The sequence below is a fragment of the Ovis aries genome, chromosome 1 (genome assembly GCF_016772045.2).
Source record: "Ovis aries strain OAR_USU_Benz2616 breed Rambouillet chromosome 1, ARS-UI_Ramb_v3.0, whole genome shotgun sequence".
In the NCBI taxonomy this organism is placed as follows: Eukaryota; Metazoa; Chordata; class Mammalia; order Artiodactyla; family Bovidae; genus Ovis; species Ovis aries.
Genome location: NC_056054.1, coordinates 68463946 through 68752303, shown reverse-complemented (window position 1 = coordinate 68752303; position 288358 = coordinate 68463946). Strand labels below are relative to the sequence as shown.

Below are 288358 nucleotides of genomic sequence, written 5' to 3'. Positions count from 1 at the left end.
CTTTTTCCATGGTGATACTGATGTTCAGAGAGTGCCAGGGTAGGAGTTTGGGTTTGGATATTAGTTCATCTGGCCAAGCTGACATTCTCTGGGAGCACTATAACCTCATTGGGTCCTCCGTCCATGCTCCTTGCAGTCTGTCATTGAGCTGGCTCTCAGACTCATTCCTAAGGACCCTCAGGTTTTGGCCCCTTCTCTTGGGCCACAGCACTCACTCTGCTGCTCCATCAGGTACTACCATGATGAGCTGGGCAGTGAAGACTTTGTAAGACGTCGGGGCATCACCATCTTGGGCGCACAGAAGGCATTCCATGGTGTCTGCACCACCTTGGGAGATGAGTGAGGCTAAGGTGCCAGCTCTTCTCCAGGGTCTCACCATCTACAAGACTTCCGTCTGTTCTTGGCTCTCCTAAACCTATCCTGAGTTTCTGTAGGCTCTTGCAGGTCTCAATTCAACCTGACAGGTGGAGTGAGGAACTGCAGATGCTCTTTTCTCAAGGACCAAGCTTCTAAGATTTTATTTCTTCCCTTTGACTCTCCTCCTTCTACCCTCCAGGCCTGAAGCCAGGGTCTTATTTTTTTCTCTTTTTGTTTCTTTTCTTCTTTTTCTGTTTTTCTAAAAACTGCCTGAGTCTGTTCAGGTCCCCTCAGAGCCCAGGTTCTGAAACTTAAAAGCAAGAAAGAGGCTCTTTTAAAATCTGCTTTCTTCTATAACACCCCTTCCCTGAGGCAACAAAGGAGGGGGAGTGTTAAAAGACGGAAAAGTGTTAAAGAAAAATAATCCATTAATACTTCATAGATATTATTCCACTACATTTTAAACAGAGTCATCAGGTGATAACCTACAGTTTCTTTTGTCTTTAGTCTTTCAAAGTCTTTTATCTTTTATCTAGTTGATGGATATGTTGTACATAATTTTGATAATCATTTGATTTATTGATGCTGGATAATAAAGGTCATGAGGAAGGAGGCTTGGCATACGCAAGGCGTGATCAAGCCTCAACCCCAAAACCAGAGTCTGTTTTATGCTCTGACCTACACCTCTGACTTTACGGGGGCTCTCCCCATAACCGTTTCTCTCGGAGAAGGAGTAAACGTGCAGCTCCAAGGCTATCTAGCCCACCTGTATAGGTTTGTCCGGCCACATGTGATTGTTTACAGCCTCCCAACCTGAGAGGCATGAGATGTTTTAGACTTACTAAAGGCAAAATCTTTTGGGGAGTTGGAAATTATTAGCATAGTTGGTTAGGAATTATATTGGTGAAGGGTTTTTTCATTTGCTGTGTCAATAATTGTTGCTAATTCCCTGCTCTGGGTGGGACAAGGATGTCTCAGGTCAAACCTCTCTGCTGACAGACTAGCTTGTGAGACAGGATTATCCTGCCACTAGGCACATGATTGTTTACTACCTCTCAACCATAAACAGCACAGAGGACTTTTCGTTGTTGAGTCAATATCCTTAGGCACCTGAGAATATATTAATCAATGTATTTGGAATATAGCAAAGGAAATATAGTAGCTTTTGATGTTAGCAATACTAGACTTTTTGAGTTAATGGATTTTCTCTTTTGTAATAGATCACTGTACTTATAAATCGCTGTGTCCTTGCTATGTAAAATGTAACTTTATCATATCTTAAGACTAAACAGATCTTAAGGGGAGCATTGGTGAAAGGATTTTCATTTGTTAGGCTGATGTTTGCTGCTAAATCTCCATATTCCCTACCCTTATAATGAATATAACTAACATATAGGAGAAATAAGTATTAACCTTTATGCATATAGGAGAAATAGTAATCATGTTAACCTTGAGTTAAATAAATTCCTTTCTTGATTGTAACTCACTACACCTCACCCTATAGGAATGTAACTTTATTTGGAGGTGGTGCCTGGTTTAAGAAAAAACAACCTTGGAAGAAATAGGTTTTTGGTTATCAGAAGAAAGGATCATAAAATGTCATCAGGTCTCATTCATGGCCAGAAGACGATGTAATATCCTAAGACCTTTTATACATTTATGAAGCACCTGATTTTGATAAAGGTCAGGAATGCTGACCCCGCATGACTCTGTATTCATCCCTAAGTGTAACAAAAGGTATATAAGCAAATCCCAAAATAAAGAAATCGGATCAGTTTCCGGAAAGACTGATTGAATTCCCATCTGGAGCATGGATGCTATTCCACGTAATCCAAGTTATTCAGCCTCCTACTACACTATCCATTTCTAATCTCTATATCTGTGATTAAATATGTATTTTCCAAAGACGCTGACATATAGGCAAATGCTGAATGTTGCTGATGAAGAAATCTCTCAAAGGGAAAACGAAGCCTCTTTGAATTAATGGAGAAATTAGGTTAGGGTTGAAAGATGGACTTCTCCCTCCACACTATCATGGTGCCATGGGGGTGGGACAAGGCTGAAACTGGGAAATGTTTATAGAAAATTGAAACAGGAGAAGGGATTTATCTCCAGCTAGACTAGAAGGAACATGCACACCCATTTGCCAGTCCTAATTTATGCCTGCTTTCTTCATGAGCAATCTGGTTAGTGCTCCCTTTCTTTCCCCAAACTGTCACGACTTGAACAGTAAATTATGCGGTCATCCTAGTTCTAGTTTATACACAGGTGTTTATGCTTAGTTGCTTAGTCGTGTCTGACGCTTTGTGACCCTTTGGATTGCAGCCCACCAGACTCCTCAGTCCAAGGAATTCTCCAGGCAAGAATACTGGAGTGCGTTGCCATTTCCTTCTCCAGGGGATCTTCCTGACCCAGGAACTGAAACTGCATCTCCTGTGTCTCCTGCATTGCAGGCAGTTTCTTTTTCCTGCTGAGCCATTGGGGAAGCGCTCTAGTTAATATAAGCCTATTAAAATGTTCCCATTTGGAGGTAAGCTAGATATACCCAAAGTCTTAATTACCAAGATTTTTCCTGATGTAATAAAGTCAATGCAATCATTCAAGAGTCTGAGATCAAGAAGGGTTTTTCAAATCTAGATGACATAAGTCAACAGCTGCTGCTGCTGCTGCTGCTGCTAAGTCACTTCAGTCGTGTCCGACTCTGTGCGACCCCATAGATGGCAGCCCACCAGGCTCCCCTGTCCCTGGGATTCTCCAGGCAAGAACACTGGAGTGGGTTGCCATTTCCTTCTCCAATGCATGAAAGTGAAGAGTGAAAGTGAAGTTGTGTCCGACTCAGCGACCCCATAGATTGCAGCCCACCAGGCTCCTCTGTCCATGGGATTTTCCAGGCAAGAGTACTGGAGTGGAGTGCCATTGCCTTCTCTGAAGTCAACAGCTACTTTGATATAAAAATCATACTTTCAATATGTATATAAATAAATGTATACTATTTAGTCATTTCTCCTTTGTTTCATCATCCACATCTATTGCTGTGGTTTTATAAACCTTCTTTGACTTTTCAACCTGCAGTGGCAAAAAGAATTTCAAATCATCTGCAGTTCTACATTGCATACCAATGTATTCAGAGTTCTTAAATATCTATGAGTAAATAAAAATATATGCTGCCTAGATAAAACACTCCTTTTGAACCACTGTGTGATATTTCACTAAGATAATTTCTAGTAAAATTACCAAATGTGTATATGTTATCCATAGAGAGCATATATATGTGTATATTTAATATCCTATGAAGCTGACTGGATTCTGAAGATGAAAATAAGTGACCTGAAGCCATGATGGTTTCAGTAAACACAGACTCTCTGCTCTAGTCCACTACCTTGATCTGAAGTCTGAAGTCTCTTGCCTATTTAGGTGTTAGGAGATCAGGTTGTCAGGAATGGTTAGAAAGTCAGAAAATCTACTAATGGTCCTTTAGAACCTAATGAACTAATTCTAGAGTTTAGAACAACTCCCTGCCTTCTTTAATTTCTTCTTGTTGCTAGAGAATTTTGTTGGTTGTCCTCATTGGAAACATTCAGTTTTGTGTAGGAAAGGCTCTTTTTCAGCTTTATTGTTAGAAAATGCAGTTCTTTTATTTTTTATTAATAAATAAGCTTTTTGTGTGTGTGTGTACATGGCACTACAGTTACTCTTTTAAATGTTTCACTCTACCTTTCTAGTATATTTAAAGGTCAGTTTGATTAAAAAAAGTATTGACTCTGTGTCTGCAAATTTATGTATGTCTATTGTTCAAACAATTTTAAGGGATCATATAAACATTATGAAGTAATTTCTTTTTTATAATTTGCAATATTTCAAAAATAATCTTTAATTATTCTTTGCTTTGAGGAACCTTTAGAACATGACAAAGTTGAAAAATATTTTTAATTGTGAACAATACTTACATTAAAACTGGACAATGTAATTTGTAATCAAATTATGATCAAGACAAGCATATAAAATTATATGAGTGGCATATTTTTTTAAAAGATGAAGCACAGTCCTGCAACTTGTCATCTCTCAGTTATTGAGTAAGTTACTGGTCGAGACTATTAGCAACATGAAGGGAGCTCATTTATTCCATCAGGTCATACATGGAAAAGATAAACCACCATTCCTAGTGAAGAGACAGGAAAACTAAATATCCTACTGGGCCCTCCTTAAATGTCTATTGCTAGCCTTTCAAAAATATGAGGGAAATGCTCAGGAGATAGCAGGTTCTGCCTGAAGGGGAAAGGGTGAGAAGTTAGAATAGATGGTATATTTTCCATTGCAGATAAGACAGAAGGTATATTGTATCAGCTAAATGAAGTGAAATCTTTCAAATTGGATTTCTCTGATGCTTTGCAACATTGGGACCCAAGGTGGAGGATGGAATAAAGTAGGAAACGTGGGAAGGTGTGCAGGAAAAGACTGGTCTTGTGGTTGAATTTAGAAAGAGATAAACATAGGTAAAGAAAAGGTAAAACATAGTACCTATAAAAAGCAAGTGGAAGGCAGTTAATGTGACGAGGTCTTTGTGATGACTGGCTCTTCTCATCATGATAATAGCAATACACATCATATTTTGTGAGTACCTATAAAGTGCCTGCAAAGTGCCAGGTTCTCTACTATGCATTATCTTGAATCTTAACAGCTGTCCATGGTAGTATAACCCAAATTTTGCTGTCTTTTGCTCTTACCTACTAATGCTTCTCAAAACTCCCTCCTTTCACTAAAATATTTCTGAGAGTCCTCAGATCAAGCCTCATGTGTTCACAGACAAGTTCAGCCAGTAACCATCTTTCTTGGGTACCACTGTGTCCGCCATGCACATGTTGCTGCAGATTTCCAGGCATTAGTGCTGCTTTCTCTGGGCTTTGTTGGGCATCTGTATGGTCCTCCATTGCTGTTCTCTATTGGTACTATTATTTCTCCTGGGCATCACTATCAACCCCATTGGTTACCACTGTCAATGGCCTAAAGTCCTGAGGCCTTGGTCTTCTATGAAAAAGTGCAAGAGAATGGATCTGCCACACACTGATAGAAGGGTACCAGTGTATGATAGCACTTTTATTTAATACATGTAATAAAGTTTTATTTACACGAAATTTCTTTTTTCTCCTTTTTTCTTTTTTAATTTTTACAATGTTGTGTTGGTTTCTTCCATCTGTTCAGTTCAGTTCAGTCGCTCACTCATGTCTGACTCTTTGCGACCCCATGAACTGCAGCACGCCAGGCCACCCTGTCCATCACCAGCTCCTGGAGTTTACCCAAACTCATGTCCATTGAGCATCATCATTTGGGATTTGAAATAGCTCAACTGGAATTCCATCACCTCCGCTAGCTTTGTTCATAGTGATGCTTCCTAAGGCCCACTTGACTTCACATTCCTGGCATGGTTTCTTCCATACAGCAATGCAAATCAGCCATAATTATACATATATTCCCTCCCTCTTGAGCTTCTCTCCTCTCTCCCTGCCATCCCTCTATGTCATCACAGAGTGCCAGAGTGGGCTCCCTGTGTTATACAGCAGCTTCTCACCAGCTGTCCATTTTACACACGATAGTGTATATATGTTGATGCTATGATACTACTTTCTCCATTCACCCCTCTCTCTCCCTCCCTCAGTGCGTCCGCAAGTTCATTCTCTACATTTGTGTCTCTCTTCCCTGCAAATAGGTTCATCAATACCATTTTTCTAGATTTCCATATTAATGCATTGGTACATGATATTTGTTTTTCTCTTTCTGACTTACTTCACTCTGTATAACAGGCTCTAGCTTCATCCACCTCATTAGAATTGACTCAATACATTCTTTTTTATGGCTGAGTAATATTTCATTGTAAATATGTACCACATTTTCTTTATCCATTCTTCTGTCAATGGACATCTAGGTTGCTTTCATGTTCTGGCTATTGTAAATAGTGCTGCAATGAACATTTGGGGTACATGTGTCTTTAATTGCAAATGAAGTAACTGACAAAGGATTAATCTCTAGAATATGTAAGCAGCTCATACAGCTCAATACCAGGAAAACAGAAAGCCCAATCAAAACAATGGACAGAAGATTTAAACAGACAATTCTCCAAAGGAGACATATGATGGCATTTTTCATGAAAATAGTTCTCTTAGTTTTCGGCTTTTAATTTCTACTCATTCCCTTGACACAGTAGCTTTTACTTGACAAATTAAGAAACTGATTAAGAAACAAATTAAGAAACTTAGCTCTTCAAAAGAGCTAAGTAATGAATCAAGTAACTTGCTAGACTCATATGGCTAATAAATGATGAACTAAGGTTTAGACTTCAGTTTGTCTGAAGCCTGGGCTTTCTCAATACTCTGCCGTCCTTGGTATTTCTAGGACATTTGATGACTCTGAGTCTCCTTTCTTTGGAACTTGAAACTCTCTTCCTTTTGCCTCTGTGACAGTATAGACAAATTCCCCTTTAAAGCGGTTCTTTCTTTCCTTTCACTTTTCTCACCCATTAGCTGTTGTTCAGTCCTCTCCCTCTTCCCATATTCTTTTTATGTCCTTTTTTGTACTGTGTGGTTTTGCCTATTACTTCTAAGTAAATTTTTTCAGCAGCAGTCACTTAATATTTACTCAGCTCTTACAAGATGCCAGGCACTATGATAAATAAATAAAATGCAAATCTCTCAAGAAGGTTATAGTCTAATGTAGAAAATATACTAATTATTAACTATAGCAGGTATGATAGTTACTATGAAAGAGCAGATATAGGTGTGATGGGGGCAATAAAAATGAGGTTGTAAGAATTGGACATTGCAAAGACGAGGCAAAGAAAGGAACCTGGGAATCAGAGGAAAGTTAGAGTTGTTTTGAAGGAAAATTGAGGTTAGATAGATAAAGGGTAAAGGCAGAATGCTCTAAACAGAGGAAGCAACATTTACAAAGTCACACAGTCTGGAAGCTACCTGACATTGCAATATTGCCCCTTCCCATCAATAGGTAATTCAGTAAAATAAGGGTGTGTGGGAAGAGGTAATAGAAGATGATGTAAGGGTATCCATAGGCCATAAACAAACGTGCTTCCAGAAGCTACGCAGATATGCTGAACGAGTGAAATAGACGGTGAAATACAATATGGAGAGTGGAGCTGGTAACAAACCAGAGAACACATGCTTTGTCCAAATGGGTAACTATTCCTCACTCCAGCCTGATGTTGTCACTATGAATGAAGGCCCAAATATAGACAGATATCTTTTTGGTTATCTGTCAAGAGATCTAACATACAGATTTTTATGTGAATTTTCCCAAACTTATTAAAATATTGTGTGGCCAAACAAAATACATCTGTTTGCAACATTTGGGCCAAGTCAAGATAACCCTTGTATATTAGAATAAAGACATTGAACTTCCTTCTAAGTATGTTTGGCAGGAAATCACTAATATTTTAGAGTGAAATTGACATCATCAGATTTGTGTTTTATAAGATTATCAGTTCATTGAAAGAAGTATGGAGGCTAGATTGGAAAGGGGCAAGACTGGAAGATGGGTGATGTATTAGGTTTCTATAGTAGGAATCCAAATGCAGCAATGAGAACAGAGGGAGCAAAGATGGATGAAAGGGGGTAGATAACAAGGAAAGATTAGGATCTGTGTGGCTTGATGACAGATTAAATGCCAGGGGCAAAGAGAGAGGGAGAGCCAAAGTGATTTTCTTTCCCTGTGGGCCAACAACTTTCTACAAGCCTAGAAAACTTTCCCCTTTTGCAAAAAGTTCTGCAGCTCAGATAAGGAAAAGCAAAATGTTCCAGAATTTTGAGTCAAGGTTTGTGTGATGAATAAAACACCTCATAAGCAAGGTGAGTGCTTATGAGCATTTTATGGACCCCATTGAATGATTCATGGTGCTAGCATCCACCTCCCCCCACCCATCCCCTGCCCAACACTATCTCTTCTGCATGATGCCTGGTTATAACTGTGAATTGGATTACTTTCTACTGCACCATTTTCCTTTCAGAAATGACTGTCTTTCTTATAGCAACAAGTTTAGTTCACATTCTTAGACCCTGATTATTACAATTGTCTTCTGATTAGTCTTCCTGATTCTTGGTCTCCACGTTGTCCTCAAGATGCTATCTTTTCCCAGTCAGTGAAGGTTAAACTCCTTTTCCTGACTTTCAAGTTCCTCCACAGTCTGGCACCAACCTTCCATTTGAACGGTTTTCCTAACTACAGGCTGATTTGTACCCTCTGCTCTCTGCAAACTGACTTTCTTAAAGCTCATCTTTGACTTCCCAAAACTTCTCTGTCTGAAATGCCCTGCCTTCTCCCTGCTGCACTCAGGGGTTGCTGTTTCCTCCTTGAAGTTCGCTGTCCTCTTTAGCCTCATTGCTGCTCATTGTTCCAAGTTCCTCAAGTTGTTTGTGGTTTCTGCTGGATGGGCCACAGAAGTTCTTGAAGCCCTACAATGCCTGCCACACATAGAGAATGGCCAGGTGTTTCCCATGGCTACAGTGATGCCAGCAGAATGCTTTCAGGGAATGCAATTCAGTATCTCAGTTATGGTGGACTGGGCTGAACAGGCACTGTGTGTGCCAGAGTCAACTATTTGGGCTGAGCCATCTCTGAGGATGAGGTGGTTGGAGGGCATTACTGACTCAGTGGACGTGAGTTTAGCGAGCTCCAGCAGTTGGTGACGGGCAGGGAAGCCTGGTGTGATGCAGTCCATGGGGTCGCAAAGCGTTGAACATGACTGAGCAACTGAACAACAACAGCAAATCTCTGAGGACCGTAGCCCACCAGGCTTTTCTGTTCATGGGATTCTCCAGGCAAGAATACTGGAGTAGGTTGCCATTCCCTTCTCCAGGGGATCTTCCTGACCCAGAGATTGAACCTGCGTCTCTTACGTCTCATGCAATGGCAGGCGGGTTCTTTACCACTAATGCCACCTGGGAGGCCCTAATTGTCACAAAATGGACCTCAATGGCATATTTCATATGGTGGTCAGTCCTCTTTAGGAGAGAGATAAAATGTTAGATGAACAAAGGCATTTATATTCAGGTTGCTATTATGAGAAATACCACATTGTTAATTCGTTGTGTAGCCACTCTATTTACCAGTGTAGGAGGAATACCAGATCCAGGCACTCTGAATGGCTGGTGAAGCAACTCCCTCTGCAGATTGCAGATTCCAGCATATTTTTGCAAATAATTCCCATCAATAAAGGAAGTCTGTGCATGTCTTCAACTAAATCAGACATTTCTGTATATTTTTTTTCAACAAATGTTTCAAGGACTTTAGGCATCTTCCCAAGAAGACCTCAGGGACATTTCAAATGGAAAGCACATGGGTATCTCTAGGCAAGATCAATTGGCCTCCTTTCAAGAGGCCCTACAGGATAGATTATCTTGGTGAATTCACCACAGCCTGTGATCTGGCTCTCAGCCCTGTAGATTGAGAAACTGGATTTTATCAACACTTACAACATCGATATTTGAGTGGCTCATATTAATCAGCCCACAAAGACTGATGGAAAAAGCCAGAATATCTATATTTTAGTAACCGTCCCAAAGACTGGAATACTTGCTTAGAAAATGAAATCTGGGTACAGATCACAGTAAGCAGAGTTCCATGCGTCATACATTTGTGAGAGAGAAATGGATGGAGTTGGTATTAGTTCCAGGAACTGCGTATAACCTGCAGTTGATGTTACTGCCAGGGCCTCTGGCAGTGAACTACCATCACTGGGGGAGAGTTTGTCACAGATGTGACAGTCTTCCTTTAGTTCCATGTTTGGTAGTAGATAAACCATTAACGGGTATTAATTAATTAATACCCATTCCCAGGGACTAGGATGCTTGCATCTGTGGCCAAAGCCACTCTGTGTTGAACAATGGTAAATTATATATAAGAATTTAACTGGCTGACTGGATGGGAGGGACGAAGGGGAAGTGGGAGTCAAGCATGAGCCTTGGGTTTATGACTTTATAGCTGGATGAATAATGGAGCCACAAACTAAGGTAAAGAAAGGCTCATCAATGCATTCAGTCTTGGAATTACTGAATGACTTAAAGATGTCTTTGAGACATCCACACCATAATGACTTGCATGTTCCATATTCAGTCAGTTACTCAGAAGTGTGACCTGTGCCAGAGATTTGGGATTTGTTAGTGTATAGACAACTGAAGTTCATGGGAATTGATATTTTCTCAGGGCAAAATATAGACAGCAAAGAGTGGAGGGCCTAGGACAGGATTTTCAGGAGCACTAACATTTAATTATTGGGTGCCAGATGAGAAGCTGACATCAGAGACCAAGAAAGAATACCAAAAAATAGAAAGAAAATGAGGGGTATGCTAACATGGAAACCAAAACCAGAGACCATTTAAAGAAAAGTGCGTAGGTGCTTCCTGGATGGTGATGCAAGTTCCATGTATGAAATGGTTTGGCACTGCACAGAGTTAAATGTCTTGGACTTAGCAAGATTCCACCTGGTGCAGATATAGTCGCTGGCAGAAATATGTCCTGTGGGGAATTTGAGGCGTCTTGGAAAAATCCACTGCATCTATCCTGCCATGGTGGAGGGTGGGAGGCACTTCATTTGGACAAAATTTACGTATGTTTTGCTATATTAAATGGGGGATAAGGAACTTAACTGGATTAGCAACAACAAAATAACTAAAAGGAGATCTTGGAATGTAGCTATATAAAGTTTTCTGGTGACCTTAACAAAGCAGTTTTAGCATAGTGATGAGACTGGAATGAGAACGGGATGTGAAACCGAAGGCCTGCTCCTAGAAGAGAGAGTGTGTGTGTAAGGCACATATATGTTACTTAACATGAGGGAAAGAGCTGGATCAGAGTTTTTGCAAAATACCATTTAAGCAATTATTGTATACTCAGCCTTAGAAATTTCACTTTAGTATGCTAGCTGGGTCTTTCTTTTCAAGAGCCATCACTGTCAATTTTAAGAAATTAAGTCTGGAAATGCTAAACTTTTTCTGGGAGTATTTGATGCTCAAGGAGTATGACTTTAAGTACTGACACAAGAGAAATGCTGGTGTCCCTGTTTAAAAGCAAGTAGCTGCATATGCCTGCCCAGATTAGGTCAAAGTTCAAAACCGAGAAAAACACACACTTAAGATGACATCTAACGACTTCAGTTGGCAGGATGGAACTCTAATAAAATGAAGGGGGCACATGCTGCACTCAGCCACATACTCAACTCCCACTGCTGTCTAGAAGCATCATTCTTGGCTTAAATCAGCAAACAGGGATCTAAAAGCATGCCATTCCTTTGCACTCCCTCTGGGAACAAATTAACTTTGAAAAATTCCCAGAGATGTCTGATTCCTGCAGTCCCAGGTAAAGAGGAAAATCTAGACGCAGCCATGAGCAGGAGCTATGGGTATTTTCTCCTTTTGAGGTAGAGAGGGTCAGAGACAGGGTCTCTTTTTTCCTCCTTCTACAGTCAACCCCACATCCTCATGGTCACACAATTTAAAATAGCTCTCCAGACTTCCCATGCTCTTTCATCTAAACCTCATAATTAAGTGTAATTGTTTTTAACCGACTTTCCAAATGACAAGAGTTTGGGAATCCATGATGTAGCAGCTATTGCAGTGCACTAACTCTGGAAATGCAGTGGGTTCTGACTCTTTCTCCTGCTGTACAATTTCCGCTTACCTCTGGCAAGCAGGCAAATACTAATCTGTACTGAAGGCCTAGAAGATATGCCGAAGCAATCAGCCTCCTTCAAGGCTTTGCCCTTCTGAAATGACCTTCCTCAGGACTATGTTACTAGGGGACCTTGCCAAAATGTTGCAGAGTTGAAAACTGTAGGCTTTGACATCAGAAAGAATTGGTTTTTCAAATCCTGGTCCTGCCATTTGCCAGCTGTATGAGCTTGAGCACACTGCTTTGCTTTTCAATTCCTGATTTCTTATTTGTATAATGGGCACAAATAGGGTTATTGTGAGTCTGTGTGTGTGTGTGTTAGTTGCTCAATAGTGTCCGACTCTTTGCAACCCCATGGACTGTAGCCTGCCAGGCTCCTCTGTCCATGGAATTCTCCAGGCAAGAATACTGGAGTGGGTTGCTATTTCCTTCTCCATATTGTGAGTCTAAAGTAAGATAATTCATGTAAAAGCTCCAACATGGTATCTGACATGGAGTAAGGACTCTGAACAGATGTTAACTATTGTTAGTACTATTAGATATATTTTAAAACCTTGAAAATCCTGTTACACATTTAATGTAATTGGCAATAAGTGAAAAGTTATTGGAATCATAGTTTCATGAGTGAGCCTCATGTATAATAAAAATCTTTTTCTAAAATTTAAAGAAAAATTTGAAAGATCTTGATCATGAATTTTTTTTAAAGGTAAGGATTGAAAGACCCTTTAATAAGACAGCCCTTTACCACTGCAAAAGTAGCCCTTGAAAGCTTCATCTAAATATTGTCACAGCATCAATTTTAGGAATTCAGACTGAGATGTCATGCCTCCCCTCAACCCCATCTTGCATACATGACATTTAAAATGTTGAATAAAGTAATCTAAAGGTCACTATGCCAAGATAAAATACATTTTAAAATTTAGTACAGAAGCAGTAATAAGTATACATTAATGTAAATGCTGAAAAATCTTAATACCAAATTTTTTAAAATACAATTTTCTTTTTAGAGAAGAAAGGGGGAGAAAGTTATGGAATGAATGAAATAGAATACATTTAATTAACTCTACTAGATATTTTACTTTCTTTAATTACTTTTAAAATTAATTGACCTATACATAACTCCATTTAATGTAGCTGTCATTAACTAGAAATGCGTAATTCTGTCTTTCCATATCATTCATTCATTTATTTAACAAGTATTTATTGATACCTACACTAAAGCTTGGTTTATGTGGTGAGCTAAAACAGACATAGTCTGTTTAATAGTAAAACATCGCTTTGACAAGAGTATCTTCATACGTCTGCAAAAAATGTTTATGGTTAAATCATTTCTTAGTATTTTGACTCATTGTGACCTTCCAAAAAGGCAGATTTTAGAGACTGAGGGTCAAAGTATTTTGTATCTGTGGCACAAATAATGTGAGAATGGACTCAAAAGAATTTGACTTGAAGTGATTGCTCTTATACAAAACAGGCTTTGTCTCATTTTACTTGGCTAAGCGTGATAAAAAGGATAAGCAACAGTATTGTCCAGAGGCCAAAAGATCCTAGAGGCAAAAAATTACAGATGGCTTCACAATACAGTCCAAGTTACTGGCATCTAGTAAAGGATGAATTTAGGAATACAGTAAACTTTTGTTTATCTTGGAATTCAAACAACCAGCATACACAAATAGCTAAGATGTTTTCCTGTCATATTCTGCACTCTATTTTTATGAAAAAAGACAAGTAGGAAATACGCTGCTGTCAGAATTTTGATTTCAAAACCATAACCTGCACATGCCATGGGGTCAGCATAGGTTTAGTGTACTTTTCCACATTTTCCATATAGCTATATTGGGAAAACTATTTAGAGTCAAATAAATCCAATTATACCAGACCAACATTTACTGTGCATTTATTCATATAGGAAACAAGTATATATTGCTCCCCAGGTGCCAGATATACAATAGACCTGCAATACAATTCTGTGCAAAGCATTCAGGGAATGTGTGTGGGTTAGAAACTTCATGAAGAAAATAGAGAAAATGTTGGGAAAATAGCTTGCAGCCTGACTCTGAAAGATCTTTAAATATCAAGCTAAAGAATCAGAAGAATTTTTGAGACAAAGAATGACATGATCAAAGATATGTTTTAGGAATATTGTGCTCATCTTTAAGCTTTCCTCTCTCTCATGGGACCACTGCTGAAATGGACAGAGAAGCTGGGAGTGGGGTTCTAAGAGGTTAGGACTATAACAAGACCCTTCATCTGAGATGGCCAGAGGATCTGATAGACTAAGAGAAGTAAGCTGAGTCACAAATTATAAGGGAAAGTTGAAGTTTAAAGTGCCAAGTGAGTGGTCAAGGGGTGCAAAATCACAGAGACCAAGAGAAGAAATAAAAGCTGGGGTATGAGCCACGAGTTTAAAACTAAAGAGGTGAAAATGATTCTCAGCATCACTAATCATCAGAGAAATGCAAGTGAAAGCCACAATGAGATACCACCTTACACCTGTCAGAACGGATATTCTCAAAAGACAAGAAATAGCAATGCTCATGAGGATGAGGAAAAAACAGAGCCCTTGTGTACTGTGAAATTATAATTGGTGCAGCCACTGTGGAAAGTGTATGGAGACTTCTCAAAAAACTAAAAATAGAGCTACCATACCATCCCCAGCAATTCCACTTCTGGGAATTTATCTAAAGAAAATGGAAGAAAAAACCCCACTAATCAGAAAGACATATGCACTCCAAGTTCATTGCAGCGTTATTTACAATAGCCAAGACATGGAAACAACCTAAGTGTCCGTTGATGGATAAGTGGATAAAGAAAATGTGGTATATATACATAGATACATATACACACAATGGAATACTACTTAGCCATAAATAAGAATGGAATCTTGCCATTTGTGACTAAATGATGGACTCTGAGGACATTATGCTAAGAGAAATAAATCACAAAGAGAAAGACAAATACTGTTTGTTTTCACTTATATGTGGAATCTAAAAAACAAGCGAAAGAAAACAACCAGTCCCATAGATAAAAAGAACAGATTGGTAGTTGCCAGAGGGGAGGTGGGTAAAATGAGTGCAAGGGGTCAAAAGGTGCAAATTTCCAGTTATAGATAAGTTATGGGGTTGTAAGGTATAGCATGGTGACTATAGTAAATAATAAGGTATTGCATATTTGAAAGTTCTTAAGAGAGTAAATTGTGAAAATTCTCATCGCAAGAAGAAAAAGATTTTGTGACTGTGTATAGTGACAAATTGGAGAAGGAAATGGCAACCCACTCCAGCATTCTTGCCTGGAGAATCCCAGGGACGGGAGAGCCTGGTGGGCTGCCGTCAGTGGGGTCGCACAGAGTCGGACACGACTGAAGCGACTTAGCAGCAGCAGCAGCAGCATAGTGCCAAATGGTAACTAGACTTATTGTGGAGACCATTTTGCAGTTTATACAAATATCAAATCATCATATGGGGACCTGAAGCTAATATAATGTTATATGTCAATTATATATCAATTTTTTAAAAAGTTAAAAAACAACGATGACAAAAATAGGTGAAAGTAAATGAAAAAAGTCAGAGGTGGAAGAGAAAGGAGGGAAGCTTTGGGGTATGTGAATAGGAAGGCCTCCCTTCCCATTGAAGGGCCAGGAATGGTGGCAGGGGGAATGGGAAAGAGGGAAGGAATGAGAGACACCATGTAGGTGATACCATTCAGGTCTGAATATCTCTTCTCTGAAAACATGAAAATGGATCCTTGGTTGCCATATTGATATCATCTGAATCTGCTCTTTGTCCATAGCTTATTGGACCAAAGTGGATTACATCTGACCTAAACAGAGCCAATCGTACCCTATCTTGAGAATTTGAAATTCGGATTGAGTCATCAAGTAAGTTTGAAATCTTCCCATAAGCAAAGATGGTATAAATTTGGAAGCTGTGTTGGCCACATGAAAATACAAACTGAGGACAGATTTGAAACAAAAATGACATAAATGGGGGTGGGGGTGGGAAGGAGGGTGGTGAGGCTGTTTCTTGATGACTTTCTGGCCCCTGGTTCTATTTTTTCCTTGAGGCTCTGTTTCAGTTCTTGCCCTTTGAACCTGTAAAATAATCACAATTTCTAATTGTGATATTGTGATTTATAGCAAGATGTATGTATTTGGTCTTTATCCTCATTTGTGGCACAGAGCTCCTAAAATTCTTGGAATTTGCCAAGTGATGTGAGCTATAAAGTTTTGTTATGTTAATGAGGTAATTTTGGACTCCACCTGAGGATAAGGGCTGGTTGCCAGAGAACTAACCTTGTGACTAGAGGGTTGGAACTTTTATTCCTCATCCCCATCCCCCACTTTTGAGGGATTGAATTAATCTCCCATGGCCAATGATTTGATCAGTCATGCCTCCTATGTAATGATTACTCCATAAACGTCCCTAAGGATGGAGTTTGGAGAGCTTCCAGGTTGGTGAACATGTGGAGTTTTGGGAAATGTGGCATGCTTGGAGAGGGCACAGAAGCTCCATGCCATTGTACCTTGCCCTGTATATCTCTTCCGCCTGGCTGTTCTTGAGTTATATCCCTTTATAGTCAGCAGTAATGTAGTAAGTAAAATGTTTTTCTGAGTTCTTTGAGCTACTCTAGCAAATTAATTGAACCCAAGAAAGGGGTTATGGGAACCTCTGATGTATAGCAGTTCAGTCAGAAGCATGAGTGATTACCTGGGCTTTTAACTAGTATCTGAAGGCAGGGGTGGGCAGTGCTGTGGGATTGAGCTCCTAACCTGTGGGATCTGATACTATGCCCAGGTAGATGGTCTCAGAATTGAGTTGAATTGTAGGCTGAATTGTACAGTCAGCTGGTGTAGGAGAATTGCCTGATGGTCGGGGAACTACACCCACAAACACATATGCATTGGAATTGGAGTCAGAATCATTACCTATAAATTCCTTTTGCTGAAGCTAATTTAAAACATGTTTGTTGCTTGTATCAGAATCACTAGAGTCTGGTGCCCAAACTTTCTCTACCGTAAGACAAGGTTCTAGCGAGAGTGAAGGTGATGTGTTGGGAACTTCTTACCTTTGATGAAGTGAAGTCGCTCAGTCGTATCCGACTCTTTGCGACCCCGTGGACTGTAGCCCACCAGGCTCCTCCGTCCATGGGATTCACCAGGCAAGAATACTGGAGTGGGTTGCCATTTCCTTCTCTGGGGGATCTTCCCAACCCAGGGATCGAACCCAGGTCTCCCGCATTGCAGGCAGATGCTTTAACCTCTAAGCCACCAGGGAAGTGAGATTCCAGAAACTGACTTGAAGGAAGGCCAAGATTATATCCAGGGCAAATGACTAAAATCAGAGTTACTAGTCCATAGGGGTGGCAGAAGAGGAGGAAATCAAGATATGAAAGGAAAATTTAGAGCACAATAACCTTGAGATACCTCTATGTTCTGAGGTACCTACTGAATAATCTAAAATTATATAAATTTGTTAAAAGTACTGTAAATAATTCCCCTGGAGAAGAAAACGGCAGCCCACTAAAATATTCTTGCCTGGGAAATCTCATGGACAGAGGAGCCTGTTGGGCTACAGTCTATGGGGTCGCAAGAGTCAGACACGGCTTAGCGACTAAACCACCACCACCACCACTATAAATAATTAAGATGACTGTCATTGCTGAATATATTTTATTATAGTTCAATTTCATGACAGTGATAATCATTTGCTGAGCATCTATTAATGTGCAAGGCATTGTGTTACATACATTATCCATGTTTGTAGCCTTCTAATAATATTATCTAAGAATATTAATATCTTCTAATAACTCTGCAAGGCAATTGGTATTATATTCACCTCATATATTTGTGGTTGGTAGATTAATTGGGAATATTTCAGTAAGTCTGAAATTTTGTGAATGCTGCCAGAGTAGCCTTAACTTTCCAGGCACTTTTTGTGAAATAATGCAAGTATAAGAATACACAATAAAACAGAGTCTTTACAGCAACATGTGCTACCTGTGTGCCATTTTTCTGGGCTCACAAAATGGAACAATCATGGAAAGCACCAAAGGTCATGCTCAAAAATACAAATGGAGGGAAATTCCAATAACCTGGACAAGAGATCTTATATTTCTGCTTTTTAAAAACAGGATTTGCCCCAGTGTTGCTATGCCTGTGGGGCCTGGTACATAGAGTTGTGCCAGACATAGCTCATCTTTAATTCTTTTCCATCTTCTTCCTTTCTAAATAAAGAACATGAGGTATTTCAGCATCAGTCATTTATATTCCAGGAGTGCATTTAGAAAAGAACAGAGCTTTTGTTTTCCGTGTCCATCCTGTGCTCAAGGTACTAATGAGCAGGGAAATAACCCAAAGGCAAGCTGCACTTAAGAGAGGACTAGGGATTTGAGGTCTCTAAATTAGCTTACAGAATTAATGCTCAAGCCTCAAATAATTGCAAGTTCTATGAATGTAAAGGGAGAAAAAATTATATCTAAGGTATTTATTAAAGAATTTTAATACTTTATGAATACCAAACGATTTTATGAAAGGCGTGTGATCTTTTTTTAAGTGAAGCCTTCTCATTTTTTTCTTTAATGAAATGCTTTACAGATAATGAGTTTCTTTCCAATGATGAAACTATAAGTATGTGGTTCGAAAAAATGTGTGATAATGGGAATTAGACAGTTTATTCATTTCCAGAGCAGTATATTCTAAGAATTTTAAAAGGCAAATATCATATACCATGTGGGAAATGAGAAAATATAATAGTAGAAGTGGGAATAATCTTACAAAAAAAATCAGGAAGAGTTAATAAAAGCTCATTCATTACATCGAAAATATTTCAATCCAATACTCTTACTTGAACCTAGTTCTCATTATTACAGACAATTATACCAGTGTCCAATATTAGACTGCTCTTATTCTTTTCTGAGAGGATCAGGCCATCTAGTGGTGTGTGCTGTGTGCTAATTCTTCATTTGTGTCTGACTCTTTGCAACCCCATAGACTGTAGCCCACCAGGCTCCTCTGTCCATGGGATTCACCAGGCAAGAATACTGGAGTACATTGCCATTCTCCTTCTCCAGAGGCTCTTTCTGACCCAGGGATTGAACCTGCGTCTTTTACATCTCAACTGGCAGACAGGTGCATTACCACTAGCTCCTCCTGAACCCATTTAGTGGTAAGGAGACTTATCTATCACATGTATGCTAAGTCACTTCAGTTGTGTCTGACTCTTTGCAATTCTATGGTCTGTAGCCTGCCAGGCTCCTGTGTCCATGGGATTCTCCAGGTAAGAATGCTGGAGTGGGTTGCCAATTCCTCCTCCAGGGGATCTTCTGTACCCAGAGATTGAATCTGCTTCTCTTAAGTCTTCTGCATTGGCAGATTGGTTCTTTACCACTATCACCACCTGGGAAGCCCATCACATCAGTTCAGTTCAGTTGTTCAGTCCTATCCGACTCTTTGCGACCCCATGAATCGCAGCACACCAGGCCTCCCTGTCCATCACCAACTCCCGGAGTTCACTCAAACTCACGTCCATCGAGTCAGTGATGCCATCCAGCTATCTCATCCTCTGTCGTCCCCTTCTCCTCCTGCCCTCAGTCCCTCCCAGCATCAGAGTCTTTTCCAATGAGTCAACTCTTCGCATGAGGTGGCCAAAGTATTGGAGTTTCAGCTTTAGCATCAGGCCTTCAACACCCAGGACTGGTCTCTTTTAGAATGGACTTGTTGGATTTCTTTGCAGTCCACGGGACTCTCAGGAGTCTTCTCCAATATCACAGTTCAAAAGCATCAGTTTTTCAGCGCTCAGCTTTCTTTATAGTCCAACTCTCACATCCATACATGACCACTGGAAAAACCATAGCCTTGACTACACGGACCTTTGTTGGCAAAGTAATGCCTCTGCTTTTCAATATGCTATCTAGGTTGGTCATAACTTTCCTTCCAAGGAATAATCGTCTTTTAATTTCATGGCTGCAGTCACCATCTGCAGTGATTTTGGATCCCCCCAAAATAAAGTCTGACACTGTTTCCACTGTTTCCCCATTTATTTGCCATGAAGTGATGGGACCAGATGCCATGATCTTTGTTTTCTGAATGCTGAGCTTTAAGCCAACTTTTTCACTGTCCTTTCTCACTTTCATCAAGAGGCTTTTTAGTTCCTCTTCACTTTCTGCCATAAGGGTTGTATCATCTGCATATCTGAGGTTATTGATATTTCTCCCGGCAATCTTGATTCCAGCTTGTGCTTCCTCCAGCCCAGTGTTTCTCATGATGTACTCTGCATATAAGTTAAATAAGCAGGGTGACAATATACAGCCTTGATGTACTCCTTTTCCTATTTGGAACCAGTCTGTTGTTCCATGTCCAGTTCGAACTGTTGCTTCCTGACCTGTATATAGGTTTCTCAAGAGGCAGGTCAGGTGGTCTGGTATTCCCATCTCTTTCAGAATTTTCCACAGTTTATTGTGATCCACACAGTCAAAGGCTTTGGCATAGTCAGTAAAGCAGAAACAGATGTTTTTCTGGAATTCTCTTGCTTTTCCATGATCCAGTGGATGTTGGCAATTTGATCTCTGGTTCCTCTGCCTTTTCTAAAACCAGCTTGAACATCTGCAAGTTCATGGTTCACATTTTGCTGAAGCCTGGACTGGAGAATTTTGAGCTTGACTTTACTAGCATGTGAGATGAGTGCAATTGTGCGGTAGTTTGAGCATTCTTTGGCATTTCCTTTCTTTGGGATTGGAATGAAAACTGACCTTTTCCAGTCCTGTGGCCACTGCTGAGTTTTCCAAATTTGCTTGCATATTGAGTGCAGCACTTTCACAGCATCATCTTCCAGGATTTGAAATAGCTCCACTGGAATTCCATCACCTCCACTAACTTTGTTCGTAGTGATGCTTTCTAAGGCCCACTTGACTTCGCATTCCAGGATGTCTGGCTCTAGATTAGTGATCACACCATCATGATCAATATGGTTTACTTTTTGCTAAATTGGGGTGGGGTAAATTTTAATGGGTCACTTATCTTTTTATGACAAAGAACTGTCACATATATATCACCTTAGCCCAAGATAGTATTTCATAAAAGCATATTGTTTCCCCTGCTGTAGGAAAAGGGATAAATTCATCAAAAATAATGAAAAATTACACAAAAATACCTGACTTTATAATAGAAATAAAAATTTTAAATAATTGCTTTTACATTTGAGCAAGTGATAGACTTTATGTAAGTGTTAGTTGATCAGTCATATCTGACTCTTTGCAACCCCATGGACTTGGAGCTTGCCAGGCTCCTCTGTCCATAGAACTCTCCACAATAATAGTGTGGGTAGCCATTCCTTCTCCAGGGAATCTTCCTGACCCAGGGATCAACCAAGTCTCCTGTATTGCAGGTGAATTCATTTGAAAATCAATTTCACATAATTGAGTTTCTTTGATCAAACTAAATGTTGGAAAATCCAGGCAGCTGCCTAATGGCTAACATTTAGTCCTTACCGATTTTAATTTGCTTTATGTGCTTATATCATCTAAGAATTACAATTACAAATAATCAGGGGCTATTCATTGATTAATTTAGCAAATAGTTCTTATGCACTGGGGGCTCTGTGTTGAGGGTAGAAATGTAATGAATTTATCTAGCAGTTTGAACTTACTGGGGAATAAATGTTAAGTGACTTTATTTTTCTCCAACCATGGCTCTCCGAATAGAATCTTAGGCAAATACATAATTTTTCAGTCACCTTCAGTTATTAAACAATCAATCTGGTCAATTTAAAATCCTGTCATCTTCTTTCCTCCCCAGCCCTGACTTGATTGTGGCTCAAGGGACAGGGACAGGGACACAAGAGCTGCTTTTTCATGCCCTCCTCTCCCTCTTCAAGCTCTCTTGGGCTTGAGGGCAGGGGAGAAAGTTGAAAGGAAAAGTGCATGAGTCTTTTAGTTGAGCCCATTACTGAAACTGATGTGCGTCACTGCTTCTCTGGCTAATGCGACAGATGTCTGATTGTTATTTCTGGTGGGGACATTTGTGGGATTCTTCAGAGGACCCACTTCCTTGACATCCTCAAGGATGGTGAACCCCATGGATTGCCTCTTGCTGCTGGAGTTATGTCAACTAGCAGAATTCCCATCTAGTTGGAACACCAGCAAGATGGCTAAAACACTGCTACTATCCCAGTATTTGACCCAGGGGGAATTCATGAATTCTTACTCTGCCTACTCTCTAAAACCTTTTCTCTATGCCACTCCACTTGCTTTTCCCTGCTTCTGTAGATATAGGACAGTCAAAAAGAACACTACCTAGGAATCTGCCCACTTAGAGAATGAGATTCTGGTCTCCTTGTATCATGAGCACCCCAGTCTCTATAGGTTTCAGAGCTAGTAAGTTAATAACTCTATATATGTTTTGTGTTCCAATCATGACTTGAGGAGTAGGGTATGCTCAGTGAGAGCTTCCAGGTTCCAGCATAGGAAGAGGGAATCCAGATGGAGTCTGAAAGAATCCCTGAGTTAAGGAGATAGGACTGAAAGTGTAGGGAGATCAGTACAGCTAGAGTTTACAGAAAAGAGAATTACAGAGAAGAGAGATATCAGAGAAAGAACTCCAGAGATCGGTAGAGGATCCTCTCAAGTATTCAGCTGAGTACTGATAAGCACAACCACGAAAGGAGAAAATCTTACCTTTGGCCAGGGAACATGTGCCTTTGGCTGGGAAAGAACCACCTAATGGATCAGAAGTAACTGTGCTGGAAATAATGCTCATTCCATACCAGTCAGAGAGAAAAACCTCGAAGTTTATGGGGCAGTAAGCAGAGAATATAAATGCTACTTGCATCAACAGAGGAGAACAATTATCTCTAGACTGGACACTACTCTGCTTCTAACAAAAAGCAAAACACAAAAGGACCAAGTTGTTTCCATGTGACTTAACAAAATCCAACAATGTTTATAGACATACAAAAAAAGGTAGGATACAACAAGTTAAAATTTACAATGGATCCAATTAAAAATTATCAGATATACAGAAAAATAGGAAAATACATCCTGTAATGGAAAGAAAATTAATTAATTAAAAATGACAGAGTTAGAATTAGTAGACAAGGACATTAAAATGATAGGTATAATTGTGTTTCCATCATCATAAAGTGAAATAGAGATATTGACAATGTAAAGAGAACTAAATCTAACCTCTAGAGATGAAACAATATGTGAGGTAAAGATATACTAGATAGAATTAACAACAGATTAGATATGCAGAAGAAAAAATTAGTGACCTGACAGATATTAATACAAATAATCTAAAACAAAACAAAGATAAAAAAGAATTTTAAAATTAAACAGTCAAGCCATTTAATATACCTGTATGGAGTTGCTGAAGGAGAGGAGAGGAGAGAGGGAGAGGAATAAGAAAGAAAAAAAGAATACTTGAAGAAATCACAGCCAAAACTTTCAAATTTGTTTAAAAAAAAAAAAAAAACAACAACAAACCATCAACCTACAGAGCAAGAAGCTCAGTGAAGCCAAAGCAAAAAAAAAAAAAACAAAAAGAAATTACACACAAAAAAATCATATTCAAACTGCTTAACCGTAATGATGAAGAGAAGAATCACAAAAGTAGCCAAAAGGTGGGGGTTTGGGAGTAGAAGGGACATGTTAGGATGTATAAGAACAAAGATAAAGGTGACAGCAGATTTCTCACTGGGAATAATGCAAGTGAGAAGATGGTGGAGCAACATCGTTAAAGTCTGAAGGGATAAAACTGTCAAACAGAATTCTATAAGCAGTGAAAATATCTTTCAAAGGCAAAATAAATACTTTCTCAGACATACAAAAGATGAGAGAATTCATCAGCAGCAGATTTTCACTGCAAGAAATGCCAAAGGAAGTCCTTCAGGCAGAATGAAAATGACACCAGATGGGAAATATGGTCTGCACAAAATAATGAAGAACAGCAGAAAGGGTATCCACACAGGAAAATACAGGCATGCCTCAGAGATATTGTAGGTTCAGTTCTAGATCATCACAATAAAGCAAAAACATAATAAAGCTAGTCACATGAATTTTTCTGGTTTCCCAGTAAGTATAAAAGTTATGTTTATACTATATTAGAGTATATTATGGAGAAGGCAATGGCAACCCACTCCAGTACTCTTGCCTGGAAAATCCCATGGACGGAGGAGCCTGGTAGGCTACAGTCCATGGGGTCGCACAGAGTCGGACACAACTAAAGCAATTTAGCAGCAGCAGCAGCAGCAGAGCATATTAAATGTACAATAGCATTGTGTCTAAAATAACAGTGTATATATTTAAATTTAAAACACTTCACTGCTAAAAGTGCTAACCATCATCTGAGCCTTCAGTGACTCATAATGTTTTTGCTCGTGAAGAATCTTGCCTCAATGTTGATCAAGGTGTGTGTGTTAGTCACTCAGTCATGTTTGACTCTTTGTGACTGCATGGACTGTAGCCTGCCAGGCTCCTCTGTCCATGAAATTCTCCAGGCAAGAATACTGGAGTAGGTTGCCATTTCCTTCTTCAGGGGGTCTTACCAAACCAGAAATTGGACCCTGGTCTCCTGCACTACAGGTGGATTCTCTACCATCTCAGCCACCAGGGTGGCTTTACCACCTGAGACTGATCAGGATGGTGGTTGCTACAGGTTAAGGCGGTTGTGGCAATCCCTTAAAATAATACAACCATGAAGTTTGCGTATCAATAGATCCTCCCTTTCATGAATGATTTCTCTGTAGTGTGTGATACTGTTTGGTAGCATTTTACTTACGGTAGAACTTCTTTCAAAATTGGAGTCAGTCCTCTCAAACCCCACTGCTGTAATATTTTAAATCTTGTATTGTCATTTCAACAATCTTCACAGTATCTTTACCAGGAGTAGTTTCTATGTCAAGAAACTGCTTTCTTTTCTCCTCCATACAAAGCAAGTCTTTATTCATTCTAATTTTATTATGAGATTGCACCAATTCAGTGACCTCTTTAGGCTCCAATTCTAATTCTAATTCTTTTGCTATTTTTGCCACATCTGCAATTACTTCCTTCACTGAAGTCTTGAAGTCACTCATGAAGTCACTCATGAAGGCTAGAATCAAGCCCTTTTAAACTCCTGCTAATGTTGATATTTTGACCTTTTCCCATGAATCATGAGTGTTCTTAATGGCATCTGAAATGAGAAATCTTTTCCAGAAGGATTTAAATTTCTTTTGCCCAGATCTATCATAGGAATCACTCTCTGTTGCAGCTATAGCATTATTAAATGTATTTCTTCAATAATAAGACTTGAGAGTCAAAATTACTCTTTGATTCATGGACTACAGAATGGATGTTGCGTGAGCAGACATGAAAAAATATTAATCTCATTATACATCTCCTTATGGGGCTTCCTAGGTGGCCCTAGTGGTAAAGAACCCACCTGCCAATGAGGCAAGATGTGAGAACCATGGGTTCAATCCCTGGGATGGAAAGATCCCCAGGAGTAGTAAATGGCAACCCACTCTAGTATTCTTGCCTGAAGAATTCTAGGGTCACAAAGAGTCAGACATGACTGAAGCAACTCAGCAGGTATGTACATTTCCTTTAGACCTCTTGGGTGACCATGTGCACTGTTATTGAGTAGTAGTATTTTCACTTATTTATTTGGCTGTGTCAGGTCTTAGTCATGGCATGCAGGATCTTCCTTACATCACACAAGATCTTTCATTGCGGCGAATGCGCTCTCTAGCTGTGGTGTGGGCTTAGTTGCTCTGCAGTATGTGGGGTTTTAGTTTCCCCACCAGGGATCTAACCTGTATCCCCTGCATTGCAAGGCAGATTTTCTACCACTGAACCACCAGGGAAGTCCTGAGCAGTAATATTTTGAGAGGAATTTTTTTTTTCTGAATAATAGATCTCAACAGTGGGCTAAAATAGTCAGTAAACCATGTTATAAATAGATGTGCTTTCATTCAGGCTTTATTTTTATAGAGTACAAGCAGAATAGATTTAGTCTGATTTTTAGGGCCCTAGAATTTTCAGAATGGAAAATGAGCATCATGTGTTCACTGGAGTAGCACTTTTAATTTTCTTCTTTTCCTTTGCATTCACAACTTGGCCAAGTGTTTGGCACAAAAGGTCCAGCTTTTCCACATGCTTTCTTCACTAAGCGCAACCATTTCTAGCCTTTGCTTTAAAGTGAGAGATATGCAACACTTCCTTTCACTTGAATACTTAGAGGTCACTGTAGGTTATCAATTGATAATTCAATATTGATAATTTCGATATTGTTGTACCTTGGGGAATAGTGAGGCCTGAGGAGAAGGACAGAGATTGGAGAACAGCTGGTTGGTGGAGCAGGCAGAACACATACAATATTTATCAATTAAGTTCACTGTCTTATATGGGCATGGTTTGTGATGTCCCAAGGCAATTACAATAGTAACACAAAGATCACTGGTTACAGATCACCATAACAAATATAATAATGAAAACTTTGAAACATTGTGAGAATTACTAGAATGTGACACAGAGACATGAAGTGAGCAGAAGCTGTTGGAAAGATAGACTTGCTTAATGCAGGATTGCCACAAACCTTCCATTTGTCTTAAAAAATGCAGTGTCTGTGAAGCACAATAAAGTGAAGCGCAATAGAATGAAGTGTGCTTGTACATGCTATATATTTTGTGAGGAAAAAAGAAGGAAGGATTGAATTAAGCCAGCCTATCTAGGTGAGGAAAAAACTAGAGGAGATTTTAGGGCAATGATGTGCCGGGTTGATGTTAAACAAGATGCTCCAGAGAAAACATGGCAAAAGTTAGCAGTAAAGCAGTAGCAAAAAGTATCAGAAGAAAGGGAAGAAGAAAGGGTTAAGTTCTGCTAAAAAAGATTATTTGGGATGGGATAAGTTTAACTACAAGGAATAAAGACAGAGTCAAGAGCCAGTATATTAAAATCTCTAGATGATATTATAAGATTAAATGGGGATAATGTTTATCATTGATATGCATGTCTTAGGAAGACTTTTTTTTTTAACTTGTTTTTTGCTTTACTCTGGTTTTTATAATTTTGTAGACTAATTAATTTCATTTATTAAGTTTATAGAATCTCATTAAAACAAAGAGTAATAAGAAATGTAACATGGCCTTCAATTAGCTCTTTCCAAGGGATAACATATTTCTGGTAAACAATAAAAATGCATTATAGCATAAATTTAAAAGCCAGATGAAAAATTAAACTATTGTTATTCAACTCAGAACCTTAGAAGGATTGAGTGGATATTACATGAAGACTCAGGATTTTTTGTTTTTGCATTTTCCCCTCAGTGTTTATCCTGGTTGCATATACATGTAAATATATAAAAAATAATTTTTGATAATTTAGTTGTAGGGTCTAATTCATCAGTATATTTTCTAGAAAATAAGTTTCCTCATGTTCTTCATAGCACATGTAGAAAGTGCTAATTTAGTATAAATATATATATAGGAGACATACCTTTATAAATATTAAAATGGGCTATTTTTATTCTCTGATACTTCAGGTTTTGATAATAATGACAATAATAATAACAATGCTCGCAATGTAAGTTACTTGGCTAGGCTCTATATGCGTAATTTTATGTCTTTACCAACACCTCTTTTTTGGGGAGGCTTCTGTTTTTTAATTTTTATTGAAATTTAGTTGATTTATAATATTGTTGGTTTACAGTATAAAGTTATTCATATATATATATATTCTTTTTGCTTTCTCTACCATTATAGTAGATATACTCAATATTGAGTATACTTCTCTGTGCTATACAGTAAATCCTTGTACCATCACCTTTTGGGGTGGGTGTTTTTTCTTCCATTGTATAGGTGAGGAAATGGATGTATAGAGAAGTTCAGTGACTTATCTAGGGGCACTAACCTCCAAAACAGGTCTCAGCAACGCCAAAGCCCATGCTACCAGCCACACCCTGTGCTGTTCCCCGCTACCTCTTTCCAATAATAAACACCATGGTGGCTTTGAAATTTCAATTTCAGAATATAGTAGTAGTCAGATGCTCACTGGGGCTTTGCAGGTGGTGCAGTGGTAAAGAATATGCCTGCCAATGCAGGAGACAGAGGTTCGATCCCTGGGTCAGGAGGATCCCCTGGAGGAGGAAATGGCAACCCATTCCAGTATTTTTGCCTGGAAAATCCCATGGGCAGAAGAATCTGGCGGGCTATAGTCCATGGGATCACAAAGAGTCAAATGTGACTGGAGCATGCACACATGCAGATGCTTATTAAGTATAATTATTCCAAGTCTGTGAGAGTGTTAAGGATAACTTTAGCGTAATAATAATTCTGTGGATAGAAGAAGGAAAAACCTTCTGATGGTCTCAAAAGAAAGTAATTAATGTGAATTTGTTAAGCATCTACTACACACCAACATTGGAAAACACTCTCTCAAGTTAGTTTTTCTATAATACAAACTTTTATTTGTAAGAAACTGAAAGCCATAAACTTTCAGTCACAAAGATTATGGATTTTGAAAGATCTTCTTTTGTACTTCTTAGGTGAAAAGTAAGCTATAATGAGGATTCTGCTTGCTTTTTATTCCCTTCCAATAAGAAAAAAAAAAAAAGGTTGAGGATTTATAGGAAAATTATTTTAAACCCCAAGGTAGAACAAAGAAGCACATTCAGAGAAATTCTTGCTTGGCCCATAAATCCAACAGCTTGTCAGAAGTGTATAGAAATCTGAGCAACCAAACGTGAAATGTTTTGCCATACCCTGCAGACCATCTACTGAAACTCAGAGACATAAAGCTACTCATCAAAGTAGGAATCATCCAGAGAGGAAAATAACCAGTATATCACTTAAGGCATTGGGTTTAAAATATTAAAGATGAGGCAATTCTTTAGGAAGGGCTCTGTGGCTATTGTTAAAATAGAATGTGCTCAGGGACTGTGGTTTAGTGTTCCAAAGTAGCTAGTTCCTTGAAGCAGTTTTTGTCTATCCCCACTCTCCTCCTGTTCCAGGAACACTATGATAAAAGTGCTACAGACTCAGAAAAATTTGGACCCTGTTTATTTCTCCTCACTCTTGAAGTTTTATTTCCAGGGGGCATTATAGTATACCAAGGCCAGACAAATTGGGGAAAAAAGGAACTTTTGCAGCATTAATGATGCCAATTTTGGTGGTTTAAAATTTTGCACGGAATAAACTGGAAAGTGGTATCATAAAATTCTTAATTTTACCAAATGATGATAATAATTTATCAACACAAATTGTTGTAAAACATTTAGCTGAGTCATGATCTAGCATGTTTTTCTTTTCTATTTTTTGGCATGGAAATTATGTTTACACTTTCTTCCTAATGATGGTAAGTGCCTGCGTGTTTGCTAAGTTCCTTTAGTTGTGTCCAACTCTTTGCAACCCTATGGACTGTAGCCTGCCAGGCTACAGTCTGGAGTGGGTTGTCATGCCCTTCTCCCGGGGGTCTTCCTGACCCAGGGATCAAACCCCCTTCTCTTATGTCTCCTGCTTTGGCAGGAGGGTTCTTTACCACTAGCACTACCTGGGTAAGATTTCATATTAATTGTGGGTTATAAAAATTATAAAGAAGGTGTACATACTTTTCATATTAAAGAAGTTATTGTCTTCTACCAGGAAATATAAACACATTTGGAGAAAGATATTCTATTCTTTTTTCCATTACTAACAAGTCTTACATGGTAATATACACTGTGGCTCTGGGTCTGGCCAGAAGATTGTTCAGAACTCAGTGTTCAGATTCATCTTCAAAATGGTCCTCAGACAACAAAAACCAAGGCAACAGTAATACTCTGAATAAGTGGTTGAATATAGAGAATGACTCAGAACTTAGCGCCCTGTAGATAGCTAATCATGTTTTAAAAGTGGATGAGAAAGAGAGAGACATCTTTGGAAAATATGCTAAAAGTTAGAAACATGTAAAGCATTTTTTTGGTCCTCTTTTTATAACCAAAAATAAAAAGCTTAAACAACTTCTTATTCAGAACCTAACCAAATATTCAATGTCACTATTAAATAATACATTTCAAATGGAGAGATTGAAGGGAGGAAACTCTATATCTACTTTCAGGAAAAGAAATTAATGCTTGCTGTTAGTACATCTATCATGGAAAAACAGTACTTCATTTAAACTGATCTTTACCAAAATGAAGGGTACTAAATATTGGCTAAAAAGGATTACCATTTCCTTTTACTAAGAAATAAATATTTGCTATCAAGGCAAATAGATATGAATGCTATCACTGATGAGTACAGCAAACTGTTAACAGCACAAATATGGCATTTAAATGAGTCCTCATGGAACCTCTAAGACACTAAGGAACTCCTTCCTGTGAATAACCCTCCGGAGCTTGAGAAGGGAGGTTCAGAAAGCCAAAGAATTTGGGCAGCTGAAATCCTGAGTCAGGGCAACTACTTCAGCCTTAGGAAGAATATTTTGCTTCCTGCTTGCTTCTTACTTTGGACTTTTACACAAGACTATTTTTGAAAACAGATTAACATAATTAAAATAAAAATCTTGTAAGCTGTCTTTTTAAAAAAAATATTTATTGTAAATTGGAATCTAATTTACAATATTGTGGTGGTTTATGCCATACATTGACATGAATCAGCCACAGGTGTACATGTGTCCCCTCATCCTGAACCCACTTCCCACCTCCCTCCCCATCCCATCCCTCTGGGTTGTCCCAGTGTACCAGCTTTGAGTGCCCTGCTTCATGCATCAAACTTGGACTGGCCGTCTATTTCACATATGGTAATATACATGTTTCAATGCTATTCTCTCAAATCATCCCACCCTCACCTTCTCCCACAGAGTCCAGAAGCCTGTTCTTTACATCTGTGTCTCTTTTGCTGTCTTGCATATAGGGTTGTCTTTACCATCTTTCTAAATTCTGTATATATGCATTAATATATTGTATTAGGGTTTTTCTTTCTGACTTACTTCACTGTGTATAATAGGCTCCAGTTTCATCCACCTCATTAGAACTGACTCAAATGCATTCTTTTTTATAGCTGAGTAATATTCCATTCTGTATATGTACCACAACTTTCTTATCCATTCGTCTGCTGATGGACATCTAGGTTGCTTCCATACGCTAGCTATTGTAAACAGTGCTGCAGTGAACACTGGGGTCAGTCAGTCAGTCGGTTCAGTCGCTCAGTCGTATCCGACTCTTTGCGACCCCATGAATCGCAGCATGCCAGGCCTCCCTGTCCATCACGAACTCCTGGAGTTCACTCAGACTCACGTCCATCGAGTCAGTGATGCCATCCAGCCATCTCATCCTCTGTCGGAGGAGCCCTTACAAATAGCTGTGAAAAGAAGAGAAGCGAAAAGCAAAGGAGAAAAGGAAAAATATACCCATCTGAATGCAGAGTTCCAAAGAATAGCAAGAAGAGATAAGAAAGCCTTTCTCAGCGATCAATGCAAAGAAATAGAAGAAAACAACAGAATGGGAAAGACTAGAGATCTCTTCAAGAAAATTCGAGATACCAAGGGAAAATTTCATCCAAAGATGGGCTTGATAAAGGACAGAAATGGTATGGACCTAACAGAAGCAGAGGATACTAAGAAGAGGTGGCAAGAATACACGGAAGAACTGTACAAAAAAGAGCTTCATGACCAAGATAATCACGATTCTGTGATCACTCACCTAGAGCCAGACATCCTGGAATGTGAAGTCAAGTGGGTCTTAGAAAGCATCACTACGAACAAAGCTAGTGGAGGTGATGGAATTCCAGTTGAGCTATTTCAAATCCTGAAAGAGAATGCTGTGAAAGTGCTGCACTCAATATGCCAGCAAATTTGGAAAACTCAGCAGTGGCCACAGGATTGGAAAAGGTCAGTTTTCATTCCAATCTCAAAGAAAGGCAATGCAAAAGAATGCTCAAACTACCGCACAATTGCACTCATCTCACATGCTAGTAAAGTCATGCTCAAAATTCTCCAAGCCAGGCTTCAGCAATACGTGAACCATGAACTTGCAGATGTTCAAGCTGAATTTAGAAAAGGCAGAGGAACCAGAGATCAAATTGCCAGCATCTGCTGGATCAGGGAAAAAGCAAGAGAGTTCCAGAAAAACATCTATTTCTGCTTTCTTGACTATGCCAAAGCCTTTGACTGTGTGGATCACAATAAACTGTGGAAAATTCTTCAAGAGATGGGAATACCAGACCACCTGACCTGCCTCTTGAGAACACTGGGGTACATGTGTCTATTTCAATTCTGGGAAACTCTCTATCTTAAAAACCTTCCAGGGACTTCCCTGGTAGTCCGGCAGTTGAGAATCCAGCTTGCAATGTGGGGGATGTGAGTTGCATCCCTGAGGGGAACCAAGATCCCACATGCCACAGAGCAATTAAGCCCATGCAGTGCAGTCACTGAGACCAGCACCTCAACTAGAGAGTCCATGAGCTGCAACAAAAGGTCCCGCGTGCTGCCACTGAGGCCTGATGCAGCCAAATAAATAAATGAATTAAATATTTTTTTAAAATAAGAACCTTTCACTATGTGCTGAACAAGAATAAAATGTGAGAAACCTGGTCACCTTTGCCCTCACTCCCAATCAGGGAGTTTGAATTTGAATTCATAGCTCATACCATTACTCACGTTCAGTAACCCCTATTCTTATCTCTATCTGCATCCACTTTCATCCTCTTTCTGTCATACCAATAATACGTATTTTTTTAAATGTCAGTATACATTAATTTCTTTTCAGACTTTTCAATGACATTTCTGTCTTTCCAATGTTTTGAGTCTTTAGGATTCTCTCCCAATTTCTCAAATAGAACATTTGAACTTTATTTATTTGTAAAAATAAACAAATTTATTATGTGGTGTGGTTGATTCTGTCATTTTTCACTTTACCCATTTTATAGCATTTTAAGATTGTTTAGTCAATTTATTTTTTGATCCTTCCTTATACTTTCTTACTGATGAAACAAAGTATAAATATTATTTAAGATGTTAAATGCACGGTTGAAATTAGTCATTTCTTCCAGAAATCCTCATTTCCTTTTCACTAGTTGGAATAGAAGGATTTCAAATCTTTTCTGCAAACTGTTATCAACTCAAAATATCCATGTCTTTTGTTTAGGGCAAAAATTTAACATCTCATCTGTGATAAGATTTTTTAATTTCGTCTGATATTTTTGCTAAACTTTTGAACATTACTTGCTATTTTTTTAAACCAATTTTACCAATTTCAGTTTTCTGTTATCAATCCTCAAATGGCACATCAGCCTTTTAAAAACATTTAAATATAAGGGGCTTCCCTGGTGTGCCAAGAGTCCATTTGCCAATGCAGGAGACATGGACCCAGTCCCTGGTCCAGGAAGATATTACGTGCTGCAGAGCAACTAAGCCCGTGCACCACAACTACGGAAGCTTGCGTGCCTGGAGCCTACGCACCACAACCAAAGAAGCCCCTGTGATGAGCAGCCATCACACGGCAATGAAGACTCAGTACAGCCAAAAATAAGTAAATAAATTTTAAAATTTATATTTAAATTTCAACTTTTTACCTGTGATGCTATTATTTTGACTACATCTGAGTTTCTTTGCATCCTTTTGAACATGATTTTCAGCGTTAGTCTATTTTTATTATTCTTCTGTCTAATTCATTGGCATAGTGGTCTGTTTCAGAATATAGGAACACTACCTAGATTGAGATCCAAATTAATGACTTAGATGTGGTAGACACTTATTTCTTTATTTCATCTTGTATAACAGTCTGGTGGTTGGCAGTCCAGGGCTAAAAGGTAGCTTTTTGCTTCAGGAGACCTGGTGAGTATCCAGGAATCTAGGCTGCTTCTTTCTTGTTGCCACAAGGTAGTTCCCATGTACACATTGCTTAAAACTATTCAGCATCACTTCTATATTTCAGTTAGTACAAAAAGGGGGAAAAAAAACATGGAGGGTAGATCCTTTCCCTTTTAAGGGTAGATCAAGAGGTGCATACATCACTTCTGCTCAGATTCCACAGACCAGAGTCAATAATGTGACTGTACTTAGCTGCAAGGCAGATTGGTAAGTGTAGCTTTTATTCTGAGCAGCTAAAACTCAGTGGTTTCATTACAAAAATAGAGAGGATGGATACTGGATGACAACTAGCAGCCTTGATCCTACAGACTTAATTTGGTGTTTCTAGAAATTGGTAACCAGAATATTTCTACTTCCTATTAATGAGATTGCCCTGGATACTTCCTAAGCAATTTCACATTTATGGTGAATATACATTCACCATATGGGAGCTCTCATTTATGTTTAGAGAAAAGAGGAAAAGAATTTGGTTATTGTCTGTGTTTCAGTCAGAGCCGAATTTCTAAAGGGGTGTGAAATCTAGGCATGGTGGTGGTACAAAAGAAACTCAAGGGCCATTGGAACATACCCAGACATTCTGTGGTTTCCATCTGCTCAAATCTTGATGAGATTGGAAAAATGTTTTAATAAGAGGGGCCATTGTTTTCAAAGCTCCCTAAGGATTTCCCTCCCCCTGCCCTTCTCTTTCTTCTCTCTCTTTTTTTTTTCTTCCTTCTCTCTGTCCTTCTTATTCCCGTTCTCGCAGTTACCACTAAAGATGTTGTAAGTTACTCTGCCCTGAAGATCTTTAACAGCACTTTGATTGAGTTGACTTAGACATAGTCGATTTAGTCTAAATATTAACAGAGCCATTTTGGAATGCAAACAAAAGGCTTCCCATCTAAACTCTGGAGATGGTGGTGGCAGGGGAAACTCACCCAAAGAGGAGTCCAGATGACAGCTATTTGTTTAGCTAATGGGAGCAAGATATTCTTTTTTAGAAAGATAGGCTTCCCTCATAGATAAGCGTCAGTTTTTCTCTTTAAAAACAAGCAGGGTCAGAGGTCAGAATTCTTTAATAGTGAAAGATTATTTACAAGAGAACTTTCGATTGAATATGGCCCATCTGACTATCTTATCCGACAATGTTGTTGGTGGGGGGACGTGTTTTCCCAGAAGGAACTTTTGAAGGTTGCTGTGTTATTATTTAAATATTTAAATGATGTTTTAAATGTTTAAAAACATTTCTATACATGCATATTGGTATCCAAAATACAAAATAGAGTATGTTCAACATAATGAGATACTGCTTTCCAGCAATTCAAATATCTAAATTGGTATTATTGACTGAAGCTAACACGTAAACAGAAACCAGCAAATTCTACACATAATAGAAACAAATAGCAAGTTATTTATATTCATTTAATGAATAACTCTGAATCTTTGTTGTCTGAAAATAAGCCATAATTTTCTGACTCCCAGTCTGGAGCTGAGATATTTAGAGTACTTCTTCACAAGAATTAGCTAACATTTTTAAGACTATAATGTCTTAAAAGATTTGAAAATTAGCTACATTTGTGTAACCTCAATTCCAGGCTTTTTAAGTGTTGTATACTACAAAATGTTGTAGAACCCAGCAGAATATTGTTTCTTTTTTTCTGAGAAAACCTTGAAAGGAATTTATAAAACTTTGAATAAGGCATATTTGTTGGAAGTTGCCGTTGATTTTAGGAAATGTAGTATCTACTGTTTATAAAAATATGACCAACTTGTGAGCCATGTTTTTAATATGAAAATAAATAAAAAGCAAATATCTTTTGAAGGGATTCTGGGCTAAAGTTATCTGATAATTAAGATGACAATATTCTGTGATAGCCTCTATGGGAAAAGAATCTGAAAAAGAATGGATACATACATATGTATAAATGAATCACTTTGCTATACACCTGAAACTAACACAATATTGTAAATCAACTATATTCAAATATAAAATATTAATTTAAAAAAGAAGAAAAACACCCTTATAATCAACATGGACTAATTAAATTTATAAATCAAGCTGATTAAGTAAGTTACATAATCATAACCTAATTTCATGAGATCAAACAGAAGGCTAAGTATTCTGAAAGAAAAGGAATTGAAACTTACACACATTTAAGAACATCTCCATAAACTTTTGATTAATCAAAGTTTGGTTTTTAGTTCTTTGATTTACCTGAGTGATTCTTAACTTTTAGACATGGAGACTCTGTTCTTACTTGAAACCAAAAGAGTGGTGGAATTAAAAAATGAAGACTGAAACTTTACAAATAATATGACTCCTGTACAGATGTCTCTTTAAATAGAGAGTTCTATATATTTTAGAATAAAAAACACTTGTTTAAATTACAAGTTTTAACAAGAAATGTAGTTGCAAAAGATTAGAAGTCATAAGTGCACTGTGGATGACATTAGTTATATTTTAGATTTGCTAGTGATGGTTTTGATTAAGATTTCTAATATGAAATTTATCAGGAACATTCTCTTTCCATTTCTGTGAAATTACAGTAAGTGAAGCGAAGTGAAATTTGCTCAGTCGTGTTTGACTATTTGCAACCCCATGGACTATACAGTCCATGGAATTCTCCAGGCCAGAATACTGGGGTGGGTAGCCTTTTCCTTCTCCACGGGATCTTCCCAACCCAGGGATCAAACCCAGGTCTCCTGCCTTGTAGGTGGATTCTTTACCAGCTGAGCCACAAGGGAAGCCCAAAATTGTAGTAAAGATTTGATCAATTAAATATTCATTTACTCCTCTCTGTGCCAGGGACTGTACTAGGAATATGACACAATGCCTTCAAAAGGCAGATATGTAAGTAAATAACAGTACAATGCAGGGTGCCACAAACTATTATAGACTGCTACAAGCACAGAATGGGGAAAGATCCCTCACTCAGAGAGGTGGGGTGGAGGGAGGAATACAGAGGTAAAGTAGAGGAAGGCTTTGCAGAAGTGGTGAAAAATATTAAAGAGAACAGAATACTGAAGAGAAATTATTTACCAGTAAAACAACCAGGGACGTAAAGGGCATTTACCCAGAGAGGATTCAATAATTATGAGAGCTTGGAACCTTCCCTATCAGGGGAAGTATGAGGAGGAACAAGTGATTAGCATGGCTGGGGGATAGAACATCCTTATCCACAGCTACACTTATCAACACCCTTTGTTTCTACCTCAAAAATAACTCTGGAATGTGGCTGAAATCTCTAATTCCATCTCTATCGCAAAATTCAAGTCAAGCCACGTCATCTTTAACCTGAACGATGACAGTAGCTTTCTTAATGAGTGCTTCTTCAGCAACTTTTACTCTCACTAAGAATAATCTTTAAAAAATAATCAAGGGACTTGCCTGGGGGTCCAGTGGTTAAGACTCCATGTTCTCAATGCAGAGAGCATGGGTTTGATTTACTGGTCAGGGAAATAAGATCCTGCATTCCGTGCAACCAAAAAATAATAATAATAATAATCAGATGGAGTTATTCCCTAATATGACTCTGTTAAATGTGGCTTCTGTCTCCTGTTCACATTCTTCTTTGCATTTATCTTGACTCTATTAATTAATTTGTTCACTTTTCATTTTCAGTTAGCCTCACTGGACTTTCTAAGGAGAAGCCATGCTTGTTTATATGCCTACTGTTTGGCACAGAACAGAAAAAAACAAACAAGGAAAGATGGAAAGGAAAGGCAAAGAGAAGCAAAGAGAGAAAAAGAAAGATATAGGATGACTAAATGTAATGTGAATGAGGTTCTTGGATGGAAAACAGGTCTCTGTTCATCTCCAAGGCAAACCATTCAATATCACAGTTATCCAAGTCTATGCCCCAACCAGTAACGCTGAAGAAGCTGAAGTTGAATGGTTTTATGAAGACCTACAAGATCTTTTAGAAGTAACACCCAAAAAAGATGTCCTTTCCATTATAGGGGACTGGAATGCAAAAGTAGGAAGTCAAGAAACACCTGGAGTAACAGGCAAATTTGGCCTTGGAATGCGGAATGAAGCAGGGCAAAGGCTAATAGAGTTTTGCCAAGAAAATGCACTGGTCATAGCAAACACCCTCTTCCAACAACACAAGAGAAGACTCTACACATGGACATCACCAGATGGTCAACATCGAAATCAGATTGATTATGTTCTATGCAGCCAAAGATGGAGAAGCTCTATACAGTCAACAAAAACAAGACCAGGAGCTGACTGTGGCTCAGATCATGAACTCCTTATTGACAAATTCAGACTTAAATTGAAGAAAGTAGGGAAAACCACTAGACCATTCAGGTATGATCTAAATCAAATCCCTTATGATTATACAGTGGAAGTGAGAAATAGATTTAAGGGTCTAGATCTGATAGATAGAGTGCCTGATGAACTATGGAATGAGGTTCATGACATTGTACAGGAGACAGGATCAAGACCATCCCCATGGAAAAGAAATGCAAAAAAGCAAAATGGCTGTCTGGGGAGGCCTTACAAATAGCTGTGAAAAGAAGAGAGGCAAACAACAAAGGAGAAAAGGAAAAATATACCCATCTGAATGCAGAGTTCCAAAGAATAGCAAGAAGAGATAAGAAACCCTTCCTCAGCGATCAATGCAAAGAAATAGAGGAAAACAACAGAATGGGAAAGACTAGAAATCTCTTCAAGAAAATTTGAGATACCAAGGGGACATTTCATGCAAAGATGGGCTTGATAAAGGACAGAAATGGTATGGACCTAACAGAAGCAGAAGATATTAAGAAGAGGTGGCAAGAATACATGGAAGAACTGTACAAAAAAGATCTTCACGACCCAGATAATCATGATGATGTGATCACTAATCTAGAGCCAGACATCTTGGAATGTAAAGTCAAGTGGACCTTAGAAAGCATCATTATGAACAAAGCTAGTGGGGGTGATGGAATTCCAGTGGAGCTTTTTCAAATCCTGAAAGATGATGCTGTGAAAGTGCTGCACTCAATATGCAAGCACATTTGGAAAACTCAGCAGTGGCCACAGGACTGGAAAAGATCAGTTTTCATTCCAATCCCAAAGAAAGGCAATGCAAAAGAATGCTCAAACTACCGCACAATTGCACTCATCTCATATGCTAGTAAAGTCATGCTCAAAATTCTCCAAGCCAGGCTTCAGCAATACGTGAACCGTGAACTCCCTGATGTTCAAGCTGGTTTTAGAAAAGGCAGAGGAGCCAGAGATCAAATTGCCAACATCCGCTGGATCAGGGAAAAAGCAAGAGAGTTCCAGAAAAACATCTGTTTCTGCTTTCTTGACTATGCCAAAGCCTTTGACTGTGTGGATCACAAGAAACTGTGGAAAATTCTGAAAGAGATGGGAATACAGACCACCTGACCTGCCTCTTGAGAAATCTGGATGCAGGTCAGGAAGCAACAGTTAGAACTGGACAGGGAACAACAGACTGGTTCCAAATAGGAAAAGAGTACGTCAAGGCTGTATATTGTCACCCTGCTTATTTAACTTCTATGCAGAGTACATCATGAGAAACACTGGACTGGAAGAAACACAAGCTGGAATCAAGATTGCCAGGAGAAATATCCATAACCTCAGATATGCAGATGACACCACCTTTATGGCAGAAAGTGAAGAGGAGCTAAAAACCCTCTTGGTGAAAGTGAAAGAGGAGAGCGAAAAAGTTGGCTTAAAGCTCAACATTCAGAAAACGAAGATCATGGCATCCGGTCCCATCACTTCATGGGAAATAGGTGGGGAAACAGTAGAAACAGTGTCAGACTTTATTTTTTGGGGCTCCAAAATCACTGCAGATGGTGACTGCAACCATGAAATTAAAAGACGCTTACTCTTTGGAAGAAAAGTTATGACCAATCTAGATAGTATATTCAAAAGCAGAGACATTACTTTGCCGACTAAGGTCCGTGTAGTCAAGGCTATGGTTTTTCCTGTGGTCATGTATGGATGTGAGAGTTGGACTGTGAAGAAGGCTGAGCGCCAAAGAATTGATGCTTTTGAGTTGTGGTGTTGGAGAAGACTCTTGAGAGTCCCTTGGACTGCAAGGAGATCCAACCAGTCCATTCTGAAGGAGGTCAGCCCTGGGATTTCCTTGGAAGGAATTATGCTAAAGCTGAAACTCCAGTACTTTGGCCACCTCATGTGAAGAGTTGACTCATTGGAAAAGACTCTGATGCTGGGAGGGATTGGGGGCAAGAGGAGAAGGGGACAACTGAGGATGAGATGGCTGGATGGCATCATGGACTCAATGGATGTGAGTCTGAGTGAATTCCGGGAGTTGGTGATGGACAGGGAGGCCTGGCGTGCTGCGATTCATGGGGTCCCAAAGAGTCGGACACGACTGAGCGACTGAAGTGAACTGAACTGAACTGAACTGAAGGAGATCTGAATAAAGAATGGACTTTAGTTAATAATGTACTAATATTTCTTTATTAACTGTGACAAATGTACCATATTCATGTCAACTAAAAAAATGATGTACAACCTGAGAATTGTGAGAAAGTTTTATTTGGGGCCAAATGAGGACTGCAGCCTGGGAGGCAGCATCTCAGATAACTCTGAGAGACTGCTCCAAAGCGGCAGTGGGGGAAAGTCAATATATAAGGTTTTGGTGAAGGGGGAGTTCAATACCATGAAGCACTCAATTTACAAATGTTTTTTTTTGTTAGTCATGAGGGTCTCACCATGAAGGAATTTAGTGTGTCTCTAGATATGAGGAGATGCAAGGATTGAGATCTTAAAATCTGTTCTAAAAGCATCCAACTATCTAAACGCCTGTCCCACCAGATTCCCTGGTACACAGAGTGCCTTACTCCACCCTGAACTCCCTCAGGGGTTGTTGAAGGTCAACAGCTATAGCAGCGTGGGGTTCAGTCTCTGTAGAGGCAGGTGGCAAATGCCTTTGTTGTTCAGTCATCGGCGATGTTCTTGTTAAGTGCCAATTTGTAGTTGACACTCATGTAAAATGTTGATAAGGGAAAACTGGGTTCAGAGTATATGAGAATCCTCTATACTATTTTGGCAATTATTCTATAAATCTACATGTATTCTGTATGTTTTGATTTGGACCATTTTTAAAGTCTTTATCGAATTTGTTACAATATTTCTTTTGTTTCATGTTTTGTTTTTTTGGCCGTGAGGCATTTGCTATCTCAGCTCCCCGACCAGGGAGTGAGCCCACACCCCCTGCATTGAAAGGCGTAGTCTCAACCTCTGGATCACCAGGGAAGTCCCTAAATCTACATATATTCTAAATTAAAGGTTTATTTAAAAAAAGAAAAGAGGATAAAATAAAGAGGAAAAGTGGGCAATATGAAGCTGGGAAAGTAGGTAGGGTTTAGTTAAGAAGCTTCTCATAAATAGTGCTAATAAGTTTGATTTGTATTTTAGAAAAGATAACTCTAAATGCAATAATCGACAAACCTTATCTTAAAGTACTGGATAGTCAATGTTAGAATTGTGAGGTGGGTTAATTTCCTAGGGCCATTGTAAAAGAAAAATTACCACAACCTGGTGGCTTAAAATATCAAGAAATCTTTTTTTTTTTTTTTCCACAGTTCTGGAGACCTGAAGTCCAAAATAAAGGTGTCAGCAGGACTGCACTCTTTCCAGTAACTCTTGGGGGCAGGGAGATTCTGTTCCTTGTGTCTACTGGCTCCTGGTGACTCTAGATATTCCTTGCCTTCCTTGGCCACATCATTTAATCTCATCCTCACATCATCTACTACTTTATGTGTGCTTTCGAGGTGTGTCTCTAAAAAGGATGCTTATCAGTGACTTTACTGCCCACTTGGATAACCTATGAAGTTGTGATCCTTTCTTTAGTTACATCTACAAAGATGCTTTCCCCAAGAAAGGTAATATTCACAGGTTCTGGAGATGTGGAAGTGAATACATCAGGTTCAATCCCTGGATTGGGAAGATCTCCTATAAATGAGAGCTCACTCCAGTATTCTTGCCAGGATAAGCCCATGGGCAGAGGAGCCTGGAGGGCTACAGTCCGTGGGGTCACAAAGAGTCAGATATGACCGAAGCAACTGAACATGCTCACATGCACATCTTTTGGAAGGCCATCAATCAACCCACTGCATGGCTACCTGGTCTCTTTAGAAACTATTCAGTTCTGCAGCTGTGACACCAAAGCAGCCATCGACAATATATACACAAATGAATGTGGCTGTGTCCCAATAAAATATTATGGACTGTCATTGTTTGGTCCATAAGCCATAGTCTGCTGACCCCTGATGGCAGTGCAAAAGAACTGAAAGGCAACAAACAAAGGCAATTAATTAAGTCAGGAGGGAATTCTAATGGTTGGCATTAAGGATGAGAAAGGTTTAAATAAGACAATGTCAGTGGAGGTTAAGGGGAGAGGAAACTAACTAGTAATTAGAATCAATAGGATTGGGTGATAAGACTATAGGGCAGGGATCATTAAAGTTCATTACTAGTTAATACTTTGGTTTTCTTTTTTTGTTTGTTTTTGGCCACTGCCATGAATAATGAGTTCCCTGACCAGCGATTGATCCGATGCCTTCTCCAGTGGAAGCACAGAGCCTTAACCCCTGGACCACCAGGGAAGTTCCCTTCTGGCTTTTCAAAAGAACAACTTGAGACTTTTCTACTTTTATTATTTGAAAGATATTGCTTTTACCCTAGATTGACTGAATCCAAAGACTCTTAAAGGCAATTTTGTGTAACCCATACAGATAAGTTGTGAAAAATAGAAAGGATCAAAAGTATTAACAGATTTTACTCTGTAGCCAGAACTACAGTATATGGGAGGTTTTGAAGTCAGAGAAGACAACAGTTAGCCAGTTGGTTTATTTCTTACAAGGAACAAAGCAATGCTAAGAAGGATATCCTTTCCCATTAAACATACAGTGTGTAAACAGTCCATCTCATCATGCAAAGAGTTGGATGGTTGAGATTATTAATTATAATTAATATTTATATATGTGTTCATAGTTTACAAAATTCTGACATGATGCATCATATCACTTGATCCTCATATTTCTAAGGTAAGGAAAGCAGGTATTATTATTATACCTGGAGTGAAGAACAGTTAACTGACATTTTCAAGATCACACAGGCAGCAAATTCTGGTTTCCTGGCTCAAAATTCCCTAACTCTTAGGCAAGTTCCTTTTCAGTGTCTCTGAAGCTGGATCAGAGATCTGTGACAGTGTGTGACCCCTCTAGCCGGGTGGTCAGCATGACCAGAAGGATAAAGATGAGATTGATGAGGTTCTTAACTACGCAGTCAGGGTGGTCTTCCAGCTGTCCTTGGAGGGCAGATGGCTGAAGAAAAAAATGCAGCCTTGAGAGCAAAAGCAGAATATGACATGAGCAGGGATGATGAGAGAAACTGGACCCGGAGCTGTGTTACAAAAATTATGGCATGCAAAAGATAAAGCAGCAGTGTCATTCCAAGGAAGTGAGTGCCAAACTCACCACTGCAACAGTCACTGCAGAGTTTGTTAGCAACATACCATTCCATGTTCCAGTTCAGGAGTCTCCTGATTCAACCACTCTGGGTAGGGGTCCTGAAGGGTCCCCTTCCCACCCCAGGAAATCTGTTAGAGAATGTCCACCAAATAATCCAGGAGATAAAAGCAGCAGAAACATCTAGAGAGATTTGTGATGTTAGGCTGGAAAAATGTTGGTAATAACTTCTGTTTTTAAGAAACAGTAGAAGGAGTCTAGGCCTCTTTTAGAGAATAATTTAATAATTTTTTTTTTTTTTTAATATCTGCCCTGTGCATGGTACCAGGCCAAATGCCAGGAGTATAGCAGTGAGTAAGAAATGAATACAGACTTGGTCCTTATACTCACAGAGCTTACTTTCTGCATGGGAGACTAATGTTGACTATTATTATGTAATTGTATGTAGGTAAGTGCTAAAAAAAAAAGTACAGGATGTTATAACAAGTGATAGGTAACAGAGGAGCCTGTCTCACTATGGAGATCAGGCAAAGTGCCCCTGAGGAACTGGCAGATGATTTCAGATCTGAAGGATGAGGTGGGTTGACCAAGAAAAGGCAGAGAGGAGAATAAAAAAGTTACCTTAGTTAGACTATTAATTAATTACTTTAAAACTATTGAAAACATACAATGTGCCAGGTATTATTCTAGGCTCTGGAAGGGGCAATAAAAAAAGAATAAAGTTTCTGCTCTCATGGAACTTATATCCCAATTTGTGAGACAAAGAAAATGAAAAATAAACAGGAAACCATCTGATAATAATAGTGCAAGATTTTCAGTTCTCTCAGATAAACCTATTGACAATGCAACGCTAACCAAAATGCCAGCACGATTTTTATGTTTTTATAACTTGACAAACTGATTATAAAATTTATATGGAAACTCATATAAAGTTTTAAAATATAAAGTTGTAAAAACTTTTATTACCAAATACCAAGACCTAAAGCAACAATTAATACAGTGTGGTGTTGTCACAAGGGTAGACAAATAGACCAATGGAACAGGATAGAGCTCAGAGATAAATTCACACTTAATATATATAGCCAAGATGCCACTGCATCTTTGCTGATGTCGTGGGGAAAAGGATATTCTTTTCAATATGTAGTGCTAGGTCAATTGAATATCCATGTAGAAAATCAACACTCAAAACTCAGTTCTTGTGTAAAGCAGAGGAATAATACTCCTACACAACATAGGAAAGATAACATAGGAAAATATCTTTATGAACTTGGAGTTGTCCAAGAGTTCTTAAACCAGTCACTAACCAAAAAAGGAAATATTGATAAATTGAACATCATTAAAATTAAGAACTTTTGTTATCAAGAGACGCTGTTAAGAGGGTGAAAAGACAAGTTATGGAGTGGGAGAATATTTGCAAGTTAAAAGAAAGGAAAGAAAGATACCCTGAAAGTGAAGTTGCTCAGTCATGTCTGACTCTTTGCAACCCCAGGGACATCAGGCTCCTCCGTCCATGGGATTTTCTAGGCAAGAGTACTGGAGTGGGTTGCCATTTCCTTCTCCAGGGAATTTTCCTGACCCAGGGATTGAACCCAGGTCTCCCACATTGTAGACGGACGCTTTACCGTCTGAGCCACCAGGGAAGTCCATTTGCAACATATGTAGCTGACAAAAGACATGCCTGGATTACGTAAAGGATGCCTACAAATCAGTTTTTTTTAAAAAAAAAAAGGTGGGGGGGGGACTGGCACAGGTATTTCACACACACCAAAAAATAAAAAATAAAAGATTATATAAAAGGACAATAAGCATAAGAAAAAATGCTCGGACTTTTTAGTAAGAAGAGAAATACAAATTAAAACCATAATAGGATTGTATTGCATACCTACCAGAATGATTGACATGTAAAAATTTTAACAATATCAAGAACTAGCTAGAATGTGGAACAATTAGAGGGGAATGTATACTGATACAATTATATTGGTATATAAACTTAATGTGTGCATATTGTATGTCCCAGAGAGTCTACTTCTTGTTATATCAATATACCAAACAGAAATACATTCTTAAGTGCACAGAGAGACATGTGTATAAATGTTGTCGCAACACTACTTGTAACAGACCCCAGATGGAAACAGCCCAAATGTCTCTTAGTCTATCTGGGCTGCTATAACAAAACACTATTGACAGGTTGGCTTATAAACAACAAACTTTCACTTCTCGCAGTTCTGGAGGCAAGGAAGTCCAAAGTCAAGGTCCTAGCACATTCAGTGTCCGGGGGTAAGGGTTGCTTCCTGGTTCAAGGTCCATCAACAGAAGAAAGCATAAATGAATTTGTCATAGTCTTAGAACGAAACAGTAGACGGCAGTAAAAGTCAACAAATCTACTGCGTGGCTGAATCTCATAAATATAATATTGAGCGAAAGAAGTCAGTCACACTAAACTACATATTATATGATTCAATTTATATGATGTTTGCATGCATGCACGCTCAGTCACTTCAGTCATGTATGAGTCTTTGCAACCTATGGATCAGAGACTGCCAGGCTCCTCTGTCCATGGGATCCTCCAGGCAGGCATAATGCAGTGGGTTGACGTGCTCTTCTCCAGAGGATCTTCCCCACCCAGAGATCAAACCCGAGTCCCCTGCATTGCAGGCTGATTCTTTACCACTGAGCCAGCGGGGAAGTCCATATGAAGTTTAAGTACAGGCAATACCAATCTATGGAATTTATATCTGGAGGAAGACTATTTTTCTTTTCATCAGGGTGTTGATAAAAGAGAGTATTCACTTTGTAAACCAACCAAACAAACAAACATGAAGCTGTATATTTAGAATTTTTCTACTTTTCATATGTATGTATGTATGTTGTTCAGTTGCTCCATCGTGTCCAACCCTTTGTGACCCCATGGACTGCCAGTCTCCCTGTACTTCACCATCTCCTGGAGCTTGCTCAAACTCCTGTCCATTGAGTAAGTGATGCCGTCCAACCATCTCATCCTGTCATCCCCTTCTCCTCCTGCCTTCAATCTTTCCCAGCGTCAGAGTCTATAATGAGTCAGCTCTCCCAATCAGGTGGCCTCTTCATCAGGTGAAGTATTGGAGCTTCAGCTTCAGCATCAGTCCTTCCAATGAATATTCAGGACTGATTTCCTTTAGGATTGACTGGTTTGATCTCCTTGCAGTTCAACAGACTCTCAAGAGTTTTCTCCAACATCATACTTCAAAAGTATTAGTGCTTCAGCACTCAGCCTTCTTAACGGTCCAACTCTCACATCCATACATGACTACTGGAAAAACCATAACTTTGACTATATGAAACTTTGTTGGTGAAGTAATGTCTCTGCTTTTTTAATACACTGTCTAGGTTTGTCATAGATTTTCTTCCAAGGAGCAAGTGTCTTTTATGTTATAGTTCAATTAAAACATTTACTATAAAAAAAAGAACTGAAACCATCGTACGTGGTTTCTCCTTAGTTAGAAGACCGGTGATTATACTCTGAATAGCAACCTACTAAGAAAAATTAGTAGTAGAAATTGGTAAAGTTAAATGTTCCATTAAAAGTGCTTAAAAGTTGTCTTTTATGTGATTGTTTTCACATAATTACTTTGATTTTAAAGTCTCAATTAGAGTATGTTTAGGTATAACTAAGGAAAAATTTCTTGCATGTTAAGGTAGGCTAGGCTATGATGTAATAATATTTTTCTCTCTTCCTCCACTCCTCAAATCTCAATGGCTTAAAATAACAAAAGTTTATTATTTCTTATTCTCATCAGTCTAATTAGATGTTTGGCAAATGACCTTCCACACAAGGCTTCAGACCCAGGCTCTGCCTATCTTCTGACTCTACTTTCCTGTGGATATTGAGTTCTTCCTGAACCCTCTGCATCTGGCCAGCCAAGGAGCAAAAGTAGAGTATGGACAAGGCATACTTTAAGCTGCCTTGATCCCAAGAGGACACATCTCTTCTAATTGTGTAATGAGATTTAGTCACTTGGTTCTAAAAGATACACTGGGGCTGGGAAAAGTAGTCAACTCTGTGCTGAGGAAGGGGAAACAAGTTTAGTCAGCCTGTAGTTGGCTCTGACATACCTGGAGTCCAAGACAGACTGTGTGGTCATTATGGGTGTGCACAAAAAGGAGCTGCTGGGGAATAGAAATTCTAACAGGAAGAGTTACAAAATGGTATTTTAATCAAGAAATCTGTCACATTCAAGGATATAAAAAAGAAATTGGAGAAAGAATAGTCCTTTCATGATTTGAAAGAAAGAGGTTATTCTGAGGGAGAGAATGAGTAGAAGAAAAATTAAAATGGAGACACTACAGCATTGGAGGAAGGAATGTACCAAGGTTAAATATTTGAAACAGACCATGGAAACTTAGTCAGTTCATGATAGATTGCACAGGTCAGTGAGACTTTAAGGAGAGACAAAACAGGGACACAAAGTAGGTAGGCCTATGGACTATTTTGCATTTTTTCTTTGTTTTCAAGAGCAAGTTAAGCTAAGAGCTTGGTACCATTGTAATCAAGAAGAGGCAAATTCTCATAGGAAAAGCTGAAACTTACAGCTACCTCCTAATGTCCTTAACATTGGAACCTGTACTTATATGGTAATAACATGTATTGAATGGTTTTTTTTTTTTTTTTGAATTTTGCCTGCATTAGGTCTTTGTCGAAGTGAGCAGGTTTATTTGCCCTGGCATGTGGGATTTTAGTTCCCCAACCAGGGATTGAATTTGGCAATAATGAGTTCATGGTCTCTGCCACAGTCAGCTCCCAGTCTTGTTTTTGCTGACTGTATAGAACTTCTCCATCTTTGGCTGCAAAGAATATAATCAATCTGATTTTGGTGTTGACCATCTGGTGATGTTCATGTGTAGGGTCTTCTCTTGTGTTGTTGGAAGAGGGTGTTTTCTATGACCAGCAGGTTCTCTTGGCAAAACTCTATTAGCCTTTGTCCTACTTTGTTCTGTACTCCAAGGCCAAATTTGCCTGTTACTCCAGGTATTTCTTGACCTTCTACTTTTACATTGCCAAATTCAGCCTTAAATTGAAGAAAGTAGGGAAAACCACTAGACCATCCAGGGATGACCTAAATTAAATCCCTTACAATTATACAGTGGAAGTGACAAATAGATTCAAGGGATTAGATCTGTTAGACAGAGTGCCTGAAGAACTATGGACGGAGGTTTGTGATATTGTACAGGAGACAGGAATCAAGACCATCCCCAAGGAAAAGAAATGCAAAGAGGCAAAATGGTTGTCTGAGGAGGCCTTACAAGTAGCTGTTGAACAGATAAGAAGCAAAGGCAAAGGAGAAAAAGAAAGATATACCTATTTAAATGCAGAGTTCCAAAGAATAGCAAGGAAAGATAAAAAAAGCCTTCCTCAGTGATCAATGCAAAGAAATAGAGGAAAACAATAGAATGGAAAAGACTAGATATCTCTTCAAGAAAATCAGAGATTCCAAGGGAACATTTCTTGCAAAGAAGAAAGGACAGAAATGGTATGGGCCTAACAGAAGCAGAAGATATTAAGAAGAGGTGGCAAGAATATATAGAAGAACTATACAAAAATGATCTTCATGACCAAGACAATCACAATGGTGTGATCACTCACCTAGAGATCCTGGAATGTGAAGTCAAATGGGCTTTCGGAAGCATCACTACGAACAAAGCTATTGGAGGTGATGAAATGCCAGTTGAGCTCTTTCAAATCCTAAAAGATGATGCTGTGACAGTGTTGCACTCAATATGCCAGCACATTTGGAAAACTCAGCAGTGGCTACAGGACAGGAAAAGGTCAGTTTTCATTCCAATCCCAAAGAAATGCTATGCCAAAGAATGTTCAAACTACTGCACAACTGCTCATCTGACTTGCTAGCAAAGTAATGCTCAAAATTCTCCAAGCCAGGCTTCAACAGTACCTGAACCATGGACTTCCAGATGTTCAAGCTGGATTTAGAAAAGGCAGAGGAACCAGAGATCAAATTGCCAACATTCATTGGATCATTGAAAAAGCAAGAGAGTTCTAGAAAAACATCTACTTTTGCTTTATTGACTATGCCAAAGCCTTTGACTATGTGAACCACAACAAACTCTGGAAAATTCTTAAAGAGATGGGAATATCAAACCACCTGACCTGCCTCCTGAGAAATCTGTGTGCAGGTCAGGAAGAAACAGTTAGAACTGGACATGGAACAACACACTGGTTCCAAATGGGGAAAGGAGTACATCAAGGCTGTATATTGTCACCCTGCTTATTTAACTTCTATGCAGAGTACATCATGCAAAATGCTGGGCTGGATGAAGCACAAGCTGGAATCAAGATTGCTAGGAGAAATATCAATAACCTCAGATATGCATATAACACCAATCTTATGGCAGAAAGCAAAGAAAAACTAAAGAGCCTCTTGATGAGAGTCAAAGAGGAGAGTGAAAAGCTGGCTTTAAACTCAAGATTTAGAAAACGAAGATCATGGCATCTAGTCCCATCACTTCATGGGAAATAGATGGGGAAACAGTGGAAACAATGTCAGACTTTGTTTTCTTGGGCCCCAAAATCACTGCAGATGGTGATTACAGCCATGAAATTAAAAGATGCTTACTCCTTGGAAGAAAAGGTATGACCAACCTAGCCAGCATATTAAAAAGCAGAGACATTTCTTTGCCAACAAAGGTCTATCTAGTCAAAGCTATGGTTTTTCCAAGGATCCTGACCCAGGGATTGAACCCTTGCCTTATACGTCTCCTACACTGCAGGTGGATTTTTAACCGCTGAGCCACCAGGGAAGTCTGCATGGGGCAGAACAATTGTAGAATCTGCTGCTTACTCTATTCTCCCTACTTGTACCATCACCTTGAAGAACTCGGACCAAAAGCAGGGTGTGTTAATCAGGGTAAGGCTATTCTGCGGAAAGAAACCCAATATTAATTCAGTTTCTTAAGGAAGGTAAAGTTTATTCATCTCTCATGTAATAGTCTGCTGTGAGTGTTCCAGGTTGGTAGACAGCCTTTCTGGTTCTGATCGTTTAGGAACTCATGTTCCATCTATCATGTTGTGCTGCTTTCTGGGGCACTATTGCCATTTCCATGATCAAAAGCTCATCACTATTGATTCCAGCTGGGCTTCCCAGGTGGTGCTAGCGGTAAAGAACCTACTTGTGAATGCAAGAGACACGGATTCCATCCCTGGGTCAGGAAGATCCCCTGGAGAAGGAAATGGCACCCCACTCCAGTATTTTTGCCTGGAGAATCCCATGGATAGAGGAGCCTAACAGGCTATAACAGTCCATGGGGTTGCAATGGTCAGATATGACTAAAGCGACTTACCATCATGCACATGAGTTCTAGCTAGTGGAAAAGAGTGTATCTTATGGTCTTTGTCAGAAGTGACACACTTCACTTGCATCACATTTTATTGGCAGAAACAGAGTCATGTGGCTACACTTAACTGCGAGTGGGAATCACAAATCTTGTCTCTTGCTGGAGAAGCCCAGTTATAACTTTGTTTGGAATGAATTTTGGTAATCATCTAGCAGTATCCATTCAGAAAGAATGAAGAGAGTAAAACAGAACAATTGAAATTCTTTTACATATACTATCAAAACCGCATACAGGTGAACTATGTTCCTATCAGAGTTATATATGTATACCATTGGTCATGAAATTTTCTCAGATTCAGAAAATTATAATTTTTTAAACTACCAAATGTGTGCTAAAATTTCAGTGAAGTTTCAGTCCCAATTCTGACTTTTTAAATTACTAAGATTTCTAAATCTATGTCTTTAAGATTTTCTGTTTCCTCCTTTTTTCAAAGTCAAATCATTGAAGATAAAGAAGCAAACACTTTAAATGTTAGGAGATATTCCTCGGTGCATAGCAAATTCAAGTTTTGCTCTTTGGAAATTTCTGGAATTAAAACAAATATTTTTGATCTACTATTGTTTGAGTTGGTTAAATCTGAGGACATTGAACTGTGGATAGGGAGGGCCAAATATAGTTACTATTTAAAACATGAAGGTAGAAATTTCTTTTTAAAGTAACTAATGCAGTCATCCTAAAAATTTTGCTTTGAAAGTTTATATTAACATATTGAAAGTATAGGAGTGTTAGTGCAGAATTACTGAAAAATAATCTTGCTTTCTGGTTTGAGGTTGTCACTAACTATATCCTAAGAAAGTTTTATACAAATCTTGGCGTGTGCAAGGAAATCACATATTTCAGCCCAATATTTAGTAATATACAAGGTTTAAAATGATAAGCCTTGTTTTGGGTATGGAGAAGTTGAATATCTTATAAACCAATCCTCCCACAAATAGCAGTGTTATAACTCTGGACAGAATGCAGAAAAATACAACTACTTGAGCGTCTGGAGACTGAACAGAGAGAGAGAGTTTTTTTAAGACGAATTTGGAAGGTAAAATGTGGACTATGTGATTAGAAAAAAAAATTTATTCCCAGCCTTAATTGACATACAGCATCGTATAATTTAAGGTTACAATATGTTGGTTTGATACATTTATATATTGCAAATGTTTACCACCACAGCATTAGCTAACATCTCCATCCTGTCATATAATCGCCTTTCTTTTTTTGTGGTGAGGACATTTAAGATCTATTCTCTTTGCAACAAGTATATAATACACTATTGTTATCTATAATCACTATGCCGTACGTTAGATCTCCAGAACTTGTTAATTTTATAACTGGAATAAACATCCCCACTTTTTTAATGTTTTGTTCAGAGGCCCATGTTAAACTCACCCTGTGGTCTCCACCAACAGTGCGAAGGGTACATGGTCTCATTATTGTTGGGCAGTGGTGAAAGTCCTGATTCTCCATTAAGCATCATCTGATATCTTTACAGAAGGGAGGAGGGGTCTTGGGGATGCTGGAAATGGTCATTATTTTTTATTAAGATGATGATTTCACAGATATATACAACTGTCATAACTCATTCAATTGTATGTTTTAAATGGATGCAGTTTTGTACATAAATTATTTATCAATACATTTGATAAGAAAAAAGTGAGAAAGCCTTTTTCATATCGTTCTCCATAGCTGAAATCTATTTCTCAGTCAGTAACAGCCCTTAACTAATTCTGTCCTGGTTCTGCCCTTTGAAACCATACCTGTAAAAGCATGATCAAATTATTTATTCCACCATAAGTATCTCTCAAATATTTCAAAAGAGGCACCATACTTCTCTTAGTCTTTTCTTCTCCGTATTAGATACCACCTCTCCCCAACTCCCCACTCGCTGACTCTAAAAAAAATTAAGCCCTAAGCTACTTAACCTTCCTGTTTCCCACCTTTGAATATACTTTAGTTTGTCAACATTACTGATAAAAAGAATCATCCAAAACTAAATGCAATGTGCTATACATTATCTATTTAGATTTGTTCAAGGGAGATAGCATACTTTTAGAAAGAGCAGGGGACAGGTATAGCAAAATTTGAGTTCTCTGGTTCTGCCAGCGTGTGACTGGCTTTTTGATCTTAAGCAAATCAATCCCTCAGTATAAAAAAGGAACTGGAATTATTTATTTGACCCAAGATTTTATTCATTTTTAGCATCTGAAAATGAAAGCACAGGTAAGAAACCTCTGAACAACTTTTTCAATTAGGAAATATAAATCAACTGATACATTCTGCTTAAAAATGATGTAAGCAAAAAGAAACACCAACATTTTGTGACTTGAAAATAACTTTTTAGTTTTGTATCAGATGTGTGTTTGAAGGGATGTTCATTTTTCCATTTGTGTGGAGATTAATGATCCCTAACTTTGGTTGTTAGGAGATTTTCCAGTCATGTGGTTTGTGACTTGCTATGTAATCTCTATGGATTGGAAAAATTCAAAACATATGGCAGCTCAGATGTTAAGTTGGGTGAAATTAAAAATTAAAAAATTTCAGAGTTGTTTAAAAGATGCTTTGCTGTATATATTTTTTATGTCATTTGTATATATGAATATGTTGAGAAAATGCCACTTAGGAATGAAGTCTAAGGAAAAATATATCTCCTTTATACTTTAAGTCCACTCTAGGTAACAGCATATGTTTCAAATGAAATAGGACTTTGTTCAAAGTCAGAGATTTTAAAAATAAACTTTTCCTAATTGAATATTTAAACAACAACTGCACTCAAATCAGTGACAACTGCTGTTCAAAGGAAATAATATGGTATGTAGAAAGAGCCAGGGATAGAGAAATTCAGCCAAAATTACTATATTAAAAATCAAATTCTAATTTCTGGAATATTTCTTTATTTGAATACATTTTCAAATAAGTTGTGTGAATGGTACTTTTTTCAATCCAGGAAAAAACATTCTAATTATCCAGTATTATAGATAATAGCCTACCAAATCATTTATTTCTTTAAAGCTTCCCCCAAATACCTGAAGAGGGAAATGGCAATCTACTCCATCATTCTCGCTTGGAGAATTCCGTGGGCAGAAGAGCCTGGCAGGCTACAGTCCATGGGGTCACCAAGAATCTGACAGGACTGACACTTTCACATACTTAAAAAAGATGGATTCTTTCTCTTTTTCTCTTGAATTAAGGAGATACCTTGTTATACAAGACAAACATAGACTCCCAGTTTCATCTGAACTTTTAGGTCTAATAATCTTAGTTCCTTTTTTTTTTTTTCTAAATATGATTTAGTATATTGTTTAAGCTCTTTATAAGGACAAGTTAAAATCTTAGGGTTTTTTGTTTGTTTAAAACAGAAACATATTTTCAGCAAAATGAATGACTTCAAAACTCAAATTGTTATATTTCAACATTGTTTAGTAGAACATTTTCGTTATTTTTCAAAGATAAGTTTTTCAAGGGAAACTGTTTTGAACAGTTGTGGAAATATTTGTTCATTATGTGACATCACAGGTCCACTTACTGTTTTAACATAAAATTACAGAAATATAGAATACAATGAAATCATCTAGGAAAAAAAAAACAAAACAAAGCTTCCTCAAATGATTTCTGATACAAAACATCCTATAAAGAAGTTTCCTACTGGTTGGTTACTTGCCCATGTAACAAGTAACGGTGGGATCTCTCCATTCACACTACAAGTGTGAATGGAGAGAAAGTGTGAACACAGGCTGTGGGATATGGCAGGAGTTCTTTTTTGGAGTTAATGGTGTAATTGTTTTCCTAAGATAGAATTGTTTAAGTGTTCTGTTAATTAAGGGACACATAAAACAGGCAAGTACAATTCCTAATGTTCAATAACACCTGAAAGTTTGACAGCTCTTTTTATTCCACAGATATCTGAAAAAATTCTAACAATACACATTAATTTGCTTCACTTTCACATTAATCATTGTCTTATCTTATTGTTTCCTAGGCATATAGGGTTTTTATTTCCCTCCCAATTTCCATGTATTTTCTTAAGTCAACAGTTTTCACCATTTGGAATGTGTTCTGGGCCAGAATGGCCTCACCTGGACTTGCTTTAACCCACTCCACTCTATTTTCTAGTGGAAGGACAACATTCCTTCTACTTAAATACATATATTCTCCATCCACGCTGAATCCACTCTATCCATGCACACAGACAATGCATCTACTGTCCCAGCCCCTCAATCACTATTTGTGTGAATTCTTAGACATTTTCCCCATATACTGAATGAACAAATGCTTTAAGCTGTAGAGTGCTATATATTTTTTTTTGACACTGGTGTTTCATAGGTCACTAATCTGAGTTAGATAAAGCAAGGGAACATTGCAAGTGACTTTTTCTCCACCAAAGACAACAAAGCAAGTTATTACTTTGAAACCATACCTCCTAATTGTCAGAATCCCAGCTCCTCTGACACTCCCCGCCCAAAAGTCCCTCCTGTTTCCCAGCTGGCAACTGGAGGAAGGACTTCATAAACTTCCCTGGCTTTAGCAATCAGCCCTATCAACTATCACAAATAGCATATACTTTTCATAAGACAGGCACACTTTCCTGGCTGATTCACACCTCCTACTTACAGCTGCCATTGCAGCCATGGTAACAGTTCTGTTGCTTCATATTGTTGCCTGTGCTCAGGCTTTGCACTGTTCCAAGGCCAGCAGAGCTCTATCAAGGTGGGACCTTCCACTCCGGAAGGCTTAGCAGGGCTAGGCCCTGGGAGTGGTCTGTGAGCACAGCTTAGTAGCCTCTCCTCCACAGCCTGGTCCCTACACCTTCTTTTGCTGCTTCTTGATGACTGCTGCTCCCTGAATGCAAATGTCTTCCTCCTGGTGCCTAGTACCAGAGGGTAAGGTGGGGCCTTAACCTCAGCATCGGTTGAACTACTTTTATTCCTCATGCACTTCATTATACCCACTCTTCCTCCAGAAAGTTATCTCATGTTCCCAGGCCTGAGGGCAGGGCAACAGGGTTGGGGGGGATCAGGACAGAGGTGACGAACAGCTAGAATTGCCAGAGAACGTTTTCAGATTTAGCCCCTTCTTGTCTCTGGTGATTATTCATAGTGATAACTGTTGTGAGAAACAACAGTGGCTCAGATGGTAAAGTGTCTGCCTACAATGAGGGAGACCTGGGTTTGATCCCTGGGTTGGGAAAATCCTCTGGAGAAGGAAATGGTAACCCACTCCAGTACTCTTGCCTGGAAAATCCCATGGATGGAGGAGCCTGGTAGGGAACAGCCCATGGGGTCAAAAAGAGTCGGACACGACTGAACAACTTCACTTTCACTTCTCTGGTGATTATTCATAGTGACAACTGTTGTGAGAAAACAGACATGTCTATTTTTCTTTGTGGTGGCTTCAGACTCCAGGCAGACACGGATACAGCACTCCCAGCTTTGTTCCCTGGAACAAAGTGCATGCTATTACATGCACTGTGCTTTCTCAGTGCTTTGGCATATTTAAACATGAGATAACCCATGCTTAAATACATCTTAACTCAATATATATCACAAATGAATAATTACCTGCTAGTTTTAGTAGTATCTCTCACCATTCCCTCTTGCTTCCTGGAAAGGATTCTAGGCAGATGCATTATTCTTGTTTCTTCATGGTGTTTCTTATTTCTGTTATTCTGTTCAAACTCCAATCTGTCCAGTATCTTAACTGGTTACTTGTGTACATGCTAAGTTGCTTGAGTCACATCCAACTCTGTGCGACTCTAGGGACTGCAGCCTGCCAGGCTCCTCTGTCCATGGGGATTTCCAGACAAGAGTACTGGAGTGGTTTGCCATGACCTCCTCCAGGAGATCATCCCCACCCAGGGATCGAATCTGAATCTCTGATGTCTCCTGCACTGGCAGGCGGGTTCTCTACCACTACCACCACCTGGGAAGCCCAACAGGTTACTTGCAACACTGCAAATCTCTTTATTTGCAATAATGATATAATGTGCATGCATGCTTAGTTGTGTCTGACTCTTTTGTGACCCCATGGACTGTAGCCCTCCAGGTTCCTCCATTCATGGGATTTCCCAGGGAAGAATACTGTAGTGGATAGCCATTTCCTCCTCCAGGGGATCTTCCCAGACCGAGGGATTGAACTGGCCTCTCTTGGATCTCCTGCATTGACAGGTCGATTCTTTACCACTGCACCACCTGGGAAGCCCAATGATACAATGGTGATACAATCACCTCTAGAAATGATCTTAATTCTAAACAGTATCAGTTCAGTTCAGTCCCTCAGTCATGTCCGACTCTTTGCGACCCCATGAATCGCAGCACGCCAGGCCTCCCTGTCCATCACTATCTCTCGGAGTTCACTGAGACTCACGTCCATCGAGTCGGTGATGCCATCCAGCCATCTCATCCTCAGTTGTCCCCTTCTCCTCCTGCCCCCAATCCCTCCCAGCATCAGAGTCTTTTCCAATGAGTGAACTCTTCACATGAGGTGGCCAAAGTACTGGAGCTTCAGCTTTAGCATCATTCCTTCCAAAGAAATCCTGGGGTTGATCTCCTTCAGAATGGACTGGTTGGATCTCCTTGCAGTCCAAGGGACTCTCAAGAGTCTTCTCCAACACCACAGTTCAAACCCATCAATTCTTTGGTGCTCAGCCTTCTTCACAGTCCAACTCTCACATCCATACATGACCACAGGAAAAACCACAGCCTTGACTAGACGGACCTTAGTTGGCAAAGTAATGTCTCTGCTTTTGAATATACTACCTAGGTTGGTCATAACTTTTCTTCCAAGGAGTAAGCGTCTTTTAATTTCATGGCTGCAGTCACCATCTGCAGTGATTTTGGAGCCCCCGAAAATAGTCTGACACTGTTTCTAGTTTCCCCATCTATTTCCCATGAAGTGATGGGACCAGATGCCATGATCTTTGTTTTCTGAATGTTGAGCTTTAAGCCAACTTTTTCGCTCTCCTCTTTCACTTTCACCAAGAGGGTTTTTAGCTCCTCTTCACTTTCTGCCATAAAGGTGGTGTCATCTGCATATCTGAGGTTATTGATATTTCTCCCGGCAATCTTGATTCCAGCTTGTGCTTCTTCCAGCCCAGTGTTTCTCATGATGTACTCTGCATATAAGTTAAATAAGCAGGGTGACAATATACAGCTTTGACGTACTCCTTTTTCTATTTGGAACCAGTCTGTTGTTCCATGTCCAGTTCGAACTGTTGCTTCCTGACCTGCATACAGATTTCTCAAGAGGCAGGTCAGGTAGTCTGGTATTCCCATCTCTTTCAGAATTTTTCACAGTTTATTGTGATCCACACAGTCAAAGGCTTTGGCATAGTCAAGAAAGCAGAAATAGATGTTTTTCTGGAACTCTCTTGTTTTTTCCATGATCCAGCAGATGTTGGCAATTTGATCTCTGGTTCCTCTGCCTTTTCTAAAACCAGCTTGAACATCAGGGAGTTCATGGTTCACGTATTGCTGAAGTCTGGCTTAGAGAATTTTGAGCATGACTTTACTAGCATGTGAGATGAGTGCAATTGTGCAGTAGTTTGAGCATTCTTTTGCATTGCCTTTCTTTGGGACTGGAATGAAAACTGACCTTTTCCAGTCCTGCGGCCACTGCTGAGTTTTCCAAATGTGCTGGCATATTGAGTGCAGCACTGTCACAGCATCATCTTTCAGGATTTGAAACAGCTCAACTGGAATTCCATCACCTCCACTAGCTTTGTTCGTAGTGATGCTTTCTAAGGTCCACTTGACTTCAAATTCCAAGATGTCTGGCTCTAGATTAGTGATCACATCATCATGATTATCTGAGTCGTGAAGATCTTTTTTGTACAGTTCTTCCGTGTATTTTTGCCACCTCTTCTTATAAACAATTTAAATTAATCATATTAATTTACCATATTAATCATAACAATTTGATCATATTACTGCAAGACCTTGCCAATTACTCTGTTATCTTTAGATAAAAACAAAACAAAGAATGCCTGTTCTTAAAATCTGTTTTATACTCTGATCTCTGATATTTAGAAATCTTTTAAATATGTCTGTCAGTGGCTTTTAAAAGTCCCCTCAAAGAATCTTTGTAGATATATCCCATGTTTTATTAAGATAGTCTTGTATAAGATTCTGGATGCCATTTAGGTAAAGCCTACCTTCTTCAGATACTAATCACCTGAAGGAATGCGTTTATTCCTATTTACCCAGGGACTTTATAATAATGGCAGAAGAATTTACTAAGAATGACTAAACACAGTATACTCTGTAAGGAGAAGTGTGTACAACTTGTTACACAAATCTAAATACAACTACCCACAGAGAAAGTGCACTGGTTATCCCTCTCCATTTACTCATTCTGAAGAAATGGGTACAAATTTTTAACCAGGAAATAATTCTACTCCAGTGTGGAATACTGTCCCAAAGCCTCTGTTCTGGCACGTTTGCTTCTTACTTCAAGATTTGTGTTACATTTTAGACTCTACTTATGTAATTACAAGAAAAAAAAAAAAACAGCCGTTGAATACTGAGTCTTTATCAACTGATTTCTATGGAAGGCTTATATTCTTTGTATTGCTACATTCCGTCTAGCTGTGGCTGGGAGATGCTTTGGCTCTGGGTCTAACTGGAGCAACCTATCCAGAGGTCTCATTAACATCAACATTCTTGGCTTTGGAGAACTGAAAACCAGAAAACAGACATTTTAAATTCATTTTGGCTGAAGACTCAATTTCTGCCTAAAAACAAGCAAACGGAGCAAATGGATCTCCTAAAATATGAGTACTAGTTTCTTTTGCATCATTAAACATACTCCTTAGAAGCTGGAACTCAAGGAATTACTTCTAATTAACACTTTTCGTTTATTTTCTTGGTTACATAGAGACTTACTAAATCTTTCCTTAAAGAACAATTAACTTTTGACTATCAATCCTTCATACTTCTTCTATTTAAGCATCTATTAAATGTACAGATAGCATCGGACTCTTCTACACGATTGTGCATAACCTCTGAATTTCTCTTTCCTCCCATGTATCCCATCATACCAGACTTGATTTTTCTTCTTATTTATTTCTTATTTCCTCAGATATTAACTGTACACTTTTCAGAGTCTCCCAAATGGGCTTACCTTTTCTTTTCCGAGTCTGACAATAGTACAACATATTTCTGGCTGTCATAGAGAGAAAAATAGTCTTGAAGTTACGACATTTCTTGGTGCTTCCTTCTCTACTGCCATCAGCACTAATTTTTCAATTATCAGCTCCTCTTGATCAGAGTTTAAAAAGAATGAAAGCTACAAAGTAGAGAAACTTATTATGTTGACTTTATGAGCCAGAACCTAAGGCATCAATTGTATTAGCAGAAATCTATTTGTTCCTGTATCATAAACATCTCTTTTGTTTTTCAAGTTCTTCCAGTCTTTCAAGACACCCCCTCCTTTATTTGAAATAAATACAACTTGTTGGTCTATGGTATGCCCAAAATGGATCAAAGACCTAAACTTAAGAGCTAAAATTGAAACTCTCAGAAGAACACATTGGAGTAAATCTTCATGTAATGGAATTTGGGAGTGAATTCACAGTTATGACACCAAAGCACAGGTTAAAAAGAAGAAAAAAAAGATAAATTGGACTTCACCCAAATTAAAAACTTTTGTGTATCAAAGGATACTATCATAAAAGCAAAAAGAAAACCTACTGAATAGGAGAAAATATTTACAAATCATGTTAATATCCAGAATATTTTAAAAATATATAATAAAAGATAATAAAAATATAATAAACAAATAGCACAAAATTTAGTAATGGATATGAATAGACACTTCCCCAAAGAAAATATTTAAAAAGCCATAAGGCACATGAAAAGATGCCCAACATCATTAGACCTTCAGTTCATTACAGTTCAGCCGCTCAGTTGTGTCTGACTCTTTGTGACTCCATGGACTGCAGCACACCAGGCTTCCCTGTCCATCACCAACTCCTGGAGCTTACTGAAACGCATGTCCATCAAGTCGATGATGCCATCCAACCATCTCATCCTCTGTTGTCCCCTTCTCCCACCTTCAATCTTTCCTAACATCAAGGTCTTTTCCAGTGAGTCAGTTCTTTGCATCAGGTGGCCACAGTATTGGAGTTTCAGCTTCAGCATCGGTCCTTGCAATGAATATTCAGGACCGATTTCCTTTAGGATGGACTGGTTGGATCTCTTTGCAGTCCAAGGGACTCTCCAGAGTATTCTTCAACACCACAGTTCAAAAGCATCAATTCTTCAGTGCTCAGCCTTCTTCAGAGTCCAACTCTCACATCCATACATGACCACTGGAAAAACCATAGCCTTGACTAGACGGACCTTTGTTGGCAAAGTAATGTCTCTGCTTTTTAATATGCTGTCTAGGTTGGTAATAGCTTTTCTTCCAAGGAGCAAGCGTCTTTTAATTTCATGGCTGCAGTCACCATCTGCAGTGATTTTGGAGTCCAAGAAAATAAAGTCTGGTACTGTTTCCACTGTTTCCCATCTATTTCCCATGAAGTGATGGGACAGGATGCCATGATCTTTGTTTTCTGAATGTTGAGCTTTAAGCCAGCTTTTTCACTCTCCTCTTTCATCAAGAGGCTCTTTAGTTCTTCTTCACTTTCTGCCATAAAAGTGATGTTATCTGCATGTCTGAGGTTATTGATATTTCTCCCGGCAATCTTGATTCCAGCTTGTGTTTCTTCCAGCCCAGTGTTTCTCATGATGTACTCTGCATATAAGTTAAATAATCAGGGTGACAATATACAGCCTTGACATATTCCTTTTCCTATTTGGAACCAGTCTGTTGTTCCATGTCCAGTTCTAACCGTTGCTTCTTGACTTGCATACAGATTCCTCAGGAGGCAGTTCAGGTGGTCTGGTATTCCCATCTCTTTAAGAGTTTTCCACAGTTTATTGTGATCCACACAGTCAAAGGCTTTGGCGTAGTCAATAAAACAAAAGTAGATGTTTCCACTCCTAGGTATATTTATGAATAATTGAAAACAGGGACTGAGAACAAGATTATTTTTTTCTGCCTCATGTGCTTTTTATTTAAATTTTTATTTTATATTGGAGTATAGTATAATTGATTAACAATGTTGCACTGGTTTTAGGGGTACAACAAAGTGATTCAGTTATACATATCTTTCAAATTCTTTTCCCATTTAGTTTGTTATATAATATTGAGCAGAGTTCCCTGCTGCACAGTAGGTGCTTGTTGGTTATCCATTTTAAACATAGCAGCATGTGCATGTCAATTGAATGCCCTAACTATCTCCCGCCCAACCATAAGTTCCAGAATGGACCATTTTTTCCTAGCTGCATTATTCACAATACCCAAAAGGTTGGACAAAATGTGGTATATACCTACAAATGGAATTCAGTTTCATGGACTCAGTCTTGTCTGACTCTTTGTGATCCCATGGACACTGCCTGCAGCACGCCAGGCTTCTCTGTCCATCACCAACTCCCGGAGCTTGCTCAAACTCATATCCATCGAGTAGGTGATGCCATTCAACCATCTTATAATCTGTCCTCCGCTTCTCCTCCTGCCTACAATCTCTCCCAGCATCAGGGTCTTTTCCAACGAGTCAGTTCTTCACATCAGGTGGCCAAAGTATTGGAGCTTCAGCTTCAGCTCTTCCAATGAATATTTAGGGCTGATTTTCTTAAGGATTGGCTGGTTGATCTCCTTGCAGTTCAAGGGACTCTCAAGAGTCTTCTTCAAGACCACAAATGGAATGAAAGTGAAAGTCGCTCAGTCGTGTCTGACTCTGCAATAGTCCATGGAATTCTCTAGGCCAGAATACTGGAGTGGGTAGCTTTTCCCTTCTCAAGGGCATCTTCCCAACCCAGGGATCGAACCCAGGTCTCCCACATCACAGGCGGATTCTTTACCAGTTGAGCCACAAGGGAAGCCCAAGAATACTGAAGTGGGTAGCCTATCCCTCCTCCAGCGGATCTTCCCCATCCAGGAATTGAACTAGGGTCTCCTGCATGAAGGCAGATTCTTTACCAACCGAGCTATCAGGGAAGCTCACCTTAAAAGGAATAAAACTCTGATACTTGCTACAACATGGATAAACTCTGAAAACATCATGGTAAATGATATAGGCCAGATATAAGACAAACACCATCTAAATCCATAAATCCACTTAACTAAAATTACCAAGAACCGAGGGAAGGATTAAGCATTCTATTCAACGAAAATAGGCAACCATATCCGGAGAGCCATAATTTAAAAGGGATTATAAACTTCTGGAGAAAACAAGGAGAGGCGGAAAGGGAGAGGTTGGGGGCTCCGGCGATCCATTGCTTGGAGCTCGGCTTAGCCAGGCTGGGGGTCCTCCGGGCCGGTGAATAGGCGCTCGGCTCCCCGGGCCGGCGAGGAGGTGAGTTCGGGGAAGCCTGGACGCCCGCTGAGGAAGGTGGGGACTGGGACTCGGGGCTCTCACCGGAAGGAAAAGATGGGAGAACAGGGACCCAGCGGGGAGGGAGGCCAGGGTGGCTGCCGGGAAGTGGTCGACTTTCCAAGGCGAGTGTCGGGCGGCGGGAAACGCGCGCGGGGAGGTGTCTGTAGTACGGCCGGCGGGACCACGTCCCAGCCCAAGCCCGCGCGGTTCCTCAGCCGCCTTCCAGTCAGAAGGTGCGAGGCGAGGCCTGAGGCGGCTCCGGCTTGTGAGGGACGGGTTGGCCGGCCGCCCGCCTACAACGCTAGCTGAATCGTGCGTTGCTTTGGCGGTTCTTGGAGTCTCGCGTGTTTCACGCCCGGGGCGACGCGCATGTAGCCGTGAGTCCGCAGGAACGCGACCCTAGTTTCCCGGGCCCAGTGGCGGCGCTCGCGCCCGCGTCGTGGTCACTCGCCTGGCCTGAAGACTTCCGCCGCGCGCCTGGGAGTCTGGGGTGGGCTTGCTCGGATTTAGGGTACATCAGGGGGATGTTTTTGCCTCAGACCCCAATTCGGTTCCTTCTGTAGCTTTTCGGCCCCCTGCGTCTCACCGGGCAGGTGGTGGAGATCAGGCCTCCGACTGTAAAGACCTCTCCCTGGCTGAGACTCAGGGTGGTAATTTGTTCCCAAGTTCATTCTGTCAACTTCCCTGCAGTCATTTGTGACGGTTTTCCAGTGAATGTTGGTCTGAGTCTTCACTGACTACCGATTTCTGGCAAATCAGTATTTCTTATCTAGGTTTCTGCACTTGTGAAATGTGTATTTCTGAGAGTAAAAGTTTTAAGAGATAACTAACGGATCTGAACACTTTATACAATAAGGATGTAGAAGGTAAAATGCTAAGTCGTCACTAAAATAATTAGGTAAGGTGTAGATCATTTCAACACATCAAATTATGTAGTTACAGAAACAGTTTAAGTGTTTTACGAGTGGTTAGTGCAAAAGCAAACACTTTAACAGTTTCATACACGCTGAAACTAGAACTTGGTAAAAAGTAATCTAAGACAGAAACGTACTCAGAAAATCTAACTCTAAACCTAAACATCCAAAATCTATCATTTCTTCAATAACAAACTCATACTGAAGTATGGCAAGGTCCTTGTCAGGCCTATGTTTTAAAAAATTTTTATTTACATAATTCAAGTGTCAAACTTATGGTCTTTTAAAACTTTCATGATTTGATTACATGTATCTTGAACTAGAAAAAAATTACATTTTAAAACAGCATTAAAGATCTGAGGGGTAAAATTTTAAGACTCAGAATTGATGGAAAGTTATTTTTATTTAAAATTATTTTTGTAAACTGAACATTGCTAATGCATTTATTCCACAGAGAATTCTTATGGGTCATCAACTATGAGCTAAAGGAATACATTAGTAAATAAAAAGAACTGGCTCTCTACAGGGAGAAAGATAAACAACTGAGCAGTTATAAATTAGTGCTGTGAAGAATAATAATGCACAATATGGGGATGCAGTATTTTAGGTAGAAAGGATCTTTTCTTTCATAGGGCTGCATCAGTATGAAAATATATACACAATGTTTTTATTATGGACCCAAACAAATTCTCTTTTATGTCAGAACTAGACATCAAACTAAAAGTTCTCTTGGAAATATTTGCTGTTTATATAGGAGGTTTTTAGATTAGTTTATGAAATATTTTTTAAGAACCAGATATTTTTAATTTGCAGTTTTATTGTTTTGCTTGCAGCTTCTTTTAGAATATAGAGTTCAAACACATGTGTGTTAACCTTAAGAGTTTCTACTTATATTCTGAGGAAGCATAGCCATATAAAAGGGATCTGGTGAGTTTTAATTTGGAAAACTCTTTCTGTTGTTTAAGATTACATAGTTCTCCTAAGACTAGAAAAGGAACATTTTATTGGTTACTTTTGAATGCTATAGAAACATGACTGGCATTTTTGTTTATCAAGTAATTGTTTTCAACTTTTGAAATTCTTTACTTTAAACATGTTAAAGACTCCAGTTGGAATTTCTGAGTAACTCCCTTTTGCCTCTCTGCCCTGTTATCCTAGGCTTCTATTTTTCACATAATTAAATTGTTTAAAACATTTATAGAACCATGCTAATTTGTTTGAAGTTTGCTTTTTTTGTGTGTGTGACTAAATGATTAATAAATTGAGAAAAATGAAGACTGCAACTATGCTAAACAGATGGAAAGGAGAAAAGCCCAATAACTAAACAAATGAAAAACCCCACAATATTCTGATAAAGTAAAAACAGTCCTAATGTAATCAAATTTAGCCCTTTGTTAGCATTTTGTAAAGGGGTACATGTGGAAATATTTCTCTTTTCCCCACGCACTTCCTGATGTAATAATGTGTCTCTTCATCACATCAGGGAGGGCTCAAAATTGAAGGGACTTGCTCTGACTTAGTCCGAGAAGGCAATGACACCCCACTGCCAGTACTCTTGCCTGGAAAAAAATCCCATGGAGGGAGGAGCCTGGTGCGCTGCAGTCCATGGGGTCGCTAAGAGTTGGACACGACTGAGCGACTTCACTTTCACTTTTTACTTTCATGCATTGGAGAAGGAAATGACAACCCAGTCCAGTGTAATCGCAGGGACGGGGGAGCCTTGTGGCCTGCCGTCTGTGGGGTCGCACAGAGTCAGTCGGACACGACTGAAGCGACTTAGCAGCAGTAGCTCTGACTTGGTAATGTGGATTTCTCCACGAGATGGCGCTCAAATAGTGTCTTTGATTTTAGTTTCCATCCTAAGGAAAGATTTGCAGTATATTAACTATCACAGAATAGAAATGTGGCTTATATTTTATGATATGTGCATCTGATTTCGTGTTTTGTCGTATAGAGTTTTATGTTTCATAAATTAGAAAAAAAAATTGAGATGTAGTGTTGATGTGCAGGGGGAAGAATTGTGCGTATCCATAGACGTGGTTCTATTGTGTGTGTGCGCTAGTGTGTTTAGTCGTGTCCAACTTTTTGCAGCTCCATGAACTGGAACTCGCCAGGCTCCTCTGTCCATGAGATTTTCCAGGCAAGAATACTGGAGCGGATTTCCATTTCCTCCTCCAGGGGATCTTCTGTACCCTCCGATTGAACCTTAGTCTCTTGTGTCTCCTGCATTGGCAGGTGGATTCTTTATCATTGCGCCACCTAGGAAGCCCAGATTTTTGTTATTTTTTCGGGTAGCCAATACTGAATGTTTTTATCCTTTACATTTAGATAACACTGCTGAATGTAAAAATTATCTTTTTAAGCATATATATGTGTGTGTTATACAATATGAATATAAACATATGTGTTAAACTTGTTAATATTTTTATTTTAAAAAATTCAAACATATATAAAAATAGACATTATAAGGAACTCCACATACCTGTTATGTAGCATTAGCAATTATTAACTCGTTGCCAATCTTTTTCATCAGTATTCCTTAACATTCTCCTATTTATTTTGAAGTAAGTCCACTCTGTCCCTTGATTTTGAAGGAAATCCCTGCATATGTACACAGTATATTTTTAAAAACAAACACATTCACAATAAAACGTACTATGCTATACAATATCATAGTAAAATGCACTATACTAAAAAATAATGGTATGAACAAAGTATTTTAAGGGCCCAAAAGGAGTCACTAATTCTGTTTTCCATAAGAGGACAAATTCAGAGAAGCCTTTGAAGAAGAAATGACATTGACCTGTACCACGAAGTATGGGTAGGAATATGTCAGGAGGAGAATGGAAGAAAACACATTTTAAGCATTTGTGCAGCATGAAGAGAGGCATACATGTGTGACTATGTGTGAATGAGTGGATAACAGAGTAATGTATTTGAATATTTAAGCACTTAGGAGGAAGTTGCAGAAGAAAGATTGTCTGTGATTATTTTAGGAAATTAATAATTATAGTTTATGGATCTAGAAAAATTTTTTCTACATCTTTATAAATAGGCTATAAACTGGATTTTGGTATTTTTTAGATTTATGACAAAGTCCAGCTTTTAACAATGTTGGAATCAAATGACTCCTTGTTTTCCTTGGATAATTTGTTTTTTGAAAAAACAGATGAAGCTGAAAAGTAAGTCTGCTTTAAAAAATAACAGTCTATTGTTTTCGGTTTTTTATTTTTACGGCATTTTAGTTTTATCTTTGGTAAATTTATAAATAAAAAATAAGGAATCAACAGGGAATGACATTTCAGGTATATACTTGGTAAACATGGAATTCAGGTATAAGGGAATAACTGAAGTTTAACATGTTATAATTTTAAAAATAGAATAGATTCTTGCCTATTTGGCTTTCATTTATTTGCATTTCTGGTTTGTTCAAGTTACTTTTGGCTAAAGTAAAGACTGAAAGTAATGGTTAAAGAGTAGCTCAGGACAAGGAGTGATGATGGCAGCTTTTGGAAACAGAAAGGGCAGTGTGCCAAAGGCCAAGTGTGATAGGCAGGTTCAATGCAAGCAGTAATCAGGGGTGGAAATAAAAATGTGACACCAAAGGAAATATGAATTGGGGAATAGGGAGTCTGTTAAATACTGGCTTTTAAGGATTTTCACATGTTAATCATTTTAATTCTAAGTTTTCTATCTATTCTATTCTTTTTTAGTGAAACATTGCATAAATTATTTATTGCTCACTTATTCTTTCATTTATTCAAATATTGACTGAATAAGACTTTTAAAGACTTTAAAGACTTTTACTTTAAAAAACTTATAGTCAGCTTGAGGTTCAACACATATATGGAAGAATCATTCATAAATAATGTGACCATGTAATTCAGACTGGGACACTTTTGAGAGTGAAAGAGTGCATCCAAATGGAATGACAGTTGTTAATCAGGACTGGCATCAGCAAATTTGGAACATATGGTTGCTCTTCTAACAATACAATGTATTGTTAGTTCTTTCAGACTTCACCTAACAGTCATGAGTAGGACTATATTGCTGAGTCCTATTAGTCATTCTAGGGAATTATTGACCCTGGTGATGATCTTAGAACTCTGTGACATAGTCCTAAATTTCAGTTGTTTTGGTGTATTGTCAGACAGTGTGTTAGATATTGTCAGGTAATATGTTGCAGATTTTTGATTTGGAAAATAGAGCTGCAGTAGCTATGTTTGAGGTGCTATGAGATGTATAAAAGTGAAAGACTGGGCCTTTTCTGGGAGATAAAACCCTAAACAAAGCAATAAGGAAAAAGATCATCAAATCCTCAGGACTTGGCTTAGACAGTTTATGTGTTCTTCAGCTTTATTTTCTGTTTCCCAATGTTTATCTTTGTTCTAATGAAGGACAAGCCAACTTAGGTTGGAAACGAGATATTAAAACATTACATGTTAATAGGATCACAGCTGAACAATAGGGCAATAGGCAGATGCCAATAGGGTGACAAAAATCTCATCAGTTACTACAGGTTTTCAAACTGATTGTCAATTTCAACTGGTTTCTTGGATTTTCTGTTGTCATAGATGGTTTTGGACCAGGAATATTTGAGTTAAGACATTAATTTGTAATAATGTTTGGGTGTCATTTACACCCTTATGACCCATGATTAGTTGTCCAGTGTATCATCAGTAATTTGCTAACTTGTATTGGTTAAGATGCTAAAGTTTTGGAATGATATATTACTTTCTTTTTTTATATTGGGGCAGATTTAAGATCCCTGTCACAACATTTGAATTGGAGAAAATAAAATGGAGTTATAGCCATTATTTAGGTAGCATACCTCAGAGCAGTATCATTAATCCCATGACACACAAGGAAAAAAGATTGAGAACGTATAAGGATATGCTATATGCTGCTCTATAAGGATAAATTGAGGTTATCACAGAAAGGTAGTACATTAAGTTTAAGAGTTTGTAACTGAATGTTGTTCAGTTGCTCAGTCATGTCCAACTCTTTGTGACCCTATGGACTGCAGCACACCAGGCTTCTCTGTCCTGGAGTTTGTTCAAACTCAAGTTCATTGATGAAGCCATCCAGCCATCTCATCCTCTGTCATCCCCTTCTCTTCTTGCCTTCAGTCTTTCCCAGAATCAGGATCTTTTCCAATGAGTTGGCTCTTCACATCAGCTGGCCAAAGTATTGAAGCTTCAGCATCTGTCCTTCCAATGAATATTCAGGACTGATTTCCTTTAGGATTGACTGGCTTGATCTCCTTGCTGTCCCAGGGACTCTCAAAGAGTCTTCTCTAGCTCCACAGTTTGAAAGGATCAATTCTTTGGTGCTCAGCCTTCTTTATGGTCTAACTCTCACATCCCATACACAACTGCTGCAAAAACCATAGCTTTGACCATATAGACCTTTGTTAGCAAAGTAATGTGTCTGCTTTTTAACACACTGTCTAGGTTTGTCATAGCTTTTCTTCCAAGGAGCAAGTGTCTTAATTTCATGGCTGCAGTTACTGCAGGAATTTTGGAGCCAAAGAAAGTAAAGTCTGTCACCATTTCCATTTTTTCTCCATCTATTTGCCATGAAGTGATGGGACCTACCACTTGAGAAATCTGTATGCAGGTCAGGAAGCAACAGTTAAAACTGGACATGGAACAACAGACTGGTTCCAAATAGGAAAAGGATTACGTCAAGGCTGTATATTGTCACCCTGCTTATTTAACTTATATGCAGAGTACATCTGGAGAAGGCAATGGCACCCCATTCCAGTACTCTTGCCTGGAAAATCCCATGGACGGCAGAAGTTGGTAGGCTGCAGTCCATGGGGTCTCGAAGAGTCGGACATGACTAAGTGACTGCACTTTCACTTTTCACTTTCATACATTGGAGAAGGAAATGGCAACCCAGTCCAGTATTCGTGCCTGGAGAATCCCAGGGACAGGGGAGCCTGGTGGGCTGCCATCTATGGGGTTGCACAGAGTCGGACACGACTGAAGCGACTTAGTGGCAGCAGCAGCAGCAGAGTACATCATGAGAAACGCTGGGTTGGATGAAGCACAAGCTGGAATCAAGATTGCTGGGAGAAATATCAATAACCTCAGATATACAGATAACATCACTTTTATGGCAGAAAGTGAAGAGGATTAAAAAGCCTCTTGATGAAAGTGAAAGAGGAGAGTGAAAAAGCTGGCTTAAAACTCAACATTCAGAAAACTAAGATCATAGCATCTGGTCCCATCACTTCATGGCAAATAGATGGGGAAACAGTGGAAACAGTGTCAGACTTTATTTTCTTGGACTCCAAAATCACTGTAGATGGTGACTGCAGCCATGAAATTAAAAGATGCTTACTCCTTGGAAGGAAAGTTATGACCAACCTAGACAGCATATTAAAAAGCAGGAACATTACTTTGCCAACAAAGGTCCATCTAGTCAAGGCTATGGTTTTTCCAGTGGTCATGTATGGATGTGAGAGTTGGACTCTAAAGAAAGCTGAGAGCTGAAGAATTGATGCTTTTGAACTGTGGTGTTGGAGAAGACTCTTGAGAGTCCCTTGGATTGCAAAGAGATCCAAACAGTCCATCCTAAAGGAGATCAATCCTGAGTGTTCATTGGAAGGACTGATGTTGAAGCTGAAACTCCAATACTTTGGCCACTTGATGTGAAGAGCTGACTCATTTGAAAAGACCCTGGTGCTGGGAAAGATTGAGGGCAGAAGCAGAAGGGGACAGAGGATGAGATGGTTGGATGGCATTACCGACTCAATGGAGATGAGTCTGAGTAAACTCCAGGAGTTGGTGATGGACAGGGAGGCTTGGTGTGCTGTGGTCCATGGGATCACAAAGAGTCGGACACGACTGAGTGACTGAACTGAACTGAACTGAATTGATGGGACCAGATGCCATGATCTTAGATGTTTTAATCCTGGTTTTTTTGTTGTTGTTGTTAATTTACTTATTTTAATTGGAGGCTAATTACTTTATAATATTGTCATGGTTTTTGCCATACCTTGACATGAATCAGCCATGGGTATACATGTTTCCCCCATCCCAAACTCCCTTCCCTCTTCCCTCCCCATCCCATCCCTCTGGGTTGTCCCAGTGTACCAGCTTTGAGTGCCCTGTTTCATGCATCATACTTGGACTGGTGATCTGTTTCACATATGGTAGTATACATGTTTCAGTGCTATTCTCTCAAATCATCCCGTCCTCACCAAGTCCCACGGAGTCCAAAAGTTTGTTCTTTACATCTGTGTCTCTTTTGCTATCTCACATATAGGGTTGTTGTTACCATCTTTCTAAATTCCATATATATGCTTTAATATACTGTATTGGTGTTTTTTTTCTGACTTACTTCGTTCTGTATAATAGGCTCCAGTTTCATCCACCTCATTAGAACTGATTCAAATGTGTTCTTTTTAATCGCTGAGTAATATTCCATTGTGTATATGTACCACAACTTTCTTATCCATTCATCTGCCGATGGACATCTAGGTTGCTTCCATGTCCTAGCTATTGTAAACAGTGCTGTGATGAACATTGGGTACATGTATCTGTTTCAGTTCTGGTTTCCTCAGTGTATATGCCCAGCAGTGGGATTGCTGAGTCATATAGCAGTTCTATTTCCAGTTTTTTAAGGAATCTCCACACTATTCTCCATAGTGGCTGTACTAGTTCACATTCCCACCAACAGTATAAGAGGGTTCCCTTTTCTCCACATCCTCTCCAGCATTTGTTGTTTGTAGAATTTTTGATAGCAGCCATTCTGATAGGCGTGAGATGGTACCTCATTGTGGCTTTGATTTGCTTTTCTCTGATAATGAGTGATGTTGAGCATCTTTTCATGTGTTTGTTAGCTATCTGTATGTCTTCTTTGGAGAAATGTCTGTTTAGTTCTTTGACTCATTCTTTTATTAGGTTGTTTATTTTTCTGGTATTGAGCTACATGAGCTGTTTTTATGTTTTTGAGATTAATTCTTTGTCAATTGCTTCATTTGCTGTTATTTCTCCCACTTTGAAGGCTGTCTTTTCCCCCTTTCTTGTAATTTTCTTCATTGTGCAAAAGCTTTTAAGTTTAATTAGGTTCCCTTCATTTATTTTTGCTTTTATTTCCATTATTCTGGGAGGTGGGTCATAGAGGATCTTGGTGTGATTTATGTCAGAGAGTGTTTTGCCTATGTTTTCCTCTAGGAGTTTTATAGTTTCTGGTCTTAACATTTAGATCTTTAATCCATTTTATTTTTGTGTATTTTGTTAGAAAGTGTTTTAGTTTCATTCTTTTACAGGTGGTTGACCAGTTTTCCCAGCACCACTTGTTAAAGAGATTGTCTTTTCTCCATTGTATATTCTTGCCTCCTTTGTCAAACATAAGGTGTCCTTAGGTGCATAGATGTATCTCTTGGCTTTCTACTTTGTTCCATTGATCTGTATTTCTGTCTTTGTGCCAGTACCATACTGTCTTGATGACTATAGCTTTGTAGTATAGTCTGAAGTCAGGCAGGTTGATTCCTCCAGTTCCATTCTTCTTTCTCAAGATTACTTTGGCTTGAATGTTGAGTTTTAAGCTAGCATTTTCAGTCTCCTCTTTCACCTTCACCAAGAGGGTCTTTAATTCCTCTTCACTTTCTGCCGTAAGGGAGGTGTCATCTGCGTATTGAGGTTATTGATATTTCTTCTGGCAATCTTGATTATACCCTGTAATTCATCCAGCCTGGCATTTCTCATGATGTACTCTGTATGTAAGGTAAATAAGCAGAGTGACAGTATACAGCCTTGATGTGCTCCTTTCCCGATTTTGAACCAGTCTGTTGTTCCATGTCCATTTCTAATGATTGCTTCTTGACCTGCATCCAGGTTTCTCAGGAGGCAGGTAAGGTGGTCTGGTATTCCCATCTTTTTAAGAATTTTCCAAAGTTTATTGGGATCCACACAGTCAAAGGCTTTAGCATAATCAATGAAGCAGAAGTCAAAGTTTTTCTAGAATTTCCTTGCTTTTTCTATGATCAAACAGATACTGGCAATTTGATCTCTGGTTCCTCTGCCTTTTCTAAATCCATCTTATACATCTGGAAGTTCTCAGCTCATGTACTTTTGAAGCCTAGCTTGAAGGATTTTAAGTATTACCTTGCTGGCATGTGAAATGACTGTAATTGTACAGCATTTTTGGCATTGCCTTTTTTGGGATTGAAATGAAAGCTGACCTTTTCCAGTCTGTAACTGAGTTATGTTTAGTTAATAAATACGTAGTTTCTGATGTTATATCTTTGTTAACATAAATTCATATTTTTGTATTTTATATAGCCACCTAGACAGTGAAAAATCTTTGGATTGGTTTCTTCCACCTGCTCCACTGATTTCAGAAATTCCAGATACTCAGGCATTAGAGGAAGAAATAGAAAGTTGTAAATTGTTAGGTAAAGTATCACATGTAAGTTGTGAAGTCAAATCCATTTAGCTCATGTCAATGTAAAAAATCTAATATTGAAATATTCATTTCTTTTATTTTAATGGAATAAAATGAAAGTTAGAAACTTATTCAAAATAGTGGTCACCAAACTGTAAAATCTGAAACATTTTCCTTCTCCATGCATACATATACACACATATGTATATTATAGGCACAAAATATACCATCACACACACCTGTTATATTGTTCTGTGAATTTGTTTCCTCATCCCATCAAAACTGTCACTGCTATTTAGTTTTTGTCTTAGACTTTACTAAAGGTAGGATCCTCTGGTTTAGGAAACCAGATTCATGAAATACATTGAGTGAAAAAAAAAGATGCAAAAACTATATAGTTTGTTATCATCTTTACAAAGTTAGAAAACAAACACACTCAAATAGTATATGTGATCTAATGTGATATTGTTGGTAAAACTGATTTTTAAATTTTAAGTAGTAGGTTCATGCATGTAAATTTTATTAGTTTCAAAATTTTTATATATTTTATACTCTTGTATATAGCAAATTATATATAGAATGTAGTAATTCTATTGTGTGTTATAATAGAACACACACCCATATATATAATATGTATGTATACTAGTATAGTGTAAATGATAAGGCAAATTTAAGGCCTAAAAAGGCCTCCAAATGCCTTCCAGACTTTCAAAGATGCTTTTAAAGTCTCTGTAAAGACACCTTTAAAGTTCCGTTGCCTTGATGAAAACATTCTATTATCTTAATTTTGGGGCTTCCCAGATGGTGCAGTGGTAAAGAATCTGCCTGTTAGTGCAGGAGACACAAGAGACATGGGTTTAATCTCTGAGTCTGGAAGATCCCCTGGAAGAGAAAATGGCAGCCCATCCCAATATTCTTGCAACCCACTTTCAGTTATGGTTATTTCTGTGGGTCAGAAATTAAACCTATTTTATAATGTAGGCTTAATTTAAATTTCAAACTTAATTTCAATATTTCTTAACTAATTTAGAGTTATCCTTCAGTTATGATGTACCATAAGAGTAACAACTATTGTATTTCAAAATCACATATGGTATTACAGATCATTGTGTTATTTTTTTATTCACCTAGTAAGCTCTTTTGAAAAATCTTATTAAATTTTTCTATCATCGTTTTTAAAATTTGTTTTCAAGGAGAATGTGTAGTAATTAAACTGTTTCTTTTTTGTAGGTCAGAATAAAAGATCAAAAATGTTACCATCAAATTTAAGGATAACTAATGAAGACACAAATTATGTTTCACAAACTCAAAAATTCCAGTTTGACTTCCCTTCTAATGAATATGAAGAAGATGATCTAAATTTAGGAGGGGCAGGTAACAATGACTTACATGTTGCTGGCAAGCTAACATATGGTTCTTCTCAGAAATGCAAAAATCACATTGGCACTGAGATAGAACTTGAGAAAAATGTTCCAGATGATACAAAGTTAGTTAATTCTGCACAAGATAAAGGAGGGAGCATGTCAGCCTTCCGTAAAAGGTAATTAATTAAATGAAATAAATGATATTCAGTGATACAGTTGAATATTTATGTGTATCTCCAGAAGTTTAAAATATGATAGAATCTGAATGAGAAAAAAAATCAACAACAAATAGAGGTCTACTGTGTACTCAACACTCTTTTAACTGAGTTCTAGCCATAGGTTCTTGCCTTCAGAGAGCTTACAGTTTATTGAGGGAAAGGCAAGTAGTAACTAAAAATAATTAAACACTTTTTGTATGACAATTATTTTGATGAGATATATGGTTAGAGCAGAGGTTCTCAGACTTTTTGTTTTCAGGACCCCTTTCCACTTAAAAATTATTGAGGATTCCCATAAGAGCTTTTGCTTTTTTGGATTATATCTATTGATATTTAACCATATTATAAATTAAAATGATGGGGGAAAAGTGTTATGGAAATTGTTTTGATCCTGTGAACTCTGAATCTTGACCATCGTTTGAAAATGGCTGTTAATATGGGATCCTAATCTGCTGCACAATCAGGGAAGGTGTCCCTGAGGAAATGATTTTGTAAGTTTAAGGAAGAATAAAGTCAAGCTGAGTGCAAATAAAGGAGAGTGTTCCAGGCAGAAGGAATAGTCTGTGCAAATGGACTAAAGTAGCACAGAGCTTGGCTTATTCTTAGAAATTTTTCTAGTTTAAAGTAAGAGAGAATGAGAGCATGCTAAGAGACAAAGTATGGAGGGGCTGAGTCATTCAGAATCTTGTAGGGAGTGAAACATTTTGTACTTTTAAGGTGCTGCTGCTGCTAAGTCACTTCAGTCATGTCTGACTCTGTGCAACCCCATATATGGCAGCCTACCAGGCTCTCCCATCCCTGGGATTCTCCAGGCCAGAGTACTGGAGTGGGTTGCCATTTCAGTGCTTATTAAATTGTGCCCTGTGAACTCACTGCATCAGAATCACATGGAGTGCTTGTTAAAAAATTTGGATTCCTGGTTGCTTCCTTAGATCTGTTGAGTCACACTCTGGATCAAGGTGGGGATGGGACCAAGGAATCTTCATTTTTAACACATTTTTTGAACGATTGTTAGGCACACAAAAGTGAGAACTGTTGCCCTAAGGTCCTGGGTTTTAAGCAGAGAAGTAAAATTCGATATTCTTTTTTATTTAAAGTCCATTTTTGCCCCAGTAGGATAAATTAGAAGAGAACTGGAATACATTGTGAAGGGTCATTTAGACTATTTTATTAGTCTAGATGAGAGAAAATGGTAACCTGACCTAGGACCTGATTCCTAAATGTCTGGCTTGAGCCAGATTGATGAAAGATTGATAGTGTTCTTTCATGATGTAGAAACTGCAAAGGAAGAATAGAGGAAGGTGATGAGTACAAATTTGTACATGTTGTTTTAAGTACGTACAAAATGTCCAAATAGATAATTGGATATATGGGTTTAGGATTCAGAGGAGATATCACTGATGGTTTTTCTTTTTTCTGTGACATAAGAGATGGAGTCATCTGTGGAATTTGAGGGGGAAAGTAGAGGTATTGAGCAAGTATGAGAAGGGTGGAAGAAATTATGGAGAATGGGAAAGCACTCTAATTAGAATAATGGTAGAGTTGAACACTGTGAAGGTCCCAGTTGGGGTTGATGTCTATGAATTTTTAAATAAATTTTATTATGATGTAATTCACATATCATAAAATTCATTATTTTGAAAAGTATACAATTTATAGATTTTAGAATAGTCACAGAGTTGTGCAACCATCACTACTATACAATTTTTGCTGCCCCAGACTAACTCTATACTCATTAAGTTACTCCCTATTTCTCCATCTCTCACCCAGCCCCTGGCATTTACTAATTGTTTTCTGTTTCTGTGGGTTTTCCTATTCTAGATATTTAATATTATAAGTGCAGCTTTTTCTGTCTGGCTTCTTTCTCTTAGGACAACATTTTCAAGGTTCAACCATGTTCTGCCATACATCAGTACTTTATTCTTTTTATGGCCAGTAACATTTCATTGAATGGGTATATTACATTTTGTTTATTGATCTGTCAGTTGATGAACGTTTGAGTTCTTTCCCCACTTTTTGGCTATTATGAATAATGTTGCCATGAGAATTCAGATGTAAGTTTTTGTGTGAATATATACATTTGACCCTTGAACACACAGGGCTTAATAAGGGTGTTGACCTCCTGGGAAGTCAGAAATTGAAGTACAACTTTATAGTTGGCTTTCCTTATCTGTAGATCTGCATCAGTGGACTCAACCAACTCAGATCATATACTACTGTAGTATTTATTGAAGAAGAAAAGAATCCGAGTATAAGTAGACCAATACAGTTTAAACCTATGTTGTTCAAGGGTCAAATGTATTTTAATTCTTTTGGATTTATACTTAGAAGTGGAATTGCTGGGTCATATATTAACTCTATATTTATCTTTTTTTGAGAAACTGCCAAATTGTTTTACAAAGTAACTATGCTGCTGCTGCTAAGTCGCTTCAGTCATGTCTGACTCTGTGCGACCCCATAGACGGCAGCCCACCAGGCTCTCCCGTCCCTGGGATTCTCCAGGCAAGAACACTGGAGTGTGTGGCCATTTCCTTCTCCAATGCATGAAAGTGAAAAGTGAAAGTGAAGTCGCTCAGTCGTGTCCAACTCTTAGTGACCCCATGGACTTGCAGCCTACTGCTGAACAATTTCTCTAGTAGTATATGAAGTTTCTGAATTCGCCACCTCCTTGCTAGTACTTGTTGTTTGTCTTTTCTATTATAGCCATACAAAATGGGTGTGATGTATGTCTCATTGTGGTTTTGACTCATGTGTTTCTGCTGACTAAAGGTGTTGGGCAGCTTTTCGTGTGATTATAGGCTATTTGCATATCTTACTTGGAGTAGAGTCTGTTCAAATCCTTGATCTGTTTTTTAAATTGTGTTGTCTTTTTATTGTTGAGTTGTAAGGGTCCTTTACTTATGCTGGTTGAAAATCCCTTATCAGTTATATGAGTAGCAAATATTTTCTTACATTTTGTGTGCTGTGTTTCACTTTTCTGTTCATATCCTTAGCTGGCCAGAAGTTTTTAATTTTGATGAAGTCCAATTTTTCTAATTTTTGATTGGATTTTTGGTGTCCTATCTAAGAAACCATTGCCTAATCCAAGGTTGTAAACACTTACTCTTACATTTTCTTCTAAGATTTTGCTCTTAAATTTGGGTCTATCATCCATTTTGAGTTAATTTTTGAATATAGTACAAAGTAGAAGCCCACTTCATTCTTTTGCACATAGATATCCAATTGTTCCAGCACCATTTGTTAAAAGCAAAGCAAAACTGTTCTTTCCCCATTGGATGACATGGCACTTGCACTGATAATCCACTGACCATAAATGGAAAGTCTGGAGTGTTTTTGTACCATCCATTTATCTGATTCTTCAATACCAATTGATGTCCAAGAATACAATTCAATCTTCTTACTAACTCCTAGAGTTAGCATCACACTACAAGAGTTAAGTAAGGATTCAGTCCCACAAGACTACCCTTCTTCAAATGCCAGCCGCAAATAGGGTGACAGGCTATCCAAATTTCTGCCTTGCAGTCTACAAATTTGGGAGCTCTCACTACGGTGCATTCGGTATAATACTTTGCTAGAATTACTCACAGATTTGAAAAAGCATTTTACTTAGGGTTACCGATCTGTGAACATGGGATACCTTTCCTCTTATTTAGATTTTCTTTAATTTCTTTCGAAGATATTTTGTAGCTTTCAGTGGACAAGTCTTATACTTATTTTGTTACATTTACTCATAAGTACATATTCTTTTTGATGTTATTTTAAATGGAATTTCAGATTGTCCATTGAAAGTGTGTAGATATACAATTGATTTTTGTGTATTGATTTTGTTTCTTCAGTCTTGGCTGCTGTGAATTTGAATTTGAATATTATTCATCCACCTGATAGTTGTGCTTTTTTCAATAGCGTTCTACCACTTGACTGCAATTATGAAAAATAGTAGATAGATTTACATAGAATTTCAGATTTGCAAGATAAGTATGATAAAAGTATAAAAGGGGAGAGGGGTTTAGAATATTGATAAGAGAGTGACTGAAAAGATATGTCATGGTATTAAATGCATTCAAGGTACCTGAGAAAAGTGAAAGGGAAGATGGTTTGGGAGAAAATAAAGAAGTTAATTATAGTAATTTTGTTCTTTGACCTCATTAGTACCTTGAGCAAACAAGCTAAAAGGATAGGAGGTTGTGGTCAAAAAATGATTTTTTAGAATTGTTGTTTTGAGAAGAGGATAATGATAACATCTAAGGCGGGAGAGTAGGTGACTGAAATCAGATGAGGGAGAAAGCTACTAGAGATAAAAGGCTAAGAAATGTAGAGGGTAGAATTTTGAATGAGTTGTCTACGTAGATGGTGAAGTAACTCAGTTACTCTGGGAGATGGTGAAGGACAGGGAAGCCTGGCGTGCTGCAGTCCATGAGGTCACAAAGAGTCGGACACGACTGAGCAACTGAACAACAACAACCCAGTTTATGGAAGAGCTTGTAATTAAGAGGAAAAGATTCTAAGGTGACCAGAGGTTGATATAGGATATATGCAATGAGGAGGAATACAATGTTGCATAGCTAGATAGCACAGATACTTTTGTGAGAGAGTGGAAAAGTAATGGTATAAATTTGGTGTGGAGAAGAAATGTGAGAGAATTAGCAGTTTTGTCCACTTAAAGGAGAAAAGGAAAGATATAAGCATTTGAATGCAGAGTTCCAAAGAATAGCAAGAAGAGATAAGAAAGCCTTCTTCAGCAATCAATGCAAAGAAATAGAGGAAAACAACAGAATGGGAAAGACTAGAGATCTCTTCAAGAAAATTAGAGATACCAAGGGAACATTTCATGCAAAGATGGGCTCGATAAAGGACAGAAATGGTATGGACCTAACAGAAGCAGAAGATATTAAGAAGAGGTGGCAAGAATACACAGAAGAACTGTACAAAAAAGATCTTCACGACCGAGATAATCATGATGATGTGATCACTAATCTAGAGCCAGACATCTTGGAATGTGAAGTCAAGTGGGCCTTAGAAAGCATCACTATGAACAAAGCTAGTGGAGGTGATGGAATTCCAGGGGAGCTATTTCAAAATCCTGAAAGATGATGCTGTGAAAGTGCTGCACTCAATATGCCAGCACATTTGGAAAACTCAGCAGTAGCCACAGGACTGGAAAAGGTCAGTTTTCATTCCAATCCCAAAGAAAGGCAATGCAAAAGAATGCTCAAACTACTGCACAGTTGCACTCATCTCACATGCTGGTAAAGTAATGCTCAAAATTCTCCAAGCCGGGCTTCAGCAATACGTGAACTGTGAACTCCCTGATGTTCAAGCTGGTTTTAGAAAAGGCAGAGGAACCAGAGATCAAATTGCCAACATCCACTGGATCATGGAAAAGCAAGAGAGTTCCAGAAAACATCTATTTCTGCTTTCTTGACTATGCCAAAGCCTTTGACTGTGTGGATCACAATAAACTGTGGAAAATTTTTCAAGAGATGGGAATACAGACCACCTGACCTGCCTCTTGAGAAATCTGTATGCAGGTCAGGAAGCAACAGTTAGAACTGGACATGGAACAACAGACTGGTTCCAAATAGGAAAAGGAGTACATCAAGGCTGTATATTGTCACCTTGCTTATTTAACTTATATGCAGAGTACATCATGAGAAACGCTGGACTGGAAGAAACACAAGCTGGAATCAAGATTGCCGGGAGAAATATCCATAACCTCAGATATGCAGATGACACCACCCTTATGGCAGAAAGTGAAGAGGAACTAAAAAGCCTCTTGATGAAAAGTGAAAGAGGAGAGCGAAAAAGTTGGCTGAAAGCTCAACATTCAGAAAACAAAGATCATGGCATCGGGTCCCATCACTTCATGGGAAATAGATGGGGAAATAGTGGAAACAGTGCCAGACTTTATTTTTAGGGGCTCCAAAATCACTGCAGATGGTGACTGCAGCCATGAAATTAAAAGACGCTTACTCTTTGGAAGAAAAGTTATGACCAACCTAGATAGTATATTCAAAAGCAGAGACATTACTTTGCTGACTAAGGTCCGTCTAGTCAAGGCTATGGTTTTTCCTGTGGTCATGTATGGATGTGAGAGTTGGACTGTGAAGAAGGCTGAGCGCCAAAGAATTGATGCTTTTGAACTGTGGTGTTGGAGAAGAGTCTTGTGAGTCCCTTGGACTGCAAGGAGATCCAAGCAGTCCATTCTGAAGGAGATCAGCCCTGGGATTTCTTTGGAAGGAATGATGCTAAAGCTGAAGTTCCAGTACTTTGGCCACCTCATGCGAAGAGTTGACTCATTGGAAAAGACTCTGATGCTGGGAGGGATTGGGGGCAGGAGGAGAAGGGGATGACCGAGGATGAGATGGCTGGATGGCATCACTGACTCGATGGACGTGAGTCTGAGTGAACTCCAGGAGATGGTGATGGACAGGGAGGCCTGGCATGCTGCGATTCATGGGGTCACAAAGAGTCGGACACGACTGAGCGACTGAACTGAACTGAACTGAAGAGTTTTTTTAAGAGTGAGAGTTTTCCAGGGCAAGTAAATATTTTTGTTAAGACCAGGAATTAAATATAAAATTCAGTAAAGAAGCAAAGGACATAAGAGAGTGTGGAGTCAAAGAGCCAAAGGACCTAGGAAGAATCTGAGGTTCAGGAAATTTAAATAAGTAGTTGTGTGGATAATATTTTTACAGTTGGAAGAATCTATTTCAAACTCTAACTTTAAAGTCATACAGATAGAAAGTGGAGAAGCTTTTGATTTATACCCAGGTTTGTCTGATTCCAAAATCTGTGCTTTTAAGTGATATCAGAGCATATAACACTGTTAGCATCAGTGTTTTCCTTATTTTCAATACCATTTTAAAATGGGATTCTGTTGTATTATGAAAGATTAACCATCTGCTTTTGAATTTTCTGTCTTCGAAAACAGTACTGCTACCATTGGAAGATACAGCTCTATAGTTTGTTTTAGAATACATGTCTCTAGTATTTTGAAAGATTCAATTCAGTTCAGTTCAGTCACTCAGTCATGTCTGACTCTTTGCGACCACATGGACTATAGCATGCCAGGCTTCCCTGTCCATCACCAACTCCTGGAGTTTAGTCAAACTCATGTTCATTGAGTCAGTGATGCCATCCAACCATCTCATCCTCTGTCATCCCCTTCTCCTCTTGCCTTCAATCTTTCCCAGCATCAGGGTCTTTTCAGATGAGTCAATTCTTCACATCAGGTGGTCAAAGTATTGGAGTTTCAGCTTCAACATCAGTCCTTCAGTGAATATTCAGGACTGATTTCCTTTAGGATGGACTGGTTGAATCTCTTTGCAGTCCAAGGGACTCTGAAGAGTCCTCTCCAACACCACAGTTCAAAAGCATCAGTTCTTTGGTGCTCAGCTTTCTTTATAGTCCAGCTCTCACACCCCTACATGACTGGCTCTCATACAAAAACTTGGGCTTCCCTGGTGGCTCAGATGGTAGAGAATCTGCCTGCAATGCAGGAGACGTAGGTTCGATTTCTAGGTCAGGAAGATCCCCTGGAGAAGGAAATGGCAACCCACTCCAGTATCCTTGCCTGGGAAATCCCATGAACAGAGGAGCCTTGGGGGCTATAGTCCATGGGGTCGAAAAGAGTTGGATGCAACTGAAGTGAAGTGTTGGATGCAACACAAAAAAACCTATCATTAAGATTAATAGTGAAAATAACAGAAAATATTTTGTATTTGTGTTTGTAATTATTTGGGTGTCATTCCTTACAGAATTCCGTAAGACTGATAACCTGCTGTCAGCTCTATTACTTATTCGGTAACGTGCTAGTGTTGTATTATTAGGAATCTTATTGATCACTTCTTCCCTTAGGGCTATTGTGAACAAATTACTTTGATGGATTGTCTTTGAACCAGTCAACTATAGTAAATTACAGTCATAAAGATGGCCCTTCTTTGTTTTACAGAACTTTGCAGAGAGCCATTTCTTATGCTCAAATGATTATTGAAGAGTGCTTGGGAAGTTGGTGCTAGTTACTGACAAGAACCTGTCCACATGGGCTGCTTTGTAGGATTGCTTCAGTGTTCTCATGTTATAATGGCTAGGTCCCCTCAGAATGAATGATCTAAGTAAGAGACTGTGTGGAAGTGACAATCTTTTATGACCTGGCTTTAGATGTCACATGCTTGTCCTTCCACAGCACTCTGCTAGTCTTATAGGCAAGTCCTGATTCAAAGAAGATGATTCCAAAAAAGTGTGAGCACCAGGATACAAGGAGCATCAGAGCTGTCTCAGAGGGTGGCCACCACAGATGGATTTATCTGAGTTTTAAGAAAGTGAAAAGACATAATTCGGTGGTAAACTTAGCAAATCATACTTTAGAAGAATGATTAGCTTTTGTGTTCTAATAAGCCATAATCGGTAAATTTAGCAAATCATACTTTAGTAGAAGGAGAAGGCAATGGCAACCCACTCCAGTACGCTTGCCTGGAAAATCCCATAGACGGCAGAGCCTGGTAGGTTGCAGTCCATGGGGTCTCTAAGAGTCAGACACGGCTAAAGCGACTTAGCAGCAGCAGCAGCAACACTTCAGGAGAATGATTAGCTTTTGTGTTCTAATAAGCCATGACCTATAGGTATTTTTAAAGGAACCAATTTTATGCTAGTTTTTTACATTCTAAGTGATGATTACATATGCAAATTTTTTGCAGGTTATTTAAAATATCTGATAATATACATGAGGATGTTTATTCCAATGACAGTGAAAACTTGGACTCTAATATTGACTCAGTGAAAATTGTCCAAACAGAAGCGAACAAAGGGAAATCATGGAAAGGTAGCAATAGTAAGCAGAAACCTCAATATTCAGACTGTTACATTTTGACAGCCAGTGATACACTTTTTGCTTCTGAAATCAGAGAAGGCATAATCAAAGCACCATCTTTTCCAGTTGCATCCCAGCCTCATACAGTTCAAGGTAATTTCTTGCTTTTTTCAGTTGATTTTATGAGTACAGTCTCATTTGTATTTCTTAGTATAGGTAAGAATACAAAAATATTCTTTGTATTTGTATGTTGTCACTCTATGTGCAATTTATTATATTGCATTTTTAAACCTGTGATCTAATATTGTTTTATCTATTCTCTTAGTAAAAAGTTTATACAAATTCTAATGAAGTAGCTTTTATGGAAAAGTTTAAAAATATCTGTAAGAATGTAGGATTTTTTTTTTCCTAGGGGTAACAGAAAAAGGTTTAGATTCCTTGAAGGCTGTCACAGAAATTCGTATCCTTTAAAGTATTTTACTACATCAACATTGTATTTGAAGTCATAATTTTAAAGCATTTTATTTCATTGCATTTCTGTTTGTTTTGGCTGACAGAGCAAAAGAGGGAAATGTGGATCTTTTGGGTCATGTAAGAGTCCCAATATGTGTGATTGTGCTACTAAAAGTGTCGTCTACAGACTGGTGCCAGTTGTGAACTGTTGGTTACCAGTCAGTGGCAAGTACAGATATGAGATTTATATTATTGAATGAACTTTTAGCATATTTACTTACAAATTGATACAGATAATTTCTTATTCTTTAGGTATTGGTATAAACATGGGTAAGGGAAATGACAGAATGGGATATTCTATGGATTGGGGACGTTTTTACAAATTGAGTAATTTTTGAAAGAACCTAATTTATAGTTTATACTATTTTATATTTCTGGGCATTTCCAACGTAAATATCTTGAGTATGTATGTTTTGAGTACGTATCTGAACATTTTTTCTTTGATAGCATGTGTATGTCTGTTACAGTATATTTATTCTATTTTATAATTCATCAGCTGTTTCTGTGACTATTTCCCTTTGACCTATGTACTCCTTGAAGGCAAGAACCAAACCTTGTGTATCTTCTTATTTTTAAATACACTGAAAGCCATATAAAGTAGGGAAGTTGTTCTGGCAAAAAAGTAGCCCATGAGGAAGGGGGAGGATAAGAAAGTATGGAATATGTTTGAAAAGAACAAGAATTCCAGCTTAGATGAAAAAAGTTATGATTAAAAGGGTAGTATTCATGTTGATGTATGGCAAATATAGTACAATATTGTAAAATAATTAGCCTCCAATTAAAATAAATATATTTATATTAAAAAAGGGTAGTATTAATAGAAAATAATGATCGGCAGGTATATTAGGATTAGATCATTTAATGCCATGAATACCAAGTCAGAAGTTTTTGCTTTTACTTTTTATATATTTATTAAGCCATGAAGAGAAACCATGAAGTATGTTTGAGCAAGTCAAGTTACATTACCAAAACCATGCTTTAGGATTATGGAATTAGTGACTCAAAGCTGGGCAATGTTCTAAAATCCACAAAATAATGATCTAGTTGGCAAAACAACTGAATTTCAGATATTAGGTAGTTGAGCTGGAGAAATCTAGGGATGAGTGATTCTTATCCTGGGTATCCTGAGGACTGAGATAATTCTGAAGTATAGTTAGAAAATGTTTGCTTGGCCACTTGTGAAAAGTTCCCTCCAGTGCAGATAAATGAGTGGGTGGAATGGGAGGAGCAGATTATAGAAGGGTTATGAATGATGATATAATAATGTCACACATGGCTAGCCATTAGTGCTCCTGTTCACCATGGCATCTCAGTCTTGCTGCATTTCCTTCTGTCTGGTGACCTAAATAAATTCTGGTGTGGGAATGTAGGAAACACGTTAGCAGTAAACAGTTAGTTTCATTATCTGTATGATGGGAAAATCTTATCCCATACATGAACTTGCCATATTATGACACTTATTTCTGAAGAGTTTTAAAGATTTTCTTGCTATCTTAGCACAGTTGAAGTTGTCCTACTACTTAGGTCTCTTTGTTAGTTAAGACTGCTGCCTACTCTTGTGTCCCTTGTATTCATTTTCTGTCAAACTCCCTGAACTTACTATACTTTATTGTTTCCAAGTGTGTATTTAAAGTGGACGACTGTATCCTACTCATGATAATTTGAGACTTTGGTGATTTCTTGGACTTACTTTCTGATTATTTTACAGAATTTTTTTATATTTGAATTCTGAGGATTATAGAAGTTTGATCACATTGATCCTGCCACAGTACTTTGTCATTTTCAGGACTGCAGACATCCCCTCCCCCCCATACACTATTATAACATGTAATTACTGGGAGACTGCTGAGAATTTGTTGGACAAAAGGAAAAATTCAATATCAAGTGTTGATAGTGATGATGAATGATGTACTTAGTAGTTGAGTTTTCTCATAAGCTAGAAAACTGATTTTACATCTACTCTGAATCATAGATTCATTTTTGCAAGTGTAAATTGATGTAGAACTACCTAATGAGAGAAAAACCAGCATGATGACCAACTTGTGGGCTTGTTAAAAATAAATATTTTAAAGGAAGGGATATATTTTGAAGGAAAAAATGAGATTCATTCAAAAGCTGATGGATTGACAAACTTAGTATTATGTTTTTGTTTTGGAATGAGTATTCTGACACAGTATACAACTGAAAGTAAACTAAAGATTTGTGAGTTATCTGCTTGATTTAATATATACAAACTTGCATAAATTGAGTTTTTACTATGTGCCAGGTTTGGGATATGCCAGTTAAGAAAACAGACAGTGAATTCTTACCCTTGAGAAGTTAACATTTTTGAGATGGAGGTGGGGAACAATTGTAACAGTATATAAATAAGTCCTATAGTATTTTAGAAGGTGATAAATAGTATGAGAAAAGAAAAATATGGGGCAGAGTAAAGGAGATTAAATTGGGAATGCTGGAATAGATGTTTAGGATTAGAATTAAATAGAAGAATTAAGGTAAAGAAAGAAAAGTGAAAGTGAAGTTGTGTCCGACTCTTTGCGACCCAATGGACTATACAGTCCATGGAATTCTCCAGGCCAGATTACTGGAGTGGGTAGCCTTTCCCTTCTCCAGGGGAATCTTCCCAGCCCAGGTCTCCCGCATCTTAGGCGGATTCTTTACCAGCTGAGCCACAAGGGAAGCCCAAGAATACTAGAGTGGGTAGCCTATCCCTTCTCCAGTGGTTCTTCCCAGCCTAGGGATTGAACCAGGGTCTCCTGCATTGCAGGCAGATTCTTTACCAACTGAGCTATCAGGGAAGCCCAGGAATCAGGGTAGGTCTTTAGAAAAAGAAGCTGGAGGAAATGAATGAGAAGTAAGAGTAGTAGACATGAGGTCAGAAACACAAAGGTGAAGTGGGGAGGCAAGATTATGTAGGGCCTTGTGGCCGTATACTTTGAGAGAAATGGAGGAATTTGAGCAGAGCTGTAATGTGCTTTGGTTTAACTTTTAACAGGATCACTTACCACAATCTGTCAAATTTTTGAAATCTTTGTAAAAATGTAATTGCTTAAATAACTACATACTTGTGTTCTGAAATGTATTATCTGTTTTATATCTCCTAATAGATTGTAACTGCGTCAGTTTCTGGAACTCACTTTCTTCTTTATTTACAACTTCCTCAGCTTTCTAAATCTAGAAATGTATTCTGCATAGTGTTTACTAAGTGTAGTTGACAAATGTGACTCAAGACTAATAAGAATACCATGTAAATACTAATATCTCCCCAACTGGCAATAGACTCTTAACTTGGAAAAGAGACAGTTTATTCTTTACATCTACTAATATTTTGGGGCTTCCTTAGAGGAAGGCTGATTTAAGTTCCTGTTGAGCCAATATGCTGATAATTGCAATTAAAGCCACCACTTAGCACAACTAAATTACCAAAAACAAAGGGATTAAGGGGTTAAGTGACCAGCAACAACATATATCAGCTAATGAAACATAATCAACAGTTTAAAAAAATGAAATTTGGGATTTTAAAAAAGAGATAAAAAGCAAGTGGCCTAATCAAGATGAATAAGAAAAAAATATCACTCTGGAAAAGATAAACTTCGTGCTTAGTTCTGATATATTTTCACATATATATTTGCATCTCTTCTGTCAGATCTTATTGTCAAAGTATAACCTTTGGATAGTCTTGTTTCTCTACAAGGACTTTATAAGTTCTTTTCAGAATATGGAATGTGACTGGGGACTGGAATAATTTAATTCCTCCTCCACCCCAGCTTTATTAAGGTATAATTGACAAAGTTATACTATATTTAAAGTGTTCAGTATGGTAGTTTGATAAGCATATACATTACAAAAGTTTCCCACCATCAAGTTAGTTAACACATCTGTCACTTCACATATTTACCTTTTTAAATTTTTGTGGGGTAAGAATACAAGTTCAGCTCTCTCAGCAAATAATACAGTTATTTTCAACTCTACTCACCATTTTATACATTAGGTCCTCATATCTTAATCTTCTTATAGCTAAAAGTTTGTATTCTTTAACCAACCTCTGTTGCTGCTATATCCCCAGCCCTTGGCAACTCATTTTTATGAGTTTGACCTTTTTATTTAGGATTTCACTTGTAAGTGATACCATGCAGGATTTGTCTTTCTCTGTCTGACTTAATTCACTTTGTATGATGTTTCATCCATGTTGTCACAAAAGGCAGAATTTTCTTCTTTTTAAAAGCTGAATAATAACCTGTTATATATATATATTTTTTTTTAATCCATTCATTTCTTAATGGTTGGGTTGTTTCCATGGTTTGGCTACTGTAAATAATAACTACAATGAAATCAGGTGTACAGACACATCTTTGAGATACTGATTTTGTTTCCTTTGGATATAACCCAGGGATTGCTGGATCATATGGTACTTCTGTTTTGAATTTTTTGAGGAAACTCCATACTTTTTTCCATAATGACTTTCGATTTATATACCTACCAGTAGTGTACAAGGAGGAGAAGGAAATGGCAACCCACTCCAGTATTCTTGCCTGAAGAATCCCAGGGACAGGGGAGCCTGGTGGGCTGCCGTCTGTGGGGTCACATAGAGTTGGAGACGACTGAAGCGACTTAGCAGCAGCAGTGTACAAGGGTTCCCTTTCATCCATCTCCTTGCCAGCATTTATCTCTTATCTTTTTGATGTGTAGGTGTTAGGTGCTATCTCATGATTTTGACTGGCATTTCCCTAGTGACCAGGGATGATGAGTGCCTTTTCACATGCTGTTAGCCATTTGTATGCCTTCTTTGGGAAAATGTCTGTTCAGATCCTTTGCCTATTTTTAAACTGGATTATTTGTTTTTTGAGTTTTGTAAGTTCCTTGTATATTTTGGATATTAACCCTTGGTGGATGTGTGGTGTGCAAATATTTTCTCCCATTCCATTGGTTGCCTTTTCATTTTGTTGATGGTTTCTTCTACAGTGCAAAAGCTTTTTAGTTTGATATAATTAAACTTGTTTATTTTTGCATCTGTTGCTTTCACTTTTGGTATGAAATCCAAAATCATTGCCAAACCAATGTTAAGAAGCATTTCCCCTTTGTTTTTGTTTAGGAGTTTTATGATTTCAAGTCTTCTGTTAAAGTCTGTAACCCATTTTGACCTTATATTTGCATATGATGTAAGATAGGGATCCAGTTTCATTCTTTTGCATGTGGATATCCAATTTTCCCGTCACCATTTATTGAAGAGATTATCCATTCCTAGTTTGTGGCTCCTTTGATGAAAGTTAATTGACCATATAGGCATAGGTTTATTTCTGGGCTGGATATTTTGTTCCATTGATCTATATGTCTATTTTTAATGTCAATATCATACTGTTTTGATTACCATAGTTTTGTAGTATAGTTTGAAATCAGGGCATATTATGGAAACAAGGCTGGAGAGCTTTGTTCTTCTTTCTTAGTGTTTATTGCTTTAGGTGGGGTTTGTTTTTTTTTAGGTGGTTTTCTATGAGTTTTTATTTGTTTTTTCTATTTCTGTGAAGAATGCTGTTGGAATTTGGATAGAGATTGCATTGAATCTGTAGATCACTTAGAGTAGTGTGGACTTTCAGCAATATTGATTCTTTGAATCCATGAACATGAAGTATCTTTCCATTTATTTTTGTCTTCAATTTCTTTCATCAATGTCTTATAATTTTCAACATACAGATCTTTTACTTACTTAAATTTATTCTTCAGAATAAATTTATTCTTTATTGACCTTTCCTGTTGTTTTTTGGGTGTTTCTTTTAATTTATTTCTCCTCTAATCTTTATTATTTCCTCCTTCTGCTAACTGTGGACTTATTTCAGTCCTCATTTTTTAGTTTCTTGAGGTGTGAAGTTAGATTGTTTATTTGTGGGTTTATTTATTTATTTATTTTTTGGTACTTATCACTATAAACTTCCCTCTTAGAACAGCTTTTATTGGATCCTATAAATTTTGGTATGTTGTGTTTTCATTTTATTTGTCTCAAGGTATGTTCCCTTTTGATTTCTTCTTTAACCGTAATGGTTGTTTGGGAGCTCGTTGTTTAATCTCCATATATTTGTGCATTTTCCAATTTTCTTCTTTTAGTTGGTTTTTAGTTTTGTGTTATTGTGATTGGACAAGGTGCATGATATGATTTCAGTCTTCTTTTAAAACCTTATTAAAACTTGTTTTGTGCCCTAACTTATGATCTATCTTGGAGAATGTTCTATGGGCACATAAGAAGAATGTATATTCTGTTTCTGCTGGAAGGAATGCTCTGTATGTAGTTGTTTGATCCATCTGGTGTAAGGCATAGTTTAAGCCCAGTGTTTCCTTACTGATTTTCTTTTTCGATGATCCATTGTTGAAAGTGGCATCTTGAAGGTCCCTACTATTATTGTATTGCTGTCTATTTCTCTCTTCAAATCTGTTAATATTTGTTTTATATATTTAGGTGTTCCAATATTTGGTGCATAAGTATTTATAATTGCTATATCTTGCTGATGAATTAACTGCTTTATCATTGTATAATGACCTCTTTGTCTCTTATGACAGTTTTTGTCTTTATTTTGCTGATATAAGTAGAGCTACTCGACTATGTGCTGATTTCCATTTGTATAGAATATCTTTTTCCATCCCTTTGCTTTCAATCTATGTGTATCCTTAAAGCTGAAATGAATCTCTTGTAGGCAGCAAATAAGTTAGTCCTGTTTTTTTTAAGTCCACTCAGCCACTTTTATGTCTTTTAATTAGAAATTTTATTCCATTTACCTTTAAAGTATTTATTGATAGAGATGGACTTACTATTGCTACTTTAATGTATTTTGACATTTTGTAGTTCTGTTGCTTCTTTCTTCTCTTGTTCGTTTCCTTTGTGATTTGATGATTTTCTATAATGGAATGTTTTTGCTCTTTTCTATTTATCTTTTGTATCAACTGTAGAGTTTTGTTTTGTAGTTACCTTGAGACTTGCATTAAAAAGTCTTACAGTTTTAACAGTCTCTTAAATTGATAAAAAATTTGAACACATACAAAAGCTCTACAATTTTATACTGACTTCCTCACATTTTGTTTCTGATGCCACAATTTATATCTTTTAATATTGTGTATCCAATAATAAATTATTATTATTAAATTATTTATCTTCTAACCATTATACTGGAGTTATAAGTGATTAACTACCTTTATTATCATCCGTTCATTTCAGCTTGAAAAACTTCCTTTGGCATTTCTTGTAAAACTGGTCTAGTAACCAACACCTTCAGGTTTTTTTTTTTTTTTAAGCTTTTATTATTTAAACACACCATACTAGAGCAAATGTCTCTGAAAATATCACAAATAAAAGATTTTTTCTTCATTCAGCAAATTAGAAGTAGGGGGGAATTTCTACATAGTAGCTGTTATAAGCCTGATTTTTGTGTGTGTGTGTGTGTGTCTTTGCCATGGGAGTAGCAACATTAGGATAAAAACACTTACATGCATTCATACAGTGTATTTTACAGAGATACAATAAAAGTATCTGTGATAGAATATCACAAAAGCCACATCTCTTTCCTTTATCTCATGTTCAGTTTTGATTGAAACACATTTCCTTACAACACTTAAATATACAAAGAGCAAACAGAATGTTGTTAAGGTAAAACACAGGGTACAAACTCTGGCCAGTGCCCTGCTAATTGTTAATAAGGGTGGAAAGCAGATTTGAATGCTTCTTTTAATTAGCTTCATTAGTCATTTCCCTCCTCCCAAGGCGCCCCCCCCCCCAAAGATGTCCTCCAGTGGATCTTTTTTCATTTTCTCTACAGTCTCCCATTAGCTCAGGTTCACGGAGTCCTTAATGTTCATATTCAGTCATTTTAATACACCCATAAATGCGGGAAGAGCAGTCAAGACCAAAGAAGGTGCAATGGCATGGAGCTGGCACTGGTGCTAGCTACAAAGGTGACTTGTCTACTGAAGACACACAGGATCCACCTGTGATGAACGAGATCTGAGATGAAGGCACGCATTCTGCATTACTCTGACCTTTTAGCAGACCTTCTGATTTGGCAGTAGTGGATTGCTCTGAAGTGAATTCAAATGGCCATTGATGAGAGCTGTAGGTCTGTCATGTTCACAAAATAAACTGCCATTGATGTAGTGAAACCGGTCTCCCGGGACCAGGCGATTCCAGCAGGTAGAGCATGTAAAACACTTCAGTTGATACACATTGCATTGGGCCCTCATGACGAGTTTACTCACAGGGAATAGACAGTCCACAAGTACTGCAAGCACCACTATTCCCAAATAACCTAATGTAGCCATTTCTGCAAAGGATCATGCTGCTCTTGGTGTAACAGGACGTGCTGATGCCGCCCAGCTGCGCCTGGCAGCAGGAGCACTTGAGGCACCGGCTATGCCAGTAGCTGTCCATGGCACAGAGCAGAAAGCGGTCCGCAATCTTGCCCCCGCAGTTTGCGCACCGCTTCCAGGAAAGGGAGCCGGCAGTCACCAGGCGCGGCTGGGAGGTGCTGCCCGAATTCACCATGGTCTGCTTTTCCCCTATCTTGCAATATTGCAAGAGGTGACGGCGGCTGTTTTTGTTTGTTTGTTTTTAACGCGCAGCTCTGAGGCTGAGTTGGGGGTCCCTGCGTAAGTGGCGGGCGGCGGGGAGAAGTAGCGTCAGTCTCTTCCTCGCCGTTCTTCTCCGCCTCCGGCTCCCGCGAGCAGCTGCAGGAGCCCTCGGCCGGTGCAGCACGGCGCAGCGGCAGCAAGTGCTGCCACACCTTCAGTTTTTTTCTAGCAAAAACTCTTCAGAATTAAAGGAAAACTTTGCTAAGTAAAACATTCTTGGTTGGCAGTTTTTTCTTCCCACACCCCAAAATTATCATTCTACAATCTGCTCCACTAGGGTTTTGCTGAAATATTCACTCATAGTCTTATGGGAATTCCTTTGTAATGAGTTGCTTTTCCCTTGCTGCTTTTAAGATTCTCTCTTCGTCTTTTGTTCAGCAAGTGAAAGTGAAAGTTGCTCAGTTGTGTCCAACTCTGTGACCTCATGGACTGTATATTCCATGGAATTATCCAGGCCAGAATACTGGAGTGGGTAGCCTTTCCCTTCTCCAGGGGATCTTAACCAACTCGGATCAAACCTAGGGCTCCCGCCTCTCAGGCAGATTGTTTACAAGCTGAGCCACAACGGAAACCCAAGAGTACTGGAGTGGGTAGCCTATCCCTTCTCCAGTGGATCTTTCCAACCTAGGAATTGAACTGGGATCTCCTGCATTGTAGACGGATTCTTTACCAACTGAGCTGTCAGGGAAGCCCTTTGTCTTTAACTTTTGGCAGTTTAATTATTGTGTGTTTCAATATGGGTCTCTTGAGATTTAACTTCTCTGGTAATTTCTGGGATTTTTTGGATCTGGATGTCTGTTTCCCCATGCTAGGATAGTTTTAAGACATTATTTCTTTAAATAAGCTTTCTTCCCCTTTATGTCTTTTTCTTCTGGGACCCTTATAATGTGTATATTGGTCCACGTGGTGTTGTTCCATAAGTCCCTTAAGCTAATTTCACTCTTTCTCAGTCTTTTTGGTTTTGCTCCCCTGATTGCATTAACCCCACTGTCCTGTCTTTTAAGTTCACTGATCCTTTCTTTTAGTTGAGCCTATCATGATGCTGTCTCCATCCTTCCCTCTCGTGATGCCATCTCCATCCTTCCCTCTGTAGCTGTCTGTTCCTTTCTTATGATGCCAAAATACAAGTATTAAAGCCTCAAAATTAAATATTGTCAGTCAGTATTGATTTAATTTTTCAGTTGAGTAACCAATTTTTTAAATTTTGAAATATTTGACTCCTTAATGTCATTCTCAGCTGCTAAATTTAGAAGTATTTTCAAAGAATTCCCATATTTCAATTATATACAGTCAAAAGCCTTTGATGATGTAAGTATTTTGTTTATTTACCTGTCTACCTTTTCTTACTGGGTTGTGTGCTCTCTAAGGACAAGGACCAGATCACATTCATTTTTATGTCCGTAGTGCTATCAGTGATTGGTACATTATAGAAGCTCAAAAAATGTTTATTAAATGAACGCATGTAATTTTCATAGGTGGGTTGTTTAGATTTATAAAAATATCTTGAAAGCTAAATTATTTACTTCTAGGTCTAGCATATTACTTTGACAAAACTTGATGATAAATTATTAATAGTATTAATTTTTGAGAGTAGCAGATCTAAAGCAAGCTTATTTCGGTAAGTTTAGAAGTTAAGATGTTTGAACTATTATTCCATAGACTCTTCCTAAGGCATATTTTCTAACAAATTGAGAATTCAAAAATTCTATCCTATGACTGATTAAATTTTATTGTTTTAGCTTCTTTATACAGATAGGAATTTTGTGATTTGTGCTCCAACTGGTTCTGGGAAAACTGTATTGTTTGAACTAGCTATAACAAGACTGTTAATGGAAGTACCATTGCCATGGTCAAACATTAAAATTGTTTACAGTAAGTATCTGTATATTGAAAAACTAATAATCATAATAATAAAAAACCATTAAGGTAAAAGTAAGAAATAAGTTCAAATTCAAGACATAAAATTATTATTGAGTTTCTCATACTTTTTAAATAAAGACATATCACATTTGGTCCTATTAACATTGAATTCAAAACACATTTTCCCAGATTTCAAAACATATTTTCCCAGGTTTCACTCTACTCTCCTTTTTAAGATATATATTAAATTTTTTTTCATCAAAAAATTTATATGCTTAGTCACTCTGTCATGTCATGACTCTTTGCAACCCTGTCGTCTGTAACATGCCAGGCTCCTCTGTCCATGGGGATTCTTCAGGCAAGAATACTGGAGTGGGTTGCCATGCCCTCCTCCAAGGGATCGTCCCAACCCAGGGATTGAGCCCAGGTCTCCCACATTGCAGGTGGATTCTTTACCATCTGAGCCATGAGGGAAGCCCCCTCAAATTTATATGCATGGTTAAAAAAAGGCAGTGATCATAAAGGGTGATGATTTCCTGCCTTACCTTTCTTCACTATTAGTTACAATTTTCTCTTATTAGTTCTGCTCAGTGATTAACTTTATATATCTGAATATGTTTATGTTATTAACTTTTAACTTATAAATATTAGGTAGCATCTAGATGTGTGCTAACTTTATTAACATTTGTGAAGATAATTTTTAAATTGCACTGACATTCAAAATGGATATCTTATATTGCAGTGGCACCAATAAAAGCCCTGTGTAGTCAGCGTTTTGATGACTGGAAAAAAAAATTTGGACCAATAGGATTGAATTGTAAAGAACTCACTGGAGATACAGTAATGGATGACTTATTTGAGATTCAGCATGCCCATATTATTATGACAACTCCAGTAGGTGTTATTTATATATATATTTTTTGTTTTTTATTTTTTTTATTATTTTTATATATATATATTTTTTAATTTTAAAATCTTTAATTCTTACATGCGTTCCCAAACATGAACCCCCCTCCCACCTCCCTCCCCATAACATCTCTCTGGGTCAAATATATATATATATATATATATATTTTGTTTTTTAGAAAATATCTCTTTATCATGAATAAAAACTAAAAGAAAATACAAAGTAGAAGAATGTATTTGCAATGTGAAGCAAACAAACAAAAAGTACTACTGTTCAGTGTATATAAGGAACACTAACAAGTCAGTTAAGTAAAAGATAAACAACTAAAGGGAGTAAATTGGCAAAAGATATGGATAGGCAGTTTGTTATTGTGGACAATTTATAATCATACTTGTTGCTGTATTCTTTTATCCAAATATAATGTATTATAGAGGGAGGACCTTGGCAGAGCTTAAAAAGGGTAATTAGACTATAATTTTGAATTAAAATTAAAAATAAATGGGGGTTCAGTTTTTTGAACACAATATTATCAAAATTCCTCAAGTCTCTTAGGATACTTTTAAGACATCAATATTAACTAAAATATTAATAACTAAAATATTGCCCAGCGTTTGTAATGTCATCTTAAAATTTTATCAATATCTTAATACTTATCATAATTCCTTATCATATTAAACTACTTGCATTTTTTTCCTAGGAAAAATGGGATAGCATGACTAGAAAATGGAGAGACAACTCTTTGGTCCAGCTGGTTCGATTGTTTCTCATTGATGAGGTAGTGAACACATTATTCACTTTCAGATATAAACATGAAGAGATGTTGCTACTGCTAAGTAGCTTCAGTCGTGTCCAACTCTGTGCGAACCCATAGACGGCAGCCCACCAGGCTCCCCCATTTCTGGGATTCTCCAGGCAAGAACACTGGAGTGGGTTGCCATTTCCTTCTCCAAGGAATGAAAGTGAAAAGTGAAAGTGAAATCACTCAGTCATGTCCGACTCTTAGCGACCCCATGGACTACAGTCTACCAGGTTCCTCTGCCCATGGTGTTTTCCAGGCAAGAGTACTGGAGTGGGTTGCCATTGCCTTCTCCCCATGAAGAGATGATTTGAATGGAAAAACTCTATATGTGCTTTATCCCTTCAAAGGGAAAATGCTTATTTTCTTAGGAAAGTATGTTTAATATTGTTTTACATTTTAGTTGACTAGATAGATTTTTATTTTTGGCTAATGAGCCTTAATTTTTTTCTCAGGTACATGTTGTAAAAGATGAAAATCGTGGACCAACTCTTGAAGTTGTAGTCAGCAGAATGAAAACTGTGCAGTTTTTATCTCATGCTGTAGAAAATACCAACAGTATTGTTCCAATGAGATTTGTGGCTGTATCTGCAACAATTCCAAATGCTGAGGATGTAAGCTAGAATTTTAATCTATTCATTTTGTTTTTATGGCTTAGTGAAATATTTAATCTAAGAGAAAAGTGAGGAGTTTTTTCTCTGTAAATCACCTAACCAATTTAATTGGAAGGTATGTTGTGGAAAGTTATGGTTAGATCTCATAGATATGACGGTATTAAGGCCATGAAATTTGGTTGAGTGGATTTAATAAAGTATGTTTGGTGCAAGTCCATTGTTTATTAGTATCTAAAAGTCATAATTTCATGGGTTTTGGACATTTCATAATAAGTTGATTAATATGATTGTTGTAACCAGCTGACTCTATTGTCTAGCAAATATGATAGAGAATAAAAATAATTAGTTGAATGATTGCCACCCACCTCCCCCATTTCTGTTTGCCTGGAATTGTCGTAAGCACTCACGATAGATGCAAAAGTGAAAACATATAAACCCTGCTCTTCAGGAGGATCTCACAGTTAACAGGGTACACGAACAGGTAAAGAAATAATTGTGCAATATTATACTTTCTATAACAAATACATGTCCTACTTTTTTCTTCAGTTTTTTGGCAAGCTTGAAAAACAGGACAGTCTCACTCTGCTTTCTCACTCCTATTTACTTAACAGCCTACTTGTAAGATGACTTGTTCCCTCAGCTAATTCTTAGGAATTGTTTTCATAAAAGCTGCTATACAGTATTCTCTAATCCAGTATAAAATTTTGCCTTTAACACAATTAACCATTTTTATTTTTAAAATGACAACTTGTTTTGCTTATATTCAAAACTAATAGAGAAATTTTTAAAGTATGTATAAACAACAAAAACCCAACATTTGTCCTTCTAGATGTATTGATGAATTCATAATATGCATACTCATTTATGATTTACATGCTACCTTTAAGTGTTTCCATGCCAATAAATGTTATATTCATTTATACTTCTACCATCAGCTATTTATCTGTAGTCTAACTCTGGATAATGTAATGAAATTGTTACTATTACTTATAAATAGTTCTCATTTGTTATTTAAAATGGTACCTTATTTTAAAATTTTGTACTGCTTTGATTACTACTGAAGTAAATATTTTTAATATTTTAGTCAATCACTTTAAATTATTTTTTTTCTCAATTTGCCAGGTCATAGACTTTGTCCTTTTTCACATTGGGCTGCTAAACTTTTATATTGATTTGTAAGCAGTTACTAAATATCAGTATTCTAATTCTTGAAACTGTTTTCACCTTTGTGATAATCATAACTTCTGTGAACACCATTTGTCTCTTTCTATAAGTCCTGTTCCTCAGTTTTTGCCTTTATCCTTGGCCTTCTCAAATTGTAAATTCTTGTTCTCATCCCTAACTATGAGAGCCTTGAAGATGTTTTAATAATTCCTTCCTATGCAATTAGAAACTCATTAATCTTCCTGTCAAAGAAACAGTTTCAGAGCAGAGCATGAAGCCTAACCAGTCTATGTAAAGTTAAGGATTGCTCTCCACAGTTCCAAAAATTAACTAAGGATTCTAGAGTTGAGTCTGAAATATGCTTTTGGGATTTCCATCTCACAAGTGTTTATTTGTTCTTTGTTTAGAAAAGTTGTCAACCTTCGCCAGCCTATGCTAGTCATTTGCTACTATTCAGCTAGTATTCAATATAACACAAAAGAAGTATCAGCTATATCTGAGCATAGTTCTGAAAAATAGCAAAGAAGTTACAGTGCTACTGAGAAATTAAATTTCTTTGTTGAAATTAATTTTTGTTTGGACTCTATAGGAGGAAAATAAAACAAAGTAATAATAATTGAAAGTTTATCATGTTAAAAAGTGGGTGTAATCTTGAAACACTGCTAATTGAAAATATTTACCAATATATCAATTGAATAGTATCTTTAAATGGAGAAGGCAATGGCACCCCACTCCAGTACTCTTGCCTGGAAAATCCCATGGATGGAGGAGCCTGGAAGGCTGCAGTCCATGGGGTCCCTGAGGGTCGGACACGACTGAGCGACTTCACTTTCACTTTTCACTTTCATGCATTGGAGAAGGAAATGGCAACCCACTCCAGTGTTCTTGCCTGGAGAATCCCAGGGACAGGGGAGCCTGGTGGGCTGCCGTCCATGGGGTCACACAGAGTTGGACATGACTGAAGTGACTTAGCAGCAGCAGTAGCAGTGTCTTTAAAATATGTAATGTTGAAAAGACTACTTGACTAAATATTTGTATACCTTGACTTTAAGGTGATCTGTAATTGGGCATGATAGCCATAAAACTTTACTAGAAAAAAATTCATTGTGTGTTTTTCTCTCATTTAAAGATTGCAGAATGGCTTTCAGATGGTGAAAGATCTGCTGTATGTCTGAAAATGGATGAGAGACATAGACCAGTGAAACTTCGGAAAGTGGTTCTTGGGTTTCCCTGCAGTGATAACCAAACTGAATTCAAGTTTGATTTAACCCTCAACTACAAAATTGCCAGTATTATACAAACGTACTCTGATCAGAAACCTACACTTGTGGTATGGATTGTTGGTTGATTATTTTTTAATGTAATGTTTAATTTTTAATATGATTAATATAAAAATATTCATTCATTTTTAGTTTTGTGCAACAAGGAAAGGTGTGCAACAGGCTGCTTCTGTTCTTGTGAAAGATGCAAAATTTATTATGACTGTGGAACAGAAACAGAGGTATATTTAAAAATATTTTCTTGTACGTAGAAAGACTTTCAGGGATAACCTAAATGAGATGAGAAAACTGGGTTGACCTTTTCAAGTTACTTGACTCTTCCAAACCTGCTTCCTTATCTGTAAAATAAGGATAATAGTAATTTAGAGGATTAATAAGACAATGAATCTTAGTACAACTGTGATCCTGTCTTCTTTATTTCATAGCCATATTTGAAAGATTATTCATATTTCTTCATTTTTTACTCATTTTCAATCCATCTGTTGTAATATTTTACTAAAGCCAGTTTTGTCAAGTCATCTCTCAGGAGCCTCTAACACTTTTGACCACTCCCACCTTATTTAAAAACACCAGTCTGTGTGTTTTCATGATCACTGTCTACCATGTTTCTTCCTATTTTGCTTTCTACTCAGTCTCAGTCCCTTTTCACCTCTTGAACCTAATTGTTAAATGTTAACATTCTAGGGATTCTTTCTATCCAAGATTCTGTTACTAAGGTTTCTAAACTTGTCTAACATACCCAACACTTTGCTTACTTCGGTCTCCATAGATTTTTTAAAAAATAGTTTTTCTGCATATCATGCATTTAAATTTAAGAATTTTTTATGTTTAAAAAAAATTTAGTTGACTTCATGTAGTTAATTGGTAGTGTTCTCATAGTGAAAGTGTTTTCTGAGCATTCATGGGTTTTCCCTCTTTTTTTGGATGGTTTTATTTATACTTACTCATTTCCTTATTTTTCCCAGTTTTATTGAGATGTAATTGACATCTAGCACTATATAAGTTTAAGGTGTAAAAAATAATGATTTGACTTACATATAGCATGAAATGGTTACCACATTAAGTTTAGTGAATATTTGTCATCCATACATATAGATACAAAATTAAAGAAATAGAAATGTTTTTCATTTATGATGAGACTCTTATGGTTTACTCTCTTAACAACTTTTATATATAACATGCAGCAGTATTAATTATATTTATCATATTGAACATTACATCCCTAGTAACTATTTATCTTCCCCTTCATAGATCATAGCCTTGTTACGGTGAAGGGGGTTGTGTAACTTAATGAAACTATGAGCCATGTCATGCAGGGCCATGCAAGATGGATGGATTAGAGGGAAGAGTTGTGACAAAACTTGGTCCACTGGAGGAGGAAATGGCAGCCCACTCCAGTATTTTTGCCTGGAGAACCCCATGGACAGTATGAAAAGTCAAAAAGATATGACACAGAAAGATGAGCCCCCTCCAGATCATAAAGTATCTAGTAAGCTACTGGGGAAGAGAGGAGGGCAATTACTAATAAATAGCTTTAGAAAGAATAAAGTGACTGGCCCAAAGTAGAAACAGCACTCCATTGTGGGTGTGTGTAGTGGTGAAAGTAAAGTCCAATGCTGTAAAGAACAAGGTTGCCTAGGAACCTGGGATACAGGTCCTTGAATTAAAGTAAATTGGATGTGGTCAAGCAGGAGATGGCAAGATTAAACATCTTAGGAGTAAGTGAACTGAAATGGATGGGAATTAGCAAATTTAATTTAGACGAGCATTATATGTACTACTGTGGGCAAGAATCACTTAGAAGAAATGGACTAGCTCTCAGAGTCAGCAGAAGAGTCCAAAATACAGTCTTGAGTGCAGTCTCAAAACAGACAGAATGATCTCAGTTCATTTCCAAGGCAAACCATTCAACATCACAGTACTCCAAGCCTATGCCCCAACCACTGATACTGAAGAAGCTGAAGTTTAACGGTTCTATGAAGACCTACAACACCTTCTAGACTAATCCCAAGAAAAGACGTAGTTTTCATCTTAAAAGATTGGAATTCAAAAGCAGGAAGTCAAGGGATACCCAGAAGAACAGGCAAGCTTGGCCTTAGAGTACAAAATGAAGCAGGAGAAAGGCTAACAGAGTTTAGTCAAGAGAACACACTGGTCATAGCAAACACCCTTTCCCAACAACACACGAGACAAGTCTATACATGGATATCACCAAATGATCAATACCAAAATCATACTGATTATGTTCTTTGTAGCCAAAGATGGAGAAACTCTATAGAGTCAGTAAAAACAAGACCCAGAGCTGACTGTGGCTCAGATCATGAGCTCCTTATTGTAAAATTTAGGCTTAAATTGAAGAAAGTAGGGAAAACCACTAGGCCATTCAGGTATGAACTAAATCAAATCCCTTATGATTATACAGTAGAGATGACAAATAGATTCAAGGGATTAGATCTAGTAGACAGAGTGCCTGAAGAACTATGGATGGAGATTCACAACATTGTACAGGAGGCAGTGACCAAAACCATCCCATAGAGAAAGAAATGCAAGAAGGCAAAATGGTTGTCTGAGGAGGCTTTATGAATAGCTGAGGAAAGAAGAGAAGCAAAAGGCAAGGGAGAAAGGAAAAGATATACCCATCTGAATGCGGAGGTGCAGATAATAATAAGGAGAGATCAGAAAGCCTTCTTAAATAAACAATGCAAAGAAATAGAGGGAAACAGTAGAATGAGAAAGACAGATCTCTTCAAGAAAATTGGAGATATCAAGGGAACATTTCACGTAAGGGTTGGCATGATAAAGGACAGAATGGTAAGGACCTGCCAGAAGCAGAAGAGATTAAGAAGAGATATCAACTACCTCACATATACAGATGATACCACTCTAATGGCAGAAAGTGAAGAAGAACTAAAGAGCCTCTTGATAAGGGTGAAAGAGGAGAGTGAAAAAGCTGGCTTGAAACTCAACATTAAAAAAAACTAAAATTAAGGCATCTGGTTCCATCACTTCCTGGCAAATAGGAAAAAGTGAAAGCAGTGACAGATTTTATTTTCTTGAGCTCCCAAATCACTGCAGGTGGTGACTGCAGTCTTGAAATTAAAAGATACTTGCTCCTTGGAAGGAAAACTATGACACACCTAGACAGCATATTAAAAAGCAGAGACATTATTTTGCTGACAAAGGTCTGTATAGTCAAAGCTATGGCTTTTCCAGTACTTATGCATGGAAATGAGAGTTGGTCCACAAAAGAGGCTGAGCACTGAAGAACTGATGCTTTTGAATTGCGGGGCTGGAGAAGATGCTTGAGAGTCCTCTGTACTGCAAGGGGATCAAACCAGTCAGTCCTGAAGGAAATCAATCCTAAATATTCATTGGAAGGACTGTTGCTGAAGCACAGCTCTGATACTTTGGCTACCAGATTCAAAGAGCCAGCTCACTGGAAAAGACCCTGATGCTGGGAAAGATTGAAGGCAAAAGAAGAAGGGGATGGAAGAGGATGAGATGGTTAGATAGTGTCACCAACTCAATGGACATGAATTTGAGCAATCCAGGAGACAGTGAAGGACCGAGGAAGCCGATGTGCTATAGTCCATGGAGTCTCAAAGAGTTGGACACGACTTAGTGACTGAACAACAACAACCACCTATTTATCTTATAACTGGAAGTTTGTGCCTTTTGACCACCTTCATCTAGTTCCCCTTCCCCACCATCTTTTCCCATGAATTTGTTTGTTCCTTTTTGAAGTATAATTGACCTTCAACACTGTGGGGTCAGTGTTCCTGTTATACAACAGAGTGATTTGGTGTTTTCTATACATTTCAAGATTATCATCATAATAAGTCTAGTGACGATTGTCATGATCATCATAATGATCTGTCACTATATAAGGTAATATTGATACATAATTTTTGACTGTATTCCCACACTTTACATTTTGTATCCATGACTCATGTTTTGTAACTGTATGTTTGTTCTTTTTAATCTCCCTTACACATTTCTTTGCTCCTCCCTCCCCTCTGGCAACCACCTGTTTGTTTTCTGTTTCCATTACTCTATTTTTATTCTATGTTCATTTGTTTTGTTTTTTAGATTCCACGTATGAGGAAAATCATATAATTTTTGCTTTTCTCTATCTGACTTACTTCACTTAGCATAATACCCTCAAAGTTTATCTGTGTGGTTACAAATAAATGGCAAGATTTCATTTCTTTTTTACTACTGAGTAATATTGCATGTGTGTGTGTGTGTATACCACATCTTATATATCCATTCATCTATTGTTGGACACATATTGACTCCATATCTTTGCTATTGTAAATAATGCTGCAATGAACATAGGGATGTGTATATCTTTCTGAATTAAGTGTTTTTATTTTTGTTGAATACATACCTAGAAATGAAATTGCTGGATCATATGGTAGTTTTATTTTAAAACTTTTGTGAAATCTCCGTATTGTTTTCCATAGTGGCTACATTTGTTTATATTCTCACCAACAGTGCACAACGATTCCCTTCCCTCCACATCCTCACCAGCACTTGTTATTTGTTGTCTTTTTGATAATAGTCATTCTGACAGGTGTGAGGTGGTGTCTCATTGTCGTTTTGATTTGCACTTCCCTGATGATTAGTGATGTTGAGCATCTTTTCTTGTTCTGTTGTCCATTTGGATATCATCTTTGAAAAAAAAAGTCTATTCAGATCCTCTGCCCTTTTAAAAATTGGATTATCTAGGGGTTTCTGTTTTTGTTTTGCTTAGTTGTAAGATTAGGGACTTCTCAGTGTGAAATTTAGATAGTCTCTACTTATTGAAGATGGTTTTTGAAAAATGATGTTATAAACATATTTTGATATCTGCAATCTTCAAAATAATTAAGTAATACACTATCCAAGTTTTTGATGCTAATATGAAAAACTCAATAATTTTGTGTTTTTTAAATAGGTTACAAAAATGTGCATATTCCATAAAAGATTCAAAACTGAGAGGTAGGTTTAGAGATAATTTCTAAATCATATTTTTACCTATAGATAAAAGGAGCCAATAACTAATTAACTTTAAAAGTATATGACAGATGACATTCTTCTTTTGTAGATATCTTAATACATGGTGTTGCTTATCATCATGCTGGTATGGAACTGTCAGATAGAAAAGTAGTTGAAGGAGCTTTTACTGTTGGAGATATACCAGTTCTTTGTAAGTAAAACATATTCTTGTGGATATTGTAAGATCTTTTAGAAACTACTTTAAGAGAAAAAAGAAAAAAACTCAGGTATTCTTATTTATTTCTGTTTTTCTTCCAAGAATCTAAATTATAACTACCCATACAAATATGTGCTACAGTAAACTCTCTTGCAATTTTAGCAAACACTGTATAGTTTGAAAAGTAAGAATTAGTAGTTTTTCAGCTTTAAGATATATTATTTTACATAGTGATGTTCTTTCTTTTTATTCTGAATTTCCTATATATGTTTTTATTGTTATATATTTATAAAAATGTATCTTTTATAAGAAAACTTTTAGCTGAAACAATAAAGTTATATGACTTAAAAGTAATATTCTTTAATTTGATACAGTTACTACCAGTACCTTAGCCATGGGAGTCAATTTGCCTGCTCACCTAGTGGTTATAAAATCTACAATGCATTATGCTGGAGGAATGTTTGAAGAATACAGTGAAACAGATATTCTACAGATGATTGGTAGAGCTGGTCGACCTCAAGTAAGTGACAGTATTTCACTTTTTTGTAATTCATTTTAAAGACAATGTAAAAAGCAAAAAGAAATGTGTATTCTTTGTTAAAAAATTAATATTTCACATTTAAAGTAGGTTTAAAAATAAATGTAACTAAGAAAATCTACTACTTTCATGGAGGAGTAGAAGTAAAACAAGTCTCATCAAAGTCCCACATATCTCCCTTCACAAGTCTCAAGTACTCGCTTCACTCCCTCTAAACTCCTACTTGTTGATGAATGATTAAGTTTGTGAATGTATGCTGTTACAGGGTTTTGGGGTTGGGTTTTTTTTGGCTTTGGGGATTTTTTTGTTTTGTTTTGTTTGCTTTTTATACTAAATGGAAATGCTGTTGGCATTTTGGATGGGACTGTTTTTCATTCCATAGGACTCATACATTGCAGAACATGTAGCATCCCTGTATACTATCACAAATGCCAGTAGTGGTCCCCCAATATTGTGACAATTAAAAATCAGCCCATATACATTACAAAACATGGCATAATCTGACAAATTGTTGAATAAAAAAGTCATTTTTTATATGGACTAAGGTAAAATTTAGGAGGGATATCTTTTCAGAGAATACCAAAATATTATGTTACACAAATTTATAATTTTTATAGGATAATTTAGATTATATGTGAAATACACCAAATCTTGCAGCTTTAAACCAGTTACCTAAGTTTGTTTTGGTTTTACTATTGCCAAAATTGTTATATTGAAACCAAAGTGGTATTTTTATGTCTATACTGTTGGGAGGATTTTAAGGTAAATTTTCAGTTAACATTCAATTCAGAAGCATTTTTAAGGTCTTTTTGACCTGTTGTTTAAGACAGGGAATTGTTTAATATAAAATGAAAATCTTGAGTTATTGAAGAAAACTGGTATCAACATGTACTATTCTTTATTAAATTTCTCTCTCTTTTTCTTTTCTTCCAGTTTGACACTACCGCTACTGCAGTTATTATGACTCGGTTAAGCACAAAAGAGAAGTATATTCAGATGCTTGCTTGCAGTGACACTATAGAAAGCAGGTAATATGTAAAATATCCCAAAAAATAATGTTAATATGTCCTGTAATTTTCCTTTTATTAGGGATTTTCTAAGGCCATTTTCTTGGAATTTTTCAATAACCTAATTAGAGAGTTTATTCTTTTAAGAAATTAATAGTTAGAAAAAGACAGTGAAATAGTTGTTTAGCATTGTTTATCAGCATGCAGTTGCATGTATTCTTGTTATAAAAGGCCAAATTAGTAATGAGAGGAATATAATTTTCACATCTTTAAAATTTGCATAATAATAAGAGACAGGTACCCTGAGACCTTTTAGTAAAGTGTTTGATTATAAACTCTTGGGGAAAATAGGATGTAATCTATTCCCCACCCTTTTTATTTAAAGCAATATTGTCTTCTAGAGTCATGGAGTAGAAAGAAATCTGTAACTTTTGAAAAATTAAACTGATATTAAGGTTTACTCATATTTTTGAAAATTAAGTTAACTTTCATGAATCATTAAAGTAGCAATATTATTCAGTTATATTTAACTATATCATTAAATTATTCAAATATTATTCTAACAATGAGTTTTATAACATTGAAATGCATGTTACTAATGAAGAGTTTTTTTCCCCCCATTAGTTTGCACAGACATCTTATTGAGCATTTAAATGCAGAGATAGTATTGCATACCATCACAAATGTGAATATTGCTTTGGAATGGATACGATCAACCTTGCTTTATATCAGAGCCTTGAAAAATCCATCTCATTATGGTTTGTTACTTTGATTTTGAAGAGTAGTAATTTTATCAAGCCAATTGGGCCTACTTTTTACTAATAGGTCACAGAATAGATTATAGAAGTTAATAGGTAACAGAAGTAAAAATAACAACTATAACAAATACATTTAGAGGCAAGAGTAGACAAACATGAGAAATCTTTATCTGTTTTACTTCTAGTCTTTTAATAAGGCTTGAAATCAACACTTAAAAATAGACCTTTTAGAAAAAAATTTTCTCCAGTAAAAATTTTTTAAATGCTTAGAATTATTTAAAATAAGTTAAAGGGCTTCCCTGGTGGTTAAAATCAAAAACAATTTTTGAATTTTGTCTGAACTGGTGTTCAAACCAAAATATATGATAATACTGTTGATGTTGGAATTTTCATCTTCCTTCTAAAGCTAACATCTGTGGTTATGTTACTTCTAGAGGGTTCTTTCATGTGGTAAAGATTATAAAGTAAAAATACTTGGAATTGCAGAATATTAAATTAAAACCTGACTTGCTATCCACAGGTTCAAAAGTTTCAGATCTGTAAGAGGAAAAAATACATATAATATTCCTGGTCACTGTTATCTAATGAAATTAACAAAGGAAAGCCAATTGATATTGAAAGGATTTTACAACAATGGTTATTTTCTATAAATGTTTAAGCCTTTTTTTAACTTTAAGTACTTTTTTCTTCTATTTAAGATTTAGTTAGACTACTCTTTTCTAGTTAACTGGGGTATCAAAGTAAGCCTCTAAGGATGAATAAATCTCATTCTATTTTATTTTTAATAAATTTTCATAACTTAAATAGGTTTTGCATCTGGATTGAACAAAGATGGAATTGAATCAAAATTACAAGGTTAGATGCATTTCCTTCTAAAAAATTATATTCTATAAATTTTAATGAAATGGTCTAGTTATTGTGAAACTAGGAATAGTCCAGTAAAATATTTTTTAAAATAACTTTATTTAAAGAAAAAATATATGATTTCCCTTTTCTCAAGTAAATAAAGCTTTGCACATATACTTTTTTTTTCTGAATTAATCTATTAATTTTATCAGAATATCTTCCTTTGTATGACATTAATTAATTTGTTTTTAAAAATGATCTTGGTCTTTGGAAATATTGCCTATAGATATACAATTTTATTATTTATTTTCCTTTTCTAGTTTAATTTTAATTGAAAATATAAGCCTAACTTGATTATGGGCTTCTTATCCCAGTCTGTGCTAATAAAGTATTCCTGTCAAACCTCAGTTTTAGTTTTCAGTTAATTTCATTATCTCATTTTTGAAATGAGTATTTTCATTCCTTCATTTTTGAACTCAGTATTTCATTACATATCTTTGAAAATATCAGAAGATTGTTGAGCATTTATTAGGAGTAGAAACTGCTGCCTCTACAATGTACTGAGACTGTCTTCCAGTAAAAGAAAAAAAATGTTAGATCCCTAAAAATATTTAGCCAATTTTAATTTATTCTCTACTTGGATATACACATATGGCAAATAAAAATTCAGAGATAAGGATGAAGAAGTAAAATTATCTTTCTTAAAGAATAAATATATTGTTAAAAAATGCTGATAAGTGATAGCTTACATTAATAATGCTGCTGTTGAGAAACAGATCTGTAAAATAGTTGTACTATCCTTTCTGTATTGACCAAATTTGAAATGGAGTTTTAAGAGCATATTTTTTTTTATCAAAATGATCAAATACACATGAAAAAAGAAATACTTCATGAAATATTACCAAGAAATATCTTGCTATATTCTGGTAACTGTAATGTTTTAACTTTTCTAAACGGTCCTTAACAGTTCATATTTGTCTTATTTTCAGTTGTTATAGAATGGCTAATTTTTCCCTATAATGAATAGCTGAATTTATTATGTAACTGGATAGAATGTTTTGGTTTCCTTAGAGGTCGGCTTAAATTTCTTAGGAAGGATCCTTAGCATAGATTATGCTGTTTCCTAAATTTGGTTAAATTTTCTTGCTCTGTATTCTCCAGTAGCTTTACCAATGTGTGTGTTTGCTAAATACTTTAGTCACGTCTGACTCTTTGTGACCCTATGGACTGTAGCCAGCTGGGCTCCTCTGTCCGTGGGATTCTCCAGGCAAGAATACTGGAGTGAGTTGCCATGGCCTCCTCCAGGGGATCTTCCTGACCCAGGATCGAACCCACATCTCTTAGGTCCCCTGCATTGGCAGGAGGATTCATTACCACTAGTGCCACCTGGGAAGCAGCTTTACCATCACACTTAAAGAGTAAAATGCAAACCTTCACCACAAAGTCCTGTTTGATATTCCCAGGCCTGTTTCTCTAACTTCATCTCTTGTCACTTTCCCCTCCTTTTTTCCACTCTGTCCAAATTGGCTATCTTGCTGTTCCTTAACCACATCAAGCTGTTCCCACTTCAGGTCCTTGCACTCTATTCTTGGAACACATCTCACATGTTTTACATAGCCTAAACCTTCAATTTAATTCAGGTCTTTTTGAGGATTAAATGAGATAATATAAATATATTATTTTAAGTTGTAAATGTTATCACTTGAGTATTATTTTTATTATTTTTACTGTTAGAAAAAAATTTTCAGCATACTAGGTAGCTTTTTTGTTTAAATGAGATTTTTTTCATTTGTTTTGTTTTTACCACTTAAGTAGGGACTACAGTTCTTCCCAGAAAAATTACACAGAAACACAACTTCAGAATATTTAATAATAAATTCTGTTTTTTGTTGCTTCTTTATTTTATTAAAGTTAAAATGTGTTTTTTATAATTGAACAGAATTGTGTTTGAAGAATCTGAATGATTTGTCATCTCTGGACCTGATAAAAATGGATGAAGATATTAATTTCAAACCAACTGGTAATTTTTTTCATTGTTGTTAGTAAATTTAACAATTAAGACTAAATTTAAACATTTGTTCCACTAAAATTTAGATGATGGTAAAATTAAATTGTGGTTTCAGTTCTCAACAGGGTATCATCATTATTAGCATGATAAATTTATATGAGTCCTATTTATAAGATTATGGAGCTGTCTTTTTGATAGGCATTAAATTTCTGTTCACTAACTTTGGTGACTTTTAGCAGAGGATTGAAAAGTTCAAATCTTTGGGTTGCTTCAGTCACATTGTAACTCTTGTAGCTAACCTTTTGCCGATTCTTATTTCTTCAAACAAGGCTTATGAAGATGGTTACTTAGGTGCCTTCTCTTTCTCTCTCTGTCTCTGCCTCTCTTTTTGATTCTATATAGGGTATAATAGAAGCAAGAAAGAATGTTTTGTAGTTTTTAGCACACATGATTAGAAGTTTCTTGGGGAAAAATATTGACTTCATTGTATTTTGCCTAATAAAAATTGGGAAGCATAGAAAAGTTTGAAAAAAATCAATATATGACTATCTAACATTGCATGTATCCATCTATTTTTAAATGCATTTTTATGTACTTGCAACCATACCATAGCAATGTATGATTTTGTGTCATGTCTTTATTTGTATAAGGTTTTAAAAACAATTTACCTCCCTAACTCTCAGCCGTAGATTTATAACATTTTTTTCCTTCTCCCATCATCTTCATTCTGGTAATTCTAACTTGTTTCTGAGAATTACCTTCTTTGTATTCTAGGATGTCTCATTGAGGAGTCATGAGAATCACTAATATAACTTCTTCCTTTTTTATTTTTAACCCTGTCATTTTATTTAAAAAAAAATTTATTGGCATATAGTTGCTTTACAATGTTGTATTTCAGTTTCTACTGTACAGCAAAGTGAATCAGCTATACATATACATATTAATATATTCCCTCTTTTTTGGAATTCTTTCCCATTTAGGTCACCACAAAGTATTGAGTAGAGTTCCCTGTGCTACACAATAGGAGGGAAAACTAATATAACTTCATCATCTATTCTTTATATACTTTAATTCTCAAGAATATTATTCCCACAGTCATTCTTTCCTTGTGGAACTTCTCGAATCCACTGATACCATTTCTTCTGCCTTTAAACATACCTAACAAATGATATATATACTATTTGCTGTCTTCATCATCAGTGAATATTACTTGATTAATCTTATTCTTTTTAACTTGCTTTTGATTCTCTTTTTTCTGCTTCTTTAATGAATTTTTGTTTGCTGACTTTTTTTGCCTTACTATGGACTCTGATGCTGGGAGGGATTGGGGGCAGGAGGAGAAGGGGACAACAGAGGATGAGATGGCTGGATGGCATCACTGACTCAGTGGACGTGAGTCTGAGTCAACTCCGGGAGTTGGTGATGTACAGGGAGGCCTGGCGTGCTGCGATTCATGGGGTCGCAAAGAGTCGGACACGACTGAGCGACTGAACTGAACTGAACTGATGGGCTTCTTAAACATGCAGACGTTGGACCTTTATTCTCAGTTTATGATAATTTCTTTGAAAACATAATTTACCTTCACAGGTTAAGCTATAGTCATTATGTAATTGTGGTTTTGATCTAGGTCTTGCACCTTTAGTATAACATTTGACCATTAATTGCCAGAGTCCAGCTCCAGCAGCCAGGGATTCAGCCTGAAGAGATGAATGGTGTCGGCGAATGAGACAGCCTCTCACTTTTCTTGGACTGCCTATTTATTTCAAGTTTAAGATTGTCTTTTATACTTTTACAAAAACATTAGGTCAGAGGTTTGACATTTTCAGTTCCCCCTCTCCCAGATATATTATATCCATAAATCACTGTTACTCTTCAAACAGAGTTCCTGCTTCAGTGATTCTCTCAAAATCAGCCTTATCATCTATTATCTACCTCCTCTAATGCTTCCCTGGTGGCTCAGAGGTTAAAGCATCTGCCTGGAATGCTGGAGACCCGGGTTTGATCCCTGGGTAGGGAAAATCCCTGAAGAAGGAAATGGCAACCCACTCCAGTACTCTTGCCTGGAGAATCCCATGGCGGGAGGAGCCTGGTAGGCTACAGTCCATGGGGTCACAAAGAGTCGGACACGACTGAGGGACTTCACTTTTTTTCACTCACTAATGTGTCCTATAGTTAACTTGTGATTACACTGTAACTCATGCTACATTCCTCAGTTTACTACTTATCTTTCTAAATCCTGTTTGCCCCTAACATCCTGAGCTCACTATCTCTTAAAAAGGCTTCTAGCTATAGTGTTTCTAAAAATTCCTAACTTCTATAAGCTATAGTAAAATATGCTAACTTTACAACATTCCTTAAATCTTTAACTTCTAACTATTTTAATTATTTCTAAGCCCTAAAATTCAGTAAACTCCTTTACCATAAACATTCTCCTCACAAATAGGCTTCAGATAGCAAGCCCTCCCATGGCCTCAAGCTATGGCCTATGTGCTCATCCTGGAACACTCTTTTGTAAAAGTCCTTGAACAAATGTCAATGATTAACTTCATGAATTATTTTCTGTGCACAGCTGCAGAAGGCTTTTGCCTTCTCATGCTCCTCTCAAGAACAATAAGTGCCTTAAAATTCCTTTTCAGTCAATTCAGATGAGGAGAGGAAAAAACAAGTCATAATACAAGCCCTAACTCCTTCATTATTTGGATGCAGTCTCAAAAATGACAGAATGATCTCTGTTCGTTTCCAAGGCAAACCGTTCAATATCACAGTAACCCAAGTCTATGCCCCACCCAGTAACGCTGAAGAAGCTGAAGTTGAATGGCTCTATGAAGACCTACAAGACATTTTAGAACTAACACCCAAAAAAGATGTCCTTTTCATTATAGGGGACTGGAATGCAAAAGTAGGAAGTCAAGAAACACCTGGAGTAACAGGCAAATTTGGCCTTGGAATGTGGAATGAAGCAGGGCAAAGACTAATAGAGTTTTGCCAAGAAAACGCACTGCTCATAGCAAACACCCTCTTCCAACAACACAAGAGAAGACTCTACACATGGACATCACCAGATGGTTGACACCGAAATCAGATTGATTATATTCTGTGCAGCCAAAGATGGAGAAGCTCTATACAGTCAACAAAAACAAGACCAGGAGCTGACTGTGGCTCAGATCATGAACTTCTTATTGCCAAATTCAGACTTAAATTGAAGAAAGTAGGGAAAACCGCTAGACCATTCAGGTATGACCTAAATCAAGTCCCTTATGATTATACAGTGGAAGTGAGAAATAGATTTAAGGGTCTAGATCTGATAGATAGAGTGCCTTATGAACTATGGAATGAGGTTCGTGACATTGTACAGGAGACAGGGATCAAGACCATCCCCATGGAAAAGAAATGCAAAAAAGCAAAATGGCTGTCTGGAGAGGCCTTAAAAATAGCTGTGTAAAGAAGAGAGGCAAAAACAAAGGAGAAAAGGAAAGATACAAGCATCTGAATGCAGAGTTCCAAAGAATAGCAAGAAGAGATAAGAAAGCCTTCTTCAGCAGTCAATGCAAAGAAATAGAGGAAAACAACAGAATGGGAAAGACTAGAGATCTCTTCAAGAAAATTAGAGATACCAAGGGAACATTTCATGCAAAGATGGGCTCGATAAAGGACAGAAATGGTATGGACCTAACAGAAGCAGAAGATATTAAGAAGAGGTGGCAAGAATACACAGAAGAACTGTACAAAAAAGATCTTCACAACCCAGATAACCACGATGGTGTGATCACTCATCTAGAGCCAGACATCCTGGAATGTGAAGTCAAGTGGGCCTTAGAAAGCATCACTATGAACAAGGCTAGTGGAGGTGATGGAATTCCAGTGGAGCTGTTTCAAATCCTAAAAGATGATGCTGTGAAAGTGCTGCACTCAATATGCCAGCACATTTGGAAAACTCAGCAGTGGCCACAGGACTGGAAAAGGTCAGTTTTCATTCCAATCCCAAAGAACGGCAATGCCAAAGAATGCTCAAACTACCACACAATTGCACTCATCTCACATACTAGTAAAGTAATGCTCAAAATTCTCCAAGCTGGGCTTCAGCAATACGTGCACCGTGAACTTTCTGATGTTCAAGCTGGTTTTAGAAAAGGCAGAGGAACCAGAGATCAAATTGCCAACATCTTCTGGTTCATGGAAAAAGCAAGAGAGTTCCAGAAAAACATCTGTTTCTGCTTTCTTGACTATGCCAAAGCCTTTGACTGTGTGGATCACAATAAACTGTGGAAAATTCTGAAAGAGATGGGAATACAGACCACCTGACCTGCCTCTTGAGAAATCTGGATGCAGGTCAGGAAGCAACAGTTAGAACTGGACATGGAACAACAGACTGGTTTCAAATAGGAAAAGGAATACGTCAAGGCTGTATATTGTCACCCTGCTTATTTAACTTCTATGCAGAGTACATCATGAGGAACGCTGGACTGGAAGAAGCACAAGCTGGAATCAAGATTTCCGGGAGAAATCTCAATAACCTCAGATATGCAGATGACACCACCCTTATGGCAGAAAGTGAAGAGGAACTAAAAAGCCTCTTGATGAAAGTGAAAGTGGAGAGTGAAAAAGTTGGCTTAAAGCTCAGCATTCAGAAAATGAAGATCATGGCATTGGGTCCCATCACTTCATGGGAAATAGATGGGGAAACAGTGGAAACAGTGTCAGAATTTATTTTGGGGGGCTCCTAAATCACTGCAGATGGTGACTGCAGCCATGAAATTAAAAGACACTCTTTGGAAGAAAAGTTATGACCACCCTAGATAGCATATTCGAAAGCAGAGACATTACTTTGCTGACTAAGGTCCATGTAGTCGAGGCTATGGTTTTTCCTGTGGTCACGTATGGATATGAAATTTGGACTGTGAAGAAAGCTGAGCGCTAAAGAATTGATGCTTTTGAACTGTGGTGTTGAAGACTCTTGAGAGTCCCTTGGACTGCAAGGAGATCCAAGCAGTCCATTCTGAAGGAGATCAGCCCTGGGATTTCTTTGGAAGGAATGATGCTAAAGCTGAAACTCCAATACTTTGGCCACCTCATGCGAAGGGTTGACTCATTGGAAAAGACTCTGATGCTGGGAGGATTGGGGGCAGGAGGAGAAGGGGACGACAGAGGATGAGATGGCTGGATGGCATCACTGACTCAATGGACGTGAGTCTGAGTGAACTCCAGGAGTTGGCGATGGACAGGGAGGCCAGGCGTGCTGCGATTCATGGGGTTGCAAAGAGTCGAACAAGACTGAGCCACTGAACTGCAACTGAACTGAACTCCTTTATCCCGGGTCCGTGCCTGCAGAATGAGGAGAGGAGACCTGGGGCTGTGCCTCTATTTTGTCAGTAATGCCTCACGCGGCTCCTGACAATTAATTTTCTATTGGAAATCTTTTTTTACATATATGACATGAAATTTGACACTCGGAAGCATATAACAGTTAATTTGACCTGGAATATTGTATAGTGATATGAACATAAAATCTTTGTTTTAAATACCTGGATTTCAGTTCCATTTCTGCCACTATGCTAGCTGGGACCTTAAACTCACTGAGCCTTAGTACTAATATATATCTGTAAAATAAGAATTTATATTGCAAGAATATATAATATGTATATTTACCTTATTAGGTTGTTATGATGATCAAATGGGATAATGAACATTTATAGGAAAAAAATTCTGCAAACATGAGTTGTTACTCTCTTTTGTCCAAAGTTAGGAAAATATCTCTACTTGCCCCTCCTTCTTAATAGCCTAACCAGTTTGTTAAGCCTAAAATTATAAAATGTTTGATGTCTTTGGTTTCTCTTTCATTCCTCACTCATTGCATGACTAGGCAGGATGTGTCCAAAGGACATCCAGTCTTGGAGCTGAAAATATTCTTTATCACATAGCAGGGTAATGTTTCCTAAGTGTGACTGGGTTAACTACTTACTCTCAAAATCATCTAAGAGTGCTGTTATGTTAAAAATGAAACTAATGAGCCCTACTCCAGACTTAAAATCCTCAACTTCTAGGAGTAAAATCTGGTAATTTAGATTTTAAGCTTGAACCCTGGCTGCATTTTTTGCATGTAAATTTGGGAACTACTGCCCTGGGAGTGATATTTCAATAAATAGTATAGTGAAAATCTATTCAGATCTTTGTGTCATACTCACAGTTTATCTCAATCTGTTTTCTGAGGGTGTGGGGAAGAGATTCCAAACTGAAATAGAGAATGCAGTTTTACTCTAAACTATCTTCTTTAGGAGAATCATGAGTTTCAATGACATATTAAATATGCTAAGAAGAAAAACAGTAAGAAAGAGCCAAAATTAGTTAGCCTAGGATTTTTACATTTTTATTTGCCCAGAGAAATCTTTTAAATGGAATATCCATTAATATTGCAAAGAACACTAATGTTTTATCAGTGTTCAGTGTATCAATTCAATGTTAATGTTATCCAGAAACATCCTTACAAACACACCCAGCATAATATTTGACCAAGTATCCGGGCAGCCTATGGCCGAGTTAAGTTGACACATAAAATTTAGCATAACAGCAGCTTAACATAAAATATACTTTCTAGCTGAATGCAGCTGAATTCTCAGAAGAATTATTGTGCATGATGCCCTCTTATGTACTCCTTTGTGCTGAGGTTGGTCATATATTCTGCTTTGAAAACGCATATTATGCAATTCCCAATCATCGGATATTTTGTCCTTTGTGTTTATTATCTCAGCATCCTCAACTCTTGTTACACCCTAAACCATTAAGTTACTTTAAACACACACAAAGTGTTATATATACATGAATGTACATATTTCTTTATGAGGAATTTAACGTATTTTTAACTGTGCTAGCATTTTTATTGGGATTATTTAGGTTAGTTCTTTTGTTACAATGTTGTATGAATTTGTTGTTTGCCTCAATATTTTTTTTCCATAAGCATTGTTATTTTTAGTATCCAGTTTTATACATGAATTTATAGGAATGCATATACTATATACTTATAGGAAATAAAGGTTTACATAAAAATATAGGAATACTATGTACTCTTACCTGGAAAATCCCATGGACAGAGGAGCCTGGTAGGCTGCAGTCCATGGGGTCGCTAAGAGTCAGACATGACTGAGTGACTTCCCTTTCACGCTTCACTTTCATGCATTGGAGAAGGAAATGGCAACCCACTCCAGTGTTCTTGCCTGGAGAATCCCAGGGACAGGGGAGCCATGTGGGCTGCCATCTATGGGGTTGCACAGAGTCGGACACAACTGAAGCGACTTAGCAGCAGCAGCATGTATTTAATTAAGGATAAGAATTTTTATTAACTGGTTTGTAATAGTTTTGTTATCAATCAGTTCGTTGTATTTTCTAATTTCCACTATTTCTTCTTTGACCTTTGGATTATTTGGAAATCTAGTTTGTACCTTCTGTACATCTGATGGTTTCTAATTATTTTTCTTTTCTAGTTTCATTGTTACTGTTCTTGATATGTGATTCAGTTGCTTTGTATCAGATAATGTTCTCTGTATGATTTCAGTCTTTTGAGATTTGTTGAGAATTGTTTTATGGACCCGTATGTGGTCAGTTTTTATAAGTATTTTGTGTGTGCTTATTCTTTTGGCTTTAAGTGCCCTTCCAGATAAATATCATGTTAATTCTTTGATGATTAGTAAAAAATATTTCATGTAATTCATTTTTCTGATTTGGTTGCCTTCAGCAGAGGGATTGGCTCATAATTACTTTGTTGTTGTTGTTCAGTTCCTCAGTTGTGTCCAACTCTTCATGCCTCCATGGACTGCAGCATGCCAAGCTTCCTGGCACCTACCAAACTGGGGAGTTCATCTTTCAATGTCATATCTTTATGTCTTTTCATACTGTTCATGGAGTTCTCAAGGCAAGAATGCTGAAGTGGTTTTGCTATCACAGTTACTAAGCCTGCTGTTAATGTGGGTGGATGCTCTTTACATGTTATTTCTAATTAATTATTTTTTTATGACTTCATGATCCGTTGTTTTACTATTATTTTATCTCTTTGAGTATTGTTTTTGTATTAAATTTTAGACTGTATGTTCCAGTAATTCTGCTTCTTGCTTTTGCCTTTTTAATTTGTAATCATAAAACTCAAGTATCTAGGTATTTTTATCTGTATGCTTGTGTTCTTGTCTGGGTTTTTAGCTCTTCTGCCTGCTAATGTATATGGAAGAAGGGCTCAAAAGACCAAGTCTTATTTTGTGCAAATTTAAGGATTAACAACCTAGTGAAAATGGACAGTAACTGCAGGAGGCACAGAAAGTCATTCAACTGGGATGCAAATCTTACCTCTATGAAGGAGAGAGAAGGAAGGAAGGAGGAAAAGGAAAGATAAAAGGAAGGAGAATTTTATCCTGCAGTGCAGTCCTAAGACCGTTTGGCAAAGTTGATGGGGAATCTTCAATTCAAAGTTGCCCATCCAAGGAGTCCCATTAAGGTCTACCTTAATGTTCCTGCCATGCTCAGTCATTTGTTTGGAGCATCTCATGAAAAGTGTGATCTTGCTGTGTACATAGTGATAGATTCAGAACACAGCAGCTGGGACCATCCATCAAAGCACTTCTTGCAGTCTGTATGACTTTTACTTTGAAATACCCTATATTTGCTACTATGAAAATACTTATCATTCAAAAACTATATTGATAGCCAGTTGTCTCTTTATTTTCTCTCTTCACTTGCAAATCTTTTAAAATTCTTTCCATTGTGTCTCCCTTGACTCATTTTCTTCATAGTTTCATTTCTAGGTTATTTATATACCTTAGCTAGGTAACTTTCATTCTTACTAATCAGCCAGCAAATATAAGCCTTTTCTCAAAAACTTTCATTTTCTTCAGGAGGGAGATACCCTATAGTAATTTATAAACATCTAGGATAAGAAGGGGCTTCCCAGGTGACTCTAGTGGTGAAGAACCCGCCTACCAATGCAGGAGACATAAGAGACATGGGTTCGATCCCTAGGTCAGGAAGATCCCCTGGAGGAGGGCATGGCAGCCCACTCCAATACTCTTTGTCTGGAGAATTCCATGGACAGAGGAGCCTGGTGGGTTGCAGTTCGCAGGGTCACCCAGAGTCAGACACGACACAGCACAGGATAAGAGGAGCATGGCTCAGGTGGTAAAGAACCCGCCTGCAATGCAGGAGACCTGGGTTGGGAAGATCCCCTGGAGAAGGAAATGGCTACCCACTCCAGTATTCTGGCCTGGAGAATTCCATGGACTGTATAGTCCATGGAGTCACAAAGAGTTGGATAAGACTGAGCGACTTTCACTTTCAAATATAATATATACTAGTTCCCTTGGTAGTCATATTGTGTCTCACATACAGCTCCTAGAATCTCACTTTTATGAACCAATGCATTACTCATGTTTTGGCTGAACATGTTCACTAGACTCCTAACTGAGAAAGTAGCTATTTCTGAGTTTAAGTTCTGTCTGCTGTACCTTGTTCTTGATGACTCTAAGTGATGGAATGTCACGTTCTTTATTCTTCAGCAAAACCTGCAGCATGTAGGTAAATAATAGACCTTTCGTTGAGAAGCAGTATACCATTTTCCTCTACTCAGCTGTTTTCTGTGTGTTCACAAGACTTGAAATTCTTTGTGCTGTTTTTGACAACTTATAATTGAAACCAGTTACCTTTTAAATGAATTCCATTTCATCAATTACTTATCCTCACTCTGCCCATCCTCCTACCCTCAGCCAACCTAATGTTTTATTTCCAAAACAATTTAGTTTCAAATTCCAATTTCATTAAAATAATGCTCAAGAATTGTAAGTGGTCCTCTGCTATTTTACAAATCAGAACCAAAATCTAAGCTCCTTTAATAGCATTTCAGGGATCTTTTAGAGTCTCCATATTCTATCACTCACCATGTTTAGATAATAAAAGTAGGCAACATTTATTTAATATTAGGCACCGTGTTAAGTACTATGTATATATTATTGCATTTATTTTTCTTCATGACAAACATATGAGATGCATGCTTCTATCATTCCCCTATTACAATAAGAAACTAGTAACCTGCACATGATTACCTAATAACTACTAAGTGGTAGCTCAAGTACTCCAGTACTCTTGAAAAACCTGGAAAACCCCATGGATGGAAGAGCCTGGTAGGCTGCAGTCCATGGGGTCACGAAGAGTCGGACACGACTGAGCGACTTCACTTTCACGCATTGGAGAAGGAAATGGCAACCCACTCCAGTGTTCTTGCCTGGAGAATCCCAGGGACGGGGGAGCCTGGTAGGCTGCTGTCTGTGGGGTCACACAGAGTCAGACACGACTGAAGCAACTTAGCAGCAACAGCAGCTCAAGTATTTCAAACAGGTCATTTTGACCTGATTTTGTAGTTGTATGTTTATCAAGCTATATATCATCTTTAGAGTATTCTAAAGATAGTCTTTTTAACTTTACTCTTTTGATAAACAAGTCTTGTTCTTTCCTGAGGTCATAATGGCTATATTTCTTTCTGCTAAGGCCTATAGTTTACTTTAAAATGCTACTCAAAGCCCATTTTCTCTAGAAGGTAATCCCACAGTGACCATTCTCTTAGGCTGAATCTCCTCAGTATGAAGTTGTTATATGTAAACATTATTATTAACTGGATTTTGTCCTCTAGTCTAGCTATTTCGCATGTGGCTATCTCCCTAGCTAAACTGTAACTTCCAGAAACTGTTTTCGAGATTTTTGGTGTCTTCTGTACCTGATGCTATTAAAGGCACAGTAGAGATGCTAAAGAAATGTGTGTTAAACTGATGAAAATGCAAGTTGTATCAGCTGATTTGGAATGTTTATTTTCCATCTCTCTCCAGAGGCAGGAAGATTGATGGCTTGGTATTATATTACATTTGAGACAGTGAAGAAATTTTGTACAATCAGTGGAAAAGAAACTTTATCAGATCTGGTAAATTAATTTTCACAAGAAAATAAGTATACAATGATATAGTATAAAATAATATTGGGGAAACAACTGATCTGTATATCTCCTGCAATTTAAGAATAAATGAGCAGAAAAGAAAGCATTTCTAGTAGTGTATATATTTTTCCTCCTTATTTGCCTTTAATTGTAAAATATGGAATATTACTCCTTAGAATATATTTCCAATAGCATCTTTGTATTAGGGCTAAGAAAATTTATATACATACCCAAAGAAAGGATAGCAACTACCTTTCAACTTACGTGATAATTCTGATTACCTTGGTAGTGGCTACCAAGTATAGTATGTTGAGAAAGATTCCAAGATGGTGTGGCATGATATTTTACGAAAGTCTGCCATGAATGAAAGACACATACCTCTTACTTGCAACTCTTCCCTAAATCCTTTGCATCAGAATAACAATAACAGTAGAAAGAGAATAGTATTGGTGATAGGCCAGAAAAAAGAACTAATTTTGGAGAAAATGGGAAGTAAAAACAGGCTATCCTAAAATATTGCCAGTGGGGTACCTTTGTAGCTACGGCAGTGAATAGAAGCATAGTCATATTTTTGGCACCTGTGACTATATTGCTCCTTCCTTCCTTAACTGGGAATATGCACATGAAACATGACTTTTATATTTATTCTCAAATTTAAACTATTTTTATTTAAAATATCTAAGTTGATTATTGCAATAAGATTTTTATATTGAGACTAAAAATTGTACAAAATTGATGAGTAGAAGGCTTGTATTTTCGTGTAAATACTCTTCTAATTTACTTTTTATTGAAGTATAGTTGATTTCAGTGTTGTGTTAAATATTATTTTTAACTGAGAAGAAATTAAGAGTTAACATTAACCCATCTGATTTTGAGTTCTGTAAGCGTAAAAGAGAATTAGAATTAGAAAAGGTGCTAGTTTCATTTTACAGGTGTGAGAACTCAAAGCAGAGTGCTTTGCTCAAAATCATCTGGGAGAATTAGGTAGGTTCTAGAATATAAATTTTTTTATACCAACAGCATTCTTTTCATTAAAAATTATCCTCCATAAGTGTAACCATTTGCAAACTATAGAAGTCTGAACAATAATATAATAGTAGTAATAGTGGTAGTAATGAAATCTTCATTTATTGAGTGCTTTATCATATGGCACATGCTAGGCTGAATATTTTAAATTTCATCTTGTTAACCTTTACAATCTTATTGGTATAGTCCTAGTGTGTAGCAGAGTGTCTGGCATATATAACAGGTATTTGTAAATATTTGTCAGTGAATGAATGAATCCTTAAAGAAGCAAAATGTATGAGGCAAAATGTGCTAAATGTGATGTCCCAAAGGAGCATTAAAGATAAATAGGTAAAGAAAAATAAATGAGAGAAAAGAAGTAAAGAATGGACATAACCAAATGAATAAATGCTGAAATTTTATAGGTCACAATGATAGCCAGCTGCAAGGAATTTCTAGATGTACAATTAAGAATAAATGAAAAGAAAGCATTGAATACTTTGAACAAAGATCCAAATCGGATAACTATCAGGTACAGAAATTAAATGTTTTAAATAATTTTTAAAAAGGTTTCATTCAGCTAAAATAAGTAATAATAATAAAAGTTTTCCTTGTTTATTTCCAGATTTCCAATAGAAGGAAGGATTAAAACAAGAGAAATGAAAGTAAATTGGTAAAGAAAATTAATTGTTAGATGTCTTAAAATACTAATTACTTGTCCATGATTCATGTTTATGAAGGTTTTTTATAAATTTAAAACATTTTAAATTTGTTTTCCTTAATACAAAGAAAGAACATTTACATAAGAATGAGGAGTCAGAATGCAGATGTAAAATTAATTTCTCCAAACTCTTTAATTTAAAAAGATAACTTGTGAATTTTTATTTTTTTTTTATTTTTTATTTTTTAATTTTAGTTTTTTATTTTTTAAATTTTAAAATCTTTAATTCTTACATGCATTCCCAAACATGAACCCCCCTCCCACCTCCCTCCCCATAACATCTTTCTGGGTCATCCCCATGCACCAGCCCCAAGCATGCTGCATCCTGCATCAGACATAGACTGGTGATTCAATTCACATGATAGTATACATGTTAGAATGTCATTCTCCCAAATCATCCCACCCTCTCCCTCTCCCTCTGAGTCCAAAAGTCCGTTATACACATCTGTGTCTCTTTCCCTGTCTTGCATACAGGGTCGTCATTGCCATCTTCCTAAATTCCATATATATGTGTTAGTATACTGTATTGGTGTTTTTCTTTCTGGCTGACTTCACTCTCTATAATCGGCTCCAGTTTCATCCATCTCATCAGAACTGATTCAAATGAATTCTTTTTAACTGCTGAGTAATACTCCATTGTGTATATGTACCACAGCTTTCTTATCCATTCATCTGCTGATGGACATCTAGGTTGTTTCCATGTCCTGGCTATTATAAACAGTGCTGCGATGAACTTTGGGGTACATGTGTCTCTTTCAATTCTGGTTTCCTCGGTGTGTATGCCCAGCAGTGGGATTGCTGGGTCATAAGGTAGTTCTATTTGCATTTTTTTAAGGAATCTCCACACTGTTCTCCATAGTGGCTGTACTAGTTTGCATTCCCACCAACAGTGTAGGAGGGTTCCCTTTTCTCCACACCCTCTCCAGCATTTATTGCTTGCAGATTTTTGGATCGCAGCCATTCTGACTGGTGTGAAGTGGTACCTCATTGTGGTTTTGATTTGCATTTCTCTAATAATGAGTGATGTTGAGCATCTTTTCATGTGTTTGTTAGCCATCCGTATGTCTTCTTTGGAGAAATGTCTATTTAGTTCTTTGGCCCATTTTTTGATTGGGTCGTTTATTTTTCTGGAATTGAGCTGCAGAAGTTGCTTGTATATTTTTGAGATTAGTTGTTTGTCAGTTGCTTCACTTGCTATTATTTTCTCCCATTCAGAAGGCTGTCTTTTCACCTTGCTTATATTTTCCTTTGTTGTGCAGAAGCTTTTAATTTTAATTAGATCCCATTTGTTTATTTTTGCTTTTATTTCCAGAATTCTGGGAGGTGGATCATAGAGGATCCTGTGATTTATGTCGGAGAGTGTTTTGCCTATGTTCTCCTCTAGGAGTTTTATAGTTTCTGATCTTACATTTAGATCTTTAATCCATTTTGAGTTTATTTTTGTGTACGGTGTTAGAAAGTGATCTAGTTTCATTCTTTTACAAGTGGTTGACCAGTTTTCCCAGCACCACTTGTTAAAGAGGTTGTCTTACTCCATTGTATATTCTTGCCTCCTTTGTCAAAGATAAGGTGTCCATATGTGTGTGGATTTATCTCTGGGCTTTCTATTTTGTTCCATTGATCTATATGTCTGTCTTTGTGCCAGTACCATACTGTCTTGATGACTGTGGCTTTGTAGTAGAGCCTGAAGTCAGGCAAGTTGATTCCTCCAGTTCCATTCTTCTTTCTCAAGATTGCTTTGGCAATTCGAGGTTTTTTGTATTTCCATACAAATCTTGAAATTATTTGTTCTAGTTCTGTGAAAAATGTGGCTGGTAGCTTGATAGGGATTGCATTGAATTTGTAAATTGCTTTGGGTAGTATACTCATTTTCACTATATTGATTCTTCCGATCCATGAACATGGTATATTTCTCCATCTATTAGTGTCCTCTTTGATTTCTTTCATCAGTGTTTTATAGTTTTCTATATATAGGTCTTTAGTTTCTTTAGGTAGATATATTCCTAAGTATTTTATTCTTTTCGTTGCAATGGTGAATGGAATTGTTTCCTTGATTTCTTTTTCTACTTTCTCATTATTCGTGTATAGGAATGCAAGGGATTTCTGTGTGTTGATTTTATATCCTGCAACTTTACTATATTCATTGATTACCTCTAGTAATTTTCTGGTGGAGTCTTTAGGGTTTTCCATGTAGAGGATCATGTCATCTGCAAACAGTGAGAGTTTTACTTCTTCTTTTCCAATTTGGATTCCTTTTATTTCTTTTTCTGCTCTGATTGCTGTGGCCAAAACTTCCAGAACTATGTTGAATAGTAGCGGTGAAAGTGGACACCCTTGTCTTGTTCCTGACTTTAGGGGAAATGCTTTCCATTTTTCACCATTGAGGATAATGTTTGCTGTGGGTTTGTCATAGATAGCTTTTATTATGTTGAGGTATGTTCCTTCTATTCCTGCTTTCTGGAGAGTTTTTATCATAAATGGATGTTGAATTTTGTCAAAGGCCTTCTCTGCATCTATTGAGATAATCATATGGTTTTTATTTTTCAATTTGTTAATGTGGTGAATTACATTGATTGATTTGCGGATATTGAAGAATCCTTGCATCCCTGGGATAAAGCCCACTTGGTCATGGTGTATGATCTTTTAATGTGTTGTTGGATTCTGATTGCTAGAATTTTGTTGAGGATTTTTGCATCTATGTTCATCAGAGATATTGGCCTGTAGTTTTCTTTTTTGTGACATCTTTGTCAGGTTTTGGTATTAGGGTGATGGTGGCCTCATAGAATGAGTTTGGAAGTTTACCTTCCTCTGCAATTTCTGGAAGAGTTTGAGGAGGATAGGTGTTAGCTCTTCTCGAAATTTTTGGTAGAATTCAGCTGTGAAGCCATTTGGACCTGGGCTTTTGTTTGCTGGAAGATTTCTGATTACAGTATCAATTTCCGTGCTTGTGATGGGTCTGTTAAGATTTTCTATTTCTTCCTGGTTCAGTTTTGGAAAATTGTACTTTTCTAAGAATGTGTCCATTTCTTCCACGTTGTCCATTTTATTGGCATACAACTGCTGATAGTAGTCTCTTATGATCCTTTGTATTTCTGTGTTGTCTGTTGTGATCTCTCCATTTTCATTTCTAATTTTATTGATTTGATTTTTCTCTCTTTGCTTCTTGATGAGTCTGGCTAATGGTTTGTCAATTTTATTTATCCTTTCAAAGAACCAGCTTTTGGCTTTGTTGATTTTTGCTATGGTCTCTTTTGTTTCTTTTGCATTTATTTCTGCCCTAATTTTTAAGATTTCTTTCCTTCTACTAACTCTGGGGTTCTCCAACTCTTCCTTTTCTAGTTGCTTTAGTTGTAGAGTTAGGTTATTTATTTGACTTTTTTCTTGTTTCTTGAGGTATGCCTGTATTGCTATGAACTTTCCTCTTAGCACTGCTTTTATAGTGTCCCACAGGTTTTGGGTTGTTGTGTTTTCATTTTCATTCGTTTCTATGCATATTTTGATTTCTTTTTGATTTCTTCTGTGATTTGTTGGTTATTCAGAAGTGTGTTGTTCAACCTCCATATGTTGGCATTTTTAATAGTTTTTCTCCTGTAATTGAGATCTAATCTTAATGCATTATGGTCAGAAAAGATGCTTGGAATGATTTCGATTTTCTTGAATTTATCAAGTTTAGATTTATGGCCCAGGATGTGATCTATCCTGGAGAAGGTTCCATGGGCACTTGAAAAAAGGTGAAATTCGTTGTTTTGGGGTGAAATGTCCTATAGATATCAATTAGGTCTAACTGATCTAATGTATCATTTAAAGTTTGCGTTTCTTTGTTAATTTTCTGTTTAGTTGATCTGTCCATAGGTGTGAGTGGGGTATTAAAGTCTCCCACTATTATTGTGTTATTGTTGATTTCCCCTTTCATACTTGTTAGCATTTGTCTTACATATTGTGGTGCTCCTATATTGGGTGCATATATATTTATAATTGTTATATCTTCTTCTTGGATTGTTCCTTTGATCATTATGTAGTGGCCTTCTTTGTCTCTTTTCACAGCCTTTGTTTTAAAGTCTATTTTATCAGATATGAGTATTGCCACTCCTGCTTTCTTTTGGTCTCTATTTGCGTGGTATATCTTTTCCAGCCCTTCACTTTCAGTCTGTATGTGTCCCTTGTTTTGAGGTGGGTCTCTTGTAAGCAGCATATAGAGGGGTCTTGTTTTTGTATCCATTCGGCCAGTCTTTGTCTTTTTGGTTGGGGCGTTCAACCCATTTACGTTTAAGGTAATTATTGATAAGTATGATCCCGTTGCCATTTACTTTATTGTTTTGGGTTCGGGTTTATACACCCTTTCGTGTTTCCTGTCTAGAGGATATCCTTTAGAATTTGTTGGAGAGCTGGTTTGGTGGTGCTAAATTCTCTCAGCTTTTGCTTGTCTGTAAAGCTTTTGATTTCTCCTTCGTATTTGAATGAGATCCTTGCTGGGTACAGTAATCTGGGCTGTAGGTTATTGTCTTTCATCACTTTAAGTATGTCTTGCCATTCCCTCCTGGCCTGAAGAGTTTCTATTGACAGATCAGCTGTTATCCTTATGGGAATCCCCTTGTGTGTTATTTGTTGTTTTTCCCTTGCTGCTTTTAATATTTGTTCTTTGTGTTTGATCTTTGTTAATTTGATTAATATGTGTCTTGGGGTGTTTCGCCTTGGGTTTATCCTATTTGGGACTCTCTGTGTTTCTTGGACTTGGGTGATTATTTCCTTCCCATTTTAGGGAAGTTTTCAACTATTATCTCCTCAAGGATTTTCTCATGATCTTTCTTTCTGTCTTCTTCTTCTGGGACTCCTATAATTCGAATGTTGGAGCGTTTCATATTGTCCTGGAGGTCTCTGAGATTGTCCTCGTTTCTTTTAATTCGTTTTTCTTGTTTCCTCTCTGATTCATTTATTTCTACCATTCTATCTTCTATTTCACTAATCCTATCTTCTGCCTCCGTTATTCTACTATTTGTTGCCTCCAGAGAGTTTCTGATCTCATTTATTGTGTTATTCATTATATTTTGACTCTTTTTATTTCTTCTAGGTCCTTGTTAAACCTTTCTTGCATCTTCTCAGTCCTTGTCTCTAGGCTATTTATCTGTGTTTCCATTTTGATTTCAAGATTTTGGATCATTTTCACTATCAATATTCAGAATTCCTTCTCAGGTAGATTCCCTACTTCTTCCTCTTTTGTTTGGTTTGGTGGGCAACTCTCCTGTTCCTTTACCTGCTGAGTATTCCTCTGTCTCTTCATCTTGGTTATATTGCTGCGTTTGGGGTGGCCTTTTTATATTCTGATAATTTGTGGAGTTCTCTTTATTATGGAGCTTCCTCACTTTGGGTGGGGTTCTATCAGTGGCTTGTCAAGGTTTCCTGGTTAGGGAGGCTTGTGTTGGAGTTTTGGTGGGTGGAGCTGGGTTTCTTCTCTCTGGAGTGCAGTGGAGTGACCTGTAATGGGTTATGAGACATCAAAGGTTTTGGGATAATTTTGAGCTGCCTGTATATTGAGGCTCAGGGGAGTGTTCCTGTGTTGCTGGAGAATTTGGGTGGTATGTCTTGTTTTGGAACTTGTTGGCCCTTGGGTGGAGCTTGGTTTTGGTGTAGGTATGAAGGCATTTGATGAGCTCCTATTGCTTAATGTTCCCTGAATTCAAGAGTTCTCTAATGTTTTCAGGCTTTGGGTTTAAGCTTCCTGCTTCTGGTTTTCAGTTTTATTTTTACAGTAGCCTCTAGACTTCTCCATCTATACAGCACCGATGATAAAACATCTAGGTTAAAGATGAAAAGTTTCTCCACCTTGAGGGACACTCAGAGAGGTTCACTGAGTTACAAGGAGAAGAGAAGATGGAGGGGGTAGTTAGAGGTAACTGGAATGAGATGCGGTGAGATCAAGAGAGGAGAGAGCAAGCTAGCCAGTAGTCACTTCCTTATGTGCGCTCTATAGTCTGGACCGCTCAGAGGTATTTACGGAGTTATACGGGGAAGAGGAGAGGGAGGAAGTAGACAGAGGTGACCAGGAGGATAAGAGAGAGGAATGAGTAGGAGAGAGACAAATCCTTCCAGTAACCAGTTCCTTAGGTGTTGTCTACCGTCTGGAACACACAGAGATTCACAGAGTTGGATAGAGAAGAGATGGGGGAGAAAAGAGACAGAGGCCACCTGGTGGAGAAAAGGAGAGTCCAGAGGAGGAGAGAGTGGTCAAGCCAGTAATCTCGCTCTCAGGTAGACTTGGGTAGTGAAGTTTGGGTTTTTAAATGTACAAAATTGACAACAAAAACCTAAGAGCAAAGATTAAAAATCTGGAGTAGAGGTTGGATTTTCAAAGATACAATATTAAAGAAAAGCAGAAGGAAAAGGAAGAAAGAAAAAAAGAATTATTAAAAACAAACAAACAAAAACAAAACAAAACACCAACAACCATCCAAAGAGTATATATGGTGTTTGCCTTAAAAAAAAAAGTCTTTTTTAAAAAATAGTAATACTAGGTTATAGAAATAAAAATTAGAGGAGAAATAGAAGACTTAACAATTAAAAAAAAAGCTCGGAAAAAAAGGAAAAAAAAAAAAGCAAAAAAAAAAAAAAAAGAATGATTTTAAAAATATTAAAAAATTAAAAATATATCTGGCTCTTCTCTGATGTTATGGGCTGTGTGGGCTCACTTCCAAGGTGGTTCCCTCTGTTTAACTTCTTCTGTTTGCTGGTTTTTAGGCTCACTAGTTCAGTCGTGCTGTGGGGAGGGGGATGCTGCAAACAAATAGCACTGTCGTGTGTACACAGTATCTCTGCCCCGCTTGACCTGTCCTTTCTCGCGGCGCACAAACCGCTCCGGCTCTACGATGCTCAGCCGGGAACCGTCTGGGGCCGGCCCTAGGCTGCGTGCACTTCCCGGTCCAAGCCGCTCAGGTTCGGCGCTCAGGCAGCCCTCAGAGGCACAAATGCGGCTGGGACTGCGCTTTGTGCCCTTCCCAGGTCCAAGTAGCTCAGGAGTTTGGCGAGCACGATCGCCGCGGCTTGTCACCTTTTCCGCCGCTGCCGCTCAGCTCTCTGGGTGGACGGCTGGCGCACCCCGTGAGGCAGACTGTGACTGTCCAGCACCCCCAGAAGTCTTAGCAAAGGAGCCTGCTTGCAGTTAGGTAAGTAAAGTCTCTCCGGGTCTGCAATTGCCCCTTTCCAGTCCTTACGGCTCTGGCTGCCTGTCCCCGGCGGGGAATGGTCTGCAGCCGGCTTTTTCCACTCCGTCCTTTGTTCTGTGCTCGGTCCTGGCGGTGTCTTATGTTCGAGCTTTTCGCGTGGTAGCTATCCCACAGTCTGGTTTGCTAGCCCAAGTTAGATCGTTCTGGTTGCGCATGGGGCGTTCCTGCCCGATTCTTGCAAAGCTCTGCAGCCCGCGCCTCCCGCGCGTCCCTGCCCTGCCCCCACTTCCCAATGGCGGATGCAGGCGTCTGTGCTGCTTTTCCGCTGGGGGAGTTACTGGTGGGCTTGTAATCTGTTGGTTTTAATTATTTATCTATTTTTCCTTCCTGTTATGTTGCCCTCTATGTTTCCAAGGCTCGCCACAGACTCGGCTGGAGAGTGTTTCCTGGTGTTTGGAAACCTCTCTTCTTAAAATTCCCTTCCCGGGACGGGCTTCCCTTCTCGGGACGGAGCTCCCTCCCCACCTCCTTTGTCTCCTTTTTTGCTTTTATATTTTTTCCTACCTGTTTTTGAAGACAATGGTCTGCTTTTCTGGTTGCCTGATGTCCTCTGCCAGCCTACAGAAGTTGTTTTGTGGAGTTTGCTTGGCGTTGAAATGTTCTTTTGAGGAATTTGTGAGGGAGAACGTGATCTTCCCGTCCTATTCCTCCGCCATCTTTCTCTACCTCCAACTTGTGAATTTTTAAATCAACAAACATTGAGAGTGTGATCAGTTGAGGCATGGTAGACAATAGAAAGAAGATGTGCTTCTCATCTACAAGAACTTTCACGTTGGCTTGAATGAGAACCATGTGTATAAAAATAATGGACAGTATGAAAACACATGTAGTAAATGTCTTTAGAACATTAGTGATGTTCTAGGAAAGACATATTAAAAGAAATAACCTGAGTGAAGGAATGCATATGTGATAATGGGGTGACTGTTCTGCCAGCATTGGGAAGTCTGTATAGAGGAGAGTAACTGGATAAACTAAAATTACGTTGTAGTTTGTAATGACTTTACTCAGTTTGCAGTCACACAGGCAATGATACTTTTTCTGCTATGCCAAGTGCTTGGTTTTCTGAGTAGTTATATCTTAGTGTTAAGCAACTTGATTTAAATCATGTGCCTTCAAATAAAAATGATTTTTTCATGGGGTTCAATAAAACCAGTTGGCCAAAGAATTTCCTTTTGTCTCCTTAGCTAAAGGAGGCCACTCCTTCTCTAGGATACTTCCTAAAGTCTTATTAAACTTTTATCTCCCAAATACCTTGACATCTCAGAAACAAACTTCTCACTGTTTGTATACTTACTCATCAGGCAGATGTACAGCTTGGAGGGCAGAAGTTAGTGTTCTGTTTCTTAGCCATGTTTCTCTAGAAATTTAAATATCCCAAGAGATCATACAGGAGAAGGCAATGGCAACCCGCTCCAGTCCTCTTGCCTGGAAAATCCCATGGACAGAGGAGCCTGGTGGGCTGCAGTCCATGGGGTCGCTAAGAGTCAGACACGACTGAGCGACTTCACTTTCACTTTTCACTTTTATGCATTGGAGAAGGAAATGGCAACCCACTCCAGTGTTCTTGCCTGGAGAATCCCAGGGACGGGGGAGCCTGGTGGGCTGCCGTCTATGGGGTCGCACAGAGTCGGACACAACTGAAGCGACTCAGCAGCAGCAGCAGCAGAGATCATACAGAACTTAGAGATCATGTACCCCAATCCTCTCATTTTACAAATGAAGTAAGTGATGCCTAGGTAAGTTGTGACTTGCTTGAGGTTATGGTGCTATACTGAGGCAGCTATAGAATTAGAATCTATGTCTCTTGAGTCTCACAATGGATTTCTCAATATACCCTGTTGCATTAACTACTGAGTCAAATTAAATCAAGATATTTTTGCACAAGCATCTTGTTGGGAACACTATATTTGCAATTTTAATGCTTTCACTTACCTTGCCCTAGATTGGATCATGCATTCTTTTGATTAGGACTGTCAGATTCGTAAAATTCATGACTTTATAATTATTTCTATATGTATCATAGGGCTTCCCAGGTGGCGCACGTGGTAAGAACCCACCTGCCAATGCAGGAGATGTAAGAGATCAGGTTCGATTCCTGAGGGTCAAGAAGATCTCCTGAAGGAGGGCATGGCAGCCTACTCCAGTACTCTTGGCTGGAGAGTCCCATGGACAAAGGAGCCTGGAAGGCTATAGACCATAGTGTTGCAAAGAGTCAACACAACTGAAGCAACTTGGCACACATGCATACACATGTATCATAAATTAGCTTTCTTTTGTAATTTTCCACTTTATGTCACTACTTGACGTGACTAGGCAGAGTGACTGTCAGGGGCATTTTCTTAATATAAAATGTACAGTCTTTTGGTGGGTAATGAAGGCCAATGTTTACCACTTTCATGTCTCTCTTATATTCTTATTACTTTGCTGAATTTCAGATCGTTTCTTTTACAGGCAGGTGTTAATCCTCTTAATTTAAAAATTTTATCCTTCAATTTTCTACCCTTTATCACTGTTTTTAATTTTTCATAATTCTAAGGTCTATCTTCTTCAGCATTAGCTCTGTTTTCTTTAGTTGGTATTTTTCAATGAACTTATAGGATGTGTTTCCAAATCAGTGATTTCTTTTCATATTTGTTTCTTCTTATATAATTCTTATAGAAATTACCTATATAATAAATAATGCATAGATTCATTTTTGAAGATTCAAAATTAAAATTTATAAAGCAAAAAATCAGGTCTCCTTTGACCCCCAGAAGTAACTATTATCAGTAGTTTTCTGTGGGCCATTCCAATTTCCTATTTATTTAGTACATATATATTTAATATAAAGCTAATAGACATTTTATATCTGTATATAAAATGTCTTACTGTAATTATTGCTCTTGTGATATGAAGATTCTATATCAGTACCTACACATGTAAACCTCATTTATTTTAATACCGATGTGTATTTTAACAGCAATGTATTCTATAGTATGAACATACATAATTTTTAACCGTTCCTTTATTGATGAAGAGTTAGATGGCTTATAAATTTTTGCTATTACAAATAAGGCTGAAATGAACTTCCTTATATTTATGCCATATTTTCAAGAATTTCCAGGTGAAAGGGTATATATGAGAAGATTTAATATTTAATGCAAATTGCATTCAAAAGCTTCTTATTTACAGTTGTCATCCACAGTGTAAAAAGAATGATTTCCATACATCCCCCCAATAATTGTTTTGTATCTTTGAAGTTTTGTTAATCTAATGAGTGAAAAATTATATTAAAAAATTTTCAAATCTATATTCCTGTCTTTCTGCCTTGCTGTCCCACACGACTTCTATTTCAAGGTCACCTCATTGTTCGTAATGACTGCTAGAGATTCAGCCATTATTACACTTGAATATCCTTTCTCTTTTCAATAGGTTTCTTGGAAGTCTCAGATAACACTTTCCCAAGTACATGGCTACAGCCAAGTGCAAAGGAGACAGAGAAATGTCATGTTGTTACTGTGCCTTTATTAATATTAGGATTCTGCTATTAAGATGGAAATAGAAAATGAGTGTTACATAGATAAAGCAGTCTGCCACATATCCTAAGATCATAGGACTTTTACTATCATCTCTTCTAATACTTTAAAATCATTTGATTTTTATCTAAAGGCTTCTCATAGGTTTGGAGTTAATTTTTATATGTGATATAAATTAAGAATTTAATTATATTTCATCCCTGAAAGACAGTCAGGAGTGTTTAATAAATATGTTGTCTTTTCTCTCTTTGCCGATTGATTTGGAATGCCATCTTCACATAAACTATATTCCTAAGGGTGTGATTCTGGACACTTACTGTTAGTCTGTATATTTTGTTGCTATGACAATACCACATTGCTTTACTTACTACCATTTTATTGCATGTTTTGCTTTCTGGTAAGGCAAGTCCCTGGAGAAGGCAATGGCACCCCACTCCAGTACTCTTGCCTAGGAAATCCCATGGATGGTGGGCTGCAGTCCATGGGGTCGCTAGGAGTCAGATATGACTGAGCGACTTCACTTTCACTTTTCACTTTCATGCATTGGAGAAGGAAATGGCAACCCACTCCAGTGTTTTTGCCTGGAGAATCCCAGGGACGGGGGAGCCTGGTGGACTGCCGTCAATGGGGTTGCACAGGGTCGAACACGACTGAGGTGACTTAGCAGTAGCAGTAGCAGCAGCAAGGCAAATCCCTTCTTAATGTTCTTTAAAAACATTTTGAATATTCCTGCATTTTTCCTCCTTATGAACTTTATTTTTTTATTTTTATTTTTTTCCAAACTTAATTTTTTTAAATTATTTATTTATTTATTTATTTTTTAATTTTAAAATCTTTAATTCTTACATGCATTCCCAAACATGAACCCCCTCCCACCTCCCTCCCGATAACATCTCTCTGGGTCATCCCCATGCACCAGCCCCAAGCTTGCTGTATCCTGCGTCAGACGTAGACTGGCGATTTGATTCTACATGATAGTATACATGTTAGAATGCCATTCTCCCAAATCATCCCACCCTCTCCCTCTCCCTCTGAGTCCAAAAGTCCGTTATACACATCTGTGTCCTTTTTGCTGTCTTGCATACAGGGTTGTCATTGCCATCTTTCTAAATTCCATATATATGTGTTAGTATACTGTACTGGTGTTTTTCTTTCTGGCTTACTTCACTCTGTATAATCGGCTCCAGTTTCATCCATCTTATCAGAACTGATTCAAATGAATTCTTTTTAATGGCTGAGTAATACTCCATTGTGTATATGTACCACAGCTTTCTTATCCATTCATCTGCTGATGGACATCTAGGTTGTTTCCATGTCCTGGCTATTATAAACAGTGCTGTGATGAACATTGGGGTACATGTGTCTCTTTCAATTCTGGTTTCCTCGGTGTGTATGCCCAGCAGTGGGATTGCTGGGTCATAAGGTAGTTCTATTTGCAATTTTTTAAGGAGTCTCCACACTGTTCTCCATAGTGGCTGTACTAGTTTGCATTCCCACCAACAGTGTAGGAGGGTTCCCTTTTCTCCACACCCTCTCCAGCACTTATTGCTTGCAGATTTTTGGATCGCAGCCATTCTGACAGGTGTGAAGTGGTACCTCATTGTGGTTTTGATTTGCATTTCTCTAATAATGAGTGATGTTGAGCATCTTTTCATGTGTTTGTTAGCCATCCGTATGTCTTCTTTGGAGAAATGTCTATTTAGTTCTTTGGCCCATTTTTTGATTGGGTCGTTTATTTTTCTGGAGTTGAGCTGCATAAGTTGCTTGTATATTTTTGAGATTAGTTGTTTGTCAGTTGCTTCATTTGCTATTATTTTCTCCCCATTCAGAAGGCTGTCTTTTCACCTTGCTTATATTTTCCTTTGTTGTGCAGAAGCTTTTAATTTTAATTAGATCCCATTTGTTTATTTTTGCTTTTATTTCCAGTATTCTGGGAGGTGGATCATACAGGATCCTGCTGTGATGTATGTCAGAGAGTGTTTTGCCTATGTTCTCCTCTAGGAGTTTTATAGTTTCTGGTCTTACATTTAGATCTTTAATCCATTTTGAGTTTATTTTTGTGTGCAGTGTTAGAAAGTGATCTAGTTTCATTCTTTTACAAGTGGTTGACCAATTTTCGAAGCACCACTTGTTAAAGAGATTGTCTTTACTCCATTGTATATTCTTGCCTCCTTTGTCAAAGATAAGGTGTCCATATGTGTGTGGATTTATCTCTGGGCTTTCTATTTTGTTCCATTGATCTATATGTCTGTCTTTGTGCCAGTACCATACTGTTTTGATGACTGTGGCTTTGTAGTAGAGCCTGAAGTCAGGCAAGTTGATTCCTCCAGTTCCATTCTTCTTTCTCAAGATTGCTTTGGCAATTCGAGGTTTTTGTATTTCCATACAAATCTTGAAATTATTTGTTCTAGTTCTGTGAAAATATGGCTGGTAGCTTAATAGGGATTGCATTGAATTTGTAAATTGCTTTGGGTAGTATACTCATTTTCACTATATTGATTCTTCCAATCCATGAACATGGTATATTTCTCCATTTATTAGTGTCCTCTTTGATTTCTTTCATCAGTGTTTTATAGTTTTTATCTATAGGTCTTTAGTTTCTTTAGGTATATTCCCAAGTATTTTATTCTTTTCATTGCAATGCTGAATGGAATTGTTTCCTTAATTTCTTTTTCTACTTTCTCATTATTAGTGTATAGGAATGCAAGGGATTTCTGTGTGTTGATTTTATATCCTACAACTTTACTATATTCATTGATGAGCTCTAGCAATTTTCTGGTGGAGTCTTCAGGGTTTTCCATGTAGAGGATCATGTCATCTGCAAACAGTGAGAGTTTTACTGCTTCTTTTCCAATTTGGATTCCGTTTATTTCATTTTCTGCTCTGATTGCTGTGGCCAAAACTTCCAGAACTATGTTGAATAGTAGTGGTGAAAGTGGGCACCGTTGTCTTGTTCCTGACTTTAGGGAAATGCTTTCAATTTTTCCCCATTGAGGATAATGTTTGCTGTGGGTTTGTCATATATAGCTTTTATTATGTTGAGGTATGTTCCTTGTATTCCTGCTTTCTGGAGAGTTTTTATCATAAATGGATGTTGAATTTTGTCAAAGGCCTTCTCTGCATCTATTGAGATAATCATATGGTTTTATTTTTCAATTTGTTAATGTGGTGAATTACATTGATTGATTTGCGGATATTGAAGAATCCTTGCATCCCTGGGATAAAGCCCACTTGGTCATGGTGTATGATCTTTTTAATGTGTTGTAGGATTCTGATTGCTAGAATTTTGTTGAGGATTTTTGCATCTATGTTCATCAGTGATATTGGCCTGTAGTTTTCTTTTTTTGTGACACCTTTGTCAGGTTTTGGTATTAGGGTGATGGTGGCCTCATAGAATGAGTTTGGAAGTTTACCTTCCTCTGCAATTTTCTGGAAGAGTTTGAGGAGGATAGGTGTTAGCTCTTCTCGATTTTTTGGTAGAATTCAGCTGTGAAGCCGTCTGGACCTGGGCTTTTGTTTGCTGGAAGATTTCTGATTACAGTTTCAATTTCCGTGCTTGTGATGGGTCTGTTAAGATTTTCTATTTCTTCCTGGTTCAGTTTTGGAAAATTGTACTTTTCTAAGAATGTGTCCATTTCTTCCACGTTGTCCATTTTATTGGCATACAACTGCTGATAGTAGTCTCTTATGATCCTTTGTATTTCTGTGTTGTCTGTTGTGATCTCTCCATTTTCATTTCTAATTTTATTGATTTGATTTTTCTCTCTTTGCTTCTTGATGAGTCTGGCTAATGGTTTGTCAATTTTATTTATCCTTTCAAAGAACCAGCTTTTGGCTTTGTTGATTTTTGCTATGGTCTCTTTTGTTTCTTTTGCATTTATTTCTGCCCTAATTTTTAAGATTTCTTTCCTTCTACTAACTCTGGGGTTCTCCAATTCTTCCTTTTCTAGTTGCTTTAGTTGTAGAGTTAGGTTATTTATTTGACTTTTTTCTTGTTTCTTGAGGTATGCCTGTATTGCTATGAACTTTCCTCTTAGCACTGCTTTTATAGTGTCCCACAGGTTTTGGGTTGTTGTGTTTTCATTTTCATTCGTTTCTATGCATATTTTGATTTCTTTTTGATTTCTTCTGCGATTTGTTGGTTATTCAGAAGTGTGTTGTTCAACCTCCATATGTTGGCATTTTTAATAGTTTTTCTCCTGTAATTGAGATCTAATCTTAATGCATTATGGTCAGAAAAGATGCTTGGAATGATTTCGATTTTTTGAATTTATCAAGTTTAGATTTATGGCCCAGGATGTGATCTATCCTGGAGAAGGTTCCATGAGCACTTGAAAAAAGGTGAAATTCATTGTTTTGGGGTGAAATGTCCCATAGATATCAATTAGGTCTAACTGATCTAATGTATCATTTAAAGTTTGCGTTTCTTTGTTGATTTTCTGTTTAGTTGATCTGTCCATAGGTGTGAGTGGGGTATTAAAGTCTCCCACTATTATTGTGTTATTGTTGATTTCCCTTTCATACTTGTTAGCATTCGTCTTACATATTGCGGTGCTCCTATATTGGGTACATATATATTTATAATTGTTATATCTTCTTCTTGGATTGTTCCTTTGATCATTATGTAGTGGCCTTCTTTGTCTCTTTTCACAGCCTTTGTTTTAAAGTCTATTTTATCGGATATGAGTATTGCCACTCCTGCTTTCTTTTGGTCTCTATTTGCGTGGTATATCTTTTTCCAGCCCTTCACTTTCAGTCTGTATGTGTCCCTTGTTTTGAGGTGGGTCTCTTGTAAGCAGCATATAGAGGGGTCTTGTTTTTGTATCCATTCGGCCAGTCTTTGTCTTTTGGTTGGGGCGTTCAACCCATTTACGTTTAAGGTAATTATTGATAAGTATGATCCCGTTACCATTTACTTTATTGTTTTGGGTTCGGGTTTATACACCCTTTCGTGTTTCCTGTCTAGAGAATATCCTTTAGAATTTGTTGGAGAGCTGGTTTGGTGGTGCTGAATTCTCTCAGCTTTTGCTTGTCTGTAAAGCTTTTGATTTCTCCTTCGTATTTGAATGAGATCCTTGCTGGGTACAGTAATCTGGGCTGTAGGTTATTGTCTTTCATCACTTTAAGTATGTCTTGCCATTCCTCCTGGCCTGAAGAGTTTCTATTGACAGATCAGCTGTTATCCTTATGGGAATCCCCTTGTGTGTTATTTGTTGTTTTTCCCTTGCTGCTTTTAATATTTGTTCTTTGTGTTTGATCTTTGTTAATTTGATTAATATGTGTCTTGGGGTGTTTCGCCTTGGGTTTATCCTATTTGGGACTCTCTGTGTTTCTTGGACTTGGGTGATTATTTCCTTCCCCATTTTAGGAAGTTTTCAACTATTATCTCCTCAAGGATTTTCTCATGATCTTTCTTTCTGTCTTCTTCTTCTGGGACTCCTATAATTCGAATGTTGGAGCGTTTCATATTGTCCTGGAGGTCTCTGAGATTGTCCTCGTTTCTTTTAATTCGTTTTTCTTGTTTCCTCTCTGATTCATTTATTTCTACCATTCTATCTTCTATTTCACTAATCCTATCTTCTGCCTCCGTTATTCTACTATTTGTTGCCTCCAGAGAGTTTCTGATCTCATTTATTGTGTTATTCATTATATTTTGACTCTTTTTTATTTCTTCTAGGTCCTTGTTAAACCTTTCTTGCATCTTCTCAGTCCTTGTCTCTAGGCTATTTATCTGTGTTTCCATTTTGATTTCAAGATTTTGGATCATTTTCACTATCAATATTCAGAATTCCTTCTCAGGTAGATTCCCTACTTCTTCCTCTTTTGTTTGGTTTGGTGGGCAACTCTCCTGTTCCTTTACCTGCTGAGTATTCCTCTGTCTCTTCATCTTGGTTATATTGCTGCGTTTTGGGGTGGCCTTTTATATTCTGATAATTTGTGGAGTTCTCTTTATTATGGAGCTTCCTCACTTTGGGTGGGGTTCTATCAGTGGCTTGTCAAGGTTTCCTGGTTAGGGAGGCTTGTGTTGGAGTTTTGGTGGGTGGAGCTGGGTTTCTTCTCTCTGGAGTGCAGTGGAGTGACCTGTAATGGGTTATGAGACATCAAAGGTTTTGGGATAATTTTGAGCTGCCTGTATATTGAGGCTCAGGGGAGTGTTCCTGTGTTGCTGGAGAATTTGGGTGGTATGTCTTGTTTTGGAACTTGTTGGCCCTTGGGTGGAGCTTGGTTTTGGTGTAGGTATGAAGGCATTTGATGAGCTCCTATTGCTTAATGTTCCCTGAATTCAAGAGTTCTCTAATGTTTTCAGGCTTTGGGTTTAAGCTTCCTGCTTCTGGTTTTCAGTTTTATTTTTACAGTAGCCTCTAGACTTCTCCATCTATACAGCACCGATGATAAAACATCTAGGTTAAAGATGAAAAGTTTCTCCACCTTGAGGGACACTCAGAGAGGTTCACTGAGTTACAAGGAGAAGAGAAGATGGAGGGGGTAGTTAGAGGTAACTGGAATGAGATGCGGTGAGATCAAGAGAGGAGAGAGCAAGCTAGCCAGTAGTCACTTCCTTATGTGCGCTCTATAGTCTGGACCGCTCAGAGGTATTTACGGAGTTATACGGGGAAGAGGAGAGGGAGGAAGTAGACAGAGGTGACCAGGAGGATAAGAGAGAGGAATGAGTAGGAGAGAGACAAATCCTTCCAGTAACCAGTTCCTTAGGTGTTGTCTACCGTCTGGAACACACAGAGATTCACAGAGTTGGATAGAGAAGAGATGGGGAGAAAAGAGACAGAGGCCACCTGGTGGAGAAAAAGGAGAGTCCAGAGGAGGAGAGAGTGGTCAAGCCAGTAATCTCGCTCTCAGGTAGACTTGGGTAGTGAAGTTTGGGTTTTAAATGTACAAAATTGACAACAAAACCTAAGAGCAAAGATTAAAAATCTGGAGTAGAGGTTGGATTTTCAAAGATACAATATTAAAGAAAAGCAGAAGGAAAAAGGAAGAAAGAAAAAAAGAATTATTAAAAAACAAACAAACAAAAACAAACAAAACAAAACACCAACAACCATCCAAAGAGTATATATGGTGTTTGCCTTAAAAAAAAAAGTCTTTTTTAAAAAAATAGTAATACTAGGTTATAGAAATAAAAATTAGAGGAGAAATAGAAGACTTAACAATTAAAAAAAAAGCTCGGAAAAAAAAGGAAAAAAAAAGCAAAAAGCAAAAAAAAAAAAAGAATGATTTTAAAAATATTAAAAATTAAAAATATATCTGGCTCTTCTCTGATGTTATGGGCTGTGTGGGCTCACTTCCAAGGTGGTTCCCTCTGTTTAACTTCTTCTGTTTGCTGGTTTTTAGGCTCACTAGTTCAGTCGTGCTGTGGGGAGGGGATGCTGCAAACAAATAGCACTGTCGTGTGTACACAGTATCTCTGCCCCGCTTGACCTGTCCTTTCTCGCGGCGCACAAACCGCTCCGGCTCTACGATGCTCAGCCGGGAACCGTCTGGGGCCGGCCCTAGGCTGCGTGCACTTCCCCGGTCCAAGCCGCTCAGGTTCGGCGCTCAGGCAGCCCTCAGAGGCACAAATGCGGCTGGGACTGCGCTTTGTGCCCTTCCCAGGTCCAAGTAGCTCAGGAGTTTGGCGAGCACGATCGCCGCGGCTTGTCACCTTTTCCGCCGCTGCCGCTCAGCTCTCTGGGTGGACGGCTGGCGCACCCCGTGAGGCAGACTGTGACTGTCCAGCACCCCCAGAAGTCTTAGCAAAGGAGCCTGCTTGCAGTTAGGTAAGTAAAGTCTCTCCGGGTCTGCAATTGCCCCTTTCCAGTCCTTACGGCTCTGGCTGCCTGTCCCCGGCGGGAATGGTCTGCAGCCGGCTTTTTCCACTCCGTCCTTTGTTCTGTGCTCGGTCCTGGCGGTGTCTTATGTTCGAGCTTTTCGCGTGGTAGCTATCCCACAGTCTGGTTTGCTAGCCCAAGTTAGATCGTTCTGGTTGCGCATGGGGCGTTCCTGCCCGATTCTTGCAAAGCTCTGCAGCCCGCGCCTCCCGCGCGTCCCTGCCCTGCCCCCACTTCCCAATGGCGGATGCAGGCGTCTGTGCTGCTTTTCCGCTGGGGGAGTTACTGGTGGGCTTGTAATCTGTTGGTTTTAATTATTTATCTATTTTTCCTTCCTGTTATGTTGCCCTCTGTGTTTCCAAGGCTCGCCACAGACTCGGCTGGAGAGTGTTTCCTGGTGTTTGGAAACCTCTCTTCTTAAAATTCCCTTCCCGGGACGGGCTTCCCTTCTCGGGACGGAGCTCCCTCCCCACCTCCTTTGTCTCCTTTTTTGCTTTTATATTTTTTCCTACCTGTTTTTGAAGACAATGGTCTGCTTTTCTGGTTGCCTGATGTCCTCTGCCAGCCTACAGAAGTTGTTTTGTGGAGTTTGCTTGGCGTTGAAATGTTCTTTTGAGGAATTTGTGAGGGAGAACGTGATCTTCCCGTCCTATTCCTCCGCCATCTTTCTCTACCTCCAACTTGTGAATTTTTAAATCAACAAACATTGAGAGTGTGATCAGTTGAGGCATGGTAGACAATAGAAAGAAGATGTGCTTCTCATCTACAAGAACTTTCACGTTGGCTTGAATGAGAACCATGTGTATAAAAATAATGGACAGTATGAAAACACATGTAGTAAATGTCTTTAGAACATTAGTGATGTTCTAGGAAAGACATATTAAAAGAAATAACCTGAGTGAAGGAATGCATATGTGATAATGGGGTGACTGTTCTGCCAGCATTGGGAAGTCTGTATAGAGGAGAGTAACTGGATAAACTAAAATTACGTTGTAGTTTGTAATGACTTTACTCAGTTTGCAGTCACACAGGCAATGATACTTTTTCTGCTATGCCAAGTGCTTGGTTTTCTGAGTAGTTATATCTTAGTGTTAAGCAACTTGATTTAAATCATGTGCCTTCAAATAAAAATGATTTTTTTCATGGGGTTCAATAAAACCAGTTGGCCAAAGAATTTCCTTTTGTCTCCTTAGCTAAAGGAGGCCACTCCTTCTCTAGGATACTTCCTAAAGTCTTATTAAACTTTTATCTCCCAAATACCTTGACATCTCAGAAACAAACTTCACTGTTTGTATACTTACTCATCAGGCAGATGTACAGCTTGGAGGGCAGAAGTTAGTGTTCTGTTTCTTAGCCATGTTTCTCTAGAAATTTAAATATCCCAAGAGATCATACAGGAGAAGGCAATGGCAACCCGCTCCAGTCCTCTTGCCTGGAAAATCCCATGGACAGAGGAGCCTGGTGGGCTGCAGTCCATGGGGTCGCTAAGAGTCAGACACGACTGAGCGACTTCACTTTCACTTTTCACTTTTATGCATTGGAGAAGGAAATGGCAACCCACTCCAGTGTTCTTGCCTGGAGAATCCCAGGGACGGGGGAGCCTGGTGGGCTGCCGTCTATGGGGTCGCACAGAGTCGGACACAACTGAAGCGACTCAGCAGCAGCAGCAGCAGAGATCATACAGAACTTAGAGATCATGTACCCCAATCCTCTCATTTTACAAATGAAGTAAGTGATGCCTAGGTAAGTTGTGACTTGCTTGAGGTTATGGTGCTATACTGAGGGCAGCTATAGAATTAGAATCTATGTCTCTTGAGTCTCACAATGGATTTCTCAATATACCCTGTTGCATTAACTACTGAGTCAAATTAAATCAAGATATTTTTGCACAAGCATCTTGTTGGGAACACTATATTTGCAATTTTAATGCTTTCACTTACCTTGCCCTAGATTGGATCATGCATTCTTTTGATTAGGACTGTCAGATTCGTAAAATTCATGACTTTATAATTATTTCTATATGTATCATAGGGCTTCCCAGGTGGCGCACGTGGTAAGAACCCACCTGCCAATGCAGGAGATGTAAGAGATCAGGTTCGATTCCTGAGGGTCAAGAAGATCTCCTGAAGGAGGGCATGGCAGCCTACTCCAGTACTCTTGGCTGGAGAGTCCCATGGACAAAGGAGCCTGAAGGCTATAGACCATAGTGTTGCAAAGAGTCAACACAACTGAAGCAACTTGGCACACATGCATACACATGTATCATAAATTAGCTTTCTTTTGTAATTTTCCACTTTATGTCACTACTTGACGTGACTAGGCAGAGTGACTGTCAGGGGCATTTTCTTAATATAAAATGTACAGTCTTTTGGTGGGTAATGAAGGCCAATGTTTACCACTTTCATGTCTCTCTTATATTCTTATTACTTTGCTGAATTTCAGATCGTTTCTTTTACAGGCAGGTGTTAATCCTCTTAATTTAAAAATTTTATCCTTCAATTTTCTACCCTTTATCACTGTTTTTAATTTTTCATAATTCTAAGGTCTATCTTCTTCAGCATTAGCTCTGTTTTCTTTAGTTGGTATTTTCAATGAACTTATAGGATGTGTTTCCAAATCAGTGATTTCTTTTCATATTTGTTTCTTCTTATATAATTCTTATAGAAATTACCTATATAATAAATAATGCATAGATTCATTTTTGAAGATTCAAAATTAAAATTTATAAAGCAAAAAATCAGGTCTCCTTTGACCCCCAGAAGTAACTATTATCAGTAGTTTTCTGTGGGCCATTCCAATTTCCTTTCTATTTATTTAGTACATATATATTTAATATGTGCTAATAGACATTTTATATCTGTATATAAAAATGTCTTACTGTAATTATTGCTCTTGTGATATGAAGATTCTATATCAGTACCTACACATGTAAACCTCATTTATTTTAATACCGATGTGTATTTTAACAGCAATGTATTCTATAGTATGAACATATAATTTTTAACCGTTCCTTTATTGATGAAGAGTTAGATGGCTTATAAATTTTTGCTATTACAAATAAGGCTGAAATGAACTTCCTTATATTTATGCCATATTTTTCAAGAATTTCCAGGTGAAAGGGTATATATGAGAAGATTTAATATTTAATGCAAATTGCATTCAAAAAGCTTCTCTTATTTACAGTTGTCATCCACAGTAAAAAGAATGATTTCCATACATCCCCCCAATAATTGTTTTGTATCTTTGAAGTTTTGTTAATCTAATGAGTGAAAAATTATATTAAAAAATTTTCAAATCTATATTCCTGTCTTTCTGCCTTGCTGTCCCACACGACTTCTATTTCAAGGTCACCTCATTGTTCGTAATGACTGCTAGAGATTCAGCCATTATTACACTTGAATATCCTTTCTCTTTTCAATAGGTTTCTTGGAAGTCTCAGATAACACTTTCCCAAGTACATGGCTACAGCCAAGTGCAAAGGAGACAGAGAAATGTCATGTTGTTACTGTGCCTTTATTAATATTAGGATTCTGCTATTAAGATGGAAATAGAAAATGAGTGTTACATAGATAAAGCAGTCTGCCACATATCCTAAGATCATAGGACTTTTACTATCATCTCTTCTAATACTTTAAAATCATTTGATTTTTATCTAAAGGCTTCTCATAGGTTTGGAGTTAATTTTTATATGTGATATAAATTAAGAATTTAATTATATTTCATCCCTGAAAGACAGTCAGGAGTGTTTAATAAATATGTTGTCTTTCTCTCTTTGCCGATTGATTTGGAATGCCATCTTCACATAAACTATATTCCTAAGGGTGTGATTCTGGACACTTACTGTTAGTCTGTATATTTTGTTGCTATGACAATACCACATTGCTTTACTTACTACCATTTTATTGCATGTTTTGCTTTCTGGTAAGGCAAGTCCCTGGAGAAGGCAATGGCACCCCACTCCAGTACTCTTGCCTAGGAAATCCCATGGATGGTGGGCTGCAGTCCATGGGGTCGCTAGGAGTCAGATATGACTGAGCGACTTCACTTTCACTTTTCACTTTCATGCATTGGAGAAGGAAATGGCAACCCACTCCAGTGTTTTTGCCTGGAGAATCCCAGGGACGGGGGAGCCTGGTGGACTGCCGTCAATGGGGTTGCACAGGGTCGAACACGACTGAGGTGACTTAGCAGTAGCAGTAGCAGCAGCAGCAAGGCAAATCCCTTCTTAATGTTCTTTAAAAAACATTTTGAATATTCCTGCATTTTTCCTCCTTATGAACTTTATTTTTTTTATTTTTATTTTTTTTCCAAACTTAATTTTTTTAAATTATTTATTTATTTATTTATTTTTTAATTTTAAAATCTTTAATTCTTACATGCATTCCCAAACATGAACCCCCCTCCCACCTCCCTCCCGATAACATCTCTCTGGGTCATCCCCATGCACCAGCCCCAAGCTTGCTGTATCCTGCGTCAGACGTAGACTGGCGATTTGATTCTTACATGATAGTATACATGTTAGAATGCCATTCTCCCAAATCATCCCACCCTCTCCCTCTCCCTCTGAGTCCAAAAGTCCGTTATACACATCTGTGTCCTTTTTGCTGTCTTGCATACAGGGTTGTCATTGCCATCTTTCTAAATTCCATATATATGTGTTAGTATACTGTACTGGTGTTTTTCTTTCTGGCTTACTTCACTCTGTATAATCGGCTCCAGTTTCATCCATCTTATCAGAACTGATTCAAATGAATTCTTTTTAATGGCTGAGTAATACTCCATTGTGTATATGTACCACAGCTTTCTTATCCATTCATCTGCTGATGGACATCTAGGTTGTTTCCATGTCCTGGCTATTATAAACAGTGCTGTGATGAACATTGGGGTACATGTGTCTCTTTCAATTCTGGTTTCTCGGTGTGTATGCCCAGCAGTGGGATTGCTGGGTCATAAGGTAGTTCTATTTGCAATTTTTTAAGGAGTCTCCACACTGTTCTCCATAGTGGCTGTACTAGTTTGCATTCCCACCAACAGTGTAGGAGGGTTCCCTTTTCTCCACACCCTCTCCAGCACTTATTGCTTGCAGATTTTTGGATCGCAGCCATTCTGACAGGTGTGAAGTGGTACCTCATTGTGGTTTTGATTTGCATTTCTCTAATAATGAGTGATGTTGAGCATCTTTTCATGTGTTTGTTAGCCATCCGTATGTCTTCTTTGGAGAAATGTCTATTTAGTTCTTTGGCCCATTTTTTGATTGGGTCGTTTATTTTTCTGGAGTTGAGCTGCATAAGTTGCTTGTATATTTTTGAGATTAGTTGTTTGTCAGTTGCTTCATTTGCTATTATTTTCTCCCATTCAGAAGGCTGTCTTTTCACCTTGCTTATATTTTCCTTTGTTGTGCAGAAGCTTTTAATTTTAATTAGATCCCATTTGTTTATTTTTGCTTTTATTTCCAGTATTCTGGGAGGTGGATCATACAGGATCCTGCTGTGATGTATGTCAGAGAGTGTTTTGCCTATGTTCTCCTCTAGGAGTTTTATAGTTTCTGGTCTTACATTTAGATCTTTAATCCATTTTGAGTTTATTTTTGTGTGCAGTGTTAGAAAGTGATCTAGTTTCATTCTTTTACAAGTGGTTGACCAATTTTCGAAGCACCACTTGTTAAAGAGATTGTCTTTACTCCATTGTATATTCTTGCCTCCTTTGTCAAAGATAAGGTGTCCATATGTGTGTGGATTTATCTCTGGGCTTTCTATTTTGTTCCATTGATCTATATGTCTGTCTTTGTGCCAGTACCATACTGTTTTGATGACTGTGGCTTTGTAGTAGAGCCTGAAGTCAGGCAAGTTGATTCCTCCAGTTCCATTCTTCTTTCTCAAGATTGCTTTGGCAATTCGAGGTTTTTGTATTTCCATACAAATCTTGAAATTATTTGTTCTAGTTCTGTGAAAAATATGGCTGGTAGCTTAATAGGGATTGCATTGAATTTGTAAATTGCTTTGGGTAGTATACTCATTTTCACTATATTGATTCTTCCAATCCATGAACATGGTATATTTCTCCATTTATTAGTGTCCTCTTTGATTTCTTTCATCAGTGTTTTATAGTTTTTTATCTATAGGTCTTTAGTTTCTTTAGGTATATTCCCAAGTATTTTATTCTTTTCATTGCAATGCTGAATGGAATTGTTTCCTTAATTTCTTTTTCTACTTTCTCATTATTAGTGTATAGGAATGCAAGGGATTTCTGTGTGTTGATTTTATATCCTACAACTTTACTATATTCATTGATGAGCTCTAGCAATTTTCTGGTGGAGTCTTCAGGGTTTTCCATGTAGAGGATCATGTCATCTGCAAACAGTGAGAGTTTTACTGCTTCTTTTCCAATTTGGATTCCGTTTATTTCATTTTCTGCTCTGATTGCTGTGGCCAAAACTTCCAGAACTATGTTGAATAGTAGTGGTGAAAGTGGGCACCGTTGTCTTGTTCCTGACTTTAGGGAAATGCTTTCAATTTTTCCCCATTGAGGATAATGTTTGCTGTGGGTTTGTCATATATAGCTTTTATTATGTTGAGGTATGTTCCTTGTATTCCTGCTTTCTGGAGAGTTTTTATCATAAATGGATGTTGAATTTTGTCAAAGGCCTTCTCTGCATCTATTGAGATAATCATATGGTTTTTATTTTTCAATTTGTTAATGTGGTGAATTACATTGATTGATTTGCGGATATTGAAGAATCCTTGCATCCCTGGGATAAAGCCCACTTGGTCATGGTGTATGATCTTTTTAATGTGTTGTAGGATTCTGATTGCTAGAATTTTGTTGAGGATTTTTGCATCTATGTTCATCAGTGATATTGGCCTGTAGTTTTCTTTTTTTGTGACACCTTTGTCAGGTTTTGGTATTAGGGTGATGGTGGCCTCATAGAATGAGTTTGGAAGTTTACCTTCCTCTGCAATTTTCTGGAAGAGTTTGAGGAGGATAGGTGTTAGCTCTTCTCGATTTTTTTGGTAGAATTCAGCTGTGAAGCCGTCTGGACCTGGGCTTTTGTTTGCTGGAAGATTTCTGATTACAGTTTCAATTTCCGTGCTTGTGATGGGTCTGTTAAGATTTTCTATTTCTTCCTGGTTCAGTTTTGGAAAATTGTACTTTTCTAAGAATGTGTCCATTTCTTCCACGTTGTCCATTTTATTGGCATACAACTGCTGATAGTAGTCTCTTATGATCCTTTGTATTTCTGTGTTGTCTGTTGTGATCTCTCCATTTTCATTTCTAATTTTATTGATTTGATTTTTCTCTCTTTGCTTCTTGATGAGTCTGGCTAATGGTTTGTCAATTTTATTTATCCTTTCAAAGAACCAGCTTTTGGCTTTGTTGATTTTTGCTATGGTCTCTTTTGTTTCTTTTGCATTTATTTCTGCCCTAATTTTTAAGATTTCTTTCCTTCTACTAACTCTGGGGTTCTCCAATTCTTCCTTTTCTAGTTGCTTTAGTTGTAGAGTTAGGTTATTTATTTGACTTTTTTCTTGTTTCTTGAGGTATGCCTGTATTGCTATGAACTTTCCTCTTAGCACTGCTTTTATAGTGTCCCACAGGTTTTGGGTTGTTGTGTTTTCATTTTCATTCGTTTCTATGCATATTTTGATTTCTTTTTTGATTTCTTCTGCGATTTGTTGGTTATTCAGAAGTGTGTTGTTCAACCTCCATATGTTGGCATTTTTAATAGTTTTTCTCCTGTAATTGAGATCTAATCTTAATGCATTATGGTCAGAAAAGATGCTTGGAATGATTTCGATTTTTTGAATTTATCAAGTTTAGATTTATGGCCCAGGATGTGATCTATCCTGGAGAAGGTTCCATGAGCACTTGAAAAAAAGGTGAAATTCATTGTTTTGGGGTGAAATGTCCCATAGATATCAATTAGGTCTAACTGATCTAATGTATCATTTAAAGTTTGCGTTTCTTTGTTGATTTTCTGTTTAGTTGATCTGTCCATAGGTGTGAGTGGGGTATTAAAGTCTCCCACTATTATTGTGTTATTGTTGATTTCCCCTTTCATACTTGTTAGCATTCGTCTTACATATTGCGGTGCTCCTATATTGGGTACATATATATTTATAATTGTTATATCTTCTTCTTGGATTGTTCCTTTGATCATTATGTAGTGGCCTTCTTTGTCTCTTTTCACAGCCTTTGTTTTAAAGTCTATTTTATCGGATATGAGTATTGCCACTCCTGCTTTCTTTTGGTCTCTATTTGCGTGGTATATCTTTTCCAGCCCTTCACTTTCAGTCTGTATGTGTCCCTTGTTTTGAGGTGGGTCTCTTGTAAGCAGCATATAGAGGGGTCTTGTTTTGTATCCATTCGGCCAGTCTTTGTCTTTTGGTTGGGGCGTTCAACCCATTTACGTTTAAGGTAATTATTGATAAGTATGATCCCGTTACCATTTACTTTATTGTTTTGGGTTCGGGTTTATACACCCTTTCGTGTTTCCTGTCTAGAGAATATCCTTTAGAATTTGTTGGAGAGCTGGTTTGGTGGTGCTGAATTCTCTCAGCTTTTGCTTGTCTGTAAAGCTTTTGATTTCTCCTTCGTATTTGAATGAGATCCTTGCTGGGTACAGTAATCTGGGCTGTAGGTTATTGTCTTTCATCACTTTAAGTATGTCTTGCCATTCCCTCCTGGCCTGAAGAGTTTCTATTGACAGATCAGCTGTTATCCTTATGGGAATCCCCTTGTGTGTTATTTGTTGTTTTTCCCTTGCTGCTTTTAATATTTGTTCTTTGTGTTTGATCTTTGTTAATTTGATTAATATGTGTCTTGGGGTGTTTCGCCTTGGGTTTATCCTATTTGGGACTCTCTGTGTTTCTTGGACTTGGGTGATTATTTCCTTCCCCATTTTAGGGAAGTTTTCAACTATTATCTCCTCAAGGATTTTCTCATGATCTTTCTTTCTGTCTTCTTCTTCTGGGACTCCTATAATTCGAATGTTGGAGCGTTTCATATTGTCCTGGAGGTCTCTGAGATTGTCCTCGTTTCTTTTAATTCGTTTTTCTTGTTTCCTCTCTGATTCATTTATTTCTACCATTCTATCTTCTATTTCACTAATCCTATCTTCTGCCTCCGTTATTCTACTATTTGTTGCCTCCAGAGAGTTTCTGATCTCATTTATTGTGTTATTCATTATATTTTGACTCTTTTTATTTCTTCTAGGTCCTTGTTAAACCTTTCTTGCATCTTCTCAGTCCTTGTCTCTAGGCTATTTATCTGTGTTTCCATTTTGATTTCAAGATTTTGGATCATTTTCACTATCAATATTCAGAATTCCTTCTCAGGTAGATTCCCTACTTCTTCCTCTTTTGTTTGGTTTGGTGGGCAACTCTCCTGTTCCTTTACCTGCTGAGTATTCCTCTGTCTCTTCATCTTGGTTATATTGCTGCGTTTGGGGTGGCCTTTTTATATTCTGATAATTTGTGGAGTTCTCTTTATTATGGAGCTTCCTCACTTTGGGTGGGGTTCTATCAGTGGCTTGTCAAGGTTTCCTGGTTAGGGAGGCTTGTGTTGGAGTTTTGGTGGGTGGAGCTGGGTTTCTTCTCTCTGGAGTGCAGTGGAGTGACCTGTAATGGGTTATGAGACATCAAAGGTTTTGGGATAATTTTGAGCTGCCTGTATATTGAGGCTCAGGGAGTGTTCCTGTGTTGCTGGAGAATTTGGGTGGTATGTCTTGTTTTGGAACTTGTTGGCCCTTGGGTGGAGCTTGGTTTTGGTGTAGGTATGAAGGCATTTGATGAGCTCCTATTGCTTAATGTTCCCTGAATTCAAGAGTTCTCTAATGTTTTCAGGCTTTGGGTTTAAGCTTCCTGCTTCTGGTTTTCAGTTTTATTTTTACAGTAGCCTCTAGACTTCTCCATCTATACAGCACCGATGATAAAACATCTAGGTTAAAGATGAAAAGTTTCTCCACCTTGAGGGACACTCAGAGAGGTTCACTGAGTTACAAGGAGAAGAGAAGATGGAGGGGGTAGTTAGAGGTAACTGGAATGAGATGCGGTGAGATCAAGAGAGGAGAGAGCAAGCTAGCCAGTAGTCACTTCCTTATGTGCGCTCTATAGTCTGGACCGCTCAGAGGTATTTACGGAGTTATACGGGGAAGAGGAGAGGGAGGAAGTAGACAGAGGTGACCAGGAGGATAAGAGAGAGGAATGAGTAGGAGAGAGACAAATCCTTCCAGTAACCAGTTCCTTAGGTGTTGTCTACCGTCTGGAACACACAGAGATTCACAGAGTTGGATAGAGAAGAGATGGGGGAGAAAAGAGACAGAGGCCACCTGGTGGAGAAAAAGGAGAGTCCAGAGGAGGAGAGAGTGGTCAAGCCAGTAATCTCGCTCTCAGGTAGACTTGGGTAGTGAAGTTTGGGTTTTTAAATGTACAAAATTGACAACAAAAACCTAAGAGCAAAGATTAAAAATCTGGAGTAGAGGTTGGATTTTCAAAGATACAATATTAAAGAAAAGCAGAAGGAAAAAGGAAGAAAGAAAAAAAGAATTATTAAAAACAAACAAACAAAAACAAAACAAAACAAAACACCAACAACCATCCAAAGAGTATATATGGTGTTTGCCTTAAAAAAAAAAGTCTTTTTTAAAAAATAGTAATACTAGGTTATAGAAATAAAAATTAGAGGAGAAATAGAAGACTTAACAATTAAAAAAAGCTCGGAAAAAAAAGGAAAAAAAAAAGCAAAAAGCAAAAAAAAAAAAAAAGAATGATTTTAAAAATATTAAAAAATTAAAAATATATCTGGCTCTTCTCTGATGTTATGGGCTGTGTGGGCTCACTTCCAAGGTGGTTCCCTCTGTTTAACTTCTTCTGTTTGCTGGTTTTTAGGCTCACTAGTTCAGTCGTGCTGTGGGGAGGGGGATGCTGCAAACAAATAGCACTGTCGTGTGTACACAGTATCTCTGCCCCGCTTGACCTGTCCTTTCTCGCGGCGCACAAACCGCTCCGGCTCTACGATGCTCAGCCGGGAACCGTCTGGGGCCGGCCCTAGGCTGCGTGCACTTCCCCGGTCCAAGCCGCTCAGGTTCGGCGCTCAGGCAGCCCTCAGAGGCACAAATGCGGCTGGGACTGCGCTTTGTGCCCTTCCCAGGTCCAAGTAGCTCAGGAGTTTGGCGAGCACGATCGCCGCGGCTTGTCACCTTTTCCGCCGCTGCCGCTCAGCTCTCTGGGTGGACGGCTGGCGCACCCCGTGAGGCAGACTGTGACTGTCCAGCACCCCAGAAGTCTTAGCAAAGGAGCCTGCTTGCAGTTAGGTAAGTAAAGTCTCTCCGGGTCTGCAATTGCCCTTTCCAGTCCTTACGGCTCTGGCTGCCTGTCCCCGGCGGGGAATGGTCTGCAGCCGGCTTTTTCCACTCCGTCCTTTGTTCTGTGCTCGGTCCTGGCGGTGTCTTATGTTCGAGCTTTTCGCGTGGTAGCTATCCCACAGTCTGGTTTGCTAGCCCAAGTTAGATCGTTCTGGTTGCGCATGGGGCGTTCCTGCCCGATTCTTGCAAAGCTCTGCAGCCCGCGCCTCCCGCGCGTCCCTGCCCTGCCCCCACTTCCCAATGGCGGATGCAGGCGTCTGTGCTGCTTTTCCGCTGGGGGAGTTACTGGTGGGCTTGTAATCTGTTGGTTTTAATTATTTATCTATTTTTCCTTCCTGTTATGTTGCCCTCTGTGTTTCCAAGGCTCGCCACAGACTCGGCTGGAGAGTGTTTCCTGGTGTTTGGAAACCTCTCTTCTTAAAATTCCTTCCCGGGACGGGCTTCCCTTCTCGGACGGAGCTCCCTCCCCACCTCCTTTGTCTCCTTTTTTGCTTTTATATTTTTTCCTACCTGTTTTTGAAGACAATGGTCTGCTTTTCTGGTTGCCTGATGTCCTCTGCCAGCCTACAGAAGTTGTTTTGTGGAGTTTGCTTGGCGTTGAAATGTTCTTTTGAGGAATTTGTGAGGGAGAACGTGATCTTCCCGTCCTATTCCTCCGCCATCTTTCTCTACCTCCAACTTGTGAATTTTTAAATCAACAAACATTGAGAGTGTGATCAGTTGAGGCATGGTAGACAATAGAAAGAAGATGTGCTTCTCATCTACAAGAACTTTCACGTTGGCTTGAATGAGAACCATGTGTATAAAAATAATGGACAGTATGAAAACACATGTAGTAAATGTCTTTAGAACATTAGTGATGTTCTAGGAAAGACATATTAAAAGAAATAACCTGAGTGAAGGAATGCATATGTGATAATGGGGTGACTGTTCTGCCAGCATTGGGAAGTCTGTATAGAGGAGAGTAACTGGATAAACTAAAATTACGTTGTAGTTTGTAATGACTTTACTCAGTTTGCAGTCACACAGGCAATGATACTTTTTCTGCTATGCCAAGTGCTTGGTTTTCTGAGTAGTTATATCTTAGTGTTAAGCAACTTGATTTAAATCATGTGCCTTCAAATAAAAATGATTTTTTCATGGGGTTCAATAAAACCAGTTGGCCAAAGAATTTCCTTTTGTCTCCTTAGCTAAAGGAGGCCACTCCTTCTCTAGGATACTTCCTAAAGTCTTATTAAACTTTTATCTCCCAAATACCTTGACATCTCAGAAACAAACTTCTCACTGTTTGTATACTTACTCATCAGGCAGATGTACAGCTTGGAGGGCAGAAGTTAGTGTTCTGTTTCTTAGCCATGTTTCTCTAGAAATTTAAATATCCCAAGAGATCATACAGGAGAAGGCAATGGCAACCCGCTCCAGTCCTCTTGCCTGGAAAATCCCATGGACAGAGGAGCCTGGTGGGCTGCAGTCCATGGGGTCGCTAAGAGTCAGACACGACTGAGCGACTTCACTTTCACTTTTCACTTTTATGCATTGGAGAAGGAAATGGCAACCCACTCCAGTGTTCTTGCCTGGAGAATCCCAGGGACGGGGGAGCCTGGTGGGCTGCCGTCTATGGGGTCGCACAGAGTCGGACACAACTGAAGCGACTCAGCAGCAGCAGCAGCAGAGATCATACAGAACTTAGAGATCATGTACCCCAATCCTCTCATTTTACAAATGAAGTAAGTGATGCCTAGGTAAGTTGTGACTTGCTTGAGGTTATGGTGCTATACTGAGGGCAGCTATAGAATTAGAATCTATGTCTCTTGAGTCTCACAATGGATTTCTCAATATACCCTGTTGCATTAACTACTGAGTCAAATTAAATCAAGATATTTTTGCACAAGCATCTTGTTGGGAACACTATATTTGCAATTTTAATGCTTTCACTTACCTTGCCCTAGATTGGATCATGCATTCTTTTGATTAGGACTGTCAGATTCGTAAAATTCATGACTTTATAATTATTTCTATATGTATCATAGGGCTTCCCAGGTGGCGCACGTGGTAAAGAACCCACCTGCCAATGCAGGAGATGTAAGAGATCAGGTTCGATTCCTGAGGGTCAAGAAGATCTCCTGAAGGAGGGCATGGCAGCCTACTCCAGTACTCTTGGCTGGAGAGTCCCATGGACAAAGGAGCCTGGAAGGCTATAGACCATAGTGTTGCAAAGAGTCAACACAACTGAAGCAACTTGGCACACATGCATACACATGTATCATAAATTAGCTTTCTTTTGTAATTTTCCACTTTATGTCACTACTTGACGTGACTAGGCAGAGTGACTGTCAGGGCATTTTCTTAATATAAAATGTACAGTCTTTTGGTGGGTAATGAAGGCCAATGTTTACCACTTTCATGTCTCTCTTATATTCTTATTACTTTGCTGAATTTCAGATCGTTTCTTTTACAGGCAGGTGTTAATCCTCTTAATTTAAAAATTTTATCCTTCAATTTTCTACCCTTTATCACTGTTTTTAATTTTCATAATTCTAAGGTCTATCTTCTTCAGCATTAGCTCTGTTTTCTTTAGTTGGTATTTTTCAATGAACTTATAGGATGTGTTTCCAAATCAGTGATTTCTTTTCATATTTGTTTCTTCTTATATAATTCTTATAGAAATTACCTATATAATAAATAATGCATAGATTCATTTTTGAAGATTCAAAATTAAAATTTATAAAGCAAAAAATCAGGTCTCCTTTGACCCCCAGAAGTAACTATTATCAGTAGTTTTCTGTGGGCCATTCCAATTTCCTTTCTATTTATTTAGTACATATATATTTAATATGTGCTAATAGACATTTTATATCTGTATATAAAAATGTCTTACTGTAATTATTGCTCTTGTGATATGAAGATTCTATATCAGTACCTACACATGTAAACCTCATTTATTTTAATACCGATGTGTATTTTAACAGCAATGTATTCTATAGTATGAACATACATAATTTTTAACCGTTCCTTTATTGATGAAGAGTTAGATGGCTTATAAATTTTTGCTATTACAAATAAGGCTGAAATGAACTTCCTTATATTTATGCCATATTTTTCAAGAATTTCCAGGTGAAAGGGTATATATGAGAAGATTTAATATTTAATGCAAATTGCATTCAAAAAGCTTCTCTTATTTACAGTTGTCATCCACAGTGTAAAAAGAATGATTTCCATACATCCCCCCAATAATTGTTTTGTATCTTTGAAGTTTTGTTAATCTAATGAGTGAAAAATTATATTAAAAAATTTTCAAATCTATATTCCTGTCTTTCTGCCTTGCTGTCCCACACGACTTCTATTTCAAGGTCACCTCATTGTTCGTAATGACTGCTAGAGATTCAGCCATTATTACACTTGAATATCCTTTCTCTTTTCAATAGGTTTCTTGGAAGTCTCAGATAACACTTTCCCAAGTACATGGCTACAGCCAAGTGCAAAGGAGACAGAGAAATGTCATGTTGTTACTGTGCCTTTATTAATATTAGGATTCTGCTATTAAGATGGAAATAGAAAATGAGTGTTACATAGATAAAGCAGTCTGCCACATATCCTAAGATCATAGGACTTTTACTATCATCTCTTCTAATACTTTAAAATCATTTGATTTTTATCTAAAGGCTTCTCATAGGTTTGGAGTTAATTTTTATATGTGATATAAATTAAGAATTTAATTATATTTCATCCCTGAAAGACAGTCAGGAGTGTTTAATAAATATGTTGTCTTTCTCTCTTTGCCGATTGATTTGGAATGCCATCTTCACATAAACTATATTCCTAAGGGTGTGATTCTGGACACTTACTGTTAGTCTGTATATTTTGTTGCTATGACAATACCACATTGCTTTACTTACTACCATTTTATTGCATGTTTTGCTTTCTGGTAAGGCAAGTCCCTGGAGAAGGCAATGGCACCCCACTCCAGTACTCTTGCCTAGGAAATCCCATGGATGGTGGGCTGCAGTCCATGGGGTCGCTAGGAGTCAGATATGACTGAGCGACTTCACTTTCACTTTTCACTTTCATGCATTGGAGAAGGAAATGGCAACCCACTCCAGTGTTTTTGCCTGGAGAATCCCAGGGACGGGGGAGCCTGGTGGACTGCCGTCAATGGGGTTGCACAGGGTCGAACACGACTGAGGTGACTTAGCAGTAGCAGTAGCAGCAGCAGCAAGGCAAATCCCTTCTTAATGTTCTTTAAAAAACATTTTGAATATTCCTGCATTTTTCCTCCTTATGAACTTTATTTTTTTTATTTTTATTTTTTTTCCAAACTTAATTTTTTTAAATTATTTATTTATTTATTTATTTTTTAATTTTAAAATCTTTAATTCTTACATGCATTCCCAAACATGAACCCCCCTCCCACCTCCCTCCCGATAACATCTCTCTGGGTCATCCCCATGCACCAGCCCCAAGCTTGCTGTATCCTGCGTCAGACGTAGACTGGCGATTTGATTCTTACATGATAGTATACATGTTAGAATGCCATTCTCCCAAATCATCCCACCCTCTCCCTCTCCCTCTGAGTCCAAAAGTCCGTTATACACATCTGTGTCCTTTTGCTGTCTTGCATACAGGGTTGTCATTGCCATCTTTCTAAATTCCATATATATGTGTTAGTATACTGTACTGGTGTTTTTCTTTCTGGCTTACTTCACTCTGTATAATCGGCTCCAGTTTCATCCATCTTATCAGAACTGATTCAAATGAATTCTTTTTAATGGCTGAGTAATACTCCATTGTGTATATGTACCACAGCTTTCTTATCCATTCATCTGCTGATGGACATCTAGGTTGTTTCCATGTCCTGGCTATTATAAACAGTGCTGTGATGAACATTGGGGTACATGTGTCTCTTTCAATTCTGGTTTCCTCGGTGTGTATGCCCAGCAGTGGGATTGCTGGGTCATAAGGTAGTTCTATTTGCAATTTTTAAGGAGTCTCCACACTGTTCTCCATAGTGGCTGTACTAGTTTGCATTCCCACCAACAGTGTAGGAGGGTTCCTTTTCTCCACACCCTCTCCAGCACTTATTGCTTGCAGATTTTTGGATCGCAGCCATTCTGACAGGTGTGAAGTGGTACCTCATTGTGGTTTTGATTTGCATTTCTCTAATAATGAGTGATGTTGAGCATCTTTTCATGTGTTTGTTAGCCATCCGTATGTCTTCTTTGGAGAAATGTCTATTTAGTTCTTTGGCCCATTTTTTGATTGGGTCGTTTATTTTTCTGGAGTTGAGCTGCATAAGTTGCTTGTATATTTTTGAGATTAGTTGTTTGTCAGTTGCTTCATTTGCTATTATTTTCTCCCATTCAGAAGGCTGTCTTTTCACCTTGCTTATATTTTCCTTTGTTGTGCAGAAGCTTTTAATTTTAATTAGATCCCATTTGTTTATTTTTGCTTTTATTTCCAGTATTCTGGGAGGTGGATCATACAGGATCCTGCTGTGATGTATGTCAGAGAGTGTTTTGCCTATGTTCTCCTCTAGGAGTTTTATAGTTTCTGGTCTTACATTTAGATCTTTAATCCATTTTGAGTTTATTTTTGTGTGCAGTGTTAGAAAGTGATCTAGTTTCATTCTTTTACAAGTGGTTGACCAATTTTCGAAGCACCACTTGTTAAAGAGATTGTCTTTACTCCATTGTATATTCTTGCCTCCTTTGTCAAAGATAAGGTGTCCATATGTGTGTGGATTTATCTCTGGGCTTTCTATTTTGTTCCATTGATCTATATGTCTGTCTTTGTGCCAGTACCATACTGTTTTGATGACTGTGGCTTTGTAGTAGAGCCTGAAGTCAGGCAAGTTGATTCCTCCAGTTCCATTCTTCTTTCTCAAGATTGCTTTGGCAATTCGAGGTTTTTGTATTTCCATACAAATCTTGAAATTATTTGTTCTAGTTCTGTGAAAAATATGGCTGGTAGCTTAATAGGGATTGCATTGAATTTGTAAATTGCTTTGGGTAGTATACTCATTTTCACTATATTGATTCTTCCAATCCATGAACATGGTATATTTCTCCATTTATTAGTGTCCTCTTTGATTTCTTTCATCAGTGTTTTATAGTTTTTTATCTATAGGTCTTTAGTTTCTTTAGGTATATTCCCAAGTATTTTATTCTTTTCATTGCAATGCTGAATGGAATTGTTTCCTTAATTTCTTTTTCTACTTTCTCATTATTAGTGTATAGGAATGCAAGGGATTTCTGTGTGTTGATTTTATATCCTACAACTTTACTATATTCATTGATGAGCTCTAGCAATTTTCTGGTGGAGTCTTCAGGGTTTTCCATGTAGAGGATCATGTCATCTGCAAACAGTGAGAGTTTTACTGCTTCTTTTCCAATTTGGATTCCGTTTATTTCATTTTCTGCTCTGATTGCTGTGGCCAAAACTTCCAGAACTATGTTGAATAGTAGTGGTGAAAGTGGGCACCGTTGTCTTGTTCCTGACTTTAGGGAAATGCTTTCAATTTTTCCCCATTGAGGATAATGTTTGCTGTGGGTTTGTCATATATAGCTTTTATTATGTTGAGGTATGTTCCTTGTATTCCTGCTTTCTGGAGAGTTTTTATCATAAATGGATGTTGAATTTTGTCAAAGGCCTTCTCTGCATCTATTGAGATAATCATATGGTTTTTATTTTTCAATTTGTTAATGTGGTGAATTACATTGATTGATTTGCGGATATTGAAGAATCCTTGCATCCCTGGGATAAAGCCCACTTGGTCATGGTGTATGATCTTTTTAATGTGTTGTAGGATTCTGATTGCTAGAATTTTGTTGAGGATTTTTGCATCTATGTTCATCAGTGATATTGGCCTGTAGTTTTCTTTTTTGTGACACCTTTGTCAGGTTTTGGTATTAGGGTGATGGTGGCCTCATAGAATGAGTTTGGAAGTTTACCTTCCTCTGCAATTTTCTGGAAGAGTTTGAGGAGGATAGGTGTTAGCTCTTCTCGATTTTTTTGGTAGAATTCAGCTGTGAAGCCGTCTGGACCTGGGCTTTTGTTTGCTGGAAGATTTCTGATTACAGTTTCAATTTCCGTGCTTGTGATGGGTCTGTTAAGATTTTCTATTTCTTCCTGGTTCAGTTTTGGAAAATTGTACTTTTCTAAGAATGTGTCCATTTCTTCCACGTTGTCCATTTTATTGGCATACAACTGCTGATAGTAGTCTCTTATGATCCTTTGTATTTCTGTGTTGTCTGTTGTGATCTCTCCATTTTCATTTCTAATTTTATTGATTTGATTTTTCTCTCTTTGCTTCTTGATGAGTCTGGCTAATGGTTTGTCAATTTTATTTATCCTTTCAAAGAACCAGCTTTTGGCTTTGTTGATTTTTGCTATGGTCTCTTTTGTTTCTTTTGCATTTATTTCTGCCCTAATTTTTAAGATTTCTTTCCTTCTACTAACTCTGGGGTTCTCCAATTCTTCCTTTTCTAGTTGCTTTAGTTGTAGAGTTAGGTTATTTATTTGACTTTTTTCTTGTTTCTTGAGGTATGCCTGTATTGCTATGAACTTTCCTCTTAGCACTGCTTTTATAGTGTCCCACAGGTTTTGGGTTGTTGTGTTTTCATTTTCATTCGTTTCTATGCATATTTTGATTTCTTTTTGATTTCTTCTGCGATTTGTTGGTTATTCAGAAGTGTGTTGTTCAACCTCCATATGTTGGCATTTTTAATAGTTTTTCTCCTGTAATTGAGATCTAATCTTAATGCATTATGGTCAGAAAAGATGCTTGGAATGATTTCGATTTTTTGAATTTATCAAGTTTAGATTTATGGCCCAGGATGTGATCTATCCTGGAGAAGGTTCCATGAGCACTTGAAAAAAGGTGAAATTCATTGTTTTGGGGTGAAATGTCCTATAGATATCAATTAGGTCTAACTGATCTAATGTATCATTTAAAGTTTGCGTTTCTTTGTTGATTTTCTGTTTAGTTGATCTGTCCATAGGTGTGAGTGGGGTATTAAAGTCTCCCACTATTATTGTGTTATTGTTGATTTCCCCTTTCATACTTGTTAGCATTCGTCTTACATATTGCGGTGCTCCTATATTGGGTACATATATATTTATAATTGTTATATCTTCTTCTTGGATTGTTCCTTTGATCATTATGTAGTGGCCTTCTTTGTCTCTTTTCACAGCCTTTGTTTTAAAGTCTATTTTATCGGATATGAGTATTGCCACTCCTGCTTTCTTTTGGTCTCTATTTGCGTGGTATATCTTTTTCCAGCCCTTCACTTTCAGTCTGTATGTGTCCCTTGTTTTGAGGTGGGTCTCTTGTAAGCAGCATATAGAGGGGTCTTGTTTTTGTATCCATTCGGCCAGTCTTTGTCTTTTGGTTGGGGCGTTCAACCCATTTACGTTTAAGGTAATTATTGATAAGTATGATCCCGTTACCATTTACTTTATTGTTTTGGGTTCGGGTTTATACACCCTTTCGTGTTTCCTGTCTAGAGAATATCCTTTAGAATTTGTTGGAGAGCTGGTTTGGTGGTGCTGAATTCTCTCAGCTTTTGCTTGTCTGTAAAGCTTTTGATTTCTCCTTCGTATTTGAATGAGATCCTTGCTGGGTACAGTAATCTGGGCTGTAGGTTATTGTCTTTCATCACTTTAAGTATGTCTTGCCATTCCCTCCTGGCCTGAAGAGTTTCTATTGACAGATCAGCTGTTATCCTTATGGGAATCCCCTTGTGTGTTATTTGTTGTTTTTCCCTTGCTGCTTTTAATATTTGTTCTTTGTGTTTGATCTTTGTTAATTTGATTAATATGTGTCTTGGGGTGTTTCGCCTTGGGTTTATCCTATTTGGGACTCTCTGTGTTTCTTGGACTTGGGTGATTATTTCCTTCCCCATTTTAGGGAAGTTTTCAACTATTATCTCCTCAAGGATTTTCTCATGATCTTTCTTTCTGTCTTCTTCTTCTGGGACTCCTATAATTCGAATGTTGGAGCGTTTCATATTGTCCTGGAGGTCTCTGAGATTGTCCTCATTTCTTTTAATTCGTTTTTCTTGTTTCCTCTCTGATTCATTTATTTCTACCATTCTATCTTCTATTTCACTAATCCTATCTTCTGCCTCCGTTATTCTACTATTTGTTGCCTCCAGAGTGTTTCTGATCTCATTTATTGCATTATTCATTATATTTTGACTCTTTTTTTATTTCTTCTAGGTCCTTGTTGAACCTTTCTTGCATCTTCTCAATCCTTGTCTCTAGGCTATTTATGTGTGATTCCATTTTGATTTCAAGATTTTGGATCATTTTCACTATCAATATTCGGAATTCCTTCTCAGGTAGATTCCCTACTTCTTCCTCTTTTGTTTGGTTTGGTGGGCAACTGTCCTGTTCCTTAACCTGCTGAGTATTCCTCTGTCTCTTCATCTTGGTTATATTGCTGCATTTGGGGTAGCCATTTTATATTCTGGTAATTTGTGGAGTTCTCTTTATTATGGAGCTTCCTCACTTTGGGTGGGGTTCTATCAGTGGCTTGTCAAGGTTTCCTGGTTAGGGAGGCTTGTGTTGGAGTTTTGGTGGGTGGAGCTGGGTTTCTTCTCTCTGGAGTGCAGTGGAGTGACCAGTAATGGGTTATGAGACATCAAAGGTTTTGGAATAATTTTGAGCTGCCTGTATATTGAGGCTCAGGGGAGTGTTCCTGTGTTGCTGGAGAATTTGAGTGGTATGTCTTGTTTTGGAACTTGTTGGCCCTTGGGTGGAGCTTGGTTTCGTTGTAGGTATGAAGGCATTTGATGAGCTCCTATTGCTTAATGTTCCCTGAATTCAAGAGTTCTCTAATGTTTTCAGGCTTTGGATTTAAGCCTCCTGCTTCTGGTTTTCAGTTTTATTTTTACAGTAGCCTCTAGACTTCTCCATCTATACAGCACCGATGATAAAACATCTAGGTTAAAGATGAAAAGTTTCTCCACATTGAGGGACACTCAGAGACGTTCACTGAGTTACAAGGAGAAGAGAAGATGGAGGGGGTAGTTAGAGGTAACTGGAATGAGATGCGGTGAGATCAAAAGAGGCGAGAGCAAGCTAGCCAGTAGTCACTTCCTTATGTGCGCTCCATAGTCTGGACCGCTCAGAGGTATTTACGGAGTTATACGGGGAAGAGGAGAGGGAGGAAGTAGACAGAGGTGGCCAGGAGGATAAGAGAGAGGAATGAGAAGGAGAGAGACAAATCCTGCCAGTAACCAGTTCCTTAGGTGTTCTCCACTGTCTGGAACACACAGAGATTCACAGAGTTGGATAGAGAAAAGATGGGGGAGGAAAGAGACAGAGGCCACCTGGTGGAGAAGAAGGAGAGGCGAAAGGAGGAGAGAGTGCTCAAGCCAATAATCTCGCTCTCAGGTAAACTTGGGTAGTGAAGTTTGGGTTTTTAAATGTACAAAATTGACAACAAAAACCTAAGAGCAAAGATTAAAAATCTAGAGTAGAGGTTGGATTTTCAAAAATACAATATTAAAGAAAAGAAGCAGAAGGAAAAAGGAAGAAAGAAAAAAAAAAGAATTATTAAAAAAAAAAAAAACCCACCAACAACCATCCAAAGACTATATATGGTGTTTGCCTTTAAAAAAAAAAAAGTCTTTTTTTTTTAAAATAGTAATAATAGGTTATAGAAATAAAAATTAGAGGAGAAATAGAAGACTTAACAATTAAAGAAAAGTTAGAAAAAAAAGAAAAAAGAAAACCACAAAAAAAAAACAGCAATGATTTTAAAAATAGTAAAAATATTTCTGGCTCTTCTCTGATGTTGTGAGCCGTGTGGGATCACTTCCAAGGTGGTTCCCTCTGTTTAACTTCTTCTGTTTCCTGGTTTTTTAGGCTCACTAGTTCAGTTGCACTGTGGGGAGGGGGGATGCTGCAAACAAATATCACTGTCGTGCACACAGTGTCTCAGCCCCACTTGACCTGTCCCTTCTCGCAGCGCACAAACTGCTCCGGCTCTGTGACGCTCAGCCGGGAACCGTCTGGGGCCGACCCTAGGCTGCGTGCACTTCCCCGGTCCAAGCTGCTCAGGTTTGGCGCTCAGGCAGCCATCAGAGGCACAGATTGGGCTGGGACCGCGCTTTGTGCCCTCCCCAGGTCCGAGTAGCTCAGGAGTTTGGCGAGCGCAGTTGCTGTGGTTTGTCACCTTTTCTGCCGCTGCTGCTCAGCTTTCTGGGTGGACCGCTGGCGCCCCCCGTGAGGCAGATTGTGACTGTCCAGCACCCCCAGAAGTCTTAGCAAAGAAGCCTGCTTGCAGTTAAGTAAGTAAAGTCTCTCCGGGTCTGCAATTGCCCCTTTCCAGTCCTTACGGCTCTGGCTGCCTGTCCCCGGCGGGGAATGGTCTGCAGCCGGCTTTTTCCGCTCCGTCCTTTGTTCTGTGCTCGGTCCTGGCGGTGTCTTATGTTCGAGCTTTTCGCGTGGTAGCTATCCCACAGTCTGGTTTGCTAGCCCAAGTTAGATCGTTCTGGTTGCGCATGGGGCGTTCCTGCCCGATTCTTGCAAAGCTCTGCAGCCCGCGCCTCCCGCGCGTCCCTGCCCTGCCCCCACTTCCCAATGGCGGATGCAGGCGTCTGTGCTGCTTTTCCGCTGGGGGAGTTACTGGTGGGCTTGTAATCTGTTGGTTTTAATTATTTATCTATTTTTCCTTCCTGTTATGTTGCCCTCTGTGTTTCCAAGGCTCGCCACAGACTCGGCAGGGAGAGTGTTTCCTGGTGTTTGGAAACCTCTCTTCTTAAAATTCCCTTCCCAGGACGGGTTTCCCTTCCCGGGACAGAGCTCCCTCCCCACCTCCTTTGTCTCCTTTTTCATCTTTTATATTTTTTCCTACCTGTTTTTGAAGACAATGGTTTGCTTTTCTGGTTGCCTGATGTCCTCTGCCAGCCTACAGAAGTTGTTTTGTGGAGTTTGCTCAGTGTTGAAATGTTCTTTTGAGGAATTTGTGAGGGAGAACGTGATCTTCCCGTCCTATTCCTCCGCCATCTTTCCTGGACCCCCCCTTATGAACTTTAGAATCAGTTTGTTAAGATCTAGGAAAAGGCCTTTCGAAATTGGTTTTATAGATTAGTTTGTGGAAGAATTCGTCTTTCTCAGTACTGAAATCTAAAAGTATGATATCTCTAGCCATCTACTCAGATCTTTCTGTCTTTCTGTGATATTTTATAACTCATCATTTAGGTTTTCTATTTCTTCTTTAATTTTTTTTAATTGGAGGCTCATTACTTTACAATATTGTTGTGATTTTTGCCATACATTGACATGAATTGGCCATGGGTGTGCATGTGTTCCCCATCCTGAACCTCCCACCCACTTCCCTCCCCATCTCATCCCTCAGGGTCATCGTAGTGCACCAGCCCTGAGCACCCTGTCTCATGCTTCGAACCTGGACTGTCAATCTCTTTCACATATGATAATATACATGTTTCAGTGCCATTCTCTCAAATCATCCCACCCTCACCTTCTTCCACAGAATCCAAAAGTCTGTTCCTTACATCTGTGTCTCTTTTGCTGTCTTGCATATAGGGTCATTGTTACCATCTTTCTAAATTCCATATATGTGCTTTAATATACTCTATTGGTGTTTTTCTTTCTGACTTACTTCACTCTGTATAATAGGCTCCAGTTTCATCCACCTCATTAGAACTAGGTTTTATATTTCTTGATAGGTTTATTTCTTGGTATTTTATAGAGTTTGATATTGTGAGTCCTTTACATTCCTTTTTATAGTTAGTCAAGAACAATTTTGATTGTTTTACCTGGTTCTCACTGAACTCCCTTAACAATATGAGTTGTCCTTTAAATGGTTTGCTGGGATTACCTAGATAGACAACCATATTATCTATAAATAGTGATGGTTTTATCTCTTGATTTCTAATAGTTTACAACTTTTTCTTATCTTGTTGTAGATAGAGCTTTTAATATATGTTCTCTAGTTTCAGAGAGAGCAAATATCTTTGTCTCATTACTGTTTTATTTGTCAGGTTTCTAGTGTTTCACCACCAGAGAATTTCTCATACTTTTTGGGTTTGATTCTGGAATCCATCAACCTCTCTCTCACTTATTTGTAAAAATAGTCTTGAGTTCAAAGAAGAGAGCCAGCTACCCGCTATAGCTCACCATTGTCACTGAATCTAAAAGTTGGATTTCTCAAAAATTTATTTCATATCTTTTGTTCTTTTACTAATTTTTTTGAATACATTATTGTTAATATATATGTTCCTAAGCTGTTCATTTCACCCAGCTTGTCAGTTTTTATGACATGAAGTATTTTGTACTCTAATAAGGTAAAATTTCCTCTAAATATATGTCTTTTCTAATTTCCAATATTATTTGTATCATCTCCTTTTTCTTAATCAGATTTGCTAGTGATTTCTAAAGTTTGATCTTTTAAAGCCATTTATTTTTGACTTATTGATCATATTTAATACTCTATTAATTTTACAATTTTTATCTTTACTATAATTTTCTATTTCATTAATTTCTCATTTTGTCTTTATTTTTTCCCATCTACTTCTTTTTGTAATCTTTTCAATTGTATTTTTCTCCATTTATTTTGGTTTTTTAAAGTTTTCTATAAAATATTTCAGACAAATTTTCCAGCCAGTACCACTTTGAGTGGTAACTCTAATGCTGTTCTATAGGTTTTCTAAATCTATTGCTGTTCTTTCTAAATAGTTTATAATTTCTTTAGTTTTTAGTTTTGGTTTCCTCTTTAAGAATTATTTTACATTGTTTAAAATTTTTAAAGTAGTAATTTTTTAAGATAGTCATTCTTTTGTTGTTAATTTCTAATTTTTGTTGTTGTTCAGTCGCTCAGTCATGTCCGACTGTGCAACCCCATGACTGCAGCATGCCAGACTTCCCTGTCCTTCACTATCTCCCAGAGTTTGCTTAAATTCATGTCCATTGAGTCGGTGATGCCATCCAACCATCTTATCCACTGTCACCCCCTTCTCCTCCTGCCCTCCATCTTTCCCAGCATCAGAGTCTTTTCAAATGAGTGAGCTCTTTGCATCAGGTGGCCAAAGTATTGGAGCTTCAGCTTCAGCATCAGTCCTTCCAATGAGTATTAAGGGTTGATTTCCTTTAAGATTGACTGGTTTGATCTCCTTGCTGTCCAGGATACTCTCAATAGTCTTCTCCAGCACCACAGTTCAAAAGCATAAATTCTTTAGTGCTCTGCCTTCTTTATGGTCCAGCTCTCACAACTGTACCTGACTACTGGAAAGACTATAACTTTGCCTATATGGATCTTTGTCGGCAAAGTGATATCTTTGCTTTTTAACACACTGTCTAGGTTTGTCATAGCTTTCCTGCCAGTGCTTTACAATTTTTAGAAGTTTCACACACATGATTTCGTATAATTCCATAATAACTCTATATTCCTCCTACCCTTATATTGCCCTGTCCCCATCTCTCTCCCCACTGGTAATCACTAGTTTGTTCTCTGAATCTGTGAATCTGTTTCTTTTTCTTTGCTTTATTCACTAGTTTGTTGTATTTTTTAGATAAGATATAAAAGTGATATCATATAATAATTGTCTTTCTCTGTCTGAATTATTTGACTTAGCATGTTGTGCTATGCTTAGTCAGTCAGTCATGTCCAACTCTTTGTAACTCCATGGACTGTAGCCTGCCAGGCTCCTCTGTCCATGGGGATTCTTCAGGCAAGTATACTAGAGTGGGTTGGCATGCCCTCCTCCAGTCATTTAGCATAATGACTCCAAATCCATCCATGTTGCTGCACATGACAAAATTTCATTCTTTTTTTTTTTGTGGCTGAGTACTAGTTCATTGTATATTTATGTACCACAATCTTTATCCATCCATCTGTTGATGAACACTTAGGTTGCTTCTGTTTGGTGATTGTAAATAATGCTACTGTGAACATTGGAGTGTACAATCATTTCTAAATAGATGTAGCAAAATAATTTTCAGAAGCATATATGCAATATATGGCTACAATATATTGTAGCCAAAAAAAGTAATTAGTCTGTTGTGTTGTTGTTTAGTCCTGTCTGACTCGGAATACTGGAGTGGATTACCATTTCCTTCTCCAGAGGATCCTGACCCAGGAATCAAATCCATGTCTCCTGCATTGGCAGACAAGTCCTTTACCACTGAATCACCAGGGAAGCCCCGATTAGTCTATAGTTTCAGCTATACACATCCATTCTGAGATGTGAGTTAGTTGCTTCTTTCTATTTTCATATATTGTTTACTAAAAGCAAGCCATGAAATATAACTATTCTACCCTTTCTCTCTGTATACCAGTTTTTGATCTTTTATAAGAGATCCCCCCAGAAAATATGAGTCTAATAATTTTAGTTAGAATCTTAGGGGGATTTGCATATCAAGGCCTGGTTAGATAAGTAAACAGACAAAAGAGGTAGCAAAGACCTGAGATACAGTAGTTACAAGAGATAGTAACTCCTTTTCTCCCCTCTTATCACCACTCAAATTTTTATAGCCAACCAACTGCTTGTTTCTAATAATCAACCAATAAGCTGCTGCTGCTGCTAAGTTGCTTCAGTCATGTCCGACTCTGTGCGACCCCATAGATGGCAGCCAACCAGACTCCCCCATCCCCAGGATTCTCCAGGCAAGAACACTGGAATGGGTTGCCATTTCCTTCTCTAATGCATGAAAGTGAAAAGTGAAAGTGAAGTCACTCAGTCATGTTCAACTCTTAGCAACGCCATGGACGGCAGCCTACCAGGCTCCTCTGTCCATGGGATTTTCCAGGCAAGAGTACTGGAGTGAGTTGCCATTGCCTTCTCCGAACTAATAAGCTACCAACCTTCTAACATGTATACTATCATGTGAATTGAATCGCCAGTCTATGTCTGACGCAGGATGCAGCACGCTTGGGGCTGGTGCATGGGGATGACCCAGAAAGATGTTATGGGGAGGGAGGTGGGGAGGGAGGTGGGAAGGGGGTTCATGTTTGGGAATGCATGTAAGAATTAAAGATTTTAAAATTTAAAAAATAAAAAAATTAAAAAAAAAATGTTGAACAGAATCTTCAGCACCTAACAGGATGCTTTACAACTCAGTAGGCACTTAATAAATATTTGTTGATTATATAAATTGTGTTTTTTTCTATAATACTTATATATAGTAAAGTTCAAAGACAGAGCTGCATTGGAGAAGAATATAAAAACAATTTTAGATGTATTGAGGTGGAAAGAAAAAACAGTCTAAGTGCAAGTGCCCTGTGATCATTTGAAATTTATCAGTCTAGAGATTATAATGAAAGTCTTGAGAAGAAATGAGATTTTTTTTTGAGAGAAAGAGAGGTTGAGTAAATAAAGAAGAGTAGAAAAATAAGAACTGACCTTTCAGAGGTTGGGAAGAGGAAGTCAACAATAACTTGCAACAATAATGATAAAAGATACAGAGCTGTATAATGTTACAGAAATCAAGGCAGAGAGGAATTTTAAGAAGACAGACTTCAGTCACTAAGTCAAATATTGTGAGATAGTAACTTTTAAAAAGAAATAATGAGACTTTTTGACTCTGTGGGAGAGGGAGAGGGCGGGATGATTTGGGAGAATGTCATTGAAACATGTATAGTATCATATAAGAAACGAATTGCCAGTCTAGGTTCAATACAGGATGCTTGGGGTTGGTGCACTGGGATAACCCAGAGGGATGGTATGTGGAGGGAGGTGGGAGAGGGGGTTCAGGAGTGGGAACTTATGTACACCCGTGGCGGATTCATGTTGATGTATGGCAAAATGAATACAGTATTGCAAAGGAAAAAAAATTTAAAAAAAGAAAAAAGAAATAATGAAATTTCTTCTTTCCCCAGTCTTATTCAGGCTCAGCTAGGATGCATTCCCGTACAAGACTTTGCTTTGATACAAGATACCTCAAAGATTTTCAGAAATGGCTCACGAATTACAAGATGTATGTTACAGGCTTATTAGATTTTCAATATTTTCCCCATAAAATAGTGTACTAGATTTAATACTGGAAACTTTTTTTTAGGGTTATCAGATTTTGTGGCTACTCAAGAAAAGTTTGCTGTATTATTGAACAGTTTGATTTTAGCTAAATGTTTTAGATGTAAACTTTGGGAAAACTCTCCACATGTATCCAAACAGCTGGAAAAAATTGGTAGGTACTGAGTACAGGTAGGTGGTGTATCAATGTCTGCAGTTTATTTTTGTATTTCACTGTTAGGAAAATTGTTCTATGATGGTAAACCTTTAAGGAAAATTGTGCCTATGGGCCTAAGTAAGTTATTGTACTTTCCCTCTCTTGAAAATCTGATTTTCATTTTCTTCTGCTTAAAGAATTCGTTTGAAATCAATTTGGAAATCTAATACAAATGAATACTCTTATTTTAAAATTTGTTCTGAAACCAGAATGAAATTTTTTTTTTAGTAACTAGGTAACTATATTGTGTTCTTTCTTCTACTTTTATGACTATTTGGTTTTGATCTCAATGACAAGGTACAGAGCTAGCAGTCCTGGTCATCCCTAATTCATTACAAAAAATTATGCCACTTATTTATACTTTTTTCTCTTTTTTTCAGTAACATTTCAATATTAGCACTGATTTTCATAGAGATACTGTAAAATTCTGTAGACAAATTTATTTCCTGTCTGTTGGGATCTAGCTCACAACATGAACTGAAAAACTCTAGAGGGTGCTATTTACAAAGACTGGGATATGCCTCAAATACTTTGGAATTTTCCAGTTTGGGGTCTTTGGCTTTGTGATAGCTTCTTAGATAGCTAGGACTCCAAAAAGACAGTTGTTATTTCATGACTGATAGTCTTATTAACTTTATAACTTTATATGCATTTGGGGACATTAAAATTCTAGGTAATGAGTTGCTAAGGGTTCTCTGATTATTCCTTAGAACAAAGATCTCTAACTATTTTGTGAGGAATTACTACTTTGTATTTCCTTGAAGTTTGAAATCAGTGAGGGAAATCAGTCAGGAGCTGACCAGGCCTGGGAGCTGGGGTGAAGGTGGAGATTGGATCATGAAAGTAAGGTCAAAGTAGAAGAAAGTTTCTTGATTAATGGCTCACTTTCCTGTCAGTATATAAGTCGTGGCAAAGCAAATGCCACACCCACTCCACAAATGCATGATTTCTGAATTAAGGAGGAGGTTACATACAACATTTAAAAAATCACAACTTTCAGAAAAATTTGAACTTAGGTAAAATGGTTATTAATATTATAGCACTAAACACTTATCTTAGAAAAGAAGAACGATCTCAAAACAATAATTTCAGTTTCCATGTTATGAGAAAAAGAGCAAATTAAACCCAAAGTGGGCAGAAAATAAATAATTTTGAAAGAACATAAATTTTAAAAAATCAATGAAACAAAAAGATGATTATTTTAAAATCATTAACACTCTAGTCAGACTAATCAAGAAATAAAAAGATACAAATTTCCAATAACAAAAATGTGAGATATAACTTTAGATCTTATAGATAACAAAATGATAGAAAGAAGATGTTATAAAACACCTTATGTCATTAAATTCCTCAACTTTGATGAAATGGAAAAATTCCTTGAAAACACAAATTGACAGAGTCCACTCAAGAAGAAACAGCATGAGTAGGATATATTTGTTAAATAAATTTTTAGTTTAAAACTTACAAAGAAAACCCTATGCATAGAAGGCTACACTGGTGAATTCTACTGAACGTTTAAATAAGAAGCGGTATTAATTCTAAACACTTTTTCAGAAAATTTAAAGGATAGGGGTGTGATAGTTCCCAACTCATTCTGAGGCCAGCATTGCCTTGTTATCAAAACCTAACAAAGACATTCAAGAAAAGGACAGACCAGTAGCCCTTAGTAATATAAGTGCACTAATTATAAAATTTTAACAAATTGAACCAGTGATAAATAAAAAGGGGAACATATCATGGCCAAATGTGGTTTATTCCAGCAATACAAGATGAGTTTACCACTTGATGTCAATCAGTGTAATTTATCATATTAAACTAAAAAATACCAGATGGTCATCTCAGTAATGTTAAAAAATTTGACAAGATGCAAAATCCATTTCTAATAAAACTCAACAAATTTAAAAAAGAAGGAAATTTCTCAAACTGATGAAGGACATCTATGAAAAACCTATGAGTTCAGTTCAGTTCAGTCGCTCAGTCGTGTCTGACTCTTTGCAACCCCATGAATCGCAGCACGCCAGGACTCCCTGTCCATCACCAACTCCCAGAGTTCACTCAGACTCACATCCATTGAGTCGGTGATGCCATCCAGCCATCTCATCCTCTGTCGTCCCTTTTCCTCCTGCCCCCAGTCCCTCCCAGCATCAGAGTCTTTTCCAATGAGTCAGCTCTTTGTATGAGGTGGCCAGAGTACTGGAGTTTCAGTTTTAGCATCAGTCCTTCCAAAGAACACCCAGGGCTGATCTCCTTCAGAATGGACTGGTTGGATCTCATTGCAGTCCAAGGGACTCTCAAGAGTCTTCTCCAACACCACAGTTCAAAAGCATCAATTCTTCGGCACTCAGCCTTCTTCACAGTCCAACTCTCGCATCCATACATGACCACCGGAAAAACCATAGCCTTGACTAGACGGACCTTTGTTGGCAAAGTAATGTCTCTGCTTTCGAATATGCTATCTAGGTTGGTCATAACTTTCCTTCCAAGGAGTAAGCATCTTTTAATTTCATGGCTGCAATCACCGTCTGCAGTGACTTTGGCTGCTAACTCTGCTAACTCACTTCAGTCGTGTCCGACTCTATGCGACCCCATGGACTGCAGCCTACCAGGCTCCTCCATCCATGGGATTTTCCAGGCAAGAGTACTGGAGTGGGTTGCCATTGCCTTCTCCTGTAACTGCATAGTGATACACCAATTCAACTTACTGATATGGGGGAAAAACACCATTTAATGAGACATGAAGACAAAGCACAGACCCGACTAAGGGCACACACACTGTGGACCACAGCAGGGCTATGACCAGAGCAAGTGGGCGGACGGGAGAAGGGAGATGGGTGGGTAAACTACAGCCTCGGGGGCAGGGGATGGGGGTCTGGATTGATGATGACTAAGCAGACAACAGGATGCAACAGGAAATCAAAACCAATGATGAAAGCAGACACACTGTCAGAGAACTCCAACAGCAAGGAAAACATACAGAACTGTTCCTTAACAAATACTCGGAAAGAAATCAAGCATGAAACCACAGAGAAATCGTCAAAGTACTTTAAATATCAACTAATTAGCGAATGATGCAAATTATAAAAACAGTGTGTCAAAAGACCACCAAATGGACTAGTTTCCACTTCACAGGCCGCTAAAATGATTCATGGTTAATTATAAGCTGACTAACAATGCAGCTAATATGAAATGGGTGGTAACAGAAAAGAGATAATACAATCCAGTTACAAAGCAGAGTGTTATACACGTGATTTCATGGGGTAAATAGCAATGCACTCACAAAACCTAAGCTAAACACGCAAGAAAGCTGGAATATGTGCTTTAGAGCCGCACACTCTGTCACCAAAAGCCCTAGGTCGTCATCCCATTTTTAGACTCGGAAAAGTGAGGCAGCCTGACGTCTTCCCTGAGGCCCTGGGCTTTTAACCTGGTTTCACACACAGAGCTGGCCTGAGCGCGTGGCCAGGTCCATCAGCAAGCAGACCAGTGTGGATTCTAGTCTGACACTGTTTCCACTGTTTCCCCATCTATTTCCCATGAAGTGATGGGACCAGATGCCATGATCTTCATTTTCTGAATGTTGAGCTTTAAGCCAACTTTTTCACCCTCCTCTTTCACTTCATCAAGAAGCTTTTTAGTTCCTCTTCACTTTCTGCCATAAGGGTGGTGTCATCTGCATATCTGAGGTTATTGATATTTCTCCTGGCAAACTTGATTCCAGCTTGTGCGTCTTCCAGCCCAGCGTTTCTCATGATGTACTCTGCATAGAAGTTAAATAAGCAGGGTGACAATATACAGCCTTGACGTACTCCTTTTCCTATTTGGAACCAGTCTGTTGTTCCATGTCCAGTTCTACCTGTTGCCTCCTGACCTGCGTATATGTTTCTCAAGAGGCAGGTCAGGTAGTCTGGTATTCCCATCTCTTTAAGAATTCTCCAGAGTTTGTTGTGGTCCACACAATCAAAGGCTTTAGCATAGTCAATAAAGCAGAAATAGATGTTTTTCTGGAACTCTCTTGCTTTTTCGATGAAAAACTTGTAGCTAACATTATATTTAATAGTGAAAGACTGAATGCTTTACCTCTAAGATCAGGAATGAAATAAGGATGCCCGCTATTACTAATTCCAGTAAACATTATACTAGAAGTTCTACTCAGTACAATCAGCCAAGAAAAAGAAATAAAAAGCGTACAGGTTAGAAAAGAAAGAAATATAATGTTTTTATTAATACATGATCACATGGTCATCTATGTAGAAAATTCCATGGAAGGCAGGAGAGGTTAAGCATGGTTGAAAGATACAAGATCAATATGTTAAAATTAATTTTATTTCTACATACTAGTAAGAAAAAATCAGAAGCTAAAATTAGAAAAACTATGCTATATTAGTTTTCTAATTGCCATTAAAACAAATTATCACAAACTTTGTGGCTTAAAGCACCAGAAATTTATTATCTTTAAACTTCTGTAGATTTCTGATGTGGGTCTCACTGGGATAAAATCAAGGTTTGGCAAGGCTGTTTTCCTTAGGGGTGAATCTATTTTCCTGCCTTCAACTTCTAGAGAATACTTGATTCCTTGATCATAGCCCCTTTCCTCTATCTTCAGAGGCAACAAGTGATCTTGGATTTGGCAGAGATGTCTTAGATACAGTGCAAAAGCACAAACTATAAAAGAAAAAAGAGTGGATTTAATAAAAACTTAAAACTTTGCTTTTCATAAAATACTGTTAAAGAAGGAAGAGGAAGAAGAGAAAATAAGCCACCAGACTGTAAGGAAATGTCTGCAGAACATATATGTTATGGACAACTTGTACTTAGAATATATAATAAGACAAACCACTGAATAAAACAGTGGGCAAAAAGATTGAAACATCAAAGATGTGTGTATGGCAAATAAGCACCTGAGAAGATGTTCAACATCATTAGTCATAAGAGAAATGCAAATTAAAATGACAATGTGATACCAGTACACATCCACACAATTAAAATTAAATTTGTTATTTATATTCATCAAAAATTTATTAAATTTATTTAATTAATTTAGCACAATTAAAATTATACAGTACACAGTACACAATTAAAAATTGACAAAATGCTGGAGAGAATATGGTTCAACTGAAACTCTCACTGTGGAAATGTAAAATGTTAAAACCACTTTGGAAAACCATTTGATTATTTCTTTAAAAGTTCAGCATAAACCTACCATGCCACCTGGTCCTGTCATGGTTAGGTGCCCAAGAGAACAAAAAACATGTAGACACACAATTCTAGTAACAAAGACATTTGAAAACAGCCTAAATATCCATGAACAGGCAAATGGAAATTAGTGTTATATCCCATGGTATGGATACATATATTCAGCAATAAAAAGGCATGAAGTGTTGACACAAATAACAACATGGATGAATCTTACAATAATCATACAGAGTAGAAGAAGCCAGACTAATTACATTTAAATGAAAGACTGGAAAATAGAATAGTAATAGAAAGTAGATCAGTGGTTGCTTAGGGACAGTGTGGGAAGGGCAGGACAAGTTACAAAGGGGCACAAGAAAACTTTTAGAGGCAATAATGTTTATTAGCTTGGTTGTAGTGATAGTTTCTCATACACACATAAACACATGAAATCACATGTTTATTGTAAATCAGTTATAGTCAGTCAGTAAAACTGTAAAAATGAAAAAATATTCACTCACCAAATGAGCAAAAACTAAAAGTCTTGTAGGGAGATAAAATAAGGTTATGAACATGCTCATGCAGTGTTGGTTGGAGCTTAAGTCTAATAGTATCAATTAAATTGCACAATCTTTTTAAAACAGCTGTTTCACTAACAGTTAAATTTATAGAAATATTTCCAGAAAAGTACAAATATAAATTTGTACAAAGGTACAAATTATTTATCATTGCATAATCTTAAATGCTCACAAGTAGCAAAATGATTAAAGTATGAATTATCCATAAAATGATTATTAATAAAATTTCACTATATTTGAAGAAGTCAGTTTTTCTGACTTTCTAGAATATTGTCAGTCTGGGCATCAGTTGCATTCTATCCCTTCCAAACTGTTGAACACAAACATGTTTTTCACAATTCCTCAGTACAGCTGAACAGAAAGAAATATTGCCCAGCAAAATTCATGTAATAGAAAAGTGAGAGAATCCAAACAAATAAGTAAATTGAGCATCAGGAAAAAATAATGAATACAAGTTGATTTTCAACAGTGTTTATCAGCTAAAAATTAAAACTCAGGAAATATTATAAGGGAAAATGGAAATTAAAATTAAGGAATTAAGAATACTAGGAGTTGTGTCTTAAGAATGAGTAAGAGAAATTCTCAAAAATAGCTTTGAGTAAGGAAAGGAGTATCATCATACCCTCCCCAGTAATATATATTCCTTAAACAAGGTGGTACTACTTTGGAAATTTATACTTCTGACAATATTTTCTATTTGAGGATTTGGCTAAATTCATTCACGTGAGTATAAGAATTAAAAATTACAGTTTCTTAAATGCATAAAGAAACAGAAAAGGTACAAAGGCAGAAGAGCTCTTGATGTGTTTAAGGAGCAGAATTAAAGCCAAAGTGGCTGCAGTATAGTCAGCAAGAGGGGAGTGGCAGGAAATTAAAGTGGAGAGGTAGGCTGTAGTCAGGTCACATAGGTAAGAGAGTTTGAAATTGCCACTTTATTCTAAATGCAATGGAAAGACATTGGAAATTTTAGGCAGAAGAGTAAAATTATCTAAATTAGTACAGCAACAGAGAGAGAACTCAATTTCTAAGACAAATGCTCAGAGAGCCATAGCTTCATAAAACAATATTCCATCCTTGAGTCATGTTGCCTTTACAAAAACAAAAACAGGAGTATAACCATAGATGTTTCTTGGTACTTGCTCTGTGGATGACATAAGGTAAAACTAAGGGTTGAGACATTACGTGAATCAAAGAATTCCTCTTTATTTTTATAAAGCATATGTGTGTTCTATTTGAGTTTGAAAAAATAAATATGAACAACCAAGTAATGTCACAGCCCAATCAATCCAATTTAGACTATCTTTTTAAAACTGTAAAAATCATTAGTCTGCTCTCAGATTTTCTTTTTTTAGTAATATAGATGTTAAATATTTAAGTGTAGATTTAGTTTAAAATGTATTGTTTAAAAACTACTGTTTGATTAATTTTCCACAGGTATAACATTATCAAATGCTATGGTAAATGCAGGTTTGACTTCTTTTAAAAAAATAGAAGAAACAGATGCAAGGGAACTTGAGCTGGTATTTAATATTTAATTATTCCTAATATTTCTTGAATTCTGTATACATTCCAAAGCCTGACATTTATATCTTTATTTCTACTAAAAATAATTTTCCCTGTCATAGTCATATATATTTTTAATTTAAAATTTTGGGTAATAAGTATATTAAAACTGTTAACTATAAAATGTATTTTACTAAAAGAGTTTTTAGTGTTGTAGTAAGAACATAATGATATAAATATGTTGTTTTAGATTTTAAATAGACATCCCCCTTTTGGAACTCAGATAAAAGAAACAGTGATGTATCTACCAAAATATGAACTTGAAGTGGAACAGGTAAATATTTTCTATTTTTCATATGTTTTGATTTTCAGGAGTAAAGCTATCCATAGCTGATTTGGAGCTGAGTATAAGTAGTAAGGTTATTTTTAACACATTTTATACCTATCCTTTTTTAAAGATTACAAGATATAGTGATACCATGGCAGAAATATTAGTGACTGTTATGTTAAGAAACTTTGAACAGCTACGAACTAAAAGAACAGCACCAAATTCTCACTATGTCACCTTGATCATAGGTGATGCAGATAATCAACTGGTTTTTAAGCACAAAATTATGTAAGTATGAAATTTCTATTTATTTTATTTTTAAGCATGTATCATAAAAGAAAAATTCTGCTGAAGAAAAGAGTAGTAAAATAATGGTGGGGTCAATTAAATTTTTCTGATTCTATAATGGGACAAAAGAAATTATCTATTAAAGAAGGTATTAATATTAGGTCTGTTTTAGATTATTTATGATCACAATAAACTATGGAAAATTCTGAAAGAGATGGGAATACCAGACCACCTGACCGGCCTCTTGAGAAACCTATATGCAGGTCAGAAAGCAACAGGTAGAACTGGACATGGAACAACAGACTGGTTCCAAATAGGAAAAGGAGTACGTCAAGGCTGTATATTGTTACCCTGCTTATTTAACTTCTATGCAGAGTACCCCATGAGAAACGCTGGGCTGGAAGAATCACAAGCTGGAATCAAAATTGCCGGGAGAAATATCAATAACCTCAGATATGCAGATGACACCACCCTTATGGCAGAAAGTGAAGAGGAACTAAAAAGCCTCTTGATGAAAGTGAGAAAGGAGAGTGAAAATGTTGGCTCAGAGCTCAACATTCAGAAAATGAAGATTATGGCATCTGGTCCCATCACTTCATGGGAAATAGATGGGGAAACAGTGGAAACAGTGTCAGACTTTATTTTTTTGGGCTCCAAAATCACTGCAGATGGTGACTGCAGCCATGAAATTAAAAGATGCTTACTCCTTGGAAGAAAAGTTATGACCAACCTAGATAGCATATTCAAAAGCAGAGACATTACTTTGCTGACTAAGGTCCGTCTAGTCAAGGCTATGGTTTTTCCAGTGGTCATGTATGGATGTGAGAGTTGGACTGTGAAGAAAGCTGAGCGCCGAAGAACTGATGCTTTTAAACTGTGGTGTTGGAGAAGACTCTTGAGAGTCCCTTGGACTGCAAGGAGATCCAACCAGTCCATTCTGAAGGAGATCAACCCTGGGATTTCTTTGGAAGGAATGATGCTAAACCTGAAACTCCAATACTTTGGCCACCTCATGCAAAGAGTTGACTCATTGGAAAAGACTCTGATGCTGGGAGGAGGCAGGAGGAGAAGGGGACGACAGAGGATGAGATGGCTGGATGGCATCACTGACTTGATGGACGTGACTCTGAGTGAACTCTGGGAGTTGGTGATGGACAGGGAGGCCTGGCGTGCTGCGATTCATGGGGTCGCAAAGAGTTGGACACGACTGAGCAACTGAACTGAACTGAAATTAACAAAGTATAAGGTCTTTGGTTTGAAACAAGTAATAGATGACCTTTAGGAGTAGCTCTAATTCATTATTGCTGAACTTTCTTATTTTGTTGCTTTTCTCCTATAATTCATGACCTTATTACTCTTTGAGTGCAATCTTCAAAATATATTTTCTATTTCTGTATTAAAATTTAACTGCTAGAGCCACTGTAGGACCCAGGCAACCAGATCCAATAGATAAAGGAGATACCTTGCCTTATATTTTGTTCTCTAGCATATCATTCTATAATTTTTACTTTAGCCTTTTTTCTGATACTCTTATGTATTGTCTCCCAGGGTGTCATAAGCAAATTCTGAGGATAATAGTTGTAGCTGCAGCTAATACTTTTTGAGCACTTAGTAAGTTCCAGGTATTAAACTGTGTAATTGTTATATAGGTAGTCTATAGCAAAAACTAGATTCGAAGCCCAGCATTCTGACTCCAGAGTCTGTGCTCCTAAGCATATAATATACCTGTAAGTTCAGGATGGTACTAACTGAAATGGGAATCTCCTAATTGTTGCCAGTGTACTGGAAGATACTTTCCTAAAACACCCCATGCAAGGATCCTAAAGAGGGTGCAGTGACTGATAAGGATATGCTTTTCACTGATAATTACTTTCCTGCAACTAGCCGTAATACACTTAAAGAGAATATATACTTATATTAATCTTTATATTCTCTGTGACAAGTAAATCTAATGACTTAGACTATAGGAGGCTAAAATAAGTTCAATCATAGAATTGACTGGTACAAACTATTTCATATCATTTAAAAAATACTCAAAGTTCTCACAAATCCATGTAATGTAAGTATAGCCATTTAAAAGTGGTAGTGATTTAAGGGCAAGATCATAGGTTGTCAAGAACAACTATATGTACAGGTGGGCCTGAAGTGATTGTATGTAACTTAGAACCAGCTGTTGGGTGAACATATAGTTAAGTAAATTATGGAAATAGTAGCTCCATTGAAATTCCATTTTCCCTATGCAAAGAACTTGGGGAAAGTAGTTTTCAGAAACTGACAAGTTTACTACCAGATGGGATATACCTTAGTATCAATTAGCCCTTGGCAATTAATTTATTATTTCATTTAAGATTCAAGATCACAATTTAAGTGACACATTACCTTTTTCAGGGATTCTGTTTTACTAAAAGCTGGAAATTGGGCTAAAAAGTTTGATGTGAGGAGAGCTCTTAAATCTGAAGATCTTAGCATAAATCTTATTAGTTCAGAATATGGTAAGTTCATTGAAATAATGAATACATGAATGTAAAAAATATGATAACACTTAAAAATTTCCTTTATGTAAACAGAAACATAAGTGATATTGTGTAAAAATAATTTAAGTAAAATGAATAATTTTAAAGGAAGTTTCTTTGGGGATGTAAAGATAGTGTAGACGAGGATAATAAAATTAAATTTTCATCTGTTCATTTATGGCCATTTTCTTTAAGGTAAATTTCAATTATTGTAGGAGCATTGATTTTTATTTTTATGACAGATGTGTACTTTTTCACTTGTTATACTTTTTTTAACGTTTCTTTAAAACATTTTTATTTCCTGAACTTGTTAGGCTTTTTAGTTCAACGAGGTATAAAATATAAGAGGTATAAAAATAAGTAAATGATCTCATGCATGAATATATATGACTTAAGCATTTGTATGCTTTTTTTTCTTTTTCCAGTTGGACTTGATATACAGCGGAAATTTACAGTCTTTTACTTAGGACCCAAGAGATTTGGAAATCAAATAATTATACAAAAAAAATCAGAAACAGAGATTTCCCATTCTGAACATTCAGATAGATCTACTGTAGCAGGGCCCAAAAAAGGTAAACAGCTGTGTTTATTCCTGTTTTACATTAAAGCAAATATAAGGCTGGAGATGGTATCATCAGTATAGTATTGCTTCATTTAGATTGTGGATACTCTGGAATTAGATGTTTAGGCTTTCTAATAATTGCATTAATAATATATAGTAAGAATTCTGCTAGTTAGTATTTGTCAAATTGGGGTGATTTTTTATTTCTCCATCAGTTTTGAATGAGATCCTAGCTGGGTACAGTAATCTTAGTTGTAGGTTTTTCCTTTTCAGTTCTTTAAATATATCCTGCCATTCCCTTCTGGCCTGCAGAGTTTCTGTTGAAAGATCAGCTGTTAAATGTATGGGGTTTCCCTTGTATGTTACTTGTTGCTTTCCCCTTGCTGCTTTTACTATTCTATCTTTGTTTGGTTGGCATGTGTCTCGGCATGTTTCTCCTTGGGTTTATCCTATATAGGACTTTTTACCCCTCTTGGACTTGATTGATTATTTTCTTTTCCATGTTGGAGAAATTTTCAACTATAATCTCTTCAAAATTTTTCTCATACGCTTTCTTTTTCTCTTCTTCTTCTGGGACACCTATAATTTGAATATTGGTGTGTTTGATATTGTCCCAGAAGTCTCTGAGACTATCCTCAGTTCTTTTCATTCTTTTTGCTTTATTCTGCTCTTCAGAAGTTATTTCCATCATTTTATCTTCCAGCTCACTGATTCATTCTTCTGCTTCAGGTATTTTGCTATTGATTCCTTCTAGAGTATTTAATTTCAGTAATTGTAGTATTTGTCTCTGTATGTTTATTCTTTAATTCTTCTACGTCTTTGTTAATTGATTCTTGCATTTTCTCCATTCTGTTTTTGAGGGTTTCAATCATCTTTGCTATCATTATTCTGAATTCTTTTTCAGGTAATTTTTGTATTTCCTCTTCATTTATTTGGACTTCTGTGTTTTTAGTTTGTTCCTTCATTTGTGTAGTATTTCTCTGACTTTTCAATATTTTTTTTAAACTTATTGTGTTTGAGGTCTCCTTTTCCCAGGCCGCAAGGTTGAATTTTTTTTCCTTTTGGTTTCTGCCCTCCTAAGGTTGATCAAGTGGTTTGTGTAAGCTTTGTATATGGTGAGATTTGTGCTGAGTTTTTTGTTGTTGTTTTTCCTCTGATGGGCAAGGCTGAGTAAGGTGGTAATCCTGTCTGCTGATGATTGGGTTTATATTTTTGTTTTGTTTGTTGTTTAGATGAGATGTCCTTCACAGGGTGCTACTGGTGGTTGGGTGATGCTGGGTCTTGTATTCAGGTGGTTTCCTTTGTGTGAGTTCTCGCTATTTAATACTCCCTAGGGTTAGTTCTCTGGTAGTCTAGGGTCTTGGAGTCAGTGCTCCCACTCCAGAGTCTCAGGGCTTGATCTTGAGCTGTAGAGATAGCCTTCACCATTCATGGCCACATAGAGGCTGGCCTTCACTCCTTGGGTGGCCACCACATGCAGGCCCACAGGGATTAGATTGAAGAGGGTGTAGTCGCTGTTTTCGTCCTTGGTCTCATCAATGGTACCATCTGGGTGCATCTTCAGGAAATATCCCTACTGGCTGAATACCGTTGTCACAATTCCTTTCAGCTGAGGTTCACTTAGGCTGCTGCTGGACCTCAGGCTCCTTCCAAACAGACACTGCAGCATTTTGTACTCCTTTCTTCAAAGAAAGCTCAAGAATCTTCCAGGGTGATTTTTGGTGAAAAAAAAATTGACTATTTTTTTATATATATTTCCCCTTTTCATACCCACTCCATTCTTATGGCCATGTTAGGGAGAAAGTAAGTGATGTACAAGAATTAACAGATTTGATAAGACAAAACAGGTGACAATTTGTTTTTTATGGGGCATTCAAATAGAGAAGTAGAAAGAAGTATATATGTACCCATCACCCACCTTAAACAGTTATCAGCTCAGGGCTAATATAGTTTCATCTGTACCTCTGTTCATACTTCCTCTGGTATTTTTTTGAAGAAAATCAGATATTATATTATTTCCTCCATAACTGTTTTAGTATATATTTGTAAATGGTAAGGATTTAAGAAAAAATAACTGCATTACATAAAAAACTAATGGTAACTAATTATTACCCAATACTGAGTTAATATTCAAATTGCTGATTACTCATAAATATCATAGATATATCATCTTGATACCATCTAGATATACCAGATTGGCTCCTGAATCCTTTTGCTATGTCCTTAGTAGTTTTGATAGCTTTCGTGCTGTGTGGGATGATATGATATTCTAGGCTTACCTTTTGTAATTCTAGCCTCAGACCTGTAATAAGCCTTTTCTCCAAAGATCCCTGGTTTCTTTTCATGATAAATAATTTGTGTGCTTGAGGAGCTCATTGCCATTGAGATATTATCTCTTACTTTTTTCCATGCACAAAATTATGAAATATGTGATTTTTTGTTTTTAAAGACAAAATACATAATTTATTTATAGTTAAATGTCCAAGCTATAGTATTTATCCTTAAAGTCAATGATCTATACTCAATGATCTGTATCTCCTTTCTGCCATGCTGAGAAATTTGATTCTTAATGATTCCAAAAATGATAGAATGCCACTAATCTTCTTTATTCTACATTATACACACAACAATTAGTTGTTATTTATCAAGTTAACAGCACCAAACTGCACTTTTTTTTGGCTGCATCACAGTTTGTGGGATCAGCCATTCACTATGTTTTCCTGACAGAGAAAAAAGGAAACCCTTGCTTGTGGAATATAACATAATCCAGAATCTGCAGATATAATGTCTTCCATACAATAAGAACTTATGAAACCTGCAAAGAGGCAGGACCATATGACTCATAATTAACTATATAAGAAAATGAAACAGCCCTGTAGGTGATTCAAATGGTAGAGTTGGCATTTAAAGATTATAAAACAATGGGGGAAGAAATATACAAAATGAATGAAATGATGGAAATTTTCACCAGAAAATTGGAGTTCCATAGAGATTTAAATGAACTTTCTAGAACTGAAAAATGTAGTATCTTGAGTGAAGAACTCATTAGGTAGGTTTAATGTTAGTTTGGATATGTTCAAACATAGGATTTATGAACTGTTAGACATATCAATAGAAAATATCCAAATGGAAGCCCCAGAGATGAGAGAACAGAAAGAACACAAAAGAGTATAATACTCAAAATGCTAACATATGCATAAAGTCTGAGTAGAGAAAGAATGGGACAAATGCAGTATTCAAAGAGATGGGCTGAGAACATTCCAAAACAGTGAAAGACATCAACCCACAGATTCAGAATTTCAGCAAACCCAAGAAGAGATAAACACACAGAAGACCACATAAGACTGAAAATGAAGAGATAAAACATGAATTAACAATATCAAGAATGAAAAAGGTGATATCATTACAGATCTTATAAGCATAAAAGAATCTGCCAAGATATTATAAATAACTTTACCAATAAATTTGACATAATTTAGGTAAAAAGGAATGAATACCTTGACAAGAAATCTTACCAAAACTGACAGAATAAATAGAAAATCTGAGTAGTCTTGACACTAGTAATAAAACAAGAAATTTAAAAAGATATTTCCATAAAGAAATCCTGAGGTTCAGATAACTTCATTTTCTTATATAGTTAAATATGAGTTATATGGTCCTGCCTCTTTGCAGGTTTCATAAGTTCTTATTGTATGGCAGACATTATATCTGCAGATTCTGGATTATATTATATTCCACCATACAAGAGATGTGGCTATGCTCCCTGGATCAGGAAGATCCCTTGGAGTAAGAAATGGCAGCTCACTAGTATTCTTGCCTGGAAAATTCCATGGACAGAGGAGCCTGGTGGGCTACAGTCCATGGGGTCACAAAGAGTCAGACATGACTGAGCACTCAGAACAGCACAGCAATGTAAAACTTACCCAAACTTTTCTAGAAAAAAAATGAATATTTTCTAATGTTTTAATTTTCAAAAGCCAGCATGACTTTGATTTCAAAACTTGGCAAGGACATTAAAAGAAAGAGAAATTGTTCAAGCTATTAGCAAGTGGAATCTAGCTACATATTTAAAAACCATAATACAGTACAGTTAAGTATAGCTTATTTTACCTATGCAAGAAAGCCTTGGCATTTAAAAATGGATCAATATAATTCTTACATTAACAGGGAAATAAAACATGTGATCCTTTTTATGGATGTCAAAAAAAGGTTGATGAAAATCCAGTGTTAATTTTTTATTAAAAATATATAGCAAATGTTATATACAATATTGAAATATTTTTTAAACTTTCCTATTTAAATGGATAATGATGAAATGGTCTTCTCTATTACTACTTCTTTTTAACATTGTGATAAAAGTCCTAGTCAGTACAACTATTTATAAAAAGAAATATAAGGGATAAGGATTGGGAAGGAAGAAGTAAACTATCATTACTTGAAAGCAACATGATTATGTACCTAGAAAATATAAAAGACTCTGTGGATACACTATTAAAATTAATATATAAATTTAGAAACATCACTGGATACAGAGTCAATGTTAAAAATTGCACATCAAAAAAGGATAAAATGCTTAATAAATTTAACAAAATGTTAAATTTTTGTTAACATTTTGTTAACAGTGCAAGATGTGAGCACTGTAAACTATAAAACACCATTGAAAAAAAATTAAAGATGTAAATATATGGAAAGATATACCATGTTTGTGGATTGGAAGTCTTAATATCACTAAGATGGCAATATTTCCCAAATTATTTCAAAAAATCAATGCAATCCCTGTTCAAAATTCTAGCTTCTTTTGACAGAAATTTACAGGTTGATTCTAAAATTCATACGGAAATGTAATGGACCCAAAATAGCTAAATCAGTCTTTAAAAAGAGAACATACATGGAGACTCACAATTCCTGATTTCAAAACTTACTGTAAAACTTAATCAAGGTAGTGTATTTGTGTTATGTTGTTAGTCACTGAGCTGTGTCTGACTCTTTATGACCCCATGGACTATAGCCCTCTATGCTCCTCTGTTCTTGGGATTCCCTAGGCAACAATACTGGAGTGGGTTGCCATTTCCTTCTCAAGTGGATCATCCCAATCCAGGGATCGAGCCTGGGTCTCCCGTATTGCAGGCAGATTCTTTATCATTTGAGCCATCAGTGATTCCAAAGATAGTGTAGTACTGGTATAATAATAGACCAATAGAATATAATTGAAAGTATAGAAATAAATGTATACATCTATGGTCAATTGATTATGATCAAAGATGCCAAAATAATTCAGATGGGAAAGAATAGTATTTCACCAAAAATGACTGGGCATCTAGATAACCAGTTGCATTAGTTTGAACCTCTACTTCATCCTATATATAAAAATTTACTCCGAATGGATCAGTGACCTAAAGATAAGAAGTAAAACTGTAAAACCCTTAGAAGAACACATGCATGTATATTTTCATGACCTTGGATTAGGCAGTAGTTTATTAGATATGATACCCAAAGCTCAGGCAACCAAAGGGGGGAAAAAAGCAGATGAATTGGACTTTATCAAGATTGAAAACTTGTGCTTCAAATAAAACTATCAAGAAAGTGAAGAAAAAGTATGTGGAAAACAATCCATAGAATGAGAAAATATTTGCAAGTCATATATCTGATAAAATAATAGTATCTAGTATATATAAAGAAATCTTACAGCTCAGCAAATAAAAAGACAACCCAATTAAAACTAGTCAAAGAATTTTTTTTTCTTTTTTTTTTTAAATTTTAATATCTCTAATTCTTACATGCGTTCCCAAACATGAACCCCCCTCCCACCTCCCTCCCCATAACATTTAAGTAGATATTTTTCAAAGAGCTACAAATGGCCGATATACAACATGAAAAGATGTCCAACATCATTAATCAATACAGAAATTCAAATCAAAACCAGGGTGTTACCACCCAGTAGGATGGCTTTAATAAAAAAGATGGGCAATGACAAATGTTGGCAAAGATGCAGAGAAATTGAAACTCTCACACTTTTGGTATTGGGGATATGAAATTGTGCAGCTGCTTTGGAAAACATTTTGTCAGTTGCTCAAAAAGTTAAACACAGAATTACCATGTGATCCAGGAATTCCTCCTTTAGGTATATGTCCAAATGAATTAAAAAATACTCATAAAAATGTATATGTGAATGTTTATAGTAGCATTATTCCTAACAGCCAAAAAGTAGAAACAATCCAAATATCTATCAACTAACAGATAAGAAAACTGTGGCATATTCATTTAGTGGAATGTTACTCAGCCATAGAGAAGAATAAACTACTAATATATGCTACAACATAGATAAACCTTGAAAACATGCTAATTAGAGAAGCCAGTCACAAAAGATGGAGAAGGCAATGGCAACCCACTCCAGTACTCTTGCCTGGAAAATCCCATGGACAGAGGAGCCTGGTAGGCTGCAGTCCATGGGGTCACAAAGAGTCGGACACAACTGAAGCAACTTAGCAGCAGTAGCAGCAGCAGTCACAAAAGATCAGATATTGTATGATTCCATTTATATGAATGTCTATAATAGACATATACATAATGACAGAAAGTAGATTAGTGATTCCAGGAGAAAGGGGCAAGTAGGTTGTTTGTCTTGTTTATACTATATTCTCCTTGGACCTTCGTTCTGGCCACTATTTTTCTGACAGCAAAATTATCAGTAGCTAGCGTAACCTTCTTTTATTCAGGCCAAAGTCCAAATTCCTAGAAGGAAAGAGATACTTCTATTTAAGGAAAACAATTTAGAATTAGGATTGCACTGAGAGTATATAAAATCAAGGCTATCAGTAGTACAGATAGCCTTCTGTTCTTTACCATGTACAGAAATTATCAAAGATAGCTGGACCATGTAAGAGAAGACTAAAGCAAAGGAACAGAAAGAAGCAAAGGTGAGAACACTAGAGTTGAAGTTCTACTGACTTTCCATTTCTTGGTTTCAGTCCCTCCTGATCCCTAGCTGCCACCCTGCTTTTGGATTCTGTAAGATAACAACAACAAAAAAAGGTGTCCTTTTCATTATAAGATTGGAAGGCAAAAGTAGGAAGTCAAGAAATACCAAGAGTCAGAGTCACAGGAAAGTTTAGCCTTGGAGTGTAAAATGAAGCAGGCTAACAGAGTTTTGCCAAGAGAATGCACTGGTCACAGCAAACTCTTCTAGCAACACAAGAGACGACTCTACACATTCACATCAACAGACGGTCGATACTGAAATCAGACTGATTGTATTCTTTGTAGTCAAAGATAGAAGAGTTCTATATAGTCAACAAAAACAATGGAGCTGACTATAGCTCAGCTCACAAGCTGCTTATTGCAAAATTAAGACTTAAATTGAAGAAAGTAGGGAAAACCACTAGGCCATTCAGCTATAATCTAAACAAATCCCTTATGATTATACAATGAAAGTGACAAATAGATTTAAAGGAGCAAATCTGGTAGAGTGCCTGAAGAACCAGATTACGAGCAGAGGTTCATAACACTGTATGGGAAGTGGTGACCAGAACCATCCCCAAGAAAAAGAAATGCAAGAAAGCCAGGTGGTCTGAGGCAAGAAGGCAAGAAGGTCTGAGGAGGCCTTACAAATAGCTGAGAAAAGAAGTGAAAGGAAAAGATATATCCTACTGAAGGCAAAGTTCCAGAAAATAGCAAGGAGAGATAAGAAAGCCTTAAGTGAACAATGCAATGAAATAGAGGAAAGCAGTAGAATGGGAAAGACTAAAGATCTCTTCAAGAAAATGGCGATACCAAGGGGAAATCTCATGCCAACATGAGCACAATAGAGGACAGAAATGGAAAGGACCTAACAGAAGCAGAAGAGATTAAGAATAGGTGGCAAGAATACAGAGAAGAACTATACAAAAAAGGCCTTAATGATCCAGATAACCATGATGGTATGGTCCCTCAACTAGAGCCAGACATCCTGGAGTGTAAAGTCAAGTGGGCCTTAGGATGCATTACTACAAACAAAGATAGTGGAGATGATGGAAAACCAGCTGAACTGTTTCAAATCCTAAAAGATGATGCTGTTAAAGTACTGCACTCAATATGCTAGCAAATTTGGAAAACTCAGTAGTGACACTGGACTGGAAAAGGTCGGTTTTCATTCCAGTCCCCAAATTAGGCAATGCTAGAGAATGTTCAGACTACTATACAGTTGTGCTCATTTCACATGCTAGGAAGGTAATGCTCAAAATCCTTGAAGCTAGGCTTCAGCAGTACCTGAACCAAGACCTTCCAGATGTACAAGCTGGATTTAGAAAAAGCAAAGGAATCAGAGATCAAACAGCCAACATCCACTGGATCATAAAAAAATCAAAGGAATTCCAAAAAAGACATCTGCTTCATTGACTACACTAAAGCCTTTGATTGTGTAGACCACAACAAACTGTGGAAAATTCTTAAATATATGGGAATATCAGACCACCTTACCTGTCTCCTGAGAAACCTGTATGTAGGACAAAAAGCAATAGTTAGAACTGGACATGGAACAACGAATGGTTCCAAATTGGGAAAGGAGTACATCAAGGCTGTGTATTGTCACCCTGATTATTTAACTTATATGAAGAGTACATCATGCAAAATGCCAGGCTGGAAGACTCAAGCTGGAATCAAAATTGCTGGGAGAAATATTGACAACTTCGGGTATGCAGATGGTACCACTCTAATGGCTGAAAAATGAAGACAAACTAAAGAGCCTTTTGATGAGTGAAAAAACTGACTTAAAACTCAGTATTCAAAAAACGAAGCTCATGGCCTCCAGGCTAATCACTTCATGGCAAATAGATGGAAGAAAAGTGGAAACAGTGACATATTTTATTTTCTTAGGCTCCAAAGACACTGTGGATGGTGAATGCAGCTGCAAAATTAAAAGAGGATTGCCCCTTGGAAGAAAAGCTATGACAGACTTAGACAGCATATTGAAAAACCAGGGACATCACTTTACCAGCAAAGGTCCATATAGTCAAAGCTAAGGTTTTTTCAGTAGTCATGTACAGATGTGAGAGTTGGACCATACAGAAGGCTGAGCACTGGAGAAGACTCTTGAGAGTCTCTTGGACAGCAAGGAGATCAAACCAGTCAATCCTGAGGAAATCAACCCTGAATACTCATTGGAAGGACTGATGCTGAAGCTGAAGCTCCAGTACTACTGGAAAAGACTCTGCTGGGAAAGATTGAGGGCAGGAAGGGTAGGGTGAGGCAGGGGATGAGATGGTTGGATGGCATCATGGACTCAGTGGACATGAGTTTGCACAAATTCCGGGAGATAGTAAAGGACAGGAAGCCTGGTGTGCTGCAGTTCATGGGGTCACAAGGAGTTGGACTGGACTTGTTGACTGATCAACAATGTAATACATTTCCACCAACCCTACAAGGGTTTTTTGTTGTAACTGTTTTTGTTTAAAATAGCTTGAATTGTTTCTGTTGCTTGCAACTGTAGTGAAAATTAGGATGTTTACTATACTTAGTTTTAGCATGAGACTTTTTAAGAGCAAAAGTCCCCCAGATTTTCCGTATGACCCTGTAGAAAACAGATCAAAGATGTGTCCTATCAGGCAAGTGTTTTATTACACACATCCCCCATTCACATACACATATTATATATACACCCATCCCATTATACATTCTGATTTATACAGTCAGATTATATTTGAAATATACATTATATCTGAATTATATCTGAGTTATACATTCTGGATATATAATTCAGTTCTTATGTACAAAATCAAATATCCGCAAATAAAGTTGTATAATTATCTCTTCATGTATGACATACATACACTACCTGCATTTTCTTTCTCAGTAAACTTACACAATGACGGAATCATAGATTTACCTTACTAAGGTTGTGAAAATAGCCTTTCAAAACAATACAAATTTGTTTTGCTGACCTCTTGTCTGACCATATTATTAAATGTTAAAATATTTAGCTCAGAAAATCTAGTTGCTTAAATGATTGTTTCCAAATGTGCTTTCAGGTTCAACAAATATCTTAATATTTTATTTTGTCAAACTGTAGGACCATATTTAGACAAAAGTATACACCTTACAGTACATAATAGAATTTAAAATTCTTATTATGCTTCCTATAACTGTTTGAAACATTTTTTAGCTGTAGTTTCTCACAGTTACAGTCCAAGAGATAAAACATTTTGTACATTTAAAGGAAAAATATTTTTGCTATTTTTTTAAGATCAGGCAGTGTGAAAATACACATTTTCAGTTGTAAAAATTGTTTTAACTTTTATTTTTAGCATTTAAGCTTTTTATCCTTTAAGAAGCACAAGCTGGTTGGATGGCATCACCGACTCAATGGACATGAGTTTGAGTAATCCCTGGGAGTTGGTGATGGACAGGGAGGCCTGGTGTGCTACAGTCTGTGGTGTCAAAGTATGGGCTTTGTTTCATTTGAAGAAAATTAATCTGACATTAATAAGTTCATTTGCATTGGCTATACCTTTTGAGTATGCAAATTTAATGTATTTGAAGAATGCAAGGATAATATCAGTGCCCAAGCACTTTGGAAGTGTGTACATTTAAATACTAGTCAAAAAGCAGTCTGCTTTTCTATATACTTTTCAGTGTATATATTCATTAAATTGCAAATCAAGGACTCCAGTTCATCAGTGTTACCCTTTTTTTGATAAATAACAAAATGATAGTATAATATTTGACAAAAAATTAAAAGGAGATTTGCCTTCTCATTTAAAAAGTAAAATTATAAAGTGCATCAATGCAATTACCATGTGTCAGGAACTACAAAATGAAAGTAATATTCTTTTAAAAATATTAACTCCAGAAGCTTATGAACATCCAAATTATTTGAATTTATAGTTAAGAGGGGGGGTTCTCAGGTGGTGCTAGTGCTAAAGAACTCAACTGCCAATACAGGAGACAGAAGAGACGTGGGTTCTGTCTCAGGGTTGGGAAGATCCCCTGGAAGAGGGCATGGCAGCTCACTCCAGTATTCTTGCCTGGAGAATCCCATGGACAGAGGAGCCTGGCAAGGTATAGTACATGGGGTCACGAAGAGTTCAACATGACTGATGCACATGTGCACACGTAGTTAGGATGTGAACCTAAGTATGGCAAGGATGCCTCCTATTTTTAATTTTTTTTTTCTAGATTTTTAAAAAATCTTACCTGACCTTACTCTATTGGTCATTATTGACCTTGTTAAAGTAATTTTATGTATTCACTTCAAATGGATTTCTATTTCACATTAATGATTTATTTTGCTTTAAGTACTTGGAACTGGAGCTTTAAAAACATATAAATTAATATATTATGTGGCAAAACTAAGAAAATGTATACATTTCAGATTTTGATAATGACGGAGTATGAGATCTGTTAATTTGGTCCCTAAATGTACATTTTATGCCAAGTTTCTCTCAGAACCTTATTTTTCCAGCTATAAATCTCTGTAAGCTTGTGTTTGTTAATAAGACAAATTCAGACAATTCTCAGAACTTAGGGAGTGGAGTGGGGGTAGAGGAGCACTTATGTTTCTGAAGTATCATTTCTAAGAGAAATATAGTAGAAGTTTCTGTCACTTAGGTAATATCTATATGCTAGTATTCTGTAAACAAGCTGAAATAAAGCTCTCATTCCTAGCAAGACTTGTCAACTCTTTCAACTCTGCCTTGAAATTTTGGGGTGTCTGCAGAATCTATATAATTAGACTTTTAGATCCTAGTTATAATTTCCACCACTGGTAACAGATGTGTATAGTCATTGTGCACCATCATGTGGTAATGTTTGTAAGTTCATCTATTAGATGTTGGATAAGGGACAAAGTGACTCCTTATCCATTACTGCAAAACAACCGGCAAGGCATTTCCTCCTGTTCTTCCCACCCTATAAATCATGGATTCCTTTCCTGAGTAAATTCAGTTCTGTTCAGTTGCTTGCAGTCCAAGGGACCCTTAAGAGTCTTCTCCAACACCACAGTTCAAAAGAATCAATTCTTCGGCACTCAGCTTTCTTTACAGTCCAGCTCTCATATCCATTACATGACTACTGGAAAAACCATAGGTTTGACTAGATGGACCTTTGTTGTCAAAGTGATGTCTCTGCTTTTTAATATGCTATCTAGGTTGGTCATAGATTTTCTTCCAAGGAGTAAACATCTTTTAATTTCATGGCTACAGTCACCATCTACAGTGATTTTGGAGTTCAAGAAAATAACGTCTCTCACTGTTTCCATTGTTTCCCCATCTATTTGCCATGAAATGATGGGACCTGATGCCATAATGCCATGATCTTAGTTTTCTGAATGTTGAGTTTTAAGCCAGCTTTTTCGCTTTCCTCTTTCACTTTCATCAAGTAAGTGATTACTTGATAAAATTTCATCACTAAGTAAATGAAATGCATTATATGGGGGAGAAGTAAGGCAGCTGCTATAACCAGTAAAGCAGGGTGGTTGAGAGATCAGCCTCTGGAATTTGATTACCTGAATTAAAATCTGAAATTTCCTACTTATTATTGCATAGTCTTGAACATGTTACTTCACCTCTTTGTGAATTAATTTTCTCATCTGTGAAGGTATAATAGGACTGCCACATAGGCAGACAGCCATGGATAAAGAGACATTCAAAGAAAACTTGGAACATGTGAAAGAAAGTCCCAAATAAGTAAACAGAAAGTGAATAAAAGAAAAACAGGATAATTCACAGATGTAATAAAATAGATTAGTAATCTCAGACAAATTAAAGATTAAATTGCAACTATAAAACAATAGGATACCATGAAAAAAAAATCAATTAGAGAAGAAGTGTAAGCACAGGGAAGTAAAAACTATGATTCAAAAAAAAAAAAAGATAGCGTAACTGGAGGGCCAGAAGATAAAGTCAGTAAAATCTGAATGAAAGCAAAACAGTAAGAGACAGGAGGGCGATCTATAGCCTGATACCCAACTAATCAGAGTTCCAGAAAGACAGAAAAAACAAATCAGAAGAAATAATTTGAGAAGATTTGCTAGACTTAAAGCGAGGCATAAGTCTGCACATCAAAAGGGTTTACTTAGGGCTTCCTAGATGGCACTACTGGTGAAGAACCCGCCTGTCAATGCAGGAGACATAAGAGACATGCTGGTTCCATCCCCAGATCAGGAAGACCCCCGGGAGGAGGGTATAGCAACCCACTTCAATATTCTTGCCTGGAGAATCCCATGAACAGAGGAGCCTGGCAGTCCATAGCGTCGCACAGAGTTGGACATGACTAAAGCAACTTAGCACAGTGCTAGTTAGGATGAATGAAAGAAGATCTACAAAGAAGACAACATTTCAGAACATCATGGATACAGAGAAAATCGTAAATGCTTCCAAGGAACAAAAATCAAAATAGTTTAGTGTTTTCATCAACAATACTAGATGCTAGAAGACAGTGGACTTAAGAGTCCAGGGGAAAAAAATTATTTCCAACCGTGTGTTCTATACCTAACCAAACTATTAATTAAGTGTGAAAGTAAAGACATCTTAATATATTCAATTATTCAGAAAATTTAACTTTCATACATCCTCTCTCAGGCAGTTGTTCAAGGATAAGCACAATCAAACAAAACAGTTAAACAATAAAGAAAAAGTCAAAGAATCCAGCAATAGTAGAGTCAGTCCAGGAGCTTAATGAAAGGAAGTTCCAGGATGACAACTATAGTACAGGCCTAGATTGCATTGGGAGGAGGTTGGAGGGCTCTAGAAAAGAGAGAACTATTGAGGGAGAGTGAGCGGGCAAGATGTTTTCATGTAGTTGTCTTTATCTTTGGAATATTGAATGAACTAATAAGGAAACTTAAGGTAGACATTGCTAGACTAAAAGGAAGGCAGTAAAGCTTCAGAGAAAATAAAATATTGCTCAAGAAAAAAAAACCACTAACTTGATTCTGCTTGAAAAATACATTTACCTTCTGTACATCTCTTAAATTAGTCCATTCTGTTTGAATCTGCTAATACTACCACTCTGGACTGTTACCATAATTTTCTTTTATCTACTCTGTCTGCTTTCAAATCTATTCTCTTACAGTAACCTCTTAACTAGTTTTCTTACATCTACTCTGTCCTCTCTCAAATCCATTCTCCATACTACACTCCATAGATTGCTTTTTCAAAATGCAGATTCAGTTATGTTCCTTCTTTGATTAAAACACTTCAGTGGCTCCCTTAGCTCTTAGAATAAAAATACAAATCATTAACATTCTCAACAAGTTTCCATATTATCACATAAACAGTGAGTTCCTAAGTAGCAGTGGGGTGCCAGCTGCTATGTAAGTCTTGCTTCACCTCCAATAGGGTTGACTAGTAAGGACCCAAGAGACCCAAATGTGTTCAGACAGTTTATTACTTACACAGATGGCAAAACAAGATCAGCATGATATCAGCTGCATGTATCCATCATCTCACAGGATGACACTGAACTGGAGGAACCAGATATCATCAAAGATGAGTTGCTTTGTTTTTGAGGAGTCAACTCTAGGCTATAGCTAAGCAGTTTTATAGTCTACAGCTGTGCCTGAAAGAGGCAAAGTGGACGGTTGTATGCCTGACTAGAACCAGGAGACAGATAAGAAACTGCCTCTTGGCAGCCTTATGCAAGATAGGGAGCCTCCTACAAGCCAAGGAGGCAGATGAGAAATGGCCTATAAACAGTTCCTCACAAGACCGCATATCTTGACATGTCCCAGGGAAGATCAGAGGGCATTCTGTAACTAGCAGAGCCTTGCCTAGGTGGTGACATGCAATCACCAGAGTGCCATGGTAGAGTCATTTCCCTAGGAACATAGACTGATCTTTCTACCAGTATTGTCTCATCTCATGCACTCTCTCTTATTTACTGAGCATCAGCCACATTGACCTTTTAATTTCTCTGTGTGCCATGCTTTCCCTTGTCTTAGAGCTTTTTCATATGCTATCCCCTCTGCCTGAAACATTCTTTCTCCAACCCCTTGTAAATGCTGCTCTTTTTTCAGTCCTTAGTCCAATTATTACTTCCTTAGGGAAGCTTTCCAAAACATTCCTAACCAGACCATTCCCCTGTTTTATGTGCTCCTCTCCTTCATAGCAGTCAAAATAATTCTATACTTACTTGTATAACCTTTAGTTAATATAATAGTAGAGTTAATACATATACTAATATATTAGTTTATTACTTAATTTTAAAATGCAGTCACATACATAATTTCATTTTATCTTTTTACTTATGTGAGATAACAAAACTATTATTTTTAATCCCTGTTTTCTACAGAGAACAGCCCATATTAGGACTCATGTTATCTTACTCTAGTTTAGGGTGCCCTATATTTCCTTACTGTGTTTTTCATGTAAATACATTAAGTATAAGGCAGCATACAGTTAGTGAGAGGGACAAAGAAATGCCATAAGGGCTCAAAGGAGAGAGAAAATCACTTATAATTTAGGTGATCAGAGTGATTTCCTAATGAGTAAATCTCCATGATAGAGGTGCTGTTTGAGTCAGTCTTGACGGTAGGTATTGCAAGAGGGCAGACACACTGAAACAATAATCACAGAAAACTAGTCAATCTAATCACACTAGGACCACAGCCTTGTCTACTCAGTGAAACTAAGCCATGCCCTGTGGGGCCACCCAAGACTGGTGGGCATGGTGGAAAGGTCTGACACAGTGTGGTCCACTGGAGAAGGGAATGGCAAACCACTTAAGTATTCTTGCCTTGAGAACCCCATGAACAGTATAAAAGGGCAAAATGATAGGATACTGAAAGAGGAACTCCCCAGGTCAGTAGGTGCCCAATATGCTACTGGAGATCAGTGGAGAAATAACTTCAGAAAGAATGAAGGGATGGAGCCAAAGCAAAAACAATACCCAGCTGTGGATGTGACTGGTGATAGAAGCAAGGTCTGATGCTGTAAGAGCAATATTGCATAGGAACCTGGAATGTCAGGTCCATGAATCAAGGCAAATTGGAAGTGGTCAACAGGAGATGGCAAGAGTGAATGTTGACATTCTAGGAATCAGCGAACTAAAATGGACTGGAATGGGTGAATTTAACTCAGATGACCATTATATCTACTACTGCAGGCAGGAATCCCTTAGAAGAAACGGAGTAGCCATCATGGTCAACAAAAGAGTCCGAAATGCAGTACTTGGATGCAATCTCAAGAACAACAGAATGATCTCTGTTCGTTTCCAAGGCAAACCATTCAATATCACAGTAATCCAAGTCTATGCCCCAACCAGTAACACTGAAGAAGCTGAACAGTTCTATGAAGACCTACAAGACCTTTTAGAACTAACACCCAAAAAAGATGTCCTTTTCATTATAGGGGACTGGAATGCAAAAGTAGGAAGTCAAGAAACACTTGGAGTAACAGGCAAATTTGGCCTTGGAATGCGGAATGAAGCAGGGCAAAGACTAATAGAGTTTTGCCAAGAAACTGCACTGATCATAGCAAACACCCTCTTCCAACAACACAAGAGAAGACCCTACACATGGACATCACCAGATGGTCAACACCAAAATCAGATTGATTGTATTCTTTGCAGCCAAAGATGGAGAAGCTCTATACAGTCAACAACAACAAGACCAGGAGCTGACTGTGGCTCAGATCATGAACTTCTTATTGCCAAATTCAGACTTAAATTGAAGAAAGTAGGGAAAACCACTAGACCATTCAGGTATGACCTAAATCAAATCCCTTATGATTATACAGTGGAAGTGAGAAATAGATTTAAGGGACTAGATCTGATAGATAGGGTGCCTGATGAACTATGGACAGAAGTCTGTGACATTGTACAGGAGACAGGGATCAAGACCATCCCTCAAGGAAAAGAAATGCAAAAAAGCAAAATGGCTGTCTGAGGAGGCCCTACAAATAGCTGTGAAAAGAAGAGAAGCAAAAAACAAAGGAGAAAAGGAAAGATACAAGCATTTGAATGCAGAGTTCCAAAGAATAGCAAGAAGAGATAAGAAAGCCTTCTTCAGTGATCAGTGCAAAAAAATAGAGGAAAAACAACAGAATGGGAAAGACTAGAGATCTCTTCAAGAAAATTAGAGACACCAAGGGAACATTTCATGCAAAGATGGGCTCAATAAAGGACAGAAATGGTAGGGACCTAACAGAAGCAGGAGATATTAAGAAGAGGTGGCAAGAATACACAGAACTATACAAAAAAGATCTTCACGACCCAGATAATCACAATGGTGTGATCACTCACCTAGAGCCAGACATCCTGGAATGTGAAATCAAGTGGGCCTTAGGAAGCATCACTACGAACAAAGCTAGTGGAGGTGATGGAATTCCAGTGGAGCTATTTCAAATCCTGAAAGATGATGCTGTGAAAGTGCTGCACTCAGTATGCCAGCACATTTGGAAAACTCAGCAGTGGCCACAGGACTGGAAAAGGTCAGTTTTCATTTCAATCCCTAAGAGAGGCAATGCCAAAGAATGCTCAAACTATCACACAGTTGCACTCATCTCACACACTAGTAAAGTAATGCTCAAAATTCTGCAAGCCAGGCTTCAGCAATACATGAACCGTGAACTTCTAGATGTTCAAGCTGGTTTTAGAAAAGGCAGAGGAACCAGAGATCAAATTGCCAACATCCACTGGATCATCAAAAAAGCAAGAGAGTTCCAGAAAAACATCTATTTCTGCTTTCTTGACTATGCCAAAGCCTTTGACTGTGTGGATCACAATAAACTGTGGAAAATTCTGAAAGAGATGGGAATACCAGACCACCTGACCTGCCTCTTGAGAAACCTATATGCGGGGCAGGAAGCAACAGGTAAACTGGACATGGAACAACAGACTGGTTCCAAATAGGAAAAGGAATACATCAAGGCTGTATATTGTCCCCTTGACAATATACTGGCTGCTTATTTAACTTATATGCAGAGTACATAATGAGAAACGCTGGGCTGGAAGAAACACAAGCTGGAATCAAGATTGCCAGGAGAAATATCAATAACCTCAGATATGCAGATGACAGCACCCTTATGGCAGAAAGTGAAGAGGAACTCAAAACCCTCTTGATGAAAGGGAAAGAGGAGAATGAAAAAGTTGGCTTAAAGCTCCACATTCAGAAAACGAAGATCATGGCATTATGGCATCTGGTCCCATCACTTCATGGGAAATAGATGGGGAAACAGTGGAAACAGTGTCAGAATTTATTTTGGGGGGCTCCAAAATCACTGCAGATGGTGACTGCAGCCATGGAATTAAAAGATGCTTACTCTTTGGAAGAAAAGTTATGACCAACCAAGGCAGCATATTGAAAAGCAGAGACATTACTTTGCCAATAAAGGTCCATCTAGTCAAGGCTATGATTTTTCCAGTGGTCATGTATGGATATGAGAGTTGGACTGTGAAGAAAGCTAAGTGCTGAAGAATTGATGCTTTTGAACTGTGGTGTTGGAGAAGACTCTTGAGAGTCCCTTGGACTGCAAGGAAATCCAACCAGTCCATTCTGAAGGAGATCAGCCCTGGGATTTCTTTGGAGGGAATGATGCTGATACTGAAACTCCAGTACTTTGGTCACCTCATGCGAAGAGTTGACTCATTGGAAAAGACTCTGATGCTGGGAGGGATTGGGGGCAGGAGGAGAAGGGGATGACCGAGGATGAGATGGCTGGATGGCATCACTGACTCGATGGACATGAGTCTAAGTGAACTCTGGGAGTTGGTGATGGACAGGGAGGCCTGGCATGCTGCGATTCATGGGGTCGCAAAGAGTCAGACACGACTGAGCAACTGAACTGAACTGAACTGAACTGAAAGTTGATATGCTTCTGATAGACAAAGTCTCTAAGACAAGAGATAATATCAGAGGTACAATCATAGAAAGGCTTGGGACTGTTTGAATACTAATGGCAAATAGATATATTTTGATGGTAAGGGTTAATGTGGGTCCTAAAAGGGATGATAAGAATTACATCGTAGAGGACCTTAAATATGGAATTAATTTTGTTGGCAGCAGGAAGTAACTAATGTTTCTAAGTGAGCAGATGATCTGGTCAGAGCTGAATTTTGGGAGGATTAATTAAGCAACAGCATATAAAATAAATTGTAGCCTGGTAGGACTGGATTCAAGGAAACCAGAGATCATGAACTGGGACAAAACTTCTCAACCAGTAATCTGTGGCACACCTTGTGAAATATAATGTTAAAAACTTTCAGGCAAGGGCCACTAGGAGCATACCTGTATTTGAGGTGATGATGATGCTCAGTCGCTCAGTCATATCCCATCTTTTCAACCCCATGGACTGTAGCCCATCAGGCTCCTCTGTCCATAGTATTTTCCAGGGAAGAATACTGGAGGGGATTGCCATTTCCTACGCCAGGAGATTTTCCTGACCCAGGGATTGAACCTGTATCTCTTGTGTCTCCTGAATTGGCAGGCAGATTCTTTACCCTTGTGCCACCTGGGAAGCCCATATTTGAAGAAAGTTAGGTAGTTTCTAACTTGCTGCCTCAAAGGAAAGTATAGCATCTGCAGAACTGTGGGTCATCTCAGGGAATCAGAAGGAACCTACTATAGGAGTTCAGCTTGTGACAGGCGATTCTTAGAAGGACCTAGGGAAAGCAGAGGTCAATTCTAGATTGGGTGCTGTTGGCAAGTAGGGTATTGGATATTTTGGTATGTCTTGTCTTGGAGATGAACGGATTAAAGAAATAGTAGTCATTTGAGTTGGCCAGAAGAGGGAGATGTTTAGTTATTTTTATGGTTCTTCAGTGTCCTTGTCTCTACTTCCAGAAATAATTATATAGTAGTCTCATATCTGTCTTCCATTATAATCATAGAGTGGCCTTATCTGAGTGTTGTTTATATTTTGCCAAAATTGTTTATGTTCAGTTGGGAACACTATGGTTTAGCTATTAGCTTCCAACTGCCAGTAATATTTTATTACTTATTCAGTACCCAGTACATTGATTTCCTCAATCTCATGGCATCTAACTAGTTCCCTCATGTGGTGAGCAGCCTTATTCATTTACCCCAGGGTGCTATATAGATATTATCTTTGTTTAGCTATGCCATGCTTTGAAAAAGGTTGATTGAGTAACACACTGAAAATGAAGAGTAAAGGTCCAAGAAAGATTACAGAAGTATTCAAAGCTCTTCACTATCTCCAGCATTTCTAATTCATTTAAAAATCTATGCTCCAGCGAAAATATACCAATTCTTTTCTCTAGTCTGTTGTTTGCTGCCTTTGGATATTATGCTCTGTACCTGGGACATCTTCCTGTGGTCCCCTTCTCATGTCCAGATCATGTCTGTCCTTCAAGGATCAGTTCAAATGTCTTTCCCTTCCTACATGTTGTTTGGACAGTTGGAATCAAGAAAAAGCCTACTTAAATATAATAAATGAAGAATAAATTATGTATTTAGGTGTATTAATACTAGCTTACAGGGGTCATGCTGAAAGCAGTCTCTCCTTTCTATGAATTCATATAGCAAATTATTTATATCCCTAAAGCACTTTCTAACATTTTATTAAGTATGCATGGTGTCCTATCTATTAGCTGCTGTCTGTGGTGCCAACAAAATGCCATGAGGTTTGCTTCTTTCCAGGTTTTTCAGGCTTAAGTATAAAGTAGAAAAAAATTTTCAAAACCCCACCCACATTCTTACCTCATTCAGCAAGAGTTGACTGATACTCTTTGATATTTAATTCTGTTTATATTAGGGAGGTTAAGAGAAGCTTATAGGTGACTCAGTGCTTCTTGTGAAAAGCTGGGATAGAGCTGATGGTGGGCAGGGACTGATTGTTATCAGAATATCTTTTGAAAATACATATTAAATGGGTAAATTTTTGAGGAAGTGTGAAAATCATGATCTTTTTGTACCATCATAAAGGAAAGAGGTGGATAAAAATTAATTATAATTAGTTGTGTTAATAGATACAGTGAAAAAGAGATTTTTTTTCCCCTTATATTGATTTAGGAATGACTGCCAGCAAAAAACCTGGGAACCGAGAATGTAATCATCACTGTAAAAATAAACATACATGTGGACATGACTGCTGTGAGTTCCATAAAACAGTTTATTTCAGATTTTAAAAATTAAAAGGTTTTTGAGGAATAGTAATCATACCCTGATTATCTACACATGATATTTATATTATGCAGCTTATAACTCAAATAATTTTTATTCTTTTGTGGACAACATTTTTAAAAAGTAAATATTAGATTAGAAATGTTGCAGAAATTTGGTCTTATTTGAATAATACCTAAAATTGAACTTAAAGAATCTAGAATTTCCTTTCATAGGTAAAACTGGAGTTGCACAGAAGTCAGAAGTGAAAGAATCAACAATTTCTTCATATTTATCTGATTTAAGAAATAGAAATGCTGTTTCATCTCTTCCTCCAGTTAAACGTCTTAAGGTTAGTTTTAATAATATTTATCCCTTGTTCTATAGTTATTATTCTGTGTATCAATTAGATAGGTATCCACAGAAGTAGAGTTATGTAAAGGCTTGACTAGGAATATGACTTTTATTCATAATATGGTTTCTATAGGAAAAGTGTGAAGGAAATGTCTGACTCAGTCATGAGTAGGTAGCCTATCCCTTCTCCAGCAGATCTTCCCAACGTAGGAACTGAACCAGGGTCTCCTGCATAGCAGGCAGATTCTTTACCAACTGAGATTCTTTACCAACAGGGAAGCCCATAGGGAAAGATACTGTAATTTTTAATAGTTAATCTATAAATCCATGTTTGGAGCATAGTTATACAAACCTTTCCTTCATTAGCCTTTTTTTCTTTATTTTTTAAACCGGAGAGAGGGAAATGGAGAGGGGTATGTAGCTTGCTTTGGTTCAGTAATTGAAACTAGATCCTCTTGCCTTTTCGTGGCTCCATCTGTGGTGGACTGGGCTGGAAAATCTAAAGCTGATTTTAATTGTGACTTACAAGAGTGACTCATCACTCTTCTAGATGAGTACTGAGCAAGAGTCTCCCTTTCAAGTGATGAAGGAATGGGAATTCCTTCTCTTGATAAGTTACTAGCAGACTAACTCTAAGCCTTGGTCATCATATCCTGCTACTGCTGCTGCTAAGTCGCTTCAGTCGTGTCCGACTCTGTGCGACCCCATAGACGGCAGCCCACCAGACTCCCCCATCACCGGGATTCTCCAGGCAAGAACACTGGAGTGGGTTGCCATTTCCTTCTCCAATGCATGAAAGTGAAAAGTGAAAGTGACGTCGCTCAGTCATGTCCAACTCTTAGCAACCCCATGGACTGCAGCCCACCAGGCTCCTCCATCCATGGGATTTTCCAGGCAAGAGTACTGGAGTGGGGTGCCATTGCCATCATATCCAGGGCCAAATAATTGATCAAGCTACAGAACAGAGCCAAGAAAATGACAGAGCACCTGTTTCTTTTCTGTTGTTGTTCAGCTCTAAGTCGTGTCTTAACTCTTTGCGACCGCATAGACTGCAGCACACCAGGCTTCCCTGTCCTTCACTGTCTCCCAGAGTTTGCTCAAACTCTTGTCTATTGAGTCAGTAATGCCATCCAACCATCTCATCCTCTGTCTCTCCCTTCTCCTTCTGCCCTGACTCTTTCCAACATCAGGGTCTTTTCCAGTGAGTCAGCTCTTCACATCAGGTGGCCAAAGTATTGGAGCTTCAGCTTCAGCATCAGTTTTGCCAATGAATATTCAGGGTTGATGTTTTTCTAGGGTTTTTTTTTTAATAAAAAGAAGATTCTGAGTCATGAGCTAAAATATGGAGACTACTGGGAAACATGGAAAGGTTTGCAGTTTGAAATGGCAACCACCTTTTCTAAGACAATTATTTTTTAGTATCCCAAGTTTTTCATTCTTTTTTTTTCATATTTATTCCACATCATTCCTTCCTTCCTTCCTTTTCATATTCATTAAATACCAAGAATGTGCCAAGCACTGTAGTAAATGTGGAAGATAAAATGATGAGAGAGTTTTAGTCTCAGTCCTCATAGAGCTTACAGTTGAGTCAAGGATACAAATAAGTAAGTAGATTTTTTCAGCACAGTGTGATGAGTGATTCTGTGACAGAAGTGTAAGATAACTTGAACTTACATAGAAAGTACACTCACTCCATTTTCAATAGGCCAGGAAAGGATTCCTGATAAACATGACTAAGGCCTGAAGGATATATAGGCATAAGCCAAGTATGGAGAGAGGTGAATACTAGAGTAGTGGTGAAGAGGGTTAGAAAATTATTTCAGATGTAGAGAATATGCAGTGACCCAGGGCAGAGAAAGAGATACAGATCTTTTAAAAAACTGAAGTAATGCAGTATATCTGGAGTACAAGTAGGAGGGTGGAGACAGATAAGGGTGAAGAAATAAGTAGGATCTCGATCATGAAAATAATTTTGCTATTTTAAAGATTTAGACTTTATCCTGAAAGCGAAATCACTAAAGGACTTTAATCAATGGCTGTTTTGTAAAGTTCACTCTGGATGCAATGTAGAGAATGGATTAGAGATAATAGAAAAAGAGCATAAGGATTCATTTGGGAGGTTTTACAGTAATCCAGGCAAGACAATGGCCTAGTCTCATGTAGTGGCAGTAACAATGGGGAGAAGTGGCTGGGTTTAAAATATTTTTCAGAGGTAGAATCAGCTACCTTGGTACTTAATTGCTTATGAGAGGTGAAGTAGAAAGAATTGTTAAAGATGATACCCAGCCTTCTGGGGATTCCCTGGTGACTCAGATGGTAAAGAGTCTGCCTGCAATGCAAGAGACCTGAGTTCGATCCCTGGGTCAAGAAGATCCCCTGGAGAAGGAAATGGCAACCCACTCCAGTATTCTTGCATGGAGAATCCCATGGATGGAGGAGCCAGGTGGGCTACGAAGAGATGGACATGACTGAGTGACTTCACTTTCACTTTCTGGCTTGAGCAATTGGGGAAAGAGTGGGGCCTCACTAGGGTAAAAACTCTAAAGGGAAAGCAAGTTTGGAGGAATAGAAACATGATAAAAGTTCATTTGAGAAATATTGAATTTGGAGGCCTACAAGATGTCTAGGTAAAGATGTTCTATAAACAGTTGGATATAGCTGTTTGAAAGTCAGGAGAGAGCTGAACTAGAAAATTAAGAAAGAGAACGAGTTCAAATCTACAGAGAGCTACAGATTTGAGAGTCATTCATGTGTAGATGGTAACTGAAGCCATGGGAACAGATGAGATCTTTGAGAACATGTAGAGTGAAAAGAAAGAAGGAAATGGCAACCCCCTCCAGGACTCTTGCCTGGAAAATCCCATGGACGGAGGAGCCTGGTAGGCTGCAGTCCACGGGGTTGCTAAGAGTCAGACACAACTGAGCGACATCACTTTCACTTTTCACTTTCATGCATTGGAGAAGGAAATGGCAACCCACTCCAGTGTTCTTGCCTGGAGAATCCCAGGGACGGGGGAGCCTGGTTGGCTGCCGTCTATGGGGTCGCACAGAGTCGGACACGACTGAAGCGACTTAGCAGCAGTAGCAGCAGAGTGAAAAGAGAAGATGGCCTAGTGAAGAAGAAGCATGAAGAATATCAACATTTAAGAAGGGCCTGAGAAGGAGATTTGAATTGAGAATTAGCCTGTTTTTCTTATAATTTGTTGGTTTGGGGACCATGTGTGTCAGCAGGATTTTGCTGTTTGTCTCATTTGTTAAAAGGTATTGATGTGAAATTGATAGTTGAACTTGTTATTTTTCATTAATAGATGCAGGTGAATAAATCTCCAGGTGTGGGCCTTAAAGACTTTGGTTTTGCTCCAAAACCTTCTCTTCCCTGTATAGCAAGGTACAAATATAATGTTAATATCTGAGGTAAACTATTCATCATAAACTGCTTCTCCAAATAATCATTTACTCAGACAAAGATTGTTACTGGCTACCTTTAAATCATAGTAATTAGTTAGTTTTATAATGAGGTAATGACATCATAAGGGTTTTATCTTTTGTACCCCCAGGTTTTTTCAGAACTCTGTAGTTATAGTATATTTTTAACATAGATCAAATCATCTCTATATTAATAATATCTCAGATTTATAAAATACTTTATAACTTAAAAATTGAGCTTTTGTGCATTATTTCTTTTGACCTTAGCAACAACCTGGCTTATAAATCAAGGTATTTTTACCTCATTATATAGATGAAATAACCAAAGCTCATATTCCTAGTAAGCAGAGGGCTCTAGATGCGAACTCAGCATTCTTTTCCTATATTATGATGCCTGAAAAATAACATATATGTAATTTCCCTTCCGGATAAGGGCATTCCACATGCTGGGATGACATTTAATGTACTTAACAGTCAGTACAGAACAGCCACTGACCAATCAGAGTAGATGCCAACAGTACTTCAAGAGATCCTAGCTTTTGTTATCTAACTGAAAGAAGCATTAGCAATAAATTTTTAAGGCTACACACAGATATCAGGAATCTATGGGGGCATGTGAAGATGACTACATGACCTAAGTAGTTGTCACTTCCATTAAACAGAAATTTTTTTTAACCCTTTACTACTCAAGCTAGTACACTTAATCATGGAAGTACTGAGTAGATAAACCAATTTTTTTCTCACTTATATGAATAAGTAGTTTTCAAAGTTAGATTAATTGTAATATTTTCTTTAACATTTTCATGGTTTTATTCATCTTTATAAAGGTCAGAATATTTAAACACACCTGAATTGCCTGTAATGGAGCAGAGGGATCAGCATGAGATCTATACAAAAAGTCAGCAACAGCAACCATCTGCATATCAAGACAAAGGTAAATTACTATTGATATTGACTTGAAAGAGAATATGATTTATCACTACTTTGGACTGACAAGCAATGTTATTAAAAAACCAACATCTAAAATTATTATCATTACTAACGTCAACATTTTTCTCTTCAGTTATTGAACCAGTTTCAAATTCTTGGGTCTATTATTTCAGATGGTCTTTCTGTGTCTGTCACAGATTTTTAGAATCTTTTCCTACATAGCTTTGACTGTTTGATTCATGTCAATGTATGGCAAAAAACATCACAATATTGTAAAGTAATTAGCCTCCAATTAGAATAAATTAATTAATTTAAAAAGATAATATGAGGAAAAGCTGAGAATATAAGGGCTCTTTGAACATTTAAAGTATTAAAATACCAAACTTACTTTTATGTGTCTTTAGAATTATTTGAAATAATTTTTTTGTTTATAAAATTAGTTTCATTTTACAAAATAGCTGTGTGACCTTGATAAAATTATTTAATCTCTTTTGAGCTTAATCTTATCTTTAAAATTAAGGAATAGAAAATTTAGTGACTTTAATATCTCTGTAGATCTTAAAACTATGATTTTTACAGTCTCTATGATAATGTGAGACTATAACCCAGTTTATGGGATATAACTCATTTAATAATGCATATAAATTCTTCAGTGTTGGGCCTGGTTCCTCCTTAGTCCTTATCCTGCCATTAATAGTACCATTTCTTTGGGTCATGGTACCAATAGCCAGTCTGTTAAAACATGTAAGAAATAATTCTGGCCATAAAGTTGTTTATTCAAGTACCTGTACAGAAATGGTAAGCTTGGGGTTTTCTGAAAACAATTTCTTATGTGTATTTTTTTTACTTCTATTGCCACCCTTTCTCTTATTCTTTCACTCTATTGCTGTTACTAGCCATAATTTAAGATCTGAAGTAGGCAAGGACTTAAGTACCCACCACCCCTTATGACACAATGGCACTCATTAGACCCAATATCAAATTTTAAAAAATCCCCTAACCTCACATAGAATATCAGAGCATTTATCCAATTTGTTGAAAGCCTGAAAAATATCATTACAACATGGATAGAAAGTGTAAGATTGTTAGCCCTCTTATCTTTATCTCTCTTCAACCGATAGCCCTCTAACTTACTCCTTGTATAGCTACTCTATCCCCTGCCCTTCTCCATACCAGAGTTTATCCTTCCCTCTAATTACTTTCATATTGTCTTTAAATAGTTTTTCTACTTCTATTTCTTTCCCACCCGCCATTCCAAATGTGATTTTTATTATGATATAAAAGTCTCATCTAAATACTTTAAACCCCAATATTATTATACCCAATATTAATATACCAGTATTACTATACCCATCTTTTACTGAATGCCTCCCCATTTTTTAAAAGAAGTTGTATAATATAGTTATTAAACTTGCAGGGTATAGAAATAATCTGTCTAGGTTCAAATCCTAGCTCATTTAGTAGTTGAGTGACTTTTCAAAACTTAGTTTGTCTCAATTCCATCATCTGGTTATATTTTAGGAATTTTAGGATTAAATGAGATAATGTATGTAAACTCAGTATAGTGTCTGATAGTGTTATTAATAGTAATTGAGTATATTCATTATACTTTTTACACATTAGTCTTTGGTGGTAAAACATATTTTAAATGTATTCAAATATTGCTCTTAAGACTGCTTAAGAAAAACATGGCATTTTTATCATCTGTATTCCATGTTCAAGAAGAGAAGAAGAAAAGATTTTAGAAATTATATGAGAAAGTATGTTGAACTGTACAATTTAAATTGTAAGGGACTTTTGTGCAACTTCTCATTTTACAGTGAAAGAAGCCAAGACTCAAAGAGATTAAACGACTTGTCCAAAATCACATATCTAATTAATGGCAAGGCTAGAAATAGATTCCATATCTCTTGATTCCCAAGCAATACCATTTCTATAAAATGAAATTGACTTTTAGTTATCAGTGGAGAATTGAAAATCAAAACCTGTAATATATGAACTCTTTCAACTTTCCACCCCACAACTATATATTTTCTGTTTCTGTACTATCCTTAACTGTTTTATAAAAAGAATTATCTTTTCTTCTATTTAAGGTTTATCCTTTCATCTATAATCCTTAATTTTCCAGTTCTGCCTCCCCTGGAACTTTTGGAGACTAGCTGTCTCTCTTCTTTTGCCCTTATTTTCAATATCTTCTTCCTAAGGTCTCTTTCTTTCCAGCATACAAATATGCTCAAGTCTCTTCCTTCTTTAGCTGCCAGTCCCCATCAAGCCAGGGCTTCTCAGGCAGTAAAGATTTTGCCTGCCAAGCAGGAGAATTGGGTTCAGTCCCTGGGTCATGAAGATCCCCTGGAAAAGGAAATAGCAGGCAACCCACTCCAGTATTCTTGCCTAGGAAATCACATGGACAAAGGAGCCTGGTGGGTGACAGTCCATGGAGTTGCAAAAGAATTGGACATGACTTCCCTGGTGGCTCAGAGGTTAAAGCATCTGCCTGCAATGTGGGAGATCCAGCTTCGATCCCTGGGTTGGGAAGATCCCCTGGAGAAGGAAATGGCAATCCACTCCAGTATTCTTGCTTGGAGAATCCCATGGACGGAGAATCCCATGGATGGAGAAGCCTAGTAGGTTACAGTCCACGGGGTCGCAAAGAGTCGGACACGACTGAGCGACTTCACCATCACCTTCACCTTAGCAATTAAACACCAAGCTTCCCTGATGGCTCAAACGGTAAAAGCATCTGCCTACAATGTGGGAGACCCGGGTTCGATCCCTGGGTAGGGGAGATCTCTGGAGAAGGAAATTGCAACCCACTCCCTTATTTTTGCTTGGAAGATCCCATGGACGGAGGAGCCTGATAGGCTACAGTCCATGGGGTCGCAAAGAGTCAGACATGACTGAGCAACTTCACTTCACTTCACTTCACTTAGCAACTAAACAGCAGCAGCCCATCTAGCCAGATGGTCCTCTTCTCTATATTTCTATTGCACTTTGTACCTACTTCTCTTTGTAGAACATAGATATGTATGTGTTATCAAGGTACAAAATTAGAATAATGTGAACTGGAGTTGAAGGTAGAGTGAAAGGATAGAGAAAGTTTTGGATAGTGTAGAGGTTATTTAAAGTGAAGAAAAATTTTACTGGAGTGAGCTTATAAGAGTATAAGGGGATTCTTTCAGGCATTATTAAAGTTTATTTATATAAAGTTTCAATTAAATAAATTATATTAAAAACTAAGACTGTAAATATTAAAACTAACCATTTCCTCATTATTCTACTGCATTTTACTATTATCTGTATTCCTGGTGGCTCAGTGGGTAAAGTCTGCCTGCAGTGCAGGAGGACCGGGTTCAATCCCTAGCTTGGGAAGATCCCCTGCAGAAGGAAATGGCAACCCACTCGAGTATTCTTGCCTGGAGAATTCCATGGACAGAGGAACATGGTGGGCTACAGTCCATGGGGTCACAAAGAGTCAGACACGACTGAGTGACTAACACTAACACATGAGATTTACATCTATATTTGTGTCTGTACGATGGAAATACTTCATAAAGAGGTGCTACTGTGCATTTCTTCCCAACTTTGCATTCAGTTGTGTCACACTGCTAGCTTGAAATCAATCATAGTGGGAATTTTTACATCGTAGAAGTCAGCAAACAATACAAATCATGGCTTGACTTATTGCTTGTATTTAAGAAAGTGATGGAGAAAATGTTAAAAGTACAGGTTTGTCAGTGTCATGTCTGTAGCCCTTACATCATGGATAGCATGGAAAATTGAAAGAATATTCTTCTAGCATTGGAAAATTATTATCTAATTCAGCAAAGAAGTTGCTTAAGTCTTTGGTTGAATGAATGAAGTTCCAACATCTTTGTTGTTTTACTTTTATTAAAGAAAGAAATTGAAGTCACTCAGTCATGTCCCACTCTTTGCCACCCCATGGACTGTTGCCTACCAGGCTTCTCCGTCCATGGGATTTTCCAGGCAAGAATACTGGAGTGGGTTGCCATTTCTTTCTCCAACTTTTATTAAAGTCAACAAAAATATCAACCAATGTGTGAATTGACAAATGAATGTGAGAATTACATTTATCAATTGCAACCACATGTTGATACAGAACAAGAGTTTGGCAAAATTCAATGAAAACATTCAGTGATAATCAATTAGATGTGTGGAATTTACAATTGAGCATGCTATGTATTTTATCATGTGTAAATTGTGTGCTACACATCCTTTCAGTTCAGTTCAGTTCAGTTGCCCAGTCGTGTCTGACTCTTCGCGACCCCATGAACCACAGCATGCCAGGCCTCCCTGTCCATCACCAACTCCCGGAGTCCACACAAACCCATGTCCATTGAGTCAGTGATGCCATCCAACCATCTCATCCACTGTCGTCCCCTTCTCCTCCTGCCCTCAATCTTTCCCAGCATCAGGGTCTTTTCAAATGAGTCAGCTCTCGGCATCAGGTGGCAAAAGTATTGGAGTTTTAGCTTCAACATCAGTCCCTCCAATGAACACCCAGGATTGACCTCCTTTAGGATGGACTGGTTGGATCTCTGTGCAGTCCAAGGGACTCTCAAGAGTCTTCTCCGACACCACAATTCAAAAGCATCAATTCTTCTGTGCTCAGCTTTCTTTATAGTCCAACTCTCACATCCATACATGACCACTGGAAAAACCATAGCCTTGACTAGATGGACCTTTGCTGGCAAAGTAATGTCTCTGCTTTTTAATATGCTGTCTAGGTTGGTCATAACTTTCCTTCCAAAGAGCAAGTGTCTTTTATTTTCATGGCTGCAATCACACATCCTTTACATATAACAAATACATACAATACATATATATATACAAGATTTTTTGGAGAAACAAATTATCACTATTTATTAACACACTGCTATGGAAAACTGCACAGGTAAAGACATTTAGTTTCCATAATAATCATATGTGTTAGGTACTATTATTATCCCTGTTCTGCAGAAGAGAAAACTAGGCTCAGAGGTTAAATTACTTGTCTAATATTATCCAACCAGTAAATGAGAAAGGTGGAATTTTCACCTGGGTAGTCTGACTCTAACCCAGGCTACATACAATAGGTATTCCGGCTCTAAAACCAGGTTATGTACAGTGGATAACACTGAGGATATTTTCGCAGCAGAAAAATAAAGATATATTTTCATAGCAATACTCAAAATTGACTACTTGTAAGGAAAGGAGATGGGAAGGAAGCCCATTTTAGAAGCTATTACAGTCCAATCTTGGAATAAGATTATTCTTATGCAGGAATTAAGAAGGAAAATTAATTTTATCTAGAAAAATACCTTGAAAATTAAATTTAGTGTAGCAATCAATCACTACATGTAATGTAGTAAATAAAACTGGTTGACTACAATACTCAATAATGCTTGACCCCAGTGCTTTAGAAAACTACTACTCAAGACCTCTGTTCAGTATTAATAGTTGAAAAATGTGTTTCATATGTCAATAGATAATGATGCTTATGGTTTTAAAAGTACCTATGGCAACCCACTCCAGTACTCTTGCCTGGAAAATCCCATGGACAGAGGAGCCTGGTAGGCTGCAATCCTTGGGGTCGCACAGAGTCGGACACGACTGAAGTGACTTAGCAGCAGCAGCATAGTTACTTACACAAACACATGACAGATTTTTCTTGATGGACCTATTCTACAACTTCAAGTGAAAAAGCCCCTCAAACAATTCTGTTCAACAGAAATTTTAATGCATCTGGAAACTAGAATTTGACAGATGCGATTAAAAGTAATTTCTCATTTTCAGAAGTTTTGAAAGTGAACTTTGAATTCGGAAATGAAATTTGGGATGACTTTGATGATGAAAACTTAGTAGAAATTACTAGCTTTTCAGCTGAAACTGAGAAGACAAAAACATCAGGTAAATAGCATGAAATATATTTCATTTGTGTATATTTTTGTATATATGTATTATATGTATTTTATTTGAAATGTATGTATTTTAGAATGAAATAATTCATGAGAAATTCCTCGAATATTTTTCAGTCAAGTTTTTGAAACTAATTTTATTTGCCTTTTTGGTGCATGTACTTAATTAGCTTTGATTTATTCAGATTATAATTTTTAGCAAAACTAAAAATGTGGCCATCTCACAAATAACATTTCCTATCCCTAGGACAGAGGTCAAGATTATTCCATAATGATGATATAGCAAATGAGCTTTTTCTGTTCTGTTGTCCCTTCTCTTGTTAAAGGCTGTATTCAAATTAAGATTTATTGAATTTTCCCTTGTAAAAGAGACTATCCTGCTCTCCATTTTAGGATTTCACATGTTCTGGTAATGTTTTTGAAAGACAAAAATGTTCCATTTTTTTTTCAACTTTTTATTTTGCCTTGGGGTATAGCTGATTAACAATGTTGTAATAGTTTCAGGTGAACAGTGAAGGGACTCGGCCATATATATACATGTACCCATTCTCCCCCAACTCCCATCCCATCCATGCTGCCACATAACATTGAGCAGAATTCCATGTGGTATACATTAGGTCCTTGCTGGTTGCTGGGGTTGGGAGGGGCAGGGAGGAGGATGGGGAAAGCAATAGTTAGGGAGTTTAGGATCGACATGTAAACAACTGCTATATTTTAAAATATTCTATTTTTAAAAATATTTTTATATGCTAGTAAACAACATAAAAATATTATTTCTAGCAGAAATAATACATGAATTGACTTTTCAGGAATAAATAATTAAGAGGAAATGATTAGTTTCTCCTATATTAGATATTGTATTTAAATCATATGCAATCCAAAAATAATGGAACTAGGCCTTTGAGTTACTGGCAAATTCAGCCTATTTCACTAAAACAGAGAAGTGAAAACCTTGGTAAGTATAAGACAAGATAGCGAGATGGAGAGACTCTGTCCAAGGATGGTTGACAGCAGGAAGTCAGCCCTTTGCAGATCACTGAAAATATCGAATAACTTCGACTTAATCATTTACATGGCTTATAAATGAATAAAAATGGTTTGGGGGCCTTTTAATATAGTAACTAATAAGCTAACCTATGTGTTATGTAGTTTTACTCCATTAACTTCACTCCTTTGTTTTATATATGTACAGTAAATTTAATTGTTGAGAATTTTTCATTCTCTCTTTAACCAGATCATATCTGTTTGGAGAGAGTCCTTGTAGAACTTGTGAAAATCTTTATTCATCTGTTTCTTGGTATTTTATTTCAAAATGTTATCTCTTTACCTAGGATTTGGAAACACTTTGAGTTCAAGTACTGGGGAAAGTAAGCTACCATTCCAAGAATCAAAAGGCCAATTCCAAAGAGAAATGTCTAAGAGGCAAGTTTTAGAACTTTGGTTTCAAATACTTACGACTTTATGTTTTTATGACATGTAAGTAGAGAGGAGGATCATGTCATTAGATGGCAGAGAAGCAGTAGGGTATCAGCCAAGCTAAGCCCTCTTAATCTTAGAGCAGTGTTTCTCAAAGTCCTCTTGTCAGACCACACGAATCAAAATTACCTTGTGTGTGTGTGTGTGTGTGTGTGTGTGTGCTTAGTCACTCAGTTATGTCCAACTCCTAGGGGAACACATTAAAAATGCACATTCTTGGGCCCCCATGCTAGACTTACTGAATCATGGTCTCTGGGGCTGAGGTGAGGAATCTTCACTTTTCACAAGATGTGAAAACCAAATAAGAATTTGACAGGGAGATGGACTTCCCTGGTGGTTCAGAATCTGCCTTCCAGTGTAAGGAACACAGGTCGATCCCTAGTTGGGGAACTAAGATCCCACATGCTGTGGGGCAGCTAAGCTCATGCACTGCAACTTCTGAGCCCACGTTCTGTAACAGAAGGATCTCACCTGCTGCAACATAGATCCCAAAGATCCTGTGTGTTGCATCTAAAATCAGACACAGCCAAAATAAATAAACATTACAAAAACAGAACCGAGTTTAACAGGTATAAAAGAAAAAGACTAATAGCTGAAAAAAGAAGAGCAGTGAAAGGCAAAGGAGAAAAGGAAAGCTATACCTATTTGAATGCAGAGTTCCAAAGAGTAGCAAGGAGAGATAAGAAAGCCTTCCTCAGTGATCAATGCAGAGAATTAGAGAAAAACAACAAAATGGGAAAGACTAGAGATCTTTTCAAGAAAATTCGAGATACCAAGGGAACAATTCATGCAAAGATGGGCACAATAAAGGACTGAAATGGTAGGGACCTAACAGAAGCAGGAGATATTAAAAAGAGGTGGCAAGAATACAAAGAAGAACTATACAAAAAAGAGCTTCATGACCCAGATAATCACGATGGTGTGATTACTCACCTAGAGGCAGACATCCTGGAATGCAAAGTCAAGTGGGCCTTAGGAAGCACCACTACGAACAAAGGTAGTGGAGGTGATGGAATTCTAGTTGAGCTATTTCAAATCCTAAAAGATGATGCTGTTAAAGTGCTGCAGTCAATATACAAGCAAATTTGGAAAACTCAGCAGTGGCCACAGAACTGGAAAAAGTCAGTTTTCATTCCAATCCCAAAGAAAGGCAATGCCAAAGAATGCTCAAACTACTGCACAATTGCACTCATCTCACACACTCTTAAAGTAATGCTCAAAATTCTCCAAGTGATACTTCAATAGTACATGAACCATAAACTTCCAGAGGTTCAAGCTGGATTTTAAAAAGGCAGAGGAACCAAAGATCAAAATGCCAACATCTGTTGGATCAACAAGAAAGCAAGAGATTTCCAGAAGAACATCTATTTCTGCTGTATTGACTACGCCAAAGCCTTTGACTGTCGGGAACACAACAAACTGGGAAATTCTGGGAGAGATGGGAATACCAGACCACCTGACCTGCCTCCTGAGAAATCTGTATGCAGGTCAAGAATCAACAGTTAGAACTGGACATGGAAGAACAGACTGGTTCCAGATCAGGAAAGGAGTACTTCAAGGCTGAATATTACCCTGCTTATTTAACTTCTATGCAGAGTACATCATGAGAAACACTGGGCTGGATGAAGCACCAGCTGGAATCAAGATTGCTGGGAGAAATATCAACAACCTCAGATATGCAGATGACACCACTCTTACGGCAGAAAGTGAAGAAGAACTAAAGAGCCTCTTGATGAAAGTGAAAGAGGAGAGTGAAAAAGTTGGCCTAAAGCTCAACATTCAGAAAACTAAGATCATGGCATCTGGTCCCATCGCTTCATGGCAAATAGATGGGGAAACAATGGAAACAGTGGCAGACTTTCTTTTCTTAGGCTCCAAAATCACTGCAGATGGTGACTGCAGCCATGAAATTAAAAGATGCTTGCTTCTTGGAAGAAAAGCTATGACCAACCTAGACAGCATATTAAAAAGCAGAGACATTACTTTGCCAACAAATGTCTATCTAGTCAAAGCTATGGTTTTTCCAGTAGTCATATATGGATGTGAGAGTTGGACCGTAAAGAAAGATGAGTGCCAAAGAATTGATGATTTGAACTGTGGTGTTGGAGAAGGCTTTTGAGAGTCCCTTGGACTACAAGGAGATCCAGCCAGTCCATCCTAAAGGAAATCAGTCCGAATTTTCATTGGAAGGACTGATGCTGAAGCTGAAACTGCAATACTTTGGCCACCTTATGCAAAGAACTGACTCATTTGAAAAGACCCTGATGCTAGGAAAAATTGAAGGCTAGAGAAGGGGATGACAGAGGATGAGATGGTTAGATGGCATCACTGACTCAATGAACATGAGTTTGAGTAAACTCCTGGAGTTGGTGATGGACAGGGAGGCCTGGCATGCTCAGTCCATGGGGTCGCAAAGAGTCGGACATGACTGAGCAATTGAACTGTATGCATTCCAGGTAGAAGAGTGTATGTAAAGGGATAAGGTTTGAAAAGGCGTCTGGTGCTCAAGGGTCAGTAAAGTGGGTCAGTGTTGCCACAGAATTAAGGCTGAGATTGCTGAGGTCTGTGAGGGGCCATGAATACCATATTTAGATACCTGTGCTGTATCCAGTACATCAGGGTTCACAGACTCAAACTGCTTCCAGATCTGATGGGCCAAGGGTAACTGCAGAGTGCCCCCTCTAAAGGGAATAGCCACAGCTCAGAGCTAACCAGATGTTGCAGTGCAGGAACTGTAAGTCTAGTGTTGACAGATTTTCTGATTTTTTAAAAAAGCTAAGAATCTAAAATTTATGTGACATCTCCTGACATTTAAATTTTGACAACTAATTTTTTTAAGTATCTGCAGCACCCCTTATCCAAAAAATAATAATAATGCTTATAGACCCATTGTAGCCTAGCCGGCTCTGGGTTCTGATCTCCATGGTAGGCAGTGAAGAACCATCCAAGATTTTAAAGCTATATAAGGCTATTTAAGTTTATACTATTAAGATTATATAATTCAATCAGAAAAATGCCATTCCAGCAGTGATATGTAGAATGAATTGTAGAGGGTGGGACCACCGGGAGCATAGTGGCCAGTGAGAAAAGCAGGCTATGATAAGGCCTCAACTGGGGCAGAGGTGATAGAAACTGAGAGATAGAATTGGATTTCTCAGTCATTTCAAGAGTAGATTTAGAAATAGATAGAATATTGCAGTAAAGGAACAGGGAAGAATAAATGACAAGTGGGTAGACATAAATATTACTTAAGGATATAGAGCATATGAGACATTTGAAAAAAAATAATATTAGAAATGTTCAACATAAAGTATCTTTGTAGAAATGTAAAATACATTTGTATGTTGCACCTGATTAGAACTTAAGAGAGAGAAGTTATAGCCAGAACCAAAACTTTCCCACAGAGAAGAAATAGTGGTAACTTTTTATTCAAGGTTCAGTTTTCTACTAAAGAGTTATTTCTCCTACTTTAAAATTTTTTTTAAGTTTGTAAGTGTCATGTGATAATTTTGCTATTATTTAGTCATTTTACTGAACATTAGTATCAACATCACAGAATCATAGATTTCATAGAATTCCAGAGTTGAAAGGAATTAAATGTCATTTAGTCTCCCCTCCACTGGGTCCTTGAATAACCATCCAACATTACCAGCAAGTAATCATGCTGTTTCCACCGAGACAATTCCAGTGACCAGGAGCTTATTCATTCTACAGTGCTCGTTTCATGTTTGGATTTCTCAGGTCATTCACTAGCTTTTAAAATTCGTCTTTTATCATTTCCATTCATTGGTTCTAAGTCATACAGAGTAAACAGATTAGAAGCATCACAGTGGAAAAAAGCCATGGGTGTCAATAAAGTAGGCAAATCAAAGTAGGAAAGTAACAAGGCATATGAACAGTGTTGTGTACCACAACTTTAGAAAAGTACAAATAATTTTGGAAGAGTTTAAAAGTGACCAACAGAAAATAGGTGGGTTTAAAATGGACTTCTATCAAGAAACCTCTGAGAAACTGGTGCCAGAAGTTGCTGCTGGGAAGGCCTGTGAGCGCTGAGGGTCTATGATGAAAAGGAGACACATGCTCTTCCTTTCATACTCTATTTACTGTTTTCATTCCTTGCCATTCCTTGCTATAAGAGATAAAAAGATTCTGTCCTAGCAATATGTGTGGTTCTTCCCTACACCATCTGCTATTTGTGGCTCCTTGCATGACTGTCACATTTTAGCCTGTGTGAGCTTAAATCGTCACCTCCTCAGAGTGGCATCCATGACCATCTTTTTAAAGTGGGTTTGTGCTCCACACTGTTATCTACTATGTTACTACTCAGTTCATTTGCTTCATATCACTTCAGGATCTGTAATTATGTTTACTGTTTGTTTATTGTCTGCACCTGTATAGATGATCACCTCCTAAAGATTTGTTTACCGCTTATACTTAGCTCCTAGTGCAATATGTGGCTTATGGTAGTGAATCATAAATGCTTGTAATGAATGAATCTAATATAAAAGACTAAAGATGAACACTAAGATACAGTTACACATGAGAAGGTAACTAGAGATGCCTGTCTACAGTGAGACCAAAATAGGGAAAGGATACTGAAAGTTAAGCAAGTGGAATTTAGAGAAGATTTACGGACTACTTGATTACAGATGATTAAGACTCAATTCTAATGAAAACTGCTGAATGATTGTTTCTGCAGGCCTTTAAAAGTAGTATTCGTATTTAATTTGGAATATATAAATTGCTTTTTGTCAAAAAGAAAGAGACACCAACTTCACCATGAGTCTAAGATATAGAGCATCAATTTTATGGGTGATAAATATGATAAACTAATCATATTTTCCAAAGAATTGCTGTTGATCTAAATTAGAATGGTTTGTTTCTCTTATATGCCATATTTGACCAAGTAATTCATTTTGATTTTTAGTTTTGTTTCATCACATGAGAAGCCAGATATTTATTTATCAAATTCCGCTGTGTCCAAGTTTGGTGCATCCTCCATGACACAATTACCTCAACAATCTGGAAATGCAAGTATTATAAGAAGAAACACTTCTCTCTTTTTTATTTTAAATACTGCCTGAAGAGTTAAACCTTCAATGGTTGCTGACTTTTTTAACCTCAAAATATAGGTCCATTTACAAGAAAGAAAACAACAAAGTCTGTCACCAGAGATTGAAAAGCTGTGCTTTACTCGCTCTGAAAAAATATCAAACTCTTCAAATTTTAATAAGAAAGTAGATTGCTTTATTAGAAATGAATGTAAAAAGGAGATTGATTTCAGGTAAGAACTCTTTAAAAATATTTTAAGACTATACAAGTGAAAGCTTTCTACAAAGAATTTCAGCATTCCTTTTCCCTTGGTTCATTTTAAGGATCAGAACCTAAATGTTTTATTTACTTAAAGATGTAAAAATTTTAGACCGCTGGTAAGCTAAGCTCCTTAAGATAATTCAAAATATCAAATATCTCAATTTTTGAGAACCTATGTTTTTGATGCTAGTAATTAAAACACTGTGTTACATTGATAAACTTTTTACTAATTTGAATACAATATGTTGATAATATGAAATATGAGGTCACTTGAGAAATGAGATCAGCTAATTTTTCTAATGTTCTAGTTGTATTTCAGCCCCCAAGTTCTGTTATAATTCTACAAGTTCAAAGAAGAAGTCCGGTTAAGTCTAATCAGTGCCCCTACTGCTGATCGTTTTTATGGTTACTTTTAGCAGTTTCCCTCTTCCTCTTGAATAGTCAAGGTTTCGAGACCTGTTGACAGTGATTAAATGGTGCTACTTTCTAATATGTCTAAAGAAATATCTATCTAATATACTTGTCTCTACCTTTCATAGTTCATGAATTCTAATTTCCTCCAGACTTCCTATAAGATTATGCCTGTTGAAGTTCATTTGATAAATTACCTCTCAGCAATCTTCAAGTTTATCCATTTTATATTTTTAGTACATTATTTATTATAAATCTGTGTTATAAAAATAGTTACTTTTACATTTGCTTTTCCCCCCAGTAGGTATCATCCTGATGATGAAGCTGATGAAATAAAGTCTTTTCTGGGAATATTTGATGGTATTTTCTAAAACAGACAAAAATGCTTTTTATATTAACAAGACAAAGTATAAAGACACCTTACAAAGCATGATTTTTATTTTTAAAAAGTAGTTCATACTTGTTCAGGTTTTTTTTTTCTTGGATTTGACCAACTTTGTTGGCTTTTTTGGCAACAAAATATTTGGACTGATTTTTCCCCCATAATATTGTAACTTCATGAAAAGCACTTTTACGGTGGCTTTGTTTCATAAGCTGATAATTAAGTTTCATTTAGAAATAATTATTTGGTTATTAATTGGATCTAGACCAGAACCAATTTAATATTTTCTTAAGAAGAAATTCTGTGAAGGCCAAATGTTTGTAGGTCAGTAAATCTATTTATTGTATCAATTTTTCACCATTAATTTACTAAAGGACTTTTTTTTTACTAAAGATTGTTGAGAATCCAGTGGCTGTCTGAACCTATTCTTATATCATTTCAAGCAACAATAAAGGAAACGTTAATCAGTGTAGACTGTCTTCCTTTAACTTGTTTTTTAATGTGGTGAATTCTAAAACTTTGTTATGTTGATTTTTAATACAGCAAAAGTTATTTGATATTATTTTCCAGTGAGTTCTCTCTCAGATTTCTTTATTAATAAGTAGTATTATAGGCACTCTGCTGCTGCTGCTGCTAAGTTGCTTCAGTTGTGTCCGACTCTGTGCAAGCCCATAGACGGCAGCCCACCAGGCTCCCCAGTCCCTGGGATTCTCCAGGCAAGAACACTGGAGTGGGTTGCCATTTCCTTCTCCAGTGCATGAAAGTGAAAAGTGAAAGTGAAGTCGCTCAGTCGTGTTTGACTCTTCGCGACCCCATGGACTGCAGCCTACCAGACTCCTCCGTCTATGGGATTTTCGAAGCAAGAGTACTGGAGTGGGGTGCCATTGCCTTCTCCGATAGGCACTCTAAGCAGTTTTTATTATCTAATTTATTTATAGATACAGTGTGAAGTTGAAGCCACTTCAAAGGTTTTAGGAATTTTTCTTCAGATATAAAAGCCTTAGAGACAAGAGAAGTAGAGAAGAAGATGAGGTTGTTGGCTGTTATTAGTAAACATTTATGAGGCATCATATGTATTAAACTTAGAACAAGTTTAAGAGACTTTGTCTCTGTTGAAAAGTAAGAGCAACCAGCCCTTATTTTAGTCGTCTTTACAATTGGTGTTTCTGCATCTGAATCAATCATGCTACAACCTTTAAAGGTTATTAAACACCATTAAAATGAAAAATTGGTTCACTGCAGTCTGCTCATCTAGCATACATAGACTTTGACACTAAAGAAATAGCAGTTTAATTTAAGAAGACTTATTGTGATCTGCTAAGTGTAAAGTACTGTGCCTGGTAGTGCAAAGGATACAAATGATGAAGACTATTTTTGCTCTCATGGAGCTTTACATTCTGACAGAGAAGTTAAGACCTATAATATAACAATAATAAATATAGAATACATTAGAGAAGTGGGCCTCAAGTTTCAGGATGTTGGAATATTCTAGAGAGCTTCTTTGAAAACAGATTGCTGAGCACCATACCCAGTTTCTGACTCAATAGATCTGACATGGGGCCTAGAATTTGCACTTCTAACAAATTCCCAAGTGATGCTGATACTGCTATTCCAAGGACTACACTTTGAGAATCACTGCAATAGAGATTTAAAGAACTATAGGAGTTCTGGAATTCCCTGATGGTACAGTGGAAGGGGTCCACCTGCCAACACAGAGGACATGGGTTCAATATCTGGTCTGGGAAGATTCCACATGCCATGCAGTAGCTAAGCCTGTGCACCACAACTACTGAGTCTGCACTCTAGAGACAGTTCACCCCAATTGCTGAGCCCCTGTGCTGCAACTGAAGCCCGTACACCGAGAGCCTGTGCTCCACACCAAGAGAAGCCACCACAGTGAGATGCCCGCACCGCAATGAAGAGTAGCCCCTGCTAGCCGCACCTAGAGAAAGCTTGCGTACGCAACAAAGACCCAGCTCAACCAAAGTAAATAAAGAATATTTTTTAAAAATAAGGAACTATAGGAATCTGTAAGAGAGAGAGTATTATCCTGACTATGGGGTCAAGGAAGCCTTTATAGGGATAAAAATTTGAACTGAGCTTTGAAAGATGAATAAGATTTTGATGGGCAAATACATGAGAGAAGGACATTGTAGGCTGAGGGGACAGTGAGCAAAGCTCTGAGGGAGGAATAATGAATAGATAATTATAAACATAGGTAAATGTTGTAGATGTTTGATCTATACCTTGAGGTCACTTTGTGGAAGACTTTAGATGTTAAAATAAGAAGCTTGAACTTTACTCGTAAACTGATGTTTCCCAAACTTTGCTCATCATCAGAAATGTATGGGTAATATAGTAAGTACACAAACTTGGCAGACTTCATCTCAGAGCAACTAATTCAGAATCACCAGTGAACAGAACTAGGAGTTCTATGGTTTTAAGAAGCACTCCAGGTCATTTTCTATCATCAGGCTAATTTTAGAAACACTTGGGTAGATAATTTGCCATTTGAGCAAGTACTTACCTGGAAAAGTATGTGTATGTTAAATATATGTAATTCAAAACCTTGTTATGTATACTGACCTCTTAAAGGAGTACAGTCACTGGGTATTCTTTCCATGAAGTGAATAATAACCCTACATTTTCCTATTTATTAGCTATGCTCTAAATACATTGGGTTAACTTATTCCTATAGAATGAACCATACAACAGAGTTTTCACAAAAATCTTTGTTGGGTTAAATTTCCAGAAGTTTTTTTCGATTAAAAATGTCCTTAATTGGCTGTTTGGCAGCTACCTCATAGGTATGGAGTGAGAATTTAGTAAGCCACTACATAGAAAGTTCTTAGTTTAAGTACTGATACATAGTATGTGTTCGATGAATGGTAAGTAACTATTTGTACTGAAAATAAATATTCCTTAACAGCACTTCAAATAACCCATTGGGAAGGGGTGAGATAATACAGTATTTAGTTGTCATGTCTGAGTTGTGTTAAATCACATGGGACTTAAATAATGAACTCTTGATTTCCACAGATCATCCATAGAAAAGATTTTAATCTTAGACCTCCCTCCCATATGTACTTCCTCATGCTTTCGAATAGGTCCCCTCCATTCCCATTCCCTCCTCGCTGACACTGTTGGTTGGTTTATGGTCAGAGCACACAAATCTATTTTAATATTATGATAAGTAAAATATAATCGTAAATCTTTGGCATATTCTAATACATTCTAAAGCCAAATACAAATGATTGCTGGATTACTCACTTTTCTAGATGTTATCACAATTTACTCCTTAGCAGATTATGAAATAGTCTCTTTACCAAGACTCCATTTCTAGAAAATAGGAACAACAGGAACTGTAGGGACTAAACTGTTCCAGGACCCCTAATCTAGAGGGAGAGCATTGGATACCTGTGCATCCTAGATAATAACAGGTATGTATAGAAAAGGTACCAGTGAGGAAGAAATCAGGGCAAAGAGGAGTAGACTAAGCTAAGCTTAGAATTAAGCTAAGTGAGTAAGCTAAGAATTTAGTGTGAGTTTTGATTAGTTAGTGGAACAAACAAAACAAAAGGGGAAATGCTGCCACTTCCTATTTCTTGGCATTTCAACTCCTGGCTGCCAGCAGTTAAAGACCTTGCTACCTAAACTCTGATCCGAAGACCAGTAACATGGGAGATACCTGGGAGTTGATTGGAAGGTCTTGGGCCTCCCTCCAGACCTTCTGAGTCAGAATCTGCATTTTAACAAGATTCTCGGGTGATTATGTGCACATTAAAGCGTAAGAAGCACTTGTTTTCACTGGAAAGGAAGAGAAGAGGATGATACCAGAATTTTAAGAGGATCCATTCCAGAAGACAATTATAAAAGAGTAATGATTATTACTTGGTTTTCTGCACATATATTTCCTATTTTAAATGTAGCACAGTGGTATAGCTCTTCTTTAATTACCTCTCAGTATAGGTTGTTTTCTTCACCAACTGTCTAAATTATCTTTATAATTCTCATACATCAACTGGGTATTTTGTTATGTAGCTTTGAGAGGCACTTAGATGCCCTATAGAGTTTTGTTTTATTAACGTAACGTAAAAGCAATAATTCAGGCTTCCCTGGCGGCTCCGTAATATAATCCACCTGCCAATGCAGGAGACACCTTTCGATCCCTGATCCGGGAAGATCCCACATGCCTCGCAGCAACTAAGCCTGTGTGCCACTACTGTTGACCCTGTGCTCTAGAGCCCGGGAGCCACAGCTACTAAGCCCACGTGCCACACTACTGAAGTCCACACACCCTAGATCCTGTGCTCCCCAACTAGAAGCCACAGCAATGACAAGCCCATGCATCACAACTAGAGAATATCCCGTTTACCGCTGCTAGAGAAGAACATGCACGCAGTGAAGCCCAGCACAACCTTAAATAAATAAATACATACATAAAATTTAAAAAAAAAATTAGAGCAGATAATTCAAAAGAGCAATCTTTGTCTTTCTTATTTTCACATTTCAATTCAGAAACCTTTCCCTAAACTAACACCTGCCTTAAAAATCCCTACATACCTCAGAAAAACAAAATGAACCCAAACAAATCCAAACAAAATAACCCAAACCCCACATAGCATTCTGAAAGATTTAGAAAAGTGTCCATAAACCTACAGTCATGAATTTTATGTTGTAGTTATAAAATGTTTTATTAAAAGAGGAATTAAAATTCAGCTGACATTAACATTTTGCCTGAAGTTACCTCCTGTGACAGTAGATGGCTTTAAACCTTTAAAACTATACAAATGACTAAAGTCACCTTTGTTTTTATTATTTCTAAATTGTTAACTTTGGAAACAACTTTTACCAATTAGAACTTTTTTAAAGCTAAAAGAATTTTGCTACAATTTTTTCATTTCAAGTTTATTAAAATTTTAGCAAGACAAATTGTTCAGGTTACAGATTATCAAAAGATCAGCTCAAACTTAAGTCACATTAAAAAGAAAAAAAAAAGCCAAAAACCTAAAAACAATGAAAATGCAGAAATAACATAAAGGAAATTCATCAACAGGTCTCTAAACTTGAAAATTGAGACAAAATAGAAATTAATTTGTACAACTAACTCATCCACTTTTGCCTCCATTTGTCCTAGGGCTTGCTTGATAACATGATCAAATTTTTATTTTTGTCATGCACGTGCTCATTTTCTTGACCATTTGATTTTTGGTTTTCCTTTTCCACTGAGGTTCTGGTCTCATGTTCCTGGTAGGAATCTATTTTCAAGTATAGGAGTATCTCTTCTGAATAGACAATGGACTGGAGTCATGTCCAAGATTTTCAGCTTCATTTCACTAGATGCATTTTCCTTTAATTTTTCCTTTTTTCTGTTTTCAGGAATTTTTTCATGTTTCTTTTTTCTTTTTAAAAATTCTCTTCAGAAGCACTTTCAGAATCAAAGGAAGACTGAGACTCTCTTGAGCTATCTGAGTCATGGGATGATGGTGGGGATGGTGATGATGACTTATGCCTTTTCTCCTTAGTTTTAGTTTGGGAGTTAGCTCTCTGCAACTGAATATTTGCACCTCGGCAAATGGCTTTCTAGCTGCATCTGTTTTCTGATTTTTTTCTTACACAACTTCTTGACCATATTTCTGCTCACTGTATCATTAATAGTGATAGATTTGTGCAAGAAGTCTCATTTCTTAATATGATCTATGGAAAACATTGCAGCTGTACTAATCTCCAGTATAAAAATGCAGATCTGAGTCTCAGGTGGATGCTCAAATGTTAAACATGCTTTCTTTTTAAAAAAACTTCCTAAGTAAGGCCATCTGGCACATAGAACATAGATGGCATATACCTTTAATATTTACATTAGCCCTCTGAGGTAAATTCTCTCATTATGTATATATTTTATACATGTGTATGTGCCTTCTGAGTCGATTCAGTCATGTCCTACTCTTTGTGACCGCACGGACTGTAGCCTGCCAGGCTCCTGTCCATGGGGTTTTTCTAGGCAAGAATACTGGAGTGGATTGTCCTCTCTGCAGGTCACCTGTCAACATCAGTAGACATCTCTTCTTCCCATTTGGCACTGAGCCTCAGGTAATTATTTTGTTTTCGGTTTTCACACTTAAGCTTCTGTTCTTTAACCTGCTTTTTGTCCTGCCTTCAGATTCCTGAAGCCTATTTGTTTATCTTTCCTAGGTCAATGACTTCATTTTGAAACCCAATATTTTGAAGAGAGAGAGGAGAGCCTGTGTTCAACAAAATCCTTTTGTAAAGACAACTTGGTTTTGTCTGTTAGTGTTGTGTCATAAAGCTTTCTGTCTGCTGTACATGAAAACTACCCTAAAAAAGACAGAGAAGAAACCCAGTTATTTGTGACATTTTCCAGCATCATAGGACTTAAGCATTATCTGCTTGAAATATGGCTCTCATCTTGCCACTTTCCCCCATAATAAATAGTTACATGTGATTTTTTTTCTGCATCTATCATCTATGAATATACTGTTTTGAGGAGAAGTTTGAAAGTTAAACACAAATCTTACTGAGTATTTGATATCTATCTTATAAAAATATGATTGTATAAAGTAATTCTTAACGTTCTATTTTTATCCTCAAATTAAAGTTTAAAGAAAGGAAAGGGATTATCAGTTGTTATTAGATTTTTATGTTGAAAATTATGAACTTTCAGTATATAAATTTCAAGTTTTTCCCCATAGGCTTTATTACTTCCTTCAGTTGTCTTTTCATTTTCCTGTGCTGTCCATCAACTATTTCCTATCCTTCTGGGATTCTCCTCAATTTCTGTTTGCATTGCGATGTCATATTTCTTTTATTTTAAATGATTTTAATTTCATTTTTAATATATAGTGAGAACATACTTTATTAAGTTCATTTCACTACTTTCCACTATAAAAATAACTTTGTCTTTTGAAATTTTTGCCTCCTAAAATAAATTACTTTAGAATCTTCATAGAAATATTCTCTTTGCATTTTCTACACTTATGGAAAAAAGTTACATATTCCAAATACATTTCTAAAGTAGAGGTGTTTAGAAAAATAAAATTTTCAGTGTAATAAATAATTCTCCAGTTGGATATTCCATTTACAAAATCATATAATTTATGGTTTTATGCTCTTATGTTAGAAGAAATCTTTTCAATAAAAAGTTTTGTTGGATTTTTTTCTGATTATGAAAATAGCATATGCTTATTTATAGTACTTATACTATGAAAATAATTCAGGCTCTACTACAAAGCCACAGTCATCAAGACAGTGTGGTACTGGCACAAAGACAGAAATATAGATCAATGGAACAAAATAGAAAGCCCAGAGATATATCCACACACCCATGGACACCTTATCTTTGACAAAGGAGGCAAGAATATACAATGGAGAAAAGACAATCTCTTTAACAAGTGGTGCTGGGAAAACTGGTCAACCACTTGTGAAAGAATGAAACTAGAACACTTTCTAACACCATACACAAAAATAAACTCAAAATGGATTAAAGATCTAAACATAAGACCAGAAACTATAAAACTCTTAGAGGAGAACATAGGCAAAACACTCTCAGACATAAACCACAGCAGGATCCTCTATGATCCACCTCCCAGAATATTGAAAATAAAAATAAACAAGTGGGACCTAATTAAAATTAAAAGCTTCTGCACAACAAAGGAAACTATAAGCAAGGTGAAAAGACAGCCTTCAGAATGGGAGAAAATAATAGCAAATGAAGCAACTGACAAAAGATTAATCTCAAAAATATACAAGCAACTCCTGCAGCTCAATTCCAGAAAAATAAACAACCCAATCAAAAAGTGGGCCAAAGAACTAAACAGACATTTCTCCAAAGAAGACATACAGATGGCTAACAAACACATGAAAAGATGCTCAACATCATTCATTATCAGAGAAATGCAGATCAAAACCACAATGAGGTACCACTTCACACTAGTCAGAATGGCTGCCATCCAAAAGTCTACAAGCAATAAATGCTGGAGAGGGTGTGGAGAAAAGGCAACCCTGTTACACTGATGGTGGGAATGCAAACTAGTACAGCCACTATGGAGAACAGTGTGGAGATTCCTTAAAAAATGAAATAGAACTGCCATATGACCCAGCAATCCCACTGCTGGGCATACACACCAAGGAAACCAGAATTGAAAGAGACACGTGTGCCCCAATGTTCATGGCAACACTGTTTATAATAGCCAGGGCATGGAAGCAACCTAGATGTCCATCAGCAGATGAATGGATAAGAAAGCTGTGGTACATATACACAATGGAGTATTACTCAGTCATTAAAAAGAATACATTTAAATCAGTTCTGATGAGATGGATGAAACTGGAGCCGATTATACAGAGTGAAATAAGCCAGAAAGAAAAACACCAATAAAGTATACTAACGTATATATATGGAATTTAGAAAGATGGTAACGATAACCCTCTATGCGAGACAGCAAAAGAGACACAGAGTTATAGAACAGTCTTTTGGACTCTGTGGGAGAGGGCGAGGGTGGGATGATATGGGAGAATGGCACTGAAACATGTATTATATATGTGAAACGAATTGCCAGTCCAGGTTCAATGCATGATACAGGGTGCTCGGGGGTGGTGCACTGGGATGACCCAGAGGAATGGTATGGGGAGGGAACTGAGAGGGGGCTGTCAGGATGGGGAACACATGTACACCCATGACGGATTCATGTTGATGTATGGTAAAACCAATACAATATTGTAAAGTAATTAGCCTCCAATTAAATAAATTTATATTAAAAAAATAATAATTCAGCAATAGACTAGTACACATAGCAACAGAGGCCTAAAAATCAGTACTAGGTGAAAAATGTTAAGAAATAGAATGTGAAGCTATCTAAGTATATTTAAAATATCTGTACAAAAAAACAAGAAAAAATATTTTGTAGAAATATAGGCAAACTAAAAGATTTATATCATGCGTTAGAATTGTTGTCATTGGGAGGGTGGTTTGAGTGACCTAAATGGGAAATGTGGATAAGAGAAATTTCAGATAATACAGAAATGTACTATGGTTTTTCCAGTAGTCATGTATGGATGTGAGAGTTGGACTGTGAAGAAGGCTGTGCACCAAAGAATTGATGCTTTTGTTTTTTTGGTTTTTTTTTTTTTAGTTTTTTATTTTTTAAATTTTAAAATCTTTAATTCTTACATGCGTTATGCTTTTGAACTGTGGTGTTGGAGAAGACTCTTGAGAGTCCGTTGGACTGCAAGGAGATCCAGCCAGTCCATTCTGAAGGAGATCAGCCCTGGGATTTCTTTGGAAGGAATGATGCTAAAGCTGAAGCTCCAGTACTTTGGCCACCTCATGCGAAGAGTTGACTCATTGGAAAAGACTCTGATGCTGGGAGGGATTAGGGGCAGGAGGAGAAGGGGACGACAGAGGATGAGATGGCTGGATGGCATCACTGACTCAATGGACGTGAGTCTGAGTGAACTCCGGGAGTTGATGATGGTCGGGGAGGCCTGGCGTGCTGCGATTCATGGGGTTGCGAAGAGTCGGACATGACTGAGCAACTGAAGTGAAATGAACTGAACTGAACTGATGGGCTTCCCTGCTGGCTCAACTGGTAAAGAATCTGCCTACAGTGTAGGAGACCAGGGTTCAATCCTTGGGTTGAAAAGATCTCCTGGAGAAAGGAATGTCTACCCACTCCAGTATTCTGCCCTGGGAATTCCATGAACTTTATGGAGTTGCAAAGAGTCAGACAGGACTGAGCAACTTTCACTTTCACTTCCTAGAAACAGCAGCAAGGATGCACCTATAACTATGCCTCATGACATTTATAGGTATTCATTTAAGTAGTACATCAACTTTTTTACACCTGTATGTGTATCAGACTCCTGAAAAAAAATTAAAACCTTTAATTACTAGGGGTGAAACTTGTGTTCTGAGTAATTCTGAGTTATCTATTTTTCAACCTGGTTCCTAAAGTGCCTTTAAACTTTCCTCAAAGATTTGGAGTTCATTAGCAACCTTATGTTGGAGAAGGCAATGGCACCCCACTCCACTACTCTTGCCTGGAAAATCCCATGGACGGAGGAGCCGGGTAGGCTGTGGTCCATGGGGTCGCTACGAGTCAGACACAACTGAGCAACTTCACTTTCACTTTTCATTTTCATGCATTGGAGAAGGAAATGGCAACCCACTGTAGTGTTCTTGCCTGGAGAATCCCAGGGATGGGGGAGCCTGGTGGGCTGCCATCTATGGGGTCTCACAGAGTTGGACACGACTGAAGTGACTTAGCAGCAGCAGCAGCAGCAGCAGCAACCTTATGTACCAAACAGTCTGGTGAGTTTTCAAACCCAGCTTTGAAAGGAGACAGCAGTTGCAGTACCCCTCTCCCCAATGGAGCAGACTGATGGGGTGGGAGGAGCCATGCTGCAGAGCCAGACAGACCCTGGGCTCCCTGTAAACCCCTGGGCTGCCTGCAACGACCCCCGTCCAGGGCCTGAGTGCCTCACTAAGGTCCTCTGCCTCAGTTTCCTCAACTATGATGTAGAGAAAGGATATCCACTTGACTATCTCCAGTATCTAGAGCAAATATTTCAACAAATAGCTGTTAACTCACAGTAACAATTAGGAATAATGAATAACATAATAATGTGCAATGGGAGACTTTCCTGGTGGCCCAGTGGCTAACATTCCATACTCCCCATGCAAGGGGCCTATGGCATGATTCCTGGTGAGACAGCTAGATCCTACATGCTGCAACTAAATATCCCGTGTGTTGCAACTAAGACCCAGGGCACAAAATAAATAAATAAATGAAACATTTTAAGAAGTAACATGTCTGGAACCTAGCAAATACTCATTAAGTGGCAGCTATTGTCAATGTTAACATAAATATGGGAATGTTGTTAAAGGAGAGAAGCAGAAAGCAAAGTTTCAGATAAATGTGTTGGCTGATGGGAGTCCCATTTTAGGTGCTGGGGCCAGTGACAGTTTAGAAATGTGGGAATTCCTATTGACAGGTTAGAAAAAGAGAGGGAGTTGCTTTGAATTAGGCTCAGCATTCAGAGCTATCAACAGCTTCTCTGAATGGAAAAAACCCATGTGGCTTTTAACAATGGTTGAATTTGAATAAGCAACTCATAAAGGTAAAGTCCTTAAGCTTATTCTACCCAGTGTCACTGCTATACCCAAACCACACTGCAGAAAGAACTGCTAAATGCATGTTTCCTTAATTCTACTATATGGCAGGAATTTGATAATCTCTTTTCAGGGCACACCTTTATTAAAAAGGAACTATTCAAAGCCATCTGAGTGGTAATTACTACCTAAAGGCTAATTGACCTAATTAATCTAATATGGGTCAATGGCTTTATAATACCCAAAGAAGAGCATTTTCAAGTGAGAAGAAAAAAAAAAAAACTCCAAAAGAATTTCTTTAAGTGAACATCCTTAAATTTAGTGAGTGTGATTTATTTCTTGCACACAGATATTATAGTGTAGCATATTATATTGCTGGAGTGGCTGAGCTGGGATAAAAAGAAAGAGCCTAATTCTCCAAGGATGCTAAGGAATATTCAGTTCATCACTCAGGGGAAGGCACTATATAAATTACATTAAAACAATACTGCCTCTTTCTGATAATGTAGCACTGAAGGAAGAATTCAACATGACAAGAAGTCAAATTTACTGTCATACTGTTTTGATTCTCTTGGTGATGTGAAAGAGTGCATGCTGATATCTGCTTTTTATCTGATTAACTCTGGCTTTTCTGAATGCCAGCTTGTCCCATTTGAAGTATTAACCTTAAAATACGGATAATATCTAGGCCCTATGACTGAGGAAAGAATGTGTAATCCATCCCTGAGGTAGACACAATAAGACCCCCAAAGATGTCCACATTTTAATCCCCAAGTCTGTGAGTATGTCACATAACATGCAAAAGGAAGTTTGCAGATGTGAAGTTAAGGATTTTGATATGAGATTATCCTGGATTATCTGGGTGAGCCCAGCCTATTCACAAGTGTCATAAATGAAAGAGGGAGGCAGGAGAGTCAGAATCAGCGGCGATGTGAGGGTGGAAGCAGAGCTCAGGAGAGAAAGAGAGAATTTGAAGATGCCACATTGATGGAGAGTAGTAGTAGTGTTAGTTGTTCAGTCATGTCTGACTCTTTGTGACCCATGGATTACAGCCTGCCAGGCTCCTTTGTCCATGGAATTTCCCAGGCCAGAATACTGGAGTGGATAGCCATTCCCTTCCCCAGGAGATCTTCCTGACCCAAGGATTGAACCTGCGTCTCCTGTGTGACAGGTAGATTCTTTACCATCTGAGCCACCTGGGAAGTCCATGATGGAGAAGGGGGTCACACAAGTTAAGTGATGCAGGCAGCCTCTAGAATTTGGAAAAGGCAAGGATATGGATTCTCTCCCTAGATCCTCTGGAGGGAATGGAACCCTGGATTTTAAAATCAAGTAGCTTTGATTTTATCCCCAGGAGGCCTCTGACCCCCAGAACTGTAAGTAAGTGATAAATCTGTGTTGTTTTAAGCCACTAAGTCATAGCAGAATCCAATGGGCTTATGGCACAGAACCACACTGATGTCATTTTAATTGAATTGAAATGACTTTCCTGTGCCTGTAATGCAAGACTTGGAGGTCCTGCAGCAGAGGCTCACTTTGTTCCTGTTTATTTTCAGGCCTTTTGTGAAATGGACTGTTGGTGAGGGTTCCTAAGTATGGGACGAAATCAGTCCTTTTGTGAGTTAATTTCCCTCTCCCAGGTTTTTAAAGCCTAAAAACATTTTTAAAAAGGTATTTACAGCCATGCACAGTGTCTTTTAATCTATTTATCCTCGATTCTGTATGCAAAATTAAGCAAGAGTAAAACATTTGGGACTTGGGGCCTTCCTAGGTGGCTCAGTGGTAACCTTTGATGCCTGGGTCTGGAAGATCTCCTGGAGGAGGAAATGGCAATCCATTCCAATAGTCTTGCCTGGAAAATTCTGTGGACAGAGAAGCTTGACTGGCTCCAGTCCATGGGATCACAAAGAATCGTACACAACTGAGAGACTGATCACGCATGCATATAAATTATAAAACTTAAGTATCACTCTTCATGCATGTATGAATTATATGTATCATTTAGCATATAAATAATTTCTGGGGGCAAATTTCCATTAAAGCTATATCTGTAATATACCTCTCATATATATATGTATGACAGGTATTAGAGGAGTTCCTAAATCACTCTGAACTGTAGTTGTAAACATACTTGGCAAATTAGTATCTAATCTATGGTTAAAAAATGTCATTCCAATATTTTATAATAACCTATAAGGAAAAATCTGAAAAAAGATAGATAATATATATGTAATAACTGAGTGACTTTGCTGTACATCTGAAACTAACACATTTGTAAATCAACTATACTTCAATATAAAAATAAAAGAAAATGTCATCCCAAATGTGAAAATTTACATGATAATATTAGACAATGGTTCTTGTACATCATTGTATTAAAAGTAAACCAGTGAATACCACCTTATACCCATTAGGATGGCTATTATTAAAAAAAAAAACAGAAAATAAGACTTGTTGAGAACGTGGAGAAACTGGAACCCTTGTGCACTGCTGGTGGAAATGTAAACTGGTGCAGATACTGTAAAAAACGGTATGGGAGTTCCTCAAAAATTAACCATAGAATTACCATGTGATCCAGCAATTCCACTTCTAGGTATATACCCAAAAGAATTGAAAGCAGAGTCTTAAAGAAACATATTCATACTTAGAATACTCATAAATAGAATATACTTCTATTTTCCTATTCATATAAACTATGACATTATTCACAATAGCCAGAAAGTAGAAGGAACCCAAGTAGTCGTCAACAGATAAATGGATAAGCAAGAACAGCTTATATATACAATGAAATATTATTAAGCTAAAAAGGAAGGAAATTCTGACATATGTTGCAACGTGAATGAACTTTCAGGACATTATGCAAAGTGTAATAAGTCAGACACAAACGGATAAATTCTGTATGATTCCATTTATATTCCTAGAGCAGTCAAATTCATAGAGACAGAAGATAGGATAGTGGTTGCCAGGGGCTGGGAGGAGAGGGGAATTGAAGGTTATTATTTAGTGGACACAAAGTTTCAGTGATGCAAGATGAAAAGAATTCTGGAAATGGATGCTGATGAAGACTGCAGGGATTTCCCAGGTGCTGCTAGCGATAAAGAACCCTCCTACAAATGCAGATGTAAGAGACACGGGTTTGATTCCTGGGTCAAGAAGATCCCCTGAAAGAGGAAATGGCAACCCACTCCAGTATTCTTGCCTGGAGAACCCTGTGGACAGAGAAGCCTGGTGGGCTACAGTCCATGGTGTTGCAAAGAGTCAGACATGAGTGAGCATATAATACTCGTTTTGTATATTTTGTGTGTTTTTTTGTATTTTTTACAACTTTGATACTGATAATAATACTGTGAAGTACACAGGACAGATATGATCTCTATTTTTAAAATTAAAGAAACTGAGGCTCAGAGAGATGAGACTAGAGCCCAGGACTCCTGACTAAAGGACCATGTATCACTTCTTGTCAGCTCTTCTCTGGCTACATTTTGCTCCTAGTGGCTGGATTTTTATGTGTGTATGTATGTGTGTGTGTGTGTGTGTGTGTGTGTGTGTGTGTGTGTGTGTGTCTTTTACAGTAGTATTGTGTTTGGATGTTTTCGCAGTTATAAACATCTCTGATAGGTTGATATGGTAGAGATATTTGTCTGTTTGCCTAGCTGGTGACAATTTAATGATAGTATTGTCAACCAGTGTATTCAATGATTATACACATTTATCAGACAGTGTAATCATCTCTATCATGCCAGTTGCTCACACACCAGAAGTGAAACTCCAGGAACACTCTATTACTCTGACAGGGATAATAGGTCATTATTACCAAATCAGCAGCATGGTGCTTTAAAAATAAATGACCTGCTTCCCATCATTATTTATTTTTCATAAGTGCCTCAGGTTTATCTTAGCATCTAACAGCAGGAGACAATTATCCTATAATATTCTTCTTCTTCTTTTTTTTTTTAAAGCATGTCCTAAGTGGTCTTAAATGGTAAATGGAACATTTCTGTTGACCCCAGTGTAGAAGCCTGGGAGGTTTTATGGGAGCGTTAATAGAAAATGGGTAGAATTCATATTATATGGACACCTAATAATGGACTATAGTCTTTTCTTTTTCCATCCAATTCTGTTGACAAAGAAGACCAGCTAGGAGGATGGGAGTGGGAGGAGAGAAGGAGAATTTCTATGTACTTACCCCACGAATTAAGCTGAGTTTTTAATGTTCCTTTAACGCTGTTTGATTGAGCCCTCAGAGGGTGCAAACAGTCCCCATATGCTGTCCCTTCCCTGTGTGGAGTGTTTTAAAGGGAAACTCATAACTCATAAAAGGAAAAATTCTCCTCCACTTGGGGAGGAATTCTCCTCCTCCTCCTCCTCCTCCTCCTCCTCCTCCTTTCAAACAGAAGAGCCTGAGGGGGCCTGAGGGGTCTTCCTGGGGCTGGACACCTGCTCTTCCCACCTGGCAGGAGGTTCCACTGAGAGAGCAGTCCTCCTTGTACTAAAGTCTGGATTAAATCACAACCCAGATGCAGACTGGCGATGGCCATGGCTGTGGTGGGAAGAAGGTACCAAGAAGGACGGAGCATTTGTTTCCCAAGAAGAAAAGGGGCAAGCTGACTGGGTGAGGAGCCCTGTTCCTTTTGGTAACTGAGAACCGTCCTCTTAGAGGTGTCCGCTCGCTTTCAAAACAAAAAGAAGCTTGTAACTGTAAAAGGCAATGATGGGTTTCCTGCTTCCCCACCCTTTTAGAAGCAAAACCTATTTATGAGGCTTTATTAAGTGCAAATAAGTCCCTCGGCTTCAACGGAGAAGCAGCAGCTGCTGAGGATGTGGTCATTTGCATATAAATGACATGATTTCAGCTTAGAGAAGAATATTGAAAAAATATACATGTCGACAATGGAATCCTGATAGATTCACACATATTAAGGTCAGATATTGTAATTTTTAAGGCTGCTGCATGCTGATGACTGCATCCTGTCACATATTCAATTCTGTTTGGGTTAGATGAGTTTTATCTTCTATGAGAAGATTTTTATTGTGAATTAATTAGACTACATTTTTTTTTTCCTAAACATTGGAACATTTAGGTCAATAAGCTAAATGCTCTACAAATGCATAGGCTCCGTGACAGCCAAAGTTACCAACTGCAAACTTGGTTTTCTGCATAGCTAACAAAGAGGGTTGAATGCCCAGGAACCTCCCAGGGAGGAGACAGCAGTGATTTCTCTGCTTTCACTCTGTCCTCCGCAGGGTGAACCTTGTTTGTGAAGAGCCAAAGAAATGGCAACCCACTCCAGTACTCTGGCCTGGAAAATCCCATGGAAGGAGGAGCCTGGTAGGCTACAGTCCATGGGGTTGTGAAGAGTCGGACACGACTGAACGACTTCACTTTGACTAAAAACTTCCCTGGTGACTCAGGTGGGAAAGAATGTGCCTGCAATACGGGAGACTCGAGTTTGAACTCTGCCTGGGTCAGGAAGATCTCCTAGGGAAAGGAATGGCAATCCATTCCAGTATTCTGGCCTGGAGAATCCCATGGACAGAGGAGCCTGGTGGGCTACAGTCCATGGGGTCACAAAGAGTCAGACACGACTGAGCAATTAGTCACTCACTCAAGGGAAGCTCCAGTTTCCATATTCTAAAATTTTTCCAATAGCTTGGCTAAACGATTATTGGACAGGGGGACTTTCCTTGTGGTCCAGTGGCTAAGACTCCATGCTCCGAATGCTGGGGATCCAGGTTCAACTCCTGGTCAAGGAAGAGTGGCCTTGCTCGCTGCAACTAGAGAAAATTTGTGTGTAGCAATGAAGACCCAGTGCAGCCGAAATAAATAAATAAATAATTCTTTTCCTTGCTAGTTGTTTAATTATTTATCAGTCATCTTTAATTATCTCTTTTGAAAGTGTATATATACCAAGGACTTTCATCACCTAAAGTTAACACAGAGAAAGTTTAAAAATGGCCTGTGGCTTGAGGTCCGCAGCTGGCAAGAGACAGACCCTGGAATCATCTGTACTGCTTCCAGGCAAGTGTCCCCAACGCTGGCTGGAGGAATTCCTCTGAAATTTGCCCCCAATTTTGGCTGTGCATCAGTTCAGTGCTTATTGGCTCCTTCCCCACCTGCAAAATAGAGCTTATTTATCTTGTATATTGTCTGCTGGGAAAGCCAGAGAAATACATACCAGCCCCTTCACCTTGCCAGCCAGTCCGCACCTCTTTCAGGGAGAACATTTTCCTGTAAATGATGGTCCCTCAAGTGATAACTGTAGATTTTCTTATAGAAAAATAGTATCTTGTGATCCTTTAAGTTACAGACTTTACCCATATCAATTCAGCATTTGATCACTGCATTATTTATTCATTAAATGAGTCAGTTAACTAATTCTCAACATATTTTTAAACCTTCAGTGTTAACATTTACTGGATGATAAAAGTCCTTGGTATATATAACTTTTAAAAGAGATAATTAAAGATGACTAATAAATAATTAAACAGCTAGCAAAGAAAACGAACAATTTCTTTATTTAGGTTGTGCTGAGTCTTCATAGCTGTGAACAGGCTTTCTCTAGTTGTGGCGAGCAGGGGCTACTCTCCATTGCAGTGCACAGGCTTTTCACTGCGGTGGCTTCTCTTGTTGCGGAGCACAGGCTCTAGGCTCTCAGGACTCAGTAATTATGGCTCCCGGGCTCTAGAGTGAAGGCTCAGAAGTCGTGGTACATGGGCTTAGCTGCTCCGAGGCATGTGAAATCCTCTTGGGCTCAAACTGTATCCCCTGCATTGGCAGGTGGATTCCCATCCACCGCGCTACCAGGAAAGTCTATAAAAAGAAAAACTGAGAAACTCACCATAAGTAGATGTATTTCACAGAGAACTTTAAAGCTTTTACAGAACTCTGTTATGCTAACCTGAAAAAGTATCTCAATGTTGATTTGCTGATATATTCTATATATTTTTCCATAAAGAGGTATTATATAAAACTCTAGGTTTAATAAAGATCTTAAAACTATAAATTCTATAAAGCTTAGTCCTACAACTGATTAGATTATACATAGAAGATGATTATATTACCCAAAATTTGGCATCCCATTACTACAGAAGGGCAATTAACCCATCCAGGGGTAGATCCAGATATTGTGAAGCCTAAAGTTCATTCAATTCGGAAATTTTTGATACAAAATTGAATACAAAGTGAATATTTACTTAAGTGGAGAGAAAAGCAGAACAAATTATAAAAAAGAAGCAACACAGCAAGTTATAGGCCTCACAAAAGCCACAAAACTAACGTACTTTGATTGATTAATTGGATACACCTTTATAACACTTTCTCTACAATTGACTTCCTGTTCAGTCTACCCTGTAATGTAGTTGATAAAAGTTTGTTTTTTATTAATGATAGTTTTTTAAATTTACTTCATCTTTACAGTATGTTATATGTAACATCACGTAAAGTTTTAGGATTGTTATCAAATTGGAGAGAGCCTCTAATTCTTTCATATATGAGCTGTGAAATTTCAGGGAATTTCAAATTTTCTTGTGTCGTTGTTGTTTTTAATCGCTAAGTCGTGTCTGACCCTTTTGTGACTCCATGGGCTGTAGCCCACCAGGATCCTCTGTCCAAGGGACTTCCCAGGCAAGAATCCTGGAGTGGGTTGCCATTTCTTTCTCCAGGGGATCTTCTTGACCTGGGGGTCAAACCCACATGTCTCCTGCTTGATAGGCAGATTCTTTACCGCTGAGCCATGTGGCTGATCCTAAATACGTTCCCATGTTCCTAGCACCTTAGGCCATAGAACACACTGGTTTTTATTGCAATGTGCTCTCAAGCCCTGCACTTTCATGTCCCCAGAATTAATGTTTATAGAAGCTGACCCCAGATTAGGACAGTTAGCCTTATCTTGACTACATACAGAATTGACTGTAAAACAGATAATTCCATGTATTTCCAACCCAGCTGACATGGCTGAAGGGAAGGAGTCTTATAAGAAGAGCCCCATGGATAGCTTTCTGTGTCTCTCTGCCTTTGGAGAGTCTGATGGTTCTCATATGCCACAAAATCATGGCTGATTTTCAAGGCTCAGTGTCTGGGATGAGAAGAGGGGCCATGAAAGCAGAAGACAGGTGGATAGTTTCTCTGTGGCAGCACAAGTCCCTTAAAGTTAAAAACAATCTGTTCCCTAAGTTCACAAAAACAATATTCCGCACCACCCCGCCCCCACCGACTCCCTCCTACCAGCATTCTCTGTACACCAGTTTAGTTCTGCCAGAGTAGAGTTAAAACCAGAAAATGCCATGAGAAATAGGAGAACCAGTGGATGCAGGACTCTCTGGGGTGTGATTAACTGAACACAACTGATTCTCTAGTGTATCAATGGTCATTGTCTTCCGGAAGAGCTTTGCTAAAAGCAGAGCCTCCCAGCTTTGCTGCCAGAGAGGAGATGGACACTCTCATCTGCTCTAGACAGAAGATGAAGTGGGCAGTTTAGACTGCTGAAAAACAGTTGGAGATAAGCTTGTAGTTCCAAAAAAATTAATCCATGCCTCTAGATAGCACGTAAGCCTATTGGAAAGTTTTTCCAATTCAAGCAGTTAATAATATATCAAGTCTTGTAGCATAAGGGATACAATTTTCAAAATTATTGTACTGAGGGAATCATAAATCCCACCAAGAGGAAGGCTGTAGTCCAGATATTTTATTTTAGATTTCCATCCAGGGTACACTATGACACTCCACATGAAAGTCAAATTGTCCATGTAAAATGGTTTCCAGGTGATAAGTTTACCCCAAGGGGTCCAGTGAGGTAATACAGTCAGAGTTATATCTGACTTTCACAATCTATAAAGACTAGTTATCAATTTTTTGAAAGATTTGATAAGCAGGAAAAAAAAATAGCTTATGGATGCTGACATTTGTCTCATTAATGGGAGCAGTGTAAGAAGTACAAGCCCCTTCTGGATTTGGCTGTAAATACACCACTGACATACATTTTGGAAGGTTGCTGTTTTGTGCTGGTGGGAATGTATTTGTCTAACCTTACACTGACTCTAATAGACATAAGGAAGCAGTGATATTACTGTCAGCCACATTCAGCTTTTTAAAACAGGGGCACCCACTCTGCCAGTATCTGTCAGGTTCCAGGCCACTGCCTATTAAAAATTATGTTCCATCTATACTAGTCTGGCCTACTGGAAGTATTATTAGGAAATAATTCTCCTGTTATGTTTGGGGAAAGGAAGGAAAAAACAAATCCCACTTCATTCCACAGGATTCCAAGGAATAATTAATATTCCTTCCATCTTGGAATAGGAATGCTGCTGCTTTCTCTAGCATTTCACACGGAAGACACAACCCGCCTGGCAAGGGCAGAACTAATCAACATGTTAGAAACAGGCAGGAGGCCCGAGTACTAAATAATCGCCAATTTGAGTGTTGTCTGCCATCGCATCATTCTTTGTACTGCAAGGCAATATTTTCATAAGTTATTCCCTTGTCACCAGGGAAAAAGAGTCAGATTTTTTTTTTTTTAGGGAAGATTGGTAGGTTTGCTGAAGATGCTTATTAAAACAATAATAGTAATAACCAGTGCTGACTTTTGCTTGGTTTCAGTTAAACTCTCTAAAGTGCATTTCCAGGTGTATGCTGACTGCCCAAACTGCAGAAGCAATTCTTTGAGCATCATTGCTTGAGTTTGTGGGGTGAAATACAGGAAATGGATACACTATTTACCTGTCCAGAACTGAAGACTAAACCCATTCTTCAAAAGCTCACCATGTGCTTAATAGAAGTATACTGCAGGGACACTTTATCTAGCCAACATCATCAGTAAATGGGTTTGTTTTCCCTCAGTCTTCCTTAAATGATATTTAAATTTTAATCCATTCAGTGTAACCATATTGCATTTTAGCATTTCTACAATAATTGCATATTTCCCTTCCTTTTAGATTTGAGTGAAGACATACGAACTTCTTTGTGAAAATAAATTCTTGTTACCAGTTACCACTCAGTAGTGGCTGCTGGGACTCTGGTTTTCAGGCCCCAGTTTGCCTTGGCTTCCCTGATGGCTCAAACAGTAAAGAATCTGCCTGGAAGGTGGGAGCTGCAAGTTTGATCCCTGGGTTGGGAAGATCCCCTGGAGAAGGGAATGGCAACCCACTCTAGTATTCTTTCCCGGAGAATTCCACACAGAGGAGCCTGGTAGGCTACAGTCCATGGGGTTGCAAAGAGTCAGACATGACTGAGCAACTAACACACATAGCCTGAGCATTTCCTTCTCCTGCGCCCCATGCGCTGCCCTATAAACCCCCTCACCACTTCTAATCAGACAAGGCAGGATTTTGCCTTGAGACAGAGCAGGCATTTTGCAGTTCAACATCGTAAGATGAATTCCAGCTCCATCACTTACTTTCTGTGTGAACGTGAACAGTTAATTTCCTGAGTTTTCTTGTTTATAAAACGAAGAAGAAATACTTGCCTAGGGTTGTGAGATGGAGGGATGTTGGTACAGAATTTGGCACAGATTTGCGAGGGCCACGGCTTCCATCAGGTACACCTAAAAGTGAGTTGGTTCTAAGAGAGGACCCTGGGGTATTGTGACAGCTCAGTGGACAGTTCACGGGACTTCCTCATTCATTTGTGCATCCTTTGCTGGTCACTGGAGGACTGACCTTACTAGCACCTGACCTCCAAAGAAATGGACACGCAGACCATTGCTGTGCTTAGTAATTTAGATCATCATATCAGCATCCTCTCTGTGCCTTTTTTGTCCACCTCTCTGTAAAAATAAAGTTAGGCTTCTTTTTCCTTGTTTTGTTTTTTTACATGAAAAGGATTGATCGGATTTCATCAGGCTGGGAGGCCTGACTTTGCATAGAGGCTGTACAGAAAGCCAAATCATTGGTCCTCAGTCTTGAAGACACAGATTCCTGGGCCCCACTCCCAAGCTTGCTGATTCAGTGGGTCTGGGTGGGATTTGAAAGGTGTGTGTCTATCTGTTCCCAGGTAAACCTGATGCTGATGTGGCTGGTGTGGAGACCACACTATGAGAACCTCTGCCTTCGGTGAACTGAAGTAGAGCGAGTGTTGATCCGCAATCACCAGCCTCACACACTGCTGATCTTCAGGCTAGAGATCCTCCAGAGGTGGCTGGGAGGCCAGCTTGTCCTCCTAAAGTGAAGCCTGCTCTTAGACGCAAGTGGTTCTTTGCAACTTGATCCCTAAGACATGAGGTGCAAGCAGATCTTTGGTAGCGTTAATTCCCTCCCACACCCCATGGTCTAGTGAGTGCAAACAGCTGGGGCACCCCCCTCCAATGCCCGACCTTCTCTTTTTCCCTCCCCTTAATCCACAGTGGCTGATAAAGTCAGGGTTTGAGTGGGACTTTGTGGTTTGAATTATTGGCTCTTGGGTGAGGTGAGACCTATTTGAATTGTTCTTAATTTTTCCACCACACGTTTGGGTTGAGAAGAAAGCAATTTTGTAACCATTTCCAGGTTGGAAATAGTGCTCACAAAATAATAAATTGAGATAATCCAAACCATATTTCCAAATTCACACACAGTTAGTTGAAATGGAAACAGCTTTATAAGACCTGGTCTCAGAGTCCTGACATGGGAGGCGAAGGTGTTTCCGGGAACTCTGCCAGACCCAAAGAAAAGAAAAGAACTATACATACAGGCCAGGCTTATCCTGTCTGGGTCTGTGTGTGGCCTGAGGAGAAAAGTAGGGCAGCGAGAAACCTCAGGCTGGGGCCGGTCAGGGGGCAGTGGTGGTCAGTGTGAGGGAAGACAAAGAACTTTTGGGAACAGGGATAACAAGTTTTCATATTAAATGTCTCATATATTGTTGTATAGGGGGCTTCCCTGGTGGCTCAGTTGGTAAAGAATCTGCCTGCAATGTGGAGACCTGGGTTCAATCCTTGGGTCGGGAAGATCCCCTAGAGAAGGAAATGGCAAACCCACTCCAGTATTCTTGGCTGAGAAATCCTATGGACAGAGGAGTCTGGTAGGCTATAGCCTATGGGGTTGCAAAAAGAGTCAGACATGACCTAGTGACTAACCACCACCAACAAATTTGTTGTATAACCCTGATCTTAGAATGAGCCTGCTGCAGACGCTGTATTACCAGGGCTCACAGGGGTGGTCTCCATGGGACGAGAGAGGGGAGCAGCCCAAGAAGGTGCTGACACACGTCAGGCAGAGTGTTGGCAGGCCCAAGTGGTTAGTGAGACGGGTGACTGAGAGAGCAGAGGCCCAGAGGTTTACTGAGATCCTTTGGTAAGATTACTGGACTTCCCATAGCTTGTGCCCCACAAGACTTGAGGTATTTTTATTTAAATATTGAAGAAAAAGGTGGCCTAACAAGAGGGTACCCAGCTGACAGACTCCTGTGTAACCTGAGGATTTATAGGAAGATTCTAAAATCACAACTCTGATTGGATTTGCCCCATTCCTTTTTCAGATTTCTTCAATCTAAAGTAAGTATGCTCATTGGAAGAATATTTCTGAGCAGCTGCTGGGGCCTAGCCATATGGCAGATGCTGAGGAAATCATGGGGACCATGAGGCAGACCCTCATTTCAAGGAGCTTGTCTCCCCTACAAACCACGGTTCCACCACTTGCGCAGTGCAATTCCACCTTCCTTCTTTGTGCTCTCACCAAAGACCCACTCCCAGAGCCTGGGGATTCACCCATTTATTACATAACTGTATGCCAGGCACTATTGGGGGGCAATGAGGACTCAGTACTGAAGAAAAGAGACAAAAATCTCTTGCTTGCCTGAAGGAGACAGAAAATAAATAGATAAAATAAAGCAAAGACATAGTACATAAAAGATTAGTATGTTAGGCAGTGATAAAGAGTAAAAATAAGGCAGGGAAGGGAATGAAAGGAGTCTGGAGTGGGGTTTATTGGACTGGCCAGGGCAAGGCTTCTCTGAGAAGGTCTGAACTTAGATAGGGAGGAAAGGCAAGTACAAAAGCATGAGGTAGAAGCTCACTGCTGGCACCTGAGGAGGAGTGGGGAGACCTCTGGGGCAGGAGCAGAGGTGGGAGGGAAAAGCAGGAAATGAGGCCAGAATGGGGCAGGGCTGGGACGAAGTCAGCTTTGCCTTGCAGGGCTTGGTAAGGACCTGGCTTTACTCTGCACCATGTGGGAAGTCATAGGAAGGGTTCTGGGCTGAGTGGTGACCCAGCATGTTTTAATTTTAGCAGGGTCATTCTGGCTGCTGTGTGGGGAGTGGGCTGAAGGAGAACAAGGAAGAATAATCAGGAAGTTCTGGCAGAATCTAGGTAAAAGATGTGGGTGGCCTGGACCACTATGTGATGGTGGTGATGGTGATAAGTGGTCAAACCTGGAGTGTAGTTTTAAGGTAGAGCCAGTAGGGTTTATTGACAGATTATGAGATATGAGAGAAAGAAAGGACTCAGAGAACCTCAACAGACATTTTTCAGGAGAGGATGTACAAATGGCCAACAGGTACATGAAAAGGTTCTCAATATCACTAATCATCAGGGAAACGCAAATACAAACCACTATGAGTTAACACTTCACACCTGTCAGAATGGCTGTCATCTAAAAGTCAAGAAGTAACAAGCATTGGCAAGGATGTGAATAAAAGGGAAACTTATGCACTGTTGGTGGGACTGTAAATTGGTGCAGCCACTTTAGTAAATTTTGAATATTCTTCAAGAAATTAAAAATTGAACTATCATCAGTTCAGTTCAGTTCAGTCGCTCAGTCGTGTCCAACTCTTTGCGACACCATGAACCACAGCACGCCAGGCCTCCCTGTCCATCACCAACTCCCAGAGTCTACCCAAATCCATGTCCATTGTGTCAGAGATGCCATCCAACAATCTCATCCTCTGTTGTCCCCTTCTCCTCCTGCCCCCAATCCCTCCCAGCATCAGGGTCTTTTCAAATGAGTCAGTTCTTCACATCAGGTGGCCGAAGTATTGGAGTTTCAGCTTCAACTTCAGTCCCTCCAATGAACACCCAGGACTGATCTCCTTTAGGATGGATTGGCTGGATTCTCCTTGCAGTCCAAGGGACTCTCAAGAGTCTTCTCCAACACCACAGTTCAAAAGCATCAATTCTTCAGTGCTCACCTTTCTTCACAGTCCAACTCTCACATCCATACATGACCACTGGAAAAACCATAGCTTTGACTAGATGGACCTTTGCAGGCAAAGTAATGTCTCTGCTTTTTAATATGCTGTCTAGGTTGGTCATAACTTTCCTCGCAAGGAGCAAGCGTCTTTTAATTTCATGGCTGCAATCACGATCCGCAGTGATTTTGGAGCCCAGAAAAATAAAGTCTGGCACTGTTTCCACTGTTTCCCCATCTATTTCCCATGAAGCAATGGGACCAGATGCCATGATCTTCGTTTTCTGAATGTTGAGGTTTAAGCCAACTTTTTCACTCTCCTCTTTCACTTTCATCAAGAGGCTCTTTAGTTCCTCTTCACTTTCTGCCATAAGGGTGATGTCATCTGCATATCTGAGGTTACTGATATTTCTCCCAGCAATCTTGATTCCAGCTTCTGCTTTCTCCAGCTCAGCGTTTCCCATGATGTACTCTGCATAGAAGTTAAATAAGCAGGGTGACAATATACAGTCCTGATGGACTCCTTTTCCTATTTGGAAACAGTATATTGTTCCATGTCCAGTTCTAACTGTTGCTTCCAGACCTGCATACAGATTTCTCAAGAGGCAGGTCAGGTGCTCTGGTATTCCCATCTCTTAACAATTTTCCACAGTTTGTGGTGATCCATGCAGTCAAAGGCTTTAGCATAGTCAAGAAAGCAGAAATAGATGTTTTTCTGGAACTCTCTTGCTTTTTCCATGAACCAGCAGAGGTTGGCAATTTGATCTCTGGTTCCTCTGCTTTTTCTAAATCCACCTTGAACATCTGGAAGTTCACAGTTCACGTATTGCTGATGCCTGGCTTGGAGAATTTTGAGCATTACTTTACTAGTGTGTGAGATGAGTGCAATTGTGTGGTAGTTTGAGCATTCTTTGGCATTGCCTTTCTTTGGGATTGGAATGAAAACTGACCTTTTCCAGTCCTGTGGCCACTGCTGAGTTTTCCAAATTTGCTGGCATATTGAGTGCAGCACTTTCACAGCATCATCTTTTAGGATTTGAAATAGATCAACTGGAATGCCATCACTTCCACTACCTTTGTTCGTCGTGATGCTTCCTAAGGCCCACCTGACTTCACATTCCAGGAGGTCCGGCTCTAGGTGAGTGTGAGTGATCACACCTTTGTGATTATCTGGGTTGTGAAAATCTTTTTTGTACAGTTCTTCTGTGTATTCTTGCCACCTCTTTTTAATATCTTCTGCTTCTGTTAGGTCCCTACCATTTCTGTCCTTTATTGAGTACATGTTTCCATGAAATGTTCCCTTGGTATCTCTAATTTTCTTGAAGAGATCTCTAGTCTTTCCCATTCTGTTGTTTGCCTCTATTTCTTTGCATTGATCGCTGAGGAAGGCTTTCTTATCTCTCCTTGCTATTCTTTGGAACTCTGCATTCAAATGGGTATATCTTTCCTTTTCTCCTTTGCTTTTCACTTCTCTTCTTTTCACATGACCCAGCAATTCCATTTCTAGGTAAATATCTGAGAGAATCACTCTGATATCTAGTAGTAATGAGATAGTAATGAGATCACTATCTTGAAAAGATTATCTGTACCCCTATGTTTATTGCAGCATCATTTACAATCACCAAGACATGGAAACAACTTAAACATCCACCCACAGATGAATGGATAAAGAAAATGTGGTATATTTTTATATATAATGGAATACTACCCAGCCATGAGAAAGAAGGAAATCCTGCCACTTGCAACAACATGGATGGAACCTGAGGGCATTATGTGAAGTGAAACAAGACAAAGACCAATACTGCACAATCTCACTTACACACGGAATCTGAAAGAAAAAAAAAAAACTCACAGAAAGAGAGAGTAGATTGGTGGTTGCCTGGACAGTGGAGTGGAGGATGTGGGTGAAGGCAGTCAAAAGGTACAAACTTCCAGTTACAAAATGAGTAAGCTTTAGATGTGTTAATATATAGCATGGTGACTATGTTAACAACACTCTATTATATACTTGAAAGTTGCTAAGAGAATAAAACCTAAATGTTCTCACCACAAAAGAAGAAGGTAACTAAGTGAGGTGATGGAAGAGTAATCATTTCCCAGTGTATACATTTATCAAATCATCATATAGTACACCTTTAACTTACGCACTGTTACATGTCAATTATGTCTCAATAGAGGCGCACAGAGAAAGACCTAAAAATGGCAAGAAGTGTCTTGACCTGAGCAATTAGAAGAAAGGGTGGCCATTTACTAAAATAGAGGAGACTGCAGGAAGAGCAGATGGGCAAGATTTTGAGCTTGATTTTGGACAAATTAGAGCTTGAAAAACCTACTAGTGGAGATGTCAGATGGGAAAGTGGATATCCGACTGTAGCTTAAGGGAGAAGGCCAGGCTTAAATTTGGGAGTGACTATAATGACCCAACATAGATTTATGAGGGATTTCAGGGTCAGTGAAAGGGGGAAAGGATCAGTTAATTTGAAGCCGGGGAGCCACTACCACATAAAGTCACGAGAGAAGCAATGTCCTCAGAAGAGCAAGTGTCAGTACGAAGTAAGAAGCATTCAGAAAAGCAGAGGATTGAATAGGCATTTTGCTGCCAACTGACAGTGAATTCCAGGTAGCACAGCGGAAGAACATCGGGAGAAAAGAAGAGAGGGGGTCAGAAGATGTGACAGACTGGACTGAATGTGCATAAAGTGTCCAGGGTATGAGAAATGATCCCTGAGTCTGGGGCCTCTCTTGAGGAACGTGGTAAACCGGGATAGCGATGGACTGCTGGTCTCAAGGCCCAAGGGTGTGGCATGGCTGTGAGGGCGCATGCGCAGGGGGAGGGACGTGGCAGGGACTGTTCTCTTTGATGAGCTATGCTCACCTTAATTCTCTCCAGCTTTGGCCCAGGGTTGACCAGGTTTTCTTCGTTCTACCTCAGCATCCAGTTGGGGCTCTTTTCCTGCTGGACCGGTTGATGGCAGGCTGCCCTCTGTCTGAGCTGGGGCTCCTCTTTTCACGTGCGCTGTTTGGGAAACAAAAACTTTACAAGGATTGCTTCTGGTGCTTCACACTGGCGCTGCGCTCTCGCCTTCTAGATCCTAAAGGTAAAGATGTACTTGGAACTCAAGGGACTGCCTGATGTGTACCTGAACCGAGCTTCTCTTTCATAATCCCTCAGATTTCTATATCCTTTCACTCATATCCACCCCCTTCACCAGCCATAAAATGATACCAGATTTGTTAAGGCAAGTGTTTTGTGTTCCTTATTTTTTATTTTAAAAAAGAGCTAAAGTCAAGTTTTTTCATTGTGGGCTTCTTTTTAATTTTTTTTTATAAGATTGGTAATTTGTGTGATTTTTTTTTTTTTTAAAGGACTTCTTTGTCCTCTTCTAGCACCTGGAAGCATTCATTTTCTGACAGTTTTTCTCCTATCTGAGGACAGTGGTCCGCCCACAGCCTTTCAACAGCCTGGGATTTCTACCTTCTTGCCCACATTGTTTGAGCTCATCTTCCTGACCATGAACTTGGCACTGGCTCTGCAGGACCCCATCATCTTTGAGCTATCAGTTCACTTCAGTTCAGTTGCTCAATCGTGTCTGACTCTTTGTGAACCATGAATCGCAGCATGCCAGGCCTCCCTGTCCATCACCAACTCCCGGAGTTCACTCAAATTCATGTCCATTGAGTCTGTGATGCCATCCAGCCATCTCATCCTCTGTCATCCCCTTCTCCTCCTGCCCCCAATCCCTCCCAGCATCAGAGTCTTTTCCAATGAGTCAACTCTTCACATGAGATGGCCAAAGTATTAGAGTTTCAACTTTAGCATCAGTCCTTCTAATGAACACCCAGGACTGTTCCCCTTTAGAATGGACTGGTTGGATCTCCTTGCAATCCAAGGGACTCTCAAGAGTCTTCTCCAACACCACAGTTCAAAAGCATCAATTCTTCAGCACTCAGCTTTCTTCACAGTCCAACTCTCACATCCATACATGACTACCGGAAAAACCATAGCCTTGACTAGACGGACCTTTGTTGGCAAAGTAATGTCTCTGCTTTTCAATATGCTATCTAGGTTGGTCATAACTTTCCTTCCAAGGAGTAAGTGTCTTTTAATTTCATGGCTGCAATCACCATCTGCAGTGATTTTGGAGCCCCCAAAATAAAGTCTGACACTGTTTCCACTGTTTCCCCATCTATTTCCCATGAAGTGATGGGACCAGATGCCATGATTTTAGTTTTCTGAATGTTGAGCTTAAAGTCAACTTTTTCACTCTCCTCTTTCACTTTCATCAAGAGGCTTTTGAGTTCCTCTTCACTTTCTGCCATTAGGGTGGTGTCATCTGCATAACTGAGGTTATTGATATTTCTCTGGGCAATCTTGATTCCAGCTTGTGCTTCTTTGAGCTATACCAGAGGCAAAAAAGTCACCCAGCAGGAGAAAGAAATGAGAAGATGGACTCCTGAGTGACTATGTACCCAAGAATGACGACGGACAGAAAAGGCCCATGGCACAGGGCACTGTCAGATCAGAAACACAAGGGCAGTTGGATGGGCAGAGCAAGAGACCCCTTTTGTCCCCTGGTTATTTTTCCTAGAGATGCAGCCTTTTCTGGTTGTTGTTTGCAGCTCCGCCAACAGTTTTTCTTGTCAGATATTCTAGGGTGGAATGAAACTAATCACAGTTAAATGTTCATTAGCTGCTCCCACAGAGTTGGATCAGAGAAAGTGATTGCTGGGTTCTGGTTTTTAATTTTCTTCCCACACAAGAACACAGAATTTGGTCATCCTGACCAGCAGGCAGCTGGGCCCACACCCTGCTCTGCAGGGCTCTTCAGAGAGTATTTGTTACAGGATAAAGGGAGGGAAGTTGCTCAGTCATGTCTGACCTTTTGCAACTCCATGGGCTGTAGCCTACCAGGCTCCTTCGTCCATGGAATTCTCCAGGCAAGAGTACTGGAGTGGGGTGCCATTTCCTTCTCCAGGGGATCTTCCTGACCCAGGGATTGAACCCTGGTCTCCCGCACTGAAGGCAGACGCTTTACCATCTGAGCCACCAGGGAAGCCCTGTTACAGGTTGCTGCTGCTGCTGCTGCTAAGTCACTTCAGTCATGTCCGACTCTGTGCGACCCCATAGACGGCAGCCCCACCAGGCTCCCCCATCCCTGGGATTCTCCAGGCAAGAACACTGGAGTGGGTTGCCATTTCCTTCTCCAGTGCATGAAAGTGAAAAGTCAAAGTGAAGTCGCTCAGTCGTGTCCGACTTTTCGCGACTCCATGGATTGCAGCCCACCAGGCTCCTCCGTCAATGGGATTTTCCAGGCAAGAGTACTGGAGTGGGGTGCCATTGCCTTCTCCACTGTTACAGGTTAGGGAGGAATATATCTTCCACTGTGCACTGCACATTAATGGTCTCACCTGGGGGATGTTCCTTTCTTAATTATGATGATGATTTGAAGTTTGAGGAACTTTGGAAAGTTACCCATCTGCCTCTGCAAATGTATGTGTGGTCTCTGAGAAAAGAAAAACCATCCTTTGCATTTAAGTTATTTTCTTATTACTCTAAGAAAATAACCTGGGCTATAGGTTTGGAAAGAGGGTTGTGCGTGCCTGCTAAGTCATTTCAGTCATGTCTGACTCTTTGCGACCCCATGGACTGTAGCCCACCAGGCTCTTCTGTCCATGGGATTTTCCAGGCAAGAATACTGGAGTGGGTTGTCATGCCCTCCTCCAGGGAATCTTCCTGACCCAGGGATCAGGAAGGCTCTTATGTCTCCTGCATTAGCAGATGGGTTCTTTACCACTAGCACCATCTGGGAACCCTGCGAGATGGTGGTACTTAGGGTTTTTTAATGTACAAAATGATATATAGGTATAAAAATAAGTTAATAGAATAAATAAAACCAAAATTTAAATTTCTCTAACTTTTAGTCTACTGGATGTTGTGGGCATTTTATATACAAGAAATTGCTTAAGCTATATAATAGCCCTGAGTAGGTAGGCATTATTAATCCCATCGTATATAAGGCAAAGCATACTTGCTAGAGTATGCAGTTAATAAAAGACAAAACAGAGATTTGAACCCAACTCTAACTTATTCTGGCTCCCCAGGTGGCAATAGTGATAAAGAACCTGCCTGCCGATGCAGGAGATGTAGAGATGCGGGTTTGATCCCTGGGTCAGAAAGATCCTCTGGGGGAGGGCGTGGCAACCCTCTCCAGTATTCTTGCCTGGAGAATCCCGTGGACAGAGGAGAGTCCATGGGCTACAATCCATAGGGTTGCAAAGAGACAACTGAAGTGACTTAGCACACACACAGTGCTCTGACTTACTCTGAGATCTATGTTTATTCCCCTACATTATGATGACTTTGAAAGGGACCGTATTGAGAAGATGAAAATGTCCTTTGCCTTGAAGATAACCAATACAACTTTATTAAGTACTGGTTGCATGGGAACACTTCACACGTTCAAGCAAGACAGAAGATAATTCTCCTAAGTCACAGCTGAGTAACAGCTTGGAAAGCGGCATATCTCCTATTATGTCAAGCTTGCTTCTCAGGTAGAAAGGGATGAAACTGCTGATACTGTTTATCCGAAGGATGAAGAAAAGAAGTCGACATCTTCTAAACCAGAAAAAAAGCATACTTATGTTGTTTATCTGCTCTGACATAAACTGTAATATTACCTGGAACTGTGTCTTAGTCTCAGCCTAGCAAGACTGCCCTGCTGCTGCTGCTGCTGCTAAGTCACTTCAGTCGTGTCCAACTCTGTGTGACCCCATAGACGGCAGCCCACCAGGCTGCCCCGTCCCTGGGATTCTCCAGGCAAGAACACTGGAGTGGGTTGCCATTTCCTTCTCTAATGCATGAAAGTGAAAATTTGTAATTATCAAATTTTATAATTTATGATTATACAACTATGCAATTTTAATAGAATTTAAGATATATATCTGTATTACAGATATAGATACACATAGTACAGATATGTAAACATCATATATACTATCTTTTAGCTATATAGATATAGAACTATATATACATCTATATACATATAACTCTCTATATAAAGTCATTGCAGAACTATTTCTGGCTTAGGATACCACATCTATATCACTCTACACTGTATACTACATCTACCTATATATACCTATATCATATCTATATAGTCCTGTCTTAAGAGGCACTAGTCTCCTCTCCTTTTGGCCTTGCTGACAAACACTTGGCCTTCCTATGTTAGGCACATAAGCGGACCACTAAAACCCTACTGTTCTTGCTGGGCCCAGACAGGACTGGGGGAAACCCTGCTATTTGGTTGCTGCTAGGATCTTGCCAAGGCCACTGAACTGCTTTGGGCAGCAGTCCCAAGTCTTATCCTGGTTTAAACAACAAGCCGAAAGCAAAGAGGTGCCTCAGAGGCAGGGAAGACATATGCCAGGATGATGGAATTCATCCTGCTGTTGGCTTTCTTTCCTTAAAAGGGGCCACCAGCAATTAAATAGCAAACAAAAGAGAGAGATCAGGCATACACACACTGCACCCTCATCCCAGGTTCTGGAAAAGAGACCCCAAGGGGAAGATGAAATTTAGGAGGTTTGTTGAACCCACTGTAGAGCTGATCCAGAATTTAAATTGATTCCATAATTTATTGCATTTTAATTAGCAATCGCAAGAGACTAAGTATTGTTTACTCTCTTGTTAGGAGCTCTGGCTGGAAACAAATACCAGAGAGTCTTAATAAGGATGAGTTATATTTACTGTTTTCCATTTTACAGTCTTGTTATAATCATCACAAGAAGAGATTCATTTAGTGCTCATCTGTTCTTGGTATGACATTTGTTGACCACAAGGGTGACATAAAATCAGAACATACCCCATAAGACAAGAAAGAGCCTCCCCACCTCCAGCCCACCCCTTGTTTACACCTTCATTGTTTTCAATAATATAATTTAATGTGGAAATACTTCTGGCTCATGTTACATGACTTGAGTTCCCATGTGCCATCGTCACCCAAAATGCATCTAAATGACTGCTGTTGGTTATTTATTTAGGGCTGAATAATGCTACAAACAGCAGGCAGCTGTATTTCTATGCACCAGTCCAACATGGTGACAGCTGCATCAGACAGCCGAGAAGCCGAAGCCGTCAGTCTAAGGCCCCGGCATACCCAGCAGCCTATTAGGCTCTCATCTGATGGGTTACCACACTTATTTTCTTCCATTCTATTATTTTGGTTAGTTTCTAGAATATCAGTTATTTTTATGACATTTCCCCAGGGTCAGAGCTTTGGAGTTTTCCAAACAAATCTTGCTGTTTTCACTCAAGCAGGAAGAACACTGAGTTCCTCCCTGAGCCTTTCTGCTTGTTGGGGTGGGACCCTGGCACAATGTATTTCTTTGAGAGCACTCTGGGTCCTCACTGGGAACATTATAAAGTACTTTTTAAATACCACCGCCTATTATCAGAGTGATCCCCATCAGTCAGGCCAGCTCTGCCTCTGGATCAGGCACCCCAGCAGGTAATGGAGCTCATTATCTCCATTCTGAAGGATATCTCATTAAACAAAGTGGGAGGACTCGATTCCAAAGGCCACCTTCAAAGAAGGCATGTTTTGTGTAATCTGAATACACATACCCTTTTGAGGCCTTTTCATTCAAAACGGACCTGCTTCCCCAAAAGTAGGTGAAGTAACTGCCATTATTTACTCTGCTTTTTCTGTTTTTTTTTTTAACCCAATTTTGCCACCCAGGCACAGAGGTACCAGTCCAGTGCTTGGGTTTTAATTAAATCTTGTTCCCTTTAAAAAGCTCCTATTGTTCCTTTCATTTAAATAGGATTCTTCTTAGATCTTTAACAAGACCACAGAGGAGTAATAAATCTAAGTAATTGTCCTTATTAAGAGGAGATTATTCTCACAAGACTATAATAGTCACCAAAGTAACTAAAGCCATTTCCAGATAGCACTTAGAGAATCCTCCTCCTACCCAAATACAGAGATGCCTCATTAGTCACTTGCTTTGTAGCTCAAATTAAATTAGATGGCATTCTGTTTATTTTTCATATCTTTTGTTAACAGAAGGAGATTTTCCCTTTGATGATATTAATCAGGAAACCTCAAGTCCAGCTACACAGGAATTCAGGGGATGGAGGTGACCTCTCCCTCTCACAATTGCTTTCTTCCTTCCTTCCTTCCACAGCTGATGCCTGAATCCCTGCTATGCCAGGCACTCTTCTAGGCACTAGTGTTTCAAAAATGAAAGACATAGTCCCCTGGATGGTGTATTATCCAGTCACCTAATATTTAGCAACCATCTTCCATCTTTATAGTGTAAGACGCTGTATTAGGTGTTGAGTTTTCAGAGGGGAAAAGAGTCATACACAGTCCCTGCTTTCTTAGAACCTGAAAGAATACAGACATTAACCCAGTAATTCCATAATTGATTAATTGCAACCAAAACAAAAAGTTACAAGAGGACAGGATGCCACGTGATCATATTCCAGGGAGTTAGAAGCAGTTCTTTCAGAATTATCTACTTAGTTTGTTCTGTTACATATGACTGGACATCTGCTTTCCTATCCCACAAAACTGTCTGAGAAACTTTCTCATTTTCCGGGTTCCTATGAAAGCAGCAGCTCCTGATATTTTCAGTTTTTATTTAAAACCTGTGCCTTAAACTGGCCTTCCTTGGTTATAGAAAGCTAACTTAATATGTGTAAATAAAGTTGTCAAAAAAAAAAAAATGGCAGACTCAAGAACCCATCAAAGCTTTGTTTCAGAATTATACACATGTATGCATGCATGTGTACATGAGAGCCTGCCAAGAAGCACATGCCCTAAAGATGGGGATTAGGCTTTACACCAAAAAAGAAAGTATTGGTTGTCAACCTTATCAGCCGCAGTCTTTCTCTTTGTATCTGGAGGACATAGCTTATATCAGGTCAGCTCTTAAACTGAGCTGTAAAATACTGTGATTTCTTTTTCAGGAATTGCTAATAAGAAAAGATAAGTTTCTTGCCTCCAAAATTGCCAGTAACATAGAAATTTGGGGTATTACATGCAGAATTCATTGCTGGTCCACTAAAGAGAAGCAACCTAGAGCTGTGTAGAGGTCGGGACTGATAGCTTACAATTTGAAACAGAAACTGTCATCTAAGAAAGTAGCCCGCCTTCACTCACCCAACAAGTCAAAAAATTTTCTTGAAGAACAAGATCAGCAGTCCATCTTCAGAGAAGCCTTAACTGGGGCCACCACTACCTTTATGGGTTATCCATGGGCTAGTCTAGACTCAGCCTTGCACATTGAGAACAATCCACCTAAAGCAGACCTATTTTTTAGATAAAGACACATTAGCCAAGCAGTGGGGCTTCCCAGGTGGTGCAGTGGTAAAGAATCCGCCTGCCAATGCAGGAGACACAAGTTCAGTCCCTGGGTCGGGAAGATCCCCTGGAATAGGAAATGGCAACCAGCTCCAATATTCTTGCCTGAAAAATTACATGGACAGAGGAGCCTGATGGGTTCCAGTCCATAGGGTTGGCAAAGAGTTGGACACGACTGAGCACACATACACACAGAGCCAAGCAGTAAGGCTAAAGAATAAAAGCAATATGCCAGGGTACTAACTGGCAACAAGAATTGACTGTCCTCCCTAGGGACCAAAATGCTCAAAAGCCTACATGGTCAGTACAGTCTTTTTCTGAAGGCAAACACTGCATCATCACCAGAAGGTTACTTGGGGTTGGAGGAAGGCTTATGGAATCAGAACAAGAAGAGCTAAATGACTTGGATGTTCAGTGAAACCAAACTAATACAAACTGATGCTTCTATGTAAAACTAACCAAGGCTAGTTGAAATACTGGAAGTTAACTGGACTCAGCACTTTGTGTTCATCTTCACATTACAGATACCTTGGCCAAGGGTATCCAATGCCTTAGTTTGTTGGGCTGGACCCACTTTAACATGGATGACTCTTTCCCAAGCAGTACTTTGCTATTTACATGAAAGTAACTAAGAGAGCAGCCTCATGAGAGTCTTTCTGAGGTCATAAATATGGGCTACTTTCTCTTTACCAAGGGATAATCATTTTTTTTTTTTGCCATACCTTGCAGCTTATGAGATCTTAGTTCCCTAACCTGGGGTTGAACCAGGGCCATGGCAGTGAAAGCTCAGAATCCTAAACACTGGACAGCCAGGGAATTCTCACCAAGGGATAATTTTATAGGAAAAAAATCCTCACCTTATATTTGAGCATATATGATATACATTTTTAATTAAGAATCAATAATTAAGTATATTCCAGAAGCATGACTTCTATAGGGTAAGATTCCCTTCCATGGTTTCCTACTGCCTCCAAAACACTTGGTTTTTGGAAAAAAGCAAGATAGTATAGTATTGGCCATCTGGAGGATGTGGAGGACACTATCTCTATAACTGTCTCCTATAACTGTTTCTAGGACAACTCAGCACAACAGATTTTCAGTAACAAATATTTGCAGATAATGATTAGAAAACTATCAAGTGTTTTAAATGGAGCCATATATTTCCTTCCAATTAGGAAGAGAATGATGTTTTTAAAATTTAAGATTGACCTACAATGCAGGATATGCCACATACTCTGGGCTGATTTATGGGTCCCAGGAAAATAGGATGGGTTTGTCTTTTTAATAGTTTCCTTTATAGAATTCTTGCCACATATATAGTTGTATTTTTTGTATTATTTTACCCCTTTCTTGAAAAAGCAAAAAGGCTGTCCCCTGTGAACCCCCTGTCCTAACACAGAGGTCTTTCCTGAGACTTGGGCCAGGAAGTGGGCTACTCAGAACATTTGTGTCAAAGGGTCTCTGGCTTAATGACTGACTATAGATACAGAAGGAAAAAAGCGTAGTTAAATGGGGAATAAAAATTCTAGGAAAAATGAAAATGACCTTTTAGCTTTAAAATCATCCCCAGTGGAAGTGGCTCCCTTCCTGCATGTAGCAGGTGCACAGGTGTAATGCCATTTGAAGGCCTGGCCCCTAAAGTGCCTCGCAGGCTCTTCCACGGCCCCTGGCTTTGCTAATTCTGTGCCTGGAGCAAAGGATTCTGGGATGTCAGAGCTGCGCACGATGTCAGGAGCTGGACCCTTGAGCCTATGACCCAGAGTCGCCCAGCCAGTGATATTCACATTGGACTTTGTGTGGATGAAGACTAGCTTTCGTTGTGTTAAGCCAGAGATGCTTGTAGTTGTCAAAACCAGCCTAGCCTGGCTGCAAGAAGCAGGTGAGTCCAGGGAGGAAGATGCTGCCAGCGCTCATGGATTTCATTCTCAGGCGCGTCTGTTCTCTTTGTTCTGATAAATGAACACAGGATGGACCTACCACTCAGGACATTTGTAAATGATTTTTTTTTTTTTTTTAGTTTTTATTTTTAAATTTTAAAATCTTTAATTCTTACATGCATTCCCAAACATGAACCCCCTCCCACCTCCCTCCCCATAACATCTTTCTGGGTCATCCCCATGCACCAGCCCCAAGCATGCTGCATCCTGCGTCAGACATAGACTGGCGATTCAATTCACATGATAGTATACATGTTAGAATGTCATTCTCCCAAATCATCCCACCCTCTCCCTCTCCCTCTGAGTCCAAAAGTCCGTTATACACATCTGTGTCTCTTTCCCTGTCTTGCATACAGGGTCGTCATTGCCATCTTCCTAAATTCCATATATATGTGTTAGTATACTGTATTGGTGTTTTTCTTTCTGGCTTACTTCACTCTGTATAATCGGCTCCAGTTTCATCCATCTCATCAGAACTGATTCAAATGAATTCTTTTTAACGGCTGAGTAATACTCCATTGTGTATATGTACCACAGCTTTCTTATCCATTCATCTGCTGATGGACATCTAGGTTGTTTCCATGTCCTGGCTATTATAAACAGTGCTGCGATGAACATTGGGGTACATGTGTCTCTTTCAATTCTGGTTTCCTCGGTGTGTATGCCCAGAAGTGGGATTGCTGGGTCATAAGGTAGTTCTATTTGCAATTTTTAAGGAATCTCCACACTGTTCTCCATAGTGGCTGTACTAGTTTGCATTCCCACCAACAGTGTAGGAGGGTTCCTTTTCTCCACACCCTCGCCAGCATTTATTGCTTGCAGATTTTTGGATCGCAGCCATTCTGACTGGTGTGAAGTGGTACCTCATTGTGGTTTTGATTTGCATTTCTCTAATAATGAGTGATGTTGAGCATCTTTTCATGTGTTTGTTAGCCATCCGTATGTCTTCTTTGGAGAAATGTCTATTTAGTTCTTTGGCCCATTTTTTGATTGGGTCGTTTATTTTTCTGGAATTGAGTTGCATAAGTTGCTTGTATATTTTTGAGATTAGTTGTTTGTCAGTTGCTTCATTTGCTATTATTTTCTCCCATTCAGAAGGCTGTCTTTTCACCTTGCTTATATTTTCCTTTGTTGTGCAGAAGCTTTTAATTTTAATTAGATCCCATTTGTTTATTTTTGCTTTTATTTCCAGCATTCTGGGAGGTGGATCATAGAGGATCCTGCTGTGATTTATGTCTGAGAGTGTTTTGCCTATGTTCTCCTCTAGGAGTTTTATAGTTTCTGATCTTACATTTAGATCTTTAATCCATTTTGAGTTTATTTTTGTGTGCGGTGTTAGAAAGTGATCTAGTTTCATTCTTTTACAAGTGGTTGACCAGTTTTCCCAGCACCACTTGTTAAAGAGATTGTCTTTACTCCATTGTATATTCTTGCCTCCTTTGTCAAAGATAAGGTGTCCATATGGGTGTGGATTTATCTCTGGGCTTTCTATTTTGTTCCTTTGATCTATATGTCTGTCTTTGTGCCAGTACCATACTGTCTTGATGACTGTGGCTTTGTAGTAGAGCCTGAAGTCAGGCAAGTTGATTCCTCCAGTTCCATTCTTCTTTCTCAAGATTGCTTTGGCTATTCGAGGTTTTTTGTATTTCCATACAAATCTTGAAATGATTTGTTCTAGTTCTGTGAAAAATGTGCCTGGTAGCTTGATAGGGATTGCATTGAATTTGTACATTGCTTTGGGTAGTATACTCATTTTCACTATATTGATTCTTCCAATCCATGAACATGGTATATTTCTCCATCTATTAGTGTCCTCTTTGATTTCTTTCATCAGTGTTTTATAGTTTTCTATATATAGGTCTTTAGTTTCTTTAGGTAGATATATTCCTAAGTATTTTATTCTTTTCGTTGCAATGGTGAATGGAATTGTTTCCTTAATTTCTTTTCTACTTTCTCATTATTCGTGTATAGGAATGCAAGGGATTTCTGTGTGTTGATTTTATATCCTGCAACTTTACTATATTCATTGATGATCTCTAGTAATTTTCTGGTGGAGTCTTTAGGGTTTTCCATGTAGAGGATCATGTCATCTGCAAACAGTGAGAGTTTTACTTCTTCTTTTCCAATTTGGATTCCTTTTATTTCTTTTTCTGCTCTGATTGATGTGGCCAAAACTTCCAGAACTATGTTGAATAGTAGCGGTGAAAGTGGACACCCTTGTCTTGTTCCTGACTTTAGGGAAATGCTTTCAATTTTTCACCATTGAGGATAATGTTTGCTGTGGGTTTGTCATAGATAGCTTTTATTATGTTGAGATATGTTCCTTCTATTCCTGCTTTCTGGAGAGTTTTTATCATAAATGGATGTTGAATTTTGTCAAAGGCCTTCTCTGCATCTATTGAGATAATCATATGGTTTTTATTTTCAATTTGTTAATGTGGTGAATTACATTGATTGATTTGCGGATATTGAAGAATCCTTGCATCCCTGGGATAAAGCCCACTTGGTCATGGTGTATGATCTTTTAATGTGTTGTTGGATTCTGATTGCTAGAATTTTGTTGAGGATTTTTGCATCTATGTTCATCAGAGATATTGGCCTGTAGTTTTCTTTTTTGTGACATCTTTGTCAGGTTTTGGTATTAGGGTGATGGTGGCCTCATAGAATGAGTTTGGAAGTTTACCTTCCTCTGCAATTTTCTGGAAGAGTTTGAGTAGGATAGGTGTTAGCTCTTCTCGAAATTTTTGGTAGAATTCAGCTGTGAAGCCATCTGGACCTGGGCTTTTGTTTGCTGGAAGATTTCTGATTACAGTATCAATTTCCGTGCTTGTGATGGGTCTGTTAAGATTTTCGATTTCTTCCTGGTTCAGTTTTGGAAAATTGTACTTTTCTAAGAATTTGTCCATTTCTTCCACGTTGTTCATTTTATTGGCATACAACTGCTGATAGTAGTTTCTTATGATCCTTTGTATTTCTGTGTTGTCTGTTGTGATCTCTCCATTTTCATTTCTAATTTTATTGATTTGATTTTTCTCTCTTTGCTTCTTGATGAGCCTGGCTAATGGTTTGTCAATTTTATTTATCCTTTCAAAGAACCAGCTTTTGGCTTTGTTGATTTTTGCTATGGTCTCTTTTGTTTCTTTTGCATTTATTTCTGCCCTAATTTTTAAGATTTCTTTCCTTCTACTCACTCTGGGGTTCTCCAACTCTTCCTTTTCTAGTTGCTTTAGTTGTAGAGTTAGGTTATTTATTTGACTTTTTCTTGTTTCTTGAGGTATGCCTGTATTGCTATGAACTTTCCTCTTAGCACTGCTTTTATAGTGTCCCACAGGTTTTGGGTTGTTGTGTTTTCATTTTCATTCGTTTCTATGCATATTTTGATTTCTTTTTGGATTTCTTCTGTGATTTGTTGGTTATTCAGAAGTGTGTTGTTCAACCTCCATATGTTGGAATTTTTAATAGTTTTTCTCCTGTAATTGAGATCTAATCTTAATGCATTATGGTCAGAAAAGATGCTTGGAATGATTTTGATTTTTTGAATTTATCAAGTTTAGATTTATGGCCCAGGATGTGATCTATCCTGGAGAAGGTTCCATGAGCACTTGAAAAAAGGTGAAATTCGTTGTTTTGGGGTGAAATGTCCTATAGATATCAATTAGGTCTAACTGATCTAATGTATCATTTAAAGTTTGCGTTTCTTTGTTAATTTTCTGTTTAGTTGATCTGTCCATAGGTGTGAGTGGGGTATTAAAGTCTCCCACTATTATTGTGTTATTGTTGATTTCCCTTTCATACTTGTTAGCATTTGTCTTACATATTGTGGTGCTCCTATATTGGGTGCATATATATTTATAATTGTTATATCTTCTTCTTGGATTGTTCCTTTGATCATTATGTAGTGGCCTTCTTTGTCTCTTTTCACAGCCTTTGTTTTAAAGTCTATTTTATCGGATATGAGTATTGCCACTCCTGCTTTCTTTTGGTCTCTATTCGCGTGGTATATCTTTTCCAGCCCTTCACTTTCAGTCTGTATGTGTCCCTTGTTTTGAGGTGGGTCTCTTGTAAGCAGCATATAGAGGGGTCTTGTTTTTGTATCCATTCGGCCAGTCTTTGTCTTTTTGGTTGGGGCGTTCAACCCATTTACGTTTAAGGTAATTATTGATAAGTATGATCCCGTTGCCATTTACTTTATTGTTTTGGGTTCGGGTTTATACACCCTTTCATGTTTCCTGTCTAGAGGATATCCTTTAGAATTTGTTGGAGAGCTGGTTTGGTGGTGCTGAATTCTCTCAGCTTTTGCTTGTCTGTAAAGCTTTTGATTTCTCCTTCGTATTTGAATGAGATCCTTGCTGGGTACAGTAATCTGGGCTGTAGGTTATTGTCTTTCATCACTTTAAGTATGTCTTGCCATTCCCTCCTGGCCTGAAGAGTTTCTATTGACAGATCAGCTGTTATCCTTATGGGAATCCCCTTGTGTGTTATTTGTTGTTTTTCCCTTGCTGCTTTTAATATTTGTTCTTTGTGTTTGATCTTTGTTAATTTGATTAATATGTGTCTTGGGGTGTTTCGCCTTGGGTTTATCCTATTTGGGACTCTCTGTGTTTCTTGGACTTGGGTGATTATTTCCTTCCCCATTTTAGGAAGTTTTCAACTATTATCTCCTCAAGGATTTTCTCATGATCTTTCTTTCTGTCTTCTTCTTCTGGGACTCCTATAATTCGAATGTTGGAGCGTTTCATATTGTCCTGGAGGTCTCTGAGATTGTCCTCGTTTCTTTTAATTCGTTTTTCTTGTTTCCTCTCTGATTCATTTATTTCTACCATTCTATCTTCTATTTCACTAATCCTATCTTCTGCCTCCGTTATTCTACTATTTGTTGCCTCCAGAGTGTTTCTGATCTCATTTATTGCGTTATTCATTATATTTTGACTCTTTTTATTTCTTCTAGGTCCTTGTTAAACCTTTCTTGCATCTTCTCAATCCTTGTCTCTAGGCTATTTATCTGTGTTTCCATTTTGATTTCAAGATTTTGGATCATTTTCACTATCAATATTCGGAATTCCTTCTCCGGTAGATTCCCTACTTCTTCCTCTTTTGTTTGATTTGGTGGGCAACTCTCCTGTTCCTTTACCTGCTGAGTATTCCTCTGTCTCTTCATCTTGGTTATATTGCTGCGTTTGGGGTAGCCTTTTTATATTCTGATAATTTGTGGAGTTCTCTTTATTATGGAGCTTCCTCACTTTGGGTGGGGTTCTATCAGTGGCTTGTCAAGGTTTCCTGGTTAGGGAGGCTTGTGTTGGAGTTTTGGTGGGTGGAGCTGGGTTTCTTCTCTGGAGTGCAGTGGAGTGACCCGTAATGGGTTATGAGACATCAAAGGTTTTGGGATAATTTTGAGCTGCCTGTATATTGAGGCTCAGGGAGTGTTCCTGTGTTGCTAGAGAATTTGCGTGGTATGTCTTGTTTTGGAACTTGTTGGCCCTTGGGTGGAGCTTGGTTTCAGTGTAGGTATGAAGGCTTTGATGAGCTCCTATTGCTTAATGTCCCCTGAATTCAAGAGTTCTCTAATGTTTTCAGGCTTTGGGTTTAAGCTTCCTGCTTCTGGTTTTCAGTTTTATTTTCACAGTAGCCTCTAGACTTCTCCATCTATACAGCACCGATGATAAAACATCTAGGTTAAAGATGAAAAGTTTCTCCACCTTGAGGAACACTCAGAGAGGTTCACTGAGTTACAAGGAGAAGAGAAGATGGAGGGGTAGTTAGAGGTAACTGGAATGAGATGTGGTGAGATCAAGAGAGGAGAGGCAAGCTAGCCAGTAGTCACTTCCTTATGTGCGCTCTATAGTCTGGACCGCTCAGAGGTATTTACAGAGTTATACGGGGAAGAGGAGAGGGAGGAAGTAGACAGAGGTGACCAGGAGGATAAGAGAGAGGAATGAGTAGGAGAGAGACAAATCCTGCCAGTAACCAGTTCCTTAGGTGTTCTCTACCGTCTGGAACACACAGAGATTCACAGAGTTGGTTAGAGAAGAGATGGGGGAGAAAAGAGACAGAGGCCACCTGGTGGAGAAAAAGGAGAGGCCAGAGGAGAGAGTGGACAAGCCAGTAATCTCGCTCTCAGGTAAACTTGGGTAGTGAAGTTTGGGTTTTAAATGTACAAAATTGACAACAAAGATTAAAAATCTGGAGTAGAGGTTGGATTGTCAAAGATACAATATTAAAGAAAAGCAGAAGGAAAAAGGAAGAAAGAAAAAAAGAATTATTAAAAACAAACAAACAAAAAACAAAACAAAACACCAACAACCATCCAAAGAGTATATATGGTGTTTGCCTTAAAAAACAAAAACAAACAAAAAAAAAAGTCTTTTTTAAAAAATAGTAATACTAGGTTATAGAAATAAAAATTAGAGGAGAAATAGAAGATTTAACAATTAAAAAAAGCTCGGAAAAAAGAAAAAAAAAGCAAAAGGCAAAAAAAAAGAATGATTTTAAAATATTAAAAATTAAAAATATATCTGGCTCTTCTCTGATGTTATGGGCCGTGTGGGCTCACTTCCAAGGTGGTTCCCTCTGTTTAACTTCTTCTGTTTGCTGGTTTTAGGCTCACTAGTTCAGTCGCGCTGTGGGGAGGGGGATGCTGCAAACAAATAGCACTGTCGTGTGTACACAGTATCTCTGCCCCGCTTGACCTGTCCTTCCTCGCGGCGCACAAACCGCTCCGGCTCTACGATGCTCAGCCGGGAACCGTCTGGGGCCGGCCCTAGGCTGCGTGCACTTCCCGGTCCAAGCCGCTCAGGTTCGGCCCTCAGGCAGCCCTCAGAGGCACAAATGCGGCTGGGACTGCGCTTTGTGCTCTTCCCAGGTCCGAGTAGCTCAGGAGTTTGGCGAGCGCAATCGCTGCGGCTTGTCACCTTTTCCGCCGCTGCCGCTCAGCTCTCTGGGTGGACCGCTGGCGCACCCCGTGAGGCAGACTGTGACTGTCCAGCACCCCCAGAAGTCTTAGCAAAGGAGCCTGCTTGCAGTTAGGTAAGTAAAGTCTCTCCGGGTCTGCAATTGCCTTTCCAGTCCTTACGGCTCTGGCTGCCTGTCCCCGGCGGGGAATGGTCTGCAGCCGGCTTTTCCGTTCCGTCCTTTGTTCTGTGCTGGGTCCTGGCGGTGTCTTATGTTCGAGCTTTTCGCGTGGTAGCTATCCCACAGTCTGGTTTGCTAGCCCAAGTTAGATCGTTCTGGTGGAGCGTGGCGCGTTCCTGCCCGATTCTTACAAAGCTCTGCAGCCCGCGCCTCCCGCGCGTCCCTGCCCTGCCCCCACTTCCCAATGGCGGATGCAGGCGTCTGTGCTGCTTTTCCGCTGGGGGAGTTACTGTTGGGCTTGTAATCTCTTGGTTTTAATTATTTATCTATTTTTCCTTCCTGTTATGTTGCCCTCTGTGTTTCCAAGGCTCGCCACAGACTCGGCAGGGAGAGTGTTTCCTGGTGTTTGGAAACCTCTCTTCTTAAAATTCCCTTCCCGGGACGGGCTTCCCTTCCCGGGACGGAGCTCCCTCCCACCTCCTTTGTCTCCTTTTCGTCTTTTATATTTTTTCCTACCTGATTTTGAAGACAATGGTCTGCTTTTCTGGTTGCCTGATGTCCTCTGCCAGCCTACAGAAGTTGTTTTGTGGAGTTTGCTCGGCGTTGAAATGTTCTTTTGAGGAATTTGTGAGGGAGAACGTGATCTTCCCGTCCTATTCCTCCGCCATCTTTCCCTCCCTCTCTGATTTTTTTTTTTAATTTTAAAGTATAAAACAATTTTTTGTTATAGGTGATATGGTAAAGAAGCTGGATAATTTTAACAAGAATGAGAAATGATATACAACTATATATTTTTAAAAGTAATTACAATCTGCCATCTTCCTGATCTTATTCCCCTTATCCTCTTGGCTTATTTTAGGTATAGTAAATAATTTTTTAAATCAAATCAATATTCAGTATGGAAAAGCACATCAGATCTACTATTGTATGCAAACTCACGTGGGGCCTCTTCAGTGTAGATCCTGAAGACAGGGTCTGAGCCAAGCGTGAACCCAAGGGTAAGCCAGGGTCTGGCACTCACTGGACTCTCCACCACAAACATTGATTGGACATCCAGCTCCTGAGGGACAAGCAAGAAATAAAGCAAGTGTTCAGATCGGGCACAAAATGTAGCGGATCAGGAAAGAGCAGTCTGAGAATATGGGGTGCTGGCAGGGTCAGGGTTGCCAGCGTTAGGGGGAAAGGCTTTATACTGTGCTGAGTTGCCCAAAGGGTCTTTTTAAGCCCAGTTTTAGGTTCACAGGAAAATTAGGCAGAAAACATATGCAGTTTTTTTATACCCAGTGTCCCCATAACTTCCCCCATTATCAACCTCCCCCATCATAGTAATACATTGTTCTAATTGATGAACCCACATTCCATGTCCTTATCACCAAAGTCCATGGTTTACATTACAGTTCACTCTTGGTGTTGTGCATTCTATAGGTTTTGAAAAAAGGAGAGTGGCGTGTATTCACCACTATAGTGTCAAACATAGTATTTCATGCTCTAAAATTCAGAGGTACGTTTTTACAGTGGACACAAATAAACAGCTCCGTCCACAGCTTTCTCTAAGGAGGCATTTTTTTTCCCAGCTCACAGCCAAAAGACTGCAAGAGTTCTTCTAGTATCCATGTGGGAGAGAAAAGCCCATGTAGGATGCTGGAAGATGTGAATGGAGCTTGTGGGGCCATTCCCAGCATTCCCTGGAGTTTAGCTGAGAAAATAATAAGAATTCTATAGGATCAGTGATCTCACTCATCTGGACTATGATAAATCTCTTCTATATTACTGCTCAGCCTCTGAGAATATTGCATTGGGTCTCATTTTATTAAAGAATGCTGTGCATACCCAGAAGTCACTATTTAATTTTTAGCTGCAAGATACAATTTTGAAAAACCATTATCTTGAAAGTGCAATAGAATCCGCCTGCAAATGCAGGAGACACAGGAGACAAGAGTTCGATTCCTGGACCAGGAGGATCCCCTGAAGGAGGAAATGACAAACCACTCCAGTATTTTTGCCTGAAAAATTTAATGGACAGAGGAGCCTTGTAGGCGACAGTCCATAGGTCACAAAGACATGACTAAGCACACACACACAGAAAATGCAATGATCAAACAATGTAATCATGAACGTTAAACCTTCTTGGAATATTATTTTAACTGCTTGCCAGCTGGAAGCAAGAGTTGACAAGGAAATGTGTGACTTTTTGGACTTTCTGATTTGTTAAAGCATCTACACTTTCCAACAAGATTTATTTGTTAAAATATGTTGTTTCTCTGCATGATTGTTTTGAAACTATCAACGAGTGCAAAATTCTTAAACAGAGTAGACAGATTTGCATTTCTTATTTGTTCCAGCCTAATATTTAGGATTAAATCACTTTAAGGAACACAATTGAATCATTTCTCAGAGGAGTCAGAAGGCTCTCACCAGTTGCCTCCGAACCTTCTGGCTGCTCTGTGAGATCAGAGTCATAAATTTCATGACATAACGGAAAATATCAGAAAACCATAGCATGCATTTTCAGAAGGCCCAGAGAGGGGGTTCATGTTGTCACGAAACATCCCTGGTAATTCTTCCCATCACCTGCCCGTGAATCTCTACAGAAAGGGGCACCTGAGTATTTGGCCAGTGGCTGGGAAGCCTGGGGGTCATTCAGCTGCTTGATAGGTGCATGCCACCCTCCCCACTCACGGGAGGTCCAGCAGGGCTGTGGGTCCAGTGCAGTGTCCCAGTAGGAACGTCCTTGTTTGTGGCTCTGACCCTGGGCACATGGGACCTCCCCTGTGCAGCACCCCTCTGTCTCAGTGAATTCCCCCTTCTGTTCCCTCACACTTCCTATCTGCCAGCTCCCAGCACTTGTTTCCTTGGGCTGTAACTCACATGTCTGTCTTCACTATCAGGAAGTCAGACATTGAAATTACAGAGTCACTCAGTCCTGTCCGACTCTTTGTGACCAAATGGACTGTAGTCCGCCAGGCTCCTCTGTCCATGGGATTTTCCAGGCAAGAATACTGAAGTGGGTTGCCATTTTCTCTTCCGGGGGTCTCCCCAACCCGGGGATGGAACCCGAGTCTCCCACATTGACAGGCAGATTCTTTACCACTGAACCACCTGGGAAGTCCAAACTTACAGAAACCAGGGCTTATACCTTATTTTCTCTGCATGCCCTGAACTTAGCTGATACTCAAAGAAATGAGTAGATAGATATGCCCACCTGCTTGGGGAGTCGGGGGTGGAGCAGGGATTGATCTTAGCTCTTGGCTTCTCTTATTTGAACTAGCTTCATGCCGCAGGCAAGGACTTAACCTTTGTATGCCTCAGTTTCCTTATCTGTAGAATGGGAATGATAATGGTGCCTACTTCATAAGATTGTGACTATCAAATGATTTATACATATATTAAACTTAAAATGATATCTTGCACTAGTGAGAGCTCAGTGAATCTTAACTAACAAAATGAGCTCTCAAAAAAAAAAATATATATATATATATATGAGCTGTCCTTCACAGAATTTTGTGAGGATTCAGTGGCAGGCAGTTGTATTTCCCAAATTTTAGTTATTAATATTCATACACCATATAAGCAATTTTAAAAACCTATGGGGTATAGTTGTTTTACAACATTGTGCTGGTTTCTGCTGTGCAACAAAGTGAATAAGCTATATGTATACATATATCCCCTCCTTCTTGGATCTCCCCTCCCCCAACCCCTCCATCTGTATGAGCAATTTTTAATGTTATACCTGGGTTCCATCTGTATTATTATTTACTTTCTATGTTATAACAAACAACTCTCCCCCTCCCATTTTTTAACTTACTGCTTCTTTGGTTTTATTTCAAGCAGTAATTTGCAAAAATTTGATGCACTGGATTTATCTTTCTATTACATAGTAAAATATATGTGAAACTTTCTCTTTCACACACACACACAAAATGTGAGCTGTCCTTATCAGTCATAATAAAGTTGCTCAGGATGGCCCAATTCTGCTGACTTGCCTCCAGCAGTCCAGGTCTCAGTGTGAGTAAGAGAGGGTGATTGGGTTTACTAGGAGGAATAATTTGCTGGGGGTCTCAGAGACTCCAGTAAAGAGAGATGGCCCTTTTTTTTTTTTTTTCCTGGAGTGAGCTGTCCTTAATTATCTGAATGACCAAACGGCAGGCCTTAATCAACATCTACTCTGAGAGAGGAAGACTAGAAATATGACCTTCATACTTCTCTCCCCACAGTGCTGGCTCTAAGGGGATTTTGGATGGACCCTGGAAAAGGTGGCAAAGTGCAGGTCTGACCTTGGCCAGCACTTCAGGCTCTAGTGTCCCTGAAATTCCACAGACCGAAGGACTCTGAAGGGATGTGGGGAATGATGGCCCATGAGGTGGGGGAGGAGACACTGGCTACCAGCTGAGATTAGTTAGTGACTCAGAGGCAGACTTCAAACATTTCTAGGCAAAGGGAAAAGGGGATGTTTGGAGGAAAGGAAGTGGGCACAGGTTGGGAGTGGATGTGGCAAAAGGTCACCCCAGACATGGAGGCAGATATCTCCATCATTAGACCTGCCTGGCCGGCTGGGCAGGGGCTGCACGGGGGAGAAGCAGCCTAGCTGGGTGTTGTCTGAGGGCAGCAGGGAACGGAGACCAAGAAGAAGCCATTCCAGTGTCGTTTCCACTGGATAACCTCCTGAGATTGGGAGGCCCATGTCCACACGGGAAGAAACTCTGAGATCACAGACAGGTGCCCCAGGAGCAAGTCCCAGTTCTCTGTCCACTTGTTTGGGGCACTTGAGTGACCACTTAGCTTTGCTGAGCCTCACACTCTCCTCCTGTAAATGGAGCTGATATACCTCTGTCACACAGCCACTTGTCAGCCTCTAATGAAACACAGCTTGTGATGTGTTCTGAAGATTGTACTGTGATTGATCTATAGCAGGTATTTTAATTCTCATAATCAGTATTTAGGGTGCTTTAAAGACAAAGTCCCTGGAGAAGGAAATGGCAATCCACTCCAGTATTCTCGCCTGGGAAATCCCAAGAACAGAAGAGCCTGGCGGGCTACAGTCTTTCAGGTCACAGAGAATCAGACGTGACAGAGCACTGAGCACCCGTATGCAAAGACTCCTGGGTGGGTCCAGCTGAGCCAGGTCAGGTCATTTGAACCCAGCAGCCTGGGTGGCAGCTCAGGGAAGGTCTCACCAGCTTGGGTGCTCCTCTCCCTCCTGCATCCTACACAGCCTGGGGAAGACTGGCAGTACGGAAGGATGGTTGAGGGTCTGGGGGACCAGAGTGCTTGCATTTGAATCCTGTCTTGGGCACTGAGTAGCTTCACGGCCTTAGGCAAGCAACTTAACTTTCTGTACTTCAGTTTTCTCATCTGTAAAATGGGGATAATACTGGTGTGACCTCACAGGATGTTGCAAACGTCGAATCACACGTGATAATTTACAATGCATTTGTATATGTAAAATGATAGGTAGTAAAGTGAGCTTTCAAAAACTGTGAACTTTCCTTAGTAGCCATGGTAATGTCATTCCAAATGGCCCAACTCTATTGACCTCCCTGCCAATTCATGGAACACTGGGACCTTTCCACCCTAGCAGATCAGCCAGGAAGCTAGGAAGAAAAAAAGAAAAAAATAGAAATCTCTGCAAAAATGAAAATGCCTTTTTTGGGGGGAATAAAATGGAGTGATTGCAGGCTATGGAAAGCTTGTATGACTTAGATCCTAGTACATGCAAAACCTGGGGCTGTTCCCAATGATCCACTCCTGACTTTCTGTAGAAGGAAGCTCAGCTTCTCCACCAACTTGATTCGTGGAACTTTCTGTGGCTCCAGTGCTGTTTCCAGTGATGAATTATATACTTTAAGATTAGAAGGGATCCTAGAAGATCACTCAGGCCAATAGGATGGTAGGGTTCTTGGGGGGAAAAAACAGTAGACTGAGGAAGTTCAGTTCTTCAGGGGGAAAAAACCACTATCTGCCTTCCAGAGAAGAAAATACCCCCACCCTGTGCTGCTGAGGAGGGTTGAAAATGCCTTCCAGCAGTTCCTTAAACAACTCTTGAGCACCTGCCTCAGTCCTATGCCATCCAGAACTGCGCAGTTCAGGAGAGGGAGGCGCATGCCTAGCAGACCTTTGCAACACTACATGGTTAAAGCCATGTTGCGGATTTTTACCCGGTGTGGTATTCAGGCCAAGGACAAGGGCAGCACGCACCCTGGGGGCATCAGTAGAAGATGCTCTGGAGGAAATGGTGACACATGAGCTAACTTTGGAAGGAGGAAGAGGAGTCAACTCAGGTGAGAAAAATGGAAAGACCCTCCCATCAGAGTGAAGACAGGAGAAAGCAGATCAGGGTGGCTGGAGGCTAAAGTGAGTGCTAGAGATAGCAGAGGCTGAGGATGAGGCCGGAGAAATTGGGAACTAGAGGGTATAGGGCCTCGTGTGCCATGCTAAAGACGTGAGCTTGGAGAACAGGAGCCATAGTAGGGTTTGCAGTAGAGAAATATTCAGTCAAATGTACAGCCTGGAGAAGCCCTTCAGGGGCTGGCTGGGTGGAGGGTGGATTGGAGTGGGCAGGCCTGGAGGAGGTTGTCCGACTTGCTACCTTGAGGTTTGTTCCTACGCCTTTCCCAGGTTACTGGTGATCACTAAGACTCCCCAAGACCTAGGGTACCAGAGTCACGCTGATGGTCCACACGTGGCCACCAGACATCCACCCCTCCTCCCATGTTAGCTCTTCTTAGTCACCCAGGTATTTCTATCACCCCAACATAGTCCATGTACTTCAGGGAATCTTGGCTGCTTTCATGGGGCATGAAACTCAGGCTCCAGTGCATGAACACAACTCCATCCCCCAATCACTGTGTTTGCTTTCAGAAAGGGCAAGTGATTTGATTCAGGCTGCTGAGATCCAAGGCAGCATTTGGGAGGATGGCGCAAAGGCAGGGGGTGAAAGTTTCATTCTAGAAGGTGAAACATGCAGATATGAGGGCTTGATCTGCTGTGACCGTTTTCCAGCAGAAGGGAAGGCAGTCCTAGGACAAAGCTGGCTGTGGAGAGCAGAAAACATCAGGAAAACAGACCCAAGGCCCTACTGATAGAATGAAGTCAGATTAAGCCAGACCTGAAGCACATAACCCTTTCCTCAGAACAAATCCCTGGACTTGTCAATTACATAAGCCAGTAAATTTCCTGTTTTCTAAACTTTTATTTTCTTGTTCTCAAAATCTCAGTGCTTAGGGGCAATAATCTAGGTCATAGTGGCCAGAACCGACCATTTCTTAACATGTAAAAAAAATTACTGGAGGTTCTCCTGACATCGTTTTTTAAAACTTAAAAGAATTTTAAATCCATTTTACGTAGCTCTCTGCTGGCAGAAACTTGCCTCTCCAATCGACGGCGTGTCTGAGTCCCTTTAACGCAGTGGTGTGCTGCCACCTGCTGGTCACAGCGCAGAAGACCGAACCCCAGAATGTAGATTGAGATTGTTAACGATGGAAACGGCCTGAAGACCAGCATGGGGAATAAAGGAGAAATTAATTTTCTGCTAATGGATATTTACGAGATGTTTAAATTTTGGCTAGCATGCAATATTTTTGTAATCAGAAAAAAAAATAGGCATTCACTTTGGGAAATATAATATTTCCTATCTTGTCGTGTTTATTGTATGCTCAGTTGCCTCTGACTCTTTGTGACCCCATAGACTGGAGCCCACCAGGCTCTTCTGTCCATGGAATTTTCCAGGCAAGAATATGGGAGTGGGTAACCATTTCCTCCTCCCAGGGATCTTCCTGACCCAGGGATCGAACTCACACCTCTTGCATCTCCTACACCGGCAGGTGTTTTCTTTACCACTGCACCACTTGTGATGTTTATTATACTTGGCTATTTACATCATCACCTGCTATTTCCTTGAAAAGCAACAACCACAACCACCACCTCACAACAAAAACTCCTCTTTTCCAGAACATCTGGGGGCATGCATACACACACACACACACCACACACACCATACATAGCACACACACAACCCCCACACACACACCCCACAAACACCACAATCACACACCACACACACCACACTCACACATCACACACACACATCACACACCTGGGTATACGCACACCACACACATCACCCACACCACACACACACACATACACACAACTCTTTGCCCCTGCTAACTCTGTCTGAAGCAGCAACTGCTTATTTTTACTCTCTTTTCCTAGGCAGACAGCCCATTTCATGTGTGTTCGATCTTGTAGGCAGAAATCAGATCCTAGTCCAGTGTCTTTCTGTTCAGGAAACACTGATCAAGCTCTCCAAGCACTCTCCTTGGAGTCTCTCTGTAAGCTTGATGCAAGGAATAGCTACAGTGTGCCCGCTCCCGCTCCACCAACCCTGTGAAGGATGGGACTTGATGCTGCTCACTAAAAAATTCTCTTTGCATATCCTTTGTCTTTTCCAAGTGGTTAAGGAATTTGAGTCATTTTCCCTGTTTTTGATAGTACTTTAAAATTTCTGCACAGAAAATTTAGCATCTGTTAGATTCATACCTTAAACAAAACTGAAATAGTAACGATTCGGTCACAAAGTCCCTTCTGGCCTCCGCTTCAGGTGCTCCTGACTAGAACCAGGAGACTAGCAGCAGCTGCATCTCACCAGCAGGTGGCGCCCAAATCAGCCTTATTGCCTAGGACTGAGCTTGGAGCCGTGCCCCCGCCATCACCTTTCCCCCAAACGCTCCTCCGCTACAGCGGCCTTCAGCCCGTCAGTGTTCTCGCCTAGCGGTTACCAGGGCTTGGGCTTCTCTTCCCCAGTTAGCCCTGAAATTCAGAGGCCCTGTTAACCTGCCCGGGATCCTTTCCTGTGTTGCCCCTACCGCCAACCCCTCCCCACTGGCTGGGGCTGGCCTGCTGGGCACTTCCTAGGATGGACTTCCACATTCTGCTCTGCAGAGGAGCCCCTTGCGTTAATGTGGCCAAGCCCTGTTGTACCAAGCTTGGATTGCCCAGGTCCCTTTGGACATTGCAACCTGGACGGCCAACCAAAACTCACAGGAGTTCACTCTGTGGCCCAGCTTGTTTTCCCTGGATCCTTCCCAGCTGGTCCCAGCTGGTTCAGTGCTGAGGCTGCTGCAGTACCTGTGCGTTTATGGCCTGGAGCCTGCGAGACCCAGTATGGTCTGGTCCTCTCCCAACCTCATCTCTTGAGCTTTCTTTTCTCACCAACCACATTGCCCTTCCTCCTTTCCTCAGATCTGTTTGAAGCTGCGGGAAATGGCTCACATCTGCCACAGGGCCTTAGCACCACCTTCCCCTCTGCCCTCTGCACTCCAACTCACGGCCACTCCTATTTTACCGTTCAGGTCTCAGCTCCAAGTCACCTCCTCAGAGAAGCCTTCCCTAAATGTTCTAGCTAGACTAGTGACCACCATCACTTTTCCTCCCCATTTGTCTTTATATGCTTGTCACTGTCTGAAATTTTCTTAATATCTATACTTTTTTTACTTGTGTATTATCCATACAAATAATAAACTCTACTTGCCCTCAGGGAGCTCACCTGCCTTGTTCACTGGTGTGTCCCCAACACTGAAAAAAGAGTGTGGCCTGTAAAAATACTGCATCACTATGAGAACACCTGAAACAAATTTAATATTGTAAATCAACTATACTTTAATAAAACATCTTGATTTAGATATTTTTAATAACAATTAAAAAAGCAGAGCATGGCACTCGTGGAACATACTCAGTATTTATGGAATGAATGGCATGTGCCCCAGGCCAGCCTGGCTGAGTGCCGTATCCCCTGCATCTGTAGTTCAGTGCATCTCCCTAGAACAGCGCTGCCTCAGCTACACTCAACTGCGTTTCCTAGTCTTTACCCCCCGCATATTGGTAGATCCTCCAGACGCCCTTGGAAGCCAACCATCCCGTTATTTGGAGAGTCTTCAACTTGAGCCCACTAAACTGCTAGACGGTCCCTGACAACTTCCTCCAGGCCTGTGGTGAGGTGAGGCGTCTGTTGCTAAGGCTGCACCAGCTCCAGGCAGGTACCCAGGCCCTGCCACGGTTGCTGTCACCCTCAGATGTCCCCCACTTTGTGTGACGTCACCCTTCTGTGTCACAGCTGGGTGTTGAGGGCTCCGTGGTATGGGCAGCCGCGCCCCTGCCCTGTGTTAAACTGCTTCCTGTGACCAGCATGTCCTTCCCCATTTTCTCCATCGCTCATTCTTTAGAAATTAGCATTCATGACTGCTATGGACTGAATGTCTGTGTCCCTGAAAATGCATATGCTGAAATCCTGATCCTCAGAGAGGATGGTATTGGAAGGTGATCACCTTGAGAGGTGATTAGGTTTTGGTGGTAGAGCCTCATGAATGCCATTAGTGCTTGCAGAGGGTGCAGTGGCAAAGAATCCTTCAGCCAGTGCAGGAGACACAAGACACAAGAGACACAAGTTCAATCCCTGGGTCAGGAAGATCCTCTGGAGGAGGACGTGCAACCCACTCCAGTACTCTTGCCTGGAGAATCCCATGGACAGAGGAGCCTGGCGGGCCACAGTCCCCGGGGTCACAAAGGGTCGGACACAACTATTCACGCACGCTTTTTTACAAGAGACCCCATCAAGCTCCCTCATCCCTTCTGCCACTTGAGGACACAAGGAGAGGTCTGTGACCTGGAAGAGGGCCCCCACCTGACCATGCTGGCACTCTGAGCTCAGACTTCCCGCCTTCAGAACTATTAGCAGTACATTTCTGCTGTTTACAAGCAGACTGAGATATGAGCTCGGAGAAACGCGGTGGGCTTGGAGCCGGAGACCCGCAGCATGCTTACCTGCTGGGGGGTGGCGCTCACATCTTGGTCCATCTTGCCCAGCCTCCTCAGCACTCTGTCTCCTGAGCCCCATGGATCTCTGCTGCCTGGTCACACCAGGCACCTTCTGACCCCTCTGCTGTGGGCACTGGAGTCAAGTGTATGTGGGCTCAAACCCTGGCTTCTCCACTCTCTAACAGTGTGACCTAGGGCAAGATGCTGACCTCTCTGAGCCTCGGTCACCTCGTCTGTAAAATGAGGTTGATAATAGTATGAGGCCCATAGGGTTGCTCATATGAGGCTCCTACGAAATAGCCAGTGTACACAAAGCCCTTTCTAAAGGGCCTGGCAGGGAATTATCCTCTATCAACTGCAAAACCCTAGGCGGCTTCCAGCATTACTCTCTTCTCTGGGTAGAAGCTATATTTGGAGACAGGAACTAATTTCCTGCAACTTTCTATTCCTAGCACCTAGATTGGTGCTTCATGCACAGTGGCTGCTCAGATATCTGCTGAAGTAAGTATTTGATAGCACTAAATTTTCTCTTCTCATTTAGATTTTATCTTTGCTGAAGATAAAAATTACATTGTTTTATAGCATGACTTTATAGTTGTGAAATATAAATAACATAAAATTCACCATGTTAACGGTTTTTAACTGTACAGTCAGTGGCATTAAAAACAGTCACCTTGTTGTGCAACTGTGTGGGTTTTTTTTTTTAACCCTAGCAGCCAGCATGTGACCAGGACTAGAAGCTGAGTCTAAAGTAGATATGGGTCTAAAGTAGATACTCAGTGGATCTGAATAAAGGAACCTCCACCAGCAAATTGACTCCATTTAAATAGGGACTCTTCCCGTTTGCCTGCACTCAGCAGAGTCCCTGGACATAGTAGGTGCTCAATTAATGTAAAATGAGCCACCAGCAGACATTGCAAACTGGGGGGGTGGGGGGGAACAAGACAGGGCCTTCAGACAGCTACTTAAGACCCAGAAAGTTGTTTTTCTTTTCAGTGTGTGTATGTGTGTGTTTTAAAAATATTTATTTATTTGTCTGTGCTGAGTCTTAGTTGCAGCCTATAAGATCTCTAGCTGTGGCATGTGGGATCTAGTTCCCCGACCAAGGATTGAACCTGGGCCTCCTTTATTGGCAGCAGAGAATCAGACCCAGGACCACCAAGGAAGTCCTGTGTTTTAGTGCTTATTAAGCATTTTGAATAAGTTGCCATCACACACACACACACACACACACACACACACACATCCGTATTGTGGAATGAAAAACTAGAAGGCTCTGGCAACTTTGGACCTGGATTCTCAGGTGGCAGCCCCTCTTTTGCTGAGGGATGCTGCTCTGAGGTCGGGCTGTGCGCTCTCCAGGGCACTGTTCTCCCACGATTACTCCCCTGCTCCTTCGGGCATCTGAGTTTGAGATCCCTGCGTTAGAGTCAGGAGAAAGGGGCTTGAGGCTCACTTCAACTTTACAGTAAGTCAGTCAGCCCTTGGCACCACCACGGCTTCATCTGTAAGATGGGAAAGACGGCAGCATTTTCATCAAGTTTTTCTGAAAGGTATTATAGGATAACGTACAGGAGGTAAGAAAATCTGAAGGCTGCTATATAAACAACAGTCCTCTATCACGGGCCTACTGTGCCCAGTCTTGTGTGCTCACACTGAGGATGTATGGCTTTGCCTGCCGTTTGGCACTGTCGGGCTCTTGCACATCAAATACTCACCGGGAAGGACACAAGCGACTGGAAAAGCTGGGGCGCTCTCTGGTTGGCATACAGCAGCTGACGGCTACCCCCGCCACCTGAAAGCCCTCTCAAGGCCTTCGCCAGTGCCCTGCCAGGGGAGGGAGGGAGGCAGCTGAGGGCAGGTCATGCAAGCACAGGCCTGCTCTCCAGCATCTTCCATCCGAGACCCTTCAACACACCAGGCAGTGGCCAGACTGGCACCTGACCCCATATTACCTGTCAGTGCGGGAACCCACTGCTCATTCACTACATCTTCAAACCAGCTCCTACGATAGAATTTTGGGCATCAGAGCACCACCAGTTTCCCTCCCTTCGTTTAGAACTGCGGCCTGGTTTCTGGGGTGACTTTGCAGCCACAAAAGCTAGAGGAAATAAGAGCACTTTCCCTTTAAGTCCTTTTGACAAACTCCTTTCTCACCATTCACCTCAAAACTCAGGTCAACTGTGTTTCATTAGGAGCATCTTGATAGTGAAAAAGAACTCAAGACAGGCAATAAACAGAAAGGTAAGTCAGGTGATATACGGTTTTGAAATAAAACAAGTTTGCATAGTAACTGGTTCCAGACTGCCTTACAGTCTTGCTTGGCAGGTAGAAATTTATTCCTGATAGCAAACCAGATGTCACACTTGCTTTTCTAAGACATTTGCTTTTATCTCCAGCAGTTCCTGATGGAATAGATACAAAGGAAAGACTAGAGCCTTCTTTAAGCATCCTGACACCGGAGAGGATCAGATCATCTAAGAGTCTCCAATCTAGGTCTTAACAGCTTTCAAAAATCAAACACGTTAAAACAAAACAAAACAAAAGCACTGAGAGGCAATTGAGTATTTTGCCAGCCTCTGTGTAAGGAGAGATAAGGGCAAGAACCACCTACAGTAAGAGATGTGCGGTTTAGCTCTTCTAGAAGAAAATAAGGCCTCCAGAAAAATTACTGGATTTGGAGAGAAAAGGCGGAGTCATTTGACAACACTTCATTGTAACAGTGAACCTGGAAACTCCTCTGAGACCTCTTTTAGCCAGGAGTGGCAACCTCCTCCCACCGCCCCAGAGGGATGGCAACATCCTGCCCTTGCCTTTTCTGTAGCTCTCTTTCATTCTCTTCCCTTGATGGCTCAGACAGAAAAGACTCTGCCCGCGATCCAGGAGACCTGGGTTCAGTCCCTGGGTCGGGAAGAATCCCTAGAGAAGGGAATGGCTACTCACTCCAGTATTCTTGCCTGAAGAATTCCACGGACAGAGAAGCCTCATGGGTTACAGTCCTTGGGATTGGACATGACTGAGCAACTAACACTTTCACTTTTTTCACTTCTCTCCAGTGCAGTCTTGGTTGGACTTTCTGGATTAGCAAATGCCAAGTGCTCAGGCTCCTGGCCAGTCATACAAACTCTTTGCAGACTGGTGCAGGCAGGGCAGCACAGCGCCCAGCCCCTCAGCAGTGCCAACACACGGACCTTCCCTCCACACCTCTGTCGTTAACAGAAACCAGCTCCCAACTCCTGGTCCCAGAGCCTCTTAGCTCAAGATCTCCAGAGAGACTGCCCATCCTGCTCTGTCAGCTCAGGGCAGACAGGAGCATCTCCTCTGACCGTGCTGTCTGGTCTCACTCTGAAGTCAGGGGGTGCACAGTGGAGTGGCTGTGGGCTGGCCAGACCCTCTGCCAGGAAGCTGACACTAAACCTGACTTTTTAAAATTGTGTTTATTTCTTTTCAATTGATTATTTTACAGTATTGGTTTTATTTCTGTCATACATCAGTATGAATTAGCCAAAGACATACATATGTCCACTCCCTCTTGAAACTCCCTCCCACTTCCCGCCTTTCCCCACCCCTCTAGGTTGTTACAGAGCTCTGGGATGAGCTCCCTGCCTGCCTCAGTTCTGATCAGTTCTGTGGGGGAAGCTCTGCGGAGAGTGACTCCCAGAAGAGAGGCGGTACTTACGGGGGATGGGAACCTGAGCGGTGAATTCAGGGCTGCGGTTGGGATGGGGTTGTATTCGTTTTTGATTGCTGTGTAACGAATTACCACAAGCAGAGGGGCTGAAAACAGTACAAATGTGTGATCTGTGGGTAGGAAGTCTGACAACAGGTCTCACTGGGCTAAGTCGAGGTGTCGGCGGGGCTGAGGTCTTTCTGCGGGAGAATCTGTCTCCTTGCCTTTTCCAGCCTCTGGGGCCGCCGCCATTTCCGGCCTTGTGGCCCCTCCTCCACCGTCATCGCCGGCTGTGTTGCTTGCTCTTAGCACCCTTCTGTCGTCACAACTTTCTTTCCTGACCACAGAAGGGAAGGTTCTCCACTTCTGAGGACTCATTGGGCTCGTCTGGATCATTCGGGTTCATCTCTCCATCTCATCGTCCTTAACTTGAGTCCTATCTGCAAAGTACCTTATTGTGGGTTGAATTGTGTCTCCCAGATTCAAAGGTGGAAGTCTTCAACCCCAGACTGTGAACTTATTTGAAAATTGAGTCGTAATGTAATCAGTGAAGATTTTGTCCTGAAGGGCAAGCCTTAATACAATATGATTGATTTCCTTATTGAAAGGGGAAATTTGGACCCAGACACGGACACACATAAAGGCAAGATGATGCGAAGAAACACAAGGAGAGGAAACACAAGTCCAGGAGAGAGGCCTGGAACAGGCAGAGGCTTTCCTCGCAGCCCTCAGAAGGACCCATCTTGATTTTGAACCTGTAGCCTCCAGAACTGTGAGAAACTAAATTTCTGTGGTTTAAGCCACCCAGTTTGTGGTACTTTGTTACAGCAGCCCCAGCAAACCAATAGACCCCTTCTGCCATGCAAGATAACATATTCCCAGGCCCTAGGGATTAGGACACGGACATCTCTGGGAGGTCATTATCCTGCTGACCAGAGGTCTCATCAGTGGATCCCAGTCAGTGTTATTCACTGGACTTTGTCTTGGGACTGTGCTCAGTGGCTCCTCTACCATAAATTAAATAACAGACTGGATCTCAGGCTTGTTGCTCAGAAACACCTCTGCAAGTGTGAGAGGAGACTCAGACAACTGGGCCTCGCATGGGAAGCCCATCCAGCTTCAGACACTGTACTTTTGGTGAGCTACATGCAAAGGTGCTGGCATTTGCTGCCATTTTTGAGAGGGAGACATTGTGTTTGCAGAATTCAGTGAATTGGACATTATTGGCTATTTTCTCAGAACAAATAAAAACAAATAGCAGCGATGTCAGCAAAATGGTGAGATAGGAGTTTTCTCTTGTATTTCCACCAAAGGGCAGCAGTTATGACAGTCACCCACAGAGGAGAGTGCCTTTGTCGCCATGCAGGAGTCCGGTGAAGAAGGTCCACACGGCACCAGAGGAAAAACAGATCCAACACCAGGCACACTGAAGAGGGTGAGAGGACGAGTTTGGCTGTATGGATTCACTCACATGAGGAATCTAAAAAAAAAGAGAGAAAGAAAAACCGGAACTCTAGAAACAGAGAGTAGAATGGTGGATACTGGGGGCCAGTGGGCTGGGGAGGATGGGAAGATGATGGCAATAGGGTACAAGTCTTCAGTGATGGGATGACTAAGCTCTGGGGAGCTAACGTACAGCATGGTGACTGTAGTTCAGAACACTGCGTCTGTACTTGGGAGTTGCTAAGAGAGTAAACCTTAAGTGTCCCCACACAAGAAAGGTGACTACGGGACGGATGTGTCAGTGAACCTAGTTATGGTGATCACGTCACAGATACGTCGAGTCATCATATTGTAGCTTTGAAAGTGAAAGTGAAGTCGCTCAGTTTTTTGGTTTCTTTTTGGACTCTTTGCGACTCCATGGACTGTTGCCTACCAGGCTCCTCTGTCCATGGGATTTTCCAGGCAAGAGTACCGGAGTTGATTGCCATTTCCTTATTGTAGCTTTAAATATATACAATTTTGTCAATTACACTCCAATATAGCTGAACAAAGGTTATAAAAATCTTAAAATTGCAGAATCCAAATAATTATGAAGATTCACTATCTTCTATATTTCATGTTTATGTAAAATATAGTTTTTAAAATGTGTAAACAAGGACTTCTCTGGCTGTCCAATGGTTAAGACCCTGTGCTTCCAACCCAAGGGTTGCAGGTTCAATCCCCAGTTGGAGAAGTAAGATCCTGTAGGCTGCTACAGTGTAGCCAGAAAAAAAATGTGTAAACATAAAAAAAGAAACCAACAAACTGCTATCCACTATGTTACCCTCACTGCGTGAGAGAGGATGCCTCCCCTGGATGACAATGAGTAAGCGTCCCTCTCGGCTCTTCAGAGCCGTCCCACCACCCACAGGTGGACCATGAAGAGGTCAGCAAGGACGCTTTGCCCTGCAGGTCTCTAGAGCTGCTTGTGGGTTTAGTTAGGCCAGATGCCAGAGGGTAGAAACTGACATAAAATAATAGTATGTGAGATATGAAAACAGCAGATTAACCAGAAGAGTAAATCTGTGGCTGAAAATACAACAATGGGCTCATGTTCACTGCAGAAAAAGTGTTCACCTTCTCCATTTCCCCTGCCATTACCTTCAGCACGTCCTTCTCCTCTTTGATTCGGACCTGCAATATTCCTAGGGCTTCTCAGGTGGCTCAGTGGTAAAGAATCCACCTGCCAATGCAGGAGAAACAGGAGACACGAGTTTGATCCCTGGGTCAGGAAGATCCCCTGGAGGAGGAAATGGCAACCCACTCCAGTATTCCTGCTTGGAAATCCCATGGACAGAGGAGTCTGGTCCGTGGGGTCGCAAGGAGTTGGACACAATTTAGCATGCAACAATATTCCTACTCGGTTCCCTGTTTTGGTCCCTGGCTGCTTTTCATCCTCTAGCTGATGCATTTAAAATCTGGAAAAAGAAAAGCAAAACGCAGGCATACACACAGACACACACACATCTGACAGTGTCATTCGCCTGCTTAGGCTTTTAAACGTCCAGAGTCCCCATAACCCAGAAAGCCCAAGTTTCTAACTGCAGCGTACGAGGCCCACTCCACGTGGATGGAGCCTGCTTTTCCAACCTCATCCTTCACTGTGGAACAAGGGGACAGCCTATTTCAGAGTTTCCAAAAGTCTTGTCACTCTGCACTAGACCTAGCATTCTGGAGTCCTTGTGAAAAGTCCCAGTCCTCGTGACTCAGAGTCTTAACAAGCACCTGAAGCAAAGCTTATGTGCGCAAAGCTGGGGGCCGCTATAATCCAGGGCCGTGGTTCTGTTCCCCTCGGTCTCAAACACCGTTCTCCTCTGTGTCCACTTCCTCTTTGAGGTAATGTTCCTAGGGCATCTTCTCCTTCTCAGGTGAAATACATTGCCCCCTCTTTCCATCCTCCTAGCACTTTATACAGACCATCATGACACAGCTTTGTTCTACAGATGTTGGCTGCAGATCTGTCTCTCCTGCTGATTGAAGACTTCCTTGTCGTTAGGAACCATATCTTGTTCATTGTTTCCCCCCTGAGTAACTATACAGTTTCTCTGTATAGCTGACCATTTTTCCCTTTCGCCTTGGCCACTTAATGCGCTTAGAGTCAAATTCACAGCTCAGGTATCACAATTACCAAGCCTGTCATTGGCCGTGTATCCATGTCTTCTTTTCCCCCTAGACGTGACCTATTTTAATTTATATTTGCCTTGCCCAGAGTTCTCAAAACGTGTATTTGGCCATTTTATTTTATATGTTTCTGCTACGAGCTGCCTCAGATCCTTTCTGGAAGAAGGTGAGAGGGAGATAAATTATTCATCTCAGTATTCCTACCACCCAGGACAGCATCTGGCAGATAGAAAATACTCAATAACGTTTTGTTAAATTTAATCAAAGGAATAAAGTTATGTGGATTCAGTGACAGTTATTGGACTCGTCACTTAGAATACTTTCTTCTTGCTTATTTCTGATTTTTACTGCAGTGCTCAAGAGCTAACACTGCTAGGAGAGGGTCTGATGGACCAGGATCGGTTATAACCGAAAATTCATTTGATTTCAGCAACCTAATTAGCTCAGTTTTCCACCTTGGTCTATGTGCAACCTATTTTAGGAACTCAAGCTACTCAGAAACACTGTAATCTAGAATTAATCTTATGAGATGGTGAACAGGGAGAAATCTGCCAGGAATTTGGCAACGGAAGCAAGGAGAGCATGTCTCAGTCAACAGGGAGAGAGGTGTGCTGACGAGGTTGCACAGGGTGGAGCAGGGGCCGGCCCACAGGGCGCTGAGGAAGGGTCTTGGAGATGCAGAGGTGCCTCAGGAGACGGTGGTCGAGCAAGTGTGAGGGACCATGGGGAGGAGCAAGGCTCCTGTTTCCTGAAGACACAGCCCTGTGCTGTCCCCAGGTGCCACTGGAAAGGTGAGTGTGTCAAAGATGTCAACATCAAATAATAAAACTATGAAGAGATAAGTGAGACATCTTGAGAAAGGAAAAAAAGTCACTTTTTTAAAAGTTGACATCTAATGTTTTCGTAAGAAAAGCTATCTTTTCCATCCTTATGCATTATAGCTGAAGAAATAACAGCAGCACCCAAATCTCTTTAAATTGGAGAATTTTTTCCCCAGGAAACACACGAACATGTGTGGTCTTGTCACCTCAACTCTCTCAACAAGTCCCTCACGCTTCCAGTTAGCTATTTTCAAAGCATCATTCAATTGGAATTTTTTTTCCTTTGAAGAAAAATAAAGGGAAGCTAATCTATCAATTGTTACGCAGCCAACAATGTATAAAACCAGGTCTTATTTAAATTTGCTTCCAACGTCTTTGTTTCAATCTAAAACATTGATTCAGTGTGTTTTCTCTGTGAAAACCTAGAGAATCTGAGATCACTCTTTAAACAACATAAAAGAAAGGTACTGATATTAAACAATGAAAATGGGAAGTTTGTCAAAATGAATCTGTTTACATTATTACCATGATATCCGGCCCATTATAATAAAACATGGCTCTTTTCCCCCAAATGAAACTAACAGAGGAACCGTAAGTTATAGTTTGGGATACCTGGTGTGTTCGTGCTGTCCTAGGACAGTGAGCTATTAGTCCTGGCTGAGGGTTTGTTCTCAGCCTCAAAGGATTAGGTGTTAAGGGTAGGGCAGTCACCTAGTCAGCTGAGTTAAGGGGGCCTGGTTACATGGGGTTTGAGGGTCAACTGGCAAAGGTTATCCCTGGTGGCTCAGACAGTAAAGAATCCACCTACAATGCAGGAGACCTGGGTTCAATTCCTGGGTCGGGAAGATCTCCTGGGAAAAGGAATGGCTACCCACTCCAGTATTCTTGCCTGGAGAATTCCATGGACAGAGGAGTCTGGTGGGCTGCAGTCCATGGGGTTGCGAAGAGTCAGACACAACTGAATGACTAACACTTTCACACTTTCATACTGGTGGGTTATGTCAGAGTAGGATCAGGGTCAGGGTTATGTGTCAGCCCCTCCAAGGCGGAGGCCTCCTGCTCAGCTGCAGCAGAGCGGAGAGTCCTGTACATTCCTAGTTTGTCAGCCCCAGCCAGAGGCACCAATCCCCACATTCTGAACCCATGGATCACACCGTGTGTTCAGGCAAACAGTCGATTCAGAGGAACCTAGTACCTGGCGTGAGATTAGCCTGGGGATGGGGGTGGGGCAACTCGGAAACCCCTCTGTGCCCTCGAGGCTGTCTGCGCCTTCTTTTAATCCTTCTGCACCCCCTAATTTCTGAAATCTTGTAACTGCTTCTAAACACTTCCTCTGCAATGCTCTTGTTTCCCATCTGCAACCTCAGCTCCTCCGAGGTGTAAGTCCTGACACCTTGTCAAATTGGGCCAGCCCCATGTGGGCATGCACGCATGCTCAGTCCTTCAGCTGTGTCCAGCTCTTCAGGACTTCATGCACTGTGGCCCACCAGTCTGTCCTCAGCATTTCCCAGGCAAGAACACTGACCTGGGCTGCCATTTCCTCCTCCGGGGGATCTTCCCGACCCAGGGGTCAAACCCTTGTCTCTAGCACCTTCTGCATTAGCAGCGGAGTTCTTTACCACTGTGCCACCTGGGAAGCCCCAGGCCAGCCCCATCCCAGGGCCCATATCTGACTTGTTGAAAAACAGATGCACCATTTCCCATCTCACATTCAAAACCAGGGACCTGTCTGGTTCATCCTTGCTTCAGTCCAACTCCCTAGTAATTCCCTTCCATGCTGTCTCATGTCTCTTAAAACTGCTTCTGTTACAAGGTCAGATCATGATATGGGAACGGCACCACATTCCTATGTGGACAGCTCAAAATGCAGGAGTATTGGCATTCCAGGGCCGCTTGTGATGAGGGGCAGATGAGAGCTGAGAAATACGTATTTCCTTCTTTCACCCCCGTGGATGTTCTAGAACACTCTTCATATGGATCCTCAGAAGATTCCACAGGGTCAAGACCTATTGCCCATGCCGTGGTCAGCTTAGCAACAGATCCTTTGGTTGGCTTCCCTTCCTTCTCTGTTGCTTTTCTCTCACTCCCGCCCCCTGCAGCCACATTCTCAAGTAAACTACCTGTATATAAGCCTTTGTCTCAGGCTCTGATTTTAAGGGGACTAGGCAGGTGGGCAGAAAATAAGTGACCATTTTTTGAGACCACCATTCCACACGGTCACATACAGCTCCCTGATAGGGACTACAGTGATTTTTTTTTTTGTCTTTATTTAGTTTTTTTCATCCTGAAGACATGATGGGATCCTAAACCTCCTTCTCCTTTCAAAATCACTACAGATTTAAGTGTCATGAAAAGATTAGGAGGAAGATTTGATCTTGGCAGAACATAGCCAGCATCTCAGCCAAAGCCTTGGTAAAGGCAGGGCTTCCATAAGGCAGATGAAGATGTGAATTTGGACAGAAAATAAGAGCTACTCCTGCTACAAAGATAAAATAATTATTTTGGGAAGAAGACTCTCTCAGGACTGACATAGCACGCAGAGATTATTGCTCATCACATAAACACAGGCATCTGGGCTGCAAGTCTATCTCCAACCTGCTCCCTTGGGCTTCTCCACATCTCTCTCCTGGTAGCAGTCAAAGGTCCTGACCCCTTGTTTCCTTAAATGGTTGTTACTTTTAATCAACGTCGTCGCCTCTTCTCCCCATATACACTCTCGATGAGTGGGAGGTCAGTGACATCACTGTCAGTCTGAAGAAGTGCCAAGGGAAATCAGGAAGATGAAACAAATCAAGAGAATCCCCACCGCTGCCCCATTTGCATCTTATCTCAGCAGCAGAGGTGTACAGTGAACATCCCTGAGTGCCTTCCTTGATCTCCCTCCAACTTCTTGAGCACGGGCAGAACACGAGTGTGCCAGCCTCTTACCAAGCTCTGAAATAACATACATTCATTTTTCCAGATGCTTATTCAGAGGTGATTTTATATGGAGACTTTCTGCTAAAATGGGTATTATCTTTCCAATTATTTTCATTCTGTTGATCTGTATTTGCTTTTGGATGAAATAGTTTATTCTTTAAGAATCCAAGACTTTGAATAAAATGATGGTACCTATAATAAATTACACAAAGACACTTCCTTTTTTTCCCCTAAATCTAATGGTAAACTAATGATCGCTCATGAGTACCAAAAATCACTGCAGCCATAATCATCTCAGTGGTCATTAACCTGATGTCCAAACCAGACAAAGACATTATTAGAGAAGAAAATTACAGACATATATGCCTCCTTCAAGAATGTCATGCAAAACTCCTTAACAAAATTGACATGTCATAACTAAGTGGGGTTTATCCTAGACTTGTGAGATTAGTCACATGAAAGAAATCAATTAATATAATTCACCACAACAAAACAACAAACACATATGCTCATCACAATAAATATTTAAAAAGCATTTGAGAAAATTCAACATCCATTTACTATTTTAAAAATATATATTCTAGCAAAGAGGGAAAAAAAGAGGATGTTTTCAAATTGATAATGAGGATATCATCTCAAAAAAATTAATCGTAATTCGCCAGGCTTAATGGTAAAAGATTGTATGTTTTACCTTTAAGATCGGAAACAAGGAAAGGTTGTCAGCTCTCACCACTTCTGTTCAGCATTGTTTTGAAGATCTTAGAGTAATAAAGCAAGAAAAAGAAACAAAAGGCATGTAGATTGTAAAAGAATAACTAAAGCTGTCTTTGTTTGCAAAATTGTCCCTAATCATTCATGACAGACAAACCTTAGATATCTGCAAACTAGAGAAACAGTTCTTGCAAACCTACAAAATAGATTTGGTGACATAGACTCTTTGTGACACTATGGACTGTAGAACGTCAAGCTCCTCTGTCCATGGGATTTTCTAGGCAACAGTGCTAGAGTAGGCTGTCATTTCTGACTCCAGGGGATCTTCCTGACTCAGGTATTGAATCCACGTCCCTTGTGTCTCCTGCACTGGCAGATGGATTCTTTACCAACTGCGCCACCTGGGAAGCCCCGCAAAACAAATTACCGGAGCTAATTAATAAGACAGTTTAGTGAGGCTGCAGGATATAAGGTCAATATACAAAAATCAATTGTTTTCCTCTGTACTAGCAATACGGAGAAGGCAATGGCACCCCACTCCAGTACTCTTGCCTGGAAAATCCCATGGACAGAGGAGCCTGGTAGGCTGCAGTCCATGGGGTCGCTAAGAGTCGGACACGACTGAGCGACTTCACTTTCACTTTTCACTTTCCTGCATTGGAGAAGGAAATGGCAACCCACTCCAGTGTTCTTGCCTGGAGAACCCCGGGGACAGAGGAGCCTGGTGGGCTGCTGTCTATGGGGTCGCACAGAGTCGGACATGATTGAAGTGACTTAGTAGCAGCAGCGGCAGCATACTAGCAATAAACAATCAAAAACTGAAATTATATCATTTAGAATTCTGTCAAAAACATGAAATACTTAGAGATAAACTTAACAAGCTACATATAAGACCAGGTCAAAGAAAACCATATACCATTATTGAGGGAGTTAAAGAACACCTAAAAAGTGGAGAGATGTAGCATGCTAATGGATTAAAAGATTTAATATTGTACAGTCTTCCCAAATTAAGCGATAGATTCAATGTAATCTTATCAAAAATACCATCAGCTTTTTTTGTAGAAAATGACAAGCTGATTCTTAAGTTTATATGAAAGTAGAAAGGGCCTAGAAATAGCAAAAACAATTTTGGAAAAGAACAAAGTTGCAAAACTTATGTTACCTGATTTTAAGGAGTACCATGAAACTACAATTACAAAGAGACTATGGTATTGGCATAGACATGCAGATCAATGTAATAGAACAGAGAGGCTAGAAATAGACCTATAGGGTCAGTTAATTTTTGATGGCGATACCAATGCAATTCAATAGGGAAAGGATAATCTTTTCAATAAGTGAAGCTTAGGAAAAAAAGAAAAGAAAAAGAAAAAGGAAGAAGAGAAAAGGGAAAAAAA

General features: G+C 38.7%; 1 protein-coding gene and 1 pseudogene across 1 annotated transcript; one reads left to right on the top strand and one right to left on the bottom strand.

The window, feature by feature from the left end:
* Positions 1-63057: 63057 nt before the first annotated feature.
* Positions 63058-220309, top strand: HFM1 (helicase for meiosis 1). The gene is made up of 39 exons (XM_060411607.1): positions 63058-63085; positions 67069-67166; positions 73281-73393; positions 74614-74923; positions 83662-83927; positions 84187-84234; positions 94132-94202; positions 94634-94766; positions 95497-95648; positions 96359-96436; positions 96913-97071; positions 99365-99565; positions 99648-99736; positions 104455-104498; positions 104605-104706; positions 105087-105232; positions 106184-106278; positions 106882-107015; positions 107823-107870; positions 109801-109881; positions 120720-120811; positions 122254-122360; positions 122454-122501; positions 169310-169407; positions 169489-169617; positions 176844-176929; positions 177163-177246; positions 177371-177528; positions 179917-180020; positions 180467-180613; positions 201542-201622; positions 201868-201983; positions 205293-205372; positions 206238-206344; positions 212134-212247; positions 213587-213677; positions 218659-218761; positions 218864-219015; positions 219757-220309. Exons 2-39 carry the CDS (start codon positions 67096-67098, stop codon positions 219824-219826), a joined length of 4308 nt encoding a protein of 1435 aa, XP_060267590.1. The 5' UTR covers positions 63058-63085; positions 67069-67095; the 3' UTR covers positions 219827-220309.
* LOC114115640 (LIM domain transcription factor LMO4-like) lies at positions 91714-92839 on the bottom strand (annotated as a pseudogene).
* Positions 220310-288358: the final 68049 nt, after the last annotated feature.

Excerpts from the sequence above, each read along its gene's own strand:
- HFM1 (XM_060411607.1), top strand. The coding sequence starts at position 67,096 with ATGTTGGAATCAAATGACTCCTTGTTTTCCTTGGATAATTTGTTTTTT. Across the intron at positions 74,924-83,661 it reads ATGTCAGCCTTCCGTAAAAG|GTTATTTAAAATATCTGATA; the intron begins GTAATTAATTAA and ends AATTTTTTGCAG. Across the intron at positions 177,247-177,370 it reads ATGAACTTGAAGTGGAACAG|ATTACAAGATATAGTGATAC; the intron begins GTAAATATTTTC and ends CCTTTTTTAAAG.